This window comes from Pelmatolapia mariae, linkage group LG10_11, assembly GCF_036321145.2.
Source record: "Pelmatolapia mariae isolate MD_Pm_ZW linkage group LG10_11, Pm_UMD_F_2, whole genome shotgun sequence".
In the NCBI taxonomy this organism is placed as follows: Eukaryota; Metazoa; Chordata; class Actinopteri; order Cichliformes; family Cichlidae; genus Pelmatolapia; species Pelmatolapia mariae.
In genome coordinates, this window is record NC_086236.1 from 35,374,046 (window position 1) to 35,662,403 (window position 288,358).

The 288,358-nt window shown below is 40.3% G+C and overlaps 6 protein-coding genes and 1 long non-coding RNA gene across 18 annotated transcripts in view; 3 read left to right on the top strand and 4 right to left on the bottom strand.

Moving 5' to 3' along the window:
- Positions 1-7,882: 7,882 nt before the first annotated feature.
- dscama (Down syndrome cell adhesion molecule a) lies at positions 7,883-111,524 on the top strand. Of its 3 annotated transcripts, none has more exons than XM_063487317.1 (33): positions 7,894-8,837; positions 29,556-29,873; positions 31,077-31,226; positions 71,913-72,059; positions 74,206-74,484; positions 74,662-74,937; positions 75,392-75,688; positions 76,948-77,223; positions 78,377-78,655; positions 81,813-81,932; positions 83,837-84,016; positions 93,321-93,517; positions 93,997-94,093; positions 94,216-94,344; positions 94,539-94,706; positions 95,245-95,315; positions 96,237-96,480; positions 96,769-96,915; positions 100,363-100,518; positions 100,922-101,055; positions 101,846-101,999; positions 102,536-102,653; positions 102,795-102,958; positions 103,056-103,154; positions 103,242-103,430; positions 104,422-104,712; positions 105,553-105,729; positions 105,820-105,850; positions 105,955-106,070; positions 106,155-106,313; positions 107,439-107,636; positions 107,765-108,067; positions 109,036-111,524. In XM_063487317.1, the coding sequence occupies exons 1-33, from the start codon at positions 8,795-8,797 to the stop codon at positions 109,413-109,415; spliced, it is 6,087 nt and encodes a 2,028-aa protein (XP_063343387.1). In that variant the 5' UTR covers positions 7,894-8,794; the 3' UTR covers positions 109,416-111,524. The 3 variants fall into 3 exon arrangements, with proteins under 3 accessions (XP_063343389.1, XP_063343387.1, XP_063343388.1); XM_063487318.1 differs by having other exon boundaries at positions 106,155-106,304; XM_063487319.1 differs by lacking the exons at positions 78,377-78,655; positions 81,813-81,932; positions 83,837-84,016; ... (20 more) ...; positions 107,765-108,067; positions 109,036-111,524 and having other exon boundaries at positions 7,883-8,837; positions 75,392-75,681; positions 76,948-77,081.
- Positions 80,372-80,882, bottom strand: LOC134637018 (uncharacterized). Its single transcript, XR_010095047.1, has 3 exons — positions 80,824-80,882; positions 80,532-80,727; positions 80,372-80,457 (listed from the first exon to the last, which is right to left on the bottom strand). It is a non-coding gene; the product is annotated as an uncharacterized LOC134637018 (long non-coding RNA).
- Positions 111,525-116,594: 5,070 nt separating the features above from the next.
- LOC134637015 (calmodulin regulator protein PCP4-like) lies at positions 116,595-143,358 on the bottom strand. Of its 4 annotated transcripts, none has more exons than XM_063487337.1 (4): positions 143,233-143,358; positions 123,296-123,344; positions 119,688-119,720; positions 116,595-117,476 (listed from the first exon to the last, which is right to left on the bottom strand). In XM_063487337.1, exons 1-4 carry the CDS (start codon positions 143,326-143,328, stop codon positions 117,349-117,351), a joined length of 306 nt encoding a protein of 101 aa, XP_063343407.1. In that variant the 5' UTR covers positions 143,329-143,358; the 3' UTR covers positions 116,595-117,348. The 4 variants fall into 4 exon arrangements, with proteins under 4 accessions (XP_063343407.1, XP_063343406.1, XP_063343409.1 ...); XM_063487336.1 differs by having other exon boundaries at positions 116,595-117,479; XM_063487339.1 differs by lacking the exon at positions 119,688-119,720.
- Positions 143,359-154,331: 10,973 nt separating this feature from the next.
- On the bottom strand, positions 154,332-166,083 carry igsf5a (immunoglobulin superfamily, member 5a). The gene is made up of 8 exons (XM_063487335.1): positions 165,766-166,083; positions 163,932-164,240; positions 160,134-160,418; positions 157,262-157,381; positions 157,093-157,117; positions 156,892-156,986; positions 156,580-156,620; positions 154,332-154,732 (listed from the first exon to the last, which is right to left on the bottom strand). Exons 2-8 carry the CDS (start codon positions 164,212-164,214, stop codon positions 154,637-154,639), a joined length of 945 nt encoding a protein of 314 aa, XP_063343405.1. The 5' UTR covers positions 164,215-164,240; positions 165,766-166,083; the 3' UTR covers positions 154,332-154,636.
- A 17,617-nt stretch (positions 166,084-183,700) lies between these two features.
- Positions 183,701-186,820, top strand: hmgn1b (high mobility group nucleosome binding domain 1b). The gene is made up of 6 exons (XM_063488197.1): positions 183,701-183,872; positions 185,175-185,195; positions 185,350-185,379; positions 185,466-185,507; positions 185,593-185,700; positions 185,784-186,820. Exons 1-6 carry the CDS (start codon positions 183,855-183,857, stop codon positions 185,829-185,831), a joined length of 267 nt encoding a protein of 88 aa, XP_063344267.1. The 5' UTR covers positions 183,701-183,854; the 3' UTR covers positions 185,832-186,820.
- Positions 186,821-196,898: 10,078 nt separating this feature from the next.
- On the bottom strand, positions 196,899-208,060 carry slc37a4b (solute carrier family 37 member 4b). Of its 5 annotated transcripts, none has more exons than XM_063487497.1 (10): positions 207,981-208,060; positions 206,870-207,285; positions 205,686-205,918; positions 204,498-204,744; positions 200,951-201,103; positions 200,780-200,865; positions 199,424-199,537; positions 199,282-199,347; positions 198,022-198,160; positions 196,899-197,942 (listed from the first exon to the last, which is right to left on the bottom strand). In XM_063487497.1, exons 2-10 carry the CDS (start codon positions 207,015-207,017, stop codon positions 197,776-197,778), a joined length of 1,353 nt encoding a protein of 450 aa, XP_063343567.1. In that variant the 5' UTR covers positions 207,018-207,285; positions 207,981-208,060; the 3' UTR covers positions 196,899-197,775. The 5 variants fall into 5 exon arrangements, with proteins under 5 accessions (XP_063343567.1, XP_063343572.1, XP_063343568.1 ...); XM_063487502.1 differs by having other exon boundaries at positions 206,870-206,934; positions 207,981-208,036; XM_063487498.1 differs by having other exon boundaries at positions 206,870-207,500; positions 207,981-208,019.
- A 47,659-nt stretch (positions 208,061-255,719) lies between these two features.
- The window catches only part of b3gat1b (beta-1,3-glucuronyltransferase 1 (glucuronosyltransferase P) b), a 56,509-nt gene continuing 23,870 nt past the window's right edge, over positions 255,720-288,358 (top strand). For 2 of the 3 annotated variants that reach the window (XM_063487807.1, XM_063487806.2), the window contains exons 1-2: positions 255,720-255,932; positions 272,804-273,049. The gene's annotated coding sequence lies outside the window, so the exon portion shown is untranslated. The remainder of the gene's footprint in view (positions 255,933-272,803; positions 273,050-288,358) is intronic. The other variant, XM_063487808.2, reaches the window with a different exon arrangement.

Below are 288,358 nucleotides of genomic sequence, written 5' to 3' on the forward strand. Positions count from 1 at the left end.
CAAGGACACTGTTGACACAGAGGTTTATGTAGAAGAGCACTGATGTAGTATCCTCCTCGAGGTCCTGGTAATCAAGCAAACTCTACACTGAAAAAAATAATCAGTGGGATAAACATAAAAAAAATATGTACATCGGTTACACGAAATTAAGTTATGTTTGGTCAACCTTAGTTTTTTATGTTATAACTGCACACATTTTTTTGGTAACATGAGCATGACTTTTTTATGTTGTTGTTATGTTTTTCATTCCTGTCAAATATTTATAGAAACCACTTGTTTATCAGACGTTAACTTTTTATGTTAATTGTATTTGACTACTATGTGTTATATTGACAAGATTATTTTATGGTAAGCTTATTTTATTTTATAACAAATTTCTAATATATAATATATAATCTAATTTATAATTTAGTGTTCAATAAATAAAACAAAATTAAGGTTGATCTTACTGTATGTACTGTACACTTTCTCTTCAATCAAAGCAATAAGCAAAAGTATTTTTGAACAATGACCTCTATTTTTGAAAATACTACACAGTTGTAACAATGGACTTTCAATTCAGGCTTCCAAAATATACACGAGTCATCTTTTTACAATGCATCTCTTGAAAACATTCCACAGCGTTCCTCAAAATTATCTATTGGAACCTGAATTCAACCTTGTAGGGCCTTATGACATCATGCTTATGTAAAAAATTGTTTTTTAAATGTAAGAGCCATAAGCTACAATGGCAACAGGGGTGTAATTATTGAAATGACACAAAGAAGAGCCTTAAAATAACATTTTAACCCACAGGCACAAAACCAAGAGACCTAAACTGATTAGTATTGGTTTGCTTCTAAGCATCGCTAAGCATCACAAAAACTAATACAAGACCATGCAATCTGTTTGTAGTAGTACACCTTGGAAATAAATTGCAAACTGGTGAAATTGGTGCAAGGCACCATTTCCATTGAGAAAAATGGACATTCAAAGTTTGAATTTTTTTTTTTCAGAAGAGCCATGGCTTGAAACGTGAACACTGAACACTGCAGTGATAAAGGCCCCAAAGTTGAAAAGTGACGAAAAAATAAGCTTCACTATGTACTGTAACTTTACCAGTGTTGGCTTAAAAGAAACGATGGTACATATTCGAAGAGGTAAAACATGTTGTTCCCACATCAAAACTGGAAAACTGTTCAATCGTACAGTCTGTTCCTGAGAACCTGGGCCTTATTTGAAAGGCTGTTCCTTTTGAGCTCCATAACCAGTTTCTGTAATACCTCAGAGGTATACTTCAGTTCCAGTGGGTAGGTCAGGTTCAAAGTCTACATTAGTCCAAACAGCATTGCAGCTGCTAGGGTATAGTTATCCAAATCCTGCAAGACTCTCTGGCCTTCATGGACTATCCTGATGTCCTCAGTGCTGCCCCTGGCATCTCTTGACTTTATGATGTAGATTCCCATGGTTGTTTCCTTAATAGATCGTTGGATAATGGCTTCATCTGTGGCCTGGAAAATGCAGAATTTCAAAATTTAATTCAACAGAACACTGGTCAAAGAACATTATACCAAATTTTCTTTTAATCTGCGTCACTATTCCAAAAAATGTTTACATTAACACATTAGGTGAACAAAAATGGATTCATTACAGCATGTGATTTGAAATCTCAATGCAAAGAAGCAGAATACTGTCAGAACATGGAGAGGTGTTCAACTATGAACTCATCACATGGTCCTAATGCATCTAAAAGAAAAAAAAACGCACCTATGGTAAATTTTGAAAATCCCAGGTGATTTTCAACATCATCCTGGCATAGAGTGACAAGCAGCATTTTGTTAAAATTATTATTTTCCCTAAAGTGTATACACAAATTAAAATTCTTTCTTACCTGGGCGATGGGCTCCAGAATGTTCCGCAGTCTTCTTCCTATCTGTCCTCCTCGCTTTTTGAAGACCTTTATTAGTTTGTCAGATAGCACATCTATCTGCGAGATTAATCTGGACTGCAGTGGCATGGTGGTAATGCGCTTAAACTCTGCATTTATCTAAAAAAGAAGTTGTCATATAAAAATGCTGTCAAAATCTCAAATCTCACAAGGTTACATTCACACAAAGTTATTTTTTCTCATATTACTATTTATTAGCTATGGATCCCATGTTGCTGAGCAGTTCCACAGTTGCCCTGACTTCCATACCACCCAAAGCCTGTTTGCAACCACAGGAGTTGCCGCCTCCCAGAAACTACATCTATTATAGTCATATACACATCAAGGTCTTTCATTAATACTTAGTTACATTAGTTAATTTGACCTTTCCAGAAAATGTAATTTACAGAATGTGAGATAACATGTGCAAATCTTCACTAATAAATAAAATAAAGTTATTAAAACCTTAACTGTAACACCTCTACATAACAGCACTAGAGAATTGCTCTGAAGCAGCACCAATCTGCCCTTCAGCAGGGATAAGCACCATATATCGATACAGAAAAAATACATTTTACATATTTATGTTGTCATGTTTTTATCTCTTTACCCTCTCAGTCTCTCTATAAATCAGTTAAAATAATTTGTTAGGTTTTTGTGTGTGTTTAACATAGTGTAAGCTGTTGAACTTCTCTGCAAGAAGTTCTCATAATTTATGTTATCAGTACATTACATTCACTGCCCCAGAAAATGAAATAAAGCCCCACGTCATGCACTTTCTCTCCTAATGAGTACTGCAGGCCCTTCATAGGTGTCATGTACCAAATAAAGCGACTTTAGTGTATTTTGTAATCTGTAGTGGAATACATTTTAAAAGTAACCTTCCCAACACTGCTGGGCACACACTGAAAAAATGGTAATGCACATAATATTGTCCCGCAGCTTAAGCTAGCATTATCGTTAGTTAACTTCAGGAATGACTCGTTTTTTCCATTATATTGCTCAACAGCAGTGCATGAGAAAAACTACCCCAACTAATGGATGTTCTCTTCGTTTCCCCTCAAAAATGTAGTTTTAAGTTTACCTCGACAAAGTAAAGCTCTGTGCCAAACGTAAGCCTCCCAAGCGAAGACAAAAAATGGCGGACCGCCACAGTGAATTTTCCCTGGCAGAACACACCCTGGGGGGGGGGGGAGTTTCAACAAAAAACATAACTATTTTCTATTATTTTGATATGACTGGTTTTAAAAGACTGAACATGCTTCTAAAACAAGTAAAAGCCGTGCAACTTAATTATGTTTAGACCAAAAATATAAATGATTCATGTAGGATATATGTACTGCATTTTTACTCATTTAACAACCTCACCATTGCATTAGCTTAATGCTATAGCATTACGCTTACATTAGCTTGAAGCTCATTTTATTTAATTTCTTTTTCTGGGCTCACAAACAGGACACACAAAATTTAGATAGAACTGTTACACAGAATCTTGGGTCTGTGTTGAGTCTTCCAGCTGCTGACTACAGAAGCTAGATTGACCTTTCAGCATGTTTATACTGGCTGTGGCTATGTGCTGGAAATGCTACCATGTGTGAGCAGTCACATTGGCAGCAGACATGTTTCAACAAGCTAGTCATATCCCTGCCCTACATTAGCTTGTTTAATGGTTAAGACACTGCAGGTACCACCACTTACTACAGACACCGATGCAAGTTTGTAATAGTCTGTTAATTTAGACTGAAAGAATATACAAACAATATTAACTCACATTATATATGTTAATTACTAATTTGCTTATCACATTATTTCGGCTACCATTAGCTAACTGGAGCCTAACATTGGCCTTTAATGTTTTTCGATAAATAGCCCACATACCTGTAAAATAATAACACCCCAGTAAAGGTCCACATATATAAAGGGTCTACACTCTTTCTCACTGGTGTTTTAGCTTTAAAATCTTATTTACCTTCAAGTGTAAAACTCCAGATGGTAGTAGATTTTCCAAAGCGAGAGACAAAAATGGCGGACAGTGCAGCCGATTTTTTCTCCAGAAACTTTCCAGGGGGCGGAGCTTGAGGATAAAACACGACTAATTTGCTTATTTTCAACATGATTTATTCTAAAAGAATGAATATCCTTAAAGAATATGTGAAAATTAAAAGACAAAAATATGTTTAGATGTGAAATTTAAATTAGTCATGCTGGATATATGAAGTAATTATATGCAAATTCAACAACCACCCTATTGCATTTTTTTCAGTGTAGTCTGTGTTTTCAAACAGTCCTGCAGCTGATATGATCCACCTTCTGGCCAGTCTTTATGGCTGGCTTATGAGTTAGCATGGTTAAAGTCCCAAGCTATGACTTGCACTCCGTCAGGAAAGGAGTGCTGCTGAATGCTTGTACAGCTCATCCATGGCTGAGTTAGCATTAGCATTAGAGTGCTTGAAGAGAAAAATACTCGCAAATGGTAACTTAAATGGTTGTTTCTTTAGCCATGCTAGCGGGCCCACCCTGCAGCCTCGCTTTTGCCACCTTTGTTTACGTTTCCTCTTGGGCTTGTCCCTGGGAAGAAACATCCACAGAGACCCTGGAGTTCTTATTATTTCCTCCGGAATTGTTGGAATTGGTGATACTCCAACACAATCTTCCTCGCAGCGTAATCCCAAACTCAGAAGGTCCTGTTGACTGTATGTAGATTATACCCGACAAACAGTAGTAAAAAACACATACACCCACGCATATAGACATAGAAAGTATAGAAAACAAAGCAACGAACGTAAAGAGCAATGAGCTCCTGTGTCTATCTTGATTACAAAATCATCTTTTGAATCTGAAATGTGGGGTATTGTAAAAGGCACTTGATACTTGATAATGACACTTGATATGGCAGACACGTTTCCACAAATATATCTGTCTATCTGTCTGAACCCATCAGAACCAACACTTTTGACTCCCTATCCATCCATCCATCCATCCAGCCAGCCAGGCTGCCATTTTCTTCCACTAATTCAGTTCAGTGTTACGGGAGGCATAAGCCTATTCCAGCAGTCACAGGGCGAAAGGCAGGGTAGACCACTGTTGACCCTTACCTTTTATTTGTATTTTTAATTTGGCTAGAAACAGAAACCAGAAGTGAAAAGCTCAAATTAAAATAGTAAAAAAAAAACATAAAATAAAAATAAATTAATAAATAAGTGCTCTACATTAACTGAAATAGTAAAATGACTAATTATCATGGTTCAAGATCATTTTCTTGTGTATATCCAGACGGCTTCCAACACTGCTACTATTTTTAGAACACTTGATGAACGACCTGCTCTGTCTCCTTGTGCTTTACCTCTGCAATGCATACAAGATTTATTCCAATGTGCCAAAATGATGATCTTTCATCTTGATTTTAATTTTGGGGAAAAAGATAATGTCACAACGAGCCAAACCTTTCACGTGGCAAAAAATTCCTGTTTTCAGTACAATGCACACATTCACCGTTTCCCCTGACATATAGCTACTCTCTCTGTTATTTTTTAAACAAAGTACAGCAGTACAGCATTCTATGGCTGTCATTTGTTTACTTTCCCCGTCACTCATTTACTACTTTCACAGAAAGAATGAGAGTGAGAGGGGCACGGCTTACTGTCAGGGCCCAGATATCTTTGAAGCGGTAACGGTAATGCTGCTGTGCGTTAATAAAATAAGAATAAAGCATTTAACTGACTAGTATTTCAAGGGGCCTTGACCAGTTGTTCATATATTACAGGTTTGAAGTAAGATTGTACTGGTATGAATGGTATTAATATTGTTTATTTTGAATCTAATGTCCAAACACTGGAAAAGCAAAACCAGTAGTTGCTTGTCAAATGTTTAGTCATTTTCATTATCTACAGTAGGATCATAACACATTGTGTTGCAGATCATAATGCTTAATAAATGTATTCATTTTTTCCAGTATCTGTTTTCATCACTAAATTGTTAATGTTTTAGACATTAAAAATATTTTAAAATATTTGCATCTGATTAAAGAATCAGTGCAGTTAAATAACAAGATGGTTTAAAGAGGATAAAACCTTTGATTTGATCCAAACCTCACAACATATCATGGAGTTAATGCAGGGATTAGAGAAATAAGGATTGAGCTCTGTATGACAATACAGCCAGTGATTTTAATCCAATCTCTGAACCCCGTCCACTGGGATGTACACTGAAGACAATCATTTAACATATGGCTGAATGATTAGGCATAACAAGGCATAAAAGGTAATAAATCAACAAAACCAGTGAGGAAATGGGTTGTTGCCAAATTAATTGATGCTCTTGTGTTAACATGTTTTCTCAATAACCAACCTATGTATTCCAGTTGTAAATATGTTATTAGTATAATACAACTGTTTGGTGGTTTTTATTTCTTGCTTCTCGGACAGCAGTTATTAAAAATGTCTGTTTGAATTGGATTTGCTTAGAAGTTTGTCATAAGATGAGATACAGGAAAATTTTTGCAATTCAGTACAATTAGCCATACTAGATACAAACCCCCAAGTCTGCATTTAATAGTTAGTATAGATAGCATAGATACTACAGGTACTGATGTGTGAGCCAGTTTAGCCTCAAATTTGCTAGCAGTCTGAGTAGGTAGCTACCTGCAACTGGGGCAAGATATATGGAGTCCCCGACTGCAGACCAGTGCTATACAAAGGCAGACAGAAGAAGATGAGACATGCGTATTCCAGGGAACAAAATGCCATAACTGAATGATCAACAACCCAAAATCCACACATACATACAAACAAAATACTTTGTGCACAGTGTCTGCATGTTTCCTTCCTGCTATCTTATTTTGGGTGGCTCCAGTCAGTGATAATGATCAGTTTTATTTTGGGGATGCCTGGCTGGAAGCGCATGGAGGGGCCAGACGTGCGTTGACAGGTCCTGTATTCCTGGCGCAGCGCATGTTCATATGCAGGTCTGATGTGGATGCTAAGTCCTAAAGACAGATACTGCATCTAGGCTGTGGGCTAAAGCTTGAGTCGCCGTTGAACATAAATTCACTAAATCCAAACAGTCACATGACAGTAGTGTCATAGCTTCCAAAATTATTTCAATAGTGTCTAAAAAAATACAGCACTGCTGTTTGCTCACTAAAGGTTTAAAAGGAAACGTCTGAATCTTTGTGTCTCAGGCTGGTATAAAAAACAAATAAGGTTGTTTTTCAGGTGTGTTCTTCCTTTTTACAACTACACGCTAATTACAAATTATAAAATGTTGATAGAAATATCAACGCTAATCATTTAAAAAATGTGGGTTTACACTTCTCTATATGCTTGTCTTCATCCAGTGGCAGTTTCACAACTTAATTCTCAGTCTCCTCCTCCGCTGTGGTTTGAATGGAGGTGAACTCATGCAGGGGGCTGTGGATGTCTAACATGGCCGCTGTTTGATACCCCCTGGTGCATTAGGGGGGTCGCTACTTATATTTGTCAAGGTCAATTAATGAATGCCGGGGTAAAGCTGGCAGGGTCCCCAAAATGCCCCCGGGGCTCATAAATTACCCAGAAGACACATTAAAGGACACGATTTGATCTCCTCCAATTAAGATAATTTAGATTTTTTTCCCTTAACCAAATGCCTACATAGCACCCAGTCAGGTGTAGCCTACATCACTGTTTCTCCCTGCCTCCCTCCCTCCCTCCTTCAGCCTCCAGCCTGCAGCCTGCTACACCACAACAGTGGCAACAAACCATAGAAGGATGTCCTGCCTGAGCTAATTTTATTTATTTATTTTTTTGCTTGCGTTAATGCACAGTTCACCCTGCGTGGCACCTTGATCCGTCATAAAACAAAAGAAAGGGTTTCTTTTTCTTTTTTTTCTTTTTTTTTTGTATCCCCCCCCCCTTTTTTTTTCTTTCTTTCTGATTTATTTTTTTTTTATATGCCAGAGGCTCAGCTGTGCCCCCACCACCCCCCACCCCTGCACCTTTAAGGCAATGGAGAGGGAGGAAAGCGGCTGCGGAGAAGGAAGCGAGGTTTTATTCCACGGTGCTCTGAGGCAGGGCAGGTTATAAGCGCAGGGACCAGTGTGCGCAGTTTGTGTGTGCGGCTGCGGGGGGAAGATGCGTGTGCTTGTTGCTCGCCGGATGGAGAGAGGTGGCGAAGAGAGAATGAGTTTCCAGCGCAGCTAACAGTCAACTCCATGCGCTTTTTAATCCTCGACAGAAATTCCAACTTTTTACGCATTTTTTTCCCTGCACATACCTGAGATGACACGTTTGCCTCTTTTCAGGGCATAGACTTCTAATTCATTCATTCTTTATTGATTCTTTTCATTATTGGAGGCTTTTTTTGTTCTTATTTTTTATTTTTTTAATATATTTTTTCTTTGATGTTTTAATTTTCTATCCGTGGATTTCGGTGTGCGCATAGGCAGTGCGTCCTGTGCTTTTGAGCCTCTGACTCAGCAGCAGCGGCAGCAGCACAGCTCACCTGGTCCGGGGCGCACCGAGCCGAGCTCCCTCATGTTCCACACAGAGCAGCACTCCGGTACGGGGGGACGGCTGCACTGAGGCCCGGCACGGTGCGGTCAGTCCTAAAAAAAAGAAAAAGAAAGGAGGGGTGAGACGCACAGTTGTGGATCATATACCATCTCCCGTTGTACCAGGAGACAATCAGCAGCAGGAAAAAGCTCAAATCTCCTCCTCTTCATCTTCTTCCCAACGTGAAGGATTGAGAGAGAGAGAGAGAGCGCGAGAGGGAGAGAGAGATTTGCAGGCTCCCTTTTCTTATATTGCAATTGACTTGGGAAAAAATAAAAAGGGGGGAAATAATAAGAAGAAAGAGTGCGTGGAGAGAAGAAGAAAAAAGCATAAGCTTGGATATTGAACGGAGCGGGGCATGTGGATATTGGCTCTTTTCTTTTTCCAGTGCATCTTGAATGGTAAGTGATGCTTTTGCGCACATCGAACTTAAAGTTTATGCTGATTATCGAACAGAACCGAGCTGTAATTAATACGCGGGGTGGTCTGGAACCATTTCTACTTTGAGGATAATATTTATTTATTTATTGTCCCGGGGAAACGATGGGTAGAACAGGCTGTTGCTATGTCCTGTCACTGACAGTGGGGCTTTTGGTGGGAGGTTGATATTTACTTGCACAGTAACCTTTAATAAAGTGAAAATGTTTTAGCCCCTCATACACCTTCGATATTTAACAATAACCTTGTGCAGATAGAGAAGCAGAGAGAGGGGAGAAATGTAGGTTGTGGATAGGTGCAGCCTGTACTGCATGAAGAACAAGGCTCTTTACAGGAATATTTCTATTTCCCTTTTTCTACAATGATTTTTTTTAGTAAAATTTAGGGTCAAAATAAATTGGAACAATTATCAGTTTTCATTTTAAATTTGTACAGAAAGGATTATTTATTCCCTCTCTTGAAGCTAAACTGGGCCTCAGTTTGGCTGCATTTTCATACATCATTTTTAGGTGCTGGATCTGCACTGTTTTTAAATCAGATTTCTATTTGTATAAATTATGAAAGTAATATTTTAGTAAATCATTTTGTGGGAACACAGTTGTGTGTTACTTGGTGTAATCAGCCTTTGGTTGTTTTAATCTCTATTCTGCTTTTGAGAGGCATTCAAACAAAAACCGTTATTTGCATGAAATAATTTCTTTATTGACATTCACATTGATTTTCTATTCAAAAATCTACTCATGAACCAAGAAATGTGCTGGTGAATATGTCAGATATTGACTTTCATTCTGTAATTTATTTAAAGTTAAAAAAAAATTAACAAAATGCTTTGCACATGTAACTGCATGTTTGTGTGCTTTCTCTCAGATCTATTAATTGTCTCCTTGAAAAAGAATGAAAAGGTTGGCTAGTTGTTTTGTGTGTGTGTTTCTTCTTTTTTTTTTTCCGGCATTGCACCCGCCATATTAGAAGCACAGACATGGAGTCATTTTGAATTGGGGGGAAAAAAAAGAGACAAGCCCTTATCACCCTTGCCCAAATGCACATCTCGCAGAATGCATCCACATCCCGTTTTGTACACAGTGAATTCCTCAAAAGATTGGCTTGATAAGTGGTAGTTGTATCTTTCTTTGGAGTGGGGGCAACTGATTTTTTTTTACAGCGAACACAGGAATTGGAAAAGGGGGGTGGTGAGGGACAAGGGGCTGTGGGGTATAGGACGGGATGTGCGCATGTTGGGGGGCAGAAATCGTCTCGAAAGAAAATTGAGCTATTTTGAAGATCTTTTGAAAGATACATGGAAGCAAAGGGGTTAAAAAAATAAGACTGGACACAATGTGAACTGAGAGTAGACGATGATGCATCAAGCAAAGATGACAGGAAAACCATTTTGTTGCCAATGTGAAGGGTTCAGTGAAGGCAGGGTTTATTTATAGGAGAGAACGGATTCAAAGCAAATTCTCTTTTTCTGCAGCCGAGACGAGAGAATTTCCAAGAACACGAGAGGACACTGATGTTCATTTCAAATCTAACTAAACGCTGTACTGAAATCCCCGTTTGCAGAGCACGATCCATGGCTTAGCTTGCTTGTGAATGGCTTTTTTCAGTCTCTTTGGTCCAGGCAACAGCGTTGCAAAATGGCTGCTACTAGAGACATCTACATGGAAACTTTGAATGGCAGCAACAGCACTTGTAATTGTGATGAATGCTACGTTTGAGGCTGCTGCTGATGCGGTACCATTTGTATCAGCAGACTTGAATCGTCTGACACTGACCTTTTCTTCTCATTCAAACATCTAAGCGTCGTTTTTGTGTCGGAAATTAGAATTGACCAGCGTTCATTATGACGATCCCTGTATTTTTTCTGTGCCATGCTAAAATTGACAGTACACAGAATTAAAAGGCTGTGAGTGGTGATGTTAGATGCTATTGTTTCTGCCGTGCATTTGTTTTCAGTGGACAGACCTGCAAAGACTGCACTTAATGAGCCATTTCCATCCGAATTGTACATTTTTACACCTCTTGTGGATGGAGAGATGAAGCTTTACGAAATAAAGGCTTTTAGAGCTCTGGTCCAGTACAGGCTACTGAGGTTGTCTCTATGGAGACCTGGGTAATGAGTGTTGCTGCAGTGTGGGCTTTGGGCTTGACAAACACTGCACTCTGTTCAGGTGACCTGATCAGTGCTTCTCGATACACATCACGGCCTTTCATTTATTTTCAAAAACTGATACACGTCTGTGCAGGTGTCGTTTGCATGCACTATATTTGCACTGGCTCTTAATAGAAAATGTATTTAAAGATTGCAGCTCCTGGCTATTTGCACAGCTTTTCAGTGATCATTTATGAATAGTATCTACTGTATAAACTCCATTTTGCTCTGAATTGCTGTTTTCCAATTTGAGGACACATTTGCAAGCTCATCTACAATAGATATAAACAATTCAGCACTGTAGAGAGTAAAATCTGCTGTAGAGTTCACTCCAGTGGTGCTTGAGCTTTTAAAGTGCTCTTACAAAAGTGTCTATCCTAAATGGAATAGGAAAAACATTCCAGTTATGAAGAGAGAAAATTGGGGAAATGGCATAATGTTGTTTTTGCTTAGCTATGCCAGGGGGGGAAATCTGACACATGCTCAATTGGACACTAATAAGCTGTGTAAATATACAGTGAAGCGCCTCAATTGGCTCTTAGTATCACTCTGTGCATGTTTATTTTTAGCTTTTAGCTTGGGATGGAAAGGGGGATGCTGGAGAAAAGGTCTTTATCGTGTTATCAAACATGATTAATGTCGGAGCAGACTTTAGTTTTCCTCAGCATTTCTTTCTGTTTTACAACATCGTACTGCAAACTTTTCACAATAACCCTCAACTGTTTCCGGTTTTAAAAATATAAAACACCAAGACCCAGGAATATTTATTCAGATATGAGCAAATTATGTAATAAAACTGACATAAATCAGTGATGTGTATCTGTACACAGTGGCTGGGTTATATATTTTTATATTCATATCATTGTTTTAATCAGTAAAATGGTAAAATGATAAATGGCCTGTATTTGTATAGCGCTTTACTAGTCCCTAAGGACCCCAAAGCGCTTTACACATTCAGTCATCCACCCATTTACACACTGGTGATGGCAAGCTACATTGTAGCCACAGCCACCCTGGGGCGCACTGACAGAGGCGCCACCAGGCCCTCTGACCACCACCAGTAGGCAGTGGGTGAAGTGTCTTGCCCAAGGACACAACGACCGAGACTGTCTGAGCCAGGGCTCGAACCAGCAACCTTCCGATTACAAGACGAACTGCCAACTCTTGAGCCACGATCGCCCCAGTAGAGCGTATAGTTGTAAATTTCTCACACTAAGTAACAACTTTCATTTGGTTTCCACAATATTTCCTGTCATAGAAGAGTGAAAAAGGAACTCGTGTTGGTTGTTCAGGAATTTGATCCATGTTATGTAAAAGATTGTGTTCCTCATCAAATATATAGTTAAAAAAAACACTCAAAAAATGATTAATTCGATTCAATTCAGTTCAGATTTTACTTTCATACTTTCGCAGCAGCAGTTGTTTTAAGGTGCTATATACTGTAAGGTAAAGACTCTGTAGAACTGGAGAGAGAACTCCAATGATCACATGATCCCATATGAGAAAATACTTTGCGACACAGGGAAGGAAGAACTCCCTGAAAGCACACAGCAAGACAAGGCTTATTTTGCCAACATCTCATTGAAGTTACAGCATCTGCTCCCATCCTTAACAACACGCTTAGTCTTAATTTTTCACAAGTGTACCTGCAGCGCAAATCACACATCACTACCTTCAATCGAAAAGAGTTTTCTGAAGATAATCTAGGAGGCACGCTTCCCTGAAACATTTTCAACCAGACTAAATGTATTGTACACCGCTAAAATGAATTTGCTTATCTTTAATTTACAAGTGAAAAAATGTGTCTTGGGTTTGCTATTTTTAAATTTGGAGACGACTGCACACCAAGTTTTCCTCCTATTTTACAGTTTTAGCCAATCGTCACCAGACAAAACAGTGTTGCTTAGAGGTCACATCAGGGCCAGTAGGAAACTAGGTCTGTGCAGACTCTGGTCTTTTGGTATATATCTGTCACTTCACATAGAGACAGAACGGGTTGACGGAGTCACAGCAACACACATCAGCAAACAATAACTGAGCTCAGTTCCTCAGTAGCACGTTAATATCAGCACACCAGTCAATGCAATGTAGGCCACTGGGAACATGAGTTTAAACTCAGCGTGTTTAGTCTGTAAGTGCATAGTCGTCATGTCTTGATTTTGTTCAGTTAGGATCGGCACTCATGCTCAAGACAGTCATTTCTGACAGCTGTAAAGTATTCATACATTCATGTAAGCCGCATGTTTACCGTTAGCAGAAACTGTAAAGTCAATATATTCTAAAACCTAAATGCATTTATAAACAGTGTTTGTGCTCTTATATTAGCTTAGAGTGTCGCAGTAGGATAGACTTTCGTTCACATTTGTTGTTTTTCTTCAAGGTGTTATGAAATCTGGCTCATTCGGTAACGTTAGAAGGCATTAGCGACTTACTGTTTTTGTGGACTCGCTAATCACTCCGGGATTTGTCCGTGCCATCGGATCGAGATTTTTTTTGTTTGTTTTTGCCACTGCACGCTTACGCCTTAGCTTGGCTGTGAGTAGACTCAAGCATATGTTAATGGATGCACATTGAACTGTTAAAGGTTTCATTTAACCCAGACCAGAATGCTTAAGGAGATGATAGTGTGTAGTGAGGCAGAAAAAGAGGAGGAAGAGAGGGGGGAAGAGGGACGCACACAGTCAGCTTGTGTTATGTGGTATCTAAAACTCAAAGAGTCATATCAAATCACCCTGCTTTTCCATGCAGAAACAAGATTATTCTCAGCATTTTGTTTTTACACTTATGAAGACTGAACTGCCTTTTTTATCCTTTGTCCAGATAAAGTTCATGGCTGCGAGTGCCACAGCCCAAATTAACTGGTATAAGTGACAGAAATTGCTTTAGCCCTTTGTTCTTGACATTGTAATGATAATTCAGAGCATCCTGCTTCTTTTTTTTCTGGTGATAGTCCATATTGCAGCTGACATGTGTGATAGTTTATTAAAGATATATGAAGATAAACTTAATAAGGTTAAGGTACAAAATGCTATGCAATCATTAGATCAGCCAAGCACTACAACATGTATTCAGGCTTATGGGTGTTTCACAGATAAGTGGTAACTATAAAAGTTGTTGTCGGTGCTTATGGCTATGGTATTCATATACAGCACATCTGCACATCTAGCAACATGGACTCACAGATTAAGGGTAATACTCAAAAGTATTGAATGACATTTTGACAGAATATTGGCTCAGATCAGTTTTACACAGTTTAACTGATGGATCACTGCAGTTTAGCTTGTCGTGTAACCTTATTACCAGAACATCTTTGACATTTTGCGTGACATGTAAGCTGCATTCTTCAGAAATGGCCTTGCGTGAGTATACAATGAGACAGTGTTACAGAGTAAGTAAAGTGGTTAAAAACAATGGACTAGAGTTTCCGGTACATCTTATCCGGACTAGTGATTTAACAAGATCACAGTTACCTAAGTTATTTGCATATGTAGGCTTTCATTAGAAAATAGGGCAGTAGGTTAATGCTGTGACCAGTCAGGTACAACAAGAGGTAACATAAGCTCTCAAAATAAAGGCCTTGGTGTTTGTCCTTTGTGAACTTGGAGGATTTTATTGAAATGGACTTCATTTCTAATATTCCGGATAAAATGTTACATTTATACAAAACAAAATTTTTACTTTTATTATCTAAAGCATACAGTGTATCACTGTGAAAGTAGTGAGTTTAGCATATGAAATACACTCTTGGACTTTATTTGGTTCATCTGTTAAACTACCCTTTAACACAAATGTCTAATCGGCTAATCACATTGCAACAATTCACTGCATTTATCCATACAGGCATAATCAAGCTCAAACTGGGCATCAGAATGGTAAAGAAAGGAGAAGTGACGTTAAACGTGGCATGGTTATTGATGTCATACAGGTATGTTAAAAACTGCAGATCTATTGGAACTGTACCACACAACCACCTCTGGGGTTTGCAGAGAATTATCCACAAAAGACAAAAATATCCAGTGAGCCCTGTTGATGTCAGAGGTCAGAGGAGAATGGCCAGACTACTTTGCACTGATAAAAACCAAATAACCACTGGTTACAACCACGGAGAGCAACATGCTGAATGTTGAAGCTGATGGGCTACAGCAGCAGAAGACCACTACGGGGACCGCTCCTGTCAGCTGTATCCACAGAGGTTTAGAGCTTGGCTGTGGTTATCCATCAGGTATAAAAAAAATAAACACCAGAGCCAAGTTCTAGATACATTATGGAGTGGCCCCATCTACAAATGGAATCAAAACTCAATCCAAGGGCGCCGGTTTAGCTCAGCTGGACTAAGTGGGGAACCATATGCTGCTGAGGGTGGCCGACCCGGGTTCAAGTCTGACCCACGGCCCATTGCCGTATGGCTTTACTGTCAGTCTTCACTGTATCTGTCTAGTAAAGCCCGTAAAAGGCCAAAAAATATACTAAAGGGAAAAAAATCAATCCAAAAAGAAGAAAAAGTGCGATAGGGAGAAGAACACTAAACTTGTGCCATGATTCATGATTCAGTTGCAATGAGCAGATATGAGGTTAAAATTGCTGACAAACACTGTTTCCCATCAACAATATTTGATAATGGAGCATCTACATAATGCACTGAATTTATATATGGTTACTCTTACCGTTTTGCCTGATTTGAAAATTTCATATTATTTTAAAAAAGTATGTAGAACAGACAAAAATGATGCAACTAATGCAAAACAACAGATCTGTGCACAGATCCAATTGCTGGTTTTACCTCATAGACAACAGAGAGAAGTTCTCATTTGTTATCCCTGAGAAGACGTGAAGGGATGTCAGCAAATTATACTAAACTAACACTGTCTATACCAAAATGAAACCAAAATGAGACGTTTACAACAGAAGCATCTGAAACACAGTAATATTACAAAGTATTCCTCTTGAGCTTCACTCCATATCGATTTCATGCTGTTTACACGTTTTCACGTGAACAAAGTGAAAGACTGTGTTGCTTGCGTTGCAGTGATTGCTGCATGGGATGAAACACAGAGGCAAGAGGCTCAACCAGCATCTCATTGATGTCAGTGATATAATATACCTCAAGCTTTCAGCAGTTTAACAAGACCAATGATGGCAGACACAGTGATGGAAGCATGTTTGCATGTTCGTCCAAATTCACTGTCCTTGCGTTAATTGTAGACTAGAATGTGATTTCATAAAAATATTAATTGAGTCTTGCCCTGAACAAGTGGGAGCAATGTTCTGCTAAACTAGTAAATTATACTGCTGTGAAATGATTTTATCAGCTGAACTCGAATTCTGTGGTCAGTTTGTGTAGAGAGGGGAAAAAGCTAAAAATGAACCAGATTTTAATCATTTTAGAATAAACCTTTTTTATGGGGGTGGGGGTGGGGGGTGTTACAATAAAGATTACCCAATGTTAAACCATAAAAGACAATCACTGAGAAAATACTCACTTGTAATTTCTTTCTCTGTGGCTGACTGTTAGACATATTCATTAAGCATACCAGACCGTGCTGATTAACATTCACAGTCCAGCTCTTTTCCTGTAGCCCAAAATGTGTAACATTTTCAAACATTCTGGCAAATGTTTCATTAAAGTGTTGCTCGCCCCCAGCTCCATTCCACTCCAGTCTCAGCTCTATCAGGCCTTCCCCAGAAGTGATTATGCTAATTGCTGTTTGATCAGATGATTAAATTATAATTTGATTAATCCCAGGCACTAAACGCTCTGAATATGTTGATGTGTGTTTTGCTGCCTGGCAGTGTTTGCAGGGCCCCTGTCACCGGTGCTGCCAGTATAATTCACACAGCTCAGGTATAGGACAGTGAGTATGCAAGGCTGCGTCGGAAGGTAGTTACGGACATGAATGAAACAGCGGTGTTGATGTACAGCTGCGCAGTAATCACAGAAAACATGATGGTTAATAAAAGCTCACTCCCATCTGTGTGCTGATTGAGTGCAGCTCTAATGCAGATATCTGCCATTTTCTCAGCCGTCGCCTGTCCCTGTTCCTCTCAATTGACTGTGTATCCATCAGAGTGATTTATATTAGTGAGGTTGCAGACAGCCTCATACAGGACTGCATGGTTTTGTAATGCTAGCATTGCTAGTGTGACTGTGACTTCTTAAACCTCCTGACTGGATATAAATAAAAAAGCTAAAGTAGAGCTGGACACATGAAAACATCACAAATTCTAAACAATCGTTAAGAACCATAAAAATCCACGCTTAACAAATTGGCTCACAGTGTTTTTGCATAGAAGCAATAAGGATTGTCTTTTCTAGTGGGGTTACTAAAGACAAAATGTTGTTGCCTCAAAGGGAAATGGTGGGCTGATGAGCGGGGGGGGGGGGGGGGGGGGGGGGGGGATGAGGGAGACAGTGATGGGAGGGGAGCAGTGATATTTTTCTGAGGCAGAAGAGTATGGCCGTGAGCAGAAAGGCAACAATGTCTAGTCATCTGACCCACAATCCCATTTAACCCCAGGACTTTGATTTGCCCTCCACTGTTAACTGCCACATTTCGCCTCCTTCTTTCTCTCCTGCAAATGGCATTCACTGTGCCCCAGGATAATAGGAAAACAACATGGCAATGAAGCAAAATGTCTTCCTGTTATAGCTCACTACAGAGGCAGAAAATTCTCTAATCTGTTCGTGTGATACACAGTTAAGGAAATTCTGTTTTGTTTATTTTGATACAATAGCCAGTGCTTATGAAAGACCATATTTACACAACTGTTTATACGTTCATCTCTATAAGTCCAGTAAATGAGTGAAATAAATACATCTATCCATTTAGGGCTCAGGAAAAATACATCTGCCAGTATTTTAACACACCAAATACACTGTATGATTTTTACTCGACGGATTAAGCAGCCAACCATCTTCTTTTAAAAGTTTCCTTTTGTACAGATCAAGCATTTTAATCAGAAGTGGAAATTTACTTTTACACCAATACAACATCTTCACCAGTCAAAGTTCATACATGTCCCACACATTTGCACTCGTGTTTGGCAGACCGAATGAGTGAGCATTGTTGTTTCTTTCCTTTGAAACGATGAACATGATCCCAAGTATTCTGTCTGTTACAAACGGAGCACGTGTCTCATCTAAAAACATGTCAAAGTGATCAAAAGGTGGAAAGTGAAATACACCAGAGCTGTCTGAACTTCAGTAAACTTCTCACTCATGGTGAAACACTCAGTGGTGACTAAACATGTTGGCATGAATGACCAAAAGCTGAAATCCAGCATATGTCAGATCAAGTCAAAAGGAAAAACAGGTTAGCGGTGAAGTACACTACCATGCTTTCTCTCACTTTCTTCTCTTTCTTTCTCACAGAAGAAACAAAATCCAACTGTACTATAATTACTCTGTTCAGATGCATACCAAACGTTTTTTTTTTAGGCTCTAAGCTCCTGTGCTGTGCCACAGTACCAGTACTGTGGATGATCTTCAGGCTGTCAGCCTTCCTCCTCCAGCAAATCTCCTCGTTCATCCCTTCCTGCTGGGTTTAATGTCCTCCTCCTCAGCTCACCTGAGATCCTCTTTCTCTCTCTTTCCCTATCTCTATCTCTCTCACTGTCGGCTCAGTCAGTCGAATAGTACTTGACGGTATAGCGAGCAGAGGTAGGAGGAATTTTACTCAAACAGAAATAATGCCACTCTCCCACCCTCTAACAGCATGCACGGCATATATTGTGCCTCACTAGATTTTATACAAATTTAAGTCAAGTGCTGTAGCACTGTTCAGAGATAAAAGTCAAGAACTCACGAGGGCATCTCTAACTAAAACATCCTCTCTCAAAAAATGTGCTCCTATTGCTGAAGTAGAAAAAAATGACAGATTTCAGTGCAAAATACGCAGTCATGTTAACATTCTTGGGGTGTACTCTGAGTGACTGACAATATTCTTTTAATAAGTACATTAGTTCTTGTACGAAGAAAATGAAGTTAAAGAAATACTTCGAGATCTTAGGGAAAATGTATGAATTTGGTTTCTAAGCATTATGCTTAAACTAATGCCTCTAAAGCCAAGCAATTATTATGACAAAGTTGTTTAACTGAAGGGTAAAGAAAAAATTGCTTTATGGATGTTATGGGATTTGTGGAGTTCAACTGATTCTTTGAAAGCCTCACAGTGATCTCAAAACTGCAGGTTGCATGAAGCTATAAGCTGCAAGCATAACATTTATCTTTCATTCAGAACTGAGATAAAGACATTTAGACATTGTCATTTAAGTCCAAATTTCAAATTTCCCAGAATGTCAGACTGTGTTTTTAAAAAGCATTATTTGAAACGATTGATCGTCAGCAGGTCATTGTCAGTTGATTCTAGTATGGGACATCCCACCCACACGTGTCCTGGCTGTAGAGCAAGAGCATGGCATCTCATGCTACATGTGCTGTACCGTGTTTTTCTCCATCATGGAACAGATGTTATAGACCTAACATTTTCTTTTTCTCTCAGCCCATGGCTATTAATAACTGTCAATAGGCTGGCCATATCTCAGCTTCTACTTTAGTTCACCTAGTGGTTAACAAAGTAACCCTAAATGTGGATGTAACACAAGGCAACGAAATGAATGAAGCCTGTCTATGAGGTATGTTGACTTATTATTAAAAGGTGCTAGAATGGTGTTCCTAGTTGTTCCTGCTCACCTTGATCCCTGAGTGTACCTCTCCACTGTCACCTCCATCTAACAGAAGACCACCAGTCATTGATCCTTCCATTACATCTTCTGCTGGCAGACTGATTCAGAGCCAAAAATAAGAGAAAGGCATGGCGCTGAAAGGGAAATCTAAAGGTAGTTCTAGTTATTCGGCCCCTCCAAAGAACCAATCGACAGCTGAATAGGGAAATGTGTCATCCATGCATTTCCACTGTTAAGGTTTCAAACTAAATTAACTCAGTCTGGACCAGACTTGTGGCTTGTAGGTAGATAAGTAAGCTAATGTGTCACAGAATAGATATGGATGGCTACTTTTATTGTAGTTAGCTCCGTAACTCATAATGAGAACTGACTTCTGTGGCTCCAGAAGGCTGGGAAATGACTAGAGTCTACATTAAGCTGTGATCCACGCTTGAATTTCCATGTGACCTAATATTAGGTAAATGCAGTCATTTCAACATAGCGTCACTTGGGAAGCGTAATGGAGCATTATCTCAGATGGTTGTTTCTTTCTCCTGATGTGCTTTTGCATGTTAGTATCAGTGGCAGTTACTAGAACTTTATTTACTCTCTACCTCTCCGTCTCAGTCTATTTGCCGTATTTGTCCATTTCCGCCTTAGTGATGTAACTGATTAATGTCTTCAAAGTGCACAGTATGTAGGAACTCCCTCCTCTTATGTTAGCGCTTATGTAAATGAGCATTCATATGCATCAACTAACCCACTCCACAGTGATTCTTTGCTCACCCTCCAGAGAGTTGACATCAGAGAAGGGTATCATTGGTTTTACATAGCGGCTGCATGGCACTGAGCACATCGCTCAACATTATTCATGAGGGCAAATTGGGCGCCGGTGATTTGGGAGAGTGAGGGGACTCTGTTCTTCGATCAGTGCATCTCAGCTCAGTGCAGCGCTTCTCTTTACCGCTCATTGTGTAAGCCCCTAGGGCAACAGTGGAGAGGGTAGGGGGTGGGGTGGGTGCTTGCTTACTCACTGCCATCATGAGGCCATCCCGTCCTCCACCCTATCTCCACCCCTCCCTATCCAACCCCCATTTTCTACTCCCCCAACCACCACACTCTCCTCTCCTCCCTAGGCAGCCACTGCAGAGCTTTGCCTTAATTACCTGCATCGCCTGCTATGAGCTGTCAGTGTGGCTCAGTCCTTGTTTGCCCCAGTGGAGATGCCCTAATGTCTTGATGCCCTGGTGCCCGCTGACCTGGTGCAGACCACATAGGCCACATTGTGGTTAATACCCAATCAGGCTCCAGTGTTTAAATACATTAACAGCCTTGGGCTGAGCACATGTTTTTGGGCTAATAGCTCATTGAATGTGATAAAATCACAGAAGAAAGGGTGAAAATCAGGCTTTTGTTGTGGGAACCAAGCAGTCAACCCGGATAATATGTCATAAATTGTAGATTTTTTTTTCTCTTTTGTTGGCATTTCATCGAGAAAAAAAGGAGCCTCCATACTCATTCAGGAAAAGTTGATTAATGATGTTTGGTTGAGGTAAATACAAGCTGCGCAAAAAAACCCCTGACACATCAGTGGTCTAATGCACAGGCTAATGCATAGGCCTATTTATGCTGTGTGTTAGTGGGACCTGTATTGATCTCACATTTACTTAAATAAATTGCCTCAGTGAAGCAACCACTGACTGGCATTGGTCTGCAAGCAAATACTGAAGGAAAAATATAAAAATTATTTGGTTAATATTTTTGAGATGTTATATAACTGAGAATTTTCTTTTAACCCCTATCTTGATTTTTAAAAGATAACTAAAACTGTTTCCTGTCTGCTGTTCTCTGTCATGCTGGAAGGCTAAATCAGCAACATTCCTGCCTGCATTGACTCCCTGCTGGCTCACTTGTGAACCAAGCCCATGTCAGTCTCTATGTTCATGGGCTACCAGACATTAACCCCACCTCCCACACACAGACACACACACACACACACACACACACACAAGCCCACAGATCCATCTGACACGCCTGTGTGCACTCTCCGTGACCGAAGCTTGTCTGTTGCCCTTGAGCTCCGAACATAGTAGCAGAGGCTCCGCAAAGAGAAGATTGCATGAGGAGTCACCTGCAATCCAAGATTAGAGTCTTCAGCAGGGCCTGCCACCAATAGGTGCTGACATCTGGGAGTGTGCCAAGCATTATTCCACACAGGAAGAGGAAGAGGCTAACTCAAAAGGACCCCCATCCCACCCCCACCGGTTCCTGCCCCTCTTCTGAGAATTGCTAAGGAAGAACACGCACAAAAAAAGTGAGAGTCCATCTATTATACATGCGTGGGATTCATAATTGAACAATATCACTTTTTCCTCTTTGTGATTTTGGCTCTGGGAAAAGTAATGTCAATTAAGACAACTCTGGCACAAGCTGCCATGTAGAAGCTGTTAGAGAGTATGCCTCTGTGTGTGGGCATGATGGGAGTGGGAGAGGGTTGGTGTTCCTTCAGCATGATAATGTAATGGCATGTGGGTAACGACAGAGCCATGTTAAGGGAACAGAGAATGGATGCACTGAAGGATTTAAATAGTTTGTATAAACCTAAAAAGTGTTTTTCTGCCAGTTTCATGGTATAATGATTCATGTCATTTTTGCAAGAGTGAGCCTTTGTATATATTTACAGTAGCTCCATTTGGACTTATTCTTTTAGACTTTGTGACACAAATGACTCTGTCATCAGAAAAAGAAAAACCCACCTGGACCCCAGTGGCTGTGTGTGGGTGGAGCTGCCTGAACCACTTCCACAGTGAAATTCCAGCCACAGAATGACCAGAAACAAAACAAAACAAGACTCATTTTTTAAAACTGAAAAATCTCCCCACAGCAGATACAGCTCCTCTCCTGGTAATGACTTGTTTTGATGCATTTCTCCTCTATTTTATTCTTTACCGTCAATCTGTCTTTACAGTACTTAAATAAAGCAGTAGCACCGCTCCCAATTGTGATTTTCTTTTCTTTTTATCTAGTATTCATTTAGTTAATGTGCAATTATTAGTCCAAATTATTAGTGCAAATTGTTTATGTGTCAAAATGATCCTGTTCCATGATGTTTGCCGTCTTTCGATTGCTGTTTTATATTAATTTTTAGTAATATTGATAAAAAGCCCATTATTGTGAGAGACAGCCCTATGAACAGAAAATCCAACAAGATGTGGACCAAAGCGTTGCAGACTGCAGCCATTATCTGCCAACCAGGCTGACGGCTGACTGAGTATTGATAGGGTCCACATAAATCTTTTATCTCCTGTTTCAACATTCTGCTAGCTCTTGTTTTGATCTTGCTCATGCGGGCCCAGCGTTATCAACAGATCCTCAAAAGTGTGCTTTATCCCTCTGCAAAAACAATGCGTAACGTATCTCTGAGATGCGCATTTGTATGTGTTATGTCTTACTATTTTATCACAGCCGTTAATAAGATTATTATTTAACGGTGGTACACACGCTTGATGACAGCCAGCAGCCTCCCACGTACTGTCTCTTTGCTTGCAAGCAACCATTATGATAAATAGTCTTGGGCTGTTAATTTACAACTGAATATTCAATATTATGTTCCCCAAAATACAAATTGTGTTTATGTGTGGGTTCTTCTTTATTAGATATTACTCAGTGTCAGAGTAAGAGGGAATAGACTGTGAGGAGTGTCTAGTATTAACCAGATTCAGATGCATTGCTGGATGTAGGGTCCAAGTACCTTAATTATTTATAAAGTAGTTGATTTTCTTTTTCAATTTTCATGAACCATGAGCCACGGCACAGCAGAGCATATGTGTTGTTTAATTTTCCAAATTTCTAGCTGCAAGAAAGGTCCAGTGGATAATAAATGCAGATCAGGAGGTGGCTTCATGTGTCTTTTTTTTTTTGCTCTGGTTTGTTGTTTTTGTACCTTGTGTAAAGGTGGAAAAAATCAGAATGTTGAAGGCAGGGTTAAAGTAGTGTGAAGGAGAGATGAAGGTCAGAAGAGAATGCAATCAGACAGCTGGAAAAGAAATAGATACAGAAAAAGAGACTGAAGAGGAATAAAAAAGGTAAAAACATTCATTTCAAGGAGGTTGTGGATGACGACTAAGCTGAAGCGTGCTTTTGACCTCTGTCATAGCATCTCTTCCACCCTTCTCCCTTTTCTTTGCATTCTCGTTCCATCTCTGTGTACATAGCGGCCTCTGTGTCACTGTCTGAGAGCTTTCCAGCTCTCCCATCTCCCCATCCAACCCCCACCCTGACTATTTTGTCACTTTTAACAGTTATGGTAAAAGCTGGTTGTTACCACTACACCGGCCAAGGTAAATGAAAATGAATATTATTCTGATATGAAGAGAATCTAGATTTTGTCTAATTTTTTCTTACTGACCTGTCATTATGAGGTGTTTTTCAGAACTTGTGATCTATATTAAAAGTCTGGCACCCAGCTTGACCTGACAGTAGATAAAAATCGAAATACTTTTGTTGCCTGCTTTTGTTGATAGCTTCATATACTGGGCTTCCCCATAATTGTAAATATAGACACTATATTGGAAAGAAAAATCATGCAGTGTGACAGACCTAACTCTTGGATTTTCTCAGCCTTTACTTTGTACAGCTTGTTGAAGATCAGGTTCAGATTGAGCTCATACATCTGTTTTGGAAGAAAATGAACTGCACCGTGGTGAAAAAGTCATCCATATAAAAGAGTCTCGCTCCCTGCTATTCATAACAGATGCTGAGATTTTATGACCATCTTGATGGCAGACTTTCCTGCTTGAGAAAACCACTGACAAGCTGTTACTCTGTGTGATTACCTGGCTGTAAATTAACCCCTGAGAAGTTGTCTGTGTATCATTATAGTTGGAGAGGGCCATTCTAAATTATTTATTATGCCTCTGTTTAATGATTTTGGCCTGCTTGCAGCTTATGTACTGTGTTTATGACAGCATAGTCAAGCTCTGAGAACAACTGTTTTGAGGAAATAAAAATGATAATAATGGTAAAAGGTTTATGCTTCATAAATGAGCCATTTAATTGTTGACTGACAAGTTTAAAGGGTTAATAATATGTCACTCTAGTGAAAAAGTTCAAAAGGAAAAGCGAAAGTCAAGGTGAATAAGGAAGAAGTGAAGTTAATCAGACACTGACAAGGGTAGGGGGAAAAGCAAAGGAGAAAAAAACACAAGGGACTAACCTTCAAAATAAAACAGAAATCAAAATGAAGTTAACAAGATGGCACGGCAAACGAAACACTTGACAGTTGCCCTGGAATATAAGGGCAGTAGTGTTAAGGCAGTTTTTAAAAAAATCAAATGAACACCCTCACAATAATTGTACTGTAGTTAGATTATTTGTATAAATGCTTAGTGAGAGGTTTGAGGAGGCTCTTGTGATGATATCAGGTATTAAAGCTGAATGCTGTCTGTCCAAACCTTTGGTATCTGCACAGCAAACATGAGTGGGCACTGTGGACAGACCCACACAGTGGGCAGCCCATTGTGGGCCCCAGGACCAACATGAAAATAAGGGCACATCTGGGCCCCAGATGGGCTTTAGTGGAGTAGCCTATAGAGTGGGCTGCCTACACTAAGTGGAGAGAGGAGCTCATATCTGCCCAATTATACAATACAGCCACCAATTGGTAGAAAGTGTGGACCAGAATGTTGCTCAAAATAAATAAACTCCTTATTCAATTCAATTCAATTTTATTTATACAGCGCCAAATCACAACAACAGTTGCCTCAAGAGGCTTTATATTGTAATGTAGACCCTACAATTATACATACAGAGAAAAACCCAACAATCATATGAACTCCTGTGAGCAAGCACTTTGGCGACAGTGGGAAGGAAAAACTCCCTTTTAACAGGAAGAAACCGGCAGAACCAGGCTCAGGGAGGGGCGGGGCCATCTGCTGCGACCGGTTGGGGAGAGAGAAGGAAGACAGGATAAAGACATGCTGTGGAGGAGAGACAGAGATTAATAACAAGTATGATACAATGTAGAGATGTCTATTAACACATAGTGAGTGAGAAAGGTGTCTGAAGAAGAAATACTCAATGGTTATTCACAAGGAATCACCACATAGTTGATTTGGTCCCACATGGGGCCACACATGTGGGTAGGTCCATAGTGGGTCTGACCGTATAAAACCCATATCGGGACACCAACATTCAAAACTACTGTAAGCCCTGTGTTCACACACCCAGTTGGGGCCCATGTGGGATAAGTTTGTGTTTGCTCCACCCACACAGCCCCACAGTTCACCCATAACTAGTCACTGTGGGCCTGCATGGGCATTTTTGCCAGTTAGGGCAGGTAACATTTAAGTCTAAACATAGCCAAGCTGGCAATCAATAAAGTCTCCCACAGCTGAACTGTGTATCATGGTGACTCTACCCTCTCTTGCCACCTCATGGAAAAAGAAACTACAGTCTTGTAGCTGTTGACAACTGCAGCCATTCTCTTTTCGACACCTCCAGGCCCGGCCCTCTGAGTACTGTATGTGTGAAGTGAGTGCAGCTAGAAATGTGCAGAAACATGTGTACGCCACACTGTTTGTTTGTTGTCACAGGTTGAACGACCAGTGGGTGGAAGTAGCCGGTGACTTGAGAACGCTCATTAGGAATTTATGAAGCGCTAAAATGTTTGGTCTCTGGGGAGGGGGGATTGGCAGCTGTCGCACAAGCATGCTGGGGACAGGAGGAGGTAGACCGCATTAGCAGAGAGCAGACATACAGTAGAGATGCAATATTTACAAAGGGTGACTGACAGAGGCTGCTCATGCAACAGCTCTGCAGGACTGCTGATCACTCTCTGTTCACTCATACCGTTCTGTGTGCAGTGAGGAATTATCATTTCCAAGTTTGTATATGTGCAATTTTTTTATTTAGTTTGGAGATGCAGATAGCAGAGCTGATTTCAGTAACACATTGTAGGCAATACTTGTTTCTATAGCACAAAGAAGCATGTGGGCAGCATTTCAGCAAGCTTCATCACATCTACAGGCTTTGCCGTTATCATCCTTGTACAGTCTGGTAAAAATATGAATTCCATTACATGTAACGGTGCATGCATACAGGAAGTGGCTGCAAGCAGCATAGCAACCAGAGACCACAGAATATCAGTGACCTTCAGTGACGTTGAGTGAAAGAACCACTTACAATATTGCATATTTCAATAAAAGATCCTCAGTCACACTTTTGTGAAAATTAAGGTGAGCTGAACAGTCAGCTTAAAAGCACTGCATGACAACCAGTCATTTTAAATGTGCATGGGCCATGACCCTTATATCATATTAATGAAGAAACTTTTGTCATTAACTTCCTAGGTGGTACCCTCCATGGTCCCTGGTGACACTGTCACAATAGATCTAGTAGAGTCCTTTTCAATGCATTGCACATTACAGAAGCAGCACCCAATAAATATGTGTTTCATCTATGTTTAAAAGATATTAAAGACAGCAGTGTTCACGTTTGCTTAAAACTTTCTTTAAGTTTTAGTTGAAAAAGTGAAAGAGTACACTAGAGTAAATGAGTAAAGTATTATTTTTGAAGCAAACTAGCCCGGATGTGTCTTCCATCTGAATTTAGACGTAATGTAACATATTTTTAAACCAAGAGCTATCTCACCTGATTTAACCTGAAAAACAGTGTCAATGGACGCTTGGTGCTTGGTGGGATATTCACCTGTCTGATAGACAAACAAGTTTCATGAGCATCTCTAAATTTGAATTGACACATAAAGTAAACTGATGTTTACCTTTGTGTTTGTGAATAAATGCTGCTAACTCAGCTCAATTAGGACTGATCAAAACCAGTAGAAATAAAACACATATAAAAACAATTATGCGATTATGATGAGCAGCACAACATACTCATTTTAATGTCTTTTAGCTATGTTTCTAATGGCAATTTATATAATTATGATGCATCTTCTCCTTTGCCTTGGCATCATTTCTTGTAAGACACAACACTGTTGTTGAACCTCATCTATTGGTGATGAATCTCTTAAATAAATATTACCGCTGAAGGTTATACAATCTCCTCGGGGAGAGAAAATCGTATAAAAGGAACTACAGTAAGTGACAACTGTGATACATATGGAGTGTTTGTAGATTTATAGAAACATGTTACAAACACACATCATGACTTTATTTTGCACTGGATGTACTAAACGAGTTCTGCTGTCTTACTTGGGTTCCAGCCAATATACATATCCTGGCTGCATGCCGACAGTGTGGGTTGTCCATTACAGCACAGAGCTGCATTGTCAGTTTTTATCCACAGCGGTAACTTACTACTGGGGAAGTGCATCACATTACATTGACTTGCTTCATTAGTTAAGATGACTAGAAAACATCTTCTGTTGCACACATGACAAATTCACAGCTTACCAGCTGGTGCATGTGTTTTGGCAATATCCAAATGGTAGTCACCGAATCGTATTCTCAGTGAGTGCTTGATGCCACAGCAGTAATATGATATATCGTTGTTGTAATGATGAATAATTTATTTTTTAAATGCAAAATTAAATATTGCTGTAATGGCGTTTAGATCTATTGTAAAATGTAGGCACAAATGTGTTTGTCAAGAGAAAACATATGGATATTTCCCTATGAGGGTTAAAATACAAGTTCCCATTAGAGTTTCCAATTAATAATTAGTTAAGTTGAAAGTGCTGTAATGTAAAAGTAATGGCTTTTTAAGCTCATAACAACAAGATTTTGTTGAGTTTGTTGGTGTGCTTTTGCCCTGAACCTCGTTTGGTTAGGCCAGTGGGGATTTTAAATGATATTTCACACAATTCCATCTTCAAAATCCAGAATGATTTATGTAATAAGAATGTAAAAACAGGCTATATAAGCAGTCAAATGATTACATAACAGTACAATACCCAGTATGTCTAAAACAGACATTTACTGTCATTACAAAGAAACAAATTCATCAGAGCTCAAAGAAATTCAGTAGCATAGGTCCTTAGCTTGGAGTTTGTTCTCCTCGTGTTTGCGTAGGTTCTCTCAGGGTACCTCCCCCAGTCCAAAGACATGCAGTTAGTGGGGATAGATTAATTGGAAACTCTAAAACTAAGTGCCCACAGGTGTGAATGTGTCTGTGTGTGGCGACCTGTCCAGGGTGTACCCAAGACAGCTGGGATAGGTTCCAGCCCCCCCGCGACCCTGAAAAGGATAGGCGGCAGAGGATAGATGGATGCATAGAGGTCCTTAGCTTAACCACCTCACTTTGGTGTGGTATTGCAGACAATGCATAATATCAGAAGGTGGTAAAATTGAGCATAGTCATTGTCTTGATGTGTTCCATTTTTGTGACTTAGAGGACAATCCATCCTGGTGAAAACACGATCAGAACCTTTGGTGAATACGTTGTGGGCCAAGGGCCGGTCTTCTGACCGCACTTTTTAGAAGAATTTTGTTTCTATTTCTTGGTGAGCGTTTTAAAAAAAGTATTTTCTTAACAATAATGAAAGTAACTGAACTGAATCTGGTATGGATAGACGCACTTTGACTGTAGGCAGGTCTGGCTTTCTCTGCAGCTCTGTAGTTTCACATCTACTACTACTCTCTGGGGCCTTGCTGCAGTGTCTCTTCATAGACAACAAGAAACACACTCCTGCCACCTCTTGTCACTGCAGTGAGGACAAACACAGCAGCCAGACTGTGAAAAACACACTTGGCCTAAATTAAAAGAAAAAAATCAAATGCAGTAGAGCACTAATATGTAAATATGGTTGTTCTCTTACAGATCTTTTAATAGGTCCTTTCTTGGTAGTTATTGAAGGATTCGCCATGCCGTGTCTGACGTGGTTTTCTGATCTCATTTCTCTCTGCAGTTTTCGGTGAAGATCTACGTTCCAGCTTATATTTTGTCAATGCATCTGTGCAAGAGGTAGTGTTTGCCAGCACCACAGGGACATCGGTGCCCTGTCCCGCCGCAGGTGTGCCTCCTGTCTCACTGCGCTGGTACCTGGCCACCGGCGAGGAGATCTATGATGTGCCAGGGATCCGTCATGTGCACCCCAATGGCACCCTTCAGATCTTCCAGATCCCCCCTTCCAGCTTCAGCAAACTCATCCACGACAATACCTACTATTGCACAGCGGAGAACCCCTCAGGGAGAATCAGGAGCCAAGATGTTCACATTAAGGCTGGTCAGTTTCTTTCTTCGTCACTCTGTTTTGTTTTCCATTGGGTCGTCACATCGCAAATCAGCAAACTTTTAGAACAATTTATGCTCGACCAACTCCGATTTGGATACAGATTGGTCAAAAGTTTAAACATATATGATAAGTGCTGTGACATTTTAAGTTGACATATCAAATACTTTTCAAGATACATTTTTTTGAAAAATGGTCTGTCAACCCACTTTCAAGTCATTTTTCATACAATGAAATCTAATATTTAAACATGAGTATATCAAAAACTATTAAAGATAAAAGCCTGAATTTCTTACCATCAAAATAAATCAGAAACTATAATTTGGGACTTATTTTAACAAAAGTCTGGATATTAATAACTGGATATTTAAAATATGAAAAACTGTCCATCACTGCTTCATATTCCCATATTTGAGAAAACAAAAAACTTCACATTGAAAAAGACAACTAGTGACAATGTCTGAATAGTATATCTCACAATAATGCAAAAATAAAACAGAATCTTAAAATTCTTAGTCACAAAAAATAAAGAAAATTATATTTTCATTCAACTTTCATAAGTAGAATCCCGAAAGAACAAAATTCAGATTCCAGTTCACAGATGATACTCAATTATAAGTAGAAATCAATGCTTTCGAATGTTGCGAGGTAGTTTCACTGATCACGCCATGTGGACATGGCAATTTGATCTTGCAAGACTACTCATGTGAATGAAAAAAGCATTTTCCTCATTATTGTGAATACGAATTTCTTGTTGAAAGGCGTTCTACATGTTTTATTTTGCATTATTGTGAAATACAGCTATATATCTTTCAAAAAATGTCAGTTTTTTATTAGTGTGTGCTCAAATATTAGACTTTACAGGATGAAGTATATTTGAGGTTGAAGTATCTGTCACCAAATACAGATCCTGATTCATTTTAATGGTAAGAAAGACCAGTTAAAATATCAGGATTTTATATTTAATATTTTTGGTGATATTTTTGCTCAAACATTTCAATGTGCCATAAAAGGCCTGAAAGTTGGCTTTTTAAACACACACACACACATATATATATATATCCCTGAACAATATTTGATATATGAAGCTAAAATTTCATAGCAATCATTGTAAAAAACTCGAAGACGGTCGAGTAGAAGACCCGTGTTAATTTGGCCCCATTTTGTATTAAACACCTGTCTGTCCTCCCCTCCTAGTCCTACGAGAGCCCTACACTGTCCGGGTGGAGGACCAGAAAGCCATGAGAGGCAATGTGGCGGTCTTCAAGTGTATTATACCTGCCTCAGTGGAGGCCTACATCACTGTTGTGTCCTGGGAGAAAGACACTGTGTCAATCACCCCTGAAGGTAAGTCATGGCATTTTTCTTCACTACAGTGACTCCTGCATCAAAAGTTGGCAGCAGTGTTTGGTGACTGATGTGGACCTTGTTTGCCTTTTTGCTGCATTGTTCTTGTTTTCTCATCTTGTTTTGAGAGATTAGGAGAGATTTGCATATTAGTAAACTTGAGTGAAAAAGTGGTGTGGTGGCTATTTTTGGTACTAACAGAATGATGTAATATGCTTTCTTGATATACTAGGAAACACACAGTGGTAGAACTCTGTTTAGTTTGCAGAAAAGAGCTTTTATTTGGGAGCATTTCTACAGGTACAGGTACATGCAGTGAGATAAAGGTTCACAGTTTTATTGATAATGAATACACTGTAGTAGAAAGGACTATTTGTCCTGGCCAAATGCCAATTACAAGTGTTGTTTGTCAAAAGAAGAAGAGAGGTTTGTGCGCCACCTCAGGCCTAGCTTATCCTAGCTAGCTGGAGTCATTCAGTGTATGTGCACGTCTGTATTTCCACATCTGTCTGACCCAATGACAGTTAGGTCCCGCTCTTCTTCCTCTGCCCGGTCTTCCACAAGAGCGCAGACTGCCAGCCATGTCACTTAGTCTCAGTGTATTGACCCATTTCTCTGGCTGATAGGAAGCACTGCAGTGCCCCGATCATTCAAATCACTTAAATGGAACACTCGCCTCCGTGATTGTTTCCCAGCCCTGGGGGGCAAATTCACTTTATGTGGGGCATTTAGCAAACTCAATAGGCAGGAGCTAATGCTATTTTGCTTTTGGATGCAGGGCAAACGCCGGCTAGTAGCTGCTTTTTTGTTGATGTTTCACATTTGAGGCAAAATCGTTCATGTTGAAATCTATAGCAATCTCTTAATTGTCCATAAATGGATTTGCTGCAGGCATGTTTTTCAGACACAGGCATATATTCCTGTACTGCAGTCTTTGTCATTGAAATGCATTGCATCTGGACCTTTTAAACTTATCGCCACACTGTCGCATTGTGTGAAGGGAACCACGTTTTTTCACACCCCGGATCCTCGAGGACCTTTTCCACTGGTTATCTTTACAGAGAAAAGTCTTTGCGCTGAAAACACAAAGTGTTTATCTTGAGCCGTAAAAATCGGCCCATCTGTAGCCGTCAGCCATGTAAACGCTGTCAGAAAAAATCATCCAGCCACCAATCCACTGCTCTTCTCAATGCTAAATAATGGATGACGGAAGCCTATGAATCCATGAGCAAATGGTCTTTATTCACGTCTCAGTGCACACATCCTACTGACGCACCGTCCATTCCCCTTATCCTCTGCTGCACACATTTTAACTGTGCTTTGTGCGTGTGCGTGCCTAAGTCTATATTCACACTAACTGACAACTCAACTCAAGATGGCTTGACCCCCTACATCCCGATGACCAACCTTCAGTGTTTAAATATTTCATGACTAAAAATAATATTGACACTTGAAACAAAAAACTTTGTGAAATGTAGCTTTTCTGTCTCTGGTATGAATAATTGACTGTGGCTCTCTCAGTGTGGAAGGTGTAGCGTGGTGTGCAGACAGGCCTTCTACGAGTCTCTCTGGACCGAGCCTTGTCGAGTTGTTGCAGGGTACACTAACAAAGCACCACTTTAAAAACCCTGGTGTCCATTAGAAAAGAATGGAAAATTATAATGCATTCAGCCAGGACATCCAGTAAAAGCAACAATGCACTGTCGTTGTCTGATATAGTGCTTATATAGTGGCCTGCTGCTTCACAAAACATGCTTTTTATGCTCCAGTATTTTTGGTCTCTTACAGCTTTGTTTTACTGAAAGAACAAAGATAATGCTTTGCAGTGAGGTGGAACAACAGATAGTTAAGAGTTGATTCGTGGCCAAAATTGAAAGGACGAGTGATTACAGCAGGAAAACACAGCTTAGGTGTTCCACACATGTGGATAACATGACTATTGAGCAGCTCAGTTTTATCTAAAAGAAATCTAAAGATGGCCATACATGCTCAGGGTTAGGCAATTGGAACCTGTTTGAGCCAACATGCAGACTCCTCACTAATTCCAAAAAAGAGAAGGCATCACTTCTAATTTAGCTTGTCTTCACTGGCTAGCTATTAATTTTAGAAATCATTGTGACATTTTACTGATGACTTTAAAGCCCACACTGAGCTTGCACCGTGGTATATCCGCCTGAGGCCCAGCCTATTCATTTTTGTCCTCTGTAATGGACATTTGTTTTGGTCTATATCTTTTGACTTATTTGAGTTACCCTGCTAAGTCCTGATGTGCTCAATAGAGGACATGCTGGCCTTTCCAATGATATCTCATGTGTGTGGGTGGCCTATTTCCTGTCCAAAGAGGCAGGAAATCATAAAAAAAGTTAAACTGAAAGATGCTTTTTCCTCAGTTCTCAGGAGGATAGCTCGGGTCTTCTGACATAGTACATGCCCATTGGTAACCTAGCAGGTCCTGGGCTGAGGTTCTGATCAGAACCCATTCTTTGGAACAACCTCTGTAAGGAGACGAGCTCCTCCTTGGCAGGCTCCTTTTTTAAATCTCTCATAAAGACAGAATTTTATAAACAGCCTTTTTCTGTTCTTCCACTTTAAGTTATTTTTATGTTGGCTTTTATAAAGTTTTATCATCTCTTCCTAATTATTATTTTTATTTATTTTACATTTGTTTGTAATTTACCTGTTTAGATTTTCAATTTTGTCTTTCCTTGCTAGCGTTGTTTTACCTTTACCTTTTCTTAAATGTTTTTTTTGCTGCTGGTTTCCCTTCTCATTTGTGAAGCACCTTTTAATTTTGTTTTCAAAAGTAGCTACGTAAAGATCCTTCTTCTTCTTCTCTATCTTTTTATTATTATTATTATTACATTGCTGTTGTTGTTTTAAGAGTATTTACTGTTTAAAGAGGAGAGAGGAGGGAGAACTGGTTTTACTGTTTTGCTATGACATGATAGAGTATCAGGAAATCGCTCACTGAATAATAAGGCTCTTGAAAAACACTGTGTTTGGTCACTAAGTCATAAACCTACCTAACTGATGGGGAAAAAAATCTTCAGTTATTTTAACATAGTGTAGATATACCTAGTATGTTGCTGCCATTGTAACAAATTTTGCTTCATGAACATGAAATATCATCACATGTTAACCAGGTGCATCCAACCAAAGCCCATAAAACAAGCGCACATTCAGGTAATCACATTATGTAAACTGCGCATCAGAGTGCTGCCGACTGCTTGACCAACAGAGCTAATCACTGTCAGGATTCAAACAGTCCTCAGAAGTCACTGCCCAAAGTAGAGGATTTAAAAGGTCCGTTACAAACAGGAAGGAAAAACACTCAAATGAGTTGTGTTGTGCATATTTTACTGCAGCCTGTAAGCTGAAACAATGATTGAACTAGAGAGATAACCAACTTCATTATTATTAAATTACATATTGTGTTTATTCATATTTCTGAACTTTTTTACATTGTAGTAATAGAGTTTAAGCTCAGACTGATTTCCTGTCATGGTCACCTCCTGTGGCTATGGCAGCAGCTGAATTTCTGCTATGAAAATTATAACTATAAATACTACTACTACTACTAATACTACCACTAAACTATAAATGGGGGATTGCCAAATCAAACTTGTGGATCAAAAGTGGAGTTTCCATACTGGATCAGTTGAGGTCCTAGTTAACAATGGCCGCCTCCAATGCTACTACCAACAGGGTGCTGGTTGCACTGTGCTACTCTTCGCCAAAGGTAAAGGAAGGGGAAAGTGTGTTAGGAGGCAGTGAGAGAGAAGTGGGCAAAAGTGTAGACTAGTAAAGTCACGAGACCTAGCTGATATGATGGAGAGAAGGAAGGTAGATACAGTATATTTTGTGTGCAGGAGACGAAACAAGACCAAGGGCATTGGAGGTGAAATTTTCTATTATATTGTAGATAGGAAGTAAAATGAATTAGTGGCAATTTTGAAGAACATTTGAAGAGTGTTGTGGAGGCGAAGAAGGTGACTGGGGCAGATTTCAATGGGCAGGTAGGTGAAGGGGACAGAGGTAGCAAGGATGTGTTGGCTAGGTAAGATGTTAAAGAGAGGAATGTGGACGGACAGATGGTAGTGGATTTTGCTAAAAGGACAGAAATAGCTGTGGTGTGGACTATGAACTTGTAAGGGAGATTAAGAGTGGAAAGGTCCAGATGACATTCCTGTGGAAGTATGGATAATTCTAAGACAGAGAGAGGTAGACTTGTTAACAGGATTGCTTCACACAATCATGGAGAATGAGAGGATGCCTGAGGAATGGAGAAGTGTATCAGTACCAACATTTCAGAACAATGTCCAGATCTGTAGTAACTGCAAAGGGTTAACGTTGATGAGTCATACCATGAAGCCATGGGAAAGACTTGTTGAACCTTGGTTAAACAGAGAGGTGACAGTCACTGAGTAGCAGTATGGCTTCATGCCGAGAAAGAGCGCTACAGATGTGATGTTTGCCATGATGGAGAAGTATAGATCAGAAGGGGCTCCTTGTGTCTTTAAGAAATCAGGAAAGCTAGTGTAGGACATGTATGAGAACATCAAGGGAGTGGTGAGTGTTGCAGTAGGAATGAGATATCAGTTCAAGATGGGGGTGAGACTACATCAGGGAGCTCTGACCCCCTTCTTATTTGCAGTGGTGATAGACAGACTGACAGATGAGGTCAGGCAGGAGTCTCCATGGACTTATCATGTTTGCGAGTGACAGTAGGGAGCAAGTGGAAGGAAGCCTGGACAGGTGGAGGTATGAACTGGAGAGAAGAACAATGAAAGTCACTAGAAGCAAAACAGAAGGGACTCGGTTTGAGCAGTTTGGAGACAAAGTCAGAGAGGAAAGGTTGAGAAGGTTTGAACACGTGTAGAGGAGGGACAGAGGATGTTGAATATGGAGCTGCCAGGCAGGAGGAAAAGAGGGAGGCCTCAGAGGAGGTTTATGGATGTGGGGATGGAGGAGTTACAGAGAGTTGGTGTGCGGATGATGCCAAGTATACGGTGAAATGGAGGCAGATGATCTGCTGTGGTGACCTCTACAAGGAGGAGCCAAAAGATTAATAATATATCTACTCATTAAAGTTAAGTGTATCTATCCCAACACGCATAGACACATACGAGCACATATTTGTACATTTGTACATGTACATTGCATATACTTTATGTATGTTTATACATACATAAAATATATATGCAAGCATTAATGTGAACTGTTGCCAAAAGGTTATGAAAACCTCTAAAAATGTGTTTTCATCAGATGTTTAAAATAATCCAGAGATTCAGCTGTTCTGATGGAAGGTTGTTTCAAAGTTTAGGTACTCAAATGTCAAAAGCATGGCTGCCTCAGGATTTAAAATAAAAGCGTAGAAGAGCTGAAAGGCCCTGATCAGATTATTGCTGAGACCAACTGCTGGAATAACATCTCGGCAGCCTGGCTGCTGCATTCTGGACCAATTGAAGGGAAGCCAGCAAGAACTAAGTAGTGCACGTGAAAAAGTGAGTTGTAGTAATCTAAAGGGGAAAAGATTAGAGTGTGTACTAAAAGTTGTAGTTAAATGGCAGATGATGGGCTTGATTTATGTGTTTTTTTTTAGTTGAAAGTAACAAGACTGGGTGACTGAGAGATTCACGCTGCCCGTGGGAGGTCATTGTAGTAGCTGGCCTCCTTAATGAAACACGCACAGGTAAGGGCAGGGTGAAATGGTGGTAAAGGCTTCTGTTGGTAGTAGGTCACCCACTGACTATAATTGTATGCTTATATACTGCATACATTCACACACACATATACAAAGACATAAAAGAAATATATGTTTAAAAAAAATTGGATTCCAAAGATATACAGTGGCTTGCAAAAGTATTCGGCCCCCTTGAACTTTTCCACATTTTGTCACATTACAGCCACAAACATGAATCAATTTTATTGGAATTCCACGTGAAAGACCAATACAAAGTGGTGTACACGTGAGAAGTGGAACGAAAATCATACATGATTCCAAACATTTTTTACAAATAAATAACTGAAAAGTGGGGTGTGCGTAATTATTCAGCCCCCTGAGTCAATACTTTGTAGAACCACCTTTTGCTGCAATTACAGCTCCCAGTCTTTTAGGATATGTCTCTACCAGCTTTGCACATCTAGAGACTGAAATCCTTGCCCATTCTTCTTTGCAAAACAGCTCCACAACTGCCCTGTGACGGCCTCAGAGGTTGTCTAAGAGAATATTGGGAGGAACAACACCATGAAGTCCAAAGAACACACCAGACAGGTCAGGGATAAAGTTATTGAGAAATTTAAAGCAGGCTTGGGCTACAAAAAGATTTCCCAAGCCTTGAACATCCCACGGAGCACTGTTCAAGCGATCATTCAGAAATGGAAGGAGTATGGCACAACTGTAAACCTACCAAGACAAGGCCGTCCACCTAAACTCACAGGCCGAACAAGAAGAGCGCTGATCAGAAATGCAGCCAAGAGGCCCATGGTGACTCTGGACGAGCTGCAGAGATCTACAGCTCAGGTGGGGGAATCTGTCCATAGGACAACTATTAGTCGTGCACTGCACAAAGTTGGCCCTTATGGAAGAGTGGCAAGAAGAAAGCCATTGTTAACAGAAAACCATAAGAAGTCCCGTTTGCAGTTTGCCACAAGCCATGTGGGGGACACAGCAAACATGTGGAAGAAGGTGCTCTGGTCAGATGAGACCAAAATGGAACTTTTTGGCCAAAATGCAAAACGCTATGTGTGGTGGAAACTAACACTGCACATCACTCTGAACACACCATCCCCACTGTCAAACATGGTGGTGGCAGCATCATGCTCTGGGGGTGCTTCTCTTCAGCAGGGACAGGGAAGCTGGTCAGAGTTGATGGGAAGATGGATGGAGCCAAATACAGGGCAATCTTGGAAGAAAACCTCTTGGAGTCTGCAAAAGACTTGAGACTGGGGCGGAGGTTCACCTTCCAGCAGGACAACGAGCCTAAACATAAAGCCAGGGCAACAATGGAATGGTTTAAAACAAAACATATCCATGTGTTAGAATGGCCCAGTCAAAGTCCAGATCTAAATCCAATCAAGAATCTGTGGCAAGATCTGAAAACTGCTGTTCACAAACGCTGTCCATCTAATCTGACTGAGCTGGAGCTGTTTTGCAAAGAAGAATGGGCAAGGATTTCAGTCTGTAGATGTGCAAAGCTGGTAGAGACATACCCTAAAAGACTGGCAACTGTAATTGCAGCAAAAGGTGTTTCTACAAAGTTTTGACTCAGGGGGCTGAATAATTACGCACACCCCACTTTGCAGTTATTTATTTGTAAAAAATGTTTGGAATCATGTATGATTTTCGTTCCACTTCTCACGTGTACACCACTTTGTGTTGGTCTTTCACGTGGAATTCCAATAAAATTGATTCATGTTTGTGGCTGTAATGTGACAAAATGTGGAAAAGTTCAAGGGGGCCGAATACTTTTGCAAGCCACTGTAACAGTCATGGACAAGCTGGCATAACAAAAGCAAGAGCATTCATTATATCACCACAGCTACAAACAGCTCGGTATATCTGGCAGTTATGGTGTATGCTATACACAAATGTGCTTCCTGCAGGGTTACTTTAGGGCATCTGTAGCATTTCTGGCTGCAGCTGTGTTGCTGTGCAGGGCTGTTCCCCAGGTGCAGCTTGTGCTGCAGTCACTGAGGAGGCCTTGTAGTCATTCGCCTTGGCCTGGCGCTGCCTGCTCTGCATTCAGCACCAGTAAGGCTGCGAGGGGGCCGACCCCCCAGCGCTACACTGCAGACACTCACATACACATACAAACACACACGCACTCAAACAGGGGCTTGTTTTCATTCAGTGCACGAGCTAAACACGAGGCCCATCGGCTATCACACAGATTCTCTTTGCTCTGCATAGCCTTTTCTTATTTCTCCTGCAGTTCCTTTTTTTGTTCTCTTGCTCCCTCTTTACACTATTTCTGTCACTTTCTCGTACACATATAGAGGACCTGTACCCTTCACCGTAGCTATTTATTTTACAAATGAACTAATAGTGCTAGATTACACCAGTGATATCTCACACTTTGCAGCGTAGTACTGCTGGTTTTGGTAGCGTGTAGAGACAGTTGGTTTTTTTTAGGAGATTACAGATTGCTCTAACACATGCATGCAGTCTGTCTATATGCTGAGCCTTCTTGTGCATTTCACAGCTTCTTTCATGTTTGTTGACATTTGGGATGTGTGTTTGAGTTATTTCTGCAGCCAGCCTCGATCCCTGCAGCCATTGCCGGGAGGGAGAGGGGCCAGCCACACTATTTCAGTTTAATTGGCTGTGTATAATGGGCCTTTGAAGTAAATATCAAGAGTTGCAATCAAAAGGCTGCTGGACGTTATCATGCGTTGCCACAGTCCCTACTGTTTCCTCTCCACCAGTCCTGCATTTACAAAGCTACAAAGTGAGAAGTTTAGGGTTGCATTGTTGATCTGAGCTGAACTGTGCGTTTCCAAGGTAGTTGTGTAACTAGTGAGACACTGAGTCACCCTGAGATGTCCTTGGAGGCAGATGTGTTGTGCCGCACAGGTTAAAAGGTTAACAGATCACGTAAATGTTTCATTAAAGTGCATATGCATGATAATTTAATTGAAGGTTATGTTTGAACATATAACTAATCCCCGTTCCTGCTTCACAGCTTCAGTGTAGCCCCAATGTAAACATTTGTGTAGCGGGTCGGATTGGAGTTAATCCTTCACCATATACTGTGGGTTGTAGCCTGCAGGTAGTGTGCTAACATGAACAGCTTCTCTTTGGAGCTGCCTTGCAGCTTTGCCCTTTTCTCAGGGCATGTAGGAAGTGCCGCTACTGGCAAAGCACAAACCTGAGCTAGGGACCAGGTAGGTCGGGTTATGGTTTTACCAGCCTCTGTGCGGTAAAGATGTAGAGGGAGGGGAGGAGGGAAGGAAGTGAGGATAACACTCTCTCTCTCTCACGCTGTCTTTCCCTTTCCCTGCCTCACTCTGTCGACAGGCAGGGTTGGGAGTCCGACGTGTGACGGGATGGATGTAGTCTTTTTCCAGCATTCGTCTTTCTGTCTGCCCATGATTGGCTGGAGTATTGTTATTCACACAGAAAAATGGGTCAGGTGGCCTGTGGAGAATGGAGTGTTTGCATGGACGGATGGACAGACAGCACAAATACACACATGCATACCTACGCATGCAACCCACACAGAGCAGGATTATACTCAGCCGTGGCGCAGCGCTGCCAGATAAATAACAGATAAATGAAAATAAATCCAGGTTATGTGGCGAGCGTCTCTGGTGCCGAATTCACTGTGTCCTCTCACACAAGCTGCGAGCTGGTTCTCTCCTCACACCCAGTGGCAGGGGCTTAGCGAGATAAATAAAGGGTTGCACCGAAGGAAAAAAAAAAAGCTGGGAAGAAAATCAATACCTGTGTGCATGAATCTGGCTGCAGCTGCCACAAAGCATTATGGGAACATGACGGGTAGATACACTTAGGCTGGGCAGTGTGCAGGCAGCATGATAAGCTTTAAGGAAAAAAAAGCACGCAAACCTTTTGGGCATCAAAACAAGATGTACATAGATAGCGACAAAGATGGATTGTCTGAAATCATGTTACGGTATCATGAACGGAAAAATAAATGCAGAATAATGATTAGAGTTTATGAATTTGAGGGTGACAGAATGACTGCTCACAGTAAATATGTGGATATGTGGTAGAAAATATTAATATCTACATGAGCTTTGCAAAAAAAGGTGCTGCTGGATCAGAATATAAAAAGTAGTCACATTTATTTATTTATTTATTAAGAATTATTATTATGACTTTTTAGGATAGCCCTTATACTGGACCGCCTAATAAGGCTTGTTTGGCAGCTGAACTCACAGTTACAATGTAGGTAGGAAACATGAGTGAATCTGTAATAGCATGCTAACACTGTGTGCTTACTCCGCACACAGCCTGCTGCTCCGGTCTCAGCCTGAGACTGACAGAGATATTAATTAAATTGGCTGATGCCCTTTCTCTCTCTTCGCTGCACTGGCACCGCAATGATCACACTCCCACCTCCGTACTGTGCTGTTTGCTCACCAATAACCGCAATTTGTTCTTTATTAAACTCTCGGGGCAGGGAACAATTAGGGTGTGAGCTGGAGGTGGTGGCATATCTGTGTGTGTGTGCATCTGTGCGTGCACGCATGTGTAGATTTGAGCACAGGCTGGCTGGAAGAGGAGGGTTGAGATACTAAACACTGCTTAATCTTTGATAAACAGTGAGGACTGCTTTGTGCTGCTGCAGTTTGCCACATCTTCTCCAGGCTCCTCAGCGCTGTGCAGGGCTAACTCAAGGCTGTCGCCTCCACAGCTCCTGGACCTGGATGGGAGCCAGGTCATGCATGGCTCCCTGCCAGGATACAGATTAGCTATAAGTGCAACATGAGCTAATGGTGGAAGGAGTCGCCAATTAATTGGCACTCAGACATTCTTTGGATTGTGTGGACTTGGAGTTGAGTCTTATCAATAGATCATAGAGTTTGGTATGGCAGACTGATAAATTCCCATGTCACATAATGGGGAAAAAAGATATATTATGTGGGTACATAGATGTCAAACTATTTGAATCTCAAGATATACTTAAGGCCCAGACCTGAAATCTGTTTGAACAAGTTTGGGTTCATTTTGTGTACTTGCCTCCACTCTTCCCGTGATGATGGGAAGAACTAGAATGTGACAGAATAGAGCAGATGCAATGGACATCCTCCCCAATTCTGCACAACATAAGATCGTCAGAACCTTATATAGTGCAGAGGTGTTATTTAGGGACAGTATTTGGCGGCCTTTAACAATAGAAAAGATCAGAGTGAGGCAATGCACGACAACAAAGCAAATAGCAAGATCCCAGGAACATGTGCTGAGTGCTCTGTCAGTTAGGACAAAAAGAAAGGAAAAAGAAAGGTGATCCCCGCCCCCGGCCTGTGAACCATGTTTAACTCAGCTGTGCTTTTACGTCAGAGAAAATTCAGAGAAAAACAAAAATGATTTTCAGGGAAGACCTTTGACTGGTGACAGAGGCCGCTTCAAACTGCAGCTTCTGTGGAGGAACCTGCAGAGAGGCTGTTTAGTGTGCATCAGTTTGTGTGTGTGTGTGTGTGTGTGTGTGTGTGTGTGTGTGTGTGTGTGTGTGTGTGTGTGTGTGTGTGTGTGTGTGTGTGTGAGAGAGAGAGAGATGGAGAGACAGAGAGAGAGGAAAAAAGTGCATTTGTGTGTGTTTTAGTGTGTAGGAGGAGGAAAAGGGGGAGTTGGCTGTGAATGGATGCTCTTATCGCATGCATACAGCTGCTGCAGTGTCTTTGAGAGACAGAGGGGCTGTCCATGCATGCCACTCACTCTGCCTATTCACAGCCTCCCTCCCTCTCTACATCCCTCTCCTGCTTTCTGTCCCTGTCTGTGATGCATTTTATGGCAAGGAAGTAAACGAAAGAAAGAAGGGAGAAAAAAAATCATGACTTGGGCTTTCACGCAGATTCATGATGCGCACCCCCCCGTTTCACATCCTCCTGATGATTCTTACACCAAGGGACAGGCAAGAAATTAAATGTCATCGGACATCACCGCATCACCCTGACTGACGTGTGATGGTGTGCACAAACGCGCAGCAGTCTTCCTTTGTTCACAGACCTGTCTTAAACAGTGCCGTTTGCACTGTTATCATTACTATTCACAGATTTCCTGGAAAGAAGTAAGAAACAAACACGGTACCAGCCGTAGCTGTTATATAAGCCAATTGGCTAAAATGCCAATGAAGAAACCTACCTCACAGTGCTAAACAGAGCTATGAATAATGAAGTGAATTAATTTGGTCGAGAATCGGCGCCAATACAAAGGTGACCCGTAGAAAGGTATTTCCACGATGAGCTGCCACGGGATATCACCTTGATAGATGAACATTTCGGACAGCTCGGGAAGAGAGATCCCCAGACAACACAAGTTGCATACAGACTGTATTCTGGGATTTGTAGCTTTCCCTGCACACTCCCCACATCACACCCATGTTTGCTCAAGTGCCCTGTGAGGTGTGGATACCCTGCTGCAGCAGCACTTTTCACAGTTTGAAGCAGAAAACAACCATGTAGGTTATTTGGAAATAGATTTTGCAAAGAGAAAATGTGTTCCTTCATTACAGCTTAAATGTATCCTTTCCTTTAAAAAACAAACTAAAAGAAAAAAAACCCCTCTAAACTATATTTATATATGTATATTTCATATTTTCAGATTTCGTTACCACTATGCACCATCATGACAGAAAACTGACAATAAAGTATTTTAAATTGTGTCAGTGAAGAAAATACTTTAAAGCAAAAACAATTTTCTTCCTTTTTAGTTATTCATTTCCATTTAAATAAAAAAAAATACACACATATATATATATATATATGTGTATATATATATATATATATATATATATATATATATATATATATATATATATATACATATATATGTGTGTGTGTGTGTGTGTGTGTATATATATACATATGTAATTTTTTTTTAAATAATGGCTTTAACAAAATGAGGCCTAAAATAATTTTGAGCCATTTTGTTGTGATTTTATTGTAATCACAGCTGACTTTTTTTTAAAAGTAAAATAAATAAAAAATGTAATTTGAAATAATTATCCCACATTTTGTTTAAGGTGTATCTATACATTAGAACTTCATGTCTTCAAGCAAATGCCCTGCAGAGAGAGAATTGTCGACCTGCCGTGCCGACCGATGTTTTACATTAGTTTGTCAAAGGTGAAAAAAACGAATTGTTTGGAAATGCTTGCATAATCCTTTAGTTCCACTCTGCTGCTATAGCGAACGATACAATACCAAGAGGGTCTGCATTAAACTAATTTAGAGGACAAAGAAATAAAACTGATAAGTTAACGCATGAAGGCTCCTTTGCATAATCTGAGTTAATCCATAATGCAGAATACAGAGTGAGCTGTCTAAAAATATCTCTGACTGCCTTCAGAAAGGAAGGAAACATTCTGGTTCTGCAGCCACCGATAATAACGGAGGTTTGTATTACCTCACAGGTAACCAGCACAAGTGTGCAGAAAAATAATAAAAGCACAAAAATTGACTCTTTTCTTCTTTTCGGGTGTAAGGATTGTTGAATTGAGCATTTTCTGCGTGTGCTTTGCTGGATGAGCAGGGACGAAGCCCAAATAGATTTTTCTCTTGCATACAGTAAATAGTCATGTTGTTGCTGAGGGCCTGAGTTGACGCTGTGAGCTCAGCCTGATTGGCTGGAGTTTGCTGTGACTCGCCGCGCGCTTAGCCAATGACGGTTGGCTCTGGCCTTTTTTTCCCCACCCTAAATAAATTGCCTGGAGAAATTGAACAAAAAATTAGAGAAAGAGAGAGAGCCTTTCATCTAATTGAGAAGCTCATATTAACTGTGGTGGTAAGATAAGCTCCCCTCTCTGAGCAGCTATTAGGCTTGCTGTAGCAGTTTGCTCTTTTTTCCTGCTTTCTGTTTACTTCGCAGTTAGATTTTTTTTAAGCTGTCACCTCAGTGCTCAGGTTTGAATTTACAGGTGCAGTTTGCTGGTATTTATTTGTGCGTGCGCACTGCTCTACCTGCACACATGCACGACTCAACCAAAATGGAAACCACGTCATGTGACCTTGGGCAGCCTCCATTTAGACACACAGAGAAAAACAGGAACACACACACAGACTCACATATCTTTCTTAGCTCATCAGCTTTGCTGACTCCAACTTGTGAGCAGACATATTCAAGCACAGAGCACCAATACCACATGTGAGCTGAAGTTCTGACACATCCTACATGATGTGTATAAATGTGCATTTAATTCTGATTCCTATTCTTCAAATGTGTCATGCGTCTATTAACGTGTCCACATATGCATCTCCAGATTGTGGTCCGATTCTTTGGGTGCAGACATTCTTCCTGATTACACCCCCACCACCACCTCCCACATCCAGGATTACATTTCTACAATCTAATCCTGGTTTGGCTGCCTGGGGTGGGGGACTGCGACCATCAAATGACGCTGATATTGTGGGACTCTTGGAAGCGGGAAGACAGCAATCAAGTGGTGTTGCAGTGCTGATTTTTTTTAAACTCACTGTCATGAAAGGTTAGGAAAAATCAGCGATAAAAAGATTTGCTCTGTCTAGGTAGCTGCTGCTGCTGCTGCTGCTGCTGCTCTGGCTTAGTGCCTCTTTCAGTCCAAGGCAGCCATTTTGTGTTAGCTGGGCTCTGGTGCTAGAACATTAGTGGTGGTTCTCAGTTCACATATGAAAGAAAACGTGCTCTGAAAAACAGATGTGTTTAACTTTCAAAGTTTAAGCTGCAGTTCTTTTCTTTTTCATGCTTAACACGAGAGGGTCCATATGAATGTAAATTCTCCCTCCCACTCAAACACACACACACACACACACACACACACACACACACACACACACACACACACACACACACACACACACACACACACACACCTGTCCTCTCCACCAGAAACAGGTGCACTGCTCATCAGCTACAATCATTCTCCTGGAGCTCAAATAGCATCTTATGTGCGTGTGAAAATAGCAGCGCTGTAGTAGCGATATTGTTTGCTTGTGCGGAGCCTGAGCAAACACACACCTATGTGAGTGATCGGTCGACCTATTCAAAGAGGCCCCATAATGGCCTGCTCCTTCCAGCCTTGTTTGCTCTGCATTTTGTAGCTTTGGCGTCTGGCAGATGGGCCATCGGGGATTATTCATGCTAACGAAGAGAGGTTGAAGAGGGTGGAGGGCTAAGGATAGGGTAGAGGGTTGTAGGTTATTTATAACAAGCAGATCGCTGACAGGTCTCTCCTTCCAATAGATATGTTTGCGTGCTGACACTGGGGACAGTTCATGAAATCTGAAAATCATATGAATTTTTTTGCAATTGATTGTATTTATTTTTCACACTTTTTCAGTTATTCATTTTCTAGAGATCGTCTTTGGTTAACCTGCTGCTGCTTAGAGCAGCTGGAGTCACAGTCAGTGTGGTTCGATGCCCTTGGGACCGCACACCCTTACTGGCCAGAGATATAAAAGGACCCTTCTAGTGTAATTATACAAGGCCTGCGTCGAGACAGGATGGCCTAATCCCTGACCACCCTCCACCGCACCAGTGCTTGTATACCACACACACTACCACTTCCCTCCCCACCACTTAACATATGGAGATGGAAGGAATTAGCGCACTGGAAGAAAATAAATGAGTCAAAGCGGCCATCAGCTTAGATCCCACAGTATTCTTTCTTGAGTGAATTTCTGGAGGTAGGTCTTTTCTCTTCGTGTCTATCCTTTCTCTTCAGTGCTGCCGTGGTCATTTTGCATGTGATTAACTCATTCGCATGCACCTGATAGGCATTTCTTTCATTTCTGAGGGTGGGCTTGAGCAGATAAAAGGAGCATGCCTTGTGTAAAAAATGCTCAATGTTTAGGACCACACCTTCCACAAAGCCACACGCTGACCCCAACAGGCTCCTTGCGTGACCCCACCAACATGCCCCACCCCAGATTCAACTCAGATCTTGTTAAATAGGATTAAGCTGGCTACCTGCCATTCAGCGGCTCGGACAGGACCTCTTATCATCTGTCTTCAGATGGCTGCCAACAACAACATAATGCAGAACGACCTACATTAAACAATGCCACATGCAGGTTTTGGACTAGCTCTGGATCTCATGGCCAGCGTAGGTATTGTCTTCCCAATGCTGATTTAGTAGGTTACCAGGCCACTTACATGCCTAATCAGGACCTAATGACCGGCTTCATCCTGAAAGGTATCGAGGCTCAAGCCAATTAAATATTTTCAAGCAGTCTCAGTGTGTGTGTATGTGTACATTGAACTGGCTTTTTTAGTTTCTTGTCTAAAACAAGCACATCAACTCTTTGTAAAGAAAAGACCTGACTCACCTACACTCCACTGTCACAATTATAGATAAGAACTGATCATGTTCAGTAGAACAGGACACGGAGATAAACGAGACAGTGCAGTCAAGTCTGAGCCCTCCGAAGCACACGTGACATGTCTCGAGCACCCTTCCGTACTCTCCCTCGAAGCAGAGACACCAATTCAGTGGCGTAAGAAGCTTTGCAGCCAAATCCCCAGTTGATCTTCATAAAGTTTGTGTCTTACAATTAAGTACAGATGGTTTGCAGCTGGTTGTAAGGCTAGTAAATAACTCGGGCCTCTATTTTCGCCAGGGATTTGGTAGGGTAATCCCTCTCTCTGACAGTTTACCAGATTCAGATCAGTCTGGGCTTTGCTTTCCTTCCTCCACTTCTTCACTCATTTTTTTCTCTCTCTCCTGTTATTCCCCCTCATTCCATCAAAAGCTCTTTATCCTCATTTGAATATGTTATCATTTAGTGGTAACACACGCATGACATGACTTCCACTATGTCTAAGAACAGGGATGTGGGTGATGTCAACCCCATAAAGCCCCTTTTATTCTGGCAAACCCACAGTGTAGGCTCGAAGCAGTGTCTGCGTGAATGTGGACGTGTTGAGACACTGTGGACCCCAGGAAGATTAGCAGATGCTAATGGGGATCCGGTAATGTAAACAAATTTCCAGCTGCCACATCGAATGTTCGTGGAGATAGATACATAAACATTTGAGGCTTGGTAGCCTCATTTCTGCTAGCTGAAAAAGCAAATAACTAAATTCAATCTTTCATTCAGAATTCAGTGAGACTTTTTTAAATTTTGTATTTACGTATTAATAAATATAATATAATAAACCAGTAAAAAATATATATTTATTTATTTTAAGGGGTGCCATGGGGTTTGCACTGTTGCCTCACAGCAAGAAGGTTCTTGGTTTGAATCCACCATGTGGCTGAGGCCTTTCTGTGTCGATGTTTATTTTGGATTTGTAGAATACAGCAGTGCAACGGCTCAGTGGTTAGTGGCTCTGGGTTCAAACCTGGGCATAGCGCTTCTGTTTTGCATGTTTTCTCTGGGAGCATTAGTTCCTCCTGCCTTCTAAAAAGCGTACTAGGTTAAAATGCCTCTTTTTTAACCTCTAAAGTTTACTTCCCTAAAAGGTTCAAGAAAATAGTCAGCGAGTTTCAGTTTGACTTTCTCTTACATTTGTTTTTTTTAACCAACACTCAAACCAAAAGCCAGTCTAGGAAACAAAATGTTGTTTCATAACTGTTTCACAAACTTTTATTCAAGCACATCTTAATGAATTAGTTTAAGTTTGTATTTTTTTTTTTAACACATTTGATTTTTACGCTGGGTACCCAAAGACCTGCCATTAGCCAGATGTTGGGAACAGTGAATAGGACCGAGGGATTATTGAGATACAAACTCCACCTCTTTAGTTCAGCTTGAGCAAAGGTGATGGAAAGAAAAGTAAAAATTGTAAAAGATTTTACTTTAGCTGAACCTGTAGAAGAATCATTAATGATCTGTCAGGTGTTAGGCGATTGCCTGCTTTGTGGTTATCGAGCAGATACACAAGTTAACTCTCATCTGGGCCTTTTGCTGCCCTTGTCTGCATCCATGAAATCCCATTGTGGAGGCTGTGGGATGGCAGGGACCAGTATTGGGCAAGATGGCCTTTACAAATCTCCTGCTAGTCTGGACCTAACTCCCTGCATCCCCAACCATACACACTAGATATTTTATTATTTAGTTGTTTTCACTCAAATTATAGTTGAAGGAAATCCTGTACCAAAGAACAGTTTTTCTATAAATAAATGATGCTTTTGGTTGTCAAACTGTGGGGCAGGGCCCACTAGGTGAAAATATTAAATAAAGCTAAGTTGAATTAACATGATTTGGTTTATAGCTGATAAAAAATTGCAGGAGAGAGGCCACACCAGAGAAAGCCATGTTATAGGAAAGATTACTGTTATTGACCGAAATTGTTTTCTCATAATCAAACAGCCTTAAATGTAAACGTATGGTGATAGCTTTAACATCAGCTTGAGTATAACTTTGCATTCTATTATATTTTTATTGCTCTTCTAATGTATGCCAGTATGCATAGAGGACCCTTGTTAAGAGCAGATCTCTCTCCTGGGACGGTGCCAGGGCCCAGAGGAAGTAAAACTCTAATGAGCACGTAGTTACAGCACTCACACATCCTGGAGGAGCTGTGATCATCGCTTGGTATAAAGAAAATGCTCCCTAGGAAACAGCTTGACCCTGCTGCTCCTTGTTTCCTCATCCTGCCATTCCTATTATTCAAATATATTTATATATTTATATCATTATTTATGTGCTGTAAGTGGAAGGAGCTGACACAGCAACACCTCATCTGGATAAGACAGTAGCTAAATGCCCTAGAAGCGCCTCAGGATACGAACAGATGGGAATGTTTAGCAGCCTTACCCACCTACTCCTGCAACCCAAAACACACACACACACACACACACACACACACACACACACACACACACACACACACACACACACACACACACATTAGAATCCACACACGTCCTCCGTGTCTTATGCCCCACCTCTCCTTTTCCCTTTATTCTCCCCCTGCACCCCCACCATGAGTCTGCCCCCACCAAATGTTCAGTTAACCTGTCAGCTCTCTTTGCCCAAAATTCAAGATGCCATATGCCTCACTCTGACTTCTAACCCTCCGCTGCTGCTCTTCCCCGTCTCCTTCATGGTGACATGAAAGTCCCCCTTGAAAATAAGGATGTCTCTCCTCTGCTGTTTGATTCAGAACGGCTGGCTGAGATCACAGCGATTGCAGGCGTAGCTTGTCTTGTATAATAAAAGCAGTCACTTAGCATTACATGACACAGTAGGAGCGCATTCACCGCGGCTGCATCCATGAGACTTTTGATGGTCTATCTGGGTAAATACAACAAATAACTTGTGACGAAAATAAATGCCATGCTATGTTGTTTGTAAAATGCTGTGTTGGAAAAAAGGAGATCTGACTAAAGTGTGTATCGTCTAACAGAAACATCGGCTAGCTGCTCAATGAGAGTGAGTGATTGTTAAAACAAACATTTAAAATGAGTCCCGGCAGGCCAAACGCTTGTCCTGCGGTATAACATCGCATAACTGTTTCTTCTGCGAGCTTTGGCTGTCCTGTCCAGTGAATTCTGGGCCATTTGCCCTTGCATGGAGGGCAGCTCCCAGCAGGCCTGGCCATAGTGACAGTTTGTTGTTGTTTATAAGGTCATCACCACTATAGGGGGCAGCATATTTATTACACTCAGCCCATAGCTCTGTTTGTCTCTGGCAGTCTGTTTCTCTGTGGGCTCCTGTCATAAGGTCAGAGGGTACTTACTATTATCCTGCTCTTGTCTTCGCAACAGGGTAGAGAAGTCACGGTGCATCTTGAAGAGTAAAAAGGTTAATTGGCCTTATCAAAACAAAAATGCCAAGTTTACATTGAAAGTCGAGCAAAATCTGCAATAACTAAAATTTCTGCCATGCAGATGTACACCAGTAAACTACCTGACTAACATGTTCTGCCAAAACAGTTTAGCACTTCAGACTTGCCTTATCTGACCTTTAGCTCGTGGAACCTGTCTGACCATAGTCCATTTTCACACCTGAAATCTGAGTTTGGATCAACCGGAAAAGTTCAGAACAAGCAGGTCAGGTCTAAAAGGTGCTCTAAACTCTGTCTATGCTTTCACCAGATCACCCAAGGAGGATTATTTTACCCACTGAGACAGCTTCTGCTCAGAACGTACTTTCTCCATGCAAATTGTCAGTTATACTGTTCACCTGAAAGTTAGCCAGCATAAGCTGTGAATCACACCAGGTGATTGCTGTGTTTCAGCTTAAGTAATTCCATATTTACACTCCCTATCCATTTACACTGTCATGTACAGCTACCTGAAGTGTCTGGATAGTCGTAATTGTCATAAAGTTCAGCATGAGAAGTGAAAAGGCTTCTGAGCGCTATCTTCATTTTCACCAGCTTTGCTTCATAGCACAAGCAAAGAGACTAGGACACATTTTTCAGCCAATAGAAAAAAGTGGGGAATGTAATTGTTTGATCCCCTGTTGAATTTGTAAGTTTGGTCATTTGCAAAGAAATAAAGTTTCTAATTTTCATGGTAGTTTTAACATAATATCAACCAAAGATCTGCATAAAACACATTACATGAAAGTTATAAATTGTCTCTGAGTGAAATAAGTATTTGATTCCTAAGTGAAAAGTGACTTAATACTTAGTGCAGATTGTCGGAGGAGTAGTTGTTTTCCACAACATCGTAATTAATGCATGTTTGTTAAAACAAGGTCGATATGATACAGACTTTCTACAGGAGGTCATACCATTGTTGTTGCTCCTACCAAATCTACTTTGGAAAGTTACAACATTGTGGCTCATAATCAAAAACCTTGTGGAGAATATAAGCAGGATCTTTGCTTCTGGAACTATTAAGCTCTGGTGGTTAGATACAAGAGAGGCTGCAAATGTTCACAAAACACAGTAGCTAGCACAACAATCACAGTCCAACATTTGAAGTATGAATAGTTTCATTTCAAGTCATTCATCAAGTCCAAATGCTAACGTGATTGGTTTTTATATGCAGGAACTTTTTCTTTTCCCATTTTCTTCTTATTTACATCATATAGTAAAACTTACTGTCTTTGGGTTTTGGCTGATCACACACACACACAGATAAAAGGAAACACCCTGATATTTTATGAAACAAGTGATGTAGAAAAGCAAATAATCAATTAAAGAAAAAAGGTCAAAATACAAGCACAGGTGCAGAATATATTGTATTACAGTGCTTAAATCTTTAGATGCAATAAGCAACATCAGTGTTAAATTTTCATCTGAGAATCACATGCAATAGACTGAAGCATGCATTGTACTCTGAAAGAGAGACACAGAGTAAGGAAGTGTCTGGGAGTGGGAGCAGCAAGCTAAGTAAGGTTGTTAGAGAGGAAGCGCTGACAGTCCAATCCAGCGCAGCCACCATTCAAAAGACAGCTCCTTTTGTTTCTGCCTCCCTTTCTTCTGCCACGCTAGAAAAAAAGGGTGAATCTCTGTGCGCAGTAACCCTCTGACACCTCCCTCTGATCTGCCTCCTGCACTCTACCTCCTCCACCCCACCCTTCCCTCAGCACCACCACCCTTTCCTCCCTCTACTACATCTCTTCACCAGCACACTCGCCTCTCTTCCACCTCTCCCCCTCCCCATGCATATGCCAATGTCTAAGAGTCACTCTCCTGGTTGCCACAGTAACCATTACAGCCCCCCCCCCCCCCCCCCCAACACACACACACACACACACACACACACACACACACACACACACACACAATCTCCCTCTTTCTCTCTCTCTCTATCTTCTGCTCTCACAATGCACCTAAACAGGAGAATGTGTCTCAGTCTGACAGAGACAAGGGAAATTTGGGGGAGGCATATTTCCGAAAGACCGCTGTTGCACATTTATCTTCTCCTCTACAGTTTTATCCACATATGCAGCACACTGCAGACAAGGCAAGAGAAGAGGGCTGAAGAAAAAACAGTAGCAAATGAAGACCTGGAAAAAAAACATGTGCAAAGCGAGCAGACCTAGAATGTCAGTCTAATTTTTGGTTTTTGTGTGTTTTGTTTTGTTTTAAATACATTTACAGCACCGGTATCACCGCTGCTAACCAGCTCTCTCCACCTGCTCCAGCCATATTGCCCCATCCCCCTCCTTCATATCAGTCCTCCCACCTCCTTCACCCCCCTGCTTTCCTCTGCCTTCTGCCTTGTCGTCTGTGAGTGGCAGTCAGGTGGTGGTGGTGGTGCTGGAGTATCTGCCTATGCACCATTGTACCTTAGACGAGTCATTGAGCACCTGAGCTCGCCGTCCCTGTCTGCCTGCCTGTCTGTCACCGTCTCGCTGTCTCTAAATGTGCCCACTGCCCAATTGCACTCTCATTACCTCCTAATTAGTCTGGATGCAACAGCAACTGGTAGCACAGTCACAAAGAGAGCCGAATGTAAATCAGTTACAGCCATTCTGACATTATTTGTAAGACTTTTTTTTTCCTCCACTGGGTGGTGGCATGTTAAATGCTCCCCCGGTGATTGTGGTAATTTAGAGCAATATGGTAATAGGGTTGCTGATGGCTATTTCTCCTCTCACCAGCCGCTGTTTTTGTCCTTTCATGAGCTGTTGTTGGCCAAATTACATTGAGGGTTTAATTGGGTATTTTAGATCACGGGCATCACAGTTGATGGATGATATAAATCAGCTCAGTGATCATTGATTATCACTTTTCAGAGCATGCATCATAAATTAGCCCATCATTGGCTCATGCTGTTTTATTTGTATAAGCTAAATAAGTATAGCGGAGCAGACTTGCTCTTGGTGGCACAGTCTTTGAATGAACTGTCTCTTTTATTCTGAATTTGGTTTGCAGTGGCGCAGATATGAAACAGACCTGTGATTACAGTACACACTTGTGATTGCCTTTATTATATAATTTAGTATAAATATACTAATCACAGTCAAAATGTTTTATTTTACTGAGCCAATTCTATGTTAAAGTCTGGATTTATAGTCTGGATCTATATTGATAAATAGACTGCAATACAGTATGTGGACGCACATATGCCAAATGTGTTTAAATATGAAAATGTTTCATTCATTTTCTAATTCTTGGGCTTCATATCTGCATGACTAAATATATAATGGTGAAAGTTTCAAAACACTTCCTCTTATTTATTAGTTTCTAGTTATAGCTTTGGCATGTTTGGCTCATTTCACACATGCAGGCTTCTAGCAACATTATAGATTACAAGTAGCATAAATTGTTCTCTGTAATTGCCAAATGTTTTAACAATTGTTCATGCAAAGATATAGCCATTATCTGTTAGGCCCTACTCCTGTGTGTTTTCCTAATTTTAAATCAGTTCCAGCTGGATCTTAATGATATCTGATGATAAAACAGCAGTTATCAGTCTCTGACTTTGGCCACCTCACCTTATCTGACTTTCTGCTGTCTTGCTGATCTTGCTGATATGTTCAAGCTTTTTTTTTTTTTTTTCCCATCAGTAAGCTTATTGAAAGGTTTTTTCCAAACATATTACAGCCACTCTGACCGCACATCAGTGCTTTAATTGCACAGTTGATCTTTTGCCAGGAACTACTCTCCTCTTCGATGATGGCTGCACACCTTTATGGGCCCAAAAAATAAAAAAATAAGTACAATAACCATGGAAAATTAAACTGAAGAACGATTCACTTATCCTGCACATTTCACTGGAGTTGGCCACGTTTGCCAAAATAAGGAGGAGTTAAATGACATTTCATTGGTTGGATAGACTTTTTTCTTTAACATAGTGACTTAACTGAAAGACATGACAGACTGCAGGTTTGTCCCTGATCAATTATAGCTGATCAACAGACTAGCACTAGTGCTTTTGTCACAGGAATGGGACAAAATATCTGTAGTTTAGCATACTGTATATTGTACTGGTCACGAATAGACTTGGACCAAATACCAATATTTATGTTAAAAGACTGCAGAATGCTGCAGTCACCCATAGTTTGTATGGAAGGTACACACTTGTCTACAAACACTCTCCAACTACTCACTAAGTGGTTGTGGAACTAAGAGTGGAACACAGACTTTTCACCCTGTTGCAGATGCTGTTGTCCTGGTAAAAATAGTTAATGTGGGGTACATTTAAAGCTGTGTTGGCATAAGAGCATCTTTTCACACACAACTTTGCTAGCATGTGGCAAAGAATGAGCTTTCCTGCAGTACACAGACAGAGACATGTTCTAACATTTGTATAATTCTTTATCCCTTTTTTAAACTTTGTTAGAGTTGATGACCTTCATGTATAAAATGACTAACACCAATAGGCTGTTAACTGTTAGCTAACTTAAGAGATGCCGGTCTAATGCCTAGTTTAGGTCCTTTGTTTCCGAATATTACAGGACTGGCATTCTGCAACTTAAAGGCCTCCAGAAGTGGTCTGCCTGTTCTGATCAGATTACCATAACAATATACAGTCACATTTATTAGTTTGAGGTAAACTGAAACTTAAAGGGAAAATATCTGAAGTCTGAAATAGTTATTTTTTAAAACTTGAGCCCCCGTGATTGTGCATCCATCCATCCATCCATCCAGCCCTCCCTCCGCCACCCATTCAGGCTGGTGTCTGGTGTTTACGGGCTTCCTCAGCAGGCGGGGTTGTTTAACGAGGGCAGGGGGACAGCGTGGCACTAATTGCTGTGTGTGATTTATACCAGGCTGGGACCAGGCAGGAACACAGGCAGACGATGGTACTCTGAGAGCAGCTGCTTTGCCCAATATTTACTTAACCCTCCGCTGGCGGGCCTGGCACTAGCGCCACTGACGATGGGTCTGTAGGGAGTCATTTCATTGCTTAGCACAATGTAGTGCAGCAGGATTGTGGCCATGTTTGGGGATTGGCTCAAAGTGGGACTGTGTGAGAGTGTATGTTAGCTAGATTGGAGCAATTACAGGGAAGAATCTGATTGGTCTCCCGACAGCTTGATAGTCCAGGAAAAACTGCTGCCAGGTGTAAAAAAAAAAAGAAAAGAATTTTCAGGAATTTTTAAAAGTAGCTTTCGGGGGTTTTTATTTTAAAAAAAGGGACCTAATTATTTCTTTATTTATTATTTTTTTTGAGGGGGTTAATGACCTTTCTACAAGTTTTATGTCATTATACAACATAATTAAAAAAAATGCTCTGCAGGGATGAACAGAAGAGCCCTTAATGGTGATTAGTAACACTTTGAGTGTGGTCCTATATTGAGCATTGTGATTTGTACAGTGCTCGCTCTCCTGTCATGCGTTAGCAGTGATAGACACTTGCATCCCACGCCTGTCTGCCTGGCTCATCTGGAGTGATAGTCTGAGACATCTCGGGGTTTGCATCTGCAACTCAATTATTCACACCTCAAGGAAATTAGCAGCAGAAGGTGGCGAGGTGTGTTCCTGTAATATATCAGTTCAAGAAGTCAATACTATGTAAATATTCACACCTTTTATGAGCCTAATGAGTCATTTACAGTTTAGAGCAGCAAACAAGCTCTGGTTCATGATTAGACCATGAACAGCAACATGCAAGGCCAAGACGATGGAAGGGAAAAGAGGGGCAGAAAATAAAGGAGGGGAGCCTGATTTGGTCTCCACAGCAACATTGATTGATATTCTTCAGGTGGAGCAGCTGTCAAGCGGCCTGGCCACTGCAAGCTAATACTCTGAGGGGGGAGGGAGGAGAAAGAGGAAAGGGAAACACCAAGGAAAAGGGAAGAATTGAAAAGCGAGGAGACAGTGACAAAGAACAAGATGGGCAGGAGGAGGAGGCTAAATTGAAATTGCTGTATAAAGGGAAGGAGAGGTTTTTTTCTTCTTTCTTTTTGCTTTGATTTGAGCCATTGTGAGAATGGCAGAGGCTGCTGTGGGAATTTTATAACAGTCGAGTAGACAAGTGGTCTTGTAAACGGGGGCGTGTCTTCATTCGGTGTCCTGGAAATCTGGAGGGAGGGGAAAAAACGTTTGGAGTCAGTTTGACTGATCTGACATAGCTTACATTAATCACCCGGGTTTTTTTTTCAATTTTGTATTTGATAATTCAATCTCTGTTTGTACATATAATCTTGATTGTGGTTAATACAATACAATATCAGTGTAGTTCCATGAAGCCCCATTTTTTTCAGTCACTTTCCTGTATTTTATTTTCTGTTGTCCATCCCAGAATTTTAAAGAGAGTAGTTTGAATGAATGATCTCCCTATTTTCCCATGCTTCCCCAACAACAACAATAACAACAATAATATTGCTACTACTAACAAAAGTAATTTCAGAATGTAAGAAAATAAAAATAAGATAAATCTAACAAAAGGAAATAAAAAGGATGGAATAAGAAAATGAAAAAAATAAAAAAAAACAATTAAGAAACTGTATTAAAAAGAAAAATAACCATTATTAAAATCAAATAAAATGAAACATTATTTGTTTTTATTTAATTCTGTTTTATTTAAATGCAATGTTATATTTCTTATATTTTTACATGTTCATTTGCTGTTATAAAGACCATCAAATGTCTTAGTAATACATTTAACAAATTCAAATCTACATTTTCATGCGAATTGTCAGATTTATAAAGCTGTGCATACACATGGTGCTATGTCTTTGTATACATGCATACTGTCCCTTTTAGCCACGAGTGGATGCAGAACCTCCCGTATTTCACCTTTGACATATTAAAAATAACACTTTGCACCTTAAATTGTTAGACGCACCAATAAAAAGAGTTACAAAGAAGGAACTAAAATTGCTTCAGTCAAGAATTGAAGAGAAGGAACCAGGACTGAGAGGGCCTATAAATATAGGAGTGAAGTCTGTGAATGGCAGATTTTAAATATTACTGCAGATTGGTGAGTTTGTAAGTTGGAAAAATAGGATGATGGCTCAGTGTGATGAGCGGTTTTGTTTTATGTAAAATTATTTCTCACTGACATAGAAAACTTGCTTTGCACAGAGCTTAAGTATCTGTGAGGCCTGCACCTTGTTACCACGTTTACAAACATTTGTGTGGAAAAGGTTCCCACGTGCTTTTTGCTTTTTGTCACCGTTTTTATGATTGGGCCCTCAACTGTTTACATTTCTTTTCAGCTGCCACTTAAACTCTTTAAAATAAATAGAGATAATTATCCATTTAATTGTTGCACAAAAATGATTCGTCCACAGCAGGAATGACGGCGCAGATGTTTACAGTCATCTGTGACTACAGTGCACAATCACTGGAAAAAGATGCAGCAAGAAAAATAAACAAGGCTAAAGAGACATTTCTGTGGTGAGCTTATTACTGTTAGCAATCCAAGCAGCAGCCTGCTTTTTTGCTTTCACCGTGTTTTTCAATATTGCGCATGAAAACTCCGTGAAACAAAACCCTTCAACATCACACAAGGATCTGCTAGAACACTAGACCCAAACAAATCTAGAAATAAGTAGAAGATCCAGACCTGCAGGCAGATCGTCGTCTCCCAGCACGACTGGCTTCTCACCAACGTCTCTGCAAAGGTTTCAACGAGACCCACTTTCATTTATTAGTCCAGCTGGATATTTACAGCCAGGTTGTGCTGCACATTTAGAGGAAACTGTGCAAACACACACACGTGTGTATTTGCTCGCAAAGATGTGACACACTACATGGAGCTGTTTTTGAAGCATAATTCAGATAGCAATGGGTGTTGGATTAAAGCTGTGAAAAGATTTGTCAGCAGGATTATGCAAAAAGTAAAACTAGAATACTGCATGCACATCATCCAGTTTCACCCATTTACTGCACTGTGGAAAATATCCTTTACTCGTGCTCGGCATCACACAGTAACACACATAGCAGCGACATCTGAAAATACACAATACTAGTCACATTCTCATAGACGTAGTGACCGGCTGAAACATAAACTCTGCCTTGCAGTGATCAAACAGTCATGTTTTAAAAAATTTTTCTCATGATGCATTTAGTAAAACTGTGTTTATGTCGGGAAAAATTGTTTTTTTTATGTGAAACTGGTCAAAATTTATATATTTAAATACTGTAAGGGGAATTCAGACCAAAATTTAGTTTCACTTTATTTTAAAATGTATTAACAGGACTGATAACATGTGAAGCAAAGTTTTCTCACTGAGACAACAGTAAAAGGAAAGAGATGTTTACAAAACCAACTATAAGTACAGGGTCACACAATGTTAAAAAAATTGTCGAACAGAAACAAGAAAGAAAGAACCAAATTCTTTATCAACATTTAAAGATTTTGACCTCTACATAGCTCACTGATGACCTTGAAATCAAGTGATGTAACAGTACAGATTTGCATATTGCAGAGATGAATCGATTGAACCAGACTGAGATGGTCCGCAGGCCGATTATGGCCCTCAGGGCTTCCTTTCCCCAAGTATGTAGAATATAACATTATAATACTGCCTGCACACAAGTATAATTATAATTATATTTTAGCAGATTTTAACTCTTATTGATTAATATGATAAATCTAAGCTCTGAACTGGACTGTTCTGTTAAATGAATAGTTTACTTTTAAACTTTTAAGCTTTTGCACAAATACAGAAGGTTCGATAATATTTGAGCAAAGTACAATTGTGGGTTTGCCGTATTTTCTTACGTGAAGCAATGTCTCCCTGTTCCTCACTATAACTCGCTGTTTTAGTTTACACTGAGGATCATTTCCAATATATTTTCATTCGTTTTTTACATTTATTTAGTTAAATAAATAAGGTAAAAATTCACTGATCGGGATAATGAGATTTGATTCAGGACAACAAGCCGATTTGCCTAAGAGATTTGTAAAATTATCTTGCTCCAGTGGCTGACTCGGGCCCTAATTTTAATACTAATCATTTTCAGGCTAAAACCCCCAGTAAACGTCATGTCAGGATGTAGTTTGTGCAAAGTTATGGATGGAAGCTGTAGCTCCAGGCTATGATCAGACAAGGATGACTCATTAGGGAGTAGAAGTCTTTTCATTTCTTTCTGTATAATCACTGTAATGTAGATTTCAGCTTTTTCATTTATAGACTTTTATAACCTCAGCTCGCCAGAATGATTTCAACTTGTCAGGATTTCATTTTTTGAGATTTTAGACTAGTTCTATTAGTAATTAAAATACTTTGATCCATTATTGGATTAATTCTGTCATCTTACACGGAGCAGAGGAAGAAGTTTTAAGTGTCAGCGATTAAACTACTTCAGGTGTTTCATTTTAAGAGACTGTATTTCTTCCTAATATCCCCCTTCACTGAGCTTGTGCACAGCCATAATTTTCATTCATGGATCGCCACCTCTGTTCAGCACCACGGAGAGCTCCACTCGACATGCTTATCTGGATGTTTATTGGAATCTGGTTTATCCAAAATCATGAGCACTAAAACACAGATATTTACTTAACAACTGGTAGCCATATTTTTATTCTTTATTTTTTCCCTTTAGCTTTTAATCCAAATGTTTTTTTATTTAAAGTTTTTAATTGGTCTTTTGAGCTCAGTGATCCAAATGTGGTTACTTTTTGTTACTTGAAAAAAATAAAATAAAAAGACAAACAACAGACTTTATGAGATTCTAAACGTGAAATATTCTGCAATAATACGTAGGTCAGTCGGCAGCATTCATCATCCCTGTCTACAAACAGTGGGGCCAAGGCACCCTGCATCTAACTAGGATTACTTTACAATTAAAGATTACATTCTTAACATATTATTCAACAAATGTAAATTTAACACTGAGTATATGTATATATATATATATATATATATATATATATATATATGTATGTATGTATATGTGTATATACATATATATATATATATATATATATATATATATATATATATATATATATATATATATATATATATATATATGTATGTATGTATGTATATGTATATATATATATATATATATATATATATGTATACATATACATTTCTTTTTTCCAAATTCAATTTTCTAGCCTGGAGGATTTGTTTCATCATTATTTCCTCCATTGAATTGATCTTTTATTAAGTTACGTTACTACTGTTTGATACTGGTGAGTATTTTTTACAGTGAACTGGACAAAGGGTAAACTGCTAAAAAATTTTTCCTGCACATACTTTGATCATTCCAAAAGTGCTTTTCTCCTTCAGAGTTGGAAAAGAAGGGAAACATCTGTGTCAGTGTTTCTCCCAAACCATACATTTTGTCTTGCCATAACATCCTCACACTCTCCCACTCCTCTCTTTCACCTTTATCTCTGTCCCATCACTCCCTCCTTCTCTCCTCCTCGGTGTGGTTCCTGAATATTTAATAAGCCTGAATTACTGAGGCTCTCAACTGTAATGACGGGAAAATCAGACAATTAAAGCAGAAGGGCACCGGCTTTAAGTCTCACCTCCCCCAGAGGATCCAGAGATTATTTAAAGTGGCACACTGTTTGATTATCTAATCCTCCTCTTGCCCCTTCTGCTTTACTCACAGAGCAGCATCGCCTGCTCCACTTGCCACTGCAAATTACCATGAAACGCCAAGCAGGGCTGTATTTAAGTTCTTTTTCCACAAACGGGAATATTGTGCCACATGGTCTCAGGGGAATGGCACCGTGGGAGTAACTCTTTTAGCAACTGAGGTTATCACAGTTTAGCAAGGGCTTCAAGGATTGTCTTGTTCACACTTAGGAAATGTAATTAATAACCACGCTAAGAATGCACATTTGCATGGAAACCACATTATTTACGTCATGCTGTAAACAAATAAGCGTGTGTCAGTGGGAGAGAGCATTTCTGTTCCCCAGGTATTGCAAAGATATTTCAAGCTCTTCCTCTTTTCATCAAACATGAGTAAAAGAAAAATAAAGGCATGACATTGTGTGGGACCCACCAAGAAAACCCTGATCTGCTGCTCTTTGAAACTCTTGGACCAGAAAAAGGCTGTTCTCCTTTTTTTTCTTCTTTTTTTTTTTAACTTTGCTCTCAGAACAAAGCCTGTCTTGGTGGTGGTTTGCGCTAAGTAGAATTGTTGTCAGCTTGACTTATTATCCAGACAAAGTGACGGATTGTGATGAGTAGATAGTAATAGCTTCTTTAATGCCTGCCAGTGCCTCACACACAAACACACACACACACACACACACACACACACACACACACACACACACACACACACACACACACACACACACACACACACACACACACAGGGGTTCTCACAGACAGAGAGATGAATATTCATGATTATACAGCTGAGGCTCAACACTGGCTCATTTAGCGCTGGCCAGAGAGAGGCCAATGATAGCATTGTAAACACACAACCATCAGAGGTTTAATAGCTCAACACCAGTACTGGCTAATTGCACTGCACACACAGCCACACACACAGAGGCAGGCACAGATTTGAAAGCTATTGTGATGAGATTTCCCTCTTCACTTTTGATTCAACAGACAAACATTTGTTTGATGGGGAGAAAAAAAAGAAGAATAAAAACATACTCACGCAGCTGCCTCAAAACAGTCTGATGGAGAAAAGAGACATCCAGTCATAGTACGTCAGTGTCTGCCAAATAAGTCCTGTACAAACACACTCCATTCTTCCACTGCTTTGTTTGATTCTGTTTAGATCTGGGGAGATAGAGTTTCATTGGACTGTCTATACAACCGTACAGCCAGTTGAACCAAATATAGGCACAGTGGAGCATAATGGACAACACAATAGCTTCCACTGTTGCTCTCGTATTAGGTTGACATGATGGTTTTCCACGTGCATCTGCTGTGTTATATTTCAGAAACATTTAATATATTCACCTAGATGTGAAATAGTTTCCCAGCAAACAGCCAGTAGTGTAAACTACTTACTGTCATACAAGTGAACAAACACTTTTGTGGCATTTTGTTCCGCAGGGAGTTTGGATGCCTTGTAAGTCTGGAGACAGACAGCATCCAGAATCTCTGCATTTTAACTGAGAAATGTGGGGCAACAATGAGGCTGAGCACCTCAGGGTTTAAGCTCGCCTGCTACCTCCTGATCTGAGTGTCGTTCAGTGCCTATTTGCATCCAGTTTTAATAGCAGTTTATTCAGTCAAGCAGAAGATGACATCTTTTTCTTTGGCTGACATATGAGGCTGTTAGCCTGAGGCTACTGTGTGTCTAGTTAATGAGCAGAGGGATCCTGCTGATGATTAGGACCGGCAATAAATAAGCTCAGCCCCCCACTCTGACTCTACTTTGTAGTGGGAAGATCTGGCCTAGACCAGGATAGGCTGCTTTAAGTTTTTGATCAAGGTGGGATGAGAAATGAGAAAATGTGTTTATTTTGTGTATATATAATTACAACGCCCAAATTTACTCGAGTCTTTATGGGAGGTAGAAAGAGATTTATTTCTTATACTAGCAAGAAAAGAAGAAGAAGAAAAAAATATTTTTCCCTTTTTATATGTGTGTGTAGGTTAAAGGTAGCAGCTACTCCAGAAAATGAAAACATACGTATTTCTAATTTAAATTTTCAGGTTGAATTTTCCGAGTGAAGACTGCTGATCTTCATTTTCATACTCGTGTATTTAGCCAAGGCCAAAGAATCCATCTGTTTTCTCAAAGTTATACAGCAGATTTTTGTAAGAAGTCTAAGAAAGCGCAGTCTATAGCATGTTTTGTGAGCATGTCATTTTTCGTTAGATACACGGTGTTCCAAAATACAGAGTGGTTGCATTTACTCAAACTGTTAGTGTAAAAAGTAATTCTCAGTACTGAAGTAAAAAAAAATATATATATATATTTTGATGTCTTAAATTTTTCAGTTGCCCAATAACACAAAGAAAAATATACATTTCTCAAATTTAATAAGCTGTAACTACAGAAAGATGTTGACCTGAGAAACTTTCCTTTCTAAAAATGATCTTCCTTTTATCTTAATTAAATAGCGACTTTAAATTATTTAAGAATTGTTAACTGCTGACTATTTTTCATTTTGACTGACGTTTTCTTTTATTTAATTTAAAGCCTATGTGTGCAGCCATGAAGTCAAAATACTAGCTACTAGTGTTCTAAATGTTACAATGTTACAATGTTCTACATGCATTTTTTGCTGTTGATGCAAGGCCAAGTCAGTGTTAGAGGTGGTACTTATAAGTGTACAGTATTTCCTCAGAGAAGAGCTAAAAATATTCAGGATCTGAACCAAGTTATGTTATTTATCACTGCATGCACTGACACAAGTAGGAAGACACAAGTCTGTCTTATTTATCTAGCCTGAAATCACAAATCCCAGCTCCATGCTCAGAAAAATAAAGAAATAAAAAGAAGATATCAGAGAAAACAGTACACAGGACAGTCAGTCCTTCAAAAGAGGGAGGTAGTATTAGTAAGCAGAAGAACTGTGTATGCATTTTGATCTAGTACTGAAAGATTGGTCTGGACAGTATATGTGCATGATTGTACATCTCCCCCATTTACAGTATTGGGAATAGTGCTTGCTAAGCGAATGGTGGTCAGCGTGTTGCCATGGTAACCACAGCAGCTGTCAGTGTGTGCCTCCTGCAAGAATGACAGATGACTTTTATTAGAGGGGCTGTAAATTGGTGGGGTCCCCCCACTCCATATAGATGCTTATCCCAGCCTGATCATTTTGGAGTCACTCTGCCAATAACAGTGACCAGGCCTAATTACAACACAGGCCCTCCTGGGCTCATCATACACTCATTATTACAGACTACACTGGCAATCCTGGCACCAGTCACTGTGTGACATTCTCATGGTGGGAAACAATAAGGCACAACATATGGTGGGATTATCACCACAGTTACATGTTATTAAAAGACAAGTGTTTTTTATTTAAAAGTAATTATAGTTTAAAGGGGCCTTTGTGATGATTCCTGTACATTCACATACATTAACACAACATTGTTTTTGTGAAAATTGTAGTTTTGTTGAACAGAGGGTGCATGCATGCCATGCCATAGTTTTTCTACGGAAAATGCAAATCTGCGGTCACCATTGCAGTAGTGATATTCTCTAAAACACAGAGTCAGTCTTGTAAATGGACTGGTTCTTATATAGCGCTTTTCTACTCATCTGAGCACTCAAAGCGCTTTACACAACTTGTGCATTCACCCATTCACACCCATTCGCACAAGCACATCTTTTTAAGTGCTTCATAGCTAACATTCACACACATTCATACTCCGATGGATGCATCGGAGAGCAATTTGGGGTTAGTATCTTGCCCAAGGATATTTGGCATGTAGACTAGGGGAAGCCAGGAATCGAACCACCAACCTTCCGATCAGGGGATGACCTGCTCTACCACCTGAGCTACAGCCACCCCGCTTGTGTTTGCTTTTGTTTCATTTCAATCCTCCACACTTCCAAATGTTGCATCCTAACTGAAAGAGTTTGTTCACCTTTGGTTAGTCTTCGGCTGTGTAACAAGCCTGGCTTATCTTTTTATTTATTTATTTTAAATCAGGTTGTGTGACTTTGAGTGGCCAAGGTTACGGTGACACTGTAGGGCTCGGCTGTCTCCGGAGACCACATTCCACTCACTAATACACTCCAAGACAGTTGCCCACTGGGGACACTGCCAGCAGAGTGATGAGGAAGCAATTTTTATCTGCATTGTTTAGCTGACTTGGTTGCTTTCCCATCAGTGGTGTTCAGACTGTGGGTGTTGATCAGGACAGATGACTCAGAGTTCTTCAGAGGAGTCAAAGGAGCACAGGTTGAGATTGTCAAGGTCATGGAGAAATAAAATGAACCTATATTTTTCTGTTAAAAAAAGTTGTAGTGCAGCTTCATTTAATATCTTTTTATTCCATTTATTTTTACTTTTTGGGTTTGTTTGTTTTTTTGCAAAAATCTGGTCTACAACTATATAAACAGATGTCATAAAGTCCCTGCTAACTTTTTTTTTTCACTCATTTTTAGTGTCACAGTATATTCACATTACTATCCCACTATCTGTTTTTAGAGCAGTATATTTGATCAGAGAAAGCCTCGGTAAGAAACAGAGAAAAGAGGCCGGGGTTCCTGCGGAGATCTGTCAGACAGACAACGCTGCCACTTTTTTGATAATTGCTCTGCCTAGCCATGATCTGAATTAGCATATGAAAGTTTTCTTCTTCACTGGAAGCACATAGCTGTAAGCTAATTTGTAAGTCATTTTAGATGACAGGGAGTGGTTGTATCCCAGAAGTGCGCTTTCCCCCTTGATCTTTTATTTTGTCTCTCTCGCTCTATCTCTCAAATTTTCCCTAGTCATGTCTTAATTATATAATATTGAACTGGAGGCAGCTAGGCGGCTAACAGGTGCAGTCACAGAGCAGATTGCAGGTCTGGTAGTAGCTGAAGCAGAAACTGGCATTTTGATAAGGCCATGTAACAAAACTTTAGTTGGATAATCAGGTGGTTGAAGGAATAGTTTGAAGGGTTCCTTAATCCCACTGATAGGCCTTGTGTAGGCAAAGCAGAGTCTGTGAAGGATGGGTAACTCAGTCATTACTATCATTAAGGTCACTGAGCAGCTCCTTGGTGGATGGGATGCACTCTTATTTCCTGTCTTTGGTGGCATACTTCTGCAACGTCGTATGGAGACCTTGGGAGGTGCCTCTGGATTGGCAGACTGTGGTTGTGATTCCCATCTTTAAGGAGGCGAACCAGAGGGTGTGCTCTAATTATAGAGGAGTCACACTACTCAGGAGAGTCTGTCCATTAGCCGAACCTTGGATTCTGAAGGAACGATGCTGTTTTCGTCCTGGTCGTGGAATACATGGGAATTTACTCAACCAGTCTATTTTTGCTTTATGGACTTTTAGAGAATTTTTTGTTTGTCTGGGAATGTACAGGGCCATTCGGTCCCTGTACATTCCCAGTGATAGCTAATCAAGTCCAGTAAGAGCTGGCGTTATACAGAGCCATAAGTCGGGCTTGTTCCAGGTTGGTGTTGAACTACACCAAGGCTCCCTTTGTCACCAAATTTGTTTAGAATTGTATGCACAGAATTTCAGGTGTAGCTCAGTGCTGTAAGAATCTCATCTCTGCTCTTTGCAGATGATGTGGCTCTATTGCCTTAATCGGGTGATGACCTTGAGCTCACACTTGAGCAGTGTGCAGCTGACTGTGAACCAGCAGGAATTAGAATTAGTACTAAAGGTTCGAAGCCATGATTATTAGCTGCAAAAAATTCCCATCATGGTCATGAGTTCTGGGTTGTGGTGAAAGAATGAGACTACCCATATGAGCAGCAGAAATGAATTTCCGCCAAAATATGGATATGCCTTAGTGATAAGGTGAGGAGTTCAGTTACTATTCCTTCAAAACAAGTCAGCTGAGGCAAATCGGACAAGGGCGCTTCCTGGGCACTTCCTGGGTGAGAGCGAGGCATGTTCTAGTGGAAAGCATGGCATGCTGGAGAAATTGCATCTCTCAGCTGCCCTGTGAACTCCTCAGTGTTTCTCGGATGAGCTGGAGGAGCTGACTGGGGATAGGGAGGTCTGGGTTTCTCTGCTTAGACTACCACTGCGTCGTGACTGCAGATCAGTGGCAGAAAACTGATGGATGGATGGAGGAAATGACTGAAAGAGCCATGCCAACTCACAGTTTAAAGTGTATGTTTTGGGGCAGGTCACTCAGTAGATGTGAATGCTTAGCTATGTCACCATGTGTCATTGTATTCCACCTCATCACAAATCCTTTATTCTTAGTCCCTGGCACACATTAACCTGTGTTCAGCGGTGACATCTCTGACCCAGTGCAAATTCTCCTTGGTGAAAAGTGTGACACTTCCATTGTAATAGGAATATAATTCTGGCTGTTTCTATTATGTCCCACAAGCAATTTAAGTTTCATTGATACTGCAAAAACTACCAGTCTGAGTGAACAAATACTCTCCTTACAGGCTCACTGTGGCTTATAAGAGGATTGATTGAAGCTATTGAGTCTGCAGCCACAGAAAAGGGCTTGTGTTTGTGCCACTGATGATGCCAAAGCAGCTGAACGGGGTGACGAAGGGAAGAGGATATGGCTGATATTTGTGGAAGCCACCTGGGGTGAAGTGAAGCCATAGTTTTGGAATATACACTAATAAACGCAGATGTGGACAGAACAGGAAAGCCTGTCTGCTAGATGGTGTTAGTATGCATTAGACTGAACTCAGAGGAGAAAGGAATAGCGGTGCACCTCCGATCATTATTATTGACCATTCCTCCTTGCAGCTGTACACAGCTTAAACACATTTGAACTCCCTTGCATGTGCACATGCATAGAAACATGTATACTCACAAGCACATGCTCATAAAGAGTTTAATATAGAGATGCACAAGCCAGTGGGATATGAGATACACTGACTCTGCACTGACTCTGAAGAGTTCTTGTAATTTAAATAAAATCAGGCTGCCACCACCTTCTGTTTCTTTCCAGTAGTCTAAATATATACCTAATACGCATTAATTTCCCTACTGCTGAAAAAATACTAAGAAGTGTTGGAAGATTCAGAATACAGAAATACTACAGTCAGATAATTTCCATCTGCAGTACTTTATATGCAGCACACCTCTTCCATACAAACATCTGAATTCCATCGCTGTAAAGTGTGTTTTTTATGGCCACTTCAGAGAGAAACATCACCTGATGACTGACTGGGTTTCTAACTCTGTGCTTGCTCCACAGCGCAGGACTCTGTGTAGAATGTGGGGCTGTTGCCCTCTGATTTAATCGGCGACATATCTTGTGATGTTTGTGAGGTTGTGTGATGAGTGTACAACAGGCTAAAACAGGCATCCTGTTTCGGTGTTTGAATGTCATAAACGAAGGACTTTCCTTGTAGAACAGTTATCAGCCTCTTGAGTGTACAGGCTATTGACTCAGAGTCAGCCAGAGAGAAATGATGTTTCAGGACAGACAGAGAGAAGCTGCATTGAACATCCTGGTCTGATCCATCAGCTGCTGTGTCATTTGACATCTTTGATGTGGACAGATGTTACAGGGACAGAGCAGACTGCCACCTCTGTTTCCTCCAAAATGGAGATGAGCATGTAAAGTTTAATAACAAAAGTTTTCTCTCCAGTTTCCATACTGAGTCCCAAATGTTGAAAACATAAGGTGAGGAAAGCACCCCTTCCTGTTCCTCCATGTGGATGAATAGAAAGCCAGAGTTGGCGAGAGCAACAACAGGATCAGAGTACAAAGCAGAGCAGGTGTTACTGAGAGCAAATACGGGGTAAATCAAGTTAAGATTAAGTTAGATATTGTTGGAGGTGAGTTCCAGATTTGCAGCAACTTTGGGCAAGCTAGAGCAACTTAAATAGTGGCTCCTGTTGGACATTTGGATATCAGCTGAACAATCGGCTGATGTGGGCCAGCACTGAGATCAGCTGCACAGGACTTTATGATGTGCATGAATGCTCTACCTCTGTTTCTAAAAGATAGAAAGAGTTTAAGTTTCAAATGTAGCAGTGTAAAAAGATTTATGTTCAAAAGCTTGATAATGATGTACAGTGAAGTGAAAGCTGTATGGTTTATGTTTGGCTAATTAGTGCATTCAGTCAGAATTAGGTGTCAAACTCAGTTCTCAGATGAGAAGCTGAAAACACAACAGGGCTGATGTTGCCCATTAAAAATGAAAATGCCACATTAACTTAGTACTGTTATCTGTTTTCCTCATCCATGTTTATTCATCTGTCCTACAGAGGAATAATTTCCCTTATAGAACTGTGAGGTGTATGACCCGATGCCTCGCCTGGGTGATGCTGGATATCAGGGATATATCTGCAGGAGAGTCCTGGAGATGTATCAGGCTGCAAGATAATTTTGCAGATGTACTGAAGACAGCACCTAGGGAGTGGTGTGCAGGAGAAACTGACTCCAAATATTTAAGACAGGGCTGGTTTGCACTGCAGTAGCTATCTGTCAGAATAATACATGTATTGTATTTCTAATTGAATACTGTGACATACTATAAGGTTTCACAAGTCCAATGATAATGTCTGGGTAGCAGACAGATACGTGTATCCTCTCATCTTAACTGTTCTTTAATTTATATTCCTTCACTGTAATAGTGACATTTGCAGTGTTTCCAATATGAGGCACACACAGTATAGAGGTATAGAGGTAAATAAGACAGATTGTACTCTGAGAAATTCACAAATAACCCAACGATAGTTTAAAGACCATAAATGCTCACACAAACCTACGTACATGTGTGTATGTGTCTCTTTCCACGTGCATTTAAAGCATGTACTCCCCTTTCCTAGTCTTTTGTCATAGTGACAGGCAGTCTGTTCTAATGAAAGCTCCTCTCATTCATAAGGCTGTCAGCTTTTGATGCCAGAAAAGTTGCAGGGGGAAAGAAGGAAAACAGGAGAGAGGGACTGCAGAAGACATAGCCTACACCTAATTTTTCCTTTGCTTTCTCTGAATGATTTCATTCCTAAAAAGCAACTGCATTTGCAGCTGGCAACATTTTAATTTGATAATGTGTCGTGGCTTGTTTCCATGCTTAAGTAACCAAGGACTACACATGCACACACACACACACATGGATCCAGTGTCTCTCAGTCGTATCACTGGTTGAGTAGCTCAACCACAAGCAAGGAAAAAACTTCTTCAGGATATCAATGCCCTGGTCTCTTTTTTTCTATCTAGGTCAACATTTGCTCACAATAGCATCTTGGCCACCCTCCCCTGTGTATTCCCCATTTTCTTTCTCTGTTTTCTCCCCTCTGTACTCACATTCACACCTTTCTTATTGCAACACCTCTGTCTTCGGTACCAATCATTTATTTCTAAATTATGATAAATGTTTTGGGTGTTTTTTGCTTCTACATAAATGTAGGCAGTAGTAGGGACAATGTGTCATTTTCCTAATATTTGCCATAATTTGAGGGTTTTTTTTATTTTTGAGCCATTTCAGAGATTGTCTTAAGACCTTCACACCTTTTTCCATCATTTTAGGCACGCTCAATGCAAAGGCCTCTGCCAGCAGGATAAACCTGTGTTAATGTGTCATGACAAGACTAAATGAGAAGATTCAACATCCCATAAAGCATGCATTATTATATCTCTAGCAATACTGCCAGAATCCCCCACCGTACGGCGGCCCTATTTGATGCCCAAACCAGATAGGCTCTTCCATCATCTGTGACATGAAATACCCCGATAGCCACCGGCTACAGAACACATCGCTCCTCAGAAACACTGACTACCTCTCTCTACTTCCATGTGTTCACACAAATTAGCATTACATTAGCATTATATTAGCACATCCGACCTGCACATCCATGCCTTATCAAAGCACTCTGTGATCCCCGGCTCCCCGTGCTTTAGTCTGGATCAGAAAAAAAAGAGCGAAAACCTGAGTGAGAAAGAGAGAAAGACAGAGCGTTTCCCCTGAGAGAGAGGGAAGAGAGCGATGAGCTACATGATAACGAGCTGTGTTACACCGCTATACAACACACAGCCTTGTCACTGCGCCTCAGAGCTGATTTAGCTGAGCTAAATGGGCTGCAGCAGATGTTTGGTGACTACAATCACACAGAGCTGCGTTCCTCACTTGACTTGCAAATATTTGCTTAGAGACTTCAATATTGGCTTTTCTTTATTTCATTCTTTTTGAATGTGTAAGGTGGTTATTCCAGCGCATAAAAATGAATACACGCAGCATGCTTTCTCTACTGACACCTATTACTGCTGCGCTGTGTTTGGTACAAAATGTTAACCGTCGCTTGTGATGAAAACCCCGAGGCAACTGATCCTGTACTTTCATGAACAGTTTTTGAGACAGTTAAAAAACTTATTGACTAAACATAAAAAAACTGTGGTTTAATTCTATCTAGTGATTTTTCTTGATAAGTATTTTGATTAAAGTCTTGTTGCTGCAAACAGTAAAGCTCAGTTGAGATTAATGCGTTCTGAGGAGAGTCTGCACTCTGCCGTCTAGTGAACAAGCAAACCACAGATAGATTTTCCAGAATGTTTAACATCACGCTGACTGACCACAGGCTATACTTACAGGTCACATGAAAGTGACGTGTTTGGTACTAACTGGCCCACATGTAGTTTACTGGTGTTCACTGAAGATGTTGCTTTGCTTTCTTTATATGTAAGTAACATCACCTAATATGTTTTATTTATCTTTTCATTTCCAGTGCAACGGTTTCTCATCACATCCACGGGAGCCCTGTATATTCTGGATGTGCAAATGGAAGACGGGCTGTACAACTACAGGTGTATGACACGGCATCAGTACACCGGAGAAACCCGACAGAGCAATAGTGCCCGCCTCATTGTGTCAGGTGAGAGGGGGATACCAAAATTAGAATGAATAGGTATCAGAAGTTCTGTAGCTTGATATATATTAGCTTGTATAGGAAGCTGTACTTCTGGGTTGAATGGTCACTTGTTTGATGGTGCAAAAAACTACAGCGTTGTATTATGTATTATATGCATATATATTGGTTACAGAAGTTTCATTGTTTAACGTTAAGATGAGCGTTTTTACCATCTCCATCTTTGTGTTTGTAAATCAGATTGATTTGGAGTAATCGCACTGAGACACGAAATGATACTGCACACTCTCTGTCCAATGACTAGGTTGCTCGTTGTTTTTTGACTCTACCTGGGACTGTAATATACAAAATGAACATCAGTATGTTTTCAATAAGGCTTGAAAGTAGTGACTCAGAACTAGCAACCGCAAAATTAAACTCTTCACCAACATGTTTATTGAGGTCATAGGTCATGAAAGTTTTCCTGGATTTGATACAACCAAATCTATTTTTATAAAAAGAACACTCGGAAAGCACTTCCTGCAAAACTATGATGTTTTATACCGATGTCAGCATTGCTAATATGGGCATCTTGTGTAGTATATTCATCTTTCTGTATCATATAAGGTTGTATTGGAAAAAATAATGTTTTAAAGAAGTCAAACAAAGAAAGTGCTTATGTCCCCCAAGGTCTAATATATTGCTTTAATGTTTGAAGATTATCCAAATGAAACATTTTTCGTGGCCTACCTATAACCTTGAAGCACTACATACTAAAACAGTGTATTTTATTATCTTTACCCATATGACTGGAGCAGAATCAACTGAAATCTTTGGCTTATTTAAGCTGTAAAAACTTGAGACGTAAGGCATCGTACTGAAAAAATAAAAATGGTGTTTAACAGCTTTCTCTCCCTTTCATATGATTGTTTTTTTTTTTTTTTTTTTCAAAGTTAACTTTGACTCTGAAGGTCAAAGTCAAATGCTTAGCCAACCTGGGTAATCATGTCCCCTAAGGCCTAGTATATTGTTGTGAAGTTTGAAGACGATTCTTAAAAAACTGTGGGTGATATGAAGTTTTTGCTGATTTCACTGTTTTTACTGTTACAGTGATGGGAGATACCAAGATACCAATGACAGCTTATACTGTTGTTGGTATCTGTCAGACCATTAGAAAGAAAGAAAGAATGCAGGTTTAAGCCCTTTACCTGGCACACGCTAATTGAAATCATGCCAAAACAACCAACAGTGTGTTTTTTTGCTTTAAACAGATTGCCAAAGAGTCAACTTTACACTACACAGCTGTTTACATAACAACAACCAACAGCTGATATGCGATGGGATTTTTTTTCCAAGTTTCATATTTAAAGCTTTAGGTAATCAGTGTGTGAGTTTTAATACTGCAGTGTGTTTGATCTGATAAAAGTTTCATAATGGCATTCACATCGGCCCCAGCATATGTCAGTAACAGCAGGTAAACCCTCTAAAAATGTCCCAGTCTGTTGCCTTGATTTCAGTTTAGAATAATATGGTTAATGTGTTGCAAATACCAGCTGGTGATACCACACACTGTTGGATAAAATGACACAAGACAAGTAAACAGACACAAGGACAGGAATCACCATAACACAGTAAGATAGGGTTTGCTGTTTAGTGTGCCTTCAGAAACACTGACTACATGTGAGAGGACCATATGGAAATAAATGTGAGCTTGTAAAAAAAACATGTTGGTCAGTTGAATTAAACGGAGGGTGACAGGATAAAAACCCTTGAACTAAAGAGTGGGTGACAGGCAGTAAAGGCCATGAGAGCTCTCCCAGTTTGGGGGAGGACTTCAGGATAGAAAAATACCCTCCTTTCCAAAACCATTTAAAGAGACACTCTGCAGATTTCAGAGTATTGATGCAGTATTTTTAATTTGTAAGACATTCATTCACAAGATAGGCAGGGTTGTACCATGTTTACTGGTGGTGGTGGTGGTGGTGGTTGGGGGGGGGGGGGGGGGGGGGGGGGCACTAGAGCCATTACACTAAAATTTAAAAAATCCCATTCTCTTCCTTTGGCTACTCATGAGTTCACCATTAAACACTTTTAACTCCTTGTGCTGCATTTAACCCTTTTTGAACTTGAAATCTTTGCACAAACAGGTAACTTTAATCTGTCTCCCGTGCAGATCCGACCAATTCTGCACCCCACATCCTGGATAGCTTTGAGCGTCGCGAGGTGATGGCATCTCATCGAGTGGAGCTCCCTTGCAAGGCCTCTGGTCACCCTGTACCCAAATACCGCTGGCTAAAGGACAACCGACCGCTGGAGACAGACTCGCGCTTCAAACAGAGTGTGACAGGCCTGCTCATAGAGAGAGCCCAGCCCAGTGACACAGGGACGTATGTGTGTGAGGTGTGGAATGGCTACGGCAATGCCGAGGTGGTTGGCAGGCTGCAGGTAAAAGGTCAGTGTCCTTGTGATGGTGCTAAGTAAGGCTGTGGAGTTTTTTTTTATTATGGAGCAATGAATCAAAAGAGGCAGACTCTTTCGTTTTTTAAGTGTGAAGCATGAAGCATTTTTTTTTGTTTACGTTTTATCATCTATCTTATGATGATAACTTGGTACCTCCACTAAACTACAGAGCCCCTCAAGGTCGTGGTGAGTCCGCGGAAGGTGAAGGGCAGCGTGGGAAGCCAGGTTTCACTGTCCTGCGGTGTAACGGGCTCCGAGGAGTATCAGCTGTCCTGGTATCGCAACGGAGAACTCATCTACCCCAGTAACAGTGTCCGCATGACAGGCCAAAACAGAGAGAACCTGGTCATGGCTGGCATGGCCAAGAGTGATGGAGGAGCCTATCAATGCTTCGCCAGACATGGCAAGATGTCTGCCCAGGACTTTGTTCAAGTCATACTGGAAGGTCAGAATTCACAGTGAGACGTGTGGGTGGGAGCAGTGCATGTGCACCATTTTGGTTTTGTATGCACAGCAATTGTGTATATCTATGCAAATGCGAGTCCAAACTGTGCTGTGTGAAGCTCAATCCTACAGGGCCCAGCCCTTTTTTATAAGATTTTCTGAAAAGCCTTGAGCTGTACATGAGCTGGTTGCTGCTGCAGTGTCTCCCATAACCAGGGTACTATAAGGGGAATATTGATAATCAATAATGCTGTGGAGCCAGAGAGGAGCTGGATTAATCTGCTCCTCATTCTGACACTGCTTTTTATACTGGAGATGTGCATGTGTTCCACTAAAAGGAGTGCAGATTTGGACAAGATTCTCATTAAAAAGCATCAGATATGAATTGACATGCGTCCCTAATGAGGGGAACAACAAAATATACATCACTGTGTGAATTTTCTCCCTCTGTGCAGATGGCACCCCCAAAATTCTGGCTTCGTTCAGCGAGAAGGTCTACAACGTCAACGAGTTTGTGTCATTGTCGTGCACAGTGAAGGGCACGCCAGAGCCGCGGGTAACGTGGACTCTGGATGATGAGCCCGTGGTACGGGACAGCCGCCATCGCATCTCCTACTACACCAATGCCGAGGGCCACGTGGTGAGTCATCTGAACATCAGCCAGACTCAGGTCCCCGATGGAGGAGTGTACCGCTGCATCTGCAACAACTCAGCTGGGACCGTTTCCTACCAGGCGCGAATAAACGTAAGAGGTGCTTGTCAGATCAACTCTTCCAACACACCATCACATATACACATCGACATGCCTTGAGTCACTCTGTTTTGACACATTTCTGATTGGCTACTTTAAAAGTGCACGTGATGAAAGAGGTTTTATTATGTTGTCGTGTTTCTAGCTTTTCACATACTTTTAAATCTGATAGCATAGCTTGGCTCTGTTTCTCCTCAGAATATAGCAAGATGCCCAGAAGATGCTTTTCCTGTTATCTTTCCACTTTTCCAGTTTTTTGGGCTTTTGCGTTTGGATTTCACCATCTCTATATCAGGACAGCTATTACTGTTGACTGTACTGCTATATGCACTCTACAGGGACATGGCTTGCTGAATTGCTGCTGTCATGTAGTGACACTGGAGCGCTCAAGCTTGCCGTGCTTTCCAGAACATTATTATTTCTCTATTGCAGAGAGGGAATGTTGCTTTCTTTGTACTGATTGGTCGGATTTGATTGCTGCTCAGTCTTGCATGTTGTGGGGCTAAATAGGGCGATCCTCCAGCCCTTAAGCGAGGGTTCATGGATGCCAAATGCAGCCAAGCAATGAAGATAAATCTCCACAGGTGCCAACGCGGCGAACGTGTAATGACTGCTTCTCACGTCATTGGCTCCTTAATCGTGCTAAAGAGAGTAGCAACCCAGGATACGCTTGTATTCCAAGTACACTGCAGAGCCCAGTTAAACTGTCTTCTCCAGTGCTTTAAAGAGACACCTAATAGTCCATTTCCCTGATAGACACTGAGCTATGGAAGCCTATTGGTTATTCTGTTGGTTTTTCACAAGTGTGCACAAAAGGCGGCAACGTGAGTAATGGTTTTGATAATAGCTTCATGAGTGGAGAAAGGGAACATTCGACTCTAATGCTTGTCAGAAGCAATCACAGCCTGCACCAAAGAGGTGGGAGCAAAAGGTAATATTCACTACAGTCTCAAACAGAAAGATGCACCAATCCCTGAATCTGGCAAAGCAGGATTTGACGCGAACAGAACACCAGAACGGTCCACCTGGTGATGATTCTTAGTCTCATTTGTGTTTTACGGTCCTTCTCGCTTAATCGAGCAGTCTGTAACCCCTACACACATCTGGGTCATTTTTTATGTCACAGTATCAGAGTGAATCGAGGCATGTACAACTTTGTGGTGTCTTAAAAACACACAAAACACAGAAAAGCTAGCTTTCACACCACAAACCACCTCAAAATCATTTTAAGAGAGTTGTCTCTCCAATGTGTCCTTCAAGGGCCTGCCAGCATCAGACCAATGAAAAACCTCACTGCCATCGCTGGGCGGGACATGTACATCCACTGCCGTGTCATTGGCTACCCCTACTACTCCATCAAGTGGTACAAGGACTCCAATTTGCTGCCGTACAACCACCGGCAGCGGGCCTTCGAGAACAACGGCACCCTGAAACTGTTTGACGTGCAGAAGGAGGTGGATGAAGGAGAATACACGTGTAATGTGCTGGTGCAGCCACAGCTGTCCACACACCAGAGCGTTTATGTTACAGTGAAAGGTATGAAACAGTCTAATTGATTTTCAGACAGACAGCACGGGACTCGTTCTATATTTGGTCCAATAAAAAAAGATTTAGTTCATTTAGCTGTGCAACATCATCATGTTTACCCATCTGCGAGGCCAATAAGCAGCTGGGGCCATTTGTTTCAGATGTACGTTCGCATTTGTACGGTACTGTATTGTACTCTGTGTTTGCAGAATACATTTGTGGTTACGCTGTCATTAATCTCTTTGCAATTCAAAGGGAATGGCTTTATCGGTGTACACACTGACCCCGTAGTGCCTTTCCATCGGAGGTGTATGCCCCCTCTCCTCGTTGCAGAAAACACAGATATGCAGAGTGATATTTGTATATCACTACCTATGAAAAAAGCACTCACATCACTGATAGCAAGGCACCATCTCCATCATCCCAGCCAGCTTATCTGGAGCTCATCTGAATATGCAGCAGGACTGAGAAGAGCCAGATGATGATAACCTCCGATGGCTCTCTTTCTTCAGTGACGCAGCATAATTTGAACTGTCCCATGTCCCAATCGCCACCCCCCCCCCCCCCCCCCCCACCACCACCCCCTCTCACTGGTCTTGACGTGCTAACGAGTGTTTGAGGGGGAAATCACACAGCATAGACAAAGCGACACTTCTATTCCACCTTGGCTAATTTGCCTCTCAGCTGCTTAGCATTCCACCACTGCCGAGAGGGAATCCCCAGGAACCTATTATGCTTATTTTGTTGTGAATTAAATAAGCGCTGAAGTGCTGCTTATTCCAATGTTATTTTAAATCATTAATTTTTCAAAGCATCTGGTTCTCACGATGGCTACAGTGTCCCCAGAGAGCCGAGTGAGAGTGAATACTATATGCTTATGTTTTGAGAGGCTTCAGCTGCTCCACATGAGGCGAGCTAATAAAATATTTCTTGCTTTCCTGAAAAATCACAGCTTAATGTGGAAAATAAGGTGATAAAGAGAGAATTGGAACTAATGAGTTGCTATGGGAGTGCTTTGTAAAGTAGCTCAGCCGCGGTATATAGTATGTTAATGTGTTGATTATTAATGTGCATGAGTGGTTAGTGATTTTGAGTAGCTCTGGCTGAAATTAAACAACCTGTAACCCGCAGGCCTGAAGCAATATTCCCGTCTCTGTTACAGTCCCACCCACCATCCAACCATTTGAGTTTCCCCGGTTTTCCATCGGCCAGCGAGTCTTCGTCCCCTGTGTGGTTATGTCTGGTGACCAGCCCGTCTTCATCACCTGGCAGAAGGATGGTCGGCCAATCCCGGCCAGCCTGGGCGTTACCATAGACAACATAGACTTCACCAGCTCCTTGCGTATCTCTAACCTCACACTGATGCATAACGGCAACTACACCTGCATCGCACGGAATCAGGCTGCTGCTGTGGAACACCGGAGTGAGCTCATTGTCCGAGGTGAGGAGGGGAGAGATGGGTAAGAGATGCAAGCTGGATGTGATTTACAGCGCTGTGGAAAAGTTTGGATCCACCCCTCATTTCTTTATGTTTCACGTGCAAGCAGCCAGACTTTCTTGTAATTTTTTTTAACTGGCTTTGAGCAGTAATTCTCCAGGCTTTCTGAAAGTCATTCAGATGTTTCTGTAGACACTGATTGCTTATTTTCTCATTTCTGGACTGGATCCTTGTGCCTGACCGTTGTCAGAGGAATGCTTTTGTGTGTTAAGCTACTTAACACTGACCTATGAATCATTGAGGCATAAAAAAGGCATACAGAGTCAAACAAGTAACCAGTGTTGTGTCTATACACATAAGACAACTTAGCACACTATCTTCAGTTTAATCAATGAAAACTGCCAAAGATGAAACAGTTTGATGGGTATAAATTTGTACTTTTTCAAGTGGTGGACAAAACAAGAAGTGACAGACAGCTATATAAAAAGTTATGTACAGCATAGAGGCCTGATTTGAGGTGTGGTGCTTTCATTTGGAAGATTTTGCTGTGAACAGACAACATGCAGTCAAAAGAGCTCTCCATGCAGGTGAAATAAGCCATCCTTAAGCTGCAAACACAAAAAAAACCCCATCTGAGATACTGCTACAATATTAGGAGCGGCAAAATCTAGTTTAGCACATCCTGAAAGAAAGAAAGCACTGGTGAACTCAGCAAGATCGCAGAATCATTTCCATGGTGAAGAGAAACCCCTTCACAACAGCCAACAAAGTGAACAACACTCTCCAGGAGGTAGGTGTATCAATAGCCATGTCTACCATAAAGAGAACAGTGCATGAAAGTAAATACAGACGGTTCACTGCAAGGTACAAGACCTCAAGAATAGAAAGGCTGGGTTGGACATCTAAAAAAGGCAGCACAGTTCTGGAAAAACATTCTTTGGACAGATGAAACCAAGATCAACCTCTACCAGAATGATGGCTAGAGAAAAATATGGAGAAGGTGTGAAACACCTCATGATCCAAAGCATACCACATCATTGGTAAAACACGGCGGAGGCAGTGTGTTAGCCTCGGTGTGCACTGCTGCCAGCAACAGTGGGACACTGTTTATTGACGATGTGATACAGTAAGCAGCTGAATGAATTTTGAGGTGTTCGGAGACATACTCTCTGCTCACATCCAGCTAAATGCAGTCAAATTTCTTGGGTGGCGTTTCTTAATAAAGTTGGACAATTACCCAAAACGTACAGCTAAAGCAACCCAGGGGTTTATTGAAGCAAAGAAGGCAAATATACTTGAATGGACCAGTCAGTCACCTGATCTTGCTGTCACGGCCCAGTGGCCACCAGAAGTATGGACTCAAGTGCAGACAGCACACGGAAGCACGGAGAAAGAGTGAAGGCAACACTTTCTTTACAGAGAGTGAAGGAAGCAACAGTGTAACTAAACCTACACACGAGGTCCTTGGAGATTCAACCTAAGGAACTTGATTTAACAACAATAAAGATCACTATGAACTAAGCCCTTGAGTTTCACAGTGATAAACTGATTACCATGAACTATAACAACACTAGGATTAACGAGAGCAGTGCTATGATAGATACTAAACAACAACACATGACAATCACAAAACAGTGAACATTCCAAGCTATGAAACGAGTCCATGAGTGTTGCCCAAGAGCTGACGTGTTCAAGGGCCAGGAAACCCGATACGGGGTAACTGCCCGCACAGGAACCCTGTGGCGTGGAGGTAAGGAAGAGGCTAGACTGGAGTCACGGAGCCGGGGAGTTCCGAGTCACTGTAACTGAAGGAAGCAGACGTCAAAGGGAGTTCTAGACGCTGGTCCAGAATGAAACAACAGATTGCGTGCAGTCTTACTTTCTGCAGGCGGGCGCAAAGTGCGAAGGGGTAAATGGTCTGGGTGAGCCGAGAGAGAGTCCAGAGAAGGTCCAAGATGTTCCAGTGAGTTTGGCATGTAGGCAGGCAGGAGTGAAGCGGTGAGGCAGCCGGGCAGGCCAGCGACTGAGAAGAGGTTAGTTTATGGCAGGTTAGGTAATGACATCCCAGAGGATTACTGCGAGTGAAAGAGAAGCACAGGTAAGTATGAGCAACACTATGAGTATCAAACATGAGCTGTGACAGCCTACACTAACTGAGGTTATCAGACAACCTGCCGAAGAGGGATTGTGAGCGCTGGCAGCCAAATTACTTCCAGGTGCAGCCTGTCAGTGATGAAGCGGTGACTCCGCCCAGAGGTGGAATCACCAACGCTGTGGAAAAAGCCAAGTTTACTCTTTAACAAGATTTCAGTTGTTAAAGACTAAACTTCAGACAGAAAGGGCCACAAATAAACAGCAACTGCAGTAAAGGCCTGGCAGAACATTAAAAAGTAGGAAACCCAGCATCTGGTGATGTCCATGAGTTCAAGACTTTGAGTATTAGAACTGAACCCCTTAAATGAAGGGACTGTGTTAAAATGCTTTAGTTCCTCACATTTTTATGCAATATTTTTGTTCAACATTCTGCAGTTCAATCGCATCGGAGTTACTTCATTTCAAATTTGTTGTGGTAATGTACAGAACCAAAATCAGGAAAAACTTGTCTCTGTCCAAATATATATGGACCTAACTGTATCAATGATCTCAAACGGTGCACATTGTGGGATCATCTTGATAGAGAATTGAACAAACAGCAGCCAGCATCCAAAGACAATCGATGAATGTCCTTCAAGAAGCCGGGAGAACTTTCCCAGAAGACTGCTTAAAGAAACTACAAAAGGCTTGCCCACAAGAGTTCAGAATGTCTTCAGCCCAGAAGTGGCCCTCTGGGCAGGTTTGTGTGGCTGTATGTGGCCCACAATATAAAATGAGTTTGACATTCCTGCTTTAGCCCTTTAGTAATTCTAAAGCTTGTGAGAATTGTATAAAATGTTTTGTGTTTATGTATGTTTACACGTTTCAATAAATCACTGTTCCTATTTCCCATTTTCCTGGAAAATATAAAGAAATGAGGGGTGGCTGCACTTCTCAGGAGTTTAAGGAAGTGGATCTTTGCGGACCACACTGTACTTTCACTTGGTCTTTTTCCCCATTCTGAACTGAAATGTTCCTGTGACTTTTTAGATGTAAAGGTCTCACGGTAAGGTTTCTTCACTTGCAGTTCCTCCCAAATTTGTGGTGCAACCTAAAGACCAGGATGGCATCTATGGGAAAGCAGTGATACTAAACTGCTCAGCTGAAGGCTATCCTGTTCCTACGATCCAGTGGGAATACTCTAAAGGTAAACCTGCAAATTTTACGCACACGTTGATTACACACCCGTCTCCCTGAGGTTTGTTGCAAGTGTTGGATGTTTTACATGTTTTCAAACACTTTTAAAATCATTCTCTTGAGTTGATAAGAGTTGCTGCATTGAAAAATATTGTTATTTATTCATTATTTATTTATTTTACCTACAGCAAGCTTATCCTCTGTTGCCAGCACACCTAATACGATGTCCACAGCCTTGAGGATGAATGCATAAAAACCCCCGCCTCAAGTCCAAACAAATGTTACACGATGTAGCGGCACCTGCGGTTCGAGGAATAGTTTTCTGTTTCCCTGTAACGAGGAAGTGGGTGTGAAATTATGTAACTGTGGTATTTCACGTGTAACATATCTCAGCCCAGCTGGACACAACGGCAATGTTTGAGATATGAGATATAAGATAAAAAAATGCATAATTAGAGTTTTTAATTCTTTCAGTTAAACTGGCAGCTGCAGAGCAAGAAGACGTGTGTTTAATGGTTTGAGATCTCTAAACTCTAAGGTTTTCATAACATAAACACATAAAATAACAGTGACTTGTTTTTTATTCCTCTTCCATTGGACTAAAGCTGGGCGTACACTGTGCAACTTTTTCAGTCGCGTTATTCAGCTCCTGCTCAAACAGTACGATTGACTCACAGGGGTTAGAAGTTCGTAGGTCACGATGCAGGCTCTCACACTATACGGCCCAATGCTCTGATGCGACCTGAGTGCTCACACTGTGCGTCCATAACATGAAGCTTATAACACAAAATCTGTCTCTCCCTCTCCCTCTCTGTCTTTCACTCACTCAGACACACACACACACACACCACCACCATCAACTTTGCTAAATTGCTAATGAAAAACATTGACCAGGTAGCTGTGATTGAGCAGCAATGTCCATCCAACTCTTTTCACGGCTGTTGTGGTTGTGATAATGTTGTGAGGCCACATTGAAAAAGACTCGGATGAGCTTGCCAAAGTTGGGCCTCCATCGCTTGTGTCCAGATCACATGCTGCACTGCCATGCTGTCTTTTTCACCTTCATTTCTGTGTTTGCACATGCGCAGTGTGAGAGGTTGCATTGATACCCTCATGAGGGGCGACCAGGATTTCAAACAGGTTTGATTTTCTGGCGACAATACGATTTCTGATCAGGAGCGGGTCGTGAGGTGTTAATTGCTTCTCATTAGCCCATGTATACTACACGATGCACGACACACGATGAAGGCGAAACTCGGGCCGATCCCCAAAACGGTCGCACGACTGAAAAATCGTCTCAATATGGGCCAAATATCGCACAGTGTATGCCCAGCTTAATTTTCCGTCCATCGTTTGGGGGGCGCTGGAGGCTGTTCCAGCTGCTATGGGTGAAGGCAGGGGGACACCCTTGATGGATCTCTCAAATTCACAGCTACGAGCAATTTAGATTCACCAATTAACCCCACTAGTGGGGGTTAGTGGACTTACGTATAAATGAAAAAGGATGAGCTTGCACAATCTCAGTATTTGTAAGACTCTTTCCTCTTTCAATGTTAGTTTTACTGTGTAACATATGCCTTACTATTGTCCCTTACCACCATTTCTCTTTTGAAAACTTAATCCGCTTTGAACATTCAGATTTACAGTATAGGCTTAATTTTAAAAAAAGGAAAAAAATGTGTTCATAAGATCCTTTCTGGTACTCAAACTGTACTAGACTAACACTAGCTCATTTGAACCCATAAAACAAAGCCTTACTATTTCTTTAGTATAAATAAAATGCACGAAATGTTTTTATCTGTAAAGGTTTAAGTTTTTCATTGAGACTTTAGCAGAAGCATAGAACAGCAAACTGGACTGCCTCATGCAGTACTTTTGGTTTATTATTGACAAACCGTGTATTTTCTCTGACAGGCGCTGGAGTCCCACAGTTTAAACCCATCCCCCTCAACTCAGGCTTTCGGATTGAAGTGTTGGTCAACGGCTCTCTGCTCATCAAGCATGTGCTGGAAGAAGACAGTGGTTTTTACCTGTGTCGAGTCAGCAATGACGTCGGGGCCGATGTGAGCAAGTCGATGTACCTCAACGTCAAAAGTAAGTCTGACAGGACGACAGCACCTATTAGAGCCAAAGAATGTAAATTTGACATGTCTGGTTTTTGTCCTGTTGACTCTCCTCTTTCATGCACTGGCTGCTGGTGCATTAAAACAAAAAGTTAAAGCTAAAGCACAAAGGTTAAGTGAGCTGAACTTCGACAGTCAGTCAGGCCACCAGAAAGATGTCACCACGGTTGCTTGCGCTGTGCTTTCTGCCTGAACGAATCCCACGAAAGCAACGCACACAGCCTCTACCACTACATCTCTTGGAGAAAGTACAGCATTTATCTGCTGTGTGGCCAAGGACTTAGCTCCCCTCCATTAATCCCTGAATTCTGCATGCGAGCAAGAGCTGCCATGTGGAAAAGAGGGCTGTGGAATACAGCAAGGGAGGTTGGAAGAAGGAATAGGTTATCCACGTCTTTTCTCCTCATCTCTGTGTCCTATATGTCTTCTATCTTGTCTTTAGTTTAGTAAGTGGAAGAAAATGTTAACTATTTGCTGAGTTGTTTGTGTTCTTGTATAGAAAATACACTTTTTTAATAGGAATGCTGCCCTCTTGAGGTTGAAAGTCTGTTTAATAAACCATGAGAGTGCATAAATTATTCCACCGCATCTTCTCAGAAAGAGAGATGTTGAAAGCAGCCTGCAGAAATGGTAGGAATGGTTTTAAGAGCTTCCTTCAAGGTGCAAACAACAACCTCAGAAATAATGTATATGTGAGTTTTACCAAAAAGTACAGTTACTTAACTTTAGCTGGTGATTGTGGATGTGTCTGTGGATGTGTGAGCTCCAACTGCTTTATTGCGGCTCGGCGCTCATTTTGATTGGTTGCTGTTAGATAAAGCTTTTGCCACCACGGCTCTTATCAAGCCAGAGCAGGGTATTCCCTGCTGAGTGTCTAACTGTCTGCCAGCCACAGCCAAATAGGCTCCAACTCCTTTATGACCCCTTCTGTCTGATTGAGGCCCACCATGTCGCCTCATAGACAAGTGTGCACAGAAGCACCAGCTCTCAGTATAGTTGCGGTTTGGTGTCTTAGGCCATTTGAGTGTGAGTCACGATTGAATTTTCTTATTGATACTTGAATCCTCACACCTCTGTGAAGTGTTTTGTCTTTAATTTCTTTTTTAACACACGTTCCTCAGACCTCAGAGTTCTTGAACTTGGTAAAAATCTGAACCTTTAACTGGAACACAACTCCTTTATCTCTCAAATGTCCTTAAATCATCAGCTGAAAAGCTAGTTTCTAAATAATCTTGCCCCTTTAGGTTTTCTGAAATTCTCAAAGCTCGGGACATCATAAGATCATCATTTGCAAAGTGCATGCTCTAGTCCAGTGTGTATCTTACAAGAGCATCAAGTTGTATAAGCAATATTACAGACTGATTATCATTATGATTAGTATATTGTGGATTTGACATTGATAACCACCAGAAACACCAGAGAAGTATAAGGAGGAAAAATCATTTGTTGACTGTAGCTTACACTTCCAGCTCCACTTAAGCTTTGTCAAGCTAAACCTTACAGGTTTGTAGCATCGTAAACCCAATATCTTCAGGTTGTCAAACTGTGTGAAAAGGCAAAACCTTTATGGAAAAAACGTTGGATGTTGGATTAGATGTGAGAAACTTGTGACGAAAAATAAAACAAACGTTTAGTTAGTCTCTGCATTTGGATTACAACTTTGAGCAGAGTTTTTAACACAGTATACAAACTAGTCTCACTGGTTTGAACTCTTTATATAAACCACATTATTTATAACACGTGTCAAACACACTGCAAGATTTGGATTTTTATTTAACAGATTATTTGTCTTTGTCTTCTTTATGTCTGCAGCCCCTCAGGTGCATGCTGTGCTCCTGAAGCATCTGCCCGTTGTTGTGGTAGTTGTCCTGATTTGTGCCTCTTCTGTGCAGTAACCCAAATCTCCCCGGGTGCCAAGGGAGCCACACCTCATCCTCTATCCCGTGTGTGTCTGTGTGTGGACAATGAGCTCATTAACCCGTATAGTTTCTCTCTGTGCTTGACAGAGACGGTGCAGTCCACAGTAATGTCTGAATCTGTGATGTCCTGTACACTGTGTGCTGCCTTTATGTTGTTTATTCAGACCAGCCTACACTAATTGAACAGTGGCAAGCACTTAAGAGGCTTAGGAGCCAATTTGAGAGGCACACAAGCTGACGCATGCTGGACCAGTCACGTGATGGACAGACGGCATGATCTTCACTCTGTATTATTGGCCGTCCACATGTGGCTTGATGCATTGGCAAACAAACGGCAGAAGCTCTAACATATGTAAGCATAGAAACATTTATGGTGAAGATGCTGTCAGTTTTGTGTGTGTGTGTGTGGGACACAGGTGAGCAAACAAGCTCATAAGCCCACACAAAGACAGAGATTTCACACAAAGGTGTGCACACTTTACTGTAAAGGCACTGATACAGTGCAGAGCAGTGCAGCCATTACTAAAGAATAATGGGCCAGGCAGCTAATGCAGTGCTTTGGATAGATCCCACTCCACCAGGCTATTGTAGTGGACTGCCTGGGAAATGAATTGCATCTATTGTGATGTCTTAGCTTGGCACTTTCATTGTTATGAGTGTCTGTGCATAGGCTCGTGTCTCGTCATAATACACCATGCATCATGCAGGATGAGCACCAACACTACACTAACAGCCAGCAGAAACTGCTCGTGCTCTCTGCCGGGGGAGAGGAAGTGTGTGCACATGCACTCTGTTTGTTTTTCTCTCATAGGCTTCCTTATTTGAGTAGTAATCACTTTTTGTCCTGTGTGAAAACTGGTTGCAGATGGCAGCTTCAATGAATGATTTTTATGTAATTTACAGTCAAGCATCTCTACCTACAAAACAGATGCTATTCAGTCAATTCATTACCAATCCACAACAGATGCTATCAGAGGCGGTCAACAGCCACTCAGTGTTTATCAGGGCCAATTAAAACCAATCAAGCCTGTTAGACATCATAATGCCTGCAGACGCAGTGATGAAGCTTCAGTCAAGTGCAGTGCTAAATGGTCTTATGGTCGCGGAGCAGTCTCAAGCACAGAATCCTCCTGGGGACGGGTTTTAAAGAGACTTTCATCTAAATTCAAAACAGTTTAGTTTTCTGCTGTCTTTGATCAGGAAATGAATCTTAAACAAAGACTTATTTTTCAGTGAAGAAATAAATTCTTCTTTTTTAAAAAAGAAGCTTTGTACAGGATAAAAAGTCTGCAAGTAATTCTGAAAGTTCTCTTTCAGAATTACTCTCCTGGGAATTAGTTACACACTGAGACTCACCGCATCACTTCCTGTTGCTTGAACTCTCAACACAGTGCAAACCTGTAACAGACCTTGGATGTTTTGGCAAAAATCTGTACTTTTGTTAGTTCTACAGTCAGGCTCAGGCTAGATTCACTGGGTAAACAGAAGCGGTCGACTGCAAGAACTGCAGTATATTTTCAGTGTATTAGTGTGTCTCACCTCCACTCTATATAACAAAGTATGAGCCTTGTTTTGCACACTCCACTAGTCAGTGTTGGTAAGTTGTCTACTTTGCTGGCTTTAAAGTAGTCAGCACTTTTTTTTTTCTAAATGAATTTTAGAGAAATATTAAGCCCAGTTTAACCCTTGGACCAGTTAAAAGTGTGACTGTGAAACAAAGACGTTCCCTTGACTCTCATTGTGTTTATTTAGCCTACTTGCACTAAGCCACTGTTCCAGTGTGCAGGCCTATATTTGCTATCATGCTTCACGTCCAAGCCAATTGTGCAGCTAAAGGAATTATTTCAGTACATTGCAGGCAGCCAGTGAACCAGTCATCACCGCAGCGCAATACCCCACGTCAAGGCTGCCTCTTCCCCAGCGCCCACTTACAGTGTGCCCTCAAGGCATAAAGCTAGATGCATCTCAGCTTGTCTTTTCTTGTCAGCTCTTGTGGCCCCATTGAGCCGGGGTGCCCTTTGGCTCACATTGGCCTGCCAGGCTGCCTGTGTAGAATGTAGACTAGCATCCCAGTGTTCACACCATGGTGGGATCCACAGCTTGTATTTGTGGAGAAGCCGGCTCACCGTAAGTCTTCTTGTTAATTCAAGGGTTTCACTTTTTAAAAGCAGCTATTACATCAATCACACAAGAGATGCTGTATACCAAGGAAAAAACTGATCGTCACCACGACTGATGTAAACAGTACACTCCCTAGAGAAATTCACACCAAGATCCATTTGGGAAAGGTGCCACTTTAATTATTACAGTGTGAATGAGAGGTGATCCCTGATAAGTGCAGCGCAAACACAGCAGTCAAACTTTTCTTAAAAGCCATTAACAATGGCATAGTTTTCTTTTTGCAGGACGTACAAAGTGAAGCTTGGTGTCCGTGTCCATTTTATTGTTATTAACAATGGATCAAATAAATAAATAAATAAAAGTAATCCTGTTTTACCACCTCTCACATCTCATTGATCCTCTGAGACGGTGTGACTGCTTTCTTTCTCTGATCTCATATGAATAGCCCCACACCGAAGTAGCCATTCACCCATAATTATATGTTATTATTATTCTCCTGACTCCACCATTTGGCTAATTCTGTTTTCCACATCGCTAACACCAGCAGTTAAAGGCATTAGAAACATTTTCTTTTTTTGTATTGTCTTTTATTTCTGCATTGCGACATTCAGGGTGTGATTGTGTAATCATCATCATGCTCCCGTGGAAATCAATGGCAGGTCTGTGTTCTATTCCTGGCTACTACAAATGGCCCTATTTCTAAGAGTACAGACGAAGGAGAGCGCGCGAGAGAGAGGAGGCAGGCAAGGAGAGGAGAGGAGAGACTGTCCGATGCTGGTTGGCATGGTAACCTGGCCAGGTGAAAGGGAGCCTGGGAGAAGGGGGAGAGGGAGGGGGGTGGGGTGCTTTTGTCTCAGGGGAGTAGCCTATCAGCAGCCAGCCTATCCCCCACAATCCCCTGCAGGCTTAAGCGTATCATCACTGCCCTCTGGGTTGCTGTGGAGGAACAGGGCTCTCCTCACCTCCACATAAAAGACACACTGTGCAGTGCAGTAAACGTACACAACGCAATCCACTGTTTCCTCTCTCAAATGCTCATGCCTTCCTTGGCAACATGTCACATCTTACTGGTTCCTACTGGAGACCAGTACGTAAGCGGTTTTCCTGTGTGTGTGTGTGTGTGTGTGTGTGTGTGTGTGTGTGTGTGTGTGTGTGTGTGTGTGTGTGTGTGTGTGTTTGTGCATGACTCTAAGCTCTTTATGTGTGCTTGAGTTCATCATGTCATTGTGTGTTTGTTTTTGTTTAATGATATGTACAATCCGTCTTTTCCAGACATCTGCACGCACACCTCCAGTTATGTTTAGAGCTGAATTAGGCATCAGGGAGCCGGTGCTTTCTGACACAAGGAGATACCCTTTTCCCACCATCTGTCCTATCATTCTCTTTTTCTTTCCTCCCTCTGTCCGCACTCCTTCCCCTGGTTCTGTTTCCATAATTCTGCTGGATATTAAAGAAATATATCAACACAACAATTATGAGGCCATAAAATGTGCCTCGGGGCTGGCTCAGCTGGGCTGCTCACACACAGGGTTGTACGCACGTACATTTACATAGACACAAGCTGCATACGCCTCATCTCAGAGGCCTCTTCATGGTGCAGAGGCACTCCTGCTTTTAAAGAAATGTTTGCTTTTGTGTTTAATCTCAAATCAGGATTTCCTTTTTCATCAATGTGGGAAAACATAATAAAAAAATATATTATCCCAAAAATGGAACCTTTGGGGGGTTTTTTCACAGTATTTTAAAATTTGAAATGGCTGCCAACAATTTCATCCAATGTTTTCTGTGCATTTCAAACGGCAAATAAATGTAAATGTTTCTTTGTCTGCTGTACCCAACTAAAGCACTGGTTTCTACTGGTGTGCCTCTCCGAGGAGGAGCAGCTGCTCTGATTATTTTTTGTTGGATCAAAAAACTTTAGGTTTAGCTTCTACAAAGACTGGTTTACATATACATTCATTTATTTTTTCCTCATTGGTTTCTTGTCACAGCAGTTACTGTTGTTGCTTGGAAAACAGGAACTGCTACTGAGGCATTTAGGAAACGTTTGTAATTTGGAACTACAAAAGAAAAAAAACCTGTAAAGGGCACAGCGATAGTTTGTGTACAAAAACCTGAGCTGCTTCCCGTGGGTTTTTTTTTTACCTTGCTTCCAATGATCCAAAACTTCTTGGCATTTTTGTAAAGTGCTCTCGAGCGATAGTTCCCCCAGCTTTCTGACTGAAGGTCTTTCAATTCATGTTGGGGATCTTATCAAAACTGATGTATTTATGAATGCAGAAAAGTACCATCAGATTTTTATCTGCCATGCAATACGATCTGGGAAGTAACAACTTCATTTTTCAGCATGGATCCAAACACACTGTCAATGCAATAAAAGCAAACCTGGATAGAAAATCACACGATGAAAGACTGATAGTCATGGCCCCCCCAGAGCTTGAACCTCAACATTATTGAAGTACATAGTCTTGACAGTTAATGGAACAAAATGCAGCCTTCTGCAGTGGACTTTCTAGTGTTTAAAAGCTGGGCCCATGTCAGGAAAACATTTTAAGTAAACTCTACCAATTCTGCTAAGAACAGTGGTCAAATATCTGGCCAGAATCACACCAGAAGCTCGTTGATGGCTACCAAAACCATCTGGTCGAAGCGGTCACTTAATCATATAAGTGACCGCTTATATGATTAAGGGACACTTAATCATATATTAGTGGTGTATGTATATATTTGAGCCTGAATGTCTCATTTTTGATTAGTGGAAATCCAAAACAAATTCAAAGTTGAGCACCCAGAAGACATCGTTAAAAGCCCCAAATTACTGTTACAGTCATGCCCATGATGAGTGAATGTAAACTTCTACACAACTGTATAATGATGTTCTTGTGATGAGTGTAGTTTCAATGTTTCATTACAAAATGCCATATACTAAAATATCTTTAAAGTTTACAGTACACAGGTATTCTCCACACCTGATGAGCCGAGCCTTCTCAGTCTCTTCATTGCCCTTCCTTTTTGTCGCCTAGCATAGTATCCCACTCTGCCAGGAGTGTCAACAACACGGCCCCGTGCCACCTCGGAGCCACTTACATGGCGAAATGAAAGTAGCTGTGCTCTCAAACGATAACGTTTACATAACACAGCGGTTATTTATTTCCCCTCACTTTTCCAAATGTGTCTCACAAAAAATTCATACTTGTCATGCAAAATAAATCAGCGTTATTTTCCAGAGCCGAGCCTCAAATGGCGGCAGAGTGAATAAGAGATGAGGCTTAAATGTTCGCAACCTCTTGCCTGACACGTCCCATCACATCAGCAGAGTCACGCTTTGTGTGTGTGTGTGGGGGGGGGGACGCAAAATGAGAGCGAGCACACGTGTTGGCGTGCATGCGCAGGCAGAGGTGTGTTTATGTGTGAGAGCATCTGGGAGTGGAAGGTTGTTATACACTCTGCTGTGGGTGTAATGAGCCATGTACAGTATGTCGTTAGTGTACATTTAGTGTGGTGTCTTCAGAGTGTTGTTAGAGCATAACTGTACCACTTAGTACCCTACGATACAGGATGCACACCAGAGCTGTGCGCTGCCATCAACACAACATTATAGGTTTTATATCTGCTGTTTTAACAATACACATGTGAAGCTTTGTGTTTTTTTCTATTTATTTATTTTTACTTTCAGCTTTTATATCATATTTTAATATTATAAAATTTACAGAATACTAAACATTTTTGCAAGTGACAAATAATGCAGGAAACATGATTTACAAAACTAAAAAAACAACGTTTGCTCTGTAAGAAGTTCCAGAAAAGGAATTCGTTCATTTTTATTTCATGATGTTTATGTTTAGGACAGCAGAGTCATCAGCTGCTCCTCACCTTCTAGCCAATCATAGACCTGCCTGTTAACTGTGTTATTTGATTGTTTATGCTTTTTTTACTACATAGTGCATCTTTAACTGAGGAACATCTTTTTGATAGATATAATATTACATTGAATATAATGAAATCATTGTGTCAGTTTACTCTGAATGGGTTTTAGGTATTTTAGGCTTACAGAGTTAAAAGGAGCTAGCTATAAGAGCAATTACTTCCCAAGTAATCGCTTGCTTAAAGAGGCAGAGGTGAAGGGATGGGGACTAGCAGAAAGTACAGATATCACTATTGTTACGCCTCCTCGAGGGCGTAACAACAACACAACAACTCCAGAAACCCAGTACAAGTGTTACACGCTGAGACAAGTTTAATGGCAGCTTTCTCACAAAAGCAATGACCCAAAATCATAAAAAAAATGTGGGGGAGAAAGGGACAGTTAGGTTGTGCCAAAAAAAACCCCACAAAAAAGACAAAACCAAAACGTAGCTGAGCTCTTACCCCAGAAAAACAAGGAGGGAAAAAAGTCCACAACTCAAAACAAGCTCAAAAATTACATGTGTGGCACCAACATACTTACCTAAGAAAACATGCAGCCTGCAGACACGTGACACTATTGAATACACTGAATACATGTGTTTTCACTCTTCTTTCATTCTTTCTCTTGTCTTGAGCTTTTGAGCATGAACAGCCTGTTTAAGGTCACGCCGAAGCATCACAGTGGAATTTAAGTCCAGATTTTGAAACCTTTTTATCATTATTGTTGTATAAATTGTAATTACCAACACAGTTTTTTATGTTTTATGTTTCCACTAGAATGCTCAAGGTCTTCAACTGAAATATGGAATATTGAAATACTCAAATATAAAAAATGTAAAGAACTACTAAAGCACATTGTTATTTTTTCTTTATAAACATGCAAAAATACAGTTATTTCCTTTATTTTTTTCTTGTTTTTTATGGAAGGTGGTCTGATCATTTTTTAAACTGCATATATACATATATATATGTATATATATATATATATATATATATATATATAGATATATATATATATATATATATATATATATATATATATACACACACATATATAAGCACATACTGGTTTAAAGCTCTTTCTCACACTACATTTGAACATTTATTCGAAAATTGATACAACAGACGGGCATTGGTAAATCTTATTTGCCTGCATATTTATATCAATACTGATACCACAACAATATCTTGTCAATACAAAATATCAATATCTTAATTAAAAGTTGTTGTTCCTTTGAACAACAGCTGGTGTTTACAGAGTACCGATGTCACCTGTGAAATGAAACTAACAAAATCTGTTTTTTTCTCTCCACTTTTTTTCTCTTCCAGTCCCCGCTATGATCACGTCCTACCCCAACACCACATTGGCCACGCAGGGCGAAGAAAAGAAGATGAGCTGCACGGCCCATGGTGAGAAACCCATCATGGTGCGCTGGGAAAAGGAGGAACGCATCATCAACCCTGAGACCAGCCGCTACGTGGTTTCTGTCAAGGAGGTGGGCGATGAAGTCATCTCCACCCTGCAGGTAGGAGGCTGAAGTGGTCAGTCTGAGATTATATTTTGTTGGTGTATGATGATGGTTTAATATTTGGCGCAGAGTTCCCATGTGAGATAAATTAGATTTAAACCTAATCTAATTGTTAGACTGTATTTAAAGATGGATACTGTATGTTTGCCATCTATGGGTCAGGATTTTGCACCGGGGAGTGCTGGGATGAATCTGTAGGATCGTCACATCATTAAAGACATAAGAATAAAGGGAATATTGTATTTTTACATTTACATTCAAGGCCACAAACATTGAAAAGCCAATACGATGGGAAACAATTTTCTAAATGATGTTTCACATCCTGCCAAGATCCTTATGCTGAGGCAACATCCCAAAAATATAAAGATACAACAATTATTCCCACTTTGTTACTAATGGACCAAAAGGCATCCATTAGATGTATTATTTTACACCCATTCATTATTCACGTCCTGTCGTTCCTCTGCATCCACTAGATCATGCCCACAGTGAGGGAGGACTCCGGCTTCTTCTCCTGCCATGCCATTAACTCTTTTGGTGAAGACAGAGGAATCATACAGCTCACGGTACAAGGTATAACTTCACCTAACTGAAATGCTCAAATAAAGTCAGCTAATGCTTGTCTTGAGCAGATCCTTTTAAGCCTCACAATAATGCATCCTCCAGTAACACTAAGTTAACTTTGGGCCTTGTAGAGCCCCCGGACCCCCCAGAAGTGGAGATCAGAGAAGTGAAAGACAGAACCATCGCACTGCGTTGGACAATGGGGTTCGATGGCAACAGTCCAATAACAGGCTTTGATATTGAGAGCAAGAATAAATCAGGTACAGTGAAGCTCATTTAAGTCCATAATTACAACATACTGGTGTAATACCAATCTGGAAAACAGCTAAGCCAGTAGAGAGACGTGAATTACCAGTGCATTCATTTAATCTCAAAGCTATAATTTAATGCACTTAGCCTGATTTGACCTCTTGAGTTCAGGCCCACCAATAAAACTTGGCCTTTCCCCCCTCAGCCTCCTGGGATACTGCACAGAAGACCAAAGACGTCTCCCCTCAGCTCAACCAGGCCACCATCATCGACCTTCACCCTTCGTCCACCTACAACATCCGCATGTTTGCCAAGAACCTGATTGGGAAGAGTGAGGCCAGCAATGAGCTCACCATCACCACTGATGAAGCAGGTGAGAATTAAGAGATTGAATCCCTCACAAAGCCAAATGCATTCTGTGCTGTTTTTCTCTGCAGAACTAAATAATGCAAGCACGCAATTATCTGATTTTCAGGACTGTGAATAATGTACAGTATTGCAAAAATCGGTGTAGCAAAAACGCACGGTGAAAGACAACAATCAGAGTGTGATCAGCGAATTAGAGACAGGAGGCAAAAGGAGGTAAAGAGCCAACTGTGTCACTTCATTAACAGCCCGGTGACATCAGCCCATCGGCTCTGATGCATTATTGAACACACGCTGACCCTGCACTAAAAGCAAAACTTTTCAATTAGCGGCCTCGGTAGTAAATGTCACACTCTGGTCAATAGAGAAAAGCAGGAGCCCTTTGCAAATTACCCCCCCAAGTGCTCCCCACTCTGGCAGCCTCCCCTCACCCTCAGCAGCCACCTACATATACAAGCTCCATATATTTATCCACAGCCTCACTCATTCAGTTGGTTGGATGCGCACACTTTAATCAGACGTTTATGTCGTTGACATGATCTCAGCTCCTGATGGTCCACCTCAGGATGTGCAGCTGGAAGCCCTCTCCTCCCAGAGCATCCGAGTCACATGGAGGGTAAGTCAATCTGATCCTGAGTGTTACCATAGACTGAATGTGTGCAGTCTTTAGCTGTATCCATATAGATACAGATTAAAATATATATATATGTATAATCAAATGTATCTCCAAATTCAGTGCTGTTCTCTCCACTGTGTCCATAAGCATTTAACCTGCTGCTGCTCCTGTGGATTAGCTCAGCAGCGAGCAGAGTAGCTCAGCTCAGGTGTTTCTTTATTTTACTTTGAGGATTTGAACCAGTTTGCTGTAGGATATTTTATTACTCTGCTTTTTCAGAAGAAGTTACAATATTTGCATCTCTCATCTGCTTAGTTGAAAGTCGGGGAATCCATTAATTTGCTCTAATGTGCAATAACGTGTGGTCTTGTTTAATTTTGGATTGTTGTATTTCAGAGCAATTCAATTCATGCATCCACGTCATGCTTTCACAAATGGCACACAGCTACGCTTTAAATGATAAAAAAGTGCACATTTTCTCTCAACCAGCAAAAAGAAAAGGTTTGTGCTGGTGCTTCAGTTCTCCCAGTAAATGATTAAGAAAGACAAACAGAATGATTTGAATATAAATCATTTGCAGCATTACAACATTTTCTTTTCCTTCAGCAGAATGAGGAATGCATTTGGATGCATCACCTACTTGGTGTCATGTATCGTTACACGTTCTTGTTTCCTGCCCGTACTGACCATTCAGACCTAAATACGCCCTTAATGCATTTTTGATTGTGTTTTGGTAGGTTGGGTGTTACAAACAAGATGGATTTCATTACCAGATGTGAACAACACATGATAGGAGCATGAGTGGAAAAAATCTGATTAACTGACAAATTATCTGTGTGTGTGCTAGCACTCCCTCGTTAGCACAGTGTATATTTAATTCAGCCAGAAAATCTCTAATGAGTGTTGTCATTTTTCTGTCAGCCGCCCAAAAAGCACCTCCAAAATGGGGCCATCAAAGGCTACCAGGTAGGCTACAGGGAGTACAGCTCAGGAGGAAACTACCAGTTCAGTGTGATCAGCGTGGAGACCACAGGGGACAATGCAGAAAGCCTGGTGTTGGATAATCTGAAGAAGTTCACCCAGTATGGAGTCGTGGTGCAAGCCAGTAACAGTGCCGGGACGGGGCCGTCTTCCACCGAGGTGGCTGCTACCACACTGGAGGACGGTAAGACGGGAGGAAATAAAACTATTCTTTTTAATTGCAGTTTCACATCAACATGTTAATGAATGAGAAATGTTGTACGCAGAATATGAGACAAAACCCTTGATCTAAATACAGCACTAATACATTTGGAGTATCCCATTACAAACACAGCTGTGAAGGAGCCAGGCAGCGCGGTTTAATGTTGCAGCTATTTGTGAGGATGTAACACAACCTAGTGGAGATCACTGGGTATTACGTGTGTTGTCAGTGTTTGTTTTTATACTTTGTCTCTGGGTTTTTTCTACTCAGTGCCCAGTCGTCCCCCAGAGAACGTCCAGGCCATTGCGACTTCCCCAGAGGTCATTTCACTGTCCTGGCTGACGCCTCCTAAAGAAGCTCTGAATGGCAACTTGCTGGGATTCAGGGTTATCTACTGGGCCAACCTGCCTGATGGAGGTATACACACACACACACACACACACACACACACACACGAGAGCATGCAAACCTGAGTTTAGATTAACATGCATTTTACAAAAATGCATCTCAGTCTCCAGAAATCTGCACTTCCTCCTCAAATAGAGTATAATTATAAACAATTCCTGATAGCATTTCTTTCATGAAAACATATACACACACAGGTTGGTGTGATCTGCACTACTATGAGTCTGCTTCCAATCAGAGCAGAGGTGGATAACCCTGTCTGATGCACCTGTGCAGGGGGCACACCTAGCCTGCTAGCATGTCTGAAGGAACAGTGTGTGAGCTAAGAGCCAGATCAAGCCACAAGTGACAAAAATCAAATGCAGAGATTGTGAGGCTTAGGCTAAAATAACTGAGTCAGAGAGAGCTGTGTTCCCTGGACAAGGACCACCTGATCTGTTAACGCAAGAGTGCGGTCAATGGATAAAGAAATGTCAAGAAATGTAGGTCAAAGTCATAACATCCAACAAGGATGAAGGGGCATCTGTTTTATAATTATTTAATACATCTGTTCATTTAATATGTTTCCATTTAACATTTAATTAATGTTGTTTTAATATGCTAAAAATTTGTATTTATATTATTTTATCCAACCACGGTCTTTATTGTTTATTTCAATTCAATTCAGCTTTGTTCAGTCACCTCTAAGCACTTGATAGACGCTACAGTAATACAGAGAAAACCCCAACAGTCAAACAACCCCCATGAGCAAGCACTCAGTAATAGTGGGAAGGAAAAACTCCCTCTTAACAGGAAGGACAACCATCTGCTGCAATTCCTGCATTCTTGTGGTCTGATGTTCTAATTTGTTAGTAGCTACAAACAGATTCAGATAAAAAAAAATAGTGATGAAGCTAAGATTTGTGCATAAAACATTTGATTTGTGTGTGTCGGTGAATGAGGCCCACTGTTTTCTTACATTTAGTAAAGCCCTGCAGATCCCCAAAATGAGCCTAGACCAAATCGTTTTACTTGACCAGTCCACATCCAAGGACACTCTGACAGCTTCACTGTGGTTTTGGAGCGTGTTGCCCAATTACAGCAGAGTTAGTGGTCCTAGTATTCTGAGATGTCCTTGGGCAAGATATTGTTGATGCCAATGGCAGGCCATCACTTCTGAGGCTATTACTGTAAATATGTGCACGTGTAAAAAGATTTATAGAATTGCTAAGGTTAAGCAGTGCTCTAAGTTACCATCCTGACATGCTGGCTCAAATCTTTTCTGCGTGTGACTTTTTCTAATGACCAAGTTGTAGCTTTTAGTGTAGTTACTCAGATGGATTTTTAAGGCATGGCATAACCTTCACTGCTGGCCAACAGGCTGTATGCTGATGTGGTTTGGAAGGCGGACAGCATAGCATGGCAGTGTCAGCCAGATTGCTTGTGACAGCATGATTACCTTTGCCCCTTGCACTGTCACATCACATTGGCCTGCCTACAGAACATGAACGCTCAAGACTTGACAGCCATGGCTAGTTTGCATGGTAACAGTGAATGTATTCTCAAAGCTACATTAAAATGCTATTATTTGTAAATATTTGTGTTTATAATTTTTTATATATACTGTAGCCTAACAATTAATATATTGAGCTGTTTATTGCACTCAATGCCAGACAAGTGTAGTACATCAGGATGATGGAATAATCTCATTGACCAGCAGAGGGAGTTATAGAACCTAACTGCAGTGGTGCAGGCTATGCCAGTGTTGCAGTTTGTAGACAAGAACAAACTGGATGTTATGACTTTGTTCATTTGTTTTTTTTTTTTTTGTTTTTTTGTAAATTCTTCTGTTGAGTGAGAGAAATCAGAGTATCTAAAATCAAAAAGACCACAGAACTGAATTTTTGAATACTCTGCCAGTGATTTTCCTGCTTATTCAGTCTATTTTTTCCCATAATGTCAGCAAAACCGTTAAAAAAATTATAATATAACATATTCAAATTGCTTCTTTTGTCTGACCAACAGCCTAAACAGCCAAAAACTATTATCTTCAGCAATTATGTCAAACAATGAACAGCAGCAAATCATCACACCATCTGCAAATATCTTTTTGGCTCGGAAAAACAATTAATCCACCGTTCGAATCAATTAAAGTCATGGGAGAGCTGCAGTTATCTCGCAGTTGCAGGCACCAGAAAAATACGGGCACAAATTCACCTCTGATTATTGTCACTTTTCTTTATCGGGATGTGGTTCCAGTTTGATGCAAACATAATTTTTGATTTTAAAATATTTTTTTTTATTTTTATATGTTCCTGGATATGAAGACTGTGGGCCAGACACAGACAACCACAGTCTTGGTTAACCTGTACATCCTATTGTGTTTTTCAAGTGTTTTAAAACCTCCTTAATGAGGAGAAGAGGAGTAGCTGGGGGTCCGTTATAGATCTCTGGAGTGAAATGAAAAACTAGAACTGTGGAGGAGAACACATTGTGGTGAAGGAATACAGACACATTGAGGTGTTGATAATCCAGAAGTTAACAGCTGAGGGAAGCATGTACGCTTGGATCCAGTCTTGTTTAAATTTTGTGACTGAATATGAAATCATCTCAGGCTGTGCTCGCTTAGGCCTGATATTACTTTTATGTATTTGAGCCTCTATATTTTAGTAGTCACATGTTTGGACCAGTGGCAACCTGTCACATAACAGGATTATTTACAACAGGAGACATTATGGGGATTTTTGTTTTCCACAAAAATAATTCAGGAACCAGAATATTCTTACATATACTGAAGGCTGATTTAATACTGCTGTCAGTATGTTTAGAGGATAAATCTGAATTTAAACAAGTTCAGAACCTAAACATATAACTGCATCATTTACAATAATTTTGTGACTTTTTTTTTTCAATCGTGAACTCATAAACGCAGTCTAAGGAGCTTGGAAAGAAGCTGCTGAGCTTCAGCGTCAGTTGACCTCAATGTGTTACATTATAGGGTGAAGTAAGGTCTCACTGTGGTTTCACCTGAAACTTCTGCTGATAATGACCCACACCCTTTTTTACACCTTGGCTCACGTGATGAGGCACATGATCAATAGTGGGTCGACTCCCATGAGGGCTGAGTACCTCGGACTCTGAACTAAAGAAGCTTCTCGGATGAGAGATGAAACGTCTTCAGGAAACTTAAAGAAAGACTTCTTTAAGTTTCCTGAAGATGTTTCCAAGGTCCTTAGATTACCATGACCTGGATGACTGAGAGCCTACACAGACATTATATGTGCAGTTATTCTCAGTCTCATTTTTTCCAGTTGATCCAGTCAAACATAACAATGCACACAGTTTAACATGTCAGAAGTGAATCCCTTCCTGAGGAAAAGGTGAAAAATATCTTAGCAGAGACAGAGATGTGTAGATACCACGCTGATTTATTCACTATTCTCCAAAGTCTCTCATCTTCTTCTGTTTTCTGTCGGCCAGAGCTCGGAGAGATCAGGAACGTGACAACCTCTAAGCCCTCACTGGAGCTGGATGGATTGGAGAAATATACCAACTACAGCATCCAGGTGCTGGCCTTCACCAGAGCTGGTGATGGTGTCCGCAGTGAACAGATTTACACCCGCACCAAGGAGGATGGTAGGCCGATTAAGTCACCTCTCCAAATAAAAAGGCACAAGGGCAGCTGTCAGGTTGTAGCGAGCTTCTGTCATAGAGGTTGTTTCATGGTCAGGTTATGCTAAGATCTGTGCTAAAGTGAATTTGACTCACTGCCTCAAGGAATTACAATATCTCCCCTCTTTACACTAAATGTCAGTTTTTCTAGACCAACAGTATTTTACTGGGATAAAAATGAGGCAGGATCCTAAATATACTTATTAAGTAGAGAGCAGTAAGTCTCACATGCAGCAGAGAGAATATGTTATGTGGCCATCTGTTATCTAGCTGTATAATCAGTGTAAAAAGAGCCATAAAAATCTTTCAAGTATTAATATTAGCTTAATGTGGGGAGTATATCAACTAAATTATCTCGTGCTTTCAGTTCCCGGTCCTCCGGCGGGTGTAAAGGCAGCAGCTGCATCCAACTCAATGGTGTTCGTGTCCTGGCTTCCTCCTCTCAAAGTGAACGGCATCATCAGGAAATACACCGTTTTCTGCTCCAACCCACACCCCACGGTAAAACACATCAACAAAGTATCATTCAAAAAGACAATGTTACACTGTTGCACATTGTTGCAACATTGTTTGTTCGTTTTTTAATTCAAGTTCCAGTTTTAAAGCTAGAGACAGTTGCTAACAAGGGCTGCCGTGGTTACTGTTTTACAGCATTTTGAATGTGAATAGTTCAAAATGAAAGAATCACTGATAACCAGGAAACTGGAGCTTCGGCTCAAAGCAAAGATGACCTATGTTTGTTTAATAATTACAGTAAAAGTAAAGTAAAAACAAAGTTTTACAAAAAAACAGAAATAATTAGTAATTGTGTGGGTTTCTTTAGCTTTAAAGAGCTTTACACCTGCTCTGCATAATGCTACAGCACCCAAATTTATCATAGCCCTGCATATCAGGACATTTAGAACCATTTATTTATTACTATTTGAAGCATATATCACACAAGCAACTGTAAATATGTGATGTGTCCTAAAGATATGTGTACACACAAGGCATGAACATGTGAAACACAAATATTTGTAGCACCTAAACAACTATAACATTTGCAGAGGTGTACAAAAAAAATCACAGATAGTGAATTGTTTGGTCTAAATGTGAACTCTGGTACTGGTACTCCAGTATAATTTGAGCTGTTTGAGAACTGGTCGTAGACAGCATCAGTCCAGCTGGGTGCAAACACGATATTTGTTTATTACTGGTTTGGGCTCAATAGAAAACATCAGCATGTGTAGTTTTACCCCTGAGGTTTTTTTAAATGTACTGGAGTCATTTACGAACATCCTCCCTCCTCCAGGTGAGCAGTGAGTTTGAGGCGGCCCCAGATGTATTCTTCTACCGCATCCCCAACCTGAGCAAAAACCGTCAGTACAGTGTCTGGGTTGTTGCAGTGACTGCTGCGGGCCGTGGAAATGCCAGCGAGATCATCACTGTCAAACCCATGGCTGAGGGTCGGTGGAGCTACTCTCTTATAAAATGTGCTTTTCAATGCTGAACAACTCTCTGTTGCCTGGTATCACGTTTGTGACCTTGAAGTGCGAAGTGGATGCGTAAAATGTGCAGTGGGGTTTGGGTAAAAATGACTCTTAAGACAAGGAGCATTACTAAATGGGAATAATGCTACATTCGGCCCTGGTAACATGTTACATGTTCTGTAAACGCAGATAAGCTGATGCATATACCAACAGGTCTTTATTGTCTGGAGTCAGCTCCTATATTAAGCGCCCACTGCAGAGCTTTCTGGTCTTGCACTGTGCATATCTAATACCAGTTTGTGATGTTTGCAGTTACGATTCTTTCTATTGCCCCCCTGTAGAAAGTTGCAATAATTGTCACAAAAATGTATTCTTCACTAGTTTCTTTAAGAAGTCTGTCAGGTTAGACATGTGTGAGCACACCTTAAGTTAAATTCTCCATCTGAAATATTTAAACAGGAACACATGTCTTTGAATTTCACTGCAGGCTGATCAGTTGTGTGTTTTTGCAGCTCCGGCTCGGATCCTGACCTTCAACAGGACTGTGACGACCCCCTGGATGAGGGACATCTTGCTGCCATGTAAGGCAGTTGGCGATCCTTCACCAACCATCAAGTGGCTGAAGGAGATGTGAGTAAAATACTAATCACTGAGGATCACTGAGGATCTTTTCACAGCTGAATATTTGTGGATATTGTCTCCTTAAAATATCCAGTGTCTGTGTGGCACACTAGAAGCTGAAAGTTAATCGTAAATGCATCTCTGCCTCAGCAATGGAACCCCAGCACCCGTTGTGATTGACAGCCGGCGCAGCGTCCATACGAACGGCAGCCTCGTTATCCGCACAGTGAAAGCAGAGGATTCTGGGAACTACACATGTGTGGCCAGTAACAGCTTTGGGCTGGACAAGATTGTCCTAAACCTCCAGGTTCAAGGTGAGAATTACAACATGGGCAGAAAGACAAATGAATGACCCGTTATCATCTTTTTCAGTGCTAGATTTTTTTCTTTAAATCCTGCTGTTTCCTTCAGTTCCACCTGACCAGCCTCGCCTCACAGTGACCAAGACAACCACCACCTCCATCACCCTCTCCTGGATCCCAGGAGATAACGGTGGCAGCTCCATTAGAGGTCAGAGAGATTCTACCTGTCCTTTTCTGTCACTGCTTTTTTTTACCATTTGATTTACATTCATGTCCCCATCTGTGCTACCTTCAGGCTACATTTTGCAGTACTCAGAGGATAACAGTGAACAGTGGGGTAATTTTGCCATCAGTCCAAGTGAGCGCTCTTACAGGCTAGAAAATCTCAAATGTGGCACCTGGTACAAGTTCACCCTAACCGCCCAGAATGCCGTGGGCCCCGGACGCATCAGTGAGATCATTGAAGCAAAGACCCATGGGAAAGGTATGAACTGTTCTTCTTTAAGGGGCATGTTACAGGTTAGTCGTTGTGCAGCCTCAACTTATTTAAAAGTAAACTTAAAATATTTAACAATACAGCAAATGATTGGAGTGATAAACACGTTGAGTGCGTGTTTTAAAACTTTTTTCCCTCAGAAATAATAATATATAAGGTGTGATCAAACCTGTAAAGAGCCAAAACCTTATTGGATTTAAACCAGACCGATCCTTCAAAATTCTCATGCATGACCAGACTGCAGTTCTTTTTAGATCATTGCCTTTTAATTATCCTGGATCTTCTCCGGTGTGTTAACTTAATTTTCATTTTTTGGAGCAATGGAAACAACTTTTTAGTGTACTTTGTGCAAACACACAATGGCTCAGTGGCAATTCAGGAGGTTGCACTCCCTCATCGGGGCGTTATAGTAGAAGCTTGAGCTGACAGTCTCACCCTGGAGAATAAATTCTCATTGTGGACTCCTCAGCTGTAGACTTTCTTACCAAGAGACCCAGATCCTACCACCCGCTCAGGTTTCAGACCGCTGCCTGTGCAGGTTTCAGATCCCTGGTGAAATCTCAGAGCGCGCTCGACAGGGGAGATCCACCAAATTTGAATTTGGTTTCAGTTTTCTGAAAACATCCTGATTTAGAAAATAAAGTGATAGCACAGAATGTATTGCATCTGATTAAGTGTACATACAGTCACTGGAATGGAAAAATCCGTCTTTCAGCAAATAATGCACTCTGTCACAAGGTTCATGAACTTGACAGTGAGTTTACTGTACTCAAATGGCTTCCTTATCATGATAGCTGCCAATGCCAATGTCAGCATGGGTCCAAATCTCTGAGGTTTCCTGTTTCCAGCACTTTGTTGAACGTATGCAACAAAGAATAAAGACTGTTGTGAATGCAAAAGCAGGTCTAATCAAGGTGTACTTCGTCTTAAGCTCTTAATTTTGTATCTGAATCCTGATTATTTTTCCTTCTTCCCACAGAACCTCAGTACTCTAAAGAACAGGAGCTCTTCACTAGCATCAATGCCACTCGAGTCAAGCTCAACCTGAACGGCTGGAATAACGGTGGATGCCCGATCACCTCGTTCACACTGGAGTATCGGCCGGTAGACTCGCCCACTTGGACCACAGCACAGCGCACCTCCCTCACCAAGAGCTACGTCCTCTACGACCTGCAGGAGGCCACCTGGTACGAGCTGCAGATGAAAGTCTACAACAGCGCCGGCTATGCCGAGAAGAGAGTCAAGTTTGGAACACTCAGCTATGATGGCAGTGAGTTCACACGGTGGCAGGAGACCATCTGTTTCCCACTCTTTTCTTCATAGGGAGCAGAGTGATTGTACTGTCTGTCGTGGGCTACTGAAACCAGCAGGGTACTGTAGCTGTGTGATTCACTGGCTGCTCCAGAGGTAGTATCATGTGAACACTCACACTTGGGGGAATTGGTGATAAAAGTCATAAGTTCTCAGTAACTATAGCATTAAGAGTCTGACTAAGTGTGAGAGTTTGAGGCAAAGAGGAATAAATTACCTTTTCTGTTAATGGCAGAGCTCCAGGCTCAAGGAGACTGAGCCGCCTTTGACAAATCGGGCAATAAAAAGCACATCTCATACCAAATCTAGCGGCTGCAGCTGGCTTTCATGATGACGCCGCCTTCACAAGCCCTCTGAATTCCAACACAACAATCAAATAATCTCCTGATCTCCTTTGAGATAAAGGATACCAGCATTACCAGCTCATATTGCACACCGGGGGATCAGCGGTATTCTACCACAATCACTTCTGAGGAACAAATACTTCTTTTCCTCCCTCACTCACATTCTGCGAATGCTGAAGAGAGGGTGGGGGTGAGCATTAAGCTGTGAAGGATGAGTTCATTGGTACTGAGGTACAGTTGGGCGAAATGAGAACAAAGCATTAGTATCAATTTGACAAAGGTCAAGCACAACGATTAGGAAAGGGCAGCAGCTTATGGTGAAACACAAAATTTGTAATGCTCTTGACAATGCTTTTGACTTTTTTTACACATTAGTAGCTTTCATTTAAAGAGACAGATCAGGGGGTTGTCATGTAGGTTGTCTCTCCTGACACTGTCACATGACCTCTGCACAGGTACCATCGCACCTTTAGTGAAGGCACCCAATGTGAGCGAGGAAAACTCTGGGAGCGGTGAGGGTTTGAAGATGATGGTAACCATTTCCTGCGTGTTGGTGGGTATCGTCGTGATCTTCATCGGCCTTCTGGTGCTGAGGAGGAGGAGGAGGGAGCAGAGGCTCAAGAGGCTCAGAGGTGAGATGATGGGGGTCCCCACACGTGATGGGCGGGTTTCCCAAATTTGCTACGTGCTTCCCTCTAACAGTTTCTCTTTATGTTTCCTAGATGCAAAAAGCTTGGCTGAGATGCTCATGAGGTAACATCTTCATTAAGCCATCATCATTTACCTCAGCATGCACACAGATGCAATTACAGATCTTTTTACTTCCATTCATTTTTCATCTGCTCTGTGCTCCTCAGTAAAAACACGCGTCCAGCAGAGCCAATTAACAAACAGCAGCAGACACTCCGCATGCACATCGATATCCCCAGAGCCCAGCTTCTCATCGAGGAGAGAGACACCATGGAGACTGTTGGTAAGCACGCAGCGAGCACTGGTGACACAGGACATAATGTAAGATGGCGCACAGGCTAAGTTTGTTTCTGCTGCTGTCTCAAAGATGACAGGTCCACTGTGCTACTGACCGACAACGACTTCGGGGAGACACAGAAGCAGAAGTCGTCCACAGTCACCCACACTGTCCACTACCAATCAATCTCCCAGGCCACTGGTCCACTGGTAGACGTGTCTGATGCCAGACCAGGAACTAGTAAGTCCAGTACGGACTCTTTTTTTTACTTCATAATACATTAAAATGTTTATATGTCCTTTTATTTTCCCAGAACTCTCTCCTTTCATGAACCTTCCCTCTGTCAGTTTGCCTTTTGTTTTGGAAATTATGAGGATTTTTTGAAAAACATGCACACATAAACTAGTTCTGGCTGTCAGCTCAACAGACTGCTGCTACACTCATACGCCACATTATGCTGCTTCATAGTTACAGTGTTGTTGCCATGCCTGCTGTTCTGGAGTCAATAAGGTGTTTCCTTGTGGAGCGGTTTCACTACAGATTCTATATTTACATGAAATCCACTCCACAAATAGACTTCAGCTGGTTTATTATCAGGTATAAATAGCTGCAGGATGGCTGCACAAACTATTATTTGCAGGACAGATTTTAAAGTCAGCGCCGTCATCCCTCGGTTGTTCTTTAGCCTTTTTATTTGAACCCCACTGTGGAATTACTGCCACAGAAGTCACAGTAGGTTGGACTCAATGCCACAAGCACAAAAAGTTGGACGACGTTTTGTTGCCATTGGATGACCTCCTTTAGGTTCGAGGCTCCGGGTCACATTTAGAACTACGTGACTTGGTAATCTGTATCTTTTCTCACATCTTTGTCTGGCGTTGCAAATACATTGACAGTCCTGGAGAGATCTCTCACTCTTCTAGCACACACTCTTAAATCTCTGCGATGCCTTCTCAGTGCAGCAGTAGCTGCTGTGATATCAAGAACAAAAGTCAGACACGTAAGTATCAGCACAGTTAGTGGTAAATTGTGCACCTTCAACATCAGACAAAGTTCTTGATTTTAAAATTCCTACCCACCTCTTACATGCAATCTTCTCACTGTGCTCTCTTTATAAATACTGACAACACTTTTTTTACACTCGTGCAACATGTTAATAAATTTGGCCCAATAGCTCTCATGCAATGAGCTCACTGTTAGTTTTTATTACTTTAGTAATCAAAGTCTGCATAGTGACGCAGAAGAAAATCCACTGTAATCCCAGAGTCTATATACTGTTGTCACTCTTTTCTGTTGTAATCATGACCATTTCATTGAGCCAAGTCGTTGCTTTGACCTGCTTAAATACCTTGCGTTTCTCTGCCTCGCTCTCAGACCCTACAGCCCGCCGCACAGCCAAAGCTGGCCCAGCTGCTCGCAACAGGTATGCCAGCCAGTGGACCCTAAACCGCCCCCACCCGCCAGTCTCCTCTCACACTCTCAGCACTGATTGGAGGCTGCCCACACCTAGAGTGGCAGGCTCTGTTGACAAGGAGAGTGACAGCTACAGCGTCAGCCCATCTCAGGACACAGGTAAATAACACAGAGCTGCTCTGTGTGACCCTACGTGTCTAACAGCATAGCACCTGTATTAACCTTCACAAAATGCCATGCACTAATTCTAACACTAATCCACTCCACTAACTCTGGGCCTGATCCAGACCGTGCGCGGAGCAGCATGGTGTCAACAGAGAGCGCCTCCTCCACTTACGAGGAGCTCGCCAGAGCCTACGAGCACGCCAAGATGGAGGAGCAGCTGCGACACGCCAAATTCACCATCACCGAATGCTTCATTTCTGACACTTCGTCAGAGCAGATGACGGCAGGCACCAACGACTACACCGACAGCCTGACCTCCAGCACACCATCCGAATCAGGCATCTGCCGCTTCACCGCTTCCCCACCCAAGCCTCAGGACGTCAGTCGGGTTATGAACATGGCCGTGCCCAAGGCTCACAGACCGGGTGAGGCCAAGCTGTCCAGAGGCCACACGTCAGCCTGCTTGAAATGCCACCGTTTAATTACAACTGATCTGATTTTGATCTGTTGATAACCACTAAACTGTAACTGCTCAACATCTCTAATGTTTACCCCTAATATTAACACCAGCAGTGAATTCATTCAAGCTGATAGTCGTCTTATTTAAAGTGAAACCACAAGTCTAATCTGAATGAAAACAACTTGGACACAGATGCAGAAGCATTGTCTAGAAATTCATTATAAATGTGGCAAAAAAAAAAAAGAAAGGCAGCTATATCTGCTTTAAAAGTCAAAGGAACATTTTAATGTAGAAATGAAGATGATATAATACGTTTTAGGTTCAGTCCAAAGTTAATGGAAATGTATTATTCTGACTTTGGGTAGGAACGTGGAGTTTTGATGCTGCAGTTTGACTTTTAAAATAAGCGTTTGTTAAACTATAAAGCAAATTAAAGGTTTGGACGCCGAACAAGACAAATATGGTATGGCAAGTAAACGACTGTGATCCTTAAACTATACGTGGACGTTATTTTGAGATTAGAGCAGGATTTTTTTTCAGTTAGAACAAATGGTTGGAATGATTAAAGTGATTTTCTTTGCAGGCTTATAATTGTTGTCTGTTCGGGAGGTGTGAGCCTCTCACTGGTAATATCTGTTTGATAGTGTGAGCAAATCCCAGCCATTATAATGTAAATCCACATGTTAAATGAAACTGTCCATTACCTGATTAGCGCATGCATTAGTGCATTACTGGTGATTTGGTGTTTTGTGCATTTCAAAATAAGAGTGCCCAGTTATTCCATACACCTTCAATGTCACGAGAGTGGAAGAGTAATTTGGCTGAAAAGAATAAGCAGGATTATTTTAGCCTGATAACTTTGGAGAACAGGGTGAGGTTGTTCAGGAGTGTCTGTTGTCTTACTGACCCTGCTCTGTGTTTGTCGTCCCTCAGGGGGCGAGCTGGTTCACCTTCCTCCCTATCTGCGCATGGACTTCCTGTTAAACCGAGGCATGTCCTGCTCGGGGTCATCTAGGGGGACAGCTAGTGGGGAGAGAGCGGCCATGGGTCAAGCCTGCCTTGAGCCCCAGAAGAGCCGCTCGCTGAAGCGGCCCTCTCGGATGGCGCCCCCGACACCTACAGAGGCCCCTCAGGCCAGCAGGGACCCAGTGGCCCAGTGGCAACCCGGATCAGCGGCCACACTCCCCCACAGAGAGGGCTCAGAGCTGGCCCAGGCAGCCAAGCTCAGCACCTCCCAGGAGTCCCTGCTGGACTCCAGAGGACATCTGAAACAGAGCAGCAACCCCTACGCAAAGTCTTATACGCTAGTATAACAGCAGGGGCACCTGGGGCGGGACTAGAACTCACTCTAACACTGGACTTAACACTCAAGTGCAGTAAACTGACTTTCACCACGCAGTTCTGTATATATGTCCCCTCCCTCCGAGGACGGGGTCACTTTTACTAATGTCCTTTTATTTATTTTAGACTTTTCTTTTACCTCTTGTTTGTATTTTTTTTGTTTTGGTTTGTTTATTTGTTTGTATCACTTGAGAAAAATTTTTTTCACTCATTTGGAAATGAGTCCAGTCGGAGCTTTGCCAAACTAATTGAGTAATGAGGGAGCATTTATTTATTCTTGTTCATTCTTTATAAGGAATTGGTGATTATTAATTGTTAGTTGTCAGCTATTATTGATCATTAATTACTGATTACCAAATGATCTATTATCACCATCACTTCTCCAGTGTTTTCATAAGAACCTGGACATCTTTTTTTTTCTTCCTCTTTGGTTTCTTTTCCTGGTTTCTGGAAGATGACGATTTGGAGTCATGTTTTTTCCTATGGAATTTTCTTCTGAAACATTCAGTGAAACTCGGAGAAATCTCGGAACAAAAGCAATTGAAACTAGAGTCCAAACTTTTCAGCTGCTCTCAAATTGTTACTTTTTTTGAAGAAAAAAAAATCTATTTCCTATGGATGCATGGGGACTGACCAATTAAAAGACAATGAGGATTATGATCACGGCTGGGTGGGCAGCCCAGTCGAGCATTTTGTCACACTATGAAATGATCCAATGTGAAGATTTATTATTCTTACTACTATAAATATATATATAAAAAGAGAAATCACTTTTATTTGTGGATATTACAGGGAAGAATTGATTTGATTAATAAAGTCCTTAGTCATGTTTGCACATATCTCATTTTAATTAGGAAATTGAGTCTCTGTTGATCTTTCTCTGTGTCCCATTCTCTGATGGTGCAATATGAAAAAAGATATGAAAAGTCTATGGAAACTATTGCTCTATACTGTACTGTAATGATGATAAATAACTATGTTGTGAGTATACTTACAGGGCCGGACACACTCCAGCTTTTGTATTCAGGTGTAGTTTACCACTGCTTGTCTGCCAGGTTGGTAAATGATGTTAGCTAGAACAGGGAGGTTTTTGAGTACTGATGGTTTGCACTTCACAACAGCCCGACTCAAGTGTGTCCAGATCCCTTCTCTCAGTGCACTAGGTAGAGTCTTCAGGGCTCTCACTGTCCTCAGTAGATTTACTGTTGCTGCATTGCAGCAATGCTCCTCTACAGGGAAAAAAAAACGTGAGACAATCCAGCAGAATTCCCCCCTTCGAACCAAACCTATAATGTCTATGGGAAGTATCTGAAAAAAAAAAGTTCATGTGGATATATACGTAAGAAGCTGTTTTTCTGTTCCCGTCTGCCCTGGCCCGTTTCTGTTCTCTTTCTTTCAGTTAGCCTGAGGGATCCAAAATGCTGTGAGGTCATAATGTCAGTTTCTATGATTAGTTTCTATGATTAACTGTCTTCATTATGATTATACATTTTAACAAAAAAAATGTCACTTTTTATTTTTAACATGAGTGTTCACCATGGTGGCACTGGAATAAAGAGAAACTAACACAAAGGTTCAAATTTGATTAATAAAATGGCTGTTCCCCAAAGTGTCGCTCGCAGCTTTGACGTGACTGATGGTGGGGAGGAGGTGACGGAGCAGACGGGCCCAGAGCGGGTGGAGGCCACGCTCCCTGCCTGCTTGGGCCGTGAATTTCGGCGAGAGAGATGCCCGGTCTTCACCTGGTTTTTGTCACTGTGACAGCGATGAAACATGATAGTTTCCTAATGTTGAGCTTTGTACTCCCTACCTGCAGGTGGCAGTGATGTGCTGCTCAGTACAGTCTGGTCAAGACAATGAGCCTGCAGTGTGCTGAGACCCTCTCTACCAAACCTGCTTGTGACTAAGATGAGCAGTTGAGTCTGCCCTGAATCGTGGACGAGATGTTTTCCAGAGATATTCAACAGCAAATGTGCAGCATGGAGTGATTTTGTCAGAAGACAATTAAAATGATGAAAACACCAACAAAGCCTCAAAATACCAGAATGCACAGCAACAGTATAAGGCACTTAACACTGGGGATTCTGAAACGGTTTAAAGAAAATGTTTCTTTTCCTTAAAGCAGGGGTGTCCAGCCATTTTATTCACTTTGATCGTATGTAGTGAAAGTCCCCTTTCTGTCAGTGTAATCAGTGACATATAAGAAAAACAAGTGCAATTTCAACACTGTCTTGTTTTTTCTACATGATGAAGAAATGCTGCTGTAGTAAATGAAAGAAATCTGTGAGCATGAATCTTAAATGTGTAAAATACAGAAATCTGTAATTCAATTACTTTAGTATGAATAGGAAAAGCTATCAGTAGGAAACACTAGGAAACTTTTGAAAATACAGTTGAAATTCCAGGGTCCTTCTTCACCTTTCCAAAGCCCGGGCTGATTCTCAACCCCGGGCGTTATGTTTGACACTCCTGCCCTAAAGGAAAAGAAACCAGGCAGCAGTTGAGTCATTTTTCTCGGTGTCATGTTATTTCCACTGACTTGACATCTATTGACTTACTCTTTAGGGTTCCCAGTTTTGAGAGAGAGAGAGTCAGACGTCTGAACTCTTCATGTCAATTATAAGATAAGCTATTATAATTTTTCATCCTCAGCTCAGATGTGTTTCAGCAAGTTTCTGTAGCTTCAGAATGAATCCCACATGTCTGTGCTCAGGGATGACTGTATAAATTGAAGCTGACTGAAAGCACAAAACATTATTTTAAGAATACCTAACACACCAGCAGCCTCACTTTTAAACTCCATGACATCCAGTGGTACTTGGTTTGCAGACTCCTAATATCAGTGGCTCCACTCTTTCCATGAGGCTTTGCAGCTGTTGACTGAGATCAGAACACTGTGTGTGTCTGTGAGTGGCACATCTGGAGACGTTAATTATATTTACCACAAAAGTCGATATGAACCTTCTTTTTTGTCTTTGTATTTAATAGGTTTCACCTATTAAACCACAGTAGTTCCAGTATAAAAACGTGAAACTGATGTGCTGCACTGATGACAGTTTATAGCTAATTTTCAAACTTTTGTCCCCAGCTGGGCTTAATACATGAATTAAAACAGTTTCAAAAAATATGAATAACTGTGAAATTACACTATAAATTATATACAATTATATAATTCATTTAAAAATAAAAGCAGTTCAGATTTATTTTGAAAGCAGCCTTTGACCTTTACTGTGAAAGATTAAAAATCTGTGATCAGTTTGATTTCAGTTGTGTCGTCCATCAGTGACGTGGAACATCAACGCTGATTATCCAAATTTAGATCAGTGATGTGAAAGTTTAAAGCTGCCGTTCACCGCGCTCCAGGTAACTCTGCTACTGTCTCGTCTTTGGGTTTATCTAGAAAGACGCATTTGTATAAACAGGGCGAGACTGTTTATACAAATGAAAACTCATTTAAGAAAACCAAATGAATGAAACACTCAAAACTAAATAAATTATATATTTTCTTAAAATGTGACAGCGATGCCCCAGAACAGACTTTTATCCGTATTTTCAGAGTTTGATTATATAAACATGTCAGGTGTTTAATTATAGATGGTGATGCTTGACACCATATTACCATAGAATATGAACGAATGACTGTGCTGCTGGAGAGGGTAGTGTCAAATTTACTTAAAACAGTTCAGGTTGACCTTAAACATATCTGAAATCTTCCAAACATACTTATCAAATTCAGTTGTGGCTCTAAAATTATTCCCACAATCTTAAAACTAATTTATTTCTTCAGTTATGAACTTAATTTTAAATAGAAATTCTCATAGAAACATTTTTCTTTTTTCTAATTTAGTGCCAGATGATTATGTTGCAGCCACAGTTGGTCATGACTCATGACTAACTGCTGTGGTGCCGTAGACTGAGAAATTCTAGGATGGATTTAGCTCTGATTGCCTCTTCACAGTGGTATTAAGTGTTGACTGCACTACATGATTGCATTTATTTTAACATGAAATTTCATTTCTAAAGACTACAAGTGTAATTCAGATCATTCATCTGAAATTGGGGAGCGGGACCACACCTCATACACTCTACTCTTCCAGTTCTTTCACTGCCAATGCCCCTCTGTACCACATGACTGTCCACGGGTATTTGGAGGCATCAGGTTCACTGCTCCAGAACACATTTTAATAAAAGGTACTGACTTCATTTTAAGATTTTTTTGGCATTAATAGATAAAGTTTATTATAATTATTGTCATGTGAAAATCAAAGCATTTCTAGAGCTTGTGAGGGTGACATTTGGCCGGAGCAGGAATGCAGTTGGACCGATAACAGCTTCTTCACCATAACAGACTTGTTGACTGAGGTTTTAATATCATTTCACACATTTCTGCGGTATTATTAAGAAAGGATAAAGAGAACTGCCAAGCAATAAAGTGCCATTTACCACTTAACAGGCAGAAGGCATTGTGGGACATGTAGGCTAAAGTTAAATATCATGCAAGTGACGAAATGCACTGAAGAGATTGGAGTGAAATATATCAGTTTAATTTTCTGCTCTAATGAAGTCCGTGTAAATTTAAAGTGTTGTTACATTCCAGCCTGTCAAGACTCCCTCTGGTGTTACTGCAGAGGATAAGTGTGAACAGTAGTGACAGAATTATGAAGAATCTTCCTAAACTGGTTTATTGATTCTGAACTCACCAACCTGCCATCCTGAAGAGTCCACCTGAGCCTCACACATCCTGCCAGCTAAATTGCTTCCATGGTCTTATATCACAAGACACGGATTAGCAGGAAGGTGTATTACTCAGCATGACAACTGTATCTGCCGTCCACCTCCAAAGTCCACAACAAATTAAGCACGGTGACAGAGATTTACTCACCACCACACTCAGTGGTTAATAACAGCTGTCAGAAATAAGGTTCAGGCTGCACTGAATTCTTTGCCTCTGATCAGCCTGAGAAATATGAATCCATCGTTTGCAGAGCTGAGGAAGTGGTTCTGAAAACGTAAAGTAATAAGCACGGATGCATGTCCCAGTGCAGACCTGAAGCAATGAGCTCTGAGCATGGCTCAGGCAGCTGGCATTGTTTATGTTGTCATTTATTGGATTCCAGATATTTTTACTCCTCACAAACTCATTTAGTGAGTTACAGCAAAGGAGTTTATGTGATGATCACAGAGAAATCCTTACAGTGTGGTCTGTTCGCCCTCAGCTGGTAAAATCAACATCGATATATCTAAATGAAAAACCGAAGAGATAATAAAGTAATCACTCTTTGCTTTAAAAACTTATTTTAGAAATTTCTATAGATTTCATTGAAAATTAAAATTGAAATTGTTCCTTACAGATGTATTCATAGCTTTGCTGTGGTCATCGAAATTCTAGTCAGGTTTAAGATGTGTCAAGAATGTGAGTGGAACCCACATGTGCCCAACTGATACTAAGCTGGGACACACATTCATACATGTATATAAAATCCCACTTTAAACACTGCATGTTGGGAAAAATGCCTACATAACAAAACTTTGCTGAAACTTAAACCTTAATTTGTGCAAGGGCTGCTATGAGCACTCAAGAAATGTAAAATAGAAGAAGTTTGGAACTATCAGGACTCTTTCTGAAGCCAGCTGCCAGGTTATCGATCAGGGAGGTGATGAAAAAGGCCAAAGGCACAAACCCACACAGAGAAGACACGTCATCATAGATGCTTCCCTTCCAGTCTGAAGTTACTTTACACAATCTGCTAGGAAGAAAGGGATAATCTGCCCACATCCAGGTTTGCAAATCATAAAGACACTAAAGAAGAACTTCACTTTAGTTTGTCATTATAGCTTGAGTTTACTTGTGGGAATATGGGAAATGTATTCATTTCAAATGAATTCTACAAATTATACAGTGTGCAGTAGGATGCCTGGACAGTTTCTGAAAAGACTGTGCATAACATAATACACAGCATAACAAACGTGTCATTACTTCCTGATAAAATAGTTGGTTTAATATTCTCAGCTTACATTACGAATGATTTTAATGTGAAATAATACCCAATATATCTACTAGGAAACAGGTTTAAATTAGAATTTCACATCTTCCACTCCACTGAGGTTCCGTTACTGAACACTGTGGTCAGCAGCTGTGCTTTTTGATGAGATGGCAGAAGAGCAGAGATTCACCTGCAGCACTTTGTTTAATGCCGTATGATATTGTTGCTCTGAAACGACACAAAAACCTACGTAATTTAAACTTAAAAAGTCTGCCTGCATTATAACTCAGTGTTTCCATGGTAACAAATTAGTAATGAGTAGCACCGCAGGGCAAAAATAGGAAAACATGGCTCAGCATTTGTGGTCTGCCATGCTGCGAAGGTGTTTTTAGAGCCAAGTGGAGACAGTCCCGCTTCTCATCAGCACACATACTGAATCCTGTCACGTCAACAAGCCCCGGGAGCTCATTTCTGATGCGGGTCTGCATTGCTTAGATTTTATGCCCCTGGACACTGTTTGTGACAAAAGAAAAGAAAAATTTAATTGGATCTCCTGTTTTGTTTTTCCAGTTTTAATTAATTCATGATTTTGTTTTTCTAGAAGCCAAACATCTGCTACTAGAATGATGGAGAAATCTATGTTTGAGAAAACTGACAAAGTTGTACTTTTAAGCTGCTTTAAAAAATATTTAAATTCAAAATATTTAACAGTTTGGTTAGTGAAACTCTTTTGTCCACATTACCAAAATGTAAATCAAGTTAAAGGCACAGGTCCACAAGGACAAAAGGATATTGAATGAGAGATCAACAACGTTCATGAATCACTTAAAACCTCTTTTTAAGGTCAATCATTAGAACCTTTTGATCCCAGCTTGTATATATTAGCAAAAAGTTAACTACTGCAATATTTGTATAGCACTGTGATCAATGAAAATAGACTTTTAACCGCAGCACACAAAGTACATTGTGTGTGCATATAACCACTTTCACAATCATCACTAAAGTTTTCGTATAATCTTGCAGCTTTGCACATGAATGCTTCAATGTCAGCTTTTTCAACTTTCTTTTTAAATCACAGATGTTAAAGCATGTGACCTGCTGCATGCCGTGCACGAATTTTGTAGCAAGGAAAGAAATACTCAAAAAAAAAAAAAAAAAAAAAATCACTCCTTTCTGTTGTCTTTATTTATTTCTCTGTAGAAGTGGGTATGCATGTGTCCGTGTATGTGTGAGCTTTCATGCATGCATGTGTGTGCTTGTACAATACACGTGAGCCAATCTAACAATGAAGAATCACACTGGAACCACAACAGGCAAAGAACCACAATCACAACATCTGCAGTCTCAACAAAGATACAACTGAGAGAGTCATCAGGGGAAAAGTGTGTCGGAGAGGAGATCTCCAACATGTGAACACATTTAGAGACACTAAACTGATTGGATTTTAAAGACACTGGTAACAGTATGGAATCACTCTGCTCAGCCACAGGAAGAAGCCAATAACAGGCCTCCAGTGGAGCCCAACTCTTCTGCTGGTACTGTGACCCAGATTATAGCATCAATCAAAGATCGCTGTTTAACATTACATGAGAAGACCTGCCATATTTAAGCTTCCTGTTTATGTGGGTGTGCAGTGAGTGTGAAACCACACTGTAAAGTGTCACTGAAGTAAAAAAGAAATAGCAAAATTATATTATTATCTAAATACATACACCAAGAAAGTAATAATGCAACATTTTGTATATAGTAAAGTTATTCATTATGCACAGACTTTCACAAAGGTACAATTTAACTGCACCCTTCTACCTCCACCTTCAGGAATCCCGCCCTCACCCTCCCTTTCCAGTTCATAATGATGCAGTTTAATTGACATGCATGACCGGGCCCACGTCAGCTGAAGACGAGGCTAAGAGATGCCACTCTACGACTTCACATCCTGCTTCTTTTTCTGGAATTTCCTGAACTGTGACTGGATGGTCACAGCAGCCTTCGCCGTCTCCGGGGCGTCCATGTCGATGTCAAAATCCTGGGGGAGGTTGTTTTTCTTTTCTTCTGGGGAGTGAGGAGACATGGGAATGTGAGAGTACAGCAGGACTTTCAAGAGGGGAGTTCATAGACATATCAAAAGTTCCTGAAAGATTTCTCTCAAGGCACAATCTAATAAAGGCTAATTTACATCATGTGGAGCCCCGCTCTCAAAAACTGACATGGATGTAAAACTGTCTGTGAAGCTGGATTTATGATATAAGTGCTTAAAGTTTAAATTTTGAGAACATGTGTAGTGCCATCTTCTCTCAGTATGGAACGTGACATCATGTGGTTGCTTGGTTGCGCCTAATAGACATTAGCATATGTTAGCTAACTAGGAACAGAATCGATAACTCAGAGGAAAATAAGGACACTAAAACTAAAAATCAGTTTATAGGGATCACTTTGGGGTTGGATATGCTGTCCACTTTCACTCTCTGTCACTTTAGCAATAAGTGGGTGTTCGCTGTTCGGCTAGCTGCACTCAAATGGGAAAATCCACCTGTTAACCGTAACATTGGGGTTGGCGAAGTGATTTATGTGGACGAGAGCCTGTTTGAGTCACCAGACCGACAAGCTGGAGTCTGACACTCCAGCTTTTCCTCAACAGGCCACACCCAAGAACTGAACCACCAACTTTCCAACTGATGGATGACCTATTCTATCTTATGAGCAAAATGAACCTCTAGTAATGTGACTTCATCTGAATACAGTGCATCAAACGATAAAGGACTCTTTACTGCCCCCTGAGGCTTGTAACATATAATCACCAACACACTGTCATCCCAGAGGGTCAAATACTGTTGTTCTGTAAGCTGCAAGTTTGTAATTCCTGTCAATAATTAGGATGTAAACTCATCCAAGTTAAGGAAGTTTGTGTCCTAATTGGACCTTCAAGTTTGGGGCTTTGTTTTCACTCACTAATTTGTCTCACTTTCACAGGATGGGTTCAAGCTTCAAAATTACCTGGTAAACCTGCGCACTGAAAAAATATTTGATGCCAAATGACTTTTTATGTGTTTTGGCAAAGAAAACCTTTACAAGTGTCCATATGTCATGAACTGGGAGTCTCAATATTTCTTACCCCTGGTGTCCAAAACGCTAAGTTTCTGTTTTATCCTGTGATAGAGAACATTCAGCAACCAGGGCTGTTTTTTATTCCTAGTTGTCACAGGTATTGTAAACTTTTGGTTTTACAAAAATATATAAATTTGCATAAAAGTTTTTTGAGATGAAGACTAGCTGGTTAGTTTGACAAACTTGGCTAACCTCTACTCCTGACACAGAGAGCAACGTAAAGCCGCTTCTTGGAACATATGCATGAATACTGCTTCTACTTATGTTATATTTTCTCTTTGTATTTAATGTCACAAGAATTGCATATTAAAACAAACTACAGCTTCACACTTGATGAGAAAGAATATTTCACACCATTATTTTACACTGATCCGCCAGCTTCATGAGCCTAATTTTTATCCTCGTCAGGCTGGAAGATCCTTGACAGCTGAGGGAAACCTAATGTTTTACAGATTCAAAGAGACTGGTAAACTCTGGGGATGGGGAAGCCATTAAACGAGCCATTATTGGACACGAACACAACAGTATAAACGGCAGTTACAAAACATAGAAAGAAAACATTTAGTAAAGGTTTTGCAGTCAATTTTTACTGCTCTGTTGCAGTGCTGCAGAAGTGACCTCTTTCTTATTAGATGTAAATGTCATTACAGATGGCTGACATTCAGTAAAAGGACAGAGCAGAAGCTCACAAACTGACAAAAGAAGCAAACGGGGAACGTGCTCTTCACAGCGCAGCAGAGAAGATTCTAGTTCTTTAAGCCAGAACCCAAAACTCCCTCAAGCCTCCGGGTGCTGTGTGTGAAGGGAATGAGATGCACTGTACTTAATTAAGAAATAAGCTTCTGATTAATAGATTCAAAGCAACAAAGATGAAGTGCCCAAACAGGGATAAACAGAGAAGACAGAAGTGCATCTGGCTGCTTGATCACAGAACATGATGTGATTATAAAAAAGTGAAAAATTTTACAGGATATCGCTTCAGTTCTCACTGCAATAAAAAAAAAAAACCCACCAGAAAACATCATGCTCATTCATTCACTTTTAACAAAAGGTCAGTTGTTTATTCGAGCATTACAGTTTTCATGCAGTACAGTGCTCTGTGCGTGGTTGTGCACTCTTGCATGAAAGGTGATTTTTTCCAAATGGCCTACTTACGCTTAGATGGTACCTTTTGTTGACCTTGAAGCCCTTGGATGACAGTGAAAAACAACTTTATATTTCATAACTGCAGAAGCCACACACACATCTCTCTCTATTACACACACACACTATCACTCTTTATAGTCACACCTGCTCCACATGGCTCATGCCCTTTACACCACAAAGAAACTTTTAAAAGCACATCAGGCTTTAGGTCATATGTATGTCATACTGCTGAACCAATGAATGAATCCCATCTGTAAATCATTGCTGCAGATCATTTACATATATATTACAGCAACCTTAGAGTATATGGACAATGATTAGTGAAGGCCCAGTCAAACAAACATTGAAAACATCTATAATCTTGAAACAGGGAAATGTAAATTATCCCAGACTGCAAGGCACTGTGGACTTTGGCAGTAATTTTGTTTCTGGATATCTATCTTTATCTGCTGGAGTCAGAAAAGAAAAAAAAAAGTTTAAATTAAGAAATAAAAGATAACAATTCCCATATGTTTAAGTGTTGCTTAGAAGTCTGAGTATATTAAATGGTACAGTCCATGAATGTTGTAAAGTAAATTTGTTATTATGTTATGTTCTGTATTTTTAAGAGATATAGCCTCGTCCCACAAGCCCCACACAATGGGCCACCATGTTTGACTTCAGGTTTTGCTGCTGTTCTCTGGGCCTCTTTCACGCCACTGTCCGCATATGCACATGGAAGAGCAGGAAGGTCCCAGAATAGAGGCTTGCTGACAAATATAAACTGCTACAGTGAGAAATTGCTTTTTTAGATTTCCCTTTTTCTGAAGCTGAAACATGGCATGTAATTTATATGAATGGATTAAAAAATGGAAGAGGTGAGAATTGGAGTGGCTATGCCAAAACAAGCAAACAGGGAAATGACAGCAGTTGTATGGCACCATCTATGTGAAGGAGGTTTCTATACAATATATACAACACATGTCATCTTTGGATTTGTGATTCCTGATATTGTCATGTGTTGAGCATTATTCATTTTGTAAGTGTCTTTTCATTCCTGCATAGAATTCAAGGGCACACAGCTTACCACCTCTTCTTAAAAGGAAAGACCAAAATGGGCAAATGTCACAAGAATGCATTTCACACGTGTCAAATTCAATTTAGTGTCCTCAAATTTGTCCTGATCACTGCTGTGATGTCCCCCTTTGGACCGAGCCAGAGCTGCAACACACTTCATCATCCCAAAGGTTGGGACAAAAATCCATTTCAACACGGGGTCTTTACAGGGTTATCAGCAGCCCCAGAGACAAAGAGGAAATGACATCCAGTCCTCCTGTGCCGAATGGACTATGGAACTGTTTGGCAGTGAATGGGCTGCTATTAACCTGCTACATTGATTGTGTGAGAAGAATGTTACCTTCGAGGAGTGGAGGAGATTACATTCGGTGAGTGCCGTGAAATTGAATTCAGAAAATGTGCAGACTGCAATGACTTACTTAGATTTACTTACAAGATTTATGACACCTTCTCCATGGTCGAACAGTTGCTGAATGCTTATTCCTGACAGGATATCTTTTTTTAAGCTTAGTTAGCGACTGATAATCCCGCAAGCCAGTCTGATTTTCTCACCTGAGCTCAGGTCTTGAAAAAAGCCATTCACTGGTGTGAGGTTCATTAGAAGCAGTCTTTTGTTCTTCCACACTATCATTTTGCCAGGATGATAGTTCTGCACTTAGCACCATTTATGAATTTCAAAGGATTCTGCCAAGTATTCGCAGTCCAATTTTGCTGTTTATAACTCAAGGGATTAGAATTACTTTATCACGCCAAAAATACCATGGCCCAGTTTACAAAGTAGATCTTTCTGAGAGTTACTGCCACGCTAGAAAGAACTGGTGTGTTGTTTCAGATAAACAGTGAAGAAACAAACTGAAATCAACTATTCAAATTAAATAAGAAAAGCATGACAGGTATACTGGAGCACACTTGTGCAATGTTAGATTTAATTTTATCAACATGAACTTTCACAATAATAATCCTTAATTGCAGAGAAAACATTCAAATATGAGGATTTAAAAAAATATATACTTGTATTTATTAATTTATTTATTTTAAGAAAACTGGTTGTAACACTTTCTTATTGTTTAAAGATGTCAGATATGGCAGCAAAAAATTATGTTTCTGCCAAGTTGTATCATTACCAAGTGAAAACCTTCAGGGATGAAAAATGAAGCCATGGCAGCATTGCCAAAAATTACTGTTTTGAGGCTGGCTCAGAGGCCATGGGTCCCGATACACTCCCATATTAAAATGCCCAGCTTCAGCTCTGTAACTAACGGTAACGGTCCTGGGTCGTTTGACCCAGTGCTTTGAGTTTTATTTTGATGGTCTATGTTTAAGTTCATTTAGTTACCTTATGCCCCTAGGTTGCCCAGTTATAGTTCATTGTTTATTAGATTCCCCTTATGTTTTCACCCCCTGTGTTTAAGTCACTCTTCATGTGTTTCATTGATGCCTTTCTCTCCCGTCTACTCTTGTTTACATGTTTTCCACTTGTGACCCATTCCTTCTGTCACGTGTGTTTCCCCCCATCCATCATGTTCTGTTTGTGCTTAGTTATGTCCGTGTCTCATCCCCAGTCCCCTTTTCCTCTCTGTATTCATAATGTGCATGTCCCTCAACAGTTCGTGTGTCATTTCTGCGTCCTGTAATGTTTCCTGTTTTATTTTGAAGAGGTCTGGTGTTCTATGTTCAGTGTATTTAGTTTCACTTCCCCTGATCACCTCCTGTGTGTATTTAGTCTCTGAGTTTTCACTCATTCCTTGTCCGGTTGTCTGCTTAGCCTGCTTTCCTGCTATGTGTGCTTGTTACTACATCCATGTTTCCAGGGATTTGATGTATTTATGTCAAGTCTTCACATTCCAGGTTTTTCATGCCGGGTTTCCACGTTCATGTTCCAGTTTTTTTGTGTTATCGTTAGATCACCCAGTTTAGGTTATAGTTTAGTTTCACCCTTGCCCTTTTGTTTTGTATTGTTTCACCGGCCTTGAATAAACGGCTCGTTTTTTGTCAAGCTCAAGTTTTGTTCTTTCGAATGTCAGGACTTGGGTCCTCCTCCTCACTCCATACAGTCTGCTTCAGCCAGATTGTGACACTAACATGTATACAAGCTGGTGCGAAAAACTGTCTTGGTGTCTGTATCTAATTTCCGCTTTGATAAAAAACTATTTATGAGGTTGTGTTTGTTTGTTTTTGTCTCTTAGTTTGTTGTTTTAACTTGATGGTTTAAAGCAGAATATATCTTAAAATTAAATATGCAAAAATGCCCAAACACTTGAACTCTGGGTACATTTACTCAAGAACTGTGCTTACTAAATACAAAAAATGTGCTTATTTTACTGTAAATCTTTTCCACCATGTTCACAGCTGTGGATAATATAAAACCTATAATGTGCTTTAAAAACACTTATGCAGTGTTTTAAATGAAACTACTCAGAAGTAGAGAATATATGAGAAATTTAGCTTGTGATTGTGGTGTTGAGGTCACTTTAGTGTGTTAAGATTTATGCATGATTGTCTTTTAAACAATCTAATCTTTGGTGAAAACTTCACATTTTTTATATTCTGTTTAAAAATACCTTGGCCAGATGCTTTGCTGTTTCCGGTCATTGGGCCAGATGCTTGTCTCTGCAAAAAAGAGAAGAGAAAGAATGAGCAATTAAAAGTTACAATTAACATCAGCCTGAGACGCTACATGTAAACCTGCCTTCAACCCAAAATATGTTGTTCATTCCCCCAAGTACCAATCTGATCCTTTCCTGAAACAAAACAAGCATCTGCTATAGTCACACAGACGTGAGCAACACATAAAAAACCGACGGACCAGAATCAGTGAGATGTCGCCTTTCTCACCCGACGGCACGGACACGGTCGGGGCTGAAAGCCGACAGCTTGCTGATTCTGATGTTTCGGCGGGTCCGCGCTTTGTGTTTACGCCCTTTTTGCGCTGATTCTGAAGCTGCAGGTTTTATCTCTCTCCAAACAATATTGACTGAACCAGCAGCAAAAGAAGATCCAAACTACGCTTCACATAAACATCGTCATGAATTCCCTCTGACTTTTCCTGTTTTGCTTCCACCACGATAAAATCACACTTCATGCACAGCTCTCTCTCTCCCTCTCTCTCTCTCTCATCAAGAACAGTTTCCCGTCTCAAAATCTGTTTTCTGCATTATTCGCTTGCTTATTACGCACAAGTCTACCGTTGTTTACAGCGCAGTCGGCCACTGTTTTTTTTTCCCTTTTACTTACTTCCGAAAAGAAAGCCTAATTTCTGTTGTTCAATAGGCTACTGAACAAATTTAAACTTTTTAAAATTATGCAAAATTGCAAAACGCTCAGCTGTGTCTCTAATAAAACCTCTATAACTTTGCTCTGCTTCACTTCAGCAGCATCAGGTAATGTTCATATGTTGATTAATGGTTTTCTTTCGTTTTTGATCTACTGCAGAATATTTTTATAAAATCCCAGGAAAATCACCTTCACGTTTTTCTGTATTTTATCCTCAGCTACTTTGACACAGAGGCATCTGCTGTGATGCTTACACCTTTGATAAAGTCTCACAAGTGTCAGCTTTCTTTTTATAGATATAAAAATGTACTGATGCATGATCTGAATTATAATATTTCTAATATTTCTGACTGTCTGAGGCAAAATTTCCCCAATTCAAATCGAATCGAATCAAATTGAATCGAATCGAATCGAATCGATTCGGGACCTTGTGAATTGGAATCAAATCGATTCTAGAAATTAGTGACGATACCCAGCCCTACTCACATCCCCACGGTTGGCCAGCGTCAACCGTGACAGTGATAGGATGTTACTTGTCCAGTCGTGAAATGTCTTCACTACTAAATATTCCACAGTCAGCTGTTGGTGTTATTATAATAAAGTGAAAGAAACTGGGAATGACAGCAATTCAGCCACAGCCATGCAAAATCACAGATCGGGCTCAGACGACGCTGAGACGCACAGAGGTCGCCAAGTTTCTGCAGAGTCAATCGCTACAAACCTCCAAATTTCATGTGGCCTTCAGATTAGCTCAACAACAGTGTGTAGAGAGCTACAGGGAATGGGTTTCCATGGTCAAGCAGCTGCATCCAAGCCTCACATCACCCAGCTCAATGCAAAGCATCAGACGCAGTGGTGTAAACCACACCGCCACTGAGGAGTAGAGACGTGTTCTCTATTGCTCTATAGTCCACGAAGTAACAAATCATGCTTCTCCTTCTGTCACTCAGATTGCCAAGTCTGGTTTTGGTGGTTGCCAGGAGAACGGTACTTGTCTGATGCTTTGTACTTAATGTAAAGTTTGGTGTAGGGGTGATTATGGTGTGGGGTTGTAGGAGCTAGGCTCATCCCCTTAGTTTGAATGAAAGGAACTGTTAATGCTTCAGGATAACAAGACATTTTGGACAATTCCATGCTCCCAGCTTTGCGGGAACAGTTTGGAGATGGCCCCTCCCTGTTCCAACATGACTGCACACCAGTGCACAAAGCCAGGTCCATAAAGACATGGATGAAGAGGTTGGTGTGGAAGAACTTGACTGGCCTGCACAGAGTCCTGACTTCAACCTAATAGATGGGTATAGAGGGTTTCTATAGCTCTGCTGCCTGGACTCTTAGATGAAGCCAAATATTTACCCCCCAGAGTCCCCTTATGCCATCAGGAGAGCAAGTGGAAGAAAAACTTGTTTGGCAACTTGGCCATCTGTTTTTCTGTGAGTCTACTGGGATTCCTGGCATCATGCTTACTGTCAGCTGCTTGATTGTGGTCTGTTATTCAAGAGGGCAGGAGCAGTGCCATGAAGTGATGGCGCCATACATCACACCTCCACCCACCACAAGCGAGCATTCAGCCAGAGCTGAGATCCAGGAGGAGAATGACAATAAGAGTTGAGCAATTGTTTCAGTACAATGTGAAGATGGAGCACAATATTGAGAAATCAAGACTGATGAACAGTAAAAAAAAAAACTGCAGGTCAGAACTGGATGCACACTTCAAACATTTGAATCTGTTTTCCTCAGTCTTTTCTTTGCTCTTGTGCTGTGCTGTGTGTGTGTGTGTGTGTGTGTGTGTGTGTGTGTGTGTGTGTGTGTGTGTGTGTGTGTGTGTGTGTGTGTGTGTGTGTGTGTGTGTGTGTGGTTACTTTGAGTGAGATTATTTTTGTCTTTGTCTCAAAAACTCATTTTGAGTTTGAAGACAGAGATTGAACAAGAGCTGTATATGTCATTATCATAGCAACTCCTGCATCATCACCAGGTGTATTTTCACATCATTATAGGGACTGCAAGCTATAGCAACAAAGTATGTTTAGCCTTATTAGTGCATGACATATAAATAAAATGATTTCCTTTAAAGTCTGGAGGACAGCGTTCTTTTCTCCAACATGTACTCATATGCCCACTCCATTCTTCCCTTAACAGTCTTCCATTTTTCACAGCTTACATAACAGCTGAACTTCTAATGTGCACACTCTTTACACATTAGCACATTTTCTCTGCACTATTCGATTCTCTGTTCCATTTCACTTCTTCAGCAGAGGTTTCATCTCTTCAATTTCAGAACAAGAGAGCGCCTGCATTCTATATCATAAGATGACTTTAGGGAGCAACGAGTGACTTTCATATGAGTTGTTTGTCACGGCCCATCCCAGTGTTTACTTAGGTTTGACTCTCATCACTTGTGCCCTTAGTTCAGTTGAGGAAGCAGTATTGTCACTGTGTTTGGCAGAAATGTGTTTACCGCAGCATTTTAATTTTACAGAGGAACTTTAAAGTAATGCCAGAGAAAAAGGAGAAACAGCAGTGCTGATCTCACTTAAAATCCAAACCAAGTAGTTGAATTTTTTTTGAGTCAGCGAGAAGACAGCATCCATCATAGCAAATCTAAATCGGTACCACCATCTTGGCCAGGACATCGTTAAACTTTCAGAACACTGCTACAGTTGTCACCATTACTCTTCTCTCACCAACCAATCACAATCAAGAAGAGGAAGGAATTGCAGGCTTGCAACAGCCATGATGAAAGAGTTACTGATCTTTGACAGAGATCCACTTACAAGAAGGAACATCACACTTTCTCTGTGTGACTTCATGGAGTTACACTGGGGGAAACAGTTATTTGATCTTTGAACTACTGAGGTCACCTGACACAAGGTGTGAGTTGAGTTGAGGAAAGGGATCTCAAGACCGCATTGCAGATGAATGACCAAGGTGATTAACTGTCCCCGTTGCTGTTCTGCATAGGGCTCACCTCTAAGCATTTCAAAGAGTGGATATGAATATGTGGTGGGGCGTGGTCTGCGGTGCCGTGCAGGGAGGGCGGACGCACCTGCACGGCATCCTTAATCACGCCCGCCGAGTTAAAAACACGGGGACTCAGGGGTTGGGGTGTGTTGTGGTGTGATGTGATTTGAATAAAATGGCTCTAAGTGATGATCTGTGGTCCCGCCGTGCCTTATTCACACCACACTGGTGCCAAAACCCAGGAGGCGGCACGGCGGGTCCTTACCGGAGCCAGGGAAGGGAGGAGCTGGCCCAGAGGGTGGCCGAAATGGCGCCCAGCGGGAGCAGGTGGCGGAGGTGCGTCGCCAGCAGGAAGAGCTGCAGGACCAGTCCGAGCGCCACCTGGAAAGGATTGGGAAGCTGGCAGCGCTGCTCTGGGCCTGGGCGCCACCCCCACAGGTGTGTCCCGAGGGCAGTGAAGCGGTGGAGGAGCTGCGTGAGGCACCTCAGCAGTCGGAGGTGGTAGACGAGGCGCGCGGGGATCTGCACCTGCCAGAGGAGGGGGAACAGCCGGGTGAAGGGCTGCTCCTGCCGGGAGCGGTGAAGGAGCCGCTCCAACCGGAGGCGGCGGACTAGGCGCGCGAGGGTCTGCGCCGGCCGGAGAAAGAGGAGCTGCACAAGGGGCTGCTCGAGCCGGGAGCGGCGGTGGTGACGGAGGAGCCGCGCGAGGAGACAGAGGTCCCCGTGCCAGGGGAACCTGCTCGATTGGAGATGGCCATCGAGGCGTGCGCCATGCTTGAGATCGGCGCGCTCGCCAGACCGGCCTCACCGCCACCAGAGGCCGGTGCACGCCGGACATCTGCCCAGCCGCCTGTGAGCTCGGGCTCACGACTGTGCCGGCCGCACCGCGTCTACCTGGTCCGACCTCCGAACCAGCTTCGCCGACGCCGCTGGATTCGCGGGCGGCCACCTGAACTCGCACCTCCTCGTCGCTTTGGCGGGGGTGCCGACGGTCCGGGCTGATTCCCTCTCCCACTCGCGCGGTGGGGGAGTAGGTTCAGCCGGATGGCTCCCCGGCCTCAATCGGGCAATGGGGGTATGTGGTGGGTCGTGGTCTGCGGTGCCATGCAGGCAGGGCGGACGCACCTGCACGGCATCCTTAATCACGCCCGTCGAGTTAAAAACACGGGGACTCAGGGGTGTGATGTGATTTGAATAAAATGGCTCTAAGTGATGATCTGTGGTCCCGCCATGCCTTATCCACACCACAGAATATAGATTCAGGAGTGGAGTAACCATCAGCTATCTCCTCTACATAGATGAGATCAAACTGTATGCCAAGAGTGAGTGAGAAATAAACCCACTGATCGATCTTACCAGCATCTACAGTAAGGATGTTGGAATGACATTCAGATAGGAAAAGTGTGGCTGAATCATTGCAAAGAGAGGGAAGGTGATCTGGACTGAAGGAGTGAAGTTGCCAGAAGGCATAGCAAACATACAGGACAGGTACAAGTACCTGTCTCATCAGCAACTATAACAATGATTCATTAAGGACAGCCACAGCCACATCATGACAAATGCTTTACAGGTCATTCCAGCAGGAATATTAAGCTAGCCACAGGAAGCCACTGTAGTACAGACATAAAAACTCCTCACAATGTATGGAAGTGTCCACCTGGAGGTGCCCTCAGTCTCTACGAACAATGGAAAGAGAGAGGATAAGGATTGGTGAGGGTCAGAGCCATAATCCAAAAAAGAAACACAGAACATCCTTGAAAATATCAAGAGGATGAGCTGCTACAAAAGAGGATTAGACAGCTGAAGACAGACGGTGACAAGGAACAAGAGGAAAAACCAAGCTGCTGCAGACCAAATGGTGGTTAACAAGGAGCAGAAGATGGTAGTTGTGATAGATGGGACATTCATAATGAACAGCAACATCAGAAAGAAGAAGTATGGGAAAATAAAGACGTACCAGAGGCTGAAGGAACAGCTGGAGCAGATGTGGAAGGCAAGTACAAAGTGGTCCCAGTGATAATAATAAGGAGGAGTACAAGATCGGCGGTCTCTGTCCAGTCCTTCTATACTCATTTGTAATCCTGTGCGTTTTGGTCACTCCCATCAGAAATCTGAGCATCTTCAGCTCTGCCACCTCCAGTTTGGCTTCTTGTTGCTTGTTAGTCCAACCATCTCAAAGCCATATATCATGGCAGGTCACACCGGCATTTTTTTTTAAACCTTCCCTTTTATGTTTGCTGCTCATACATCACCCCTGACCAATGTTCCCTCTAAGCTGCGCACGTGCGCAATTGCGCACTGCTGGCACGGTCTCTGAGCACAGAAAATCTGCGTTGCGCACAAAAAAAAATCTAACCTGAATTGAAATTAAAATTAAAACTTTAACAATTCTGTTTGCAGTGTTAGTCAGTAAGTGACTGGCTGCTCCCGTATGGGATTAGAACGATGCCTCCTTATCCCATAGTCCAGCCAATGATGCGATTCATATTTGTATATACGCAGCCAATCAACGTGGTTGACAGGCTATGACAGCGTCCTTATGTGCCAACACCGGTGTTTTAGCTAGCAAAGCGGCGTGGCTGATGTGGAGTGAAGCCACGTTAATGACAACGTGTACAACCATTGGAGATGTGAGCAGGACAGATGGAACAATTGACGGAAAAAGTGTGGACTTTATACCAGTTTTTAAATTGTGTTGATAGGCCACGTAAAACCAGAGTTATGATAAAAAAATATGCAATGTTTGGTCTTCTTCCTGAATACTATGTTTATATTTACTGCGGGAAGAAACGGTAAAAACAGCGTTTTATAAGGAAAACGCTCGAAAGCACTCTCCACCTGTGAGCAAAGACAAAACCACCTCCCACCTCCCCTTTCCTATTGGTCGAAAAAAGTACCATGTCGACCAATCCAAAAATGATATAGCAACGTGGCATCTAGTTGTTAAGAAACGGGGGGAAGTTTTAGGAGTGACGGCGTGTTTTGAGATGTGAGAGATCTGCGACGTGTAGCGCAAATCTTGTGTAGTTAGTGTGTAGTGTAGTCAACAGTTTTGTTGTGTGTGTCAGAACAATGAGGCGACTGCTAAATGTTACAGGTGTTACAGGAGTGATACATCTCCTGTTGTCAGGCCTGCAGGTATCAGGCTGTTGTTCTCCTTTATCTCATAGTGGACAGAAATTATTTTTTGGAGTGGCACAAATAATTTGTGTGGCATCATATTTGATGCAGAACAGCTGATTGTTCTGTAAATAGTTTGAAATGTTTATTTAAAAAACGCCTTGGCTGCATTAAAAAAAATAGCTGCAAAAAACTTTGTTGTTTGCCAAACTGAGTTACTTTTTTGAAGAAGTAACTATATAATTAATTGCCCAACACTGGTCATTATATACTGTATTTTGCACACAGAGAGTTACAGGACTCTCTCCCAGACCACAGACTCATAATACAAATCAGAGTTTTATGAAAAAAAGAAAGAAAGAAAGAAAGAAAGTTGTGTTTTCAAAATTGGAGTTCAAGTTATTTTTACTTCCAATGGTGTTGACATACTACACAGGTCATGAACACGATTTTTTAAATTTTCATTGTAAGTGGGCTAAAGCAGTTAATTAAAAGTATTCTAACATAAATGTAAATGCTGTAATTTGATTATTTTAATAAACCATGTAACTTGGATGGATTTGATGCTGGCGTGACCACAGTGCACACGTCTGCTGTCGCTCACAGTGGTCCAAGGGACCGCTCAGGGAGTTTGTGTGTTCGCTCAGACACATGAAAAATTAGAGGGAACATTGCCCCTGACACTTGTCTTCTTCACCTCTCTTGTGTACGGTCCATACCCAGGTATTTAAACTTATCTACCTTCGCTATCTCCACTGCTTGCATGTTCACCTTTGGTTCTCTGACAAGATGATCCCACAGTAAAGTTGAGGTGTGGCGTCTAGGGAGTCCAAACCTTCCATTGTGTGTTTTCTGTCTGGATATGGTGTGCTTTTGTGACACCAGTTGTTTTGCTACTGCATAAAGATACAATTTCAATTGTTTTCTTTGCTAAGCTGTCTTTGATGTTTAAATACAGCACTGGTTCATCCCTTGAGGTAGGTGACATTTTTATACTTGAATTATTCATAACTCAATGTTATGTTGCTAAAACAAAACAAAACAAAAAACAAGAAAAAAGACATTCTTCTAAAAATTTTCAGGTACAAGGACTGGACTGAAAATACGTGTACAGGCAGCCAATTGCCAAAGAAAAAGCTTGAACATTCATAATTCATAATTAATTCATAATTAACAAACATTCATAAAGCCTGAAGAAGTATTGCTCAAGACCAATTAAAAAATTCTAAGAAGTCAGGCTCCTTTGAAGCCAAATAGAAAGAAAGACTAGCTTGATCTTAAGTTCTGTTGTTATTTTACACAGCACTTCTACTGTTTTTACTGCATTCTAGCTCTGTAGTATTTCTATATTTTGTGATTAGCTCTAAAAGACATGATCAAATATCCCTCCTCGCATTTTTTTTTTTTTTTATCATTAAAGCACATCTAACCTCCTGTAGCTGTCCACTTTCCATTAATGTTCACACTTGACAGCTGTGACCTTGACATGTTAAGGAACAGATGTGACATAAGCTGGGATGCCAAGCTGAGATGCCTGCTATCATGATTATTAAAACTGCAAAGGAGCAGGTACCACAGACATGTTTGTTGTATATAATTAGAAAAAGAAAAGAAAAGAAAAAAAGAAAAGAAAAGTTCTTAGCAATTTAAAATCTACAATAGGAAACACTTTGCAATGTACTTTAGAGAAGATGTGAAATACTACTTGGAAGTAAAAAAAAGAAGAAATAAAGCATGAAAGAAATAGGATACATAAAAAGCAAGTGCTTAAATAAGGTTTGAAAGGGGGGATGGCTCAGACTCATCTTTCACATTTTATAATGTGAAAGAACATTTGTTAAAGGATATATATATATATGTGTGTGTGTGTGTGTGTACATATATATTACAAACAGTCTTCTAAGCAGAGGTCAGTTGGTGATTTGGCACTAGCTTTGTCTACACTGGGAAACTTCAATGTGTTTTTGTTTCTGCTTAAATAATAGAGAGCTTGTAAGAGTACTGACCCAAACTTGTGGACACTGAGCGAAGAGATTTTTGCTAGTTTAAAGTTTTGGCACAATGTAGTATGGAAAGCTGAACTACCAGGTCAATCAGTAGCATTAGCTGTTAAAACATAATTGAACTGATCGATTCTGCACTTTGTTATCTGGATTTACTCTGAAGTCTTGTCATTCTTTGGCCCTGCAGCACAAACATAAAGACAAATCCGGGGAGTTAGGGCAGGAAGCTGGATGAGAGCAGACCATGAGTCTCGTACACGTTCTGGTGCCAATGCCATGTTTAGCTAAACTGAACCTAAGTTTGTGTTACTGGTTGGTGTTTGAGCAGATTATATGCAGCTTATGTACATTTTTTTTTAGCTTGCATGGTCCCCGAGGAGGATCCACGACTATTGCAGGCTTCCAGTCCCATATGCCAGAAACAGAGGGAGCTTGACAAATGGATTGCAGTGATGATAATTATATTGCTAATGATGATCTCCTCCTGTACAGTGTACAGTGTGTGCCACTATGCCTACCATGGTTGACTGGCAGCAAACAGAGCTTGATAAACACCAGAAATTATTAATTTTCTCATCCTTTGAGCTCCTATATCACTGGTCTTTCTTACTATCGGAATTAATCACAATCATGATGTGATCTGGGACAGATACATCAAAACATGTCAAAATATTGACTAGTTAAAATAAAAAATAATAAAATCCAGCACCCCTCCAAATTCACATATTTGAACAAAAAAATCATACAAATTCAAACTGCAAAAAATAATTACTGACCATTTCTGAATGGTACATAGTTGAATTAGAGAATACTATAAAATAAAGTATGTAGACTATTTTTGATGTGACATAATTAATCAAATATTTGAAGAAAATGCCATTATCAGCTGTCATGCTGGATTGAGCAAATATAACAAGTTGTATCACAAAAACAAAAATATCTTTAGATTGTCCTGTCCAAATAAAACCAGATGGTACTCTAATTATAATTCAGAAAATCATTTTGTTAAATATGTGCTTATTCTTCCATTTTAAAACCCGGGTCCCACCATCATCAGATTTTTAGAATATTTTCTGCTCTGAGTTATAATAAGAGTGCCATAAGGAAACTTTGACCACTTTCAGTATCTTTCAAAGTATTCGATATATGAAGCTAAAATTTCAGAGCACTCACTGCATGTGTTAAAACTTGGGACCATAAAATCTTCATGCAAATTTGAGATGGCCGAGCAGGAAATATGTGAGAAATGACCCACATGCCATCCTACACGGAGTGCAAGGAAACACGTGAACTTAAAATGACAGGTTTTATTAAAAAGTTTGGCAGTTTTTAAATGATCAAAGCCTTTCAATGGTCATACAATTCTTGTTTTTGTTTGTTTGTTTGTTTGTTTTTCTTTGTTTTGTTTTGTGTGTTTGTGGCTAACGACCTAAAACATTGTTTGTCTAAAAATAATGAAGTGAATTAAGTTTAATAAAACTCTTTTATCATCAAGTCCTCTTTGTTTGTTTGGTCCACACTGCAAGAATACAGATGGAGTCTATCCAGAATTTGCTCTTTAGCGGGTTGGTTTCAGTGTCAGCAGAAGCTTACATTTCTGCAGTAGCAGCTTCTAAAGATTTGTTGTTTCCATCACTCCTTCCTCATGTGATGCTCATGTATGTTTTCTCTCAATGACTGATTTCATAAGACCTGCCAATTGGTAAAATAAATAAATTACCTTGGTAGTGTGTGGGGGGCTATTTTTGGTTCTTTTTGCAGCTCAGGCTCCCTAGAGAGACTCCATGCTGCACTCAGGATCTATTAACAATTTAACGAGAAGACAGCAAAACTAGGTCACAGACAGCTCATCCCAGCACCATTACAACTGTGTGGCAGCTTCCCCACCACCAGACTGGAAACAGAGATGACAGCATGGAAGAGTGACACTGCTGAGCGATGACTGACTGCCTGAGCAGTGTGATGACACATTTGATGGACTAGGCTTTTTTTTTTTTTTTTTTTTTACACATTCATCCCAGATTTACCAAAAAAAAAGAAGAAAAAATGATATAAAAATAGCTTCTTCTTTTTTTTTACTGTACAGGATGTCACACTGAGAACTACAGCTTAGGTACAACCAAGTCTGTGGGTTATGTAAAACATCAGCACTCACGGCATTAAAACACCAGTGAATGAGGCTAAAGGCATGCTTATAGCTCTGAGGCTGTACCTAAAGCTTATATAAGCACGATAAAAAGGTTACACATCAGCCAACAACAAACCAGGTTTTTGGCCTTGTTACCATGTTTACTATTTTGGGCATAGTAGTGCAGGGCTGGAATGTAATTTTATTCAAGTAGAGGTATTTGCACTTTTCTTTTCATGTTTCTACTCCACAACATCTTTGACTTGACTGTAGCTATCTGACAGGCATTCTCATGGACTTGCCTGTGTCCCTTAAAGAGTGCATGGAGCTTGTCAAGCTGAGACTAATGGGAGATTAGCTTTGTAGACAAGCCACTGACTGTGCTTTCACTGCTGTGAGATCAGTTAACAGCTGCACAAATTGTGGGAAACGAGCTAGCATTAGCAGTTAAACGAGCACTTTCAGTAATCATCATAGCAGATTAGCTTCTCTTGTAAACAAGCTTGGTCACCATGTGTGATGTAAGTAACTTTTAATATAGACTATGCACATTAGTAGTGAAAGCTTTAATGATAAATAGGGGAACTCTTGCCATGTTCGATTTAGTAAAACAGTCAAGTTGAACAGACTAATTTGTGTTCCACAGGGTTCTGTGCTGAGACCAGTTCTATTTACATTATTCACGCTTCCCTTGGGACACCTGCAACAGGCTATCTAGGGTGTACTCTGCCTCTATCCCTGTAGTAACTGAATTCAAGTAACCCTGAATTTGGTAAGTGGAAATGGATGGATGGATGGATGGATGGAGCATACATTTTTATGGCTGTGCAGGTGATGCACAGCAATACCCCAAATAGTTAATGTGCAGGAATGTTTTAAAGACATCAGTAGGTTTGATGACCATTCCCTGTTTCTAAATTCAGATAAAACTGAGGTTACTCTTAAATCTTAGAAATATGGCGACCAAATGCTTACTCTGAATAGCATTATCTCAGTTTCCAGCAACACTGTGTGCAATTTTGGATTCATTTTTGACCAGGATGCATATATTAAACAAATATGTAGGACTGCTTTCTTGCATTTGTGCAATATCTTTAAAATTTGAACCATCCTGGCCTGGAATGATGCTGAAAAACTAGTTCTTTGTGTATTTATTACTTTTAGGTTGGACTATTTTAAGTGATTATTACCAGGTTTTCCTAAACACTCCCTGTAAAGCTTTCATTTGATCTGAAATGCTTCAGCAACAGTCCTGTCAGGGACCAGAAAGAGAGAGCATATTTCTCTTATACTGGGTTCTTTTTATTGGCTCCCTGTTAAACCCAGAATTGAATTTAAAATCATTCTCCTCACATACAAACAAGGTTTAAAAAAAATCAGGCCTGGACTGGAGGCTTGTAAGGTATTATCTTACAGTAATACCTCACAACTTGAGGCAACTGTTGTTGTGATTTATTGAATTGGATTGAACTGAACTGCACTGAATGCATACTTCAGCAGCACTTTCAGATTAACATCTGAATCACTTAGTTGACCAAATAAACAAAGTTTAACCAGTTGTTTTGCTAATATATCAGTTACATTTTTCATTCACTTTAATCCTTCTGTAGATAAATAAATATACCATCCATCATCCTCACTGCCATCCATTTGTCAGTCTCCCTCTGTTTCTGAAGCATGATGATCTGTAAGTTTTCAGGCCCCTCTTCTGTGGAACCATCTTCCAATTTGGATTTGGGAGACAGACACTATCTCTACTTTTAAGATTAGGCTTCAAACTTTCCTTTTTGTTGGAGCATATAGTTAGGGCTGGACCAGGTGACCCTGAATCCTCCCTTAGTTATGCTGCAATAGGTGTAGGCTGCCGGGGGATTCCCATGATGCATTTCATTTTTCTTCAGTCACTCTACTTTCACTCACTATGTGTTAATAGACCTCTCTGCACTGAAAAGTACTGATTCATTAAACCCCTCAAACTCAACTGAAAGTGTCTATCTCACATAAACATCTAAAACAGCATATTTTCAATATATGAAAGGAGCAGTGTGCAGTATTTTCCAGCCGGAGTCATTCAAGTAAAAGTAATAAAAGATCAGCATGGTTTTCCCAAAGAGCATTAGTATGCATTAGGCAGAGTGTGCATTAAAAACTATACTCATAGTCTTTAAAAAAGCAGTTGTAAACACTGAATACATAATTTAAAACAATAATAAGCAACAATGTGCTGCACTGTTGCACAGAATGACTATAATGTATCTCCAGAAACCTACAGAGATTAGAGCCAGCTCACGTTCTTCCATCCTGTATGCCAGAAATATCCCAGTGGAATTTAAAAACACTCAGCTTCTGTCGGTACTTTCCCCCAAATGGATGATGCTGTTATGATATGAACTGCTAAGTGGTGTGGCAAACCATTTTAGTAAACAATAAACAAACTAACAAACAGATGAATGAATCTCATATTGCTTTAACAGTTAAAGGTCATTTGCTGATTCTGATTTACACATAAAGGTTAAGAGAGTCGTTTACTGTTCTCATTCAGAGAAAGGTAATACCACTATACTGGAGACTGGAAAGTCAATAATCTCCAAGAGGCATAATGTGGGTGATGTGATGGTTTTATAACTTGATAAATAAATTAGGATTTCCCTTTCAATTTAGGGTGACTTTGCATTTTATGTCAGGCAATGGCCAAAATCGAATTATAGCACAGTATGTGAATAGTTCTCCCTATAAAAGATTATTTGTAGTTCCCCAGAGAAGTGATGAATGGCATTTTGGGAACCTTGGAGTAAACCTGTACATCTGTAAGGTCCCCTACAAATCCCATCTTGGTCATTTAACTGCAGTCAGTTTTATTTTTTCCCACGTTGGCCTTACTCATCCCACTCTTCCCCCGCTGCTGTTTGTCATTTTCCATGTGCAGAAACCAGGAATGCCACCAAATTACTTTAGTGTAATCTCTATTCACTGTTTAAAGCAGGATTAGGGTTAGTGTGCACATCTCATATAGAGAATTGGAGATTGAAATGACCATAAATTGACATTTATGGTCAATGAGCAAGAAAAAAACATCACATGGAATCAACAATATTTCAGTCAAAATTTATTTGAACATTTTCTCCGAGTTGCAGAGATTTTTTCCTCTAATCATCACTTTAGTCCACATCTCTATCACCTCATCGGTCTTCAGTCAGCAAAAAGGAGTTTTAAGGAAAATCTATCCCTGAACGCTTTTCCCCACTCAGCTTGCTGTCCTTTTTACACTGATCAGCAACTTCTAACACTCTTATCTCATTAATTTAATAAAAAAGGCTCTAGTCCACTTTGGATGATGAAACTAAATGCTCTGCCAAGCAGCCATGATAGCCACCACTCTCAATATAATTAAAGTATGAGGTAGGTGAACACAACAGGAGACCACTTAAATGTTGATGCACTAATTGAAGGACAAAACAGGATATCCCCTTTAATATGGCCTTGTGGCCATCTTTCAATAATTACATTTTCAAGCAGATTTTAAACAGATGAGTAAGAAATTGCCATTTAATCATCCACACACTGTACACGCCACAGCCCACACGCAACATGCTTAAAGTGAATCATCACAATGAAAATGACTTTGATTTAAAAGGCTAGTCAAATCCTAAAAAAACTGTAATGTCAAGCAGCACTTAAGCACAGCACGCTGCGATTAACCTGCAGCAGAATTACAGAGACATTACAAGAAAATCAGATTTCCACTTCTGAGTACAGTCTTGTCAACACTAGCTTTTAGCAGCTGGAGGTGTCCACTAAAAGCTGCTGCACAATTTGACACCAGGGCTAAATCTGTTTTATTGCATTGTGAGTCTCAGTTGTGTGGCTTTGTCCATCTTCCTGATGGTTATTATTGTGCAGTGCATCATGACATTGTACACCAATAAGTTAAAAAGATCTATCCGTTCATGTCTGATTCACAGTCACAGGATGTATCCCAGCTGTCATACATCCTAGACAGGTCACCAGTCCATCACAGACAGACAGCCACTCAGTCTCTCTCACCAGAACCTAAAATATTCCAGATAAGAGATCAACACATATGAAATCACCGCCTGTCTGTTTTCCAGAAAAAAGTGGAATTCCAGAGGAAACTGGAGTCCCTGGAGAGAATCCACACAGGAAAACTTTATTCCCCTGCATCTTCATTCTATGTGACAACTTTGCTAATGACTTCACCATTGTGCTACCAACACTGTGCACCGAGAAGTCAAAAAGGTGATAAAAGTGAAAAAGTGAAAAAACTAATGGTCAGAGACTACTGCCTGAATGCAGTAACGCCAGTCTCTGTAGTTAGTGCCAGGGTGAGGAAGACCACATAACTGTCCTAAAAGTTTCTTTATTTACCACAACAAAGTCTCAACACTCAATTGCAAATGACATTATTTATTCCAGTTTAACTCAGTGCAGGCCACCAGTTAGGGGTGTGATTAACACTGGGTCCTGGGTTTGAACTGATCATCTGGCCGGGGCCTTTCTGTGTGGAGTTTGCATGTTCTTTCTGTGGGTGCTCTCTGGGTACCACCATAAGGGTTGGTTAATCGGTGATTCTAACTGGCCATCGGTGTGAGTTTGAATGCTTGTCTGTCTCTCTGTGTTAGCCACGGTGATCTGTCCATGGTCTATGTCAGCTGAGACAGGCTCCAACTCCCCCGTGACCCTGAATTAGATAAGCAGCAGAAAATGGATGGATAATTTAATGCAATCCATTCAGTAGTTGTACTATCACAGTGACAATTTAGCTCATGTTGCAAAAAGGTAGACATGTTTCTGGTGGGTGTTGGACCTTGCCAGCAGAGGCCTGTACTACAAAGCAGTATTTCATCTTATCCAGAAATCTTCAGGGTAAACTCTGGGTTTTCTGTACAACAAAGGTGGTTCACTTCTTACTGGAATATGTTGCCATGGTAGCTGGAAACCTGCTCCAGAGCAGGTTATGTTCCAGATAAGAGAACAACACAACTGATCAGTCTGTTTTAAAGAAAATAGCATCACCATTCCTGGAAGATCCCTCAGACCTCTGGGAGAGTAAGAGGTCTTTGTGTTTCTTGATGACCAATAATAATAACTATAGGTTCTTAGATAAAACTTTATTCCTTTATTTTTTCTGATATTAAACAATTTTACTACAGTTTTATTGTTCTACAAGCATTAATAACAGGACAACTACCCAATAATTGCTGATATACCAAGTTTGGACATAGACTAAGGCTACATCTGTGGCCCAGTGCTAAGTGGCTGGGAGAATTAGCACCACTAAGTCCAATGGCCATGCCTCTCAGCCATAAAACAATGGCTTACCTGCTCACGTTTAGGGAGGAGTTCATGAGTAGGAAGAGAGCAAAGCAGGGGGAGAGATCTGTAGTACAGTACCAGATAGTACCAGTCTGTTGCCATAAATAGAGAGCTAAGCTTGAAGGTGAAGCAATTTACTCATTGATCTACATTACCACGTATTGTGGGCAGTAACTTAAAGAATGAGCTTGGGGATACATGTGGTGGAAATGAGTTTCCTTCAAAAGGTGTCTGGAGTTAGAGATAGAGTGATGGGAAGATGGAAGAGCTCTAGGCCACCACTCAGACAGCTCACAACACATCCTCGGAAAAGTAAAAGAAAATTGATATTTATTATAACAATAAAGAACTTAGAATTTTCATGGTAAATTTGGGTTTTACCTCAACAATGGTTTATCTGGTTAAACTGTATATACACCATCTGACTGCTCACTTGCTTCTTGAGAAGGGGTCAGTGGCAGTATGTCACCAAAATAGAGGTCTTATACTGTTATAAATGAAAACATGACCCAGGAGTAAAGCCCCTACAGTCTGCATGTAACCAAAGAAACACCGGGCAGCGGCATCCTCACTGCTCTCAGTGACTGAAACAGAAAAAATCATTAAAGATGTAACCAAGTGAATACAGAAATCACAAATTGTTGTTAGAGGAGATTTTTTTTGTTTGTTTGTTTTTACAATTATCCAGTAGCTATGTGACCAATCCAGATGTGTTTTTCTCTCTCTTACATGGATCTGCCCCTGTGGAGCAGCCTACTGTACACACTGTACTTTCAATGTACTTCTACTAATCACACAAAAGGGAGGAGATGTAACATGACCAACAGCAGTCGCTTTTGCATGGCTGGCACTTTTTCCCCTGAGCCACCACGGTGCTGGGTATTGTGGGCAAATCTCCAGGTGAGAAACTGGGCTACACAAGGAATCATTATCTTTAGCTGGAAATCTGAAAAGTGGAATGGACATATCTTGGCAACCACAAACAGCTGGCTGAAACCTCTCCACTGAGAGCAATCTAATTAAATTTTTGTTCAACAACCAGCGGCTTAAGCAAACAAAAAAGGACTAAAACTCGAAACAGCACAACAGCAACTACAAGCGACACTAGGTTACTTACACTTAAAAATTCCCATTAGACATGCATACGGCAACTAGCAACTAAAAGAAAGTATCTATTTTATGTAGCTTTAAATAAGAAGATGATGCCGAGTTCAGAGACATTGGTTGAGTTTGAGAAACAAAATGTTGAGAGATTTATGGATAATATGCAACATAAACATCAGCAATGCAGTCCTCACCAGCCTAAAATGCTGTTAATGTAATTTCAAAGCCTGTTACTGGCTGGAAATGCAGAATTGTTCATCACTATGGTGACAGGCAGCACATTTAAGCCACTTTCACCACAGGAGCCTCAGACTGCCTGATGTTTGTGGACATTGCCAAAGATGAATCAGTCCAAGCCTGAACAATACAGTAGGGGATCACTTATGGCCTTTTTTTTTTTTTTCATTAATCATAGCACAGTGTAAGGCTTAATATGACAGTGATACATGCATTGATTTTTAAAACACTACCAATCCAGGCAGTAAGTTGGCTGGTGTAGAGTGCTGTCTGGCTTTGAAACAGGATTTAGCCTCGGTAGATTGCTGTAATGCAGTTACACAGTGTTTATAGGCATATTTATTGCTTATATACACTGCCTGTACATGCTTTAGATGGTAAGATCAAGTGTCCCTAGAGAAATAAGTCCATGTTTTTGATGAAGGTCTCCCCCATTGTCTAGACAACTTAATTGAACTACTTAGATCATACACCCGTGCTAGGGTACTAAGATCATCTTCCCAGTCACTTATGGTACAGCTGAGATCCCGGCTGAAGACTACAGGTGACCGCACGTTTGCCTTGGTTGCACCCAATTTGTGGAATAACCTCCCCATTACTATCCGTGAGTCCGATTCCATTCAATCCTTCAAATCGTGGTTAAAAACCTATTTATTTAACCTCAGCTTTTCTACCAGTTAATGCTTGTTGCTACTTTAGTTCTATTCTTAACTACTTTTAATTATTTTTAAATTTTTCTTGACTCTTTTATCCTTTACACATATTGTTCTATTTTTATTTGTATTTCTTTTGTTTCTGTGTTTTTAATTCCATCAACCTGCGAGCAGACATGGTACTTGCCATGGCCTTCATCTGTCTCTATTACTTATATCTGACCCTCTTGTATGTTAACTTTGGCATACCACTGGTTTTTAAATGTGCTATATAAATAAAGTGTGTTGTTGTTGTTGTTGTTGTTGTTGTTGTTGTTGTTAATGATTCTATAGTGATGTGAGTCTTCTCTGCTTCTGGTGGGAATGCCGGTTATCTTGACGAGCATTAAAACTGTGTGGGATTCTGAGCGCAATAAAAACAAACAAAAAAGAGCTAGAAGAGCAGTGTTTAAAGGTAAATGAAGCCCACCATTGATTTGCATTTAATTATTCATTCAGAGCAACAGACTTCTGCCCTGGCCTTGCTGTTTTTAAAGACACAAGAATCCATCACTGACATGCGCTATGCAATTTTATTTCATGACTTTTCCTTTGTGTAATAATGACTTATTTATTGGACTTTAACTTCACTCTGTAAGCAGCACACAGGAGGGGAGGAGAGAAGTCACTGAGTGTGTGTATGTGTGTGTGTGAGTGAATAAAAAGACATAACAAGTCTCCAATAAAAGATTCATAAGGTAGAGACAGCTGGTGTTCATCACAATTTACATACACTGGAAGCACTAATCGAGTGACAAACCCCACTTTGAAACAATTACTGCATAATAAAACCCAACAGTGGACTCAGAGCTGGAGACAGGTTAAAAGTAGCCTTGTATTATATGGTTTTAGTCAGTCCGGGTTCTTGGGGTGAACAAGCGGTCTTGTTGGAGCCTTGGCTCCTTGTGAATGCTCAAGGAATGTTTTATTTCCCTGGGTTCCCAGCTAGCCTTGAATAATTCAGAAACAACAGGACTTACCCTGCCAGTGAACACTCTTACATCTCCACTCTGACATTATCAGACTGGCTGCTTCTATCACATCTGAATAGTTGTGTGATTAACTGACTAACTGTGTAGGTCAATGCTGCCTGAAATGTCACTGTTAGCCATATTCACCAGTAAAACTTCAACACACACACACACACACACACACAGTTCAGCGGTTTGATAGGAGTGGTCACACAACCTGACTGTGCTGGCTGTCATTTTAAGTTTGTGAAGTGATTAAGATCATCAGAGCTGCAAAAATCCCATCACGTATGCTGAGAGTCTGCCTGGTAGCTGCACATCAGTTCCAGTCATGACAACAGAAGCAATATTCATCTAGGCTGTGACTCACTGTAACACTATCGCTTATCGCTTTTTTGCGTAAAATGTAGGAATGTGGGGAAAGATCGAGAAAAGCGCACACTGAATTCATTCTTCATGTTAAACATGTGTGCATGTTATTTTTTTATGACTCTACACCAAAGTTGAATATCGATTATCTCAGCATCAAGAGTGTTGGACAAAGCGAAGGGTTAAATATTATTATTATTTGAATCTGCAGCTCTGCTCTTATAACTTTACACCAAGTCCGGAATATCAGTTGTCTCTGACGCCAAAGTACAAACACAAAGCGGAAAAAGCGATTTACTAAGAACCTACCTCACTCATGGCTGCGCTGTGCGTGTCTGCGTGCGGATTTCTGTGATGCTCACCGGTCGACTGACTGAAGGTACCGTCCTCTCCACGCGCGCACATTCCGCTTTTATAGCGCAGGAAGCCCCGCTCCCCCCTCACCACATTTCCATGAAGCCAATGGGCTCCTCGTCTGTAGCTCAACACCAAGGAGCAGCCTTCACGTCTTCCACCATCTGCTGATTCTGCGGGTCCGCTGAAAATAAAATAAACCATCAAACACATTTCTTTTCTAAACGCAACATGTATTATATGTATACTAAACTGGATAGTTTGATGTGAAGCTCCTGTTAATCCCGAACCAGCACTGCATGTTCCAGTCGCTGTGGTCTTACATTTCCGATGCCAGAAACAAAGTTTTCCAGCTAATGTTGATTCATTGTTAAAACCTAAAAGATTAAACTTTTCAACTATTTTGCAATTTGAATTTTAGTATTAATCTCCAGTCTATAAATCAATTTTAGTTGATTAGTTTATATCAATTGCAGTGACTCTGCATCATGAAGACAAAGGAATGGTTGAAAATTAAGCAGGGAATTGGAATTTAACCACGCCTCTGACTATTGGTGAATCTAAAAACACAATAAGGAATACAGTGAAGGAGACTTGTGGATATTTCTTTTGAAAAAAGCCACTTTTGTAATGTTTTTTAAACCACTGTGTTATGCTGTGGATTTTTGTTTGTTTTATGTTGTATTTGTAGCATTTTTAAGATGTGTTGGGCAGGGATGCCACCAACCGGGGGGCGGGGCGGGGGCACCCCTCATAAAATAAAGATAATAAAAAGATGTCTCCAATATTATTTTTCCAACATTTTCAAACAATAAAAGTAAGGATTCATGGAAAAAAAAAAAAAGATACTTTTTCATGGTGGCTCCTGCTGCTGCTTGAGACAGAGCACATTTGGAGTATTGTTTGGCATTTTGATCAATAAAAATGTATTATCCAGAATGTATTTTTTTATCCACCCACACAGGTGTTTTTACTCATAGCTGCGTGGGTTTGCAGAGCCTTTAACTACAAATAGAGTGGGCAGATATGTAGTATTAATAAGTAGCACTGTTAGTAAGTGGAGATCAAATTTGCACTTTCGTACTTCCCAGCAGTATTTCTCACGATGATGGTGAAGTCTGGTGGCAGTGCACTGATGCTGTGGGGCTCCTTTGCAGCAGCAGGTGCCTGAAGGCGTATTGGGGTAGAGGGAATATTAATAGCACATATAAAAGAGGAACCCTGCTGCAGAAAACTGCAAAGTTGGACAAGATTTATTTTCTATTTTATCTTGAAGACCTGAAAGTAACCTTTTATCCCAGTTAAATACTTCAGTGAAAGAGTTCAGGCACACTTAACGCTGTAAAATGTAGCAGGCAAACTGAATTAAATAACGGGAATTAAAAGATGTGCAATGTTGCTATAGATCACTTTATAAGATGTCTCATTTATGTCAGTGACTACTGATTTAACAATAATGCATAGAGTGTTTTCACATTATGAATGTGTGCCTGATTCACAAGATAATGTTCGCCGAACACTACATGTTATTGATTATGTAGTTAAACAATAAAATTCCGATGGTCCTTATGAGCTGAAAAGGCTTTTGATCGGGTTAATTGGGAATTTCTATACAAAGTTATGGGCAAGTTTGGATTTCATCAATCGTTTATCATGATCATTCAAGCATTATATAAAACACCAAGGGCAAGAATCAAAGTCAACGGGGCGCTTTCTAATTTTTTCGATCTACAGAGAGGGACACGCCAGGGTTGTCCATTTAGTCCTCCACTCTTTGCCCTTTTCATAGAGGCTCTGAGTCAAAGTGTTATACAAAGCATTAATATTACTGGAGTCAAGATCATGGGTCGAGAACATAAGATTTTCTTGTTTGCTGATGATATTTTGATTTACTTGACAAATCCAAATATTACTTTCCCCAAGCTGTTATCACTTCTGGAGACCTTTAGCTCACTATCAGGTTATAAACTAAATATATCAAAGACTCAGATATTAACTTTTAATTATAAGCCAAATCAGGAAATTAAGTCTAAAGTTAACTGGAATTGGGAGTTGGAGCAAATTAAGTATCTTGGAGTAAATATCACTAAAGATCTCTCTAAAATATATCATGCAAATTTTAAACCTTTGTGTTATAAAATAAATGAGGATATTAAAAGATGGAACTTAATACCAATTTTAAATTTCGAGTCACGTATTGATACAGTCAAAATGAACGTCTTGCCTAGGATGCTTTATCTGTTCCAAACACTCCCAGTTGAAATAACCGATAAACAATTTCAGGAGTGGGACAAAATAATTTCCAGGTTCATATGGCAGGGAAAAGACCACGAATTAAGTACCAAACTATCCAGCTGGCTAAAGATAAAGCGGGGTTGGGGTTCCCATGTTTAAAAGATTACTATGTTTCAGCTCAACTGAGGATGCTAGTGTGTTGGTGCAATGTAGATTACCAAGCAAGATGGAAAGAAATAGAAACAGCTGCCTCAAGAGATTTTCCAATTCAGGCAAGCTTAGGGGACGTGACACTTATTAAAAAACAAATTAATCAAGGAAACCAATGGATTAACCTGGCTTTAAAACTCTGGTTACAATTTCTTGATAAGAATGATTGGAATGAAGAGGCCAGGATCTTAAGATGGTGCGCTTATGATCTTGATTTTTTTACCCAATAAGTTAGACGCGAGATATAAAAAATGGGCAGGGCAAGGCTTAATGGCATATTGTATGTTTTATGATAAGGGAACTCTTAGGGACTTCCAATCAGTAAAAGATCAATACCAATTAAGCAAGACTGATTTTTTTCAGGTTTCTTCAAATCAGGCATCATCTACATAACTTTATACCTAAGAGAACAAATCTTTTCTCTCTTCCTGTTTTGAATATATTTGTCAAGGCTTACGATGCAGATCCTGGCCTCAAGGTGATTTCTAGACTGTACAAGGGTTTACAAGAGGTTAAGAAGTTGAATACTATCTATATTAAACAAAATTGGGAAAGGGAAACAAATATGGCAATTTCAAATGACACCTGGTATCAGCAGTGTGCCTTTCAGTGGAGAATTTCCAGTTCTAATATATGGAGATGTTTTGGTTTGAAGAATCTCTGTAGGTTTTTTATTACACCTGCACAAAGTAAACATTATTTTAATTACTCTAGCTGCTGGAGAAACTGTGGGGTCCAAGGAATAAAACACTTCCACTTGTTTTGGTCTTGTCCATTGATCAACACTTTTTGGGTATCGATTCACTCTGAGTTACAGACCATTTTTAGTATGCAACTCCCCTTTAATTGGGATGAACTTTTGTTTGGATATTTATACTCAGTAAATGTAGATAAAAGGTCCAAGCTGTTATATGGTATTCTGAGTCTGGCTGCCCGAAAGACTATTACTAAGAAATGGCTAAGTGTGAAAATTCCATCACTAAATGACTGGCACGAGGTTGTCTATGGGTTGTTTAAAATGGAAAAAATTACCTTCTCTAACAGATTTCAATATGACACATTTATTGAGATTTGGGATAAATGGAAACATTACATTTTGTCAAGGAGACCCAATTTTGTTTGAATCTTTGTAATTCTGTACGCCATATTTTTGAACTGCTATGTGTATATATGTGTATGTGTGTATATGTGTATGCATATGTGTGTGTATGTGATGTATATGTGTGTATACATATATATTAACTAGGTGGTACACCGGCTTGTTTATTTTTGATTACTTGTTTATTTTTGTGCTTATAGTTGTTTTATATTACGTTCCTTATTTAAAAAATGTATTTTCTTTGTTTCTGGGAAATTCTAAATAAAAAAATTAATAAATTCAAAAAAATAAATAAAATAAATGAATGTGTGCCTGATTCAATATATAGCGCACTGACTATCCCAACTATCCAGCTGGGATATGTTATAATATGTTTTATTATTACTCGTATTATATAATTAATTATTATCAGCAAATCCAGTTGAAAGAGGGGACATTGTAGCCACCGTAGCACACCATGGCCATATTTATCAGATTGAATGAATGTGTTACCCCGTGTGTGTGAATCAGTCCTGCTGCCTTTAGAGGACAAAAAAAATCTGTGTGGAAAGAATCAGTAATATCAGGCCAAACTATTTTATTATTACTGGTTTTGACTACATCAGGGAAACTAATAATTGCTCCCATTAAACACTTACATACCAATAAAAGAAAGTTATTGAGTGTGAAAAAATACCACAAAGATTTTCAACATACCCGTGTTGATTTTATGGCTGAAACTGTTAATTGAGGAGAAATATATGATTTAGTCATTTGTACTCACAAATTACCAAACTGTTGCTGTGCAACAGAGAGGAGCACTGGAATAAATTATAAACTTACATTTTTGCAGGGTTTTTTTTTTCCAGATTTATTTTTGCCTGTTCTTACAGTTTTCAGAAAATCTTTTTTTCTTTTTGGCAAGTGACACGCATAACTTTTCATTGCATGCATGTGTGTGTCTGCACACTCATGAATCAGGCAGAGTTTGAGTAAACCTCAAATCAGTCATGTTTTAATCACAGCCTCAAGCTGCTTACAGATCCACCACACTCAGTGTCCCTCAGGATCCACCTGAGGTAATAACTGATCATCAGTCACTCAAAGCCCTGATTCACTGGGACTGCCCACACACGTCAAATCTCATCGACTCCTTGAAATAAAGTCTTCACCAGTGTGCAGAGCTTATTTTTAAAGATTTTCATGGTGTCGTTTCATTTCTCTCTTTTCACAGAGATGTTAAAGAAGGATCCTCAGCTTATTTTCTTAATCACATCCCAGTCCCATTTATCAGGAGCATGCTGAACATGTGGAGACTGTGTGGCTGCAGCATGGCAGAAAAACAAGAAATACATTCAAAGCATCTCTGCAGCTATCATTGATAAAAGGAAAAAAAGAAAAGAATGGATAAATAAACAAAATACATCTGGTGGGTTTTGTTATGCATTTGAACTCAGTGCTAATGAATTAATGATTCTATTTTAAGCTGCTCAGGATCTTTTTGAGTAATACTTTACATCAGGGGTCCCCAACTCCAGGCCTCGAGGGCCGGTGTCCTGCAGTTTTTAGATGTGTCCTTGATCCATCACAGCTGATTCAAATGGCTAAATTACCTCCTCAACATGTCTTGCAGTTCTCCAGAGGCCTGGTAATGAACTAATCATTTGATTCAGGTGTGTTGACCACAGGGTGAGATCTAAAACCTGCAGGACACCGGCCCTTGAGGCCTGGAGACCCCTGCTTTACAAGTAACAAAGGCTCACTTTGGAAAGCTTCAGTGACCTTTACCAGGTTACCCAAAAGTCACAGAATATATGCAAGACTGTTTGTTTATTTCTTTATCTATCTGTCAGTTGTCAACACAGTGTTGTTAAAGTAACTCAACATTTGAAAATAAAACGTATGTAAAGTGTTTAAAATTTACCATCACCATCACCACTATAATGGCGACAAATAAATAAATTAGCTTTAGATTTAGATTTCCACATGGCCTGAAACAGAGCTCCAAATAATGCTGCTTGGGATATGTTGACACGCAATTTTGTGCCAACAAGCAAACCCAATATTATTTTAAATCCAATAATAAGAGTCTGAATTAGTCTTTTGCGTTAGATGGATAAACAAATAAGTTCCATGTGATTTCCAGTAATTTGTTTTTCTTCGTTCTGTTGTTTTTTGTCTTTTTGTTATTTCTCATTTTGTTTTGAAAAGCAGTTTTAGGTATGTCTGTAGCTCAGGTGGTAGATTTAGTCATCAACCAATCATCAGGCTGGTGGATCAATCCCTGACTTCTCCAGTGTGCATGCCAAAGTATCCTTGGGTAAAATGTTACTCCCCAAGCTTCCCCCTGTGCAGTGTGTGGAAGAGTGAGACTTGTGGGAGAAAGTGTTCAAATGAGTAGAAAGATGCTATACAAGAAGCAGTGTGTTATAAAGGACCTGCAGCCCCCCAGCTTTCAAGTCTCTTACTATCTTTAGAGCCCTGCTTTGGAAATTAAATTAAATTTTATTTATACAGGACCAAATTACAACAACAGTCGACTCAAGGCGCTTTATATTGTTAGGTAGACCCTACAATAAATGAAATGTCTGAATAAAAAATGTCACAAATTATATTATTAGTTACATCCTTAAATACATCAGCATTTACAGTATATGGATGTGTTTCTAGAATGTGGTGAACATATTGGCTTGCTGATCGCGTCAGCAAACTCTTTCTGAACTCTAGACCCACTCTGTCTCCGTATCCTGAAGACATATTGACAATCTGACAAAGTGGGCACTCACGCGTTCTCCCTTTGCACGCTAAGTTGCAGGGTTATCTATTACCAGATGCAGCACAAGTAAGCCCTCTCCCCCAGTCTGACAGTCACCAGCTTCATTCTGGCTCTTGCAATGCTGCTGAGGCATTTTTAGCAAAGAAGCTGCTACCTCGAGATCAGCTATTTTTAAGACTGGTCTTCTGAAGAAAGCTTTCAAAAAACTTGTTTTTGATCGCTCCATCATACTGTGTGAGGAAAATTCCTTGCCTCCCTTACTGCTTAAGGCAATAAATCCCATCACTAAAACAAATCGTTGTTTTTAGTCATACAGCAGCTGAATACACTATGCGGTGATATTAGGAGGTAAACACACAGACAGTGGTTTCTGTAAGCGTTTCTGAAAAATGAGATTTCAGAATGTTTTAATGATAGTATGTAGACAATCAGATGATGAGATATTCAAAGTCTTCACAATTTTAGGTTTTCCACAGTTTGAAGAAGTAGTTTGTTGCTGATTACTGAATATCTGTCCATCTTTACCTGTGAGAAGCTCTGTCTCTCTTAGATGTTCTTTTCAAACCCAATTATGTTACTATTAGTTGCAAAATGTTCCTCCAGCTGCTTGTTTTTAGTACCATATTATTTTTCCTTCGTTGCCGCCTTCCTATATTTTTGAGATGTTTTGCTGCCATCAAGCTTTTATTTTTTTCATGAAACAGTAAAAGGTCTCATATCAAACATGTGATATGTTTTGTGTTTTACTGGGAACAAAACATGAGATTTGAAAATCTTATTCAAATTTTAAACAGCATCCGGGCTTTTTTAATTTTTTTTTAAATTGGGGCTGTAAATTAAGAGAAACAGCACATTAAAGTTTGGTTATTCTGGACAGAACAAAGCATTTAATAAACTAAAAGACCTCACTTTATTCATCTGTCGTTCTTATTTTTTTACATTTCTTAGTTTGTGGAATTATTGTGGAATGATGGTTAGCACTGTTGATCACAGCAAGAACGTCCTGAGTTCAATTCCACTATCAGGCCGGGGTCTTTCTGTGTGGAGTTTGCATGTTCTCCCCGTGTTTGCGTAGGTCAGGGGTAGGCAACTCCAGGCCTCAAGGGCCGGTGTCCTGCAGGTTTTAGATCTCACCCTGTGTCAACACACCTGATTCAAATGATTAGTTCATTACCTGGGCCTCTGGAGAACTTCAAGACACGTTGAGGAGGTAATTTAGCCATTTAAATCAGCTGTGTTGGATCAAAGATACATCTAAAACCTGCAAGACACCGGCCCTTGAGGCCTGGAGTTGCGCACCCCTGGCATAGGTCCTCTCTGGGTACTCCGGCTTCTTCCCACAGTCCAAAGACATGCAGTTAGTGAGGATAGGTTAATTGGAAACTCTAAATTGCCCATAGGAGTGAATTGTTGTCTGTATCTATGTGTTAGACCTGTGACAGACTGGTGACCTGTCCAGGGTGTACCCTGCCTCTCGCCCTAAGACAGCTGGGATATGCTCCAGCCGCCCCACGACCCTGAAAAGGATAAGCGGCAGAGGATGGATGGACCTTTAAAAGAACAATAGTTCAATAGTGTTATTACAAAAAGAGCCGTTAGCAACATGGATGGTTGTGGCAGCAATAATACAAACTGACTGACTTACACAGTTCTCTGAATCACTGTCCCAACACTTTCATGAGTAATGACAAAGAAAAGGTGTAGTCCTCCAACATCTGTGTACTGTACAGTATGCCTGTAATGCGAAGGGCATTTTCTTGGACTTTGTTAAAATATAAACAAAAGGAGAAATAAAGGGGTTACTCATTGGGCCAGGTATTTTTTTGATTGCTGCTTTTCCTAGTAGAAAATGATTAGTAGCATCCAAATATTCCATAGTTTAATCAACACTATGACACTATCGACATGTTCTGCCAGCCAGTGGTTTTTGCAAGCAGGATGCATGTGTGCGCTTCCAACCCTGCACAGGAAATTTGATGATTGAAGTCTGCTTTGTGAGATTAATTTGTTGGACATTCCTAATGCAAGGGTGAAACTGCCCAGAAGTGGCCTGAAAGCCAGGATGACTCAACAAGCAGCACTATATATGGCTTATCAATAGTCATTACCATAGCTTTATTCATTAATTTTATTGGTTCTGTTCATTACCACTTACATCCACTGCCAGCCTGCTGTTTAAGTAATTATCTATTTTTAGGAGGAACCAAGAAGCCACTGTTTCTGCTCTTCACATCCAATTACAATGCTGTAAATCGTAATAATGATATATGAAGGCTGAAATAAGTTACTAGTCTTCTACTCACAGAAAATGTGAACAACTAACAAGAGTAAAATCAAGGAGTGATAGTATGAAGAGGATCTTCTTTCATATTTAAGCCATTAATCGCAATTTCAAAGACACTAAATGGAAGAGAACATTACAGGCACTAATGTGATTTCAAATATGGAGACATAAACAGTGCAGGTAATCGGATTTAGTGTCAGTTTTCTCAGACTTGAAGGGCTCTTACAGCAGCGCTGTGGAACCTCACTCTTCATCAAGACACTCTGACAAGCCTCCTCAGCACATCGGCTGTCTAATGTGAGTCATTCACAGATGCAGAGCCATAAAACTGCAGGTTATTCCTCTCAGGCTACACAGAGGCTAAACTGCTTCTCTGTGACTGTAGAAATGATTCAGCTGTTGTCTCTCAGGTGATATGGCAACATCGTGTTTTCAGCCTTTATCTCTAAAATCAGTTACTGGTGGTTTAAGCAGATCAGATGAAACATTTAGCTGTGATGTCTTAGCTGACTCCACTTTGTCTCATAAAAACACAAAGTCAAACTTTCTTACTAAGTAGTCCCAAAGTTCATCTCAACACCTTCAGTGGCTATTTGAATGAAGATCGCATTAAATCTAGTCACGAATTAAGTTTAATCTCTAATTACATAGGAGTGATAATGAGAGCGATGTCACGTTATCACTTAATTGATCCAGTGGGGAGCGTTGCCAATCAGTGGCTTGTATTTGATTGTAAAGCTCAGCTGGACGAGTTTGCTGCATTCTGGTCGTTTTCACCAACAAATTCCAAAAATTGTTTCTTGGCCAAGTAAAGGTCATCTGAGTCCAGCTGATCCAGCAGTCCAAAAAAACGTGCTGAATCTGGAATTACTGGCGTACATTAAAGTGTGAGAACAGTACGCATTTCTGTGCCATAGCAGGAATTGCGGATCGTTTTGGCTTTTGACCGCTTAAACAGCAAAAATGTCTGAACTTGTAATTGAAATCTGCTCATTTAAATCTGATTTTAATGGTTTAAATGGTCCAAAATATTTGAAATATTTATTATTTAATTTAAAAGTTTTGTTGTGGCTCAGTAGGGTTTCACTTGGCTATGGAAATATAAATCTCAAAAATTAGAGTCTAGGTATAAGTGTGAGGCACTTTTTTTCCCTCCATCTACTGTTAATCATATCAAGACCCTTCAGATTTTGTTTTCCCAGATCTGGATTGGATCCCTCTGACCGTCCCCTATTGTACACTATGCTCAGATGAAAGAGAGGTTGATTTTAAAATCCTGCCATTTCTTCGCTTCAGCAGTGTATGTGGCCCCGTACTCCAGTATACATAGTTCCAATCTGGACGCCACTTAGAGCCTGGTTGCCTTGCTGGAAAAATGCAGCCATACACATCATACCATCGCCAGGCAATTTGGTTTCCTGTTCCGCACATAATCATTTTACATAAGTCAAACTACAATGATTGGACCTCTCATTTGGTTTGTTTAATTCTACTATGCCTTTAATTCTTAAGGCCAGAAGGGCCCAGGCAATGAACATCCTATGGTACCTCTTTCAAATTGCTCATAGGTCTGTCTTTGTGTGTTAGCCCTGCGGCAGACTGGCGCCTGTCCAGGGTGTATAGTCTCCAGTCCCCTGCGACCCTAACAAGGATAAGTGGAAGGGAATGAATGGAGGGACATTTAGTTTCCATTGTTCAATTGAAGGTGATATTTTCCAGCTGATTTCCAGGTGTTGTACTTTTGCGAACTCCTCATAGGGATTTTATCAAATCAACATCATATTTGGTCAGTCTCAACTACAGACTTGGGCCACATTAAATTGTGGAGCTTTTGAGTTTTCGTCATAGAGTGAGTCCGTAGCGCCACGGCGATCATTTAAAAAAATTTTTTGCTCTCATTCAAACACGGTCCAATCTGGCCCAAACTTCTCACATGTGATAAGGCTCCGCCCCTGAAAACATTTCAACTGCCATATTTGACATTGGTGACAGCGCCGCCTAGTGGGAACAGGAAATGTCAGAGTAGAGTATCAACCTTAAATTTGTCCACGAAAGCCTTAAGAAGTTGGTCTTGGGCTACATTGAAAACTGTGAGTTTTTGTCAAAGGGTGTGACCCTGGCAAAACGACGAATTACGATGTTGCACCATGGCGAATAAAATTGCTATAACTCAAATAAATCGGGTACTCATGCAATATCTGAGCAAAGGATACTTTGGTATGGAGACTGGAACAACAAGGAACTGAACTGCCAAACTTCCACTTAGTAGATGACTTGCTCTATCTCGTGAGCTACAGCCAACGCGAACTACCTGTGCACAGCAGCTGGCTAATAACTTATACATGTGAAACTGCCATGTCATTCTCAAAGTAACTATTTAAAACAGGTTTTAATAATGTTTTTAAAAATAGACAACTCTTCAGAGAACAATTGCTTTACAAGTAAGGAGATGCAATTTAGGGGATTTAGAAGTTTAATCACTTTCATCACTTTTGAATATTTAAATTCACATAATGTTACAATAAAAATGTACACAATTCATATATATATATCACAGGGTTATATGATTTCTTCTCTACAATAAATTATGGAAGATTTAAAATCTGCATGGCCACCTGAGGCTACAGCCTTCACACTACATCAGTCTTTGGTTTGAGCAGATCCAGTCATTCACATCACCTTTTATCCAGACAAAGCCGAGCACCGTTTAGATGCTGTGCAGGTTTGTTCCCAGGCTCGCAAGCATTCAGAGACGTGTCATGTCCTCTGTTTGTCCTTACACAATCGTAACATGTCTGTGTTTCATGAAACCTGGATCCTCAAAATTGTAGAAGGCACCACCTGCTTGTGCACTGTTTGCCACAGTAGATACCTAAAAATCAAAAACAGCAAAATTTAACATTATAAATAATAATAAATCAAAAAAAATTTCTTTTAACATTTTCATCAACCTATATTCCTAAGTGTTATTTTAAAATCTATACAACACATTAACCATATTCCTCCTCTGAACATGTAATCAGCTTGGAAATACTGCAATGTAACTGTGGTCTTGAATAACATCTTTGTTTATGGGGTGCGTCATTCAAAACTTAAATTAGTTGCATGGTAAAACAGTGAATCATCCATTTGTGCCATGCCTGCTAAAGTACTTGGAAAAATTAACATGTTCATAATTATGGAGAATATATTTTCACGTGGTTGAATGCAGAAATGAAGCCACATGAATACATTATCATGTTTGCTCATATACCAGAGCAAAATGATCTGAATTAATCGAAACAGTCTCAGCATTTCCAAAGGCATACAGCATGACTAAGCAAAATTTGGACTGTAATGTATGCCACCTGTGTCAAGTGTTCTGTCCAATGTTACTCACTGTGGTTTATGTACAGAATATGGTTCCAAAGATCAGATGGATTCAATACTAGAAAAACTCGTAGTCTATTTGTGTAATCCATGAGATGACATTACAGCATGAAACAAAGATTTAACTGTGAAAAAACACGATGCTTCTCTACAGGGTGGCTTTGCCACAGGAAGTAGAGCAGGTCAGCTGATGGTTAGATTCCTGGCTGCTTCAGTCTGAATAGCAAAATGCCAAAGTGTCCTCGAGCAAGATACTGAACCCCAAGCGTTCACTGGAGTATGATGACATTATGAAGACAGACTTGAACCACTTAAGCATACAAACTGCTGCTGCTTGACTGGAAAAGCTCTATTTAAGGGAGGCATTATACAGCTTATCGCATGATATCTTTTGAAAGTCTAGAGGGAACATCTAAAAAAGTAGGTCAAATGTTTAGTTGGACTCAAGGATAAAATGGTTCGGTCGAAGCACAACCATAACTCGAGAATTCACGATGACAAACTTAAAAGGCAATCAGGTTTATTCAAACAAGCATCTAAAATCATGACGTGATGAGAGTTCATATTTTAGACTGAAGATCCAGACAGAAAATAGACTTCACTATGTAGTGCTAACACTGAACTGTGAAGCAATGATTGTTGTTTAGCTAGTATTGTGGCTCTACCTAAGGTAACTGTAGTAACTCTGAGTCAGTTAACAAAGAGATCAACATTTTTTGTTTTTCATTAAAATGTCCTGAAGCATTTACAGATAAACTGCTGTTCTCTACAATATCAGTGAAATATCTCAACATCTACTGAATGGATTAGCATAGCAGTGACACATGACCTTGAGTCATCATGTGATCAAAATGAACATTTTCAAGGTAATTCAAGTATTTTTTCCCCCAAAAACCTGCAAATTAGCCCATGTCCTACTTTATATTTACCCTTAAACAAATAGTAGTTTGCTAATATGCTAAACTAAGATGGTGATACTGGTCTTCTGAAAAGCACTGTATGCTGACTTTAGCATTTAGCTCAAACACTGCTCTGTCTAATTACAGCTTTACTGGGCTGCTAGCATGGAAGACATAGACAAGAACTGTAACACATCTTTGCTCTTTGCTTCCACCAAAGTCACCAGTACAGTGTAGCTGTACGAAAAGGAGTTGTAAGGAAGTCACAAACCCAACAAAATTGCTCTTTCTATTGTCCAATAACAGTCCTGTGATTGATTGGTGAGCTGTCTGCCTGACATTGGGATAGCCTATTAACCCATCCCAATGTCAGCTTGGACAGGCTGATAAGCTAGCATGTGTACTGCTGCATAAAACCCAGACCAGGATCTAAATTACTGGAGCTATTTACCTGGAATAAGCCATTGTCAGTAATTTCACTAGTAGGAACACCTGCGAAGAGAGAAGCAAAACAGGAAAACAAGGATGGATCACCAACTATGCAAAAAAATGTAAACTATCCTTTTGCCTCAGAGGTCTACATACTTTGAACAGCAGATTCAAAGTGTATCAGATGGTTTTGGATAATTGGATTACCTCTAAGATTGTTCAGAGATTTCCACCAAAGAGCAAAGTATAAGAACAAGTACCCTTTTATCTGTTAGATACTGGTACAGTACACGAGTAACTTCTTAAAAGTCTGTGTGTTTGTGTTCAGTCTTACTTGTCTGACCCTCCGGCACATATGCTGTGTTCACTTGTCCCTCTTTGTTTCTGGGTCCATGCACACCACTTAACTGGCTCTGTGTCCTCACTCTCCTACAGCACACAAATATGAACATCAGTCAGTTTTACTGTATGTAGAAAAAGGTTCATTAGTTAATAAATAAATTAAATGGCAGAATAATTTTAAATTGGCTTTTACCTCATTTCGTCCTGATAGTTTGTTTCTAAAAACAGATTCACAAATAAGATACTTGTAGTTAACAAACGAAACAGTGACTTCTGTATTTGTGCTCATCATCTGTTAGTACAACATTTGTGATTGTGGGGACACAGAATCTACGTAGTTAATGACATAATGAGACCCTTACGTTTTTCTTTCCTGCGTTTGTAGCAGAACCAAATTCCAATGATGAGTAAAACCAGCAGAGCAAGACTTCCAAAGGACACAACCACAGCTATCAACACAGTCCAATCAGGCGGCTTGGGAGCTTTTGCAGAAGAAAGATCAGAAGTAAGAGAAAGCGATTCAAAGATTTAAAGCTTTTGTTATCACACTAAACTGTTCAAGAAAAGCACCTAAAAGGAAGGGAAAGGAAAAAATTTCTGCTTATTTAAAACTCAGTGTCCAAACTAATCCCTATGTATCTCATACTATACCTAGGTTCAGTTCAATTCAGTTCAGTTCAGTTCAATTCAATTCAGTTGTATTTATACAGCACCAAATCACAACAACAGTCGCCTCAAGGCGCTTTGTATGTAAGGTAGACCCTACAATAATACATACAGAGAAAAACCCAACAATCATATGACCCCCTATGAGCAAGCACACACACACACACACACACACACTTATTTTATGCTTTACACATTACACTGCTTCATCTGATTGGTTATCGCTCACAAAACAAAAATATTTGAACAGAGTCCCACTGGACATCCTGGCCACAGCACGACTGTGGTTCTCTTGACAAATGAGAACTGATGACAACCTTTGTGGTCTTTTCCTCTTCTCTGGGAGAGGCAAAAGTGTGGCGTGTTAAATTACATATTTAATTCTGCAGAACAGAATGTGAATGTCTAAAGCTTGCGTTAACTGGATACTTTTTTTGAGGCATCTAACAAAAAACCTAAAAGGTGTGGGAACAAGATGACTATAATACCAACTCAAGATTTAGTCATGTGGCACTGCATAATGACAGTGGACATGACTATATTAGGTATATCTCTTCTTACTGACATCATACAGAGACAAGATTCAAAAAACCTAAAATTGGGCATTCAGAACAGTCCGTAGCTGTTATTCTACTCCATTTATTTGAAGCAGGACTCTTTACTTCCTGGTAGAAATGTCACTTCTCCCTCTTTGTATATTACAGCATAGAATCCATGTGATATCTGTGTCCATCTTGGCTGGCTCCAAACATTCAGGGCTATTGGTGTTAGGGTAATTACTCTACTTTATAAGTTGAATATTTTTTTTGTTTGGTTTTTGTCTGTTTATTTTATTTTATTTTTTATCAGATCTGATAAATCAGATCTTTATGTCTATCTGTGGATTTTCACTTATTCATAAGATCTGAGCATACAGTAGAAAGAATCTGTCATACTGGCTAAGGCAAATAGTAATATATCATCATTCACGCTGTCGTGCTTTGTCAGGGTTATTCATTAAAGGAATACCCTGCCGATTACTTCTAACACTTAAATCATTGTTAGGACCTTCATGTCTGAAGAATCAAGTTTATGCACTTTTAGGGAATCTATCAGGCATAAATAAGCAAAGTGGGAAAAAAATTCTCTCGCATTAATTGGAGAGAGTATATGTCTTATAATCCCATGTGAGATTTGCCTCCACACGGAAAAAAACGTGAAAATATAATTATTTCCTTATATGATTATAATATATCAGTGTAGGGTGTAATATGTTACAAAGTAATACATGACTGTAATCACTTTATATTTTTCAGTAACATAGTAATGTGACATGTTACTGGGCTAACATTACATTCATTAGTTATCTGCATGCTGGGTGGATAGAAAGGAAAAAGAATCCAACAATAATACATTTTTCTTCCTGCGCACTCATGCAGCAGTCAGTGGATTTCAGGAGAAGGAAAATGGTTAGAGCTTTGACGCAAGCTTTTTTGCTTGCTTAACAGGACACGAGCATCGTGGCAAACCAAACTGCATCCGGGACAGAAACAAATGTATTATCCTGCTAACAGAACTTTGGCGCTTTGAACTTTTGTCTCATCTGCACATAAAGCTCGCTAACACTAAGCTAGCTGCCTGTTCATATTTCTAAAGCAGAATGACTGTGGCGATCACTTTGAAATCTCTTAGGCTGGTTTTCATCTTTGTTTTATTGTTTTGTGTTTATACGTAAGAACTGAAAGAAAGATTGTTTTCATTAGGGTACACATGTGTATTGGTGTGCGGACAACAAGACAGTACAATTCAAGTAATTTTATTAAGTAATGAGAAAGTAATGTAACAAGTAGTGTAACAAATTACTTTCTCCAGTGAGTAATAAAATAACATACTGCATTACTTTTGAAGAAAACAGTGAGTAACATTTAATACATTACTTTTTGTGAGTACCGTAATACATGGACAGTTTCCAGCTATACCACTGCCTCACATTGCATCCATGACTGTCCAGGTTTGACCTATGATAAAATTCTATTACATCATAAGATTACCAGGTTAGACCTTTATTTTAGATTTGGTTTTAATTAGAAAAGTTTCAGTTGTGCAATTATGTTGTAAAGTGTGTTTTGAAAAGTGACAGTTTATTGCTCTCTTGCTCCTAATCTACTGAACCAAAATCGTCTGAAGTTCACCGTGAGGGCACGTACATCTAACTCTTTTCTAAAAGTGTTATTTAAAACCGCTTTTAGATGTAAAAAGGGCAACATTTTGTTTCAGGTTTAGCAAAAAATAGTGCAGCATACCAAAGGTTTAATGAAAAATACTAATATCTTTGTTTTACACAGGGATCGCTTTGCATATAAAATGACAGTTTTCTGCTTATCTACACTCTTTGGTCAGATTGGCAGGATTGCAAAGGTAGTTGGAATTAAAGTGTAAAGTAGTGGCAGTAACACAGATAGAGGAAATGACTCAAAAACAGATCCTCTTGTTTCTGAAGGTAGCTTAGGTGGGCAGAAGTCATGGCTTGTAACTTCTTTGTTAAACATTTTCAACTTTATACACAAAAAGTAAGTAAGAGTTTCTTACCAACTGCTAAGAAGAGAGACGTTGATTGCGGGGATGTCAGTGCTGGGATGCTCACCAAACATTTGACTGTGGTGTCTCTGACTGCCTGGAAGGTTAGTACACTGGTGGAGTTAAAGAAATCCCCATTATCGGTGAAGTTGTCCAGGGTGCTGTTCATAGCGTTACCATTTAGAGTCCATGTGACTGTAGGTTTGGGGTACCAACCAGCTGTGACACACTGGAACTCTACCTGCTGGTCATACATCACCTTCACGCTCGGTCCTGTGATGCTGATCGTACCGTTCTCTGAGAAAGACAGAGGAGAGTTTAGGTCCAGAAGAAAACGCATTTCTGACCTTATAATCAAAGAGTGGCGACAATGTGCTGTCCACAATAAATTCTTAGCTTCATGATCGGACCTGAACAATAAACTGAAAAATATAGACGAAAGTTGTTCCCTATATTTAACATTGACCTTAAAACACACGAAAAGACCAAAAATCAGCAGTAAAGTCATGTAAGCAGAGATCGACTTCCTCATAACTTCGTCCAGCTGAGATTTAGAGATTCATGATTAGTATAGAAGCCAATGTAGTAATGTAGTCAAACAACCAATAAACCACTGTCAAATGTTGATTGAGCTTAATTACATTTTCACTCACTATATCTCTGACAGTGAGCTATGTTATTTCCTCAAATTATCATTAAGCTGAGTGACATGTTTCACTGCAATCAGTTCCAAATACTTCATCCTGCTCTAATAAATATACACCAGAGAAACAAACCCGTGGCTATAAACAATTCCTGACAAATACACCTTGTACGCATGTGCGGGTAATATTTTATAATAACTTCTTATATCTTAATAAGAAATTATTGTTTTCTAACAGCAGGCTTCATTTAACCTGCACCATAGTGAGAGTGGAGATGTCTGGTCACTATCATATAAAAGACCCTCTCCTGGCACTCCTTTGTGTTATGTCAGGGCTTTGATTCTCTGTGTGCTTTATTAAATGCTGAAATGTAGTATTTGCCTGTTGACTTCTTTATTTTTTAAATATGTTACATAAAGGGACTGGGTGGAGGAAACTATTGCAATGTTACCGATCAGCAGTAGTCCATGTTGATCCATGCACAACTCTAGTTCTCCCCTAAATGAGCCTTTGCTCCCTGTAAAACGTGTTCGGACCATTTGCACTTTTGCAATTTTACCACGAACCTGAAATATTAGCTTCTCAACCATGGTTGAGTGTGGAGTAATTGCCTATGAGAGCATGAGGGTGGGAATGGATGTTTGTATTTGAGTGTGCCTGTATGTCTGTGTCTATATGTCAGGTTGGGTATCAGACGCCACCTCTCTGGGGACATCTCAGGCCCTCCAAGGTTTGGAGGCCTATCTCCCCCCACCACTTCCCCTGCCGGTGGCAGACGCCCTCAGACATCGATGCGTTGGTGGTTCTTTGTGTCCGGGGGTGGGCGTCCGGGTACACACCGGCTCACTCCTTGGTGGCTGCTTATCCGGGCCTGGAACCTGGGGCTCGCTCGGGCCACTTCGGGGGTGGGGTGCCCTCGGCCTCTCGGCCTGGGGCTCGGTCACTCAGGCACAGCTGGCTGCCGGCGGAGCTCACGGGCACGTCACTGCAACCCCCCCTGGCTTCTGCTCCGCGGCTGCTGAGTGATCCCTCATCTGGGACTCTCCTCAGCTCTTTCTGGGACAGTGGCGCGGCTGCCCCTCTGTTGGTCTTCCTTGGTCTCTTGTGTTCTGGGGGCCTCTGGATGTCTGGAGTTTTGATCTCCTCCATACCTGCTTCATGCCCTGGAGGATGGGACTGTGGCCCCCCACACCCTCTAGCAGATCATTACATTAAGGAACCTTTTAAATACAAGCGCGCTCATGCTCACAGGTGTACACACAGGTGATCACACACACAAACTACACCCTTTTTGGCTCCTACCTCAAAGCACACTGTGCGCTGTCGATCTTACGTGCTGCACAATAATGTTTAATATTAAGTATTTAGTGTTATATTCCCATATATCATTGTGATGTTGTTTATTCTATTACTCTCGTTTTCTTCTGCTTGTTTTCTTTTTTCTTTCTCAACAGGTGATCCAGGTGATCGATATATGTATTTTTTGTCTGCTTATTTTGTTGCTTTTTGTTTTTTGCCCTTTATCCCCGTCCCTCTTCTCCGCTGTTTTTTTTTTGTGTTGTTTTGTTTTGTTTTTTCCCCCCTCTTTCTTTCTCCCTTTTCTTTTCCCCTGTCCCGTATCTAGCAAGTAAAAAAAAAATAAATAAAATAAAATAAAATAAAATAAACAATAAAAGGTAAATCAAATGGACCATTACGGCAAGGCTGGGATGGTCCATTTGGTAAAGTAAATCCGTTGGGCATCTTTCTTCGCCTTTAGACAATAATTCTGATGGCAAAAGAACCAAACGGGACAGGTTTAAAAAAAAAAAAGAAAAAAAAAAAAAGAAAAAAAAAGAAATATTAGCTTCTGTGTCAAAGTGACCCAGCTCTCATCTACGATCTTTGACTACACCCCAAGTAATAGTTTTTAGAATCAGCTCAGAAGCACGACCGGGGGTAGGGTCATCGTTTTCTTCAGCATAAGGGACTGTTTTTAATATGGACACTGGAAATTACCAGGTAACACATGGCCAGATCACCATGTGGGATGTGGGAGAAATAGGCAGGTGTAAAGCTCAGAGCATCTTTGACAAGGGCCAGATCATTACAGGGGTGCTCCCATTCAGGAACTTGTATTGTTTCACTGTGAAACTCTCTTTAACCAGAATGTTCACTGTGAGTGTCCCTTGTTAATGTCCCCTTGCAGAAAAGCAATAAGATTCTAATCAACTTCATGAGACAGCTCTCCATCAGTGCTTCACAATCAATGTCCATTAATAGGCAGACCAGGGCTCAGATTAACAACAGATGAAAGTCACACTTAGCTCTTTGTGTGTAGAGAAGGAGGCATATTTTACTTCATACTGCTGTCTGTGTAAAAGCTTGGCTTGAGGCTGATTATCTGGAAAACTGCTAGATTCAGGACCCAGGGCAACATCTGAGCTGAACAGATGTCAGGGCTGAGTTCACATACAACTGAACTGCTGCCACTTTTACAACCTTTCTAAATCTTTCTAAGCCTACAACAAATTTATTGTACAGGGTTTTGTTTTTTGTTTTGGGGGAATACCTAAGGAATTATTTCAGTCACTGTTACCACGGTTTCATTAGGTTTACACTTTGTTAAACTGGAAAATATAAAAGACTCACTCGTTTTTAATAAATCCTGAAGTTCCACAACAATAACCCAGATAATTTATTCATAATTGTCAGCCAGGGTCTAAATAAACTGTTTAACTGGTTCATTTATGAAATCACTGCAACTCTGTGCATGCGTGATGCTAATTTTATCCAATTAGATTTATCAAATTAAAATAAAATAAAACAGGCTGTCCTGTTACCATCTAACATTCTGTCAGTGTCACAGAAATGGTCATTTCAACTTTCATTTTAGCTTTAAAGCTTTTTGTTTCTCTTTCTCATCAGATCTACTTTATGGTTAGATACTGCTGTGAGAGGCCGTTGAGAAGCCTGAAAATCAGTGCTCACTGCTGTCCTCCAGAGTACACTCCAGTCATTACAACAATGGTGTGAAAATACATACAGTGCGAGGGTAAAGACCTTGAAGGTAACATCCTCCTCTAGGTTTGACTGACTGCACATTGAGGTTAGAGGTCAACCGATACATGAATTAGCCTTATAATCACCAGATTTCAAAATGTCTGATACATGTTTACAAACCCACCTTGTACATAAAGCTGTGCTGTTTTTTCTCCATATGACCCTTGAACAGCACAGGTGACGGGCCCGGTCAGTGAGCGGCTGATGTTATGGATGGTAAACTCCACACAACTGCTGTTATCACTGGAGCAGAATCTAGCAGAATACTGCTCTATTGGGACTATTGTAGTGTTTCTATTGACCGTGAAGACCAGAAGCTTTCCAACTGTCCAGGCCATGACTTTCCACGATCCGGTCACTCTGGCGATGAACTGGGCATCGGAGCCTTTAAGCACTGCTGCAGTCATCGGCTCCAGCTGAAACTCGTCTGACACTGGTAGGTTTAAAAGAGAATAGATGTGAGGATTTGAAACCTTGTCATTTACACATAGTGTGGAACATAAAAGTGTTTCTGCACATTTTGCTTGTCTAAATGAGCTCCTATCACTGAAGATCATATAAAACATATTTCTTTACTGTGATAATACCTTAATTCTGTGATTTAGAAAATACTTTTGGCCTTACTGTATGAAAAATTATATTTAATATCATGATCTCAAAGTCTATATGACATTCGCTTAAAAGGGCCACATTCATTCTTGGGAACGGTTTGAATTTGCTTTAAATACACATTCTTCTTCATGTAATATAATAATAAAATATTGGAGATATTCTTTTGAGATTCTGCTGTGTGTTGACATGATTGCATTACAACATCTCCAAAGATTGCAACCAGTTATATCCAATTATATCAAATCCTAAAAATGTTCCACTGAATTCTGATTCAGTGAATTTTAACTTATTCTAATGTTTGATGTGAAAACTGCCTGAAGCTCCTGCATATGCAGGGTTTTAAACACTACGCTGGCACATAATTAGCTGTTTGGATAAATGCATAAATATACTCAGTAACTCTGGTATTAACTGAAGTTTTAACTACAGTAGACTATTATGAAAGGTGTATAAAGGTGTGGTGTTGGCAAATCACAACATTTTGAACACAAATGTTAAAAAAAAAAACAAGTGAAATATGGAAGTGCATCTGACATCAACCAGTGAAGAAACTCTGGTTGAACTTTTCCTTCTCACAGGACAATGGCAATGCATGCTGCAGGCTATACAGGTACATACTGCTTTTTTTTTTCAATATGGTGCTTGAGAGCTGTTTGCTCAAGGTAAGTGAATATCACAAAGGCCATTGGTTTTGTTGTGTTGGCTTTTGACAAGGCTGAAAGTTAAACACAGCACAAAACAGGACTGATCCTTCAATTGATAAGCATCAAAGCTGACATTGTAAAATATTTTCTCGCTGTTGTTCAATCCTAGAAGGAAGATTTTCCTTGTTAGTCACATGATTAAACAAATGTCTGAGCACGGCTGTTGACATGTTACTGAAATTATAGATTTGATATGTGTTTTTCTCCCAAGACTGCATCATAGGTAAACAGTGTTGGGAAGGTTACTTTTAAAATGTATTCCATTACAGAATACCGAATACATGCCCCAAAATGTATTCTGTAACGTATTCCGTTACGTTACTCAATGAGAGTAACGTATTCTGAATACTTTGGATTACTTAATATATTATCATGCTGTTTACAACTACGTGAATGTACTATTGCTGTGATTTATTACTGTTACTGAAGGTCCGCGGCTCCGAACCGTAGTAAAGGGACATCTGGCTAATACGTCGGGTTCGTGTCGGGCTCGTAGCTGAAAACTAGCTTTACTTTGTTGTCTGGGTCAACTTTGCGAGCGAGAGACAGAGAGAGGCGTTGAAAGGCTGCTCCAACGGAACTTATTTTTTCCGGAGGAAAACACGAACACAGTGTACAGTTGAGTCTTAATAGTTTACTTACAAATGGGCTCGTCAGGCACTCTTCTTGGCTGCAGTGGTTATTATTATATTTACATGCTTCCCTAGCTCCCGTTTTTGCTCCGTGACAGCTCAGACTTTTCCTTTCTCTCCCTCCCTCGCTCACAGACACATAACGTGTATGGTAGTCCATTCTCGCTGCAGCACGGACTACACTGCCCATGAGGCTACATTCTTTAGGGCCATGCCTGTAGCATTCTGCCTTTTAGCTTAGCACAACAACAACAACAAAAAAGCGCTCTCTCACCCAGGAAACACGCAGAGAGAGAGCGTCACCCTGTAACCATGGCAACCGTAACGCTGCCGCCTGGAACTACAGAGCGTAGCGGTCAAACAAACCCAAACAGTCCTGACCCGCGACAATATGAAACAGGAAAGTACCGCCGTGTAATCCATTTATTTCAACAAAGTAACTGTATTCTGAATACCACATTTTTAAACGGTAACTGTAACGGAATACAGTTACTCATATTTTGTATTCTAAATACGTAACGGCGGTACATGTATTCCGTTACTCCCCAACACTGTAGGTAAAGACTGATCCTTTTTAATAGCGAGAGGTTCGAACATACTGTTGAAATATAAGTTTCAGAAAGATTTGCTACATAGTCACCATAGTTACACAGTACCACAGGCTGGAGTCAGACATCAGAGGTCATCTAAAAATGTTAAGTTTGTGTTATCTGACAAAAAATAAAGCACATCCAGGGATATGTTTGTACTTGTCGGTTCACTCGATTCATTCGTGTGAAGAGTGCCAAAGCTGGATCACGTATTTCCCTGCAGATCTCACAGCCCCAGACTGACTCCATGATCTTATGACTACACTGATCAATACAGTTGATTGTTATTGTTCATTTATTGGCTGTCTTAGAAAAAAATCATGAAACCGCAATGTGAGTCTAACAATTTGTAGCTCTGGGGTCCACTATGAGCTTAGCATGTGAAAGGATATAAAATTATATGGGGCTTACTCTCTCTACAGTGTGCTTTTAAGCAAAGTTCCTAATTCAGCGTAGTGTTCATTGTCTTTCTCAGCATGTGAAATGAAACCATATGCCTGGTGCGGTTTTCTATATGAGAAATGTGGACATGCCTCAAAATCTATCAACTCTAACTGTGATATCTGAGGTGGAAGCTCTGATCATGTTGTTTTCCTGTGTATTTTCTCTTGAGATTACACTGTCCGTTAATTATTTTTGTTCTTCACATCAAAGAAAGCTGCTCCATATTTTGAGGTTTTCCCCCTCTTGTTGTTATTGGGCAGGTCTGTTACTGACATGCAGCTTTCAAAAATAAAACTTGGAAGTCATTGACAAAATTAAATGTATGCTCACCTCCCATCGTGCAGGGTAATAAACAGATGAAGAAGAGAGAAGCCCATGATATCCAGCAGACAGTCATGGTAGTGCTTATCTCAAAGATGGGGACAGACGGCTGTAATGAGCAGCAACAAGAACTCAACAACTCAGCTTAAAAATGTTCCTGAATGTTTCTAAAATGGCTGTTGGACATGCTTAAGTACAAAGTTAAACTTAAAGTGAATAACTCAAAACTAAAAATATAACTAAAGGACAGCACTCAGGCATCTTCATCACTGTCTGGGATCATGTTAAACAGTCTTGTTATAAGGTCCACTGCCCTCTCTCCTGGACATACCTCCACAGGTGCCAGCTGCTTTCACACTCTTCATCCCCTTCACAGCTGGCCTCATTTCCTCCTTACTCTGCTTCCTGATACACTAACTGTCCTTCATCCAGCCTCCTCTCGCTTTCATTTTATCATTCATTAGCTCAGTTCCAGCACAATTCTTTGACCTATTAGTACATTTCCACCTCTATCTTTGTTCCCTTTCCTCTATCCAGAGGATACACTGAATGCCTTCTCGCTAGTTTCCCTCAGCAGTAAAGCTTTAATTTCCCCGTAACCCTTCACTACCACCCAGAGCTTGTCTCAACTCCTCCCTGAACTTTGAGCAACAGTCTTCTCTTCTTAACTTCCACCCTTTAATACTGCCTTCACTTGCTTCTTCTTCTTGATGTCCAAAGGTATCATAGATGTAGAACACCATGTGATATTGCCCAGCTACATTCTGGCCTGCCACCACACCTTGCCCCCTCCTATCTCTTTAAGTTTGCACTCACTGCATGTGATGTAGTCGTCCTGTGTACACCTTGTTTCCCTCTCATACATCACCCATCCCTCTTCTCAAAGTGTTCCCCACAGTCATTTCCATTCTTTTTCCAAAATCCACCACCATCTGTCCATATGCATTTATCTCCTTAACACAGTACCTACCTAACACCTCTGTTCCCTTCCACTACATGTCTATTAAGGTTTGTTTAAATCAAACTTCAATAGACAAAAGATTTTTTGTTTTTATCACTTCATCCAGCTTATTGTAGAATTCCTCCCTCTCTAGCTGACAATTCAATCTGACCTGTGGGGCATAAAAACTGACAACATTCAACAATTCCCAATCCACACAATTTTTAATGTTAAACTTATGATCCTAAAAATAGTCCCATGATATAATGAGCAAAAGTTTAAACCAACACAAAGCCAAGTAAAACAGAACTTAAACCTTGTTAAAACACAAGTAAACTGACACAAAAAACTATCTGACAGAGAAAATTTTAAAGCAATGAAAAGTAGAAAACTGAAATTTGAAACATTGAGTTGATTTAAAAGTTTGTTGATCCATTGAAGTTTTGTAACTCTTTATTCTCGACAAAATATTTTTAAAAACCAAAACAGTCACACTAAATAGTTCTAATATAATATAATATAATATAATATAATATAATATAATATAATATAATATAATATAATATAATATAATATCAGTGTGGGGAAGGTTACTTTTAAAATGTATTCCACTACAGATTACAGAATACATGACACTAAATGTAGTTTGTAACATATTCGTTAAGTTACTCAGTGTGAGTAACGTATTCTGAATACTTTGGATTACTTGATATATTGTCATGATTTTTACAATTATGTAATGCACTATTGTTGTGTGATTTATTACTATTACCGAGCTAACATTGTTGGTGGCGTTAGCTGAGGTACTGTTACACTTGATGAATAGCATTACCAACCTGCTAGCTGCAAATAATCATGTGTAACTCTGAAAGCAATACCAACTAGATTTTTAAATCTTAATATAAATGAGTAACAGTAGGGTGGACATTAGGTAAGGCTGCAGGTTTTGCAGTGTTCTCTTATAGAAAACTATTTCTGTATCAGTAATATGTTTTCTTTCTGTCTGCTTTCAGAACTGCACATAACCCAGGCAGCCACAACAACTAAAACCTGGTTAGTCTTTCGATGCTGAGAGCAGCTTGGTTGCTGGCAAACTGAATTTGCATTGCACGGTCAGATTTCGCCCATCCCTTTCTTCTTTATATGTGAAGTGGTGACGGAATTTCCAAGTAAGAAATGGATTCTTGCCCGTGCGCTGCTGGCTGCGTTGTGCTGGCTTCAGGTCCACTGTGTAACTGATGCCGCCAACGTTAAGCGCTTATATTAGAGTCTCTTATTGCGTGTTTTGTTTGGGTTTCATGTATTCCGTTAGTTCCCAACACTGAATATAATATAATATAATATAATATAATATAATATAATATAATATAATATAATATAATATAATATAATATAATAGTTCTATTAGAGCTATATCACTAACGCACTTTTATTTGCTCACAGCAGAGCCAGACTGTTCTGTAATACGTTTTACGCTTGTTGTGAAATAAGTTTTCCACTCTTTGCTGTGTTGATATATAAATGTAAAATCTCAGTTTTGAATCTTTTCATTAATATTTTAAAAAATCCCCAGAAATAGAAACATCTTCAATTAGATCAACTTACTGTGTGATACCTCCAGTCGCGGGTCGTGGCGGGTGCCGTGGATCAACGCTTCATTTCCTGAAACAGCAGGTGAGCAGCGCTGTGGCTGACTCCACCTGCGACTCTCACAGGGAGCAAAGTTCAAACCTGGTCACTGAAACTGGCCTTATCAGCATACCTGTCAGTGAGTAATAATGTCCCAAACATCCACTCGGGGTGGATGTGAAGTAGATAGAGTTGACTGATTCACAGACAGAGTCATAAACAGCCATATTAGTCAGTGTTTATTTAACAAGCATTAAATAAATGTCCTAATGTCACATATATCAATATACTATAATATACTATAATATAATTGTATGTGCTCACTTTATATCTCTGCAAGCAAAAGGTTTATTTAACTCCATCAATTGTTTTGTAATTACTAAAGTTAACCGTCACGGTGGCACAGTGTGGTTTGTGGCTCAGCTCCAGGGAAGGGGTGGAGCAGTGGGTTCAGGCTGTGGTGTCAGAGGAAGCTGACTCACACACCTGACCTCCATCATCTGATCATGTCTCCCCTTTTGAGTATGTTGCTGGGATGACAGCAGAGATCTGTGTGTGGTGTGAAGCTGGAGGAGAGCAGCTGGAAAGCTGCTGTAGAAACAGATTGCAACTATAACGCTGTGTGCCTGAGTCCTTTATTATCACAGTCACACTCCAGTCAGACCTGCTTATCATAAAACAGAGCAAACACAGATCCAAAGTGACCTTTCAGTCTACGAATACAAATCTCAAAGACATAAATAATCTTTAGTAGACAGTGGAAACTCCGTTAGAAGCAACTAATGTCATGTAGCTCAGTGCAACAATCACAAATCTTTTTCTACTGCAAGGTTTTCAGAATTAATAATTAGTCATTATGAATTGGGTTAATTCGAAATGAAATATAGTTTGCTCATATTAACTAATTTTTTTTAAAACTATAATCAAATGATGAAAAGTTTTTCTTGTTGCTAATTAATGCTCAGATTATCCTCTAATAATCTGAGGATAAGATTATAGTTGTGCAAACTGGTGTTACCCTTCTTAGTTTCAGAAAATGCAACTGGCAAAAGGATTAGTTAAGTTAGTAAACATCCCACTCATTTTGAATTTGATACCAGGAATACAATTCAAAAAAGTTATGACCGAATCCCAAATAAGTGTAAAGGTGAGAAGCAGCTCTGCCACTCTGTGAAAGGCTATGTGGGCAAATAGTGGAACAATTTAGGAATCATTTTAATCACCGTTAAACAACAAAGAATTTGAGGACTTCATCTACTCTGGAAAATTCTCTGTACACACTGAATGAACAGCAGTGATCATCTGGTTCCCAGGCAACACTACATTAAACGGATTAAGTTACGCAGTGGATTAGTAGACAGTGAACATAGTTCAGGCCTTCATCAACACATACAAGTTGAAATTCCACCACATAAAGAAACACATATTATTTAAACAAACTCCAGAAATGCTGCCGCCTTCTCTGAGCCCAGACTCTGGGACTTGAACAAAGTTTAAAACTGTCCTGTGGTCTGACCAGTCCAAGTCTGAAATTCTTGAATTCAAAACCAGCATCTGTTATGGTATGGAGGGCTTAATGCACATAATTAATGTATTTGAGAAAGTCCTGCTAATGCTGAACAACATATACAGGTTTTAGAGACTCTTTAACTAATAACTAACCAGGCAGCTCGTTCACTTTCTCCTGACTGTTCTTTCTACAGTTCTTTATCATACAAACAAAAAACAATACAAACAAAATCAGTAGTTTTAAAGGTAACAGACATTTTATGAAAGTTTGACCTTGTTTGACATTGAAGAAGAGGTCAGAGGTCCAACGTAACGTGATATTTAGAAAGCTCATAAATCATTGCCTATATGCTTACATGTGGTCAATACAAATGCTCGAAAAGCTCCTGGCCCAGGCGGTGTGTCTCCTGCCACCCTCAGACACTGTGCAAACGAGCTGGCCCCAGTTTTTTCTGGCATTTTCAACTCCTCACTGCAGGCATGTCATGTGCCTGTCTGCTTCAAGTCCTCCACCATAATCCCTGTCCCCAAGAAACCAAGGATCACTGGACTAAATGACTACAGACCTGTGGCTCTGACATCTGTGGTCATGAAGTCATTTGAGCGCCTGGTTCTCTCCTACCTCAAGACCCTCACGGCCCCCCTCCTGGACCCCCTGCAGTTTGCATACAGAGCCAACAGGTCTGTAGACGACGCTATCAACATGGCTCTACACTTCATCCTGCAGCATCTGGACTCCCCAGGAACCTACGCCAGGATCCTGTTTGTGGACTTCAGCTCTGCCTTCAACACCATCCTTCCAGACCATCTCCAAGGCAAGCTTTCCCAGATGAATGTGCCTGATCCCATCTGCCAGTGGATCACTGACTTCCTGACAGACAGGAAGCAGCATGTGAGGCTGGGAAAGAATGTCTCGGACTCCCGGACCATCAGCACCGGCTCCCCTCAGGGCTGTGTTCTTTCTCCTCTGCTCTTCTCCCTGTACACCAACTGCTGCACCTCCACCCACCAGTCTGTCAAGTTAATCAAGTTTGCAGATGACACCACCGTTATTGGACTCATCTCGGACGGGGATGAGTCTGCCTACAGAAGGGAGGTTGAACGTCTGGTGTCCTGGTGCAGCCACAACAACCTGGTGCTGAATGCCCAGAAGACAGTGGAGATTATTGTGGACTTCAGGAAGCACACAGCCCCACTCCCCCCCATCATCCTGACTGACACCCTCATCACTTCTGTGGACTCATTCCGCTTCCTGGGTACCACCATCACCCAGGACCTGAAGTGGGAGCCCACCATCACCTCCGTCATAAAGAAAGCCCAGCAGAGGATGTACTTCCTGAGGCAGCTGAAGAAATTCAACCTGCCAACACGGACGATGATGCAATTCTACACCGCAATCATCGAGTCCATCCTCACCTCCTCCATCACCGTGTGGTATGCTGGAGCCACTATCAGGGACAAACAGAGACTGCAGCGTGTTGTGCGCTCTGCTGAGAAGGTGATTGGCTGCAAACTCCCATCTCTGCAGGACCTGTACACCTCCAGGACACTGGGGCGTGCAGCTCGGATCAGAGCTGACCCTTCTCACCCTGGACACAGTCTGTTTGACCTGCTCCCCTCAGGCAGGAGGCTCCGGTCCATTCGCACCAGAACCTCTCACCATAAGAACAGTCTCTTCCCCTCTGCTGTTGGACTCATGAACAATAACCATATGACTGTTCCCACCGCTAACACATGACCCTACACTGTGTTCACTGCATCATTCCATGTTCGGCACTGATCACCACCTGCACTCATGTACATATCTATCCTCTTAGCACTTTTAATTCTTATTTTTATGTCTATTTAAGAGTTGTATAACAGTATGTTTGCACTAAGTACCGCAGCAATTTCCTAATGTTGTAAACCTGCTCAACATTTGGCAATAAAACCCTTTCTGATTCTGATTCTGATACAAACAACGGCAGTAAGAAAGAGAGTTTTAGTAGTTTTAGCTCAATCTATTGACGTTGAAGGAGAGGTCAGAGGTCAAATGTAACATGAAATTTTAAATCTTTAAACAGTACTTTTATATGTTGACAATACATGCCACCTAACTATAATAGTTTCTAAGTTTTAAGGCTTTTTGTCCCTGTTTGACCAATAAATCCTTAAGTTGAGCTTAAAGACTTGGTGGATAAAAGGCAAGTTTGTAAAGACTTGTTAACTTTACAGCCCTAAAAAGCTTTTCTCAGAATTAATTTAAGTTTATTTGAGTTATCGTTACAGACAGAATGATATGCATGCATGCAAATGCTACCTCCTTGGAGAAGGTAACAATGTAAATGCAAAACAGTGGGAAACCAGACCTGACACAGTTTTATTCAAACAAAAGTCAACTGAAGGTTAACGAGCGAAACAGCTACAGGCAGTTTAGAACTGGACTGCTGGCAAGTTAACAATGCAGGGTTTGTAATATTCCCCAAATTAAGCTTTATGAGTACATTATGAAGGAGACATGTATTAAACACACTTTAGATACACCTCTTAGATACAAACAGTGCCATTTGGCAGCTAATGCTGAATGTTAGTATAACTTCTGTTTACTTACATAAAACCTCCACAGGGCACCTTTGAGATGTGGTGCCAAGTTTTCAGGGATTTCAAGAGCCTCATCATACCTCAGGAACTCCACAGAGGAGATAACCACTATCTAAAATCTAAAATTATTTCCTAACCTTACACCTATCATCCTTCCTGGAAAGGTAGTTTGTTAATTCGTTAATACAACAGTGAGCTGATACTAGCTAATACTTGCACAGTTTAATATAAGTAACATGCTGAAGACAAGACTTTGATTGGTAATTGATCATGTTACAGTGTTGCTACTTGTACTCAACTGAAAGCACAGGATACTTCTTTCACCTTTCAGTCACTGCAATAAGTTCATGCAGTGTCACTGTTACCTCCAACCCCAAGGTGGAATTAGCTCAGGAATTAGCTCACAGGTTTCCATGGCATTTTTATCCCTCGTCTCCTCACCCTGCATAATAAGAAAACAAATATGTCTCACAAGGAACAGTGGCTATTAAAACCAAAGATGGTTAGAAGGCAAAACAGCAGCTGAATGTGGCAGTGCATGTAAAAAACAACAACAACAACAACAACAACAACAACAAAAACAACTTTATTTTTCACTAATTGGTTATATTAATATTTATGTTTGTTTATCAGACTACTCCTCAACATTATTAAAGGGACATTAACTCTGTTTATCTCTGATGTCCACAGTGCTTATGGCTTAATTTTTCATGAAAAAGTGATTCAGATCTATATATGACCTTGATTTACGATTGTTTCAGAAATCAGATGATGATAACTTATAATAAATATAAGAATATTGTACAGTTAGAATAGTCTAGTGTAAGTCTTTTCCAAAAATGTAATCTTGTCTGGATTCAGTCTCCTTTGCACAGTGAGATCAACAAACTTTAGAGATTACATAGCCGCTCATTAAGCGCTACCTAACTGCTCTAAACACTAATCACACACTTGTCTTCCTTAGACTGTAAAAGCAGTCCCCCAGATTACCCTGTAAGCCTGCAGCATGCTTATGAATGATGGTGGGAGGTTTGTGTGTGTAGATTCTTAAAGCCGTGCAGCCTGTGGACCTGTGATACATTTCAATGAGTGTCTTCATCAACATCAAAGACATGCAGATTGCTTAGTGTAACACAGTCTGCTGTGAGCACGAATATAGCTGTAAGAATAGGGGTTTGATTTGCAAGCTAGGGGTTTGACACTGGGTCAGTCAGGGTTTCCTGGTTGACCACTAGAGGTCACTGTGGGATCACGTTCTTCTTATATAAAAGGCTGGGGTAGAAATTGCGCATATGACAGCATTTTACACGCACTCATTGCTTGTTGCTTGTGAACCACAGTTGCATAAGTTGGCAAAATTCAATTTTCATGCATTAAAGCAGGGAAGTGAATTTTGCAATTCTATAAATTATGAATAAAAAACGTACTAACTTAAAAAGTATGTAAAAAGTAAAAGATGTTTTTGCGTTTCTGTGGATTCTCGCTTGTTTTCTATGCATGAAGACGAATTAAATATTTGAACAAAGAGGTGGCAACAGGTAATTTACTAAAATTAGCATGCCACAATAGAAAAAGAAAAAGAGTTTATTACAGGGCCTTTATCCAAATGTGTTCAAAGTGGAAGAACAGAAGGAAAACGATGTCTCCCAAGTCTCAAAATTATACATAAATTTAAATTGGCTTCTGTTACTATAGTGAATTATTTGTAGGTTGTTTGCTATACGTTTAAAATGTACACTTTAAATTGTAATGGAGTGAAATGTGTAATATTTCCTACTGAAACGTAGTGATGGCAAAATAAACATTACACTGTAGCTATACTAGTACATTTGTTCTTATGCAGAACCTGGTGAAATAGACCAAAAAGATCTTTCTGAAGATGAACATGTGATTGAAAGGAGGCCTTTGGTTGGAACAGCCGCCTGACTGATGGACAGCTGAAGATGCCAACATGACCGGCCTTTCCGCTTAAATAAAAGGCTTATAGGCTGATGTGGGCCACAGTTGCCATTTTCTGAAGTGTAGTAGGAGCTGGAACATCTCCAGACACAGTTGGTATTGTATAGGCAGAAGTGAGCAGACAACCATGAAACACAGGAAGTAGATCGGTGGGGGGAGGGTCAACTGATCCCCCTGCATATGACCGACTCTGCTGTAATTCAGATGGCCCTCTCTGCCACCAGGTTTGCTCTGTCAGGGATCACCAGTCACAGTGTATCACTCATCTGCTGCTTCACTTAACTAGCCTTTTGTTTCCATACATTGTTTGCAACCACAGATTATTTCTACTTCTCACTTCCTTTATCTGTGAGAAGAAAATATGATATGACCCCATGATGGAACACATTCCTTACAAAGAAAATTCAGAGCAGCATTAATTGCCATTGTAAGATTTATTTTTGTTGTGTCAGCTGTCGGCTAATCAATGGTTAAAGCCGACTAAGGTTTTTTGTTCCTGAGCTTATTAAGCTATGTTGCCACTGGGGCATGCCGCCGCCCTCTTTCACCTGTAAAATACTGTGTTAAAGGCAAGACATGGGCACTCCCTTGTTTAGACTGCAACACTTTCCTGGACAATACAATTCAGTGTTCTTTTTTTAGAAAATATATTTTTCCATTCTCAACTGTACTATTATTATTTTCTGAATAGTTTTGAATCAATGAATCAATATAGACATGTATATTAAATACAAACAAATATGTATCAGTCAAAAGTATTTTTAAAAAATGATTTTTTCATCAAAAAATATCCAACTTTATATCAAGTGTCCCACAAAAAATTGGCTCGTTACAAAGCCTATAACATTAGCCTGTCAGCAAAGAGCATACTGTCTGGCTACACAAACGACCTGTGCAGATGCTGTTATTGTGCCCCATAATGTCACGTTCTTGGGTTCACACTGTGAGCTCTGGTTGTGCTGGAGCCCCCCTCACACAAACTGCAATAATCTGGCTTTACCCGGTGCTCCATATGGGAAGCCTGCCATTCGCTGATGAGTTAAATCCACTTAGTGAGAGGGAGAGGGAGCGACTCAGCTTTTCCTTACGTCCAGCTGACCAATCCATCACGTCTCTGCCTGGCTGCATCAAGGACCACATGGTAGTTTTACAGCTGAGCAGAAGTAAAGAGAAGTATGCACAAAAGCAGCTGTGGAGTCTCACCTGCTCCAATCCTGTTTACAAGACTTAACCAGCAGCTACTGACTGACTGACGGTTAGGAAGATAGATGAACAAGTTGCCCTCTGTCAAAGAGGCTTTGGATGAGGTCACCTTTCCCTTCATCCTGTCACCCTTCAACTAGGATTATGCCAGCACTTGTGGTCCAGTTACCTCTGAGAACTTCCTTAAATACAACTTATTAACTGTTTGTGCCTGAAAAACAAAGATCAGAGGGGTCAGTTTGCAACGCTGCTTTCTGTGAGGTAAAACAGTCATTTTTCATACGTTTGCAATAAGACTCCTTTCCACAGTCATCTGAGGTGTTGCTCCCTCCTCCCACTGTTCTTACAACTCAGGAGGGAAAAATGAGTGGGCCAAAAGGAGGGAAAAGACAGCAACATGCAGCGGCTGTGATGGAAGGGCTCCTCCACACTGAACACAACAACACCATTGTTATTTGAGACTTACCTAATGCCCTTACCCCTCCCTGTGCCCTTCCTTCATTTTTTCACCTCCCTCTGTTATGTACATATATTACCTTAAAGAAAGACTTTTGCAGACAGCTGCAGAATGTTCTTAAGAACATCCAGATTATCAAGTCCTGCAAAGCCAGAAGTTCAAGACAAGACAGAGCTGCTGCTACTGCTGTGCAACTTGCTTTTCAGTTCATAATCATGCAATAGGGAAGCCTTTAATACTTGATCATGCTCCACACTCCTCCTTCACTTTGAGGTTTATTTTCCTTGAAGCCAAATAGACTTTACAGTTAATCATGTTGTTCAACAGGTTCCAATTCTGCTGTGTTGGTATCCAGATTTCTTTTACTAATGCACACATTACATTTTTTCAGAGTAGAATCTTGTTGGGAACTAAAAAATACACAAGTAGACTAGATTTGTTTTTTAAGGTTAAGATGAAATATTGCAACATGCAGCTAATACATTTGTAGCAACTGCTACAATCTGTGAGGAATGTTTCAGGCACTCACCAAAAGGTGCTAGCTAGGTGTACCTAATAAAGCATCCAGTGAGTGTACAACAACAAATACACAATAAGGACACGAATATAGAGTTTCTATCATAAAAGAATGTTGCATACTGTTATATTTTTTTAAGCATTGACAATTACTACCATTATAGCTTCTTTTCCATTTTGCCTCAGTCTGTTTTAAATGAGTCCAGCAAAGATTTCCAGGTATTTCATGTTCACATATGCCTTCTCAGAGTTTTAACCTGAATTTGTGTTTCTGAGCCCAGTGCAATGATTTCCATGATGGAATCATTCCTGGCTTTAATGCAGTGTCACTTGAGGGTCCACAGATCCATGTTGAATTTTTGGTTTTGTCTATTTCTGCATCAGTTTTTAATTAATGAGCTATAAGTGCAATATAATGGTTCTTCGTCCTAAATCGGCTCTGAGAGGTCCTTCACAGTGAACATAGTTTGCAAAGTGAAGCAGTAAATAGAAAGATTAAAAACCTGTGGAACTGGTTGCTGTCATTCAGTTTTATACCTTTAACAGAGAACACAAACTCCTGATGCTTAGATTAAGATGGTTGTTTAGGAAGCAAAAAAGAGATTGCAACAGATTACCCATCACTGAATGGGGCAGTGGGTGCCAGAATACAATATAAATAGCAAACAGGAGAAATATATATAATCAAGAGGAATACATACAAAAACAATAGAAATATATATGTATAAAAATAAAATAAATGAATCAATGTCTATTGACATCACCTTCTCTTTTATCCACAGAGAACAGGAGTTTTGTTTCCCTTCTGTCCTGCTGTTGCCACACAAGCTACAGAAACATCAGCGCCCGCCTGTTTGGCTGTTCAAGCATGTCTCGTGGAATGAAAAGTAGACCTCGGGCAATAACACCTCTTTGACTCATAAGCTGATTTCACTTTCTCACTAATACTTGGCTCTTATACGGAAAAGCTCAAATCTAACATATGGTAGCTTTTGTTAGGGCTGAGGTGTGATGTGGGTTTTACGTAAACAAAAAGAAAGGAGTTGGTGAGTTCTCAAACTGCTGTTGAATGCACGCCTCCAGGAAATAACACTTCACTGTGAATCAGGACTGTTTGTTTAATGGTAGTAGCACCAATAAACAAATAGACATGTGTAGATCCTCCTCCTGAATCAAACAGCTATGAGGCATTGGGAGTGTGTGGTCTCTGCTGGCACTGAGATGTTGGCGGGGGATCCTTTGGGTTCTGCTGGCCGCAGGGTTTGGGCTTGTTTAAGCCACCATGCACATCTTGATCTGTTTGGGATCTAATAAATTGGAGTCCAGGCTGCTACTCTGGGCTCTTTTACTTTTTTGCAGTGCTCCTTTACACTATACATGCTTCCTTTAGGCAGTATCATTCGAAAACATAGCATACATTTACTTAGAAACATGGTGTCTAGCCATATTCTTACCCTGGATGGTACGACCTTGGTCTCCAGGAATACTGTGAGGAATCGTTTTGACCAGGATATGTCCATCAATGTGCACATTAAACAAATATGTAATTTATACAATATCTCTAAAAGCAGAAACATCTTGTCTCGGAGTGATGCTAAAAAACTAGTTTATGCATTTATTACTTCTAGGATCAACTATTGTAATGATCAGGTTGTTCTAATGGTGCGTTACAGAAAAAATCAGAAATTCCAATTTCCCAGTCTGAATTTTTTTTGTGGAAGACTCACTCACCTCAGACTTTCCAATCTGAAAATCGAAGCAGCAAAAGTTAGCAATCAAAGATGGCGGCATTGATTGACAGACCACGTGACTTTCGCGCACTGCATGCCGGGAACCCGTGGCAAAAAAAGTACCGCATCAAACGCAAGCATTTGTAGCACCGGAGTGAAAGGGTCAGACCCTTACGAGCACACAGAGTGGACAAAAGACGTCAGCGTGCTGCCCAACTTTCACCACGCTCAGATTTATAATTATACGGTTCTTGGAGTGAGTACATACACATACACAAGCCCGGGTACAGTTTACCGACGGATGGGTACAGGACCTTGAAATGCACCGTGTAGAACGAAAGACCATTGTACAAACAAAGGTAAGTTTACCAGTCTCACAAATCGTCTTCATAAATACACATTCGTTAACCGTTTATTAATAGGACCTTTGAGCTCAATGGTAATTAATTAGTAGTGGAAATAATTTCTGGTAGGCATTACAGAAATGTAGCAGTGACAATAATATTGTATGTTGTAATCGTACTGGGCAATTAGTGATACAAAAAAACCTGTTTTATCCTGTGAATAAAAGTATATGTTTTTGTCAATGTACCGTGGTAATAACAGAAGCGAAACGCAATATTGTGTCAGGACAATTCACTATTTATGCACAATAAACAAAGGAGCATAGCGCAACAATTTCTGTTCAGCGCCAGGTTTGCTTGTAACCTATATCACCAATTATGTTATGAAAAATGACGTATTAACTACTACAAAACACTGACCTTTGTGGGAATGCTTGGAGCAGACTGGGAAGTTATATTTAATCTTTGAATGGCTGCAATCCAGGCCATCCGTCGCCTCTTTGTTACTTCGGAAACATGGCTCGAACAATTTCTCTTCAACGACGTAATCCGATAACAACCGATCTCTTTACCCGTCAGCTTCCTGTGGCTGTCATGCGACTGGCTATTGCAGTTAATAATACAACAGCTTCTTGCCATTTTTTGTGTTTCTTTTTATCGCTGTGTAACTGATTTCAATTGAAAGCCTGCGTGCGCTAGTGCCTCTTGCCACAGGTTCCCAGAATCCTTTGCGGTTTTACCCCTGAATGACGTCACATTTTCAGTAACCTTTAAATCTGTACTGCACCTGCTGCGTATCAGGCCCCTGGGACCTTTCTGAAAGGTGACTGCAAGTCTGCAGGCCCCATCTTATCTTAAAGACCTCATAGTAACGTATCGCCCCAATAGAGCACTTCAGTCTCAGGCTACGTCCACACTAGCCCAGATAGATTTGAAAATGGCGTTTTCGTCTGAAAACGCTCCGTGCCCACACTAGCGTTTTCAGTCGTTTTCACAGAGTAGTGCGTCCACATTGAAACGGTCAAAAACGCTTATGTTCCAGTACTGCACATGCGTGAAGCGCAAGAAGATTCGACCTGCCTCATTTCTGTCTGCCGCTTATTTACTTTCCGGCTCTTTGAAACGTCGCGGCAAAATGTTGAGGAAAAGCACCGAGTTTTTTAAATGGACTAACAATGAGGTGCTGTTGCTGCGAGTAACACAAAAATACAAAGTTGCAAACGCAAGTGAGAGTTAAAGAATTTTAAGAAAAGCTATCTGGAGCATGTACATACTGATATTAATCTTTAATAGGGCTGTCAAAACTGAGAGCAAACAAAACAACTGCTGTGTAATGCCCTCCGTTATCTTAGTATAATTGGTCACATGACTGCATCACGTGACTAGCATGCCTCATCGTTTTAGAAAGTCTGTGTTTTCACTGTACACACTGCGACGCGAAAACACCGTTTTCAAATGTATGCGTTTACGAGAGCATTTCCAAAACGCTGCGTTTTCCATGAGGAAAAGCGCCGTCTCAGTGTGGACGGGAGGCCAAAACGGAGAGAAAACGATGCGTTAGTGTGGACGTAGTCTCAGACTGCTGGTTTACTTGTGGTTCCTCGGGTATTTAAAAGTAGAATTTGAGGCAGCACCCCCAGCTTCCAGACTCCTCTTCTGTGGAACCAGCTTCCAGTTTGGATTTGGGAGACAGACACCCTCTCTACTTTAGGCATAAAGCCTTCCTTTTTGACAAAGCATCTAGTTAAGGTTGGATCAGGGGACCCTGTATCCTTTGTTATGCTATAATAGACCTACGCTGCTGCTTTATCTTACAATATAAAGTGCCTTGACACAACTGATGTTAAGATTAGCCCTTTAATGTCATTGTTAATGTACAATTTGAAATGAAATTGAATGAAATAATGGTTTCGTTGTACATTCTGAAAACTGAATTGAATTTACAAAGACATTTTACAGATGTCTGTTTACACTGAATAATAGATATAAATGGAATGTAATGAAATACTCCAAAGGAAATTCAATTTTAAAATGTTTCCCTTTATGTAACTGCAACAACAACACTGCACAGCAATACATATGGCTGCAAACCGAGCACTTTTACTTTTGATCTGTTTTGCTTAGTTAGAATTTTAAATGCAAGGTTTTTTGTTGTTCAGAGTATTTTTACATATTGATATTTTAGCTTTTACTTAAGGAAAAAACAAAATACTTATTCCAGTATAATTTCATACACAGTGTGCTCTACAGTGCAAAATAAGTTATTGCAGTACACAGAGGTATTACACTGGTTGTTGCTTCTTTTACAAATAATGATGCAAAATTGGAAGAAATTGTGGTGTTTTTGCATTTACTGCAGATTACAAATATGAAACTATTCTAGGAGAATGGTAACCCTGCTGGACAACTTTGTGCCCAGAACAACATGATTAACAGCAAAGTGTTTTTGGCTTTAGGGCAGGCAAAAGTCAAAATAGTACATAGTGCCAACAGTCCCGTGTCCATGCCCTGACACGTCTATTTTGGCAGCTCAGGGTGCACCTACACAATATTGTGCAATATAATATATACCATATTATGGTTATGCTTCCTGATCACTGTATCTAGGGAATTATTGTAATTATCCCAGTAATACACCCAAATGCAATGTTTGTATGCTAAATTTATTTCAATTCTCTATTACAGTAGCGTGTCTAGAGACATTATTCTTTGCAAAATTGCAAATAAAAAAAATTTAAACATTTCTTAATTTAAAAAAAGCAAAATGTGACAAGAAAATTCTAATAGGAAGAAAGTCATTGTGGGGCGCGTTTTACCCTCTTAGTGTGAAATAGGACGTTGTAGAGTCTAGAGATGGGATAAATTAACAATTATTAATTTAAGAAATTACAGAAACGGTTATGAGCTAAAAAAAAAATAAGTAAATAAATGAATCATTTGTCGCTTACACACAGAAACAGTTTAGTTTATCATAGTATTCATCTGTTCCATAAAATATTTAAACATTTCCCATGTATGTAGTTGATCATGAGCAGTTGTATTTTTGCAGCTGTATTTTTCTCAGGGCGGTAAAGAAGAGGTAACTGTGTCAGGGTAGTGTCATTCACTCAGGGGAAATGAATAAATGTCCCCTGCCGAACCGTGAGAAATGACTTCAGCACAAAGCCAACGCACTTGTTTCCAGTGAAGTCATGTTTGGACTGTATGCACACCATTGTGCAAGTGGACGATGACTGCATGAGAAGGGCTGCACAAGAGCACACACAGAGGCAAGAAGCTGTACCCACACGTATCCTGTCGCCATTTTCCCAAGCTAAACTACAAAGACTTGGCTCGAGGAGTACACACCCCTCTCTCAGTCGTATGCCAATGGATAGTCTTTCCACACTAGCACTGTAAACACAAAATGTGTTTTGTTTTCGCGCATATAGACATAATTCAAAGCCGTGGAACGTTTGGGGAGAAAATTAAGACGTTTCTGGCCAGCTGAAAGACAGCTTTAATGACAATTTTGCCTTGTTTAGCAGACGGCTGCACAGAAAGACAAATACCTCACCATAATTGTTGACTGACGTGTCACGTATCCACACGGATAAGGGCACAGATTTGAAATGGTGTTGCCGACTGCTGTGTTCTCCAATCAGCGTGCAGCGTGGGCGGGCAGAAGCGCCGTCAATCATGCAGGAACTATAACTGTTTGAATAGGGAGGTAGGGGGAGAATCCAATCCGGTTTGAGCTAGTTTTTCTTCCAATGGAACATTAACGTCTCCCTGCGCTGTATTAGACTGTACTGGCAAAGCTTTATCCAGAATATACCACTGTACTTTCTCCTGTATTCAGTTACATTTAGCTATTTTTTAAACCCACAAACCAACCATGCCTAAAAGGAGCAAAGTGAGTAGACCATTATCTTTCATGCCTTTAATAACACAGTATTTATAACCCACAACTAAAATTTGATAAACGGGCTTGTGGCGAGAGTTGTTTAAACGTTACTGCAATATGTCCGTTTTGTGTACCAAGTGAACGTCAACAGCAGTGTTGTGTATCGCGGAGTTTAGTTAGCATGTAGTGTCTGTTTTGATTTTGTCAAGCGGCTAATTATTGGAGCTTCTCTTTCGTGCAGTGATTATCGGTGGCAAGTGGTTGCCCGTTTTATGAGCAGAAAAACAGTTTGTGCAGCTGCATCGAATTCATTTACCGTGCTGATAGATGCCTTTTCTGCGCAGAAAGTTGGCGGCATATCGATTGTTTTCTGTTGGGGTCGTCACCCTGGATGCTAAAGTTTTCCGGAAAGAAGACCCAGTAGCGGAAAAAAACGTACATTTTGAGATTGGTTTATTATTCTGTGGCGGTTGGCTGTAACGTTAATTTTAATGTGGGCACAAAGTGGCCTCTGTAGTTCTTTTGTTGGACAAAACAAACAAACAAACACATAAGCACACATAAGATTAGCGATATTGTTTGATAAAGTTGGTGTGCAGGCGTTGTTTATTAATGCACGGCAAGCGAAAACGCAGTTCTTGGAAGGCGTACGGCTCGTTAGCCGAGAGGCTTTCTGTGTATTGTCGGCTCAGGGCAGTTGTAGGTTATGCAATGGCGAGCCTCCGTCAGCACAGCGCTGCTCCTGTTGCTGGGGGTTCTAGTAGATTCTGCATGCAGACCGACAGAGTCGCAGAGCATCTCGGAGATATTCTTTTTCAAATTCGTGGCGGGAACACTGGCTACGCTGCTCGGGTTTCTCCGGCCACTGGCAATCCCATTTATTACCAATGAATGAATGTGTCGTGAGGAGGCGGAGTCGGCCCCCTCCTCCACTGAAGTATTACTGTAGGCAAATCACTAGCAGGAGCTGGGAGAGCAGCACCACGTGACTCAGTTTAAACTACATTATGCTATTATATTGCCCTGACTTTTGAAGACCAGCATGTTACAGGGCACTTTATTCCTGCTCAGTTATCCTTGCGCTGGAAAATGTAGTTCCTGAAGGAGTAGCATTTAGTGTTAACATGCTGACTAAACTGCTTTTAATTTTTAAATGGCCTTGCATGTATTTACCTTACTCAACTCAAATAGGATAATAATTTATTTAAAAAAACTGTCCTCACCCAGTACCAGATAAATCAATCAGAGGCACAGCAGAATGCAGACAGTTATAACCTGATTTATTTACTTTTTCTCTTGTGCTCCTTACAGGCAGGTGCAGGTGACTCAGAGGTAAGGAGTCATTTCTGAATTTCTTGTTTTTGGTTTTAGATATTTTAACAGTTAGCCTCCACACTCACCAGGGGTCAGTAATATCTCATCTTTCAAAGCCATTGCCTGAGACTGACTGTTAAAAGTAATCACTATGTTTGTTTACTCTCTGCAGCCCAAGAGGAGATCTCTCAGGTTGAAAGATGTAAGTATGGAGAAGCGTAGATAAAATGCTGTCTTTTTACTGTGTTATTTTTTGGTTTAAAAGAAAATGATCTTCTTTACTCACAGAGACCTGAAACTGCAAAGCCAGAGCCCAAACCTAAGCCAAAGGTAGGGTCTCATTTTAATTACTTCTCATAAGACCTGAACTGTTAGCTTATAGTGGCTAATATGTGGTTAATATTTGTTTTTGCAGAAGGGACCTGCTAAGCCTAAGAAAGCTAAGGAGGTGGAAAAGGCCAAGCCAGAAGAGAAAGCACCGGAGGCTCCTGCTGAGAATGGCGAAGCCAAAGCTGAGGAAGAGGTAAGTGCTACGACACGTTTAAACACATCGAAAAATAATCGTCTTCTTGGCGGTGCCGTTAAACTCTGAATCTCATCTTACAGGCACCCACTGCAGATGGAGCTGAACAAAAAGATAAGGCAGCAGAATAACATCTCTCAAGCCACGTCTTTTACCAGTGCTCCCTGTACCTCTTTTCTTGTACAATTCAGGGGAATATTTTTATCAACTATTTTCTAAATACAGGTTTTTTTAGTAGTTTGATTGTAGAGAACACTTTTTTAAATGAAAGAGGGAAAAAAAAACAAGTCAATTGGAGACGGGGAATTTCATCACATCTCACAATTTTGCATCGCCATGAAAATTGCGGTCATTGTTGTTACTGTCAGTGGATTTTTTTTTTTTTCTTTTCAGTTTGTGTAAATGTGAAGGAGGGGAGGGTGCGGGACAGGTTACCGTGTCGGCGCACAAGCATGACGTTCACAGGAGCTGGGGAAACAACTGGAAGAGCTTGCCTGCGTGGATTACATTCCATATGCTTTATAAGGGACAGTGTGTGTAATCTGTGCCGGGGTGGGGCTTGACAAAGTCACAGGGCAACTCATTCTGTTATTGTTTTTAATGAAGAACAGTGTTTTAGGGTGTGTGTAAAAGCTTTGTTCCTATTTGTTAACTCTTGTACTGATGCAGTTTTCTTAACAAATCTGACCAATAAACCTAAAACCCCTAGTACTGCGGCTCTCTCTTTCAGAACTGTGCATTGCGTGTGTTGGTTGTGTCTCTTCTGTGATAGCATTGCAATGAATTTGTATAGTTGCTGTGAAAAAGGATTTCAATCTTTCTGTATGCAGTGTGTAATGGTACTTTGTAAGGATGGTAAAAATGGAATTTGTTTCTCTTTTTTTTTTTTCTTTTTGGGCCACATTAATGTGGTATGTAACCGTTAAAAAAACAGATTGGCTTAAAGGCCAACAAACTGTACATTTATTTGAAATGTCAAATGCATACCAGCAGTAGCAATATTCATGTGGGTTTTAGGTATTTGTGTCAAGTACAAGTGTGCGGTTTCTCATGATTTGTTTATAGATGTAACTGTATGATTGTTATCAACAAACCAATAAAACTCAGTTGGTAGTTGTTACACTGTTTTATTCTAAGAGCGTAATAATGCAAAAAATACAAGAACTAACATTCAGTTCAATCTATAACAGCAATAAAATATCTGATAATTAAATTTTAAAGCTGATTAAAAAATGGATTAAAACAAAACCTGTTTAACAGATTTTAATAATTGGATTGTGCAAAATGAATTACAGCTTTTGACGCTTAACTAAAATCTGTAAGACAAGTACTAATACCACCATAAGTGATGTTGTATTATCGGTTTTAAGGATTGTTGCTTTAATATTGACAAAAATCAACATTTTTCTTTTAAATAATATTATTATAAATAATTTGTATATTTAGAAAAGCAAACTTATTCTTCTGGATAATAGAAAAAAATAATAAAAGGGTGGTTTCAGAAGGAATCCAACTAAAGTATTTGCCAGCACAGGTTTTTCATTCCATAAGTTGTCCAAAAAAAAGAGAGAGAAGGTAAGGGCAGTTTTCAGCACCACGGACAGCTCCGCACTACTGTGGGCTGTTCTTTACCCTGCACTCCCTATTTCATCCATTTTACGAAAATAATATTAACTCGGTGTTAGAAAACAAACTGATAATGTGCGTCCTGACGTGTGAATGACGCACTCGCGGCCTCGCGTTGTGATAGGTTTGCACAAACCGTAAAAGCACGGGCCTTTATAACGTGTGGTGTTACACACCCAATCACCCCCCGCCCTCCAGTGTTGTAAATGTTTAGTAGTTCCTTACATTTAAGATTCCAACTACAGCCAATGAATATGGAGACAACACGTGACAATTCAATAATGAATTCGCGAGCTTTTAATTATGGGTTTTTAATTAAGCCTTATTCATTACTGATCGGAAAAGTGACATTTCTATTTAAATCTTTAAGCGAGATTTGACTAGTGATTCCTGCATTTGCTTTTAGGTCTTGCTGATCACTGAAATAAATGTGCATTCAAAACATTTTGTAAAAAGTCCACGTAAATGCATAGAGGTGTTTTAAGATGGCTATCGAGTATCGGGAATTGCTTCTGGGAGAAGTTTGGCATTACTGATGTGTAATGCATCTTTATAAGATGAATCATACTGGGCATACCAGGCCAGTGTGGCCAGAGACCAGTGATGGGAATAACGGCGTTACAAGTAACGGCGTTACTAACGGCGTTACTTTTTTCAATAACGAGTAATCTAACTAATTACTATTCCTATCGTTACAACGCCGTTACAGTTATTAACAAGGAAACGCGGTCCGTTACTATTTTTCAACAAACAGACGGTTGAAGCTGTGTTCAGCTTACCGCATCTTATATCAGTTGCACGGGAGTAGCTGACTACGTAAGTACAGCTTTAAGCAGCTGCGCGCGCTCCCGCGGACGCGAAAATCACGATCACTGTCTAGCACAACACCTGGAGCTAAGGGGGCAAAACAGTCGCATGAGTGCTGCTGTTTGACTGAGGAAGAATAAAGTAGTCCTGGTAAGCTAATCACACGACCACTTAAAGACAAAGCAACAAGGTGATATATACCAGTTTTTAAATTATGTTGATAGGCCACGTAAAACCAGAGTCATGATAAACAATATATACGCGGCGTTTTTTCCTCAATAGTTTCGTCACGTTTACTGTCTAAGCACAGCGCTAGCAAGCACTCTCTGCTTATGACCAAAACAAAAAAAAAAAGCGGAAGTTTTAGGAGTGACGGCGAGAGAGAGAGAGAGAAAGAGAGAGAGAGAGAGAGAGAGAGAGAGCAGAAAAAGAGAGAGCGCGAGTTTTGAGATGTGAGAGATTTGTGACGTTTAGCGTGTTTGGAGTGTGTAGTTAATGTGTTGTCTTGTGTAGTTAGTGTGTAGTGTTGTGGATAGTTTTGTGTTGTGTGTCAGAACAATAAGGTGACTGCTGTCTCCAGGTAGAAACAGGAGTGATACACCTGCTGCTGTCAGACCTGCAGGTATCAGGCTGTGATGTTCTCCTTTATAGTGGACAGAAATATTTGGAGTGGCACAAATAATTTGTGTGGCATCTTACTGAATGCAGAACAGCTGATTGTTCTGTAAATAGTTTGAAATGGTTATTTAAAAAAAGGGTAAAAGTAAACTGCATAGGATTTTAAAATTGACAATTTATATTTGCATTTAAAGTTATGAAATATGATTCATTAAAGATGTTTGTGGTTGTTACAGTAAAAAATATAACTTTTTCTACTCTGATTTTATGGTTTTTGTCTGATTTTAGATCAATTGTGTATCAAAATGAAAACATGACTGTAAATTCAGACACGTGAGGTTGTGCTGAAAAGGATGATACCAAACAAGGCAAAGTAAATAGTTTTTAAAGGTGAAATGTGGAGGGAAAATCAAAAGTAGTTAAAATACCCTGGACCCCAGAGGGTTAAACTTTTTTTTTAAAGTAACGCAATAGTTACTTTTCAAGTAATTAATTACTTTTAGGATATTGTAACTCAGTTACTAACTCAGTTACTTTTTTGAAGAAGTAACTAGTAACTATAATTGAATTACTTTTTCAAAGTAACTTGCCCAACACTGCCAGAGACTGGGTAGATTCACTTTTTGTTTTTCCTCTTTAAGACGCTACTGAAACACACTGATACAAATATGATACTGAACATGATTTTAAAAATACAACCCAACTTCCAAAAATGTTGGGACATTGGCTAAAACGTAAGTAAAACCAGAATGCTATGATTTGAAAGTTTCATAAATTCATATTTTATTCAAAGTAAAAAATAGAAAACATATCAAATCTTTAAATAGAGACATTTTACTAGTTCATGAAGAACAATTAGCTCATTTTGTAATTTATGCCAGCAACATGTCAAAAAAAAAATGGGGAGCAGGTAACTAAAGCTCACAAAAAATAATAAATAAAACATTTTCAACTTATTAGTCCACATTACATGACCGATTTAAGATGACATAGCAACAAGATACAGCCACATTGAGTCTTTAGTTCAATTTGTGTTGAAAGTGCGGACTTCAAACTATATACATGTTTTAAATTGTGTGGATGTTGTGGAAATTGTGTTCCCACCTCTCTGGGAACATCTCAGGCTCTCCGAGGTATGGAGACCTATCTTCCCTCACCACACTCCCTGCCGGTGGCTGATGCCCTCAGACGTTGGTGTGTTGGTGGTTCTTGGTGTCTGGGGCTGGGCGCTCATGTATGTACCAACTCACTCCTGGTGGCCGATTGGCGGGGCCTGGTGCCTGTGGCTCGGCTGGGCCCCTTCCGGGGGGTGGGGTGCCCTCAGGCCTCTGGCCTCTGTGCCTGAGGCCCGGTCCTCTCTGGCACAACTGGCTACCGGCAGAGCCCACGGGCACGTCACTGCAACCCCCTCTGGCCTCTGCTCCGTGGCTGCTGAGTGACCTCTCGTTTGGGGCTCTCCTCAGCTCTTCCCAGGAGGGTGGCACTGTTGCCCCTGTGGTGGTCCTCCTTGGGTCCTCGTACTCTGGGGCAGCTGGATGTCTGGGGCCTGGATCTTCTCCATACCTGCTTCATGCCCTGGGGGACGGGGCTATGGCTCCCCACACTCCCTAGCAGATCGTTACATGGAGAAACCTTTTGAATACAAGCGTGTACACACGGGTGTTCACACACACAAACTACACCTTTCTTGGCTGCTACCTCAAAGCACATTGTGCGCTATCGATCTTGCGTGCTGCAAAATAACAAGTAATATTTAGTATCTACTGTTATCTACTGTTAGCTAGTTTATTGTGATGGTGTTGTATTTATTATGTTGCTCTTTTTTGTTTCTTTTCTCTTCTGTTTTTTTGTTGTTGTTTTTTTTATCTCTATACAGGTGAACCAGGTGTTTTGTTTGTTTTTTTTCTTCCCCCCTTTCTCACCATCTCTTCTCCCCTCTATTTTTCTTTCTCTCCCTCTCTTTCTTTCATTATTTCTCCCTGTCCTATCCCCCAATCATGTCTGTCCCGTCTGTAACAACCGAAAATCAAATCAAATAAATACATAATTATAATAAAGGTCAATCAAATGGACCAATATGGCAAGGCCAATCCGCTTGGCATCTTTCTTGGCCTTCAGACAACAATTCTGATGGCTAAAGATCCAAACGGGACAGGCAAATATAAACAAATAAATAAATAGTGTGGATGGACCACGTAAAACCAGAGTTATGATAAAAAGAAATATACTCAATCCTTTTTCCTCAATACTATCGTCACTTTTAGTGCGGGAAGAAACGATAAAAACGGCCAATCGACCAATCAAAAATTATATGGCAAAAGGTGGCATTTGGTTGTTTAGGTATAGGGGGAAATTTTGGCAGTGACCGCGGTGAGAGAGTGACATCGATAGTGAATTTTGAGATGTAAGAGATTTCTGACATTTAACTACACACTCCAAACACGCTAGTGTGTAGTGTAGTCGTTTGTTTTGTTTGTCAAAACAATAAAGGCACTACTGAATGTCACAGCTGCTGCCAAAAAGCCACCAAAGGCAGATGGCAATGCAAATTCTGTCTCCGGGTGAAATACGGGAGGAGTGATACACCTGTTGTCAGGCTCGTGATGTGCTCCTCTGTCTTGTGGTGGACAGAAACTATTTTTTGTAGTGGTACAAATGATTTGTGTGCCATCTTATTGTGACACCTGATTGTATAAATTTACAATTTACAACAGGATGGGATACAGGGAGTATTCTCAGTGGCAGGGGAACAATATTAGAACAGCTCCACCAAGACAGGAGATGGAGAAATAGTGGAAGAGCATACTGAAGAAGGACAAAACCCATAACAGCAATCCACAGTGGCTAGTGGATCTAAGAGCAGACCACAGCAACCTCCCTGAACAGGATCCAGTAAGCATCAGAGTGGCAGGCATCTAAGAAAGGGTCTCCAGTATGATGAGCTGGATAGCATCACATGATGATTGACATCAAGACATGATTCACGCCTACTGGCTGAAGAGCCGGACTGCACTCCATGAAACATAAATTAGCCAGCTGCTAGTACATGACACAACTGGAATGGCTAACTGAAGACCTGACAGTCGTGATCCAACTAATGGCCAATAACCTGCCTGTTCATCTTAGCCACATGGTAGCTGCTATCAGGCATCATAGTGGCTAAGATGAACAGTAATACCAGAGGAGCAAACCATCAGCTACTGGTAGACAGGACAGTCGCCCAAGACTGCGAGGCCAGGCTCACCAACCTAAGCACAGCCTGGATTGACTACAAGAAAGCCTATGACCCAATGCCCCACACATGGATCCTGAAATGCCTAAAATTGTAGAAGATAAACAGGACCCTAAGAGCCTTCATCAGGAATTCAATGGGATGTGGCAAACAACACTAGAGGCCAACTTCAAGATAACTGCACAAATTACCATCAAGTGCAGGATTTACCAAGGAGATGATCTTTCTCCTGTTCTGCATAGGCCTGAACCCCCTCAGTGTAATCATTGACAAGACTGGCTACAGATACTGACTACGGAATGGAGCAATCGTCAGCCACCTTCTCTAGATGTATGACATCAAGCTGTGTACAGGAGTGAAGACATCAATTCACTAAATCCATATCACTAAGATATATAGCAATGACATCAGAATGTCTGGAGAAGTAGTCGGATGGTAATGAAGCAAGGGAAAGTAGTCAAAACTGAGGGAAGTGTACTACCAAAGGGCAACATTGCAGACATCGAGGACAGCTGCAAGTAACCTGGGACTGCCACAGGCAAATGGAAACACCTGCACTGCCAGTGATCAGATACCTAACTGAGATAAAAAGCTGGCCAAAGCAGGAGATAAAAGCCACTGACATCAAGGAAGCTCCTTACCCTGCATGGAGGGGTACTGGTGTGCAGATCGATACCAATATATATATATATATATATATATATATTTTATTTTTTTTTTTACCAAAATATTGATCGTTCTGATACCAGATATTTATCTTCTAGAATCGATTCTCATATTAGAATATAGATATTTTATTAATTTGGGGGAAAATTACCAGTTTATGATTGATAGGAACACAGTGGAAAGTAACTATATTATGGAAATCTCTAAATGACTGGTTGGAACTACTTCTTTCACTTGTCATAGTGGTGTGCATGACAGGTGGAAGAAATAGTTGCATCATGGCTTTCTTGTGCTTGCTCACTCAGTTCGTAATAATGGCTGATGATAAAGAGCCAAGACAAGGTTTGTGACACATTTGGCAACAACACAAACCTTGTCAAACAAACAAACAAAACCAAATCAAAACGCAGAATATGATGATGAGTTTATAATGAGGCAAACTGAAGGAGGGGAAGAGGGACATGTGCTGCTAGGACAAGATAGATGTCATTCGTGGACTCCTTTGGTCCTGCAAGAAAGTCCTATCCAGGTATAGAGGGAGAAGAGAACAAGAAGTCTGATGTCTTGTATTCATTATGAAGTTATGTTTTGAAATATACTACTTTTGATTTTCAAAACACATTAAGTTTTTCATTTTCACATTACCTTTTTAAGTATAGGATCAGTATCACTGACACTAGCCTGAATTTTACTTGTTATCAGATCAGAAAGGAAATCAGTGGTATCGCACATCACTAATTGAGGGTTTCTACCACAAATCCAGCTCCCTGAGACTGTATGCTAAGCAAAAGAAAGGAGGACGAGGACTAGTGGGTGTCAGAACCACTGAGACAAACATCTATGAGTACATCAGCAAGATGGCCACAAATGACCGCATGCTTATTTAATATCTCAGGCGGCAGAAACCTGAGAGAGAAACGGAGCAAGGAGAGGAAGCATCATGGAAGGACAGGCTGCTGTATGGTATGTACAGCGACCTGGCAGTTAGAAGAAGTGGCTGACATCCAGAAATACTACCAGATCCTGTGGGACTTCCAGATACAGACAGACAAACTGGTGATGACTAACCAACTGCGCATAGTAGTGATGGACAAGCAGAGGAAAGCAGTTGTAGTGATACATGTAGCTACATCGATTGATAGCAACATCAGGAAAAAGGAACATGAGAAACTTGAGAAATACCAAGGGCTGAGAAAAGAGCTCGAGAAGATGTGGAGGGTGACGTTAACAGTGGTAGTAATTGGAGCACTCGGTCCAGTAACTCCCAAGCTGGGTGAGTGGCTCCAGCAGATCCCGGGAACAACATCCAAGATCTTTGTCCATAAGAGCGCAATCCAGACATTCACCAACTTAAAACGTTTGGTGCATAATCAAATCAAAAATACAGGACCAAACTAAAATCCTATATCAGACAAGACTAGCACAACATCTCCCAAAAGTCAAGCTAGTCTTTTGGGAGTTCCCCACTCCCAGAAGTTTGTTGTTCAAAGAAGAGGGGATACTACACAGTGGTAAAAATGGCCCCTGTCCCAGCTTTTTTTGAGATGTGCTGCTGGCATGAAAATTTACAATTACATAATAATTTTTTTAAATCTAAAAAAAAGTACTATTCATGGTAAATATTTCTATTCCTGTTTCCACATCTTACTTCCTTTACCTTAGTTATCTCAGTGCCTTCCTCTTTTTTCCTTATTGTTGTGTTACTGTGTGTACTGTGTGTTACTTTGGCACACATTTTTTAAGGACCACACGTTCATTTACTTTTTTCATCTCCATATGGGACAGCAGTTACACTACTAATCCTTTCCTATCCTCGGTTAACAACTACGTTTGAAAGTAAATTATTAGCATCTTTTCTTTTTTTGACTTCCAGGGCGAGTAATTCACCTTTGTTCCTCATGTTCATTCACACTTTTGAAAGTTAAAAAACCAACTTATAATCAGTGAAACATAATTTGATGGCTCTATTTTGTTATACATTCTCACTGCATACTACCCTAAACCTTCACCTCTGAACCTTGTGGTTAGAAGACTACTGCAAATAATATCGCAGCTTGTTTCTGTTCCACATTTGGTCATGTTACAGCCTTATTCCAAAATGGATTCAATTCATTTTTAACCTCAAAATTTTGCACACAACACCCCATAATGAAAAAGTGGAAAAGGTTTGTTTGAAATTTTTGCAAATGCATACAAAAACAACAAAATATACCATATATAAATATTCACAGTAGTTGCTCAATACTTAACTATTATGGCATTAAGTCTTTTTGAGTATGAAGCTACACGCTTGGCCACACCTATTTTGGGGCAGGTTCTCACATTGTTCTTTGCAGAACCTCTCAGGCTCAGGTTGGATGGGGAGTGTCAGCGCACAGCCATTTTTAGATGTTTCCAGTCTGGGGTCTCGCTGGGCAGTCAAGGACATTCACAGAGTGGTCCTGAAGCCACTCCTTTGTTATCTTGGCTGTGTGCTTAGGGTTGTTGTCCTGTTGGAAGATGAATCTTTAAGGTTTTCCTTGGGTTCTTGGCCACCTCACTGACCAATGCCCTTCTACCTTAAGTACTCAGATTGGCCAGTAGCCAGCTCTAGGAAGAGTCCTGTTGAATCCAAATTTCTCCCGTTTATGGATGATGGAGGACACTGTGCTCTCTGGGACCTTCAATGCTGCAGAAATTTTTTGTACCTTTTTCCAGATCTGTGCCTCGAAACAATCCTGTTTCTGGAGTCTGCAGACAATTCCTTGGACTTCATGTCTTGGTTTTTGCTCTGACATGTATTGTTGGACTTTAAATAGACTGGTGTGTATCTCATGAAATCATGTCCAGACAACTGAATATACCACAGGTGGAGTCCAATCAAATTGTAGAAACATCTGACATGTAAATTACGTTCGATATGGTTTCTTGGCATTTTTTTTTTCCAAGATCAACTTTGACTGTGGGCACTAACAGTGAAGGTCAAAGTCAAATGCTTAGCCATCCTAAGTACTCATGTCCCCCAAGGCCTCATGTATCATTGTCAAAATTGAAGGCGACTCATAAAAAAAAAAGTAAGTTTTTACCGATTCTCGAATTTGGGTTAGGACCGACCTTTACCCGATTCTCACCAAAATAATATCAGCTCAAACTGTTATTGGTGTCTACCGTCACTCAAAATATGGCTGTAAATAAAATAAGGTTGTAATGTGACAACATGTGGAACAAGTAAAGAACTGAAATATACCACAGGTAGCCCTGGTTCAGAGTCATAGTTAAAAGTTTACCAAGACTTCTTATTTTTAATATCATCCCATTTTTAGTATTCTTTTTTTCTTCCAATTAGCCACAAATTATTCCCCAAACTCAAGCAGCTGCTATCTGGTTCACTCATTGACAGGGGATTTCTTTAAATCACCCTGCCGTTCTTTCTTTAGCCAAGACTCCTGAGGTAGAAAACACAAACAACTGCAGTTCTTTCGCTCGCGAGGGGCAGTCATGAAACGCAAGACTTGCCTCTCATCACTGCCTGCGTTCTTTATTTATACAAGTCTGTGTCTGTGTGTATGTGACAAAGATGACGTTATTCTTAGAACTCAGAGCTGAGGTTCCCCTTTTCTATCTGTATGTTCTAGAAGGGAGGAAGCTGCTAGTTGGTAAACAAGTTTATCATTACAAAAGTTATTAGGTGAAAAGTCACGTAGACATGTGGACTGCTTAGTGATCAATAAAAGAATACATTTCATGTAGCTGATCACATTATATACAATATTCTCTTGACACTCATTAAAATAAATAAATCAGTAAGTATGAAAGCATTCCCACGTCCCACCATTTACAAATACTTACAAACATGTCTTTGCTCTAACTCATTCTAATTAAATTAAACCTTGGGTTATCATTAAATGTAATGGCTATGTGTACTTATTGTTCTTTGAGGGATCAGGTGGGATTCAAACTGGTAACACTTGGATTGGGTGCTTTTTGCCACTATAATTTTTCATACAGGCCCTCTTGCCCCTTTTCAGTTTTAGTAATAGAAAACTCAACATTCTATGTGATTTCAGGACCCCGGACACAAGAAATCTGAGACATAACACAAGTACTGAACATAACATTTACTGGTATTGTGGTGGTGGACCACGTCCATCCCTTTATGTATTCATTCAAACAAAGGCGTCTGTTTTTTTCTCCGCATTTGTTCCTGCCCGTTTTTTGGACTTTTAGCTGTCAGACACTGAAGGTGCAAAGGTCAACAACACTTTGTAGATAAAGAAAATGAAGCTTTTATTAGATCTTTACCTCTTTGAAAACCAGCACAACTCCAGTAAGACATGGCAAAGCAACACGTGCTGTAACCTTTCAGTTGACAAAGATCAGGTGGTCGAGAGATTTTATTTATAGTTTATAGTCCAGATGATATGTACTTTGTTTATCCCAAAAATTAAGAAATCTGCTCCACAAAACTACAATGGCAGTGACATTATCATCTGTATTTATCTGTTCTAAAAATAAATAAATAAATGAATAAACATTCCAGATCAGAAAAGCTGACATAACCAGAGAACAAACTATCATTTAGCAAACGGCTGTGTAGAAAAATATGGTCTCCAAATGCTTCATGTCAGTGAACACGTTAATGAAAAGAAGTTTTACAAATACTTGAGGTATTAGTGAACATTGTTACCTTTAATGTACAGACCCGTCAGTCAACATTCACTGTGTTAAACAGAAACGACCTGCACTGTAGGCAGGATGTGAAAATGGGCGCTACATACGGTTCAACTCAAGAAAACTGACTCACAGCTTTTGATACTTTCATGTCGGTATGTTTTCTGAAACATACATCTTTAGACCATTTTTAAGCACGTCTATATGAGAAACGTTTTCTATTGATTGGCTGATTAATTTGAAGTGTTAAAACAAAAGCTTTTGATGAGCATGGATCTAGAGGACCTTTGTGCACTTTAATATTAATCCATGCATGTGGGATTACCTGGGATTAACTAAGTGATTCCATGATCTGCATCAGCCCTGAGGATGCCTTCAAAGATTTCATGATTAGTCTCGTTTTGGCTGGTCAAGCTGGATCTGTATTAATGTGCAGTATTTTGTATATCGAGTCACCAGCAGTACCAACAGGGACTTTAGTCCACTTTCTCTGTGATCCGTCCCATTTTGGTGCGCATGTTGCGTACCAGGAAGAATCCGATGGTGGTGACGCCCATTATCACCTCAGCTACCCAGAACGCCACGTCCCAGCTGTGCTGCTTGGCAATAGTGCTGAAGGGCAGCCCTGCCATGAAAGCTCCCACTGCAACAAAAAGAAAGCTTGTGTGTTCATATCAAAGGGTCAAAACCTGAAGCATGACAGTGATTTTACTGCAGCTCACCGTTAGCCATTAGAGCTACAACAGCATGAGATGTTCCACAGAAGTTTGAAGGAGCACTTTCACTGGCTATCACCCCGAACAGGGCGACTGGTCCATAAGAAGAAAATCCAAACATGGCACCAAGCAAAAGGATCCAAATCTGTGAATGAGAGGAAACATACATAAAATAAAAGCCTTCTGGTGAAAAAAAAATTTTCTAGGGTGTCCACAGGTACTGATACTGAAATTGGGACATTTTTAAACCTTTAGGTGAATCTTAAAGTTCATTTGAAGCTCAAAAGAGAATGAACTCTTTTAAAGTGAACGGGTAAAAAGGTAAAAAGACATATTTTGGTTGAGTTTGTCCAAATGCGGATTTTCCCAAATGAAATCCCAAATGCTGCAAGCTTGAAAAATTCTTTTATGCAACACAGTTTGCTTCAGAAGCAGTTTCTTTTAAAGGTACAGGTGTTAAACACGAACAATATTTGCCATTAAACTTCTACTGTCCCAGTTCCACAGACTAATAAATGCCTTTTTCTTCATCAGCTTCGGGGTTTCCATCACTGCAAGCTGAACGGGTAACTGGGCCCTAACTGGCCCCCTGCTGGGCCGGAGTGTAACCCACATCTCTTCCCAGAAATAGTGAATGGCACTGTAACACTGGGTCTGAGTCTGCTGTAGAGAAAGTATAAGAACAATATAGAGCGCGCTATGCTCGCTGTTCAGAACAACTCACCAGCTAGCCTTTTGATAAGTAGCACAGTCGATGGCAGTTTCCCTTGTGTTGGAATAAGCTGTTCTTACATTTCAGAAAGAAACTGCATTACTGTGGCTAGTGTTCACAGAAGAAGATATGAGTGTAATGTGTGCTCATAAATGATTAGCCAACCACACAACAGTACCAGCAGTAGTTACAGATTGTAAGTTTCATACTGCGTTCCATTTCAAGATGGAATTTTCGTCTGGAAGGTCTCTAAAAATCAGACTTCCAACTTGAAAAGTCAGAACCCCAACCTCACAACCCAAGATGGCAGCAGTGTTTTTAAACTACAAGAAAACAAGCATTGTGCTTTATTACTGATGATGCATGAATGGCTCCACTTTCCTAAGCCATCAAAACAGTTCCCGCCTTTCTGGAAATTCTTATTGTATTAAGACTAAAAACACATTACCCATCTAAAGATAGTTTCTGGATATTTTTTCGCACTTTTAATAGTACAAAGAGGGCCAAAGCTACATTGTTTTTATTCACATGGAATTAATCTTTCCAGAGCATACCTCTTTCTCTGACACACCAATGAGGACGGATACAGGATGAATGACTTGGACCCAAAGTGGAGGCTCCTGAACAAAGACAAAGACATTTAACTCTTAGACTGAAAGGTATACATTTCACGTGGATTACAAAATGATGAATTACCTTTGGGATTTCAGGTGTGATGGTCACTCTGAAGAGGTACATTGACACATACATGCCAGCCATCATGACAATAAGCAGGCCATGGCGAGGGTTGCCATGGGTGCCCAAGCCTTTCTAGAAAAAGGCAAAGAAAGGAGCAAAACACTAAAATTAACACCCTTCATATTGAAACATGTGATGCATCAAAACCAGGTTTAAGTCTAAAACCTAAATTTAAAAAAAAAAAAAAAAAAAAAAAAGAGAAACATATAAAAAAAAAAAAGAAAGAAAAAAAAGTCAGACTTCAACCTTGGAAAATTCGAGCAGTATGTGAATTTGAAATCAACCTTACCCTGTTTATTCTCTCACTCATAAAATCAAACTGTGGTGAAAATGTAGCCACAAATGCACAGAAGGACTCAACATCACTGAACAGGTCAGTCGCAATAGTTGCGGGCTGCATCAACACGCAGTGCAGTTACATTTCTATGGAGGTGCACGTCAGGTTACGGTGTCAGGCTTTGCAGTTTTGGTGTAAATATCCTGCTACATCCCCAGTAACCTGATGTGCACCTTCCAGAAATGTCACCAGCTGTGTCTGTGTCCACACAGTGCTTTCAATGCTCAAGTAAAGAACCAGTCCATTTAACTATTGGATTGGCCTGTGCATCCTAAACTCTACAAAGATTCATAGCAGTAGGTTAAAGAGGTCCTTAGATAAAATGTAACCATAGGTAAGTTACATTCTAAGGTTTCAGAGGGGTTTGCTGTTACAATGTAGCTACGGTCCGACTGTGTGGCTGTGCTGAGTGGGGACTCCCACTCACAGCCGAGAGGCTTGCTGGAGAAGGATTTAGGGGGAAATAGTGTGCTGTGTATTTACAGTTTAGGCATCAGAAACTGCGTAATAAACTCCATTTTTGCTATATTTGCTATTTTGCTAACTGTTAATTCATACTTGGCTAACAATTTCATTGCTAGCCATATATTTAGCAAAATATTTACAACTTTTATTCACAGTTTAGCAATAATAAGATTTCAAGTGTCTATCCATTTTGGTTAGCTTTCGAAGAATTTGTTTTTAAATGAATTTCAAATACCAGTGATACCTTAAGCATAGAATTCCAACTATTTCTTTGTTAACATTATATAACTTATGGTTATTTCCATTACTTTTAGTTGAGTTTCTTGCTCAAACTTTTTAAAGGCCCATTCAAGCCTTTAATTATTTGAAATAGTTGAGCTAACGAATCCACTTAACCAATCGGTGAACTCGGTGAAGAACTCGGTGAAGTGTTGATATTTACACTACTCATATGCTTGTTCAAGAATCACTTTAACTGACCCAAGTTGTTTTAACTCATTTTGGTTACTCACCCGAGCCACAGCTCTGTCTGAAATGAAGCCTGATGTAAGGCTGCCCACAAAGCCTCCAACCTCCAAGGCACTCATGTAGGTACTGCCTGTTAGCAACAGAGCTTCCGTCATCACCCACAACCAGTCAGATGGTGTGAAAACTATGTGGGAAGCAACAATGAACACGCGTACCCATGAGAGCAGTCTGGCCTTTCTCCTGCATGAGGAACAGCTGTCCCCAGTCAGTGGCAGCCGTCTTCACTCCAAACACCACCAAGTAACCCAGAGACAGCACCCACAGGAAAGGAGAGAGGAGGAATTCACTCAGGGTGCTTTCACTGCTTCCTGGTGAGCACAGACACAAAAAGAGCTCATGAATACTTAACAGTCCAAATAATGTAAAGAATGAAGTTTTTTCAGTTATTCTACAAAGCATGCCTGTCACATGGTATGGCCATAAAGGGATTGACATATTCAGCAACTGTGGCATTTAAACAATGATCACTTGGTGCTAACAGACAGTGTGTCAAGAAAGGGACCTCCAGACTGCTCATACAAATGAACCCAAGCTTTCATGACGTTTACACCAAATTCTGACCTTACATCTGAATGTCACAACAAAAATGGAGAGTTTTTCAGTTTCAGATGACAAGTCATATGTTCTACATAACTTGGTTGTAACGAGTGGTTGAGTTACTGATGCCTTCCTATTGGATCAGTCTGAGCATTCTCCTTTGAATTCCCACATCTATCCAGAGAACTGCCGCTCACTGGATATTTTCTCTTCTTCATACCATTCTGTGAGGATTGTGCAGAAAGATCCCAGTAGATCAGCAGTTTCTGAAAATACTCAGACCAACCCATCTCGGACCAACAACTGTGCCATGTTTAAAGTCAATTAAATCACCTCTTTCCCATTCCTGATGCTCAATTTCAACTTCAGCAGGTACTCCTGACTACTGTGATGGCCTCAACCACATGTTGGTAACTATCAGTCCAGACACTCACCTCATTAGTTTGTTTTGTGTTTAAACATGTATTTCAGGAATGTCATTCATTCATTTATTTACTTAAACCTAACAGTGACGTTATGAAGCGTGCACATAATAGCACTGTGTGATTCTGTTATATTAATTATGTTTCTCTTTCTTTTGAGATTTCTCTTTGGGCAAAAGGTGTGGCCAAGGGCCGAGGACTATGAAAGCCAACCACACCCCCTACAAACAAGGTGGGTGTTTTAGGTTTGGTTAAGTTAATTTGTGCTTAGATAGTCTTGATGTTTAATTCGGTTTCCTCTATTGTATCTAAATGATTTGGCCAAACCACTATAAAAAGTTACTCGCCTGTGTCTTTGCGTTTAAGTCAGTCTGCGAGTTAAGTTCTGTATACTTTGTTTGCTTAGTTACTTTTATGTCACTTTTTGAGCAGAGCTGTATTTAGTTGACCTCTTTTATGGGCCCATTAATTATATTTTGAACTTTGGCGTGAAATGAAAACCCACCATGAAGACATTTTTCCTGTGTCCTCTATGCCTTTACTGCTTGCTCCCTCAAAAATACATACCTAAACGCAGTGAGCTGCTGTCATGTGACCGGCTGATTAGTTATTTACTTTAACTAGCAATTGAACAGGTGTACCTAACAAAGTGGCTGGTGAGTATGTGCGTACCAGCAAGTGAGAGTAACATCTACAGTACAAAGTTTACAGACAGTGAGAAAAAGAAAAATATTTTTTTAGTAATAGCTACTGCAGCAAAAAGAGCATCTAATGGGCACAGTTGTGAGTGAAATGTTAGCATTCAGCTGTACACTGTGTTCATCGCCTGCAGAGGATCAAAGTTCTGCTGGTGTAACCTTCTGATGCCTCATTTGGATATAACTTGACCCAAACCAGAAAGCTAGTGAGCAGCTATGAGCCAAGCTCAGAACACTAAGCAACCGCCAGAGGTCTCTGTACTACGGAGCCGCGGATCTGGCAAAAAGAATCTGCCATTATGACACTTATGTGCACATGAAAAAAATATGCTTTCGATATGGGTTGCAAATGTGTACGATATCCACAAGTAATGATTTGTACACATCTGTTTCACACTGGGGCTTGAACCCAGCTTACCTTTGTGAATCTTTGCAATGCCGGCAGCGTTAAACGTGCCTCGAAACCCCACGTGGGCATGTGACGTGATCGGTGCATATCAGGCGATTTGTCCACACGTATTTAAGGTTTGGTGAGAGGGAGGTTTCATGTAGTTCTAGACATTTGTACACACAGAAAGGTTTTTGAAAGTCCAAATTATCGGATTCAGAGCTGAACTTAATAAATGATCAGTATTTATTCTGGTTTGGATGTATGCGTTTGTATAATAGTTTCACGTGTGGTCAGGCTGCTTCGTATTTGTGTGTGGACTGAAGCATGTACGTATGAGTCCTATAAGTTACACACAAATCATTGTACACATTTGTAAAGCTTAGTTTAGCTTGTAGATCATACTGTATGCATTTGTAACTCTAGTGAGACTTGTTTTTGGACTGGTGTCAGCAGAACCACCTGCTGATCAACACCGGGAAAACCAAGGAGTTGGTGGTGGACTTCCGGAGACGCAGACCCACCACACTGACACCGGTGAACATCCAGGGAGTGGACATTGAGATAGTGGACTCTTATAGGTACCTGGGTGTTCACCTGAATAATAAACTGGACTGGAGCCACAACACTGATGCTCTTTACAGGAAGGGTCAGAGCAGACTCTACCTGCTGAGGTGGCTGAGGTCATTTGGAGTACAGGGAGAGCTTTTAAAGACCTTCTATGACTCTGTGGTGGCATCTGTCATTTTTTAGTGTTGTATGTTGGAGCAGCGGTTTATCGGCAGCTGAGAGGAAGAGGTTGGATAAACTCATCAGGAAGGCCAGCTCTGTTCTGGGATGCACCCTGGACCCAGTGCAGGTGGTGGGAGACAGAAGGACTCTGGCCAAAATAACATCTCTGATGGACAGAGTCTCCCACCCCATGTATGTAAATGTTGCTGAACTGCAGAGCTCCTTCAGTGACAGACTGCTGCATCCTAGATGCATGAAGGAGCGTTTCCGCAGGTCCTTCCTCCCTACAGCTGTCAGACTGTACAATCAGAACTGCTCCCAACAAACATAGATGTTTACATCAGCGCTGTAACTGCCATAAGTTAATCAACCGATTCGCACTACAACCTGGTTTGCCTCTTATCTGTAGTTATTTTTATTTAATTTAATAACTGTACAGTACTCTCTGTATATAATAACCATTGTCCTTAATGTAAATATGTAAGAAAAATTGTGTATGGTTCTGTTCTGTGTCCTGTGTACTGTTTGTTTGTATGTGTGTCTTTTTGGCTGCTGTTACAACCAAATTTCCCCTTGTGGGACAATTAAAGGATTATTCTATTTTATTCTATTCTATTCTATTCTTTCCCATATTTTGGGAGTTCTGTCCATCTTTGGCTCTACATACCAATGCAAGCAGGTTTTTGCTCTAATTGTCCAATACAGTTCACCTTCATGAGCATCAAAGAAACTCACTGTAGGAATTCTGAAGGGGATTCATCAGGATAATCCACACAAGTCACAGTCACTAATGTCACTACTTAAAAAAGAGGAAAATTAGCTTACAAGTGAGTTGTTTGCATCCCTGAACACGTCCCCGTGTGACTGACATGATGATCGTTTAAAGCTACACAGGACGTGGCCTATCCGTACTTGGTTCTCTTACCTCCTTTCGCTCCCTTCTTGGCCGCTGCCTCCATGCTGGGCAGGCCCACATCCTTTGGCTCATTCTTTACAAACACTAGACAAACAAATGAAAAGGCAGCACAGAAAATGCCCGACATGGTCAGGATGGTCCTCCAGTCGTAGTAATGCAGCAGCACTGAGACCAAGATTGGACCCAGACTCCCAGCCAGGTTCATGCTGCAGGACAGCACAGACCACCATGTTCCAAACTGGGAAGGCTCATACCACTGACGGAGAAGAGACACAAAGAATCAAATATTAAAGCCTATTTAAGCACAACTTGAAACCACATATTGCTCATATTAGCTACTTTCCATTTGTTGAGGCAACCCACAAGTTATGGAACTAAATTTGCCACTGAGCGCAGTTTATCTTAAAAGATTATATGTGGGCTGTGTAGAGAGATTATTGCAAATCTAATAATCAACAGAATTGTAGCACAATGATAGCACAGACGAAAAGTGTAATGTGTTTGGAGTTTTCTTTTTTGCTCTACTGCTTCTCAAGAAATGACATCAGAGCCCTCAAGACGTAATCGACCTAAAGGCGACCATAAATAGTCCTCACACTGTACCCCTGAAAGATTGTCCAGTAACTTGAGAATCCACTGGGCAAATATTTAAAGTTGATTTAAATCTTTTTCTTGGAACACACTTGGAGGGATGAAACATGTTTGCTCTGACTGGGGATGGGAAACTCTTCTGAACAATGTTACTATTCTTCAAAAACATCTCCCGAGGATCTTCCATAAATACATTGACCTGTAATCTAATCCCCTGCCACATGCTGAACATATGCCAAAGCCTATTTATTGCCCAGCTGTTCCTCACCGCTATGTTTAAGAGAGCTTCTTACTTTAAGATACCTTCCAACGTATCTTAAAGTCTAATGGATTAGGATTTGCTCGAACATATGACTGTAGGACTGTAGTCCTACCAAAGGTGAGTCCTATATATGTCAAGGAATCCAATTACAGCAAATAAAATAGGAAATATGCATGTTTAATGCATCGGAGTAAGAATCCAAACACACAACATACAGGTAGTCCTCCCCTGTAAGTGATGTCTTTTCACTAGTTGCGAAACCATTACAAGCATCATGGGCACCCTGCGTGCTGACAGCATTACACTTATACTGTTGCATGAGGTGGCAGACAGGATGATATTACCTTGCGGAGCACTTTCCCACATGGGGGCCAGCCACAGCCTTGTCCCAGGCCATTGATGAACCACAGCAGAGAGAACATGGATACAGTAGAGGACCAGGAAAAGACCACATTGATGCCCCCTACCAGGAAAAGGCCAATGGAGAAAAGCCAGCGAGCGCTGATCTTGTCTGACAGCACGCCGCTGATGAACTTACTGATGGCATAGGCCATAGTCTGGCTGCTGGTGATCAGACCTGCAGAGACACAGTGAAGATTGCTATTTCAGTGTGATACAAACTGTTTACTAAAGAAGATTCGGGTTGCTACAAAGTATACACATTAATAACTCACTATCACAACATTTTACTTTTTTCTTTACTTGTGTGACTGAGCGATTAGCTTGCTCTGAATTAGGAGCTAGCTTTGTAAAGCTGACGTTTTGGTTGAGTCGACTTAATTTAAGTTTGCTTGTGTAACGTTATCTCGGGATGGTGATGAGATGAGCCCCCTTGTTCACAGTATTCCCTGACATTTGGTGCTCCTGTATTGAAATGCAAAATATCGCTATGCTATGTTTTATCAATTTTTTCCCCAACCATAATCTATAGTCACAAATTGATGAGCTTTTGAGTGGATTTACAGAAGGAAAAACATCCTTCCCACTTTGAAATTACTCATGGAATATCCACAGCCCAGAGGCCTCTAGTGAGGAGCAGGATTTTGTTTTATCCAGGTAACTGTGTGTGGAGTCTCAGAACTCCATTGGCAAGTGTAACATGACCTGTTCTTATCAGGTGAACTAATTAATCATTTGTATAAACAAATAAACAAAAAGCATGTCCAATGTGTTTTTCATCAGGAAACCTGAACGTGTGTAAAGCTGATTCTAAATTCTTCATGGCGTGGGTTGGACCAGCCCTTTGTGAACACCACAAATTAAGCACAAATTGATGGACATGTTTACAAATGTTATCTTTTTGGGACCATTCTTAAACCAAAACTCTCCCCAGTGGAAATTTTGAGGTCAAATCAGTGCAAGTGACATAATAAGCACTCTGGTGGGTGTAGCAGCAATCAAACAAACACTTCACATAGCAACGCTTGTGCAACTGCTTGATTAAAGGCTTAAATGCTTGCTAAAGAAGCTTTTCCTTACACTCAACAGCCTAAAAAATAAAAACATCCTGTTATTGTTTCCATCTTACCCAGATCGTCTTTGTCCAGTTCTATCTCCTCCATCACAGAGGGCATGACAAATGAGAAGGTCTTTCTGTTAAAGAAATAGAGCGAGTAGCCGATGAACATGCAAATGAAGATGACTAAACGATAGTAGCCGTAGCCTGTAGCCCCCATGATTACAGTCAATGCAAATAATTATAATAATAATATTTTTTCTTCAGTGGAGTCTTGTTTCTGGGCCCTCTGGAATCAGCTAGATGCTGACACTACTGGTAAATGGTTGTTTGCAGCAGGAGGTCTAAATAAAGATGTAGCATGGGATAAAATATTCTCCATGAGGTGAAGCTCTCTACAGCAAGCTCCGTGCTGGCTGGTAGCTTTGCCTATCTGTGAGGCTGCTGCTTGGGGACACCGGGACAGAGGACAGGAACTTTAAGGCAGCCTGAAAAATGAGAGCAAGAAAACACACATTATTTTAGACAGAAGCAGCTGCATCAGGTCATCCAATTTATTACATTAAGCTGGAATGGAACAGACTGACTATCTGCAGTTTCTTTTCTTCAGGTCAAAAAATTGCCATGGTGCTATGGTGCTGACCAGGTCAGGTGCAGGAGCTACAGCCCAGCTTGCTCAGTTTCACTGCTCTAGCATGCTGCCCTATAAATGTCAGAGTTGAAGGCTCCAGTTAGCAACCCTCAAACTATCAGATGTCAGAAAACCTGCAAGACTGGTCTGCTTGTAGCCATGTTTCAGGAACACACAGTACGATACGAAAAGCTTAATTGTCAAATACTTAGAATTCCACCATAAGCTCTGTGGTTTTACACTTTAATGGCATTCTGTACGTGTTCTGTGGAATCATTTAAACTCACTAAACCCTGGCTGCTGACGCCTAAAGCGTCTTAAACAACCGAACAAGTCGCAAATAGCAGTTGAATTACTCAAATGGCAGCGGTCTTGCTAACAAACGTATCGGCGAACTGATTTGTGGGACCGTCCGTGTCTGTCAACGCTCCCCGGGCTCCTTAACCAAACCCCGACGTAAAGCGAGCTACAACCCCCGTCAGTGCCGCCGGACACAGCAACCTAGCGGCTCGCTGAAGCGCTGAATGGAGAAATGCAGGTAGAGCCCGTTACCTTTCATTCGTGTCCCTCGCCCGTGCTGAAACACGGTGCGCGTTCGTGAATCTGCAGTCCCGGGAGCGCGGCTGCGCGACATACATGGAGTGTAGTGATGGGATTTCCGACTCTTTTTAGAGAACCGGCCCTTTCGGTTCGACTCACTAAAAAGAGTCGACTCTTTCGGGTCTCAACCGACTCTTCAGGTTGTTTTGTTGCTTTAATTAATTTATTATTAACAGCAATATAAAATTATGCACAAAAGGAATTACCAATGTAAAAAAAACGTGGTTTTATTTATATATGTTTATATATAAATATATACGGTGGCCCCTAGAGACAAAGCATGTACAAACTCCAAAAAGCACGTATAAACTCCAAAGCATGTACAAACTCCAAAACACATTTCTAGCATTAACTGAACTTCCCAAACAGAGCTACCTAGATCACTTAAATTACACAATTGAAAGTATATGTGTATTGTTTGTGTATTTATACACAAGCACTCATATATTCAAATAATTACAAAAATGTTCATTTACCTGTTACTACCACACATCAAATCCGGTCGTTGGTACTTCCTGGCTTGTGTAGCAACTAGGTAACAAAAGCTCAACACTGCCCCTAGTGTCCTGGAGCACTTCTGTTGTGTTTTGTACGTGCTTCGGAGTTTTTACGTGTTTTAGAGTTTGTACGTGCTTCGGGTTTGCACGTGCTATGGAGTTTTTACGTGTTTTGGAGTTTGTACGTCCTATGGAGTTTTTACGTGTTTTGGAGTTTGTACGTGCTTTGTCTCTAGGGGCCACCGTAAACATACTTTTATTTATTCACTCCACATAAAATGTAATTAATAAATCATATAATACAAAAACCAGCTATTTACATTTCAACTTTTAACTATTTAAATTTTCAGCTTTTTCCTTTTAAACAAATTTAAAGTGAAACAACACAAAACACTGCAAACCACAACACAATTAAATATAAATAAAAATATGAAAACAAAAAGAAGATGCACATTCTCTGTCATATGGGCCTGCATGAATAAACTTTCTGAATCCTTTATCATCCACAACTGAAAATAGTTGTGGATGATTACTATACCTTTCTAGTGTGACATTGTTGTCCCTGGCTCTCTTTCTCTCTCTCTCCCTCCTGCTCTGTTCCTGTGCTACTGCGAGTGTAACTACCGCCCCTCCCCCCTCTTCCCAGCGCAAAGCACAAGGCTCGCGTGTGGAGTGAAGGGGAAAAAAAGTGCACAAGAGAGGGTGAGAGAAAGAGAAAAAAAAGGCTTGCGTTGGTCACTTCAAAGAGTCGGCTCTAAGAGCCGTTTCGTTCGCGACCGACACATCACTAATGGTGTGAGCACAGCCACAACACACAAAGACGCACAGCGTGGCAGGTTATCAGTTACTATGCTGCACTGCCAGTCACTAAAACAAACAATATCAAGTATTCGTACTAAGGTAGAGTTCGGTTTTCATGCCGCCAAACTCCAGTGAAAAATATATGAATTTAAGCTTGTGATGCCTCGCAAAACAACTAGCCCCATATTACTCTTGAGCTGGCATATCTTAGGAATCACTCGGGCCTGCAGAATAATACGGCACAGCCAACCTTCTATTATTACACGAAGACATCAATATTTAGCTCACATTGCTCACTACCGCCCTCCTCTGCAAACTGGTGTAAAGAGCAACTGAAAGAGAGGGTTTAGAGAAATTCCTCAGATCCCCACAGAATCTTTATTACATATAAAAGTCTCATATTCACTAGTGAAAGTGCACATTCTGCATTAAAATATTTGTTTTTAACAGTAAAACTAACTTTATATGGAGAAAACAAAGAGTACTGACAGAAACATGACAAGGAGGGCAAAATACACAGTGCTGCAGGCATTTAGACATGTAAAGATGACCTGCTAAAGTTCAAAAGGCACATCAGAATAAGAAGGAAAGATGAGATAAAAGACTTTGAACGTGCCATTGTTATTTTCGCCAAGCATGCTAGAATGAGTATTTCATAAACTGCTGATCTAATAGGATTACAGTGAATGGCTATTCTGGGTGAAAATGCCTTGTCAATATTTGAAGTCAGAGGAGAATGGCCAGACAGCTTCAAGCTGATCAGAAGGCAACAGTACAACCAATACAACCATACCTTTGTTACAACCAAGGTGAGGTGAAGAGCATCTCCGAATCACTGCTGAAGATCTAGTTTTCAGTCTTTCATTCGTCCTCATATAATGACGACTGAAGGTTTGCAAAATCGCTCATGTCAAGTAGACAAAATAGCAAAATGATATCTAAGTGGGATTTCAGTGTTTGTAAAAACATGAACTTCTACAAAATAATTTGCTCCTCTATGTGCTTTGATTGCAACTTTATGAATGGATGCCCAACATGCTCATGAATCAGAATGTCAGCCAGTTGGTTCAGGTGCAGCAGGAGGGGCGGAGTCAGAGAGAAAGTCAGAGTTTGTTGAAGAAAACCTGACAGTGAGCAGGCTTAGTTCACAGTCTGTAACTGACTCGGAGTTGAAGTGAACTCTCTTATTTAACAGAAAACCTGGAGCTTTCCCTCTGCTCACCACTCTGTTCTTCACTCACTGCACAGCTCTGTGTGAGATTACAGACACTCACTGATCATTTGTATAATCACAGCTGAAGCTTCGTTATCAAACACATGCCATTAACACTACTTTTTCTCCATTGGGGGGAATCTTTTCCTGTACACACTGCTGGGTTGACACAGGAAGGAAATATCAACAGGATATTGTTTCAAAGATTTTTGAATGTGCCCTCGTCAGTACTCTCTCACGATGCAATTCACGTAGAAAATGAAGGAGCCTCTAACAGTGGGGAAAAAATGAGCGTAATTATAGATAGTCCTGGAGCTGTTTCACTATTATCAAAGAAAGTATAAAAAAGTGCTGAAGATTAAATGGCAGTGACAGTCACAGATGTTCTGTGCCAGTATTTTTTTTAGCTTATGAAGTAGAGCGTAAAGATTTCCTTTATGCAAAGTTTTTACTACAAAACACAGATAACATGTGGAACAATAGATGGTGTGCTGACAAAACACTTTTTTGTGATTTACATTTTATTAATTTTATATATAAATGTTGTGCTTGCACATATGCAGGTAGTTATAGAATAGAACAGAATAGAATAGGCTTGTATTGTCATTGTCTATGTACAGCAAAATTGTGGATAAAATATTATAAACTGCTCCAAGTGAGCAGCAAGTGCATAACTTAACCGTTTACCACCCTGTACCAGGACTACACTGTATCTGCTAGTAAAGAGCAGGTGAAGGTGGTTGTCTATTTGGTGATTAATGTGTCCTATACTGCACTGCAATAACAAGACACGCAGCATTGTTGTGATTCATTTCATTTCATAGCAAAGCTGGAGATGAGAATGAGTTTCAACTAAAGCACTGTTACTGAGTCAATGATATTGGATTGTTATTAAGTCTGATAAAAGATTTTTGATAAGGTGGACGACACTTCACCTGTGTCAAAGTTCTGCCAAGAGCGTCCTTTACAGTTTGACCTTACGGATGTGGGGTAGTTGCTGTGGTGCAGGTTAAGTCTCACAGTAGTGCATTTCAACTGTCACAGACACACTATATACAGTAGAGTAATGCATGCACAATACTGAAATCCTGGAATTATAGTCCTGAAAAATATTCCAGAAATTAGTGTCAAAATGAACAAAATCTAGCCTAATTTCCCTTCATTTATCTTCAAAATGACATGGTCTATAATAATGACAATTTCTTTTTTATTCCTTGTTTTTGATGATAATGATGGGGACGATGATGTTTCTAATACAGAGATTAATAGTAAAATAAGATCACTATCATTGTGTAAGCCATTCAAATATCAATGTTGGAGACGCTGTATACGGGGCGACACACAAAATGTTCTGGAGGCAAAGGGTGAATCATGCATTTCATTAGCAATGTCAAACACAGGCCTAAACATTATGAACAATTAATGTTTGACAACGTGAAATACCCTACACAAGCATCTTTGATTACTGGGTGCTCATTTGCTCTCACCTCAGGCCTCTGTGAGTAATTAATCCTTGAGCAGAGTGAGAAAAGAAATAATCTATGTAATGGCAAAAACAGGGAAAAGGAAACTTATTTTCCTGGATTACTTCAGTTTATCAGCCTGAAGTAACAATTTCCTCTAAATCACAACCTCAGTGTGTTTTGGTATGAAAAGACTGCTTCTTTCTAATTTGGTACTCTTAAATATATTTCTAATATTTTCTAGAATAGTGGATTCTGATCTTTACTTTGAGCTCTTTTTACCTCTAGTCTATGGTCAATCAGTCAAGCTCTAGTTATACAGTTTTTTTCATACAAATCAAATGCAATTCGAAAATTCTGGGAAACTCAGGTGTAAAAAAATACACACATCAAAAATGACAGAACTCACTAAAGAAGAAGACACCAACTGAGGTAATCAAAATAATAAAGAAGGAAAAACAGCAACAAAAATAAACCATAGTGACAAAGACATGGTCCATCTGAGTGTATTATAAAGCACATTATACACAATATTGTATGAACATTTATGAGCCGACAAGTCTGTTGATGTCCAGTGATTCCTTTTGTCAGTGGTACAAAATAAGTTGACCTATTATGAGTTTGATTAATTTATTTGTTGGCAAGTTGCATTAATTTGTAGTTTAACATTGTGTTCCTGTTTTGAGATTTCAAACCAGACAAATGAGCAACTGGAAAAGAAGACTAAAGACAAAAGAAGCACCATCAGTGCTTCAACACACTTCCTGCCAAAAGATGGAGCTAAAGTAACGTGTTCATTGTTGGCGATGTACTAGACTGCAATCATTATACAGTCTGCAGAGAGAGGTAAAAGCTGTTTTGTGTCTTCTAGAGACAGATGCCGTTGTATTAAACATGTCTCTGTTCTTTATCCTTGAAATGCATTTCTATTATTGTGGTACCTCTTAAGCAGTTATACTGGTAAAAGTGAGGGCTCGCTGTGTTAGGACACTGAAGACATTTTAGAGCGTCTAGTTACCGCTCAGTTGATATTCATAAGCCAGCTTTTATGTTTGCAGAGAACAGCAATATGCAATACATGATACATACATAATCCTTTTTCATTCTTTTTTTCTTGCAGAAAAAATGTATTTAATGCAAAAAAGCTTCAACTCCACCCACCCAGTCTGGTTTGCACAACGCAATTAGAGGAACATGTTTTGTGGCATATATTTCTACAAGGTGCTGGAAAGATTCCTCAGAGATTTTGGTCCATGTTGATAAGAGAGAATCACACAGTTGCTGCAGATCCATGATGAGCATCTCTTGTTGTGATGTGTTGGATTGAGTGACTGGGAAACCTGGTGTATCAAGCAACGTTTTTCCAGTCTTCTATTGTCCAGTTTTAATGAACCTGTGCAAAGTGTTGTCCCAGTTTCCTGTTCTTACCTGACAAGAGTGCCACATAGTGTGGTCTTCTGCTGCTGTAGCCCTGTAGTAGCTTTACTGTTTATTTGTGTTGTCAAAGCAGTAGAGTCCCATCATTGCAAGCAAGGCAAACAGTGCTTATCTAGTGAAATCTAAAAAATAAACATCAATTGCAACATACCAAAGTGAAATGGATCTTTCTCCTTTCATCTCAGTGTTCTGCAAAGCTTCTCAAAAGCCTGTTTGTGTCCACAACAACACTCAGGAACAGGACAGCAAGAGAGTGTCAGTTTGTTTTAATGTGGTCCAACTGATCAGGTTGAAGGAAGATGAATTTGTTTGTTTGTTTGTTTTTGCTTGCCTTTTGCATTGTCCCCAGAGATATTATTTAGCCCTTGACTCTGGATTTACTGCTGCTGACATCTGTCATACTCACCACTGTGAGCCATATGAAATGGTCCGAGATCATCAATAAAACCAAAAGGCATTGGCAGATGTGTGTCTTCAAATAAGGCTGTTATGATATTCTGATATATAATATATATGCAAAGTATAAAAGTGGAATAAGAGTCTCTCAAAGCTGGTTATCATTTGGCTCTGACTGCCCAAGTGGTATACAACTATCAGTAAAAAAAATACTGATGGCAGAGGGCATCATTTTATAAAATGATATTTTGACTGTGCACTTCTTTCCTTCCTAATTCATGTTTCTTTGAGTCCATGATCAGTTGTTTTTGGACAATGGCGCATGAGCCAGGGTGGTTAAAAAAGCAACAACAACAAACCAGTCTTCTTCATCAGCGTGCAAGCACTGAAATATCCTGAATGGGTTGCAAATAAGTGCATAGTAAGAACTGGGAAACAGTATGTGGCATAGACCAGTTACAGGTGTCAAGAAAAAGGTAATTGAAATCCATAACGGGATCATTTTCATGACCCCACAATGCCTCTGTGGTACTGACCAATCCTGATCCAGGTCCAAACAAGAGTTTTTATTTCTTCCCTGTTTAGTCTTGTGAAGTGCAGTGTGCTTTGTTTTTGCTTTGTGGCTGTGTTTGTAAAAAAGCTTTTATTTTTAAAATAACAAACTAGCTACTTTCAGTTGTTCCCTTATTCACATGGTGGTCGTCACAGCAAGTAGGTCCACATGATTTTTTTTTTCCACACTAGACGCCTTTCCTGACACAACCCCAAAGGGATTTGTGTCTCCTCCCTGAATCAAGAAATCAACAGAGCCGCTCATTTTCATAACTCTGTTCAGTAAAAGGTTGGTTTTCTAATGCTTTTAATGTTTTATTTTGTACAATGAAATGAAATGTCATTTTGATTCTTTACTATTTTTATGTTAACTCTTTTCTTTTTGTGGTTTTGCTTTAACAAACCTTGCATTGTGCTTTCAGGTCCATCACAACTCAGACCTAATAACTGTGACTGCAGAATACAAGCCAGTTTGGTTCCTCTGGAGACCCTCTGATATTTTTAATGACATTGTTGTGACTATTAATAATGATCGGCTTTGTTGTTAAAGAAAATGTGACTGTCTTCCTTTGTATGCTTGATATCCATTTAAAGTCATCGGCAGCTCAAATGTCAAAGCAGCTTGAAAGAGAGAAAAATAATGAGTCTGGGACCGTTACACTCAACCAGATGAGCTACAAAGGGAGAAGAGAAAGTTACCCAGCTTCTTCAATCACTTCTTACCAACAGCAATCATAGTTTCTCAGCGGGAGAGACAGGCCACAGGGCAGGATTTAGCTTTGCGTCGCAATTAATGCATCAAAACCAGCCTCAGAGGCTTGAGACAGGGCCATTACAAATCTCCATCTTTTTCATTTCTTCTCTCACTGTGTTTGGGCATGGAGCTGCCCCCTGTGGTTACATGTACTGTACTCACTGGGCTTCACCTGTCTGCAGTACTGTGTCGTTCTCACAGCTTTTCTCTTACAATCGTTATAACCATATTTCTGGTGAAGGGGGAGCTGATGAAGGCTTAGAACAGTTATGCATTCATCATCATGTTCAGATAGGCTGACGTAAGTTGTAACTGTCCATGGGTGGATATCTAACAGACTGATCATCTGATCAAATACTTGGCCTTGGGCACAATGGCTAAGAAGCCTTTGACTACTTGAAATTGCAAGCCATCTTTGAAAGTGTCTGAAATTTAAAGTGCAATGGTCAACAGAAAACTTCATTCATTGTCTGTGTAACCAGCTGTGCAATGGATTTTAGTAGTGCTGCATTTCGACAGACTCAGAATCAGAATACTTTATTAATCCCAGAGAAAATGATGTAAAGACAGGGGAGAGACAGGGCATCAAGTTGTCTGCTGACACAGTGCCTCTGGAAACTCAAAATCTCTGAAATTAGTTGTTATCAGTCTAAAATAAAAACAGATTCAACAGCTGGAAGCCTTTCTTCTCAGCTCTTCAGAAACACATGAAACTTGACTAGATCCAGGCAAGTGTGCTGCCGTGATGGTTTCAGTTTGATATGCAGGAGCAGTCAGGCACCACGAAGTGTCCGTCCACTCAAGTGAGGCACAGTGTTTTCATGCACTTGTATGATATTCTATGAGAGGAAGAACACCTGTCAGTTAACTGCCATTACAACAACGCTTTGGTTGTTAGCATTTAAGCTGAAGACACTACACAATCTCCAAGCATAGTTCACTCTCTTGCTTTGCCAACTATCCACAAAGCCCTGTGCAGAACCTCTGCTGCAGGTGTAAACACTTAAAGGACATATTCAGTTACATATGTGCTCCCCAAACATGCTGAATATCCTGGACATTTAGTGTAGCCATAGTGTCAGGGTGCCAACCTCACAGGCAGGATGGCAGAAATCAAAGGGCTGCAACTCTAGTGAGTCTAACAGATTCTCCAAAAGAACTTGAACAACCTAATAAATGTGAGTCTCTAATGGATAGGTGGGTCAGCTCCTGCTGGGATCTGTTTAAGTAGCCTGCATCTTCCCACAATCACAGTCACAAATCTCATGATGGTGCTTTAAACATTCAGTGACTGGCTGTTGTTTTTCATACTGAAACAGGGCTTACAGCTGGGCCAAGTTCAGATGTTGTAACCAGCCTGAGCACTCTAGGAACATCCAGCTGTTCCCAACTTCTTGTTAACCACATTCTCATCACTGCTATTTTATGTTAAATGCCACTACATTAACCCATCATATGTGGTATTAGTGGACACAGATAGATAATGGGTTCTAGTTTAAATAGCAAAAAAGTCCACATTTGGAGTTTGGAGCAGGGGAAATGAAATGACTTAAGTTTGCGAGGCAGGAGACCAGAGTTTGTATCCCGTCTGGGATTTTATTTACCTTCAGTTTTACTTGTTCGTGCTTTCTTCTCTCTTTAGTACTTGGACCGGTTTTTGAAGCAGATGTGTTTATGTGAGAATCTTCCCCACCATAACAATTAATTCTGTCACGGTTCTGGGTCTTTGACCCAGTGTTTTCTGTTTTGGACTTACGAATCTTGTGTTTTTTACTGTTTTGATCTTGAACAGTGGGTTATGTTTCATAGTTTAGTTTTCTCGTGCTTGTGTGTTTCTGATTATGTTGTTTATCTCTGTTGATTCACGCTGATTTTAGGTTCCCTTTCTGTCTGGTCCTCAGTGTCTTGTCTCCATGCTTATGTTGCTCCCTGTGTCTGTATCTCGCTCCTTACCTGTTCCCATGCTCTTCTCTCTGTGTTTCATCCTTGTCCCCCCCAATCTGTCGTGGGTTTACATGCTTGTTTCACTATGTCTTATTATCAAGCTCACGAGTTAGTGTCTGTGTCCTGGTGTTCATACTACTTCCTGTTTTATTTTGATAGTCCTTGTCTAATGTTAACTCCTGTGTCCATGTGTCCATATTTAGGTCCTCCCCTCAGCACCACACAATCTACTGCCACAGATCGTGAATAATGGAAAATTCCTCTGTGCTTTAATGTGATGCTATCCCACACACAGGTGTTAGAGTGTCTGTGTCTAGGGTCTGGTTGGATCTCAGTAGCACTATTTTGCCATCACCTGGTGTGTGCGAGGGTCCACACAGATGTCCATCTGCCTCCCAATTTTTGTGACCATGTGGACTCTTTGGAGACTTTAAATTACAATGTACCAACTATGCATGTGGTTCAGGCAGCAGAGTATGAGCAGACTTCAAAGAAATATAGCAGAAATAAATGCAGTTCAGTTATGGTCTGCAGTTGTCCATGTCTGCACCAGAGTATAATTGAGGCCTTACAGGCATCTATGTTTATTTAAAGAGTGTGAGACTCGGCTTGCTATTACCATAACCTGGTGTATTGCCGGATATTGCTGGATGATGCCAGAGGCTTTGCCACAACTGCAGTGTTTGACACCCAGGGGAAAAAAAGTGGGCAGTAATGTAATGGGAGAGGAGAAAGTAGCAATTTCTAACCAGAGTGGAAGAAGCCCACCAACAAGCCCCAGGTTCCTTTGCCATTAGTATAAGCTCCTGTTTTGGCTGAATGCATATTTGCTGGCTTCTACATTATATAGTTATTATTGGAAAGAAAGCAAAAAATACATCTGCATTTATAAATTATTTAAAAACTCAAACATAGTTTTATATCAAAAGGTACTCACTGAAATTGGTACTAGCACTTCCAAGTAACTACCTAAAGCTGTAGGGCAGAGAGCAAAGGGAAGCGAGGAAGCAGAGGTGCAAAGAAAAAAGACATCCTCACATAAAGATGGAAATTTAATAAAAATGTAAATTTCTTTCAACAGCAAGAAGGAGTTTGAGAATCTCAGAGCAACTTTTGTATAATTGGTACAAGTGTGCAGATGGGTTTTAGTGATTGCTTATTGAATGGAGGCAGCAGAAAGCCGGTCTTGGTATTAGATCCACGGGCTGTTAAACCCTGCTGTGTAAGCTGCAACATGCAATCATCCCAAGAGAATCACCAGTGACATGGACAAGTGGCCACATCAGTAAAACACTGACATGTATTGAAGGTAAGTGTGGCCACCCACTCAGTGTGATGGGGTTTTTTTTTTTATACCTACTGTCTAAATTCCTCTTTATAATAACTGTATTCCACAAAACTGAAAAATACTGCAATCACTGGCTGTCTGCACCATTATAAATTAGTTAACCATTGTTAAGTTATTCAGCAATAGGTTGACACAAGATTTATGTAAATTTTAACTGAATAAATGCAAATATCATCAAAGTGGACTAGAGTGGGAGGGAAGGAAAGCAAGCAATAATAAAGGAAGAGGGAGAAAAAAATCTGCTGTCTCTTGACACGTACAAGCCCACTTTTTCACAAACTTACAAAGCATAATTCATAATGAGCGCTCAAATAATTTTAGGCTGCCAAAATGTACTTTGTAGTGCACCAATTAGGCAATCAATCTCAGTGAAATTTATATGAGAGCTCGTTCCAAGTTTAATAATCATAAAGAAGTGAATCACTGTGTGCAGAGAGAAAGGATATTGTCATATAATTACTGAGTAAAGTCAGATGAAGTCTCCATCACACTAATCAAACAACAAGGTTAGTTTAAATGTCAGTAGAGAGAGCGGATTGACCTGCCATGGAGTGCCTTATAGTGTTGTACACTATGTTAGCCGTGCTAACTCGAACATGAGAGGCTGAGTGTCACATGAACTCCATGGCTGTTAAACTGACAAATTACGCCTGCCGATTTTTGTCCAGGAGCGGTGAGCTGACATTTATGTAGGCTCTTATACAAGAGGAAAACATTTTTCCTTTTATGGTGTCACTCTTTGAAAAATGTGTTTGAAAAGTGGGTTACATTTGAAATTTGCATTTCAACACAGTGTCCTTTTCAAGTCTTCTACAGCCATGCTTGCAGCTCTGTGGGACTCTAAAAAGACACAGTATTTCCTAAACGCTAATGTTAGCATGTTCAAAATGCCAATATGTAATGTTTACCATTTCCAGCAGCTCTGTTTACCGCTAAATACAAAGTAGAGCTTTGCTCAGTTTTTGGAAAACAAGTACAATTCAGTTTAATTTATATAGCATCAAATCATAACAGCAGTTGCCTTAAAGAGCTTTATATTGTAAGGTTGAGACCCTACAATAATACAGAGAAAACCCCAACAATCAGACAGCTTCCTTTGAGCAAGCACTTGGTGACAGTGGGAAGGAAAAAATCCCTTTTAACAGGAAGAAACCTCTGACAGAACCAGGCTCAGGGAGGGGCCACCATCTGCCACAACAGGTTAGGGGTGAAGAGAGGAAGAGGGGACACAGCCAGAGATGAATAGTAACTAATGACTGAATGCAAATTGGTATTTAAACACAAAGTCAGTGAAAAAAGGTGAATGATGAAGAAACACTCAGTTTATTAAACTCCAGCAACCTTGGCCTATTGCAGCGATACTAAGGGAGGATTCAGGTCACCTGATGGATACAAACTAAATATTTTGACCAAAGTCAGTGTATTCATTCAGATCCATGGGCTCCATGGCAACAAGTGCTCCAACCAATCAGTTATTTGGTCTTGCTATTGAAATGACTCATGTTTACATTTCTGAAACAATGTAAAGAATGAGTAACACAGTCAGTCACAGCAGTATGTGTCATGGTTCTGGGTCATCTTGACCCAGCATTTTGAGTTTCTTGTGTTTTGGTGTCATTTTGTATTGTGGTTTTAGGTTCATTAGTAGTCTTAAGTTTAGTCTGTTTTGAGTTTCTTATATTTCCTGTTTGGTTCCTTGTGCATTAGGTTCCCCTTGTGTCTCTGTCCTCTGTGTCCCGCTCTGTGTGTTTATGTGCGTGTGTGTCCTTGTCTCTCGTTTCCCTTTTCTGTTCCCATGTTCCTCTCCGTGTGTTTCATTCCATGTTTCCCCGGCCCTGTCATGTCTCTCTCCCTTGCACTCTCTCATGTTTTTCACTCTCTCTCATCCCCTCTCGCTCTCTTGTGCTCTCTCCCTCTCGGTTCTTTGCTCCCTCGTTCACTCTCTCTGTGTCTCGTCTCCCTTTACTGTTTCCGCGTCCCCCTCATTGTCTCCTCCCTTTGTCTCCCAGCTCCGTGTCATGTTGTCATGTTGTGTGAATTAGTTTGCATCTCAGTGCTTCCTGTTTTACTTTGATAGTCTCCTGTCTGGTGTCCATCATGCCAGTGATGGACACCAGACAGGCGGGGGAAACATGCCAGTTTTGTTTCCCCCGCCTCGTTAGCTAGATTACGTTCAGCTGTGTTTTCTCCTGAGGTTCGTTTCCTCGTTTGCCCTTGTGTGTATTTATGTCAGGCTCTCCCTCTGTCCTGTGTGTTTCTGTGTATTCGTTTAGGGTCCAATCCTGTCTGTTGCACACAGCTACATATGACAGCATGAGGGTTCACCTAAGTTGTCTGTAAAGGTTCTCAGTCATCCAGGTCATCGTAATCTAAGGAGCTTGGAAAGAAAAAGCGTCTGGACTTCTTCAGATTGCTTGTTCCAACCAGGACAATGGAGTGTTACGGTGCGTTCACACCGAACGCGATAGACGCGACCAGAGCTTCAGGTTTGCATGTAAAGTCAATGGAGGAGCGCGATGAAGCGCGACTGGGGGTTGTGCGAAACTTCAGAAGCAGATTTGCGTCGCGAAAACGCTTTTCTGCCTGATTCGCGCAACCAAGTAGCACGACTAGCACGTTTGAAGCGAGAAGTAAAATACGCGCTGCAGTTTGTGTGGTGCATTTTGTGCATTTGCGCTTATTGCGTCTACCGCTCGAGTTGGAAAAATCTGAACTCCAGCGTCAAGTCGCGCTGCGACAACCAATCAGGAGCCTGGTGACATGATGCTCTGACCTAGTTCAAAGGGTCCAGCCAAAGCCATTCATTCTAGCAATCAGTAGTTTTCTGATGAGGCGGCAGGCTCTCCAGGACAGAAACAATGTTCTTATTTTTCTCCTCCTTCTCCCTGAGGCTCTTCCACTTTAAGCTGGGTCCTTTTTATTCCTGTCTCTCTGTAAATAGTTATATTTTATATATTTATGTTTAATGTTTTTCTGTTTGAGCATCTTAATATTATTTCAAATAAATTTTTGTAATGACTACTGTGTAAAGCGTCCTTTACGCCGCTGCTCTGCTCTCCACAGTGAATAGAGAAGGGAGACTCTCTCTTCAAACGCTAGATCGACAGACGCCGTCTTGCAAACATACCGTCTGGCACTACTTCCTCCCACATTTCCGCTTCACGCGTGTGAAAATTGCATATTTTAAAGCACGACCAGTTCGCTTTAGATGATGCACCTTGAGGTGCGAATGTGCGCGACCAGCTAGGTGCGTCTGGTGCTTTTTGGTCACGTCTATCGCGTTCGGTGTGAACGCACCATTATTTGGGACGATTTTCAAGGTTTTTTTTCTGTTTTTGTTTTGAGTCGGTACCACTTCTGGTCAGACCAAGTAAAAGTACTTTGTACTTTATACTGAGTACATTTATTATTCTTCCCAGTAACTCTAGATATCTAACAAAGAGAGAAAAAATTATGGGATAGATTTATGAAAATAACTTGTGCAATCCGCTAATAGGTTTTTCAGGTGATTCACAAAAGTTGTGCTGTTTTCTAAACACAGGCACAGTCAGTTCATTTCTTTTTGATATCAAGCTTAAAAAATAAGACATGTTTTTCTGTGTTAAACATGAGCACATCAACAATAAATTCAGCAATCACAAACGTCAGTAAATCAGTTTGCGTGCTTGATTTAAATATTTTCCTCCCTATTTTGAGCGCTTTTGAGTTCCCTTCATGTCACTTTGCTTTCTTTGACCAACAATCATTTTTAAAAAACCAAAACTCAGTTGTAGTCATGTGACATGTTAGTTAAACTGCCCTGTAAGTGTTAAGGAAGCAGGAAGATCTCTAAAGCAAGCTGCAGAGGTCAAAAGCTAAGAGCCTCTATTACAAAAGAACCAAAGATTATTCCAAGAAGGGTTATCCAAAGGCAAGGTGGCTACACAAAGAGATCTCCAAAAGGTTTAGTGGTAGGTAGGGAATGAAAACGGAATGAAAAGATGAAAACACTGGAACCACCAGAACAATAACCTCTGAAACACACAGAAGGCAGAGAGAACAAAAGATAGAAGCTCCAGGTCGACACTGTCGGAACCTGGGGACCATAATAATAGAAGAGTAACAGCACTGAAAGAATCCTGAATTTAAATCGATGGAATAAATCTGCAACAGAAAATATGGTGGCAGAAATATAACGTTCACGGTAGAAGTCCATTAAGTGAGTGAGAAAAGGCGTCTCATCTTTTATTCTCACAGCAGATTCTTCTTCATGCCTCTTTAGTCCACAGGTTCTAAGAGGCAACCAAGAATCAGCGAAAGGGGTTGTTTTATGTGCCGACATGTTTGGGTACTAAAAATGCTAGGTGCTTGAAAAATGTTAACTGATACATTTAAAATACGTGGATGAAATGGTTCTGAAATGGACATTTTGCCTCTCTGTCCCCTAGTGAATTTAACTTACACATGTTCTCACTCATTTTAATTGTATTGAAAATAATGACAACAATCACAAGATTTCAATTAATCTCACAAAGTAAATTGTAACGAATATAAAGGCTGCTCTTTTGTAAAAGGTTTTGGGTATCACAGTCTATCCATTTGATGGTAGCCAAATCGCAGAGCATTGTCAAAGACTCAAAGAACAGTGGTGAGCTTGCTCTGACACAGAGGAAGAAAGAAATATTTAATTCACTTTAATTTGCTCCTGATTTTTTTTTTATTAACTTCTTTTACCCAAATCTGCACATTATTTATCACTGCCTTCTTAATCATTTAAAAGACTAACAAGGGAGGAAGCACTTCAGCCGTTTTACCACAAGGCAAAGAAAGTTCTGTGTCAGTTCGTCATTTTTTTCTCGTCATTATTGATAATAGTCCTCTGCCGAGGGAGTGCTGCAGCAGATGTTTGCTTGCTTTCTGGAATAAGGAGGATGACGATCACTAACCATGAGTCTACTTTCACAGGCCCCGATTAATCATCGAGTCCCAACATATCTATTTGCATGATATGCATTGAATGTTAAATGCCAGAAAGACTCATTATCACTTACATTCTTATTAAAAGTGAATACCACTGATGATGCTTTCCTCATGGGAAATAAGAAAGTGTGTCCTTACACTGTATAAATGAGCCGTCATTTCAATTCCAGCAGCTCTTCCTTGTCACGGATGTGAGAAGTTGGGAACTAATAAGAATCTGACACCCACACTCATGACTGCATGAATATGCATGAATGAGACATACTGTGGGTGAGTTAAAGGTTGATGAAATCTGTGTAGTTTATTTAAGACTACACAGAGATTTATTTGTGCATTTTCTGGATCTTCATTAGAGAAAAAAAAAAAGACTTTAATAACGCTGGCTGCTCATTTATACACCGATCACTGCTCACGATTCACAGTTCCCTGTCTCTGAGTAGCACTTCTTACTGTGTTATAAGAAGATAAAGTATCTTTAGAAGGTGCTTTCACAGTTCAACCATCTGCTCAAAAGTGTTTTCAAGCATGAACAAGCCTTTGAGGCTGTCTGTGCAGGGCGCTTTTTTCTGCATTTGAAGCTAATAAATACTAAAGAGTATTAGGGTCACATTAAGAAAAAAACATTGTGTCCATTTTGAGATCGAAGTCTAAATTTTCTTGATTAAACTGGAAATATTAATGAAAGTATGGAAATCAGATTTTGTGAGTAAAGCTGACATGTGCAGATTAAAGTTGCTGCTTCAAGCCAAACAACTGCCACAAAATGCTCTGTGTAGATGAGGTAGATCAGCCATCTTTATTGTGTCTTGTTATCACAAGACACAACATACATCCTCTTTTTTTGCACGAGGGTGTGACCACCAGCATCCTCACATCTGTCCACTGCCAGCCATTTCATTTCTACAAATCTGGCAAACTCTTCCAAGTTTTTGTGTTTTTTTCTTCTGACCAGATTCAGTTTTCTGCGCCATCTTTTCAGCGTGCTGATACTCATCACCACACTGTGTTTATGTAATAAAAGAGAAATAATTTCCTTGTAACTAAAACCAATTCTGAAGTATGATTCACATTTAACTCAGCTAAAGGCATTTTGTAGAGGGTATAGCAGCCATGACAGTTTGCCTTGAAACAACTTTAATCTTTGCATTTTGACTTTTTTCTCAAAATAAAGAATTGTTTTTTTATGTGGCCCTAATACACATTGGTAAATAAAAGCACAATTCTTTTTATTATTTTGCTTTTTTAAAATTCTTAAGTGGAGGCCCCTCTTGACACACTTTTAATAATTTTCTGCATGACCGTCTGCATTCATCTACAGTATTTGCCTCATAATGTCTGATTATTTCAGTGTCAGTGCTCCTTGAAGGAACGTCTATACTTCATGTAGAATTTTAAATGTAACACACATTTCACATACTGTTTATTTACTTTGCAGAATAGAACTAAAATATTCTTTGACTATTGTTATTTCCGGTTTTGCTTATCTTTCTTTTGTGCTTGGTGATCTTAGTTCTCTCTTCTTTGTATTTTTCTTAGCCTGTGTTTAGACTCTGTCCCCACGTCTTCTCTGTGCTTGTCCTGGTCCCACGTCTCATGTCTATGTTCCCTCCTTTCCTGAGTCAGTAATGTCTCAGTATGAAGCCCGTGTCTCTGAGTCTACATCTTTGTCTCATGCTTCCTGTTTTACTTTGATAGTCCTTGTCCTATGTCAGCGTTTTCTACTTCGCTCCCTGTCTCGTGATGTCTGATTAGCTCCAGCTGTGTGTCCCTCATATTTCCCATTCCTTCATTGTGTATTTAAGCCCTGTGTCTTCCTCCGTTTGTTGCTGGTTCGTCTGTGTTTTCTCCTGCATTTTTCCTGTGTATCACCTGCTGAGTTTCTTCCTGTTCCCGGATTCCTTTTTTCGGCATTGGTCTTCATGTTCATGTTTCTCCGTCTCAGGTTTCGTGTCTAGGTTTCTAGTCCCAGACTCTAGCTCCTTTGTGTTATTTCTGTAGCTGTCCCAGTTTAGGTTTTTATGTTAGCTTAGGCTCTGCCATTTTCTGCTTGTCTTTGTACTTCATTGACACTGTAAATAAAGTTAACTCACAGTACACCAGTCATCAGTGCCTGCCCTCAGGTCCTTCTCTTAGCACTACATACGTCTGCCTCTGCAGACAGTTGTTCACTAACATTGTTTACTTTATTTTATTACCAACAAAGCAGTTCAACCATCTGCTCAAAAGTGTTTTCAAGCATGAACAAGCCTTTGAGGCTGTCTGTGCAGGGCGTTTTTTTCTGCATTTGAAGCTAATAAATACTAAAGAGTATTAGGGTCACATTAAGAAAAAAAACATTGTGTCCATTTTGAGACTGAAGTCTAAATTTTCTTGATTAAACTGGAAACAAAGCAGAACAACTCTGAAATGGAGAGTTGTTAATAATTAATAATTCCTATTAGCATGTACATACAGATCTACTTTGAAACAAAGATATGTAGGCTACTTTAAGTATGTGAATGTGAAATGAATTAAATTCAAAGTCGCCTCCTTGGATGATAAGTAAAACACATGAAAACCATACTAACTTACATCATCTTTGCCATCTTGGAAAATACCTGCAAGCGATTGATTACGAGTGTGTTCATGGATATTTTTGACCTTTCTCCCAGAAGCACATTTGTGAGGTCAGACACTAATGTTGGATGAGAAGGTCTGACTCGCAGTCTCCTCTCCGATTTATCTCAAAGGTATTCTGTCGGGTTGAGCCAGGACAGGACTGTGCAGGCCAGTCAAGTTCTTCCACACCAAACTCTTCATCCATGTTCATCATCATGTTGCTTTGTGCACTGGTGTGCACTCTCAGCCACACTGCTTTGTAGCTCCCCCGACAATGCTTGATCAGCTGCAGGTGTGTGATCATTTCCTTAGGTGTGGCCAGCCACCTGGCAGGGCACACCCACCAGGCCTGAAGATGCCTGTAAACAGGTGCTCCCAGATACACCTGCATCCACACACACACCCACACATACCTGCCAATACACAAGCATGGAACACAGGAACAGCAGCAGTGCAGAAGACACACACATCAAATAATCATAATAACAACAACAATAATAATAATAATAATAATAATAATAATAGTCCACACTGCTCACAGATCCCGAGTCCCCGGAACCGGGTCCGTGACACTGGGACAGATTTACAGCACATTCTGTGTTTGTGTGTATGTGGGTGGTGCTGCTGGTACATAAATACTGAACAGGAATCACTGAGGTAGGATTGGGAATAAATATTTTGTTCTACTTTAGGATATCAATTTGTATGTATTGGTTTTCATTCACTGTCATGCAAAACTGACAGTTCTATCTGCAGTAAAACCAAGCCCAGTATCACAGGAAAACTGCTCAACTAGACTTCATATTTTAGTCTGATTATTCTAGTAAACAAATAAGTATTCATCTCACAGTTCTTCCAAGTATGCAGCTTGTAACAGATATTATTCTGCAATCTTTACAATGAAGGTCAGTACATACTTATGCAGCTGGAACACAAAATGAAACTGATTCCCAAGTAAGAACGATGTGACTTTAAAAAGCCACAAACAAAGAAATTAAGTCAATAAACATTTTCAAAGCTAATTTATATTCACAGAGTGTCTCGTATGCACAGAGCTGACTTTTCTATATTAGATTTTGTTTAATCAGCTGAGGATGTAACTTTCATAAACACAGCTGCAGCTTTCACTCAAAATTTACATTATGGAATAAAAGAGAAGTTCAAAGTTTATGAATTTTGCTTCTGACTTTTTAAAGATGTTATCTGCAGCCCACTAAGGTCATGGCAGTCAGTCCATACAGGAGATGCAGTATTATACATGGACTGGGGAAAAAGACAGATACGACCTTGAAAAAAATTTAACTCAAGGAAAAGATGCTCTGAAGCTTAAGTGCACTCGTGCCGTGCTGCAGATCAGCGATCTGTGACACACCAGCAAGTCCACCTCTGAATGCCTCAAAAAACCAAAAGCAATACAAAGGTTTTGGTTTGGGGCAGTTACTTTTTCACATAGGGTCAGGTAGATCTGTGCTTAATAAATTAAATCATTTAAAAATGCATGTTGCATTTACTTGGGTTATCTTTTTCTAATATTAATATCTGGTTTGTTTGAATATCTGAAATAATTAAGTGTGACAAAAATGTATGCCAAAAAATAAGAGACCACAATGGGGGCAAATACTATCTCACAGCACTGTAAGTGAACTGTACTTTGGCTTACATAGTACACATATTCAAACCAGGTACAATGTTTCTCCTAAGTTAATCAGGGAGCAACATAGCAAGACTTTAAATGATTTATCAGTTATTTCTTGCCTACACGTGTGTTCATTTGCATTACATTCATCATTGACTTATCCAGCTGTCACTGAGTGAAAACCTGGACATAGAGATAAACCATTTACACTTAAATTTGCCCCTAGGAGTCTCTATTTGTACCTCTGAATGAGCCCCCAAGTAGTGCAAAAGTAGCAACATCAGTCATTATAGTCTTGATCAACAGTCATTGTTTTGTGATTTTCCAGGTACAGTAATTCTACATGTATCCACATGAGCAGCAGGCTCCACATTCTTTGTAGAGAGACTCCTTTAATGAAAACCTTAAAAACTTTCTGCCTTTATCTACAACTTATCTTATCTTAATGGAACCTCACAGAAAAGCTGCAATGATGAAAGAAGAAAACGGTTTTTATCTTTTCATTTGCCATTAAAGTCACTGCAGTCAGAGCTGGAGCAGCAGAGCATGTCCACATTTTTCATCCATGTGATGGAAAAGTCTGGAACAAAAATCTCTCTCGTCATTGTTTCAGATTGATGAGGTTTGTACACGGTCCTTGAAAAACAATTTTAATTGAGCGGGAGAATGGGGAAATTACTTCTGGTGTAAAAACTCATATTTGGACACATAAGTGTGTCTTTAAGAGCATTTCACTTACACGAAAACCCGTAGCAGGTAGCCCACAGGTTTATATTGACTATATGGGATTTCTGTAATACATCTGGGTTCCTTCCCCAGTGATTCATATAAAGTGTCATAAAGTTCTAGCAGACTGAAGGAAAATATATTTCCAATAAAGTGTTTCACTGAGGGAAGGATCACGGTGTCACTGTGAGACAGGAACATAAAATATCAGGCAATCAGCAATCTTGGGTTATTTTCTGGTCACCTGGTGAAAAGCATTTAGGTCAACGCTTTCACAGAGGGACCGATTTTGTTTTCAAGAGCATTTTCAAAGTAAAATCCTGTGAAATGACCTGCGGTGATGTGTGAGCCTTTTCACAAGCCTCAGCTCAGCAACATTATTTCCTGCTCATATACAGTGCTCACCTGTTGAAGCTATTTATATGACAGCTTCATTAATGTCAGTGAGTGGAAAGCAACTTCCTATCTCTGAATAATGCTGTGACATGTTCATTATTATTTATTTATTTATTTTTAAATTAATCAAAAGTGCCTGTGATAATAAAGGGAGGTGATGTTTCTCTTATACGCGTACAATCTTATTCCAAGCTTATATCAAACAGGCCAGTAAATTCATTAGAGGGCTTGGTTGCTATGACAACCACATCGTTTCAAAGTGCCGTTTTCAATACGTGGTGTAAATATGTTTGGTTATAGTCAGCTCACTCGAGAAGAGAGACAGTACAACAAATATTTTATATCACGTATTTGAATGTGCAAACTACATGTAAGTGTATAATATGATCATTTTTTGTATTTACCCAAAAATTTAATCTGTTGAACTCTGAACACATAGCAAAATCTCCCCGTGCTGTGATGCAACAATGTTATTGATTGACGGCATCTCCTTCTCACATCCAGCTGAGAATATGTTGTTGCACACAAAAGCAATGCATGGTTCACAGGCACTAAACACACCTTGGGGTCTGAACTTTGCCCCAGTATGTCTCCCACCCCCCCAACCCCACCCGACACACACATTTCTACACATAAATGTTAAATTTTATACTTTAATATATATTACTTATATATAGGTTTGCAATAACATAAAAAAAGACAAATTTACAAGAATATAGGGCCAATAATTATTAAAGATGTGCGCTATTTGAAGCCAGAATAGTACACATATGGGAAAATGGTTCATATTTGCATGTTTATACAAGTATAAAATGAAAGTAATAAATCATTTTGAAGATTTTGGTGTTCATTTATTTATTTAGGTGAAACGAATTAATATTTCACCTAATATGTTCTAGCAAGTTTCCTTCTGTTTCAGGCTTACATACTTGTGATGATGCACTGCTGCATCATAGCAAGAAGGTTCTGCATTTCACCCTTCTTGTCATGGTTCTGGGTCTTTGACCCAGCGTTAAGGTTTTTGTGGACTTTGTTGACATTATTGTTGTATTCTTAGAGTGATTTATGCTTCCTAGTTTAGTTTTCTTGTGCTTATGAGTTTTCTGCTTATTGTGTTTATCGCTTATGGTTCTGATTTAGTTCCATTTAGTGTTTCTCTTTCCCTGTGTTTTGTCCTCAGTGTCTCCTGTGGATGTCAGTCTTGTTGTCATGTCTCATCTGTCATGGTCTTCTCGCCTTCTGTTAACTCCTGTCTTCACGCGTCTGCATTTGGGTTCTGTCTTGGCTTCGCACCATCTGCCTGCTTCAGATCTTGACACTTCCTGAACCTTTGTGTGCCTAGTGGACTTTGTGCCGTTGTTTCTTTCTGTAATCCAAAAGCATGCATGTTAGGTTTGTCTGTAATTTTCAGTTGGCCATACTATAGGTACATCTGTGAGATGATCTGTCACTAAGACTAGAAAAGTGATATACAAATGCCATTTCCAAGTGTACAAAAGATTAAAAGTGTACAATAACAATTATAACCTACTCCTGCACTGTTAAATGTTGCCATCATTTTCAGAGGTTCCTATAATGGTACAAAAAAGTACCCCCTGTCAAGATGACAATATCTTAGATACTAGCACACCACTAACAAGGCCTTGTACCATGAAATGCATAATGGCATACTTCCTTTTCTAAGATTGTCCTGTTACACCCCCCTCGCCTGCAACGTCTAGGAGACACAAAGAGTGTAACACAAAGTGTCAGCAGTGCAGACCATAGACTGAGCCTCCAAACAAATTATCCATGTGTCAAAGGAATTCATGTAATAATTTTACAATGAACTATTTACAACTATTGAACTATTTACAATTACCCAACACCATAAAAATAAATAGGAGGGGAAAAAGAAGCAAATGAGCATCACAGTTTCCAAAGCCAAAACAACAAACCCTGACTCTTACTAGAAAGAAAAGAAACATCTCCGGATTAAAACCAAACATATAATGCCTAGCCTCCCTGGCAGGCCACAAAACAGGACAAAAATATGCATAAACAAAAATGGCAGGGAACCGCTACCAAGCTTTCACTAATAAATAAAGCACTTTACCAAATAGGTTCCACAAATTTACCACTATCCTTTACTTTAAATTCTATCTATCTATCACTATATATCTATATATAAACACTAATCCAGCAGCCACACACTTCTCAGAGCCCAGTAGCCAAATGGCTACTGGAGCTATATATGAACCTCCTACAAATGATCTGAATGGTGTCCAGCTGTGGCAATCAGGTGTGGGAAATCTGGAACAGAGACGGAAGTAGAAAGCAGCTTTCTTTCAGAAAGAGGCCAAAAAAGTCAGTGAATGTAGTATGTCCTAAAAGGCTACAGTTTCTCAACACTGACACTCCTGCTAAATGAAAAACAGGGACCTTATTAAACTAAAAGAAGAGGCTGTTTTTTCTGACACATAGCTGAAAGCAGTATGAATGTAGCCTGTATAAATGATTTTCAGTACGATCCCATCTCCCACCAACTTTTGGATGAACTCTGGAAAGGGATGGTAAAGACTACGTAGCAGCATGCTTCATTTGTGTATGCAGTAAAAGTAACTCCCAACGATCCTTGGGTTTGCTCCAACCACAAGCTTCGCCTCAAAGGCCCTGGTCCCACACAACTTTGGACTTCATTACTAGTCTACCAGCTTTCTCCGGGACGACCGTAATCCTCTCCATAATAGACAGATTCTGAAAATCTGCACATTTTGTAGCCTTGGAGAAATTGATCATGTTTTCGGTGTTTTCAGGCTCCATGGCATACCTCTGGAGATTGTTTCAGACAGGCACCCTCAATTCACCTCCCAAGTCTGGAAATATTTCTGCACCGGGCCAGCCTGAGTTCTGGATTCTGCCCGCAGACCAACGGCCAAACTGAGAGGCTCAATCAGGAGCTAGAATCGGGCATCCACTGTGTTACAACTCAAAACCTAGCCACCTTGCGCTGTCACTTGGTGTTTCGCTCGCTCTGCGGTAGAGTATCACTTCCTGTTCCTGCTCAAACACAGTGGTGTTTCTGAGTAGCTTTTCTGCTTAGCAATTTAATTGAAATCTTTTGATACATCCCTTTTTCATAGTATAATCTTAACGTGCTTCATCTGAATCACCCTTTCTGTGTGCTCACTACCTAATTTATAGCCAAAGTATTCACTCACTGTCTCTTTACTGTTTCGCTAGCTTAGCTTAGCTCGTAGCTGACTCGTTAGCACCATGGCTACTTCACCTGTCCCTGTTGCACTTTCCTGCTCATTGTGTCAGATGTTTAGTTACTCCTCGGCCTCCTTTAGCAGTAATGATACCTGTAACAAATGTAGCATATTTGCAGCTCTGGAGGCCAGGATTACTGAATTGGAGACTCGGCTTCGCACCCTTCATTCACCCGTAGCTAGTCAGGCCCCTGTAGCTGGTGCAGCCGAAGATAGCGTAGGCCCCGCTAGCTGTTCCCCGGCAGACCCCAAGCAGCTGGGGAACGAGGGCGGTTGGGTGACGGTGAGGAGGAAGCATAGTCTTAAACAGAAGCCCCAGGTACACCACCAACCTGTTCATGTGTCTAACCGTTTTTCCCCACTCGGCGACACACCCGCCGGGGGTCAAACTCTGGTAATTGGTGATTCTGTTCTCAGACATGTGAAGCTAGAGACACCGGCAACCATAGTCAATTGCCTTCCAGGGGCCAGAGCAGGCGACATTGAAGGAAATTTAAAACTGCTGGCTAAGGGTAAACGTAAATACAGTAAGATCATAATTCACGTCGGCAGTAATGACACCCGGTTACGCCAATCGGAGGTCACTAAAATCAATATTGAATCGGTGTGTAACTTTGCCAAAACAATGTCGGACTCTGTAGTTTTCTCTGGTCCCCTCCCCAATCAGACCAGGAGTGACATGTTTAGCCGCATGTTCTCCTTAAATTGCTGGCTGTCTGAGTGGTGTCCCAGAAACGATGTGGGCTTCATAGATAATTGGCAAACCTTCTGGAGGAAACCTGGTCTTGTTAGGAGAGACGGCATCCATCCCACTTTGGATGGAGCAGCTCTCATTTCTAGAAATATGGACAAATTTATTAAACCCCCCAAAATCTGACTATCCAGAGTTGGGACCAGGAAGCAGAGTTGCTGTCTTACACGCCTCTCTGCAGCTTCTCTCCTCCCGCTACCCCCCCAAAAACCCATCTCCATTGAGACTGTGTCAGCTCCCAAACAGACAAAAAACAAACCAAAAACCAGCAATAAAAAACTTAAACATAAAAAATCAAAAAGAAAGAACAATACAGAATCCACATCTGAACCAAAGAGTAAAACAGTGAAATGTGGATTATTAAATATTAGGTCTCTCTCCTCCAAGTCTCTGTTAGTACATGACTTAATAATTGACCAACAAATCGATTTACTCTGCCTTACAGAAACCTGGTTGCAGCAGGATGATTATGTTAGTTTAAATGAATCAACACCCCCGAGTCATTCTAACTACCAGAAACCTCGAAGCACAGGCCGAGGGGGCGGTGTGGCAGCAATTTTTCACACCAGCCTATTAATTAATGAAAGACCAAGACAGACTTTTAATTCATTTGAAAGCCTGATGCTTAGCCTTATCCACCCCAGCTGTAAAACTCAGAAACCAGTCTTACTTGTTATCATCTATCGTCCACCTGGGCCTTACACAGAGTTTCTCTCTGATTTCTCAGACTTTTTATCTGATTTAGTGCTCAACTCAGATAAAATAATTATTGTGGGTGATTTTAACATCCATGTAGATGCTAAAAATGACAGCCTCAAAATTGCATTTAATCTGTTATTAGACTCAATTGGCTTCTCTCAAAATGTAAAAGAACCCACCCACCACTTTAATCACACTCTAGATCTTGTTTTAACATATGGCATAGAAACTGAACATTTAACAGTGTTTCCTGAAAACCCTCTGCTGTCTGATCATTTCCTGATAACATTTACATTTACAATAATTGATTACACAGCAGTGGAGAGTAGACTTTATCAAACTAGATGTCTTTCTGATAGTGCTGTAACTAAGTTTAAGAATATAATCCACCCACTGTTATTATCTTCAATGCCCTGTACCAACATAGAGCAGGGCAGCTATCTGAACGCTACTCCAACAGAGGTCGATTATCTTGTTAATAATTTTACCTCCTCACTACGTACGACTCTGGATACTGTAGCTCCAGTGAAAACTAAGGTCTCAAATCAGAAGTACCTGACTCCGTGGTATAATTCTCAAACACGTAGCCTAAAGCAGATAACTCGTAAACTGGAGAGGAAATGGCGTGTCACAAATTTAGAGGATCATCATTTAGCCTGGAGAAATAGTTTGCTGCTTTATAAGAAAGCCCTCCGCAAAGCCAGAACATCTTACTATTCGTCACTGATTGAAGAAAATAAGAACAACCCCAGGTTTCTCTTCAGCACTGTAGCCAGGCTGACAAAAAGTCAGAGCTCTACTGAGCCAACAATCCCTTTAACGTTAACTAGTAATGACTTCATGAACTTCTTCAGAAATAAAATTTTTATCATTAGAGAAAAAATTACCAATAATCATCCCACAGATGTAATATCGTCTACAGCTACTTTTAGTACCATTGATGTTAAGTTAGACTCTTTTTCTCCAATCGATCTTTCTGAGTTAACTTCAATAATTACTTCCTCCAAACCATCAACGTGTCTTTTAGACCCCATTCCTACAAAACTGCTCAAAGAAGTCCTGCCATTAATTAATTCTTCAATCTTAAATATGATCAATCTATCTCTAATAATTGGCTATGTACCACAGGCCTTCAAGGTGGCTGTAGTTAAACCCTTACTTAAAAAGCAATCTCTAGACCCAGCTGTCTTAGCTAATTACAGGCCAATCTCCAACCTTCCTTTCATATCAAAAATCCTTGAAAGAGTAGTTGTCAAACAGCTAACAGATCATCTGCAGAGGAATGGCTTATTTGAAGAGTTTCAGTCAGGTTTCAGAGCTCATCACAGCACAGAAACAGCTTTAGTGAAGGTTACAAATGATCTTCTTATGGCCTCTGACAGTGGACTCATCTCTGTGCTTGTCCTGCTAGACCTCAGTGCAGCGTTTGATACTGTCGACCATAATATCCTATTAGAGCGATTAGAACATGCTGTAGGTATTACAGGTACTGCACTGCAGTGGTTTGTATCATATCTATCTAATAGACTCCAATTTGTTCAAGTAAATGGAGAGTCTTCTTCACATGCTGAGGTTAATTATGGAGTTCCACAGGGTTCAGTGCTAGGACCATTTCTATTTACATTATACATGCTTCCCCTAGGTAGCATCATTAGAAGACATAGCATAAATTTTCACTGCTATGCAGATGATACGCAGCTCTATCTATCCATGAAGCCAGGTAACACACACCAATTAGTTAAACTGCAGGAATGTCTTAAAGACATAAAGACCTGGATGGCCGCTAACTTCCTGCTTCTTAATTCAGATAAAACTGAGGTTATTGTACTCGGCCCTGAAAATCTTAGAAATATGGTATCTAAGCAGATCCTTACTCTGGATGGCATTACCTTGGCCTCCAGTAATGCTGTGAGGAACCTTGGAGTCATTTTTGACCAGGACATGTCCTTCAAGGCACATATTAAACAAATATGTAAGACTGCTTTCTTCCATTTGCGCAACATCTCTAAAATTAGAAATATCCTGTCTCAGAGTGATGCTGAAAAACTAGTTCATGCCTTCATTACTTCCAGGCTGGACTACTGTAACTCATTATTATCAGGATGTCCTAAAAACTCCCTGAAAAGTCTTCAGTTAATCCAAAATGCTGCAGCAAGAGTACTGACAGGGACTAGAAAGAGAGAGCATATTTCTCCTGTTTTGGCTTCCCTTCATTGGCTTCCTGTTAAATCCAGAATTGAATTCAAAATCCTGCTCCTCACATACAAGGTCTTAAATAATCAGGCCCCATCTTATCTTAATGACCTTGTAGTACCATATCACCCTATTAGAGCACTTCGCTCTCGCTCTGCAGGCTTACTTGTTGTTCCTAGAGTATTTAAAAGTAGAATGGGAGGGAGAGCCTTCAGTTTTCAGGCCCCTCTTCTGTGGAACCAGCTTCCAGTTTGGATTCAGGAGACAGACACTATCTCTACTTTCAAGGTTAGGCTTAAAACTTTCCTTTTTGCTAAAGCATATAGTTAGGGCTGGACCAGGTGACCCTGAATCCTCCCTTAGTTATGCTGCAATAGACGTAGGCTGCCGGGGATTCCCATGATGCATTGAGTTTTTCCTTTCCAGTCACCTTCTCACTCACTATGTGTTAATAGACCTCTCTGCATCGAATCATATCTGTTATTAATCTCTGTCTCTCGTCCACAGCATGTCTTTATCCTGTTTTCCTTCTTTCACCCCAACCGGTCGCAGCAGATGGCCGCCCCTCCCTGAGCCTGGTTCTGCCGGAGGTTTCTTCCTGTTAAAAGGGAGTTTTTCCTTCCCACTGTCGCCAAAGTGCTTGCTCATAGGGGGTCATATGATATGATTGTTGGGTTTTTCTCTGTATTTATTATTGTGCTATCTACTGTACAATATAAAGCGCCTTGAGGCGACTTTTGTTGTGATTTGGCGCTATATAAATAAAATTGAATTGAATTGAATTGAATTGGTCCTCACAGTTCCCACGGGGAGAGTACACATACAATTCACTTACCTTATCTGCTAATGGTCTCTCGCCTTCCAAAATATCTCTAGATTACCAGCCACCTCTGTTCCCTGAGGTAGAGGCAGATCCAGCTGTTCCGCACATTCAACACCACCTGCAGTCCACGTATTTGGGCACGGATTCAGGAGGCCCTACTCCAGACCGTCGATTGGCGGCACCACTCTGCGGATCCCCTCTGAACACCCACTCCCAGATATGAACCTGGAAAGAAGGTGTGGCAAGCAGTTAAGGACATTCCTCTAAAACCCTTCTTGTAAGCCCGCTCACGGTTTATTCAGACTGTATGAGATCGAGGCCGTCATTAGCCCTTTAGCAGCTAGATTCAAGCTTCAAGCATGTATGCGCATACGCCGCACATTCCCAGGTCAAGCCCGTCTACAACAGCCCATTGTGCCGTCCATCCGACTCCCCCCCATCCACCTGGCTCATTGACGGTCGCCTGGCCTACACAGGATTGTTTTTGCCTATTTTGTGTTCTGTGTTTCAAGCTGAATTAAGGTTCATGAACCTGTCAAGTCATTTTTAATCCAGGTAATAAAAGAGAGCAGATGTATTACATTTTACTACAAAGTAAATGATCTCATAATAACTAATAAAATGTTTAATGGACCTCATCTTACATTGTACCTTAGTAGATAACAAACAAAGCTTATGGCGTCATTTAATGAACAGAAGGAATATAAATTACTCTTGATTTGGTCAAAAAAATTATTTATGGCAGTTATGGATGGAAAGGGAGGCTGCTTGGTACTACAGGAGTGTTAGCTGTGCTCTACAAGCGTTCAGTGGCTTGTGTGGACACATAAAGTGCCCTTATAAAGTGCACTCGTCACATTATTACTGCCACAACATGCTAATGTGGTAATACTGCACCTACTGAGAGCTTCCACATCATGGAGCCTCTTCTTAATGGATAAAATAATAGCTTACTGTGCAAAATCTGAAACCCTCGGAGCGATGTATAATGCAGTCAGAACAGGGATGAATCATTTTGACAGTGAGGCAGTAGCGCTGTCATGTCGAAAGGTGTCCTAAACACCCATTGCCAAACTATTTTGTGCTGCAAGATGTATTCTCATGTTTCTTCGAATCTGAGCCCTCTCAGTTTGACAATGTTATTTGTTACCTACGTGTGTCAGAAACTCAGATGGAGAAGAATGGATCACATGTGTGGGGCTGGCAGATAATGTGTTTCCCCCTGATAGAGATAGAGATATTCGCTTTGTTTTATCTAAACAACAGCAGCTTTGGAAATAGAGGCTGCCTTTGTGTGGCCTTTAAATTATTCTAGATTCCCACTGTGGGTGGAAGTTTGCTTTGTTTACTTAACTAAAATTAGCACTCTATGACAATGCTTATGTAAATATATACAAATCCTTCATAAAAAATAAAAAGGAAAGCAGCATTATATTTACAATGTAAAAGAAATACATTTCCAGTTCTGAATATGTTGAACATACTGTGTCTAGATTAGCACTTTGATGTCATGTTTCAACTTCTTAATCTACTTGTGTTTAGATATGTGGCTGAATTTTACAAGTGTCCAGTGATGATGCTGATGATAATAATAATAATAATAATAATAAACATAAACAATATAAAGCAGGACATTTAAATGCAAAAATGAAGTGTCTCAAAATTGGGTAGTGCTAGAGAAAATGTACGGTTGAGAAAAATGTGTGCGCTCAATGTGAGATTAGTTGTTTAGAAACAGGAAATGTTTCCATCTCTTTGTGCTCATTGTGTCTCTGACATGGTTTCACAGGGTTCTGCATCTCTGTATTTTGAGTTGTTTTGTATTTCTCTTTGGTTGTTAAATTGAATTTCTTCTTCTTTTTCATCGGTGTATTTATTTTGCATTTCTGCATGGCTTCAAAAACTCTACATCTGGCTTTTTTGCGCCTCATTGTTACAGTTATGCATCTTTTTGTTGTTGTTTTGCATCTCATTGTGTTTATTTTGTATCTCGTTGCGGCTGCTTTGACGTTCTCTTTTGTTCATTTGCTCTCTTTGTTGTTGTTATACATCTTCTGGTGGCTGTTTTGTGTCTCTTTGTTGTTGTTGGATCTTTTTGAGGCTGTTTTGCACCTCTGTGTAGTTGTTATGAATCTCTTTGTGGCAGTTTTGAAGTTCTCTTTGGTTGTTTTGGTTCTTTTTGTAGTTTTGCATCTTATTGACTATTTTGAATTTTGTTGTATCTCTTTTGTATCTATTTCTTCTTATCTATATCATCTCCCTGTTTTTATGCATCAAATTGTGAGTATTTTGTATGGATTCTTTTTTTTGTTGCTTGTTTTGAATCTTTTGTGCATAATTTACCTGCTCTGCATCATTTTATTATTGTTTCAAATCTCTTTGAGGATGCTATGCATCATTTTGTAGTTTTTCTCACAAGACATATTAGTAGTCACCTCTGTCAACTTATGTGTGTGTTTAAAAAACTAGTGGGGGGGGGGGAGAGAGACAAAAACACACTTGTCATGACATGACAGCTGTCAGGAGAGCTTCTTTCACATTTGACAGATTACATTTCAGTTTTCAGTCCGTGTTTGTGGGAGGCTATCTCAGTGTGAAATTGTCATACTAGTGATATGGAGACATATTTATCTTACATTAAAATCCCTGCTGACAGTATGAGAACTGCATTAGATGATTGTCACAAAGAGGAGAGCATGACAAAAATACTGTAGGATGAATGAGTTAAATTGTTGAGTTATGGGATGTTATTGAAATGACAATAACAGTTCAAGCTGTGAGGCTCAATAACATCAACAATTTCCTGGAAGCTCGATAATAGATTGCCAGGGTGATGATAATGCAAAATAGTAGATGATAAACATGTGTTCCTGCAGCGAACCACATGCAGTAGGAGGAAAATGTCAGGTTGATTTCTGGACCTGTTTTCACCATTGATAGCAGAGCCATTTACAAAACAGCAGGGGATGCTCGCCTTGTCAAAAATAACCCACTTCTCAATAGCTGATTACAGCCAAACTTTCAAGCTAATTTGCAATGAGCTTCTGATGTCTCGAGCTCTTCAAGCAACAAAATCTTTCAACATGTTTTAATTCGAGAGCTGAGGACTGTACTGAAATCAATATTACATTCTCCTCTCATGACCACATGCTGTTTCTAAGGAAATGTGGAAAGCTGTGTGTTGCCTGTTTTTCTGCACTGCAGTTTTATTAGAATTATATGTGGCCAAAGGTAATTATTGCACGTAAGCTACAACAAACTATAAAGCCATCCTCCACAATAAGGAGCCATGCAGCTGTGCACCTCTATTTGTCATGGTAAAGTGGCCTAGATAAAGGCGTTAACCTGGCTGATCTAATATATGCTGTGTGAGCTGTCAAAAGATAATGATCACGCCTCCCTTTTTGTTGGTATTCATAAATTATCCAGACATGGTGATTTATTGCAGGCTGCTCCAGTGACACGAGGTGTGCCGCAGCACCCTTTGGAACAAATGCTCTTGTAACGTGACACAGCTATAGCATTAAATGAACATTTAACTCCAAGTTGACGATTTCACAAAGATGAATTATTACTCCTCTTTCATGTCTGAGACGCAGTTTAAGTTACCGTTGCTGTGTAAATTCTGTTTTTCATTTAGGGTGGCTTTTACAACAGACGCTAAAGCAAATTCAAATCTAATAAAAGAAAATACGAAGAGTAAATGCAAGCACAGATCCAGTACTTCATTAAAAGCAGTGTGGTTACCTATTATCGACTTTGCTTTCCCGTTCTTTGAAAACAGTCACCATTGTGAGCAAGCATGTCAAACTGAATAGCAATGTCAATTTAGGCAGAGGAGGAGGTGGCTGGAAAGACTGCCGGGGTTCTCAGGAGGACTTGCTGAGGGGTAACGTTCAGTTAATTACTGCCATTATATTCCCAGTCTTCCCCAGAGATAAAGGTCTTCTTGCTCGGCCTCTCATTACTAAACACAGGGTTGTTTGTCTCCTAATGTTGGAGGAGGAGGTGAAAATAAAAGCTAAGGGTCTACTTTAATGTGGCGCTTATTCATTTTGAGCATGAGCATAACTTAAGGTAGTTAGAAAACAGCTTGTTGTCGGGCAATAAAGGGCAACACGAGGCTGGTGCAAGATGCTTTACAAGAAGTTATAAGCAAATTCATTCTGCTACTTTGGAGAAATTACTGCAAAGAACAGGGAATATGAAAAAGACCGCTTAATCTAATCCAATCTCATTTTACAGGGCCATGTGAAGGACGGGACTGGCATCCTTCCAGATGTGAAGTAAGGATGTGAAAAGATGCCAGCCCTGTCCATGGTGCCCATGGTGGTTCAGTTAGAAAAGTGGGAGTGGTGTAAAGGTCTTGGGTTAGGACTCTTGCCTGTTTGATTGGCCAAAACTCATCATACTGACCTCTTATCAGCATTTATATCGAATGCTTTATGTCAAATCCAAGTGCCATCTATCCAGTGGAGAAGGAGTGATTAGGTCTGATGGCAGCTTTCACTCATGATCTGGAAATGATAGAAGAAGTGAAGGGGGTGATGCAATCTAAATTCGCCTTAACCTGGTCTGTACACCTAAAAAACTGTCTACCACTAAATCTGTGGCTTGAATATGGAAATACGAACAGAAGATAGAATAGAAATTATATTCAAACAGAACATTTAATTTCATGGAAACTCAGGTTCTTACACAAAGAAATATGTCCAAAACCACCAATTAACCTAACATGAAGCCAGAGAGCCCAGAGACAACCCACACAGTTACAGGGGAGCACTGAACCTTCTGCTGTGACAGCATGGGAGAAATTGAGTTTATTTTTTATTGAATTTCGTTATTGTCCCTGTGGTTTTTACCCTTTGTGAATAGTTGGCTCCACCAGGATATAAGGCTGAGTTCTCTCTCGTTTTGTAAGGTCAGTTTGTTTTGCTAACTAGCATTTTTGAGTAACACTCTGATTAGTAGGCCTACTTAGTTCTTAAAATTGCATTTTTTTAATCCTTTGAATAATGCAATTTAAACCCATCTTTTGAGCAGTGCACTGTCTGTGTTGACTGCTCGGTCACTTACAAGACTGTTCAAGATTAGAGAAAAAGACAGCTGAATACTCTGTCTTCACTTATACCTTTGGAAAGTCTAGGAAGCACAAGTAAGCCTGCCATCTGAAAGCAAAGTGCTCTTTTGGGCTATTAGGAGATTTTTTTAGATTTAAAAGCTTTAGGTTTTTACTTTGCTAACCTAACATCTCCCTATGCTCATAAAAATATCCTGTCTTTCTTCTCTCACCCCAACCAGTCACAGCAGATGGCCCCGCCCCTCCCTGAGCCTGGTTCTGCTGGAGGTTTCTTCCTGTTAAAAGGGAGTTTTTCCTTCCCACTGTCGCCAAAGTGGTTGCTTATAAGGGGTCATATGATTGTTGGGTTTTTCTCTGTATGTATTATTGTAGGGTCTACCTTCCAATATAAAGTGCCTTTAGGCAACTGGTGTTGTGATTTGTCGCTGTATAAATAAAACTGAAATTAATTTAATTGAATTGAATAAAAAGAAAATAGAATTTTGCCAACTTTGTTCAAATCATCTGTTTTGCAGAAAGAGGGGAGGATACATTATTAGATCATCTGTGTTTATTATACATCTAACAGAAGAACCGTCTCATCCAGCTGTTAAAGTTTTCCTCCCCAGTTACATGATCATTTCAATTATCCAAATGTACCTGTATAAGAAAAGAGGTAACTTTTAAGCCATGAGGGGGTGATATATATTCCAGGTATGAAGTGAGCATTGCTAAGTTTTGTTTGTTGCTTAGAGGCTTTGTTTGCTCAGGTATGAGATTATATTTCCTGAATCCAACATCAAACAGGAGCTACTAGGATATGTTTTATTAATGAGCCTCTAAAGTTAAATCCACGCCCCTGTGTCCACAGGAAAAGACAGGAAATTTGTGTTTGCTGTGAATTTCCATGGCATTAGTGAACAAACAGACAGAGTTGACTCATTGTGGGGCAACTACAGTGTTATGTTTTATTCAAATTAAATATTAAAAAAGCAGATGTAGTAGCGGGAGCTTGCTGGGTCACTTGTCTTTTAGTACAGTGAAATCCAATTTAGAGTTACACTGCAATAACAGCAGCAGCTTTATTAACCAGAAATCCATCATCCATCATCATTTTCCAGGACAGTAGCGCAGAAATGCTGGGTCTATTGATTTTATAACAACTCTAGAGTTTGCTGAAACAGCGGACAATCACAGTCAGGTTGATATTAGAGCTTTATTAAAGTAAACATGTGACGGACTGCAGGCATATAAAAAGCGACGTGATTGAAGTGAGAGTGGAGAAGACAATAAAACATAAAATATTTATAATCTTTGCATAGAACAGTAACAATTCTGTTAAACAGTCTTTGCATTATAACTATCCACTCAGCATCTACTACTGAACATATTTAAAGCTGCAGTAGCCAACATGTTTTGTGAGTAACTGGACAAAAAGTCCATAAAAATCTTTGGCTTAATGAGAAAGGACTAGACTTCTGCTCTTAGCTGTGACAAAACTTTCAAACAATGTTGGGAAATGAACTTGGAGCCCAACTGCAGTTCCTTTATTAGCCACTTGCTTTAAAAGTGCCAATCCCCAAAGAGTTCATAGCCATAGTCCATGTGGACCAAACTCTTGCAGACGTTGTATAAGGATTGAATGGCCCATAGCATTCAAACTTATGTTTGGTTGATTATTTCTTTGTTGTAATAATGCTTCTTGGCAGCATTGGTGGAGTAGATTTGGAAAGTTTTTCGTGGACACAACCAGCATACTCAACTCTGTTGCTCAACCTACAAATACACTTTCCTTGTGGCACTATTTAAGGTGAAATAAATCGGCTTTGCAACAGTGTAACATTTATTGCATAGAAGCATTGTTACAATAAAGAAACAATCAAACAAATGCATTTTTTTAACTCTTTGTGGGTTTATTAATAGGGTTACAATGAACCCTAACCAATGGCTAGTTAGATGCATGCGGGTCTTCAGCCATCAAAGAGCCTGTGACTCATCAGCCACGCATTGCAACTTCTGAACTAGATAAGTAGGTTATGTTAAGCTTTCTTATTTAAAAAAATTGAAATGTAGCAGGGTCCTTCCATCTGTGATCAATGTGGCCCCTCTGTTCAACCTTCTCCAATTTGCATTTTATGGTCCTAATTTATATATATATATATATATATATATATGTATATGTATATGTATATGTATATGTATATGTATATATAGATATGTAATGATTACTGTGGAATTTCCAAATACTTTTCAAGATATAATTTTTTAAAAACTGTCCATCCATCCATCTTCTTCCGCTTTATCCGGAAGACCAAGGCCTTCCCAGGCCAGCTGAGAGATATAATCTCTCCAGTGTGCAGATTTGGAGGTGCTGATCCTCATTCCCACTGCTTCACACTTGGCTGGGAACCGTTCCAGTGCGAGCTGGAGGCCATCACCCGATGAAGCCAACAGAACCACCGTGAAAAGCAGAGATGAGATTCTGAGGCCACCTAAGTGAAAGCCCTCCGCCACTTGGCTGCACCTAGAAATCTTGTCCATAAAAGTTATGAACAGAATTGGTGACAAGGATCAGCCCTGGCGGAGTCCATCACCCACCGGGAACGAGTCCGACTTATTGTCAGCTATGCGAACCAAGCTTTGCATAGGGATCGAATGGCCCATAGCAATGGCCCAGACACGCCATACTCCCGCAGCACCTCCCACAGGACACCCCAAGGGACACGGTCGAATGCCTTCTCCAAGTCCACAAAACACATGTAGACTGGTTGGGCAAACTCCCATGCGCCCTCAAGTATCCTTGAGAGGACAAAGAGCTGGTCCAGTGTTCCACAACCAGGACAAAAACCACATAGTTCCACCTGTATCCGAGGTTCGACTAACGGATGGACTCTCCTTTCCAGCACCCTGGCACAGACTTTTCCAGGGAGGCTGAGCAGTGTGACTCCCCCTGTAGTTGGAGCACACTCTCCGGTCCCCCTTCTTAAAAACGGGGACCACCACCCCAGTCTGCCAGTCCAGAGGTACCGCCCCTGATCTCCACGCAACATTGTAGAGGCGTGTCAGCCAGGACAGCCCTACGACATCCAGAGCCTTCAAGAACTCGCGGCGGACTTCAGGGGCTCTGCCACCAAGGAGTTGTTTAACTGCCTCAGTGACCTCATCCCCGGAAATTGGCGGGTCATCCCCAGACTCTGCTTCCTCCTAGGAAGACGTGCCAGTGGGATTAAGGAGGTTCTCGAAGTAGTCCTTCCACCGCCCAACAATTTTCTCAGTCGAAGTCAGTAGCGCTCCACCAGCACTATACACAGAACAAGTAGAGCACCACTTTCCCCTCCTGAGTTGCCTGACGTTTTGCCAGAATCTCTTTGAGGCAGTCCGAAAGTCTTTTTCCATGGCCTCTCTGAACTCCTGCTAATAATTTTTCTTTACACTTACTCTCTATCAATACCTAAAAGATTATGAAAGATAAAATTCTGACTTCTGAGTCAGAATTCTGACTTTTTTCTTAGAATTCTTACATTAATCTCAAAATTTTGAGACGGAAATCTGACTTTTTTTGCAGAATTCTGACTCAGGATTCTGACTTTTTTCTCAAACTTCTTAGTCAGAATTCTAATTTTTTTCTCAGAATTGTTTTTTCTCAGAGTGTTGATCTCAGGATTCTAACTTTAATCTCAGAATACCAAATAAGAATTCTGACTTTTTTTCTTGGAATGCTGACTTTAATCTCAGAATTCTAACTTTATTCTCAGAATTCTGAGTAAGAATTTTGACTTTTTCTCAAAATTCAAAGTCAGAATTCTTTTTTTCCTCAGAATTATTTTTTCTCAGAATTCTGACTCAGGATTTTGACTTTTTTCTCAAAATTCTTAGTCAGAATTCTAATTTTTTTCTCAGGATTCTGAGTCAGAATTCTAATTTTTTTCTCAGTATTCTGAGTCAGAATTCTAATTTTTTTCTCAGAATTCTGACTTTACTCTCAGAATTCTCACTCAGAATTCCAAATTTTTTTCTCAGAATTTTGAGTCAGAATTCTAACTTTAATCTCAGAATTCTGAATTAGAATTCTGACTTTTTTCTCAGAATTCTGAGTCAGAATTCCGACTTTTTTCTCAGAATTCTGAATCAGAATTACAAATTTTTTCTCAGAATCCTGAGTCAAAATTCTAAATTTTTTCTCAGAACTCTTTTTTCTCAGAATTCTGAGTCAGAATTCTTATATTTTTCTCAGGATTCTGAGTCAGAATTCCAATTTTTTTCTCAGAACTCTTTGTTTCTCAGAATTCTTAGTCAGAATTCTAATTCTTTCTCAGAATTCTAACTTTAATCTCAGAATTCTGAGTCAAAATTCTAAATTTTTTCTCAGAACTCTTTTATTCTCAGAATTGTGAGTCAGAATTCTAATTTTTTTCTCAGAATTCTAACTCAGAATTCTAACTTTAATCTCAGAATCCTAAGTCAAAATTCTAAAGTTCCTCTCAGAACTCTTTTTTCTCAGAATTCTCAGTCAGAATTCTTATTTTTTTCTCAGAATTCTGACTTTACTCTCAGAATTCTCACTCAGAATTCAAAATTATTTTCTCAGAATTTTGAGTCAAAATTCTAACTCAGAATTCTGACTTTTTTTTTTTTAGGAATTCTGAGTCAGAATTCTAAATTCTTTCTCAGAATCCTGAGTCAGAATTCTAAATTTTTTCTCAGAACTCTTTTTTCTCAGAATTCTAACTTAGAATTCTAACTTTAATCTCAGAATTCTGAGTCAGAATTCTAACTTTAATCTCAGAATTCTGAGTCAAAATTCTGACTTTAATCTCAGAATTCTAACTTTAATCTCAGGATTCTGAGTCAGAATTCTGACATTAATCTCAGAAATCTAACTTTAGTCTCATAAATCTGAGTAAGAATTCTGACTTTTTTCTCAGAATTCTAATTCATTTGTCAGAATTCTGAGTCGGAATTCTGACTTTAATCTCAGAATTCTAACTTTAATCTCAGAATTATAAATCAGATTTCTGACTTTAATCTCAGAATTTTAACTTTAAATTTAATTTTTAATTCTGAGTCAGAATTCCAATTTTTTTTTCAGAATTCTTTTTTCTCAAAATTTCGAGTCCGAATTCTAACTTTAATCTCAGAATTCTAAATTTTTTTCTCATAATTCTTTTTTCTCAGAATTCTGACTTTTTTCTCAGAATTCTGAATTCTGAGTAGAATTTTGACTTTTTTTTTTTCAGAATTCTTTCAGAATTTAAAATTTTTTCTCACAATTCTGTTTTCTCAGAATTCTGAGATAAAAAGTCTGAATTCTGAATTTTTTCAGAATTGTGGAAAAGAAGAAAAAATGAGGGTTTTTTTTTTTATTTCGATTTTGATTTTTTTTGTTGTTATCACAATTTATTGCTGTGTTGTCTCAAAGAGATTGCTGTAGAATACTGTAGAATAAGGTAATGACTCTGATCAATTACAGTGAATTGGCAATATATCTGTATTATTAACTAGATAGCATGTACTTGCAATCTTCAACCATCTGTCTGAGAGTGATTGCAGCCAGCCCGAAATGCACCTCAGCTGTTTGGTGACGCATTGCAATCACCTGCGCAATTTCCTTGTGATTGAAAGTGGTGTGAAAGTTACAAAAATTCAGTGCAATCATCAGACAACCATCAATTTTACCGTGATGCACGGTTGCCATGGCTAATAGGTTATAGAACAACTGATCCCACTTATTTTACATCATACTAACAAAACATAAGAGATCATACTTTGTTTCACATTAAAACTACAAATGTACAAATGTTCTTTCTTAGAAGTAAACACACACTGAGGGACTATAATATCAAATTACTGTTTTTGGACACTAAATCCTGATATTACTCCAAAAGCTGTTTTGGGGACAGCCTACCTGTCTGGTTTATAACAAGTGCCCATCCAACCATTTAAGTGGGCAGCACTTTATTGGTAATAATAAAAAATCATGTTACATGGAGTACCATGTCTCCAATGTCAAAAAATGCCAAAGGTGTGAATGACTCTTTGAGCTGCAGTGTAATTTAAGAAATAAATCTTGTAAGAACATAGACAGCAATGCAAGGAGTCACATCTTACACTTAAACATGTCTGTTTAAATTCCTTGGTAACCACTTTTGCTCTTGTAGAAGACTTAAACTTGTGTAGCTATAAAAGAAAATTGCTCATAAGCTCACAATAAATGGCAATTTCGGACAAAAATCATAAAAAATATGATGCAAAAAAAGAAGAAGAAAAGAAACAGGTGCAAACCCCCCCCCACTTAAATTCAAACTCAGAATGGCTCAAAATGTAGTTTACATATCAAAAAAATTCACTCATGACTTGCATAAGAAAAGTTTTTTTTTTTCTTAAATATTGATTTGTTACCTAGGGCTTGATTCTTACACGATCCCAAAACTACAACACATCTACATGGACAAGACAGACACTGTTTCTTATTGAATAATGAAGTTAGGCCATTTGGTTCATTAATAATTTATCCTACAATAGAAAATAACCTTGGGCTTAGCCTTGGCTAAAAAGATGAAAGAAGAATGTCAGCTTGATTGTGGTTTTACTGCAGCAAACACAAGAGGCAGAGCCAACTGAAAATTTCTGCATTTGGCTTTTTTTTAACACCAATACCTTTTGAATATGTGTAATTACCACTCCAATTAAATTTCATCACTTTTGTGGAGCTCTGCTTTAAAGTTAAGCACCATTTTTCAACCAGAAAAAAATTATGAGTGCCAGGAAACAGGCTCAGATGAAACAGCTACACAGCATCCTGAAAAATAAAAGAACATTCCACAGAGGTGTCATTTCTAACAAGACATAGACACCTTCCAGATAACTGTGAAACCGGTTGTGTAATTTAAAGCTCTTCAAATGAGAAATAAGGATCAGTGTTTCTGAAAGCTTGGCTGCAGGGTTTTTGCACATCCTAACGCAGCCTAATGTTATTTTAAGTGTAAAGCAACAGCCTTACAGGCACGCAGCAAAAACCTAAACCATTTCCAGCAGTGCTTGAATTTGTAAGCTGTAGATGCTGCGTAGTGTTAAACTAGACTTCAGTTTTTTTCATTTAGCTTATTTTAGACCAACATGTTCAATTCTGAGATGCTTGAGCAAAGAAAAACTGGACACATTGCACATACGAGCAGAGGCTGTATAGCAACTATATTACTGTGCATGTCATTAATAGCTGTAGTAGAAAATAAACAGCATGCACACAAAAAATAAAACAGTTTTATACCAACAAGACCCACAGTGACTCTGTTTTGCTCTGTTTTGCTTCCAAGTGTCTACTGTACCATGGAAAAACTGCTCCTTTAATCACATCCTAGTTATTATGCAAAGAAAAGAGAAGTATGTTGGCACTGTAGGGATCAGCCAATAAATTCATGTCAACATCAGGTAAGCAATTAAACTACCAAGTTTATTACAAAAACACCACTTCGTCTGTTTACTGTATGCAACTTTAGCATTGTAGCTAAAGAGCCAGTTAGCCCAGTGTTTCAGGATGTGCAGCACATTTACTCAGCTCTAAGTGGAGCACCACCTTATATCTTAGCTGGGACTTTAGCAGCTTTGTATGAAGCACCCAACATAGGTGAATGGAAAAGTGTTATATTTTTGTGACAAGACAGATGTTAGATGATTAGATAATTAGGTGATAGTCCTATTGAATATGGATGGATTGTCATGGTTCTGGGTCCTTTTGACCGAGCATTGTTTTTATGCTTTCTTTTGTTTTTATGACTTCTTGTGTTATGATTTTTTATTCTTTATTATTCTATTCTTATCTAGAATAATCTCGGGATTACCACTATGTTTACCGTTGTACATTTAGGCTCCCCTCATGTCTTTGCTCCCTATCTGTATTTGTGCTTATGTGTGTTGCGTTTTGTTTCCCCTCCTTGTGGTTTATCCATGTTTCCCCAGTCCACCATGTCTCGCTCTCATCTGCCTCTTCTTCACTCCTGTGTCATGTTCCCCAGTTTCCTGTTTTATTGTGTAGGTATTAGGAGCTGGTGTGTTTATGTGTGGCGTTCTTGGGCTTGTTTTTGTTTTTCGGCGCAGGTAGGCAGGGATTTGCGGGATCCCCGGCACGCATCAGACGTCATCAGAGGGAGCGTTTTTAAAGAGCTGTGCGTTTTTAAAGAGCAGACGTCTGGTGTCGGTGTATTGTCGCGTTCACAAGTAGAAACGTGTTTTGCATAAAGACTCTCACGACTGACGCTACATCTGCTAAGTATTCAGGATTCATCTCTGACACAAAACGGCCGGTCTTGGCCAGGGGAGAGGGATAAAGCAAGGGGACAGGTCCAAGAAAGCAACGGCAGCTGGCTGGTGATTAGGAACGTACTGGAAGAGAGGAGAGCAGTGTTAAAGTGGTAGCCAATGAGGAGTTCTGGAGAGGGTGGAAGCTATGAAAATCTTCGTCTTACTGTGCAGGTGGGAGATGGAAGCGTTGAAGGAGAGGTGGTGCGGTCCGGGTGGGTTTGGTGGTGTGTGTCAGCTGTCCTGAGCAGTGAAGATCCCGTGGTGGTGTAAGGGCAGGCAGGTGAGGCAAGGAGATGATTCTGAAAGCAGGCGGGTTAACCAGATTTCCAAGATGAGTTGTTCAGTGTGATGGAATTTCCAGGAGTAACTAGAACACAAGATGGCAAGGTTAGTAAAGCACTTGAGAATCATAGACATGAAGCGTGAGGCCTGGTTACCAACATAGGGTAGTTGACGAACTGGCGAGGAAGCGGTGTCAGCAAGCAGCTTAAATCTCCAACCTAATTGCCTCAATCAGCTTCAGGTGAGGGAGGCTGTAGGCCCTGCCCATGGGTGGATACCAGGGAGGTCCAGACCTTCAGCGGAACTTTCCAGCCACACACCCAGACCATGACAGTCTCCTTGCCTGTGTTTCCTTGCACTAGCCTGTCCCGCTACCCGCTCGCCTGCCTGTTGCTTTGGAGATTGTTTTCCCTGATCTAAAACAGAAATCTACCTCGCCTCTGCCTGTGGCTCCAGAAGGTCAAGGCCCACGTCTGTATTTTCAGTGGGTCAAGTAAGCTCTCCAACTCTCCCTGTTGATATACGTTTTGCTCTAGGCTTTCGGAGTCACCCCCTTAACTCTGTTTTGTCCTTCTTCCTTAGATCGCTCCAGTACGCCACCAATCCTCCGACACGCCCTGGCTCTGTGTTTTGTTTTCTCCCCGTCCCACATGTACCCTGTCACTGTAAATAGCCCCAACCCTTGGAAATACCCCTATCACTGCAAATAAACAACATTCACTGCAACTTCCTGAGCCTCTGTGTGTTTCTGCAACTTGAGCCCACCCGTTAGAGTCACCTAACAGAATACTCCAACCACTCTTATGGACTCAGCAGAATGCACAGAACCAGCTCCCGGGGTCTTACTCCAGAGACACGAGGAATCTCTGTCGAGCCTAACCCATCAGTTTCAGGAATATGAGCAATGGGCAGGTCGGGTGAATGACCCTGACAGCCATCCAAGAGACTCTAGCCCGGTTAGTTCCTCCAGCTGTCCCCAGTGCTCTGCCCTCCCCACCCGTTCAGCAGAGTTCTGGCTTCGCGACCCTGCTCCTCCGGCCCTGGTGCCAAGGGGGATCAAGGGGGAGCTGGGTCGTTTGGGGGGGGGGGGGGGGGGGGGGGGGGTTGATTCAGGTTTCCCTGCTCTTTCAGCATTTCCCTCAGGCGTTTTCTGATGACACCTCCAAGATCTTGCATATTATTGGTGCCCTCCATGATTCGGGCTCTGAGTTGGGCCGAATTGTATCTCGCCCTCTATCTTCTCGAGACTGTCACCTATGTACAATTTGTTCAGGATTTTAAGGCCGTGTTTCTTCATCTCTGCGCACTGGCCAAGCTACGTGGCAGCTGCTCAAGCTCCGGCAGGGCAGTCAATCGGTAGCCAAGTTTTCCATCAATTTCCGCATTAAGTCGCTGGCTCAAGTCGCTGCCCACAGTCACTCACGAGACTGAACCTATTTGATTAATTCTTTCCAGTAATCATCGCAAGCTTCTGTTTCTTTGTTTTTTTTCCTCCCCTGAGCTTCCCGTCGTTTTAGGTTACCCATGGTTCGAGTGCCATAATCCCCACATTAACTGGTCCACCCGCCATATTGAGAGTTGGAGTAGCCCCTGCTTGTCACACTGTTTACAGTCTGCCTTACCACCTCCACCTGTCTTCAGTTCTAAGCTGGCACCTGAGAATTTGGATCTTTTGTCCGTACCAGAGGTGATCTGGGGCCTGTTTTCAGTAAACACCACGCTCTCTCACTTCCACCTCAGCGTTGATATGACTGTTCCATTGAACTGTTACTTGGAGACCAGCTGCCTACCAGTCGGCCTCTCCGGCCCTGAGAAGGCGGCCGTGGACAGGTATATCACGGAGTCACTGGAGGCGGGCTTAATTCGCCTGTCCTCTTTGCCTTTGGTGGCCGTTTTTTTTCTTTGTAGGAAAGAAAGATCAATCTCTCAGGCTCTGTATTGACTATCGGGGTCTCAATGACATAACTGTGAAGAATAAATATCCCCTCCCACTGATCTCTTCTGCTATTGAACCTCTACAGGAAGCCATCATTTTCACGAAACTGGACCTTCGAAACGCATATCACCTGGTGCGCATACGCCAGGCAGATGAGTAGAAAATGGCCTTCAACACTCCGCGAGGACATTACGAATACCTGGTAATGCCTTTTGGTCTGACTAATGTACCAGCAGTGTTTCAGGCTTTGATTAATGATGTGTTACAAGACTTTTTGAATAATTTTGTGTACTTGTATCTGGATGATATTCTCATTTTTTCCAGATCTTTTGATAAACATGTGCAGCAGGTGCACAGTGTGTTGCAGCGGCTTTTAGAAAACAAACTTGCAGTCATTGGTAACGGCCCATGTGAAAAACGTCACTCCCCGGTAACATAAAAAGGTTTGCTAATCATAATTACCTATAATGATCATTTCCTAACTCAAATGAAGTCATTTTTGACTAAATAGCTGTGCAGCCCAAACCAAAGTGCAATTGGATCCAAAACTTGAATGAATCCTTTGTCAAAACACTTTGTCACCTACCTGCATCTCAGTAACAACTCATGATGCTCATTAGTGTCAACTAAATCAATAATAGTGAAGGAAAGTAAAACAAAACAATAAACTGATGTTAAAACAGCTGAAAATGAATGGGGTGATGACAGTGGTTTTCTGAGCTACTATTAACTTAAAATAATTTTATTGCTGCAGGAAACCAGACTAGACCAGACTCTGACTAGAATGTGACTTTAGCAAAATGTTAACCTTTAGCATTGTTTTATGGATAGCTTAATTAGCACTAAATAAGAGCCTATTAAAAATATCCACTTTCTCACACAGTTATAATAAATACATTTTTAGAGCTATATCATAATAAATTAAGCAGCAGTGCTCCCACAACAGATTTTAAATGAGGATTTATGAATGAAATGAAAGAGTGGAATCACAGGCTGCTAACAGCTAATTCAATTTAACTTAAATGGACTGTTAATGGCAGAATAGTCTACTTCATCTCAACACAGAGGTGGTATTTGTCTCAATATAGACAGGAAAAAAATGATATAGACTCAAAACAAGGACATTCTGTTCGTGTGTGAGGTATTTCAATCAAAGCGATCCCTGAGTAAACCGCACCTATAACTTAAATCTGTTTCTTATTCCGCTGCTCATTTCCCTACACAAAGACCTGAGAATCATCCTCAGAATACCAATGGAGAGGGAGGGAAGTGATTTGTTTGCTGGTTTGGGAAAGCCTCGCTTCAAGGCTCTTTGTGAGGGATGAATTAACACACATTGTGGGCTGCCCATTGAGACATGCAGAGACAAAATACCCGGCCTTTCAGCAAGGCTGAGCCTTTTTTTTCCCCTGCAACTTCCTTTTCCTTGTTCTCTCTCCAATGCAGCCCCTCTTACCACCATTGCTCCAGTTTGTGCAAGCTGTTGTCCGGTAACAGTGGCAAGGTGGGTTTTGCTTTTAGTGAGGGACTAGAATTAGCAATGCAATGATTGTACCGTACTTACAGTAACACAGAAAACAAATAATGCATATTGAAACAATAATAATGATGCATATCATCTCTCAACAAGCAGATGAGTGCTTCAGCGATTCATGTGTATGTCTTACCTTAATGAAGCTAGCCTAGCTTTATCACATTGAGCATTTATTTCCCTTTATTTGAAATACTTTCATGTTACCAGTTTTTTAATGCATTAGCTGAAGGAAGGAGATTACTGTGCAGGGGTTTGCCCTAAATATTGCCTTCACCCCTCTGGAGACCAACTTCCAGGAGATCTGGAAGTCTGTCAAAATGCTTACAGAGTCCCTAGGCGCTTTGACCTACTTGTTCTTCTTGCAAGGCAAACTGTAGAGACACAGACGCACTGAAAATATTTCACAATTGTAAAGCCATCCTTCACCACCACCAGCACTCACTCTAAAAAGAGCAATATGATATTATTCTGAGCTAGCATGAACACAACACGCTGTATGTACGCAAACCTTCCTCTCTGAACACAACTAGTATTTTGCTTTTTTCCCCTTTAAGAGTGAGATTAAAAAACTGTTAGACATATATTTACTGGTGAGTTGGTGAGGTGAGTTATTATTTAAAATAATAATAATAATAATAATAATAATAATAATAATAATAATAAATGATATTCTGACTGTGTTTGGCCCTCTACAAGCTGTAATCAAATATTTAAAATATTTAATATTGAAAAATCCAGAGCAGTCACTTGTTTTAGCCAGTGGCCACAGGCTGACTTTTATATAATACTTTTCTTTCATTATAAACAATGGTTTGACAACTAGAGGCCTCACAGCTGAAAAACAAAAATAGCAATTAGGTTTTTAGCTCCATTGATAGCACACAACCAACGTCAGTAAACGACTGCAGCTTTTCTTCTTTGCCTTGCAAGACAAGTGAAGTTGATCACATTTAGTCTTACTTACGAATCTCTGTGACTGGGAACAAACTTTAAAGTTCAACATTCAAAGTTTGAAATGCCACAGCTGTTGCACTGTCCAGGCTCATTTTGATGAAACTAGATGGATGATGCCTGTGCTGCTTTAAAAAGAAAATAGACAACCAGACAGAGCACAAATAACAACTACTCGTGACATTTTATTTTGGAAACTAAGCAACAGCCTTGTTGGACGTGTGTTGCCATAATAGATGGAAAAGACAATCATTTCGGCTCTTATAGATGTTTAAATACTTCTAGTCAGAAGTGTGTGTATGTGAAGTGAAGCAAAAATGGCGTCAGAGTGGAAATATTTCACAACGTGACTGATGGCTTTAGGAGAGTTATTTCACCTCATCGCTTCCAGACTGGAGAGCATGTCTTCCTTAAAGCAACATTGTTTTCTTGCATTTAATAAATATAGATGACTGAGTGAACTAAAGTGCACACGGCTGTAGACTTACAACTGTCGAAGCGAGCCTCTGGAATTTTCATATTGTTTTTCAATTACTGAGGTGTCACATGATTCACAGCCACAATCCATTATTTAGTAAAGGTTAGATTCAAGTTTAGTGGCTAAGCATTTCTTCTAAATGTCACACCTTTCAAAAAGAGGAAAAGTAGCACTTAAGGGTTCCTGAGAGGTGATCCTTCACTGTCAAAAAATGTAATTGTGTCCAAGGTAATTTTATGCTTCTTTAAATCAGCAGCTCCTCATTGTGTGCACCTTAGATCTCGAAGACACGGAAGGCTCTTTCGTTCTCCTCTTCTTGTACGAAGTCGGCTGTTCATCCCTCTCTGATACATGCCAGTAGCCGTTGTCTCAGAGAGGATGGGGGTTGGTCCTTCCCTCAAAAGCAGAGATTCTCCTTCAGTTTCATATAAATACTCTCTCACAGATGGCTTGCTTCAAGTCGTGTCTGCCTCTCTCTCACGTACACCCTCTTGCTGGAATAAGACAATTACTTACACTCATAATTACAGCAAGACAAGAGGAAGCCGAGCAGTTGCTTTGAGGGGATAGGCAGGGGATAAAAAGGTGAATAAGAGAGGAGACAGTGACAGAGAGAGGAACGGGAGGAGAGTAGACCAGAGGGAGGGCGGGATGATAATGCCAAATAAGCTGCCCTCTCTTCTTCCACGTCTCAGTCTGTGAGCGCTCGAGCACGCCATGAGCTCTGGCAGCGCTCTCCCGACATGTACACCTGTAAGCTCTATTCATTCATTCAGGGATGCAGCGTTTGTGTATGAATGGCAGTGACTGCAGCAAAGAGTGTTTGAAATCTGCCTTGGCAAGATCGTTTGAGCTTGGAAGCAGAAGCAGTGCAGGAGAAGGCAACACGCAGAGAAGTGGATGCTGAGCAGCTCCGGTCTGCAATTAAGGTTTGAACCCTTTTTATTTTTTCTCCTTTGAGTCATCCGTCTTTTCAAATATGTAGGATCAACAGATAAGACACGCTTTCTGCATGTTTATAGGTTTTTCACGCCGTGTCAGTGCTTATTGAACTATAGACTAAAGTATAATAGAGATCATCTTGACAAATCCTCCGGTGGTCTGAATAGCTCAAATACAGAGAACTTTTGAGGGTCACAGGTGCGTCAGTTATGAGTTAATGGGGTCATTGTTTTATACTTTTACGGATCATCAAATCTGTTTTGATTCTGAAATAAAGAGTGACACCGAATGATTCGTGTCTTGTACAGTCTGTCATCTTTGACTGCACAGTACTGCTGATATCTAAGTCTGTTAATTAGACTTTGGAAGATATTCAAGGAGTCTTAGCTGCCAACTTGTCTTTCTCAAAATACTGGCACTGATGGATGTGCAGTATAACGCTTAAGCATCTTTTACCGCTTCACAAAGCCTTGCAGTATTTTAGATGTACTATTATAAAACTATACTGCCATCAACTGTGTCTTAACCACTGGCATCAACAGCACAGTAAAAGCAATAAAGATAAATAAAGAAAACTGCACTAAAAATGTAAATAAAACTGAAAAAAAATGATATCATCAGATTTAATTAAGATGTTTTATTCAAGTCAGTGTTTCAGTTTTGCTCATTTGCAGGTTTGAAACTTTCAGTTTTGCGACATTAAAGATTAAGTTGGCTTTAATGGTTTCAAGTATCACCAACAATTTATCAAATGACGGAGCAAATTATTAGTGTGCTGATTACTACTTGAGGAAAACTTGTTGTAAAAAGTTACAGATACCTTAACAGTACATTATTATCTTTATTGTAACCAGCAGCACGTTTAGAAATAAGTTATTTTATGGGCGACAAACACTGAGCATGTCACATGAAAGAAACACAGACTGATTAGGTAATACGGTAAAAACATATGAACTAGTGCTGTCAACGTTAATCTCAATAAAATGACGTTAATGCCATAACCGCATTAACGCGGCAAATCTCCGTTAGCGAGTTATCGTGTTAAAACAAGCTAACCCCGCTAACGCTTTGACGCCGTGCAGCTCCACGCAGTTATGGCGTTAATGTCATTTTAACCAGATTAACGCTGACAGCACTAATATGAACATAATATATATAATATACAGGAAAATCCAAAGAATTTATATTAAATTTATAATTATTAAAAGATTTATAATAAATCTTTTAATAATTGTAATAATAATTCTTTTGAGGTGTGAATAATCGCTGTACTGGTGACTTGAACAAATTTCCACACTGAATGTGCCAAGTAATACAAGTGGACAGTGTAACTTTGAGGGATGATGAATATGAATGAATATAAAGATTTTTGTAATAACATATAGATGTTAATCATCGCTGTATGTGCGACGATGTTCTTGCAAACTATGATTCAACCTTTTAAGTAGGAGATAGGGTGCATGTATACATACATACACTACTATCCTCACACTAAGATTTGTAGCGATGTTCAATAATTTACCTCGCCGTTTGTGCTTCACCTCCTGTTGACAAACAAATGAGTCTTGTTGAAAAATCTTCACTGGAATTAAGATTTGTCTGGAAATTTAATGGAATGACATTTTACTTTGAAATCCTCCTGAACTATTTTGAGTTTGCATCAACTTGTGTTAGATCGGTATAAAGCAGAATTAAGGGTAGTTCTGATGGATAGGCCATTCAGAGGGTAAATCATTACCCTTTGAACCACTATTGGAGGCTTGCTTTTTTTCTGCACACTCTGCTACTCTATTGATGTACATTACAAAAAAAAGTGCCTTTGAGTCAGATTGTTTTTGCCCACTTGAAAGTTGGTTCAGATCAGAGGCAAATTCTCACACGAAGTAGAGGGAATAGTGCACGAGCAGATCAATACACAGAGCAGTTCCTCGCCAAACCAGCACTATCACGCTATGAAGCAGGATGCCAGGTCCTCTGAAGTTTACTCTGAACTGTACTCTCTCATGTCAGATACACTGTAAAAGAAGTGTAGACAATAGTGTGCTAACTGAGTGAGAGTTTTGTGTGCGATGACTACGAAGCAAGAGCATAGATCTATAGAATTTTGGACAATGACACTCTTTGCAAAATCAAACAGTCACAAAGTGAATGTTGAGCTCAGAGGCTGAAGAAAAATCCTGCACTCAAGAATACTTTGAAGGAAACTGGCACATTATTGTCAAGGTTTACATCAAAATGGTGCATTCATGAATGGATATACAAACGGTTACGACAAGGTGTAAGGTGCAGCTGTTTTCACTCTTAGCCATTGGAAAGCAAGTTATGAAACACTTTATTGGACAGAGGAAATAATATAACCTGTAAAACATGGTGGAGGCAGTGTTATGGCATCAGCATATGTGGCTGCATACAGCAGTGTAGTGGAACTGGGTCAGCGAAGTAGCAAGATTATTTTATCAGTGGTGGGTCCAAATTTATTGAGATGTGTGCTTGCTGTTGTTTTATGTTTTGCTGTTTCTTCTTAGCTTTATCATTTCCTTGAGAGGCTTTGCCTTTTCCAGGCCACCATTCTGACACAAGGTCAATTACTTCTTCACAATTTGTTGACAGCTTTAGTTAATAAGGTTAAAAAAATTTTTTGTCTCAACTTCATCATGTACTTTTCTGTATAATTAAATGCTCTCAAGATAGGGCTTCCCCATAGTTCTTGTAGAGTATGAACCTGATTAATCATTGCTGAAACTATGAACCACAGTTTGTGAGGGCACGATTTCAAAAAGCAAACACTGTACCTGGTTGTCCTTTTGTGAACAATTGTAGGTGTAAATTTGTAATTATTTACTATATCAAAATAACTTTTTTTGTATTTTATTTTGTAGAAAAAAGTTATGGGGAGTCAAATCTGGAAAGTGGTGTGAGCACTAGCTTTAATTGTATTAAGGCCCAAACATGCCATAGTTTATGTCATTTTCACTGGAAATTTTTCCTCTGAATCTTTAAGGATGTTACAGGATAATTTATTATTGACAGCTGGATGACAGCATGTTGACTGAGAGTTCTGTGAGTAAGAATGTGACTGTCAAAAAAACACTTTTTTGTTTTTGTTTTTTCTTTTATAAATTGCAGGCTGTGCCCTAAAAGCCTTCTCCTTGGTCCTTGAGTCGTAGCTGGCTAGCTTTCTGAAAGTGGCTAGTTATTTTAGTTAGGTTGCTAAAGTACCCGAATTCCCTTAAAACAGTCAACCTACAAAAATAACTTTGTGTTATGGTAAGAAAAAAGAAGCAAAACTTGAAGATATTTGAAATTTAAATACATTATTGTAAAAAACAAACAAACATTTCCGCTGGTGTTAGGATGGAGGAAGGAGCTGAGTTTGCATATTCTGACTATAAATGGCAACCACCAACTGCATACTTAGTACTGGAGACAGAGTATGGTTCAGGTTCAAGTAACATACTGACAAGCTAGATAGCCCTCACTTCCTCCAGAACAATGCAGTGCCAAGCAAACCTACAAACCCAACTGACTACGCAAGCAGCAGCCAGAAAGCTTTGTAATTCAATTCAATGCATTTTATGTAAGACTTGGACGATACAAGAGAAATGCATTTCTTTTGTATTACACTCAAATTTGTGCAGCATTCTCCATTTGTACTGAAACTAAAGTGTTCAGCCCGACTGTGACTCAGTCTTACCAAATGCCAAGAAGATACAGAACGTCATACTGCTGATTCATGATGAGCTAACGAGCTTCACACATGGGAAGACAGAAAATGGGCCTTTTCCTGAACGTGAGCAAATGTCTTTCTATAGCTGACTATTTCTTTTCTTATTTTATTTTTACACGCTCTTTGTGGGATGATTTTATAATATGACTGCATTATATTGATAACAATACACGGCTTTAGACAGGGAGAGTCCTGAGACAAACAGCTTGCCACTAAAGTTGTGAGGTCTTATTGTAAAACTGCACCCACTTTACCTGCTAAATAGAAACAAAGCAATATTTTAATCTAGGCTGTACAAATGGTATTGCAGTGTCTGATACATTTCATACAGGACATGCTGGTGCTATTTGGCTAGAATTTTTGATGTTCACAAGATGGATCACTAAAACAGAAAACACAATATTTGGCACATTTTGTTATTGAGAACTGCTGATTGGCTCATCATTGGTTGTGTCATTGCACATTTTCTGGCTGATGATTCCAATTAAAAGTGTTGAAACTGAGCAACAGCATGTATATTTTCACACATCCAAATTAAACATAGGCATAACATACTGTAAGTGTAACAGTATGATGTGTTTGCCAAGTCTTGTTTGAGTTTATTTCAAACACGCTGCAGTTTTCAGCCCCTATAACTACACTCTCCCCTTTTCTTTAGAACTCAGATTTGATTAAATGTAACATCTCTGAAGTAATTTTGATTCACAGGAACACAACAGAATTACACAAGACTACAAAACTACATGTGTGTATCATATTCTCACAGGGGATCAGCTGATCATTGGGGTTTTCTCTCCAATGCTCAAGGGTCTTTAGCCTGACTTGTTATTTTAATATTGTAGTTTTGCTACATTTACAAATAATTTATTACCCAGCCCACCTCTCAACTTGTTCTTTTTCTTCCACTCATGCATATTTAAAACAAATAAATGAATTATTATTAGGCCAGTTGTTATTCATTATGTTAGCATGATAAAGTGTCATTTGGCAGTTTCCCCATAGTGTTATTGCCCCTAAATACCAAGCTGCTCTGAGGTCACATAACATTATAAATCGACCAAATTTTCCCACACTCAAAAACGATCCAGATACTTATAAATGATTAAACATGAAACAAACGATAAACAGATGCTGCAGTTTATCAGCTGCTTTGTGATACTGTGTAGTGCTGTAATAGCGCTGCATTAAAATGATTCTGCTTTTCCAAAAACAACATTGCAGCAGCGTGTCTGTTTGCCAAGTACATCCTCCACATCCAGTTAAAGCTGAACTTGAAGGAACCGGGGCCTGAATGGGATAAGCCCCCTCTTCAGTATCGGTGAACTGGAGCAGCAGTGTGCCCTTCTTCCACTAAATGACCCATTCTGGCATCTGAGATCGGTCTACTTAAAAGTTATTGCACTACTTTTAAAGTCCCTCCTGTCCCCGAAACAATCTCAACAACCGGGAAACTAGTAAACAAGTTAATGTATGCATATTGTGTATCTATGTGTTTTTGTAATCAGGATGAGTGGCGTGGATAAAGCGGCTGTATATAATGGAAACGGCTGCGGCTGTGTGCATACATTTCCTTCTTGATTGTAGGCTGATTGTATATGTGCTTCTGATTGTTTTGAGTCTATTTTTAAAGCCACTGAAAGATAAAATTGCCTCTATGTGTGGATATCGGGGGTGGGGACAAACTTCCATTCAGTGAAATGTGAGTGAATGCTAATTTATTTAAATTTAACATGAGGGTTGTACACACATGAATAATACATGTGGTTTTTTCCCTATAGTTTGACTTTTCCAGTTGTTTTAAGTCTGTACTTCATGTTGATTGCACCACTCTCTTTTTAAAGGTTGGGACAGCACTGGTTTTTAATTCACCCCAATCTGCACTGATCTCCTGTTAGTGAATATTACCAGTTATCTTTCAGATGTACAGACAAGCATGTTCTGATGTCACTTCACTGCAACTCACTAGCTGCTAAATGAGCATAAACTGCTTGCAGAGACTTGTTGTTTCTCACTTTGATCATAAGAATAATTGGATTATCTCATTACATGCCTTGCAGAATATTACAATTCATGTATACACTATGAGGTTTGATGGAACTGATTGTCATTTGCCTCTGGCTGCTGATTTGATTTCCGTTATAAGAATGGTCACATAAGTAGCTTAAAATAATTACTACTTCATTAAGGCCATATTAAATTAATTGATACACCGATAAGACATGAATTTTGATGGATGTTGATTGCCTCGGGGAAAACAAGCAGATAAATTTTTACTTCATCAACAACTACACAAGTATGCAAAACAGCAAAAAAATGGGAATATTAACAGAAGGACTCCAACTAGAGGCTGTAATCGGATTATGGTGTGCCCAAAACCAAAGTGAATGAGAGTAGGTGTAGACGGTGCCAGTGGTGATTTTGTGGGTGCATATTATGCTGACAACAGTTGCCAATTTTAAACATATTTTAAACATACAAACTCTTTAAATTGCATCAAGGTCTTGTTGCTGTTTGACAGTGTAACACTTTCACTCCTCATCTTCTCATTGTTAGTGTCAGTGGGGTGGCCTCGTGCTTTGCCCAGGCAGCACAAGAAGGTTGTTCAGCATTCTCTATAGAGAGGAAATGAAAACAGACAACAATCTAAATCCACATTTCATTTCAAATGACTGTATAAATCTTTGAACGACTAGATTTTATTAAGAGTGTATGATGAAGGTGTCCCATCATGCGAGGATGAGACTACATAAAGGTATTGCAGACAAGCTCGCTCTCCCTGAGCTCTCAGTTAATTCCAGCCTGAGGTGTGACAACTGCTTTGGCATCTTACTTTTGGTACATATGATTTTAAATGGCAATTATATTATTACAATGCGTTGTGGGGTTTTCACAACAAACTGACCTCTCTGCATCGAATCATATCTGTTATTAATCTCTGTCTCTCGTCCACAGCATGTCTTTCATCCTGTTTTCCTTCTTTCACCCCAACCGGTCGCAGCAGATGGCCGCCCCTCCCTGAGCCTGGTTCTGCCGGAGGTTTCTTCCTGTTAAAAGGGAGTTTTTCCTTCCCACTGTCGCCAAAGTGCTTGCTCATAGGGGGTCATATGATATGATTGTTGGGTTTTTCTCTGTATTTATTATTGTGCGATCTACTGTACAATATAAAGCGCCTTGAGGCGACTTTTGTTGTGATTTGGCGCTGTATAAATAAAATTGAATTGAATTGAATTGAATTGAACTGTAGATGTAGAATGGCATGTGTACAATTTGCCTTGATATGTAGGACTTTAGTGGCCAAAAAGTACTTGATTGCCAAGTAGAGTTGGAGTTTTTGGCTTGCTGTTTATATCAGGTTCCAAAGGCTGATAGCTGGCAGTACATTACTCTATGAGGAGGCTGGTAGTATGCATAATTAGATACAGTAACAGTGCAGCATGACAGAAAATGAATCCTCAGAGCCGCCAAGGCTTCAAATCTCTAATGTTACAATTACAATTTCAGGCTAATGCTTCCTTACTGTTCTTTAGAATTTAGCTAAAATTTCACGCTATTGTGCATTTACACATTACACCTACAGGAGCTGCTCGTCCATGAAAAGAAGTTCTCAGGACACCGCTTTTGTGCTGATGTTAATGCCACAGGAGGTTTGGAGCTCTGCAATGATTGAGTCAGCAGAGTGTTGGTGACAGCTCAGCACAGTGACCCTGCTCTGTAACTATGAGGTCTGCCACTGAGTTGCTGTGGTTCCTAAATGCTTCCACTTTGCAATAACACCACTTAAACCTGATGCTGGAATAACCAGGAAGGAAGAAATGTCCCAAACGGACTAGTTGCGATGGTAGTATCCTATTATAATACCACTCTCAGTATGTTCTTTAGAACACGTTCTTTCACAAATATTGTAAAGACTTCATTTATTAGTGTCACAGTGTATATTGTTGAGTCTATATTTTCTTATAGCAATCTCAATATCATTATGAGCTGTGATATACATATATATATATATATATATATATATATATATATATATATATATATATATATATATATATATATATATATATATATATACATATATATATCATCGGTTACCGACTACAGTGTATATGGTTCCAGAGTTGATGTTTTTCTAATTAAACTAATAAGATGATGCTTGTTGCAAACACAAACTGTGCTGAAAGTGGGAACATTTTGCCTGTCTGAGCTGTGAAATGTACTGTTGGCACAGCACTATCTGGTACTCATTAACGCTTTCACTGAAATGTTAGACTTCGCACCGTCTGTACTTGTAAACATCTTCACAGTAGAAAGCTGTAATCACATACACCCACATATAAAATTATTAAACTCTCACTTGCTACACTTTTTTAATAACTCATATATCCTAAATTCTTTTAAAACTATTTCTCAGGTTTTAGATATCTCAGGCTTATCTGATTTATTTTTTCCCCTCCAAACCCAAACATTCCACTTGCTGATGTGAAATTCACTTTAGTAATTCTATTTACCTGTCACTGTTGAGTCCACAATGATAACAAATCAAATCAAGATGCGCTCTAAAGCGTCCTACTGACAAGTGAGGAGAGGTTGGCAATACAACTGTTCATCTGTAGAAAGTTTGTGTATGTGGAGGTCAGAGTTAACGGCAGCGTGCTTCATCTATCAGGTATAATCAGAATAAAGTCAGTGCAATGTAGATTCACCAGATCAGGATTTCAGGATGCTAAACTTTTCATAAGTCCTTAATTGCCTTGTGATTTGAACAGTAATGCGATTGTTCATTATCACTTGATTTAATACAGTCACCATTTAACTGCCCATTCATTAGCCATCTACAGCTGCAATCTAAAGCATGTTATTGTATAGTGTACAAGCAACAGTTGTGTCCTCAAGTTGAAAGTCATTAAAGATGAAAAAAAAACCCAGCTCAAAGACATCATTCAGACTTTGCACCTTGGTTTCTGACTCCAGCTACTGGTTGCATTCCCATGCAATACTCATCCATCCTATGTTGTTGTGTTTAATTAAGTGAAATTACTTTCTATACATCAACATGTAAGCATTTTTATTTTAAGCATAAGCTTTCTGATATTAGCATTTAAATTACATTATCAAGTCTATCAAGTCTATGAAAATTCCAAGTCTGTCCATGTAAGTCTTTATTATTGTCTTTTCAAGAAAATGCACTGCTATCCTTGAAGATAGCATTTCTACAGAGGCATAATATGCATTGAAGTTCAAAAAAAAATATTTCTAGTTCTTGACAAAAGGTAATATAGGTGCTTAGTTCCAAAACTCAAATCCTAAAACTGTAACATGAATGGAGTCGTGTGAGTCTGTTTACCAGAAAATGTAACTCAAGCTTTCTGCATAAGCATAAGAAAAATGTTTTACTAGGAAATTTTAACATTCTGGATTCCCTGACTTTTGTTCTAGTGCTGCAATTGGATTAATGTTTTGATAAATTTACAAAAATGTAAAAAATAATTAAAAAGGGTAGATTCAATCATGCAATCATTCATAATAAGGCTTCTGAAGCAGAAACCCAAAAATGAATACCCCCTCCAGCGCCCTGCAACAATGAAGCTAGATTTGTATGTATGATGCAATAATTACGTCTCTGCAAACCAATAAGTGTTTATACAAATTCCAAAGCAGAAAAAAATACTTTCAGAGGAAGAAATGTTGCCAATAAAAGCACATGTCAGTGTTGTCATGGCCAGCTTAAGAAAATATTTATTGAATGTGAGACTAGGGATTTATGTTTTAATACTGTATCAAGGCTTCTTCTTTCGCTATATGACACCTTTGAAATTGTATCACAGTATCATTAATCTGATCTGACAAATTCTCACCTCAGGAAGAAAAATCACAGGATAATGTTACATTCTTTCCTAGCAGGTTAAACTTGTGCATAATTTTACTCAACTTTTCCTTATTAACAAAAACCTCAATATGCCAAGCACAGTGAAATGTCAAAAGAAAAAAAGAAAGAAAAAAAATACAGTTTTTTTCACACTCTTGATTGATGAAGAGAGGAAGAGAAGCCCACGTCAAGAGGACTGAGATGTGTTCTTCTCTGATTAGTCTGTTTATATGCGCACATTATTTTGAATAGGTTTTTTTTTTCTAAACACCATCATCTGCTCTTTAATAACATGCACAAACACACAGGAAGGTGTTTCCAGCTGAAAATGAGGCTGACACACATAATAAAAATCCAAACAGGTGATCATCTGTATACATTTCTGAACAATCTTTTTAATGAATAAGAAATATTGTTGATGACTGACTGGAATTCTTTGATGCAGGGATACAGACACTGAATATATGAAAGGTTCATTCACTTGAAAGAAAACTGAGCACGAATACTGCTGCCTTATATCTTCAGAATGAATGATTTTCATATTTAAGCTTGCCAATGAATAGGATAAATGATAATTCAGCATCAGGTGTTTGACCTGAAATAACAATATAACTTTAATCTTCATGTTATAGTGTTTCAACTTTATTCTCAAAATGAACAATATATTTTTATTTCTTAATGTGGTCCTAATACTCCATCACACTCTTAGGAAAGCTTTCTCGTAATTTCTTAAAGCAGACTTCAGGAATAGTTCTCCAGGCTTGTTGAAGGACATTCAAAGCTGGTCTTTGTGCCAGTCTATCAAGATGATCCCACGCTGTTTCAGTAATGTGGAGGTACTGGCATCCATCCATGTTTTTACTGCATTGTGTTTCGTGCTAAAAAATGAAATTGATGCCAATCAGATTTTTTCCAAATGGTATTGTATAGCAGATATATATTTTTTGAGAAGTATAATATTGCCTTTCATTGCTATGCTGATGATATACAGATTTATTTTGAGATTACTGACGATCTTGCTATGTCTTTTCACTATTTTCGTGAATGCATGCGTGAGGTTAAAGATTGGTTCAAGAGTAATTCTCTTGTCCTGAACGAAAAGAAAACGGAGATCGTGGTGTTCGATAGTAAAATCCCCAGCGACCAATTGTGTGCTGCTCTGATGCCTTTTGCTAGCTCCCCTTCTGATTATGCCAGTAATTTGGGCATATTACTGGATAGCTTGTTTAAATTTGACAAGCAAGTGTCTGCCGTAGTGAGGTCTAGTTTTAATCAGCTGCGCCTCATTTCTAAGGCTAAGCGCTATATTCCGCACAATGACCTGGAAAAACTTATTCACGCATTCGTGACTTCCAGGTTGGACTACTGCAACTCTCTTTACATTGGCCTTTCCTCCTCCCTTCTCCTTAGATTGCAGACTGTCCAGAATGCGGCAGCACGCCTTTTGACAGGTAGAAGGAAATTTTCTTCCATCACTCCTGTTCTTGCTGGCTTGCACTGGCTGCCAGTTAAATACCGTATTCAATTTAAAATACTACTTTTCACATACAAAATTACCTCAATGAGCTTCTTAGGTTACAGACTCCTGTCAGAGCACTTAGATCTGCTACCCAACTTCTTCTGGAGCAACCTCGTTCTCGGCTGAAGTCTCGCGGCGACCGTGCGTTTGCTGTAGCTGCCCCAGTCTTATGGAACAATCTTCCTGTTGCTATCTGGGCGTCTGACTCTATGCCATTGTTTAAATCACGGCTGAAGACTTGTTTATTTAATCTTGCTTTTCCACCTAGTTAATATTAGGTGTGCGTTGATACATTTTTATCCATTATGCTTTGTTAACTACTTTTATGTATTATGATTGTCAAGGTTTTATAATTGATACGTGCCAGGTCCTTTCTCTTTTCCCTCCCATCTCCTTTTTCCTATTTTATATTTTTGTCAAGCACCTTGGTATACCCTTGGTTTTTTAGTGTGCTTTATAAATAAAGTTTATTATTATTATTATTATTATTATTATTATTATTATTATTATTATATTGTCTTCATTTAAATTTTATCTATATTGACTAGGTCGCCAACACAACTGGCTGAAATGCAGCCCCAAATATGACCAAACTTCAACCATGTTTGACAGATGGCTGTATACGCTCACTCTTGTACCTCGTCTCTATATGCTGATGACAATTTGAACTAAATTTCAAATCAAGATTCATCACTCCATAAGACTCCATAAGTTTTCATTTCAGTTCTCGTATAAACTGGCATACGTCATGCTTTTCTCCTGGTTTCCCTTCTTTAAGAACGGCTTCTTGAAAGCCGAGAACTGAGAGTATTTCTGATGAGGCTTCAGTAAACAGTAGATATATCAATTGAAAATCCAGATGTATCTAGATATGAGATCTAGAGTTAAACTTGCCAATTGACCTCCACTTGACTAATTGCTCTTTGGGAATCACCTTAGTGGTGCCATGATACAATTTTTGTCAAGTGAAGGCTGCGTGCAGGCAGGAATGGTGGACCCAAAGTGCAGACTCACGGAAACAAAATGACAGAACACAAGTCCACAAGAAGCCGTGGAGCTCAAGAAAACCAAAAGTCTGTGAAGAGCACTGGAACTCAAAAAACTGTCCATAAAGCTCTCCGGGGGTCGCCCCGGAGGGCAAGAGCACAAAAGCCTATACAGTTCAGGAGGTCGGTGGCAACGCAGGCGAGGCAAATCCAGAGGCCAGCCGCGCAGAAGGCGGCGGCGACACAGTTCAAGGGGCCGTCCATGACGGCGATGATGTCCAGCCAGTGGCCCAGAAAATGGCCGGTGACGTTGAGGTGGCGGCCGTAGAAGAGCCAGGTGTGTTGGACATGAACATAAATGGTAAATGGACTGGTAATATATAGCACTTTTCTACTCTCCTGGAGTACTCAAAGCGCTCTATACAACACGCCGCACTCACCCCATACACACCCATTCACACAAGCACTATTATCTATACAGTGAGTGCTTTTCTAACTATCATTCACACACATTCATACTCTGATGGATTCATTGGAGAGCAAGTCGGGGTTAGTATCTTGCCCAAGGATATTTGGCATGCAAACTGGGGGAGCTAGGGATCGAACCACCAACCTTCCGATCAGCAACTAACCTGCTCTACCTCCTGAGCTACAGTCAGCCAGGTTGCGGACCTGACAACAGCATGGCAGCGGCAGGACCAGATGCGGCAGGACCAGACGACTGCATGGAAGCCGCAGGTGGTGGTGGTGCTGCTGGTGACGAAGGCTGGACAGGCCCCTCTGACCCTCCAGCGGACACAGACGAAGGATGGACAGGCCCCTCTGACCCTCCAGCGGAGACAGGCTGCTGATGAGCTGTACAGTCTCAAGATGAAGCCATACCAATAACAGTCCCTGGAGGTGTAGTGTTAACAGGGACTGACACAGAGGCACGGGGAGCTGGTCTTAACATAACTGGCCGTAAAACACTAAACTTAACCTGATCCATAAGCTCTGCGACATTAAGTCCCAGTTCTTTGGCCAGTTTAGTTATGGCAGGTGGCACTCTGTTGCCCGTTATATTTGCCCGCTGAGGCATGGAAAAAGTCACAGACTGAGAAACTGCCAGAGAAACAAAAGAAGTCCCAGCCACAATGGCAGACACGGGAGCTGTCTGGAAAACTAAACAGTTCATTGGAGGTGCCTGACTTTGCTGACTTGGGCAAAACACAAGAAAAATCTGCTTGCTCTGCAATACAGGAGCCACTCTGGGTTTCATCCGAAACAGAAACAGTTATTGAGTCAATTGATTTAATCTTCATGTAATCCAAACATACAGTGTCTGAGTTTGCTGGTTCGGGCAGAACAGAATCCCAAGAGGAAAACACAGTCTTATTCACAGTGAATGGAATGTCGGAAGGTTCGGGACCGGGATGCTCAAGCGGAGCATTCAGCAAGTCACTCTTACTCACCAATGAAGTTAGCTCAGCAGCCCTGGAGTGACGGTGGCGTGAGGGGGAGGCGGCGAGAGAGAGGACGGACCGGTTCGCAAGTCATCCAGCAGATCGGGCTGCGACTGCTCCAGTTGACCGGGCTGCAAATCCTCCGGCTCCTCACACTGAAGCGGTTAACCTCCAGCAGAAACGCCGTCCTGCTGTGGCAAACGCAGCTGCTTCACAGAGAGCTCTTTCTGGTGCTGCTGTGTCGGCGTGGAAAGAAAGATAGCTAGCTCACTGGCTCTTACGTGCTCCCTCCATGCAGCTATGGTGCTGCCCAGTTTAGTGTTCAAGGAGAACTGATGAAGCCGGGGGTTGGTCTTAATCATTGCATCCACTGCGCTCAGTCCCACAGACATGTGGGACTGAGCAGCCTGTAAGCTATCAGCCTGAGAGATGCGGTCCAGCAAATTAACCAACCTCTCCATTTCGGCATCAACCTCCGAGGCGGAACAGTCTGCGGGGTCCATGTTCTGGTCATGATCTTCTGTCAAGTGAAGGCTGAGTGCAGGCAGGAATGGTGGACCCAAAGTGCAGACTCACAAAAAACAAAAGGTGAACTTAAATACAGCTTTAATGCTGGACGGCAAAACAGAAAACTGGCTGCATTAGAATACAAAATAAACTTACTCGGCAGACAGAACACACAGTACAGAATGAGAGGAGATCGTGACACTGACACAGAGAAACACAGGGCTAAAATACACAGAGGGAGCAATCAGGGAATGAGAGACAGAAGCGAAGCACAGCTGGGACAAATCATACATGACGAGACCAAAGGGAAGCAAAACTCAATACGTTAACCCTAGGACACAGACTTTCAAAGTAAACCAGGAAACATAACAGACTGAACTTATATACAGGCAGACACTGAAACCATAGACACTATAAAGGGAACACGGAAATCACAAACAAAACCTAAGAATTAATAAAGAAATATAATTAAAAACAAAATACTGGGTCGATGACCCAGGCACCCCAACAATTTTACCCCTGTGAATCTGTGTCTTTGACCTTTTTTCTTAAACTGATGTGAACAAATGCTGGGTGTTAGTGACAGTAACAAAGTACCTAAAGATACAATTTAAAACAGATTATCTGATAAGTTGTCTGTTATGAGTAGACATGACACTGATTCATCCTTTGTGTTTTTTATGCTTCAATGATTCAGTATTAAGTGGCTTAACAAAAAAAAGAAAAGAAAACAGTCACGAGAAAACTTTAAAAGATCTTCAGGAAGCTACAAGGAAGTCTGGCTCCAGGGAGGGGAAACAAAGAAATTATGAAAAGCTCCAGAACTTTGTACAGTACTGTACTGCATGCTGACAAGTTAGGACACTTTGTGTAAGGAAATGAAAAGAAACACAATCTTGAAGATATTTCCTGTCATTTAAAGAATCATTGCATTCTCCATTGACTGACGCTGCATGTTGATTTCCTGACCACATGAGGGTCAGAAGAGCTCCAAAATATCAACGTTACACAAAGAATGGCTAATATCATCATACAAATAGCAAATACACTCAACACACAGTGTGACACAATATTTCTGGCCACACAACAAATGACACAATCTATGTAGGACTTAAGAAACTTTCTCAAAAAACATCAGAATTTTTCTCTTGTTACCAATTTTAATATTTCTTCAGTAGTCATAGATACTTTGTAGCTTTACGTACTCCTGCTAGACCTCAATGCAGCATTTGATACTGTTCAACATATTATTTTATTACACAGATTAGAACATGCTGTAGGTATTAAAGCGATCACGTAGCACATCATTATATACCAGCTAGCACAACTTCAGTAGCCCTACAAACGTCACTGCTGTTTAGTTTTCTGTCTTCATTTATGTTGGAAGTGATAGCAGAGCTGTACGTTTGAATTTTTTCAGAAGTCTCTCAGTCAGAACATGCTGTATCATTTTTAGGTGGAAACTAACGAGCTAACTTCCTGCTAACTTTTAAGTCAGTTAAATTTAATAAATTCTGTTTTCATGGATGCCTGGATGTTAAAGCAGCAACGCTGAATATTTTATTAAAGATGAAAGAATTTAGACAGTGTTTAAATCTCAGTGATGCCACAGTGTTCGTTTGACTTTGGGACCTAAGGTAGACGGAGTTTAGGACCCAGATTACTCCGCGAGGTTCCATCACGCAGTGCGGCTTCGTAGCTTACCAAAGTCGTACTAAAACATTTTTGACAGATTTTTGAGCACCGTGTGCCACATAAAATCAGTTTGAGGTCAGTAAGCACAACCAGAATTCATACATAAGGCGCACTGGATTATAAGGCAAACTGTCGATTTTTGAGAAAATTAAAGGATTTTAAGTGCGCCTTATAGTGCGGAAAAAACGGTACTAAGGTTTTCAGCATCTCTGCCATGGCATCAGACTACACAGGCCCCCCTTCCCAAGTTCATCAGTGAGTCCTGGTCACCTAAGGCACTGTCACAGGTTTATCAGTTGGACCAATAGCTCCGTTTACTTGTAAACAGACCTAACTGTTGTTGATGATGTCTGTTGATTTAAAATTAGCTTTTACCTTTTATTTAAATGCAGTGGTCCATAATGAGCGGTTTTCACAAAGTACATGGCAGCTCCTGGTATCTTCCAATTTTAAGGCTGAACTAGTACGTTTTTTTCCTCTTAGCTAATTGCATCTATGGTTTTACTGATATTGCCTGAATGTGGCATTACATCTGGGATTTTACCAATGTCATGTTTCCCCATACATTTTCTTCCCATAGTGTATGTGTAGACAAACGTGTATGACTGCAGTGTCCCATGTGTGATATCAAAAGACTTACGCAGGCTTGAAGTTAGAGTCTCTCGTCTAAACCACCTGCTGTAAGCACCATCAGCCATGTACCAGTCCTCCTTAGTTTCTGATATGAGCGTTCCTCAGATTGTAGGCATATTTTTACCCTATTTCTCTTTAGGAGTTTTCAAGCAAAAAGAGTCTATTCAAAGTGCACTCCTTTCATATGCCTGTCAGGAAATGAAAAGAAATGCCCTTACTGTCTGACTAGTGGCCATGTGACTAGCTGTTTATGCCTTAGATAAACAACTCTCAGTTTTTTTAAAATCCAGCTTCATCCCCAAGCAAAATTTCCATTTGTGTGGCTGTGACATTTTTTATGTGATTTATTCTATTGTCCCGAATCCCCCGGCCTTTGCTGTCCCTCCACCTCATCCCCTTGCCATCAGCTTGACAATCCCAGCCTTTGTTTTTGCAATGAGAAGCAGCATTCTTCCAGAGGCATGACCTCCTCTGTCTCTATAGAGGCTGGCACTGGGGACACGACCCTCCCCGATGATTGGATAGCACCCGCCGGATGCTGTGAACGAAATCCACTAGTTGTCACCCCAATGCTGCCCACATGTGCGCCAAACACAAGCTCCTTCCTGAGAAAGAGAACTCGAGGGATCCCTCTGTTCATCCCAGCTGATGCTCCCAAGCCTCAGCACCACTATCAGGACCATTAGCACAGTACACAGGATCCAACTCTGTGGATCATCATTTGTTTCTGTGAGTATCCATTTGATGCTTTTTAACGGTAGTTTTTAACAATATACTTTAGAGTCAGGACTCAAGTGATCATTATATTATTGTTCTTAACAACTGCCAAGCAGGGCAAATTAATTTCTTCCTTTTTAGAAGAAAAGAAAAGAGGAGGTTTTAGCAGCACCATAAGAGGAGGCTGAAATGAAAGGTACTGAAGTGAAAAACTATTTCAGAGAGACTCATCCTTAAAATCCCAAAGCACACTCATTATTAGAATTCCAAGCCAGCAGTACATCAAGGCACCCAGCTCAAGTTTTACACCCCAAACCAGCTGAAAGGGATGAGTGCAAACATAGGAACATCAAAAACCAGAAACAGTAATGCATGAGACTACCTGCAGCGATGCAGGTATCTGTCATACACAGACACCTGCACAGATCTGGATTTAGGTTATTATGCAGTTATGTGGGTAGGGATAAGTGAATTTACTTTGTAAGCAATACCTGTATTGTTGATAGTACTTTTATTAAATACACAGCACATAATAACTGTCTGCGTTATCGCTGTCTGTGTGCCACCTGACTTGAGGACTGTAGGGTGGGAATAGGAACTGCTTTGTCATGAGGATTTGCCCTGGATGCTATAACACAGAGTTAGCTGGGCATTCACAGAAATGCAAAGCTGTGGTCAATGGTGCTATTTATTGAAATTCCATATCATGAGTGTATCAGTGCGACACAGTGCTTGTAAGGCTTGTTACCCTTTAAATTGTGGCTCTTTCATCAGTATGCCTTCAGTGTGTACATGTCACATAGCCCCCAGCAGTGCCTGCCATTTGACTCTCATTAGCACAAACAACATTTGTATGGATTTCCCAGCTGAAACAGAATTTATGTTCCAGGGAGTTTTGATACCAAGAGAGACCTATTTATAGTGTTTATGAGCTCTTCCATACATTTTAAAGACATGGTAAGACACTTTCAATCCTTTTAAGTGCGGCGTGAGGCCTGCCTGTCCTCCTTCCACTCATTGCTCTTTAAACCAGTCAGAGTCTATCAATAATGAGCACTGCATTAGAATCATTTGGTTTGTTTTGTAGATGTGGCTCTCTTTCCAGCACAGCTTTACTGCCAAGTCCCATTATGTACTTGAATTGATTTACAGCTATTCTATCATTTCTTATAGGTAATGCCATAAAAAAAAGGCACATTAAAAGGATATCACTTTTAAACACAAACGTACATCGTTGAACACAAGAAGATTGCAGTCACATTAAAACATTGATGCCGTAGTAAATGTGTAGTAGTGGTCAGTTGTGTGTTATATAAACAAACTATCAGCCTGTTGTTGCTGATTGGTGTTCTAACAGGCACAATTGGCGGCATGCTTCAGTGCTCGTACACAGTGCTATTGTTTACGGCTGAGCTGAAGAAAATAATGCTACATTATGTAGATGGATCAAAAATGAATCATTCCATGAAAGAACCTTCAAACTGTTAAAAAATAATTTAAAAAAGGAGAAGACAAAATAGAGTTTTATGTTTGAGTTTCATGTAATGTTCGTGTGCTGACTCATCTGCCCCCAGCAAAGGTCATTAGCAAGTGGCAGACCCCTGTGCTTAGTGATGTGTATGGACACGGGTGCTGCGCCAAGTGGATTCTGAAAACCAATCAAGAGAGCGCTTTCTCAGCTGATGGGATTTAATGAAAAAATCCATTTGAAACAAACACTGCCAGCACGACCCATGTTATTTTATTTTCTCCTTATCCTTCAAAGTGCTTCCAGTAGTGATGGTAATGGTACTGTCATGAGCCATGTCTTTGATTATCAGTGCACATTTTCATCATGTAAAATCATTAAATAAGAAATATTGTATTTGTCATTTTTATTTATTTTTTAATGTTTTCTTATCAGTCGCAGTATTGGGTCGATTGCCTGATAGTTTTATAAAGACAGAAATATTATTTGTTTGTTTATTCTCTTTTTCCTAAGATAATTTCTATTTGCCATTGTTGGCTCTGTTTGTCAGTTGTTGGTGTAGGGAAACAGGAAACAGGGAAAGGGTATGACATGCAACCTGCTGGGAGAAACAGTGAAAGCTGCAGGCACAGCGTGGGGTATGTGCCTTATCCATTAGACCAACACACACTTTCAGCTATTTTATTTTAATTGCAAATACATTAAATACTTAAATGTTGTGGGTTTAACATTAGTAAAGGGACTCAGGCAGCTGGAAACCATATATCTATGTATGTATGTACGTAGATAGATAGATAGATAGATAGATAGATAGATAGATAGATAGATAGATAGATAGATAGATGAGGTGTTTTTCTGGTATACATTAATATATAATATATATTAGTGTTGTCAAACAATTAAAATGTTTAATCAGATTCATCACAGGGTTACTGTGGATTAATTTATGATAAAAATATCATTCATTTTTATTCTCTATTAATCGCATTTCATTTTGCATGAGCAAACAGACTCGAGAAAAAAGGGAAAATATACGAACTTAACATGTTTATTGAACATTTGGACCATTCACGTTAACAAAAACCTCTGTAAACATTTATCCTCTCTCTCTGTCACTCTTGGGGAGGCACTTCAAGTCCTTATTAACAGGTCTGCAGTTTGTTGCAATCCACTTGGTGTCAGTCAATATGTCCGAGGTAGACTTACTGAGTCCGCGATGCTCTGTGACTGGTTTGTCGCAAGCTGGGTGACGCAATAGCCAAAGTGCTAGCAGCATCCCAGGCTAACGTATGCTTCGCGTCAATTTTAAGTTAGAAGTGCTTCGGTGAAAATTCCTTCTTGCACAATGTGCATAAGACTGTTCTGTCTTCTTATTTTGTTTTATACTCAAATTTCCCATCGAGAGGGCCAATGTGCGTTTATCATCTTCCATACTGAGTTGATTGGTTCAGCTGCCCGTCACTACCAATGACTGTAGAAAATATGGATGACACGACAGCGCCTCCTCCCATTGAGCAAAAATGAAGCCATCCTGCTTGTGGAGGCTGCCATCTTGCATTTTTGGAGCCAGAGTCTGCGCAGTAGTGACTTGAGGTGGAGCGACTGTGTCACATTCCCACCCACACACCCGCTGGACGTGCCCGCAAACACGCCCCCCTACACTTTTTACGTAGCCCGGCTCCTCCAGTTTATTTGCTGATGGGTTTACCGCGACTGACGACTCGTTAAATTAAGGTAAATACAACCATGTCACTGTTATGAAAGAGACACACAGCTTATCATCTTATAGTTCTTTAACATCTAAAATCACTCTGTTGTTAATTTGTTTGCTAGATTAGCCGCTAGCATACGCACTGTGTTGGGGGCTTGTTGCTAGCTAGTTAGCGATGCTACACACCTGTTACTCTTAATAGTATGTGTTTTTAAATGAGTCAGCACTCCTTAGGTTTTGTTATCCATTTTTAGACAGCGATGAGATCAGCTTCACACTCCACAGAGGCCCAGAGTTACTGTTAATATCAGAAATGTAATGCTGTCCTTTTTAACATTTTAACATAAGTAAGTGTAATGGATCTAAAGCTGTTTAAATCTTCAGAGCCGTCAACAGCCTGGTAACATGGAAACTTTAAAAACAGCAGCAGAAGGTTTCAGTAGTGTAGTCTAATTTGTTCTTTTCATTTAATAATAGAGTCCATATTATATCAACAGCTACATTCACCCTGGAGAGAAACTAGTGAGGGAGACCACCAGGACCAAGCTGGGTTTCCTGGGTCCAGAGGTTTGGAGGAACGTCTTCACTTTCTTTCATCACAGCTGTCCTGTGCCAGATGTTCTGTTGACCCACTGAGAGAGGCTTCATTTAAGAAACACCAGGAACACTGAAGCTCATTGCATTGCTCAAGCAGGACTCATGATCTTCACCAGCAGCTCCCTCACAGGGAAATCTTCAGCACTCCTCCGTAGGCCCGCCCCAGGAGATGGATACACCCAGCATTTCATGAACACTGTGATGGAGACCTTTGGTTTGTGTAATGGTATAAATACTCGGATACTTCCCAGAGGCTCCGGACTTTTACATAAACATATTATATTCAGTCCTGTAGAAAGTTATATATTTAAAAATATATCATCCTCTCTGATTACTCTGGTATGAATAACTCTGAATTACTTTATGGTAAATAACACACTATCTGCAAAAAACTGAAAGAATTCCAGATCACAGTTTGTAGTTCGACATTCAAGTGACGACCTTTGACCTTCATGAGGTTTTATTTAATTGTGTCAGAGAAAATCAAATGTGCTCTTCATGCAGCTGAGTACATCAAGTGTTTAAAACAGAAGCTGTGCAGGTCTGAGATCAGCAGCTCTCTGAAACGCCAAACTGAGGTCCTGTTAATGCTGATATATAGTGACACAGTTACAGGGGTGATTAATCCTTTTGACTTTAACTTTATCAATAGAACAGCTGCAGCTTTCACTGACAGCACATGTGGTACTTTAACCTTTGCACTGTTTTCATCAGTTCATTTTGCAGTTAACATGTGAACATGTTGGATGATCTGTCTGCTGTCACTGGGTGGTGCTGAGGTCTGAATCTGAGGGCAGCTCCTGTAATCACAAAGAGAACAGAACCATCAAACTGAAATATAAAAGTTTCTCTCAAGTCTGAAATAAAGCTGATCCTTCTCTGTCCCACACACTCAGGATCTGAAGTTCTTCTCTTACATTTGTTTAGTTCTACAGTTTAATCCATAGTTACTGATTAATGAGGAGTTGCTGAAGTACAAGCTTTTTTTTTCTTTTTTTTTAAATTGGTGTTACTGTCTTTACACATGTGGAGACTGAAAACATGCTGCTGTTTGAAGATATTTAATAATCAGCTCTGCACAGGAGCTGAAGCAGAGTGCAGCCTGTTGCTTTTACAGTATAATACTTGTAATAAAAGTACAGTAACGGTAATTAGTGACTGAGCAGCCCGGGGCGTTTCTCTTGATTTCTTTAGTCAGGGTAAATTCATTCACCTGCACGGGTTAGCTAAACGAACTTTACAAAACAAGTTTCCCCGATAGCCAGGGCTCTACCGTCCTTAGCTAGGTCTCCGGACCAGGCTAAGGACGGTAGTTACGGATTAGCTTACCGAAAAAGTGCAGCGGGGCCTCAGGTCCTTCTGTCGGGTAGTCCAGTTTACTGAAGAACACCTGACCTCAGGCTGTCAGGTTAAAACAGTCAGGCGTGTTTTCGTAATGTAAACGCTGGCCCTCCTCTCAGAGCCTACGCTCTATCTGCTATTCCCGAACACAGATACGCAAGTTTCTCCGTGACTGCAGCTGTCAGTCAAAGCTGTTATGATGACGTTACACCCCAATTTAACATCACCGTGGTAGGAATTAGAATCAAACTTATGGGAAAGGAGACCCCTTGGACATAAATCAGCGTAATGAGAACTACTGATAACAAAAGAAAGAATCTTTGGAAAAAAATTATCTGAGGAGAATTAATTTATTTTAGTCTGACCCCAGTCCCATCCGCTAACATGGAGGAGGGGCGATAGAGACGTTTTGGCTTTATTTTGGGGAGCTGTCGCATTGTCCATGCTTTCTACAATCATTGGTTACTACCAGATCAACTGTCCATTTGCGCATGTGCGAAGGTAACTCTACTTGGACAAACTGCCCAAAATGCGCTGACAGAAACATTTCAGGGATTTTGAGTCATTCTGCACTCCAGATGTGTTAATAGCATTCAATTTTTTGTATTGTGTTAATCGTGATGACGGCTTAATCTGCATTAACACGTTAATTTTGACAGCACTAATATACATACATACATATTATATATATATATGAATATATATTTATATATATATGAATATATATATATAGACAGAGAGAGAGCGAGAGAGAGAGATAGAGATAGATAGATGGATAGATAGATATAGATATATATAGATGTACGACTGGGATCCAATTATCACATTTGAAATTTCTTCAGCTTGAGTGCTCAGTTAAAATGTAGCTAGGTTAGGTTATTTGGCAGGGACAATGCAACACATGTACTGAATCAGATACTGTCTAGCTATCCATCATTTTTCTCAACTGCTTGTCCAGTTTAGGGGTGCAGAGGGGCTGGAGCCCATCCCATAGGCCAAGACATCCTGAACAAGTTGCCAGTCTATCAGGCTACCACAGAGATAGGCAGGAATTCATGCTCACATTTGTAGTTATGCCCTATTTAGATTGACCAAATGGCCGATCAGTTAACAGGTTTTTGGATGTGGGAAGAACCCAGAGTACCCAAAGAGAATACACACAGGAACTGGGAGAACATGACTCCACCCAGAAGCTGGCTGGTGGTTTCATACTCAGGCTGTTCTTTTCACTCCACACTTTAACCTGGGATTATCAGTGTTTGAAAGTGGCTCAAGTTTTACCACAGTACATCACCATTATTACTTTATCTGCAGGCATAATACACTCAAGATAAATGATCAATATGTTCAAAAACATTGGGCAATTCTCAGCATCACTGGATTCAAGCAAATAGAATAAGAGAAACTGTAGTTTTTAGTTGTGTGAATGCTGTAAAGCATACATATATATTATTAAGAGAGTTTGTGTTTCTGTCATGTAGTAATTGTGCTTAACTGTATGAAGCTTATTAGACATTATGAAATAGATCATATGTAAAAGCAAATTTTGCCAAAGTGCTTAAAAGACTTTTTTTCCTTAGCAAATTTTCTACTTAAATTTTATATTAATTTAATTTAACAAATTTTTGGATATCTTGTGTAATTTCCATTGCAAATATTAATCAAAGTTAAATTAAGGGGGCATGGCAGAAAAAACACTGGAGCAGAGCTGTGTGTGTGTGTGTGTGTGTGTGTGTGTGTGTGTGTGTGTGTGTGTGTGTGTGTGTGTGTGTGTGTGTGTGTGTGTGTGTCAGAGGGGTGTTTAGCTGCCCCGAATCAGAAACTGCTTGCTGTTTACATAGAGTTTATAGAGTCACACTGAGTTTATTTTAGGTCTTTTTCTCTCGTTCAGCATTTGTTTCACTTCTTCTTCATCTTGATGAGCTTCAGCTCCAGATTTTGCATCTTTTTTTTTCATTTGAAAAATAAAATTTCACCAAATGATGCTCAGTTTAGGTGCTTTGTTGGCTTTATTTAGTATAGTTTTGTGGGCGGGGGGTGCTCTTGGTTTTCACACTTAAGATGGCTGATATTGTCAGGATCCTGGGTCTCCTGACCCAGCGGTTTTAGTTCTTTGTGATTCTTGTATTTTGTACTCGTGTGATTTATTCTATGGTTTCTAGTTTTGATCCCTTGCCCTTCATGTTTCTCTGTGCCCCCTCTGTTCTGTGTAAGTCTGTGTTTCTTGGTCAGTGTCTTTGCATGTTTTGAGTTTCTTGTGTTTTCTGTCACTCTGTATTGTGAATTATGTTCTCATGGTTGGTCTTTTGTTACTCCCTCGAGTCTAGTTTCTTGTGTTCCATGCTTAGTATTTCCCTCTGTGTATTTTGGTTCTTAGAGTCCTCTGCTTTATGGTTTGTCTCTGTGTTTCTTAGTTGCTCTGTCTCCCCTAGTCAAGTCTGCGTCTGTGCTACTTCCTGTTTTACTTTGAAGGTCTGTGTCTCATGTGAGTAGGGATGGGTATCGTTTAGGTTTTATCCGATACCAGTACCAAACCGGTACTTTCGAAACGGCGCCGGTGCTTAAACAGTGCTCAAACCGGTGCTTAAAGAATGGAGAACACAAAATTGGTCCTAAAACCTCTCATGTTCAGCTGTTTTTTTGTAAAAAGATAACAATGTTATCCTTTTTTGCAGCTATAGGGCATATATGGTATCACTCTTGGCTGGAAGCAGTGCTTAAACAATGGAAAAAACACAAACTTTGTCCAAAAACTTCTTATGTTTAACTGTTTTCCACTTTTTCTTTGGTCATTTTAGCCTTTTTGGCCAGGGTGAAGGCAGTATCTGCCATTAAACAAGAAGACCGCTGCATGTAATTACGACGGTGTTTGCTAGTTCACCTTACATGCGTTAATTTAATAACGTGGTTAGCCTACTCAACGTAAATTACACACGAACAACATTAAACTACTCACCCAGAGAAGAACAGCTGCTGCTGCCATCATCATCCGTCATCATTTCTGCTACGCTGGCAGGGCTAGGGGCCAGGACTCTACTCTTCGAGTTTTTGGGGGATGTTGCTAACTCCGGGTCCGATAACAGGAAACCCACCCGCAGTAGATGTGCACGGTGTGAGGTCTCGCAGCAAGCTATCAAATACGGCGCATTTCTCGGCTTTTAAAAAAACGCTATGTGTCGCCAGGTTTCATCAGATTCAAGGTGTTACCTCCTTTGCACAGTATCATCTTAAAGCACTTGTTGCAGGCTGCTGAGTTTGCATCTTTTGCTGTGAAGTACAGCCAGACTTTGACCGCTTCGCCTTGGGCATTTTTAATCTGTAGCTCTGCTCTAAAAGAACGTACGTACCTGGGCCCGCCTACTATCGTCGGAAACGTAAAACGATTGGCTAGAATCTAAAGTGTATCACATCTCAGGAAAAAAAAAGCACCGAAATGTGCGCTGCTTTTCGGTCTGGTTACTACCGTTTATGTCAGAACCGGTGCCATCATGGCACCGGATACCGGTACCCATCCCTACATGTGAGTGTATCCTACTTTGCTTCCTTGTCTCATCAGTTCTGATTTCTCCCAGTTGTGCCCTCCTTCTGTCTCATTCCCCTCATTACTTCCCAGTGTATTTAAACCCTGTGTTTCTCTGAGTCAGTGTCGCGTCGTCCCTCAAGTTGTGTGTTTCCTCGTGTGCCTCTCTGCAAAGTGTAGTTTATATTTTCCCAGTGTAGTTTAGTTTTGTATGCTTTTTCCCTGTCAGCAAATAAAGCTGAGTTTTTTGAGTTAATCCCTTGAGTCTGAGCGCCTGCATTTTGGGTCCTACTCCTGCCTGCCACACAGCACTTCCTGACAGATATTTTGAAAAGCTTATTCAATTAAACTTATTCCTCAAGTTCAGCTTTGAATATTTAAAATATTTTATATATATATATTGCATAATATATCAATATATAACTTCCTCCTCATCTGCTCTGCACAGTGTCTTTCTACTCTGTATCTATGCAGACTGCTCATGAACTCCATTAGCAGCTCCTTGGTGTTGGTGCTGTTCAGTTCTTATTACTCCAGTCACTGAAATTTTTAACTTAATTTTGTGATGCTTTAGTTTATATGCTGGCTGTTCTTTCCCACTTTTCTGACAATTTTTCACAGTTGAACAACAAGTTGTTTAGCGGTAACTTCAGCTTCTTCAGCAGTTTTCAGCTGAAAAAGTTTTATTTTATTATAAATTACTGAATTCACACTGCATTTTCACAGGAAATGCTATTTTTCTAGTTGAGAAACAGGAACACAATGGTATGAATGCATTCACACGTTTGTGTTCCTGTTTCTCTTTATTCTTTAGTATTATTCGTCCTCAAGTAGCTTTCGTATGTTTTAACTATGCTTTAACTACTTCTGCATACTTTTAGCAATTCAAGTTTTACAGTATTTTGCTACTTCTGCTCTTTCTGGTCATATTTTCTGCTATTTCTGACTTTTTATACTTTTTAAAACATTCAGCTTTTTATGGATTTTCTGCCCCCGTTATGGAAAGCTTTCAGAAATCTGTTAAAACTTGGCTGTTTTTTAAACGTCACTATTTCCACATCCTTTCACTTAGAAGCACTATTTAAACTCAAAATGCTCTCAAACCATTTGGCTATTATGGTATAATTCAGCTTTTGGGTATCTTTTACCGTTTTCATAAAATCCCTGCTCAGGTTTTTCGTCGCATCATGATAATTTTTTATAAAACACATGCTTTGCTATGTTTTCTCTGCAATTAAGCTAGAGTGCACAACTCTCTCTGAATCTGTTCCTCATGTCCAAGTAAATTCTTCTTACTTGCTCAATTTTCACTCGTCCAACACAAATTATATACCAAAACATAGGTTTTTATGTTTTGATTCAGAAAATGTGACTGACATTGATGTGGGAGCTAAAGGGAAGCAATACAAATTTCACTCAAAACCAGAGCTGGAAGTCTCTATCCGGACACGTTTTCCAGTCGTCCCATCTCCTAAATGAAATAGCCACAGTTGTTTTGGTGCGAAAAAGTAAACAAGCTGCTTCTGATTGGTGGATTCAAATTCAGTAGATTCACACTAACGACTGTATAGAAGGTAGACATTGATTCAGACTTGATTGGCATCGAAACACAGAGGCCACACTCTCACAATCACTGTTCACTCCATGGTGCGTGTGTGTCCATATTTGTAAACATTGTTGGGTGGAGATGCATACGCGTGTGTGTTTGTGTCAGAGGGGTGTTCACAAGCTACCACCAATCAGAAACTGCCTGTTTAGAGTTTATAGATTCAGGCTGAGCTTATTTCAGGCCTTTTTCACTCGTTCAGTTCTGTTTCAGTTCTTCTTCATCTTGGTGAGCTTCAGTTCCAGGTTTTGCATCTTTTTTGTGTTGTTTTGTTTTGAAAAGGTAAATTTCACTAAATGCTCAGTTTAGATACTTTATTGGCTTTATTTAGCATATTTTTCTGTTTTTTTGTACTCGCAGTTTTCACACTTAAGGTGGCTGATATTTTGAAAATCCTTTGCAATTAAGCTTATTCATCAAGTTCAGCGTTGAATATTTCAAATATTTTATATATATTGCATAATATATCAAAATATCAATATATATCTTGGTTAACTTCCTCCTCATCTACTCTACACAGTGTCTATCTGCTCTCTGTCTATCCAGATTGACCGGCACTGTGTTTTAGGTCTCCTGAACTTCATTAGCAGCTTCTTGGTGTTGGTGCTGTTCAGGAGGAGACAGTTCTTATTATTCCAGTCATTGCAATTTTTAGCTTAATTTAGTTATGCTTTAGTTTATCTGCTGGCTGTTCTTTTCTGTTTGTCATAATCCACTGTGTGGCAGGGAGATTAGGACCCAAACTCAGGTCTCCAAAAATCACAAAGGTAAGTTCAAAACAGCTTTATTGCTGAGCTCTCCCAAAACACAAGATACAAAAAACTCAAATTCACTTGGAACCGGGACCTACTCGGCTCAAGACACACAGGCACAGAGGGAAATTCAGACAATATGTAAACACAGGATAATGAGGGAACAAATCCAGGTTAGCAAGACAAGGGAAGCAAAATTGAACAGTGTACACACGAGGCAGGAGACTATCAAAGTAAAACAGGAAATAGCAGGCACAGGAGCACGTCAAGACACACAACTTGACCAGGGAAGACAAAAGCACAAACATGGCAGACAGAGCTGAAAGGCAGACAGAGCCAGGGAGCTAGAGACACGAGTGAATGCTAGAGAGGCAGGGACAAGGGAGACAGAGGCAAAGAGACAGAGAGCGAGAGAGTGACACCAAACTTGACATTCATAAAAATACATCATGGATAACACAGACACATGACAGAAGTGGCAGACAATTAAAATAGCGACAAAACTGACTTCAAAGAGAGACAACAATAACTAACACAGGAAACTAGACATAAGAAGACAGGAAACACCAATTTAACCACATAATAACAAGCCTGAAAACAACAAATATAAAATACAGAACTATAATATAAGTAAACTAGAAAACTCCTGAGTATTCTCAAAACTCAAAACCTTAGGTCATAGACGCAGGACCAGGGCACTGCTTTTCTAAAGTTTCTGCTATTTTTTAAAATTTCAATAACTTTTTTAGCTCTGACCACAGCATCTTGTGTCATTTTTAGCTAAATGTTGTGTTTCTTTATCTTATCTACAGGTAATTCTTTCTTGCCTTTTTAAAGTTGCTGACAGTCTTCCACATTTCAACAACTGTTGAAATGTTCAACAACACTGCATTCTCCACAGAGTGACACAGCATGTTCATTATCTGATCACATGGAGAGACAGAAGAACCCTAAAATTTTAGCACCCAACATTATACAAAGAATGGCTAACATGATAATATTATCCCAAAATGTTCTGTGTGTGTGTGATTCTGTTTATATGGACGTAGCATTACCTTATAAAGAGTACATTTGCACAATGACTGAAACTAGCCCACTGAATGAACAATGTGCTATGAGGTCAGTTCCTTGATCATTAATATGCAAATTCTCAACTACCACTGATCAAATACCATTGATCAATGATCAGTGACCATTGATCATCAGTGACCATTGATCATTGATCAATGATCAAAGACATTCACAGAGAGTTGGTTAATGGCTGCAATCACAGCATTGTAAGATGGCGAAAGATGTACCCTTAGGCCCCCTCCTTGATTCAGAGATGGTCTTTCCCTTTTCATGTACCAAAGTGCAACAGATCCATAGGCCCTCTCTGTTGCATCGCAGAATACATGAAGTTGTCCATGTTGTCCATGAGTATTGTCAGGGAATGTGTAGGTGCGGAAGATGGGCAAGTTCCCTCTTTCAGGTCAACCACTGGTTGAGAAAGTGCTGTGGTTTAATCTGGTCGTCCTAGCCTAGGTCTTGTTTTCAGAGATCCTGGATAACAATTGTCATACTGGCTAGCCAGTGTCTTATACAGTTTCTTGAGAGTAGGCGCAACCTCACTGGATTGTTGTTTATAGCCCAGTGTGTCACTGAGACAGTTCCACTGCATGCCAAGGGTTAGCGTTTGAAGGCCAGTACTGCTCTTTGACAGCCAGAAGTCACAAGCTCTGGATCTGGCTGCAGGTGGGAGATGTTCAGTGGCAGCTGAAATATTACAGGACCATTGACTGATCTCAAATCCTCCTTCTGCTAACAACTGTTCCAGGCTGTCCACCAAGCACTTGGCCTCTTCTGCTTTGGACATACATTTTTGTCAACATAAAATGACTCGACTATGTTAGCCAGGTTGGTGGTTACATTCCTGCTCTCCTTGACACAGCGTTGAAAGGCCTATACTGCACAACAAGGGCTGCAATTTCTCCCTAATGTTAATACTTGCCACTCATATATGGATGGCTCCTCTTCTCTCTGCATCTCTTTCCAGAGGAAGCGCAAGAGTGGTCTGTCTTGGGGGGGTAGGCGTACTAGGTGGAACATTCCTTTAATTTTGCCACTCACAGCCACGGCATGCTGGCAAAATAAAAGGAGTACACCAAGGAGTGATGGAACTAGGGCTTTGGTAAAAGCTGGTCATCCAGTGACCGACCATGGTATTGCAATGAACAGTTAAAGACTATCCTGTTCTTACCATTATGCTGCACTATGTGATGTGGAATAAAACACGATTCCTCTGTCTGGCCAGCTTCTTTCAATGAGATCTTGGCTACGTAGCCTTCCTGTTCCAGTTTGTGGATTTCAGAGCAGCAGGAATCTGCCTGGCTGGGGGCCTAAGCAAGCCTGCATTCAGTGCTGCAAAGACTAGACATTACAGCTTCCTTTGGGGTATAAAGACTGGTGATGGGTGTCCACTGCAGCAAAGGTCTGGCATAAGATAATGCAAAAGCATCGAAGGCAGTTGCATCTCCCATTTTCAGTGCTGGAGTGCTTCAGATTGCACTCAACTCTGACTGGACTGGCTGTCTTGGCTAGCCATACTTCTGCTCTACAGGGGCTTCCTGGAGCGCCTGTAGAGCAGCTGTGTAGGGCTGTGGGTGGAACATGTAGGCCTTTAATAATAATAATAATAAATTTTATTTATAAAGCGCCTTTCAAGACACCCAAGGACACTGTACAATAGATAAAAACACATAATAGAACAATGACACAATGAAGAACAATAAAACAAAAGCATAAGATAAAATTAACAAACAGTGGGTTCACAGTGAATATGCAGATGTGAACAGATGGGTTTTGAGTTGAGATTTAAACTGGGAGAGGGCACCAATGTTTCTTATATGTGGGGGTAGAGAGTTCCACAGCCTGAGAGCAGCTAAAAGCTCTGCTTCCCATGGTGGTGAGGTGGAAGGAAGGCACAGAAAGCTGGATAGAAGAAGAAGATTGAAGTGAGTGGGCAGAAAAGGTAGTGTTTAACAGGTCAGAAAGGTAAGGAGGTGCGAGGTTATGAATAGCCTTGAAGGTAAGCAGAAGACCTTTGTATATTATCCGGAATTTCACAGGGAGCCAGTGAAGTTCCTGAAGAACAGGGGTGATGTGCTGGTAGGAGGGGATTCTGGTGATAATGCGAGCAGCAGAGTTCTGAACCAGTTGAAGCTTATGGAGGGATTTTTGGGGAAGACCATGCAAAAGAGAATTGCAGTAGTCAATACGGGAGGTAACAAGACTGTGGACAAGAATGGACGTAGACTGGGTGGAAAGAGAAGGACGTAATCTGTTAATGTTGCGTAGATGGAAATAGGCAGAACGGGTGAGATTATTGATGTGAGATTTATAAGAAAGTGAACTGTCTAGGATGACACCAAGGCTCTTAACCTGAGGAGAAGGGAAAACTGTGGAGTTATCGATAGTGAGTGAGAAACGGTTCGCCTTCGAAAGGTTGGATTTGGTGCCAATAAGGAGGATTTCAGTTTTATCTTCATTGAGCTTGAGAAAATTAGAGCTAAACCAGGATTTAAATTCAGATAGACATTCTATGAGAGAGAAGGCGGGAGGGAGGAATCAGGTCCGCAGGAGAGATATGACTGGGTGTCATCAGCAAAACAGTGAAAGTGAAGATCAAATTTGCGGAAAATGGTACCTAGAGGGAGGATGTATATTATGAAGAGAAGAGGGCCTAAGACTGAACCTTGGGGTACACCAGAAGTGACCGGGAATAGACAAGAGCGGAATGATTTCAGTTGAATAAACTGGGAGCAGTCAAGGAGATATGATTGAAACCATGCTAGGGGTGTGTCAGAGATGCCGAGAGAGGAAAGTCTGTTTAGAATGACAGAGTGAGAGATGGTGTCGAAGGCTGAGCTCAGATCCAAAAGGATGAGAATGGTGAGAAGACCGAAGAAGAGAAGAGTCAGCTCCGATTAGAAGATCATTAGTGACTTTAAGTAAAGCAGTTTCTGTACTGTGACATGAACGAAAACCAGATTGAAATCTCTCGTAGATGTTATTATTAACCAGGTGTGAATGAAGTTGAGCTGCAACTACTTTTTCGAGTATTTTAGAGATGAAGGGTAGATTAGAAATCGGACGGAGGTTGTTAAAGTTGTGAGGGTCTAAAGAAGGTTTTTTCAGTATGGGAGTGACTGAAGCAATCTTGAATAAGGAGGGAACGATACCCGTGGTGAGTGAAGAGTGGATGACAGCAGACATGAGTGGGAGTAAGGAAGAGAGGCAGGATTTCACAAGCCCTGTAGACACTGGGTCAAGATGACATGTGGCAGG

What these genes read in the sequence shown, in the direction of transcription:
- igsf5a (XM_063487335.1), bottom strand. Translation starts at nt 164,214, where the DNA reads ATGACTGCAGCAGTGCTTAAAGGCTCCGATGCCCAGTTCATCGCCAGA. An exon ending in CAAACGCAGGAAAGAAAAAC is followed by an intron (nt 157,118 to 157,261) that starts GTAAGGGTCTCA and finishes ATCTGTTTTTAG; the next exon opens with AAACAAACTATCAGGACGAA. An exon ending in AACTATCAGGACGAAATGAG is followed by an intron (nt 156,987 to 157,092) that starts GTAAAAGCCAAT and finishes TGTGTGCTGTAG; the next exon opens with GAGAGTGAGGACACAGAGCC.
- slc37a4b (XM_063487497.1), bottom strand. Translation starts at nt 207,017, where the DNA reads ATGGGGGCTACAGGCTACGGCTACTATCGTTTAGTCATCTTCATTTGC. An exon ending in ACTGGACAAAGACGATCTGG is followed by an intron (nt 205,919 to 206,869) that starts GTAAGATGGAAA and finishes GTGTCTCTGCAG; the next exon opens with GTCTGATCACCAGCAGCCAG. An exon ending in CAGACAGAGCTGTGGCTCGG is followed by an intron (nt 199,538 to 200,779) that starts GTGAGTAACCAA and finishes GCCTTTTTCTAG; the next exon opens with AAAGGCTTGGGCACCCATGG.
- dscama (XM_063487317.1), top strand. Translation starts at nt 8,795, where the DNA reads ATGTGGATATTGGCTCTTTTCTTTTTCCAGTGCATCTTGAATG. An exon ending in TGCTACCACACTGGAGGACG is followed by an intron (nt 96,481 to 96,768) that starts GTAAGACGGGAG and finishes TTTTCTACTCAG; the next exon opens with TGCCCAGTCGTCCCCCAGAG. An exon ending in GAGGCTCAAGAGGCTCAGAG is followed by an intron (nt 105,730 to 105,819) that starts GTGAGATGATGG and finishes TATGTTTCCTAG; the next exon opens with ATGCAAAAAGCTTGGCTGAG.
- hmgn1b (XM_063488197.1), top strand. An exon ending in AGCCCAAACCTAAGCCAAAG is followed by an intron (nt 185,508 to 185,592) that starts GTAGGGTCTCAT and finishes TTGTTTTTGCAG; the next exon opens with AAGGGACCTGCTAAGCCTAA. An exon ending in AAGCCAAAGCTGAGGAAGAG is followed by an intron (nt 185,701 to 185,783) that starts GTAAGTGCTACG and finishes CTCATCTTACAG; the next exon opens with GCACCCACTGCAGATGGAGC.
- LOC134637015 (XM_063487336.1), bottom strand. Translation starts at nt 143,328, where the DNA reads ATGTGCGCGCGTGGAGAGGACGGTACCTTCAGTCAGTCGACCGGTGAG. An exon ending in ACAGCGCAGCCATGAGTGAG is followed by an intron (nt 123,345 to 143,232) that starts GTAGGTTCTTAG and finishes TCTTTTTTGCAG; the next exon opens with AGACAAGCATCTGGCCCAAT. An exon ending in ACAAAAGGTACCATCTAAGC is followed by an intron (nt 117,480 to 119,687) that starts GTAAGTAGGCCA and finishes CTCACTCCCCAG; the next exon opens with AAGAAAAGAAAAACAACCTC.